Source organism: Dipodomys spectabilis, unplaced genomic scaffold (genome assembly GCF_019054845.1).
Source record: "Dipodomys spectabilis isolate Male_0828 unplaced genomic scaffold, ASM1905484v1 ptg000386l, whole genome shotgun sequence".
Classification (NCBI taxonomy): Eukaryota; Metazoa; Chordata; class Mammalia; order Rodentia; family Heteromyidae; genus Dipodomys; species Dipodomys spectabilis.
Genome location: NW_024871063.1, coordinates 2,148,065 through 2,436,422, shown reverse-complemented (window position 1 = coordinate 2,436,422; position 288,358 = coordinate 2,148,065). Strand labels below are relative to the sequence as shown.

Genomic DNA, 288,358 nt, shown 5'->3' with positions numbered 1-288,358 from the left:
TCAACTCTCAAAAAATGGACACTTGGTGAGATGAACTCACAGGCGGTGAAGAACAGCTCAATTGGCAAACGTGAAATTTAATTTACTGTTACCTTACACCTCTAACACAGGTAACTGGAATCAAATAATGAGCACTCAGCAGCATGGCGTCTCAAGCCATTTGGAGGTGGAAAGCAAGCACATTCACTGTATTCTGGAAGTCCACCCTGGGAAGGTGGGGCAGACTCCTCCCTCCTCTTGGCTAAATCTCAGCCCAGTTTCTGCATCAGGAGAGGTGACTGCCTCCAAGTGAGCCAGTTACCTAAGTGACACAGGTACTGAGCAGAGACTTAGCCTCTTGTGGTGTTGAGATTAATGGCATGATTCAACATGTTCCACTAGTTTGTTGAGATTGAGATTTCCTAATTTTTGGTTAGGCTATTTTCAAATTGTGATCTATTTATTTCTGATTGCTAACCATGATTATAGATGTGAACCAGCACATCAGACCATTCAAAGATCTTTACCACGCATGGAAGACATTAAGTTTATTTTTCCAGATGACATACAAGTTGACAGACAACAAAATAAGTCCTGAATTCTGGTCGAGGTGTTTTTTAATGTGAAGCAAAATTTACTTAGCAAAATATCTGACTACTGTGATTATACTTTCAAACTTACCCTACGTTTTAATATCAAATCACCTATGAGCCAATGATTCACTCAAATTACCTGTAATCATTTACTTCTGTCATATCTTCTAGAGGTATGCAGAACTGGAGCACACACTATTAACTAAAGTGGTAGAAATTTGAGAGGATCACAGTTCTGAATCAGTCTAGGAAGGAATGTATCACCTATATCAACCTACTAGGTAGGTATATTGGAATGAAATCATGGTCCTTGCTTTTGGAGCTGGGTGCAAAAATTGTTACTCTATACGTAAAGTAACTTAAACAAGAAAGGATTGGTGGAGTGACTCCAATGATGGAGTACCTGTCTGGCAAACACTACATCAAAACTGAAATCAATTTCCTAAAGATAAAATAAGAAAAGGAAAGCAAGAACAACTCATACTTAACATGTGTTCAATGTAAAGATTTACACTAACTTACTGTAGTTATAATGCCATCATTTATTTCTAGGGCAAACACATTTTGTGTCAAGCTTAAATGAAAAAATAACACACTATATACAAAGCTTTGGTAAAACACAGGTCTGGCTTACAATTGTGAACACTTAAGTTTGCATGTGCAGTGGTGTTGCAGGGTTGTTAAAGTTTATGGAAGTCCATCCTTTTGATGAACTTGACATGATGAAATTACCTAACCATACAATTCACTGGACAGATATTGCTGATATATATATGTATATACATATATATATACATATATATATACATATATATACATACATATATATATACACAGTTGTATGTATTTATATATTAAGTGACATGTAAATAAAATAAAATGTACAATGAATAAATTTAGTGAACAGATACCTTTTCTAGATAATTATTTAATGAATAAATTCATGTCTTATAGTCTCCAATGTTATATCACACTTAAATGGTTGCTGATCCCCTTCAGCTTTTTTATATTTTTTTCAGATGAAAAAGCCTGCCAATAATTATACTTGTATGACATTCTTTTCTTTATGAAATGAAAAACACGCTGTGTAATATGGCTCTTTATGTATCATCAAAATTTTTTATAATTTCGAGTACATATTGCCTTATACTTAGTTTTTGCTCATCCTCCAATAATACCTATGGGAAGGAGACTATGAAGGATCATTCTATTACTTTGGGAGCTTCTGTTATTAATCACTGCAATAAATATTATGAAAATGAATCTCTGAAATTATTTAGAGAGATGACTTGAAAGTTTCCCTTCAACACACTCATGCTGCTCCCTCAATAAATCATAGTACTTAAAATAAGTAACATTTTAGCTGGGAGCCAGTGGTTCATGCCGGTAATCCTAGCTATGCAAGAGCTGAGATCTGAAGATGGTAGTTCAAAGCTAGCCCTTGCAGGAAATCCGTGACACTCTTGCCTCCAATTAAACCCCAAAAAGTGGAAGTGGCATTGTGGTTCAAGTGGTAAAGTGCTAGCCTTGATCTAAAGAACTTAGCGACAGCACCCAGGCCTGGAATTCAAGCCCCATGACCAACAAAAAGAAAAAAAAAAGTGAGAGAGAGCAACATTTTAAAAATAATGTGCACATATACACAAAATGTATATAGAAATAAAATTATAACAGTCCCTGAACTGGCAAAAAAAGAGATTAAAGTGAAATTACCTTCAATCATTCATTTAGATAATCTATACTGAGGGCAAGCTATTGGAGCTCACATTACTAACTAAAGGGGTAGAATTTGAGAGGATTACAGTTCAGAACCAGTGTGCCTGGAAAGTAATATGATTCTCATATTATCCTAAAGCCTTGCAAGTTGGAATGCATTTGTGATCCCAGTTACTTGGCAGACATAGGTGAGGAACTTAGCCTCTGTTCAGCCCTCAGCAAAATTGATAACCTATGAGCAAAGTAACTAAATTAAAAAAAGATTGTTCTAATGGTATAATACTTGTTCAGCAAACAAAATATCTAAATTTATACTCATTTCATAAAAGAGGAAAAAAGGGGAAGAAAGAAAGAAAGAGAAAAGAAAGAAAGAAAAGAAAGCAGAGAAGGAGAAGGAGGGACGGGAAGGAAGGAAGGAAGGAAAGAAGGAAGGAAGGAGGGAGGGAAGGAGGGAGGGAGGGAAGGAAGGAAGGAAGGAAGGAAGGAAGGAGATAAGGAAGAAAAGAAGGAAGTACAGATGGAAGGAAGTGAAAGAAAGAAACAAAGAAAGAAGGAAAGAAAGAAAGAAAGAAAGAAAGAGAGAGAGAGAGAGAAAGAAAGAAAGAAAGAAAGAAAGAAAGAAAGAAAGAAAGAAAGAAAGAAAGAAAGAAAGAAAGGAAAAGAAAGAAATAAAGACAGGGAGGAAGAAAGAAAGGGTGAAAGAGAGGTATAAATTAAAACCTCAGCATGTGTTAGGTGTAAATAATTACCCTAAATCATTTAAATTATAAATGCCAACATTCAAATCTCTGGGCAGAGACATTTTATATCAAGCCCTGTTGTACGGACTTGGGGCCCCCAAAAGACCACCAGAGACTATGACCAATGCTAACAGCAAAAGAGTCATTTATTTGTAAGCTCAAGCTTAGTGCTCCACGCACTGGTAACCGGTGACAGTAAGAGTCCCCAAGCACAAAATCAGCACAGCTTTTATAGTATTGAACAAACAAGTTTAGGGAATTTCCACACAAGCAGTTACATGATTGATTTGAGTCCACCCTAAACATACTGCCCTTTTTCTAAACTGTTGGTATGTTCTGTTCCTGGAACAATTGAGCAACTGTTCTGCTTTCTTAAGGGTGGGCAGGATTGGTGGCAAACTGTGTTTTTTTTTTCTCTCTCTCTCTTGGGCTTACTCTGAGGGCAGCCTAGCACAAGATGGTGGGGTTATTCTCAAGTTGGAGTTACTTTGGCTCTTCATTCCCTCCTCTTCTAGAGCATCGGGGACCAATCATATTCCCCTAATTGAAACAGTCTTCTATATTTACAGTTTAGTATTGGGATCTCAGAACTAATAGATGGACTGTGCTGATCCTCTCTTTTACAAAGGACACCAGTCTACAAGGTCTGATTGTGAGTAACAAAATTAACCGTACCAAAGGCCCTGACATTTTTTTGTAGCAATCTTGATTCTGTATATAACAGCTAACTTAATTTTATACCAGCTGTACTCGTAAACTCCAATTTTAAGACATACTCATACTATTTGCTACATACTTAAACTTTCTGAGGTTTGTCTTCTTTACAAACATTTTAAAACAATCCTTACTTTTTAAATCCTTTCTTATCCAGAGGATACCACTTTTCCCCCAGTTCCTTTCCTAAGGCTTTCTTTACCACCCTCTTCTTTACAATTCCTTGAGCTTCTTTGTGGTGAGAGTTTAAAACTGCCCATTTTTCCTTTGACTTGTGGAACCAAGTAATCTCAGAAAGCCTCAAGACACCAGTGGAATGAAAAGCTTGCTAGAATTTTTGGGGGGGTCCGGTCATGGGGCCTCAACTCTGGGCCTGGGCACTGTCCCTCAGCTCTTCAGCTCAAGGCTAGTGCTCTATCACTTGAGCCACAGCGCCAGTTCCAGCTTTTTTCTTTTTGCTTATGTGGTGCTGAGGAATCGAACCAAGGGCCTGAGGCATGCAAGGCAAGCGCTCTACCACTGAGCCACCTTCCCAGCCCAAGCTTGCTAGATTTTAAGGCTAAGATTAGGACTGGGTCTCATTCCTCTTACTACCTCCATTGATTAAAAAAAAAATCTCCTTTATCTTTAAAAAACACCCAGGAGGAAGCAGGTTATTACCATACCAGAACCAAACTAGGTTGCGACCCTGAAGTGCCTAAGGCAAGCCAGTGATATCCTCGTTCCCAACATCTACTGTGGGAGTATAGAGGATTACTGCATATTACCAAGAGAATGTCCCACATGATCTTAGTTGTAGCAGCTTTCAACTGGGAAGCATTTTCAGGTGATGGAATCAGTCAGGAGTGCAATCTACTTTTACCACCGTGGAGGTGGTCTGGGTGATGATATAAAGTTCCTCCAGGTAAGTGTCAGGCTGTTGTTGAACTTTACCCATTAGGGTGTGGAGCAGCAGCAGCAGGGTCTCACAGTCGCTCCAAGGGAATGTCACACCTCGTGCTGGACTGCAAATTCCTACACAGACTGGTAAGCATACATTGCATATGTCAGGCTGTGACCCCACTAGTTTTTAAGACAACTTATACAATAGCCCAGGACAATTTACCAAGATGACAACTTTTTAAACAAATAGTTCTTTTAATAATGCTAGGATTTTCTAAGGAGATATAGAGGGCTCAGGCTTGTACTATTATTTCCCATGCCTTTTCCTTCTGTCTATTTTGCCACATATTAAAAAAAAGTGATTATTTTCCCTTGTTCTTAAAATGGGATGATGGGCAAAGATTCATCTTCTGTCACTTCTTCAAGCTAACTCAGAGGTGTTGATCCTACCTAGCCAGTAACCTATAAACTTAGCCTATTTTACAAAGAGTTTACCAGGGTTAGATGTCATTAAGAACAATATTTTAACTTTTGACAAATGCACATACCATTTTTCTGGCTACAGCAGTGGAGCTTATTTAGCCTTCTGGTTTGCAAAAGGATCTTTATGGATGGCTTAGGAACGTGATCTCTAGTAGTCCTAACAATGTCTGAGATACCTATGCAGGCCTTCAGACAGATATTAATAGAAACACATTCTCAGGTTTACAAACTTTTCCTGAGCAGATGAATTTCCTGTAGCTGGTGTCAGCTCAAAAGTTACTGCCAATTAGAGCTTTTGGCACATGCAGGGGTTGGGATTTAAACTATACTCCACATTTTACAAGTTTAGCTTTTTACTACTATCACAGATGACTGACAATTTCCTGTCCCTTACAGTCATAGACATTAGGCATGCTTACAAACTACCTTCCCATGACCTCCTGGCTCTGACCAATTTTTGAAGGGCCATGCACAACTGACTCAAGGATATGACATTATTTCTGCCCTCTAAGCAGTGGCTTACGGTCTGTGGATGCTCCTCAATTACTTTCGTCCAAGGAGTGTTTTCTCCATACTGGGAACAATGCCTTATTGGCATTTCCCTTAGTTGGTTGTTGGACTTGAACTTGGGGCCTGAGTGCTGTCCCTCAGCTCTAAAGCTCAAGGCTAGCACTTTGCCACATTGAATCCTAAAGCAGGTCTGCTTGCTCTTTCTGCCTTCTGCTGGCTGAGTCGAGGTGACATTCTCACAGGGACTTTTATCTGCCCAGGCTGGATTCGAACAAGTTTTCAGATCAATGAGTCTCATAAAAGGCCATTTTACTCCAATTAAAAGCAACAAGGCAGTCAACATAGAAGTAGCTTTTAAGCATATTCTTACCTGAAACTTATTAAGAGCCAAAGTTACATCTGACAAACTTACAAGAATCCTCACTCCTTTTTGTGGATCTGCTGGGAACTGTTACCAAAAACAAACAAACAAACAAACAAAAACACCAATGAGACCAAACTGAAATAGGAATTAATCAATAACTTTGGTCATCCTAATTTTTCTTTTTGTACTTTGAGGCAAATGTTTAGAACAATTTTACTTTTAAACTTTATATACAGAAATCCGTTCCTAATTTGTAAGCCTGCTAATCATCTCTGTTTTAATAGTCTATACTTAAATTTTTAGTTGCATTTTAGAAACCCATTAAATTCTCGAGGCTAGGTGTCATTCATTTCCTTTTGGCTGCTTGTTTAAAACAGATACACATGAAAACTTTTAAGCTGAAATAACATTTTTTTCTTAATGTAAAAATTAGAATCACCATCACTGTACCAAGAAGCTAGAATTAACACCTTTATGCCTTAAAAATAACATATCCAATGGCAGAATATCATTGAGAGCAAACCACATTATACAAATAAACTTTTTAACCCTCTTTTTAAGGCCTTCTTAATTTTAACACATCCAAAGGGCAGTTTTAGCAATGTTAATCAGATCTTCACATCACTCATTTTTGCCATCGTGTTTCCAGTGTCTATCTGTAGGGAAAAGGGGCAGAATAAACATGGGCCACTTGGCCCTTCCTGTGGAATGGGCATACATCCAATCTGACACTTTAGGGTTAGTTGAACTGCGTTTGTGCCAGCTTGCCCTCTTTCACCATGCGTGGACTCTTCCCAAGGCCTGTTTCACCCATGCATGACCAGCTGAACTGCACTTCTGCTTGTTCACCCTTCACTCCTAAAGATAGATCTTCTGTTGGCTTCTCAATTTCTCCTTTTTTGTTAAGCCAGATATCTTGATTACAGTGTAAACAGCCTTATGCATTCTAAAATACCAGATTTTCTAATTTTTAAGTTAAAGAATCCTTCGAAAGCCATTTTAAAAATGTGAAAATGCTTTAAAAAATTTTAGTAATGATCAAATCTCATAATCTTTTGAACTTTAAACTTAAACTCAGCCCATTGTTACAGCATGCTGACCATTTCTATCATGAACATGTTCACAAACACATACAAACACACTCAGATTTTTAAGCATGCAAAAATCAAAATCAATCATATGTACATTTTGAAGTTTTGAAAGAAAAATTTAAGATAGTGTTTATTTTAATCTAAGTAACTTTGTTGAGCTTCATTTTCCCAGGGCTTGCTTATTTAGGAAGGCATTTCAAAAATTGGTCTTTTGAATCTCTTCTGTTGGAGGAAGGCTGGGGTTGGGGAGTCACCTGAAATTAAACTGGTCTGATTTTTATCCAGTTTTAGACAAGAGCACTTTACATTGTCAGGACTAGCTGAAAAGTCAAAACCAGGCACAAATCCTTTTCTGTGACTGAGCCCAGCTGGAGGCCGGAACTTTTATTTCCCCAGTTTTTATGTTCAAAATCCCTTTGTAATAAAAGTTACTGTATGAGATCTTCATGGATGAGGTGGTATGTGTTTTCTGGTGGAGCTCTGTTTGGTTTAAGGGAGGAGGTGGTATTGGCACAGCCTGTATGGTGGAACAAGACAGGGTTTTGAGGGCGAAGGCCAGTGTGTGTAGGGCTTTGAGACATCAGGGAGGGAACAGGAAGGACTAGACTTGTTAGGGAAGGGATCTTTTGTGGAGTAGGCGGGATTTAGGATGGAAGCTGGCAGGTGCACAGGTTTTCATTGGAAGAAGGTGGGGTCACTGGGGAGGAGGCTGTTTGGGGCAAGGCTTTGAGAAGGAAGAACAAGGCTACAATGGAGGAGGTTACTTAGAGGAGGGGATCTGGTGGAACACTGTGAGCCCTTGTGGGATATGTAGGGGGAGGTTTCTCATAAGGCAGGGCAGGGAATGGAGGCAAGAGGTTGACCGAAGGTGGGGATTCTGGAGCAGGAATGTGGAGCTATGAAGGAGTGGCTTTTCAGGGTCTGACTTTGAGAGGGCAGGGTGGTACTAGGAAGACATAGGGTAGTAAGGGACGGGGTTTCTAATGGAGAATCGCAGGACTTTGGGAAGTGTGTTAGGGTGGAGGTGGGGTTTCCAGCAGAGCATGATGTAGTCACAATTGTTTGGAGGCGTTTTTCAGGACCAGGGCTTTGTGAGTGATAAGATTTCTTGACAGTAGGTTAGACCATGCAGAAGACTGAAACTCGGGGATTGAAGACAGCCTATATATTATAGAGGAAGAACATCCATCATCAAAGACAAATCCAAGAAATATGATAGATCTATTCAACATTTGGAAGACACCATCAGAAAGCCTAATGAGGATAATAGGTGTAGAGGATCCCCTAGAAACAGAAGGTCTAGGAAATTTGTTTCACAGGATCCTAGCAGAAAACTTCCCAAAGATGCAAAAAGATAGGCCTATAGAGATACAAGAAGTTTTTAGAACCCAAAATAGACCAGACCAGAAAAAGACATCACAACTCCACATTATAATATCCACAGGATCAATTCAGACCAAGGAAAAGATCCTTAAAGTTGTCAAGGAGAAAAGATCAATCACCTATAAGGGAAACCAATTAGAATCACCTCAGATTTCTCAGCAGAGACAATTAAAGCAAGAAGAGCCTGGAATGATGTATGCCATGCCCTAAAGACAAACAACTGTCAACCAAGAATACTGTACCCAGCTATACTCTCCTTCATGCCTGAAGGACAAATAAAAATTTTCCATACCAAAGAAAAAGTGAAACAATATATCTCTAACAAACCAGCCCTACAAAAGTTACTTAAAGATGTCCTACACAGAGAAAACCAACAGGACCACAATAAAGGGTAAGAAACTGCACCCAAATTTAGAATCCAAGAACCATAGGAAGAACCCAGTTAGTGCAGCCCCCAAGAAGGTGCATAAAATGGCAAAAACTAACAAATGTCTCTCAGTACTATCTCCCAACATTACCGAACTTAACAATACAATTAAGCAACATAGACTGTCTAGTTGGAGTAAAAAACATCCTTCTGTCTGCTGTATTCAGGAGTCACAACGTGCTCATAAAAACAAACACATGTTTAAAGTGAAAGGTTAGAACAAAATCTAACAAGCAAACGGCCTCATAAACAGGAAGGAGTTGCAATCCTAATATCAGTTAAATAGATTTGAAATTAAAATTGGTGAGAAGAGATAAAGAAGGTCTCTATATACTTATTAAGGGATCTCTCCTTCAGGAGGATATTACAATTCTAAATATCTATTCCCCACAAGAGCACCCAAATTTATCTTAGAAAATCTACTTTTTCTCACATCTCCTATAGATCCAAAGATATTAATTGTTGGGACACACACTCTCCCCACTAGATATATCAACTTGGCAAAAAATCAACAGAGAAACCACGGATATGAAAAACTGCATAGATCACCTCGATTTAACAGACATCTACCGAATATTTCACCCAGCAACATCAGAATACACGTTTTTCTCAGCAGCTCAGGGAACGTTTTCTAAAATAGACAACATTTAGGTCACAAAGCAAACTTGTCCCAATCCAAAAACATTGAAGTTATACCTTGCGTTCTCTCAGACCATAAGGGAATAAAATTAGAACCCCACACCAAAAGCCACCAATGGAAGTCCTGTAACACATGGAGGCTGAACAGCACACTGTTGAATCACCAGTGAGTCATGGAAGAGATCATAAACGAAATTCAAATGTTTATAATATTCGACAAAAATGAACACTCACAATAACAGCTCCTCTGGGACACAGCATATGCAGTACTCAGATGCATCAACAAATTGGAGTGATCTGAAACCAAAAATTTAGTGAGACATCAGAGCCTCCTTGAAAAAGAGCAGCAAGATAAACCCCAATCCAGTACATGGGAAGAAATAATTAACATTAAATCAAAATTAAATCAATTAGAATTCAAAAAGCATAGAAAGAATCAACAAAACAGAGTTGGTTCTTTGAAAAATTAACAAATTGACAGACCCTTAACAAATCTTATTAGAAGAATAAGAAAACACACTCAAATAAATAAACTCAGAGATGAGAATGGAAACTTCACCACAGAAACAACAAAGATTCAGTATATTATAAGGAATACTTCTCAAACCTTTAGGTTAATAAGTTTGAGAACTTGTTAGAAATGTACTGTTTCCTAGTAAATATAGACATGCCGAAACTAAACCAAGATGAGTTAAACCATCTTAACTGGCCCATAATAAGCAATGAAATAGAAATAGCAATAAGAGACCTCCCATCTAAGAAAAGCCCGGGACGAGATAGTTTTACAGCGGAAATCTACAAGGCCTTCAAAGCAGAGCTCACATCAATAATCCTTCAAGTTTTCAATGAAATTGAAAGAGAAAGTTCACTACCGAAGTCATTCTATGAAGCCATCATAAACCTCATCCCCAAACTAGGCAGGGACTCATGAAAGAAAGAGAACTATAGATCCATTTCTTTGATGAAGATTAATGCAAAACTTCTCAGCAAAATTTTGATGAATCGACTTTCACAATTCATCCAAAAAAATCATACAACATGATCAAACAGGATTAATTTCAGGGATGTAAAGCTGCTTCAATATACGCAAACCAATTAATACAATAAATCACATCAACAAGAGCAAGGATAGGAACCACATGTTTACCTCAATAGATGCAGAAAAAGGATTTGACAAGATAGAACACCCTTTTATGATGAAGGTTCTGGAAACATTAGGAATTCAGGGAACATTCCTCAATACAATAAAGGATGCATATGACAAACCTACTTCCAGCATTTTACTTAATGGTGAAAAAATAAAGGTATTTCCTCTTAACTAAGGAATGAGATAAAGATGTCCACTCACTCCACTTCCCTTCAAACTAGGATTAGAATGCCTAGCTACAGCAATAAGATAAGATTCAAATATAAAAGGGAATCCAAAGAGGGAAAGAAGAATCTCTACCTCTTTGCAGATTACATGAACTTGGATTTAAAGAATCCCAGGGACTCCACTCCCAAATTATTCAAGCTGATTGAAAACTTTGACAAAGTAGCAGGGTATAAAATTAACCCTTAAAAAACAATGGCTTTTCTGTATGCCAACAATGAGAAAAGTATGATTGAAATCAGGAAAGCAACTCCATTTGTAATAGCCCCACAAAAATTAAAATACCTAGGACTTAACAAAGACAAAAGGACCTCAATGATGAAAACTTTAAAAACCTGAAAAAGGAAATCAAAACCGAACTTAGAAAGTGGCAAAAACTCCGATGCTCCTGGATTGGAAAGATCAACATCGTGACAATCGCAATACTTCCCAACTGTATCTACAAATTCAATATGATACCTATCAATATTGCAGCCTCAGTCTTTTAGTAAAAAGAAGAGGTGGTCCAAAAATTCACATGGAAAAATAAAATACCCTGAATAGCAAAAACGATATTTAATGGAAACAACAGTGCTGGAGGAATATCAATGCCAAATTTCAAACTCTTCTACAAAGCCATAGTAATTAAAACAGCTTGGTACTGTCCCAAGAATAGCCCATAGGACCAATGGACTAGACATGAAAGCTCAGAAATGAATCGATAGTCCTATAGACATCTAATGTTCGATAAGAGAGCTAAAAAATTGGAAAGGAAGAGACACAATCTCCTAAGTAAATGCTGTTTTCAAAATTGGTTAACTACTTGTAGAAAACTAAAGTTAGATCTTTATATATCATCCTGCACCAGAATGAACTCCAAATGGGTCAAAGACCTCGGAGTCAAACAGACACTCTGAAAACATTAAAGAATGGAATAGGGGAAATAGTAGGTCTCCTTTGCACAAGCTTAAATTTTCTTAATAGAAACCCAGAATTACAACAAATCAAAGAAATGTTGGACAAATGGGATAGCATGAAATTGCAGAGCTTCTGCGTGGCAAAGGACATAGCTAGCAAAATCAATTGAAAGACCATTGATTGGGAGAAGCTCTTCACTACCATACAACAGACAAGGGTCCCACATCTAAAATATACCTGGAACTCAAAAAAATTAAATCCCCCAACAACAAATCCTTAAAGAAAAACCTGCCAAATAAATAAGTGGGCTAAAGACTTAAAGAGAAACTCCTCTGAAGATGAAAGAACGATGGCAATATACACATGAAGAAATGCTCAACCTCTCTAGCCATAACGGAAATGCAAATCAAAACAACATTGAGATACCACCTCACTCCAGTTAGAATGGCTATAATGAAGAACTCTAATAACAACAGAGGGGATGTGGGCATAAGGGAAATTTATTGCATTGTTTCTGGGCATGTAAACTTGTTCAACCACTTTGGAAAGTAGTATGGAGGTTCCTCAAAAGATTCCACATAGAGCTCCCCTATGACCCAGCAATCCCACTTTTGGGCATTTACCCAAATGGTCACAAACAAGACCATATTAAAGCTACCAGCACAATTATGCTTATTGAACCGTTATTTACCATAGCTAACATATGGAACCAAACTAGATGCCCCTCAGTAGATGCATGGATCAATAAAATGTGGTATACATACATACATACATATATATATATATATATATATATATATACACACACACACACACACACACACACACAATGGAATTCTATGCCTCTATCTGAAAGAATGACATTGCCCCATTTGTTAGGAAATGGAAAGACATGGAAAAATTTATATTAAGGGAATAAACCAGTCCCAAAGAAACATAGGTCCCATGGTTTCCTTTATTTACAATAACCAGTATATGTCTGAGATAAGCCGAAAAGGTCAGACAAGTTGAGGTTGGGTGAAATGAACCACAAGATAAGGATTCAAAGTTTTTTTTTTCCCTTGGGATTGTTTCTAACATATTTATAAGATGATTTCTATATTGCTTTGCATGTCCCTCCCCCACAGTAAAGACCCTGCTTTCACAGTATTTGATGTTGGTATAATTTGTGGAGGAGAAGGGAAAAAACTAATCTTTTAACTCGGGATACAGGTGGACCCATTGCAACAATGAGATATACAAGTCGTTAGGTCGAAAACCGAACTTTACAGCTTTGATGGGGGGTGGAGGGAGGGTCGGATGGAGAGAGGGGGGTAGTATGGAAAGGGATGGGAAGGGGAAACAAAGTGGCAGCAACAGTGCTTGATAAGAAATGTACTCGTTATCTTGCCCATGTAATTGTAAATTGTCTGTTGGTATTCTCACTATAAAAAAATAAACAAATAAAAAATAAAAGAAAAACGAACTTTACACCTTGGCCGGCGAGAGTGGGGGATGGCAAAGGGGTGTCTGGAGAGCAACGGGGGGGGGGGGGTGGGCAGATGAGAACAGATGGGAAGGGGAAACAAAGGAGGAGGTAATAATGCTTGATGAGTAATGTACTCATTATCTTGCCCATGTAATTGTTACCCCTCTATATGGTATTTTCACAAATAAATAAATAAGAAGGAGACTCAAGGATGCTGAAATAAGCATATTTCCCATTTGTACTTTAATGGGATTTTTCTACAAACAACAAGATTTTCATCTTAACATAATAATTTCAAAATGTATTGCTACAGCATAGATTGTAAATGTAATATTTAATACTATTGGAATACTTGAAGACAGAGTTTTACAGAAAACTTTAAATTTCAGATAAACTGCAATATTCCAATAAATACATAGAAGAAATATAATTTAAAAATTCACTGATCAAAGCAAACCCTGGCAGGAATATCTGAAAGACGCTTATCTGAAAACAGAAATTGGCACTGTGGCTCAAGTGGTAGAGGGCTCCACTTGAGCTGAAGAACTCAGGAATATGTTAATACCCTGAGATTAAACCACAGGACTGACAAAAATACAATTTAAGGAATTGAAGCATTAAGGCTGGGAAGGAGACTCAGTGGTAGAGTACTTGTCCTGAATACATAAGGTCCTGGGTTTAATTCGTCAGCACCACATAAGCAGAAAAATGTGGAAATGGCTCTGTGGCTCAAGTGATAGAGCACTAGCCTTGAGCTGAAAAGCTCATCAGGTATAACAGCTAGACCCAGAGTTGAGGCCCTTATACCACCACCACCAACAACAACAAATTAAAGCATCAAACAACCTGAAGTTTTTGTCCAGAATAATGAGTGCGGCATTATCAGTTTAAATGCTTAGTGACTTTAAGCCTAGTTTAAAAGGGGAGGTAGTGGGCAATTTGTGAGTTTGCCAAAACCTACAAAATTATTTTGTACTTTACCAAGGAGGAAGAAAGGAGGAATTGGGGGGAAGAGGGGAGGTGTTTGGTGACCTTGCCTTTTGGTTCAGTGATTGTTTTCTGGAGTCGAATTCAGAGAAATTCTGCTTGCAATCCTAGTTGCATGGTGGGGGGGGGGGGGGAGGGGAATGAAGAAGCAATGCCCTGGAAGTGGTTTTGTCCTGTCCTTGGCCTAGTTCCAAACGTCACTGGATAATCCAAGTCCCACTGCAGGACCAAGAAGCCTTGAAGAGTACTGATCCATTAGGCAGATGGACCTAACCACAGCCAGAAAAGGTAAAAAATGCAATGCCGTGGGCAGCACTGGAAATCTATACCAGGAAGAGTGTTTTATATTTTTTATTGTAAAAATACTATACAGAGGGTTTACAGTTACATGAGTAGGGTAATGAGTACAATTCTTATTGAGCATTGTTACCTCCTCCTTTGTTTTTCCCCTACTACCCTTTCCCTCCCCAACTCTCCAACTCCTCCCTCATTGACCATTACTCGACATTGTAAATTCATTTTCAACACAGTGTCCTGTACATCTCATAATCACAATGGGTCAACCTGCATCCCTATTTCTGCATTCTGCTACAACCTTTCCACTTCCCAAATTACAAAATATGTATATAAGGTGCAGAACACTGGAAACAAATACAGTGAAAACAGGGATTATACCATGGGGTATACCATGGGGGGATGAACTTACAAAAGAATCACATAGCGCATTATAAGTATATTAAAAACAAAAACAAGAAAGAAAAATCACTTGTGTGTCTGACTTGGGGTCCTTTCACTTAATGTCACCTTATATAGTTATATGGTTATACGTCCATAGCCTTTGATCTTCTCTGCTTGTCCTAGACATGTACTAGTCCTTGCAAACAAGGGAAACCATGGGACATATGTTTCTTTGGGCCTGGCTTACTTCACTTAATATAATATTTACCAAGTCTTTCCATTTCCTAACAAATGTGACAATCTCATTCTTTCTAATACAAGCATAGAATTCCATTGTGTGTGTGTCATTGTGTGTGTGTGTGTGTGTGTGTGTGTGTGTGTGTGTGTGTGTGTGTGTGTGTGTATCACATTTTCTTGATCCATTCATGAACTGAGGAGCATCGAGGTTGTTTCCATAAACATGCTTGCACAGGCAACTTTGGTATGACTTTGTTTGTGATCATTTGGGTAAATGCCTAAATGCCCAAAAGTGGGATTGCTGGGACATAGGGGAACTTTACATGGAGTCTTTTGAAGAACTTCCATACTGCTTTCCAAAGTGGTTAAACAAGTTTACACTCCCACCATCAATGAAATAGGGTTCCGTTTTAGCCACATACCCTCTAAGGTGTTGTTATTAAATTTCTTGATTAGGGGCCAGGAACGTGACTCAGGAGTAGAGGGTTTTGCATTGTATGCATGAGGCCCTGGGTTCGATTCCTCTGCACCACATAAACAGAAAAAAAAATTTCTTGATTATAGCCATTCTAACTAGAGTAAGGTACAATCGCAATATTCTCTTGATTTGCATTTCTTTTGTGGCTAGAATAGTTGAGCATTTCTTCATGTATCTAATGGCCATTTTTATTTCCTCTTCAGAGAAGTCTCTCTTTAAGTTTTTAGCCCACTTAATTATTGAGCAGTTGTTTCTCTGAGGATTTGATGTTGGGGGATTTAATTTTTTGAGTCCTAAGTACATTTTACATATAAGACCTTGTCCATTTTATAACTCGTGAAGATCTTCTCCCAGAATGTGTGCTTTCTATTGATATTGCTATCTATGAACTTTGTCTTGCAGAAGCTCTCATGTTTCATGCATTTGTCCAACCTTTCTTTGATTTCTTTTTTTTGACCATTTTAATATGTTTATTACATACAGACTGTATCAGCACTCGGAATTTATAATTCCATCTCATCCTGTAATAGTAAATTACTTGTTTCATAAAGAGATGAATTAAGGAATGAATTCTTTAACTTATTTTTCTTTACTCTTTGTATGTGGCTCTCTATTAAGAAAATTTCGGTATGTGTTAAAAAGCCCTAGATTTTATCCTATGCCTTCATGTAGTGTTTTCATGGTGTCCTCTTTTATTTTGAGGTCTTTGATCCATTTGGAGTTGATTCTTGTGCAGGGTGATATATACAGATGCAGCTTTAGTTTAACAGGTGTTTAACCAATTTTGCCCACACCATTTACTCAAAAGGCTGTCTTTCTTCCATTCTCTTTTTTTAGATCCCTTGTCAAAGATTGGGTGGCTATCGGTCAGGGGGTTAATTTCTGAGTCTTCAGTCCTATTCCATTGGTCCTCAAGTCTGTTCTTGTGCCAGAACCAAGCTGTTCTTATTACTATGGCTTTTTAGTAGCGTTTGAAATTTGGAAGTAATATTGCTCTAGTGCTGTTCTTTCTGCTAAGAACTGACAAACCTACAGCCAGCATTATACTTAATGGTGAGAAGTTAAACCCATTTCTTATAAATTCAGGAATAAGATAAGGATATTTGCTCTCTCCACTCCTTTTCAACTTAGTATTAGAATGCTAGCTGGGGCAATAAGATAAGATGCAATCTTAAAGGGATCCAAATAGCAAAAGATGAAGTAAAACACTCCGTCTTTGAAGATGACATGCTCTTGTATTTAATGAAACCCATGGACTCCATTCCCAAGTTACTTGAGCTGATCAGAAACTTTGGCAAACTAGCGGAATATAAAATTAACCCTCAGAAAATAAAGGCTTTCCTGTATTCCATTAACGATAAGAGTGCAGCTGAAATTAGGAAAGCAACCCCTTTTTACTAGCCACACAAAAATAAAATACCTAGGAGTTAACTTAAGAGGTGAAGGACCTCTATGATGGGAACTTTAAAAACCAGAAAAGGAAAATTAAAGCAGAGCTATGGAAGTGGGAAACTTCCCATTCTCCTGGATTGGGAGGATTAACATCATGAAAATGGCAATATTGCCAAAGGCTATATCCAAATTCAATATGATACCTACCAATATCCCAATGTCACTCTTCAATGAAATAAAAGACGCAATCCAAAAATTCATATGGAAGAATAAAAGAGCCCAAATAGCAAAGAAGTTTATTGTGATTCTCATATTGTATTGCCACCTTGATTCTACAAAGTTATATATGAATTTTTACTTTCTTCCCTCTCTTTGGATAAAGCTCACAAACACCCTGCCTCTAGCTCCCAGACACTTAACTCTTAGCTCTGGACAATTGTTCCTAGAGAGTGAGTTAATTAATTGTATTTTGAGCGCATAAAACATGCATATAAAACTAGTAGATTTTGATCTTATGAGAAAGCAGCCTTTTTTTCCCCCTCTCAAGTTATTTCCTTTTAGGCATTTTTATAGAGAATCTGTTTTCATTTATAAATGAAAGACTGGTAGGAAACTATGTTCATAATCTGGCTCCTTCGCTCACACCTCAACACCTAAAACACAAATTTCACAAAGCATTTACAAGAAACAATACAAAAACCAAACATTGGGAATGCTCAGATGCAGAACGTTTTACAATACCCAGAATACCTCTGCTGTTTGAGGGAGGGGCTGTCTGTATAAATTAACAAACAAACCCAAAAGAGCAGCCAGGAGTACCAGACTTGAGTGTCCCTGGCTGCCACTCCACGGACAAGGAGCATGGAAGGGCTTCCTGAGCCTGCTGGAAAGTGCATGGAGGAAAGTTTACTTGCCAGCCTGAGTACAAAAAGTTGGCTTCACCTGCCTGGGTCTGTCTTTCTTGTTTTCTCCCCACAGCAGAGCAGAATTGTCCACTGCTCTACGGAGAATAAATACTGTACCAGCCAATCTGCAGAGTGGCTTATGCTTGGTCTGCACACCTTCCTAGTTAGGCGCCCCCTGCCCCACGGTGTGTGTGTGCTCCCAGGGGCTGATCCTCAGGGCCCAAGCCCACGGGGCAGGCATGTGTTAGATGTGAGTCAGTGACATTGTGTCATTTACACAGCAGCTGCCGGGTTGCTGCCCTCGCTGAACAGCAGATGCACCCTGATCTTCTCCCACAGCCCCAGGCGAGGTGCCCACAATGGCCCGATATGGGCAGGCTGCCACTAGGATCCTACTTCACCAGACAGACCAGCATGCCAGATGAAGTGGCTGCCACCTGAATTATTAATTATTTTATGGAGCAGTATTAAACAAAGTGATACACATTACTGTATATGTTATACTATATCCTTGAGTCGCTAGTCCAAAATCATTGAACTATATACTAGCAAGAATGGATCTTATTGTTTGTAATCATAAGGCCATAATGGAAAACTGAAATAAAAGTACAACAAAACACTTATCCATAAACACGTGATTGAATCTCAGAATTTGAAAAAAATTGTAAGTAGTGCAAATGAAATTATACTAGAATAGTTAAATAAACACAAAATACATTACATTCAAATGTAAAATAAGTAATTACAGACAGAATTCCTACTGGATATAAAAATATTACAATGATTTAGAAGGTTGAAGTGATATAGGTTATATATTTTGTTTTTACAAAACTTATTTATATTTCCAAGTTTTGTTTATCTCAGTGAAGGAAAATGTTAGAAAGTAGATATATGTGGCACCTCTTGCTTGCAGTATCAGGAAGGGGTGTGGCAGTTCCTAATGGGAGTCTTGAGATGAAACCCACACCCAGCCCAAGTAGACCCATCAGAGGTCCATGTGGGGACCCTAAGGGGGTCCAGGACACCGCATTGCTGCTGCAGCAGGTGCAGGACCTTTCCAGTGGGCTGTAGCCAACAAGGTTCCATTAGTGACCAAGCCAAGCAACCCAGACTCAGGTGCCAAAGCCAGGGAGGAAGACAGGGTAGATGCTAAGTCCTGCCTTCCATCTCTGCAGCCTACATTGCCAAGGCAATGTCCTTTCCCCTGCTTTGGAGAACAACGAGGGTAGGGGGTGACACCATTGCCTCCAAATGGAGTATCCCTGGAATGGCATCCAGAGCTGGGCCCATGTGGGCCAGAAGGGCGAAGGAGGAGGCTACACAGCAAAGCAAGAGGGCCTTCATTCCCTCGGTGCTGCAGCTGTTGTGCTGCAAGTCCAGGCTTCTCTGGCACTGATTGGCATATGTACGGTTGGCCCTGTACCCGAGTCCACAAGGACCAGAAAATGGAGGTCAACAGAGATGCTGAAGGGGCTCCAGGTTGCTGAGCTGCTGCAGCTGTCACAAGCCAGCTGGCAGAGGGTCCAACACATGGCTCCAGTAACCAGACCCCCTTAAAGACTGATGAGGTGAACCACGGCTAGGCTGCCTGGCCCCAAGGGGGCAGACTGCATACCCAGCCTTCCTTTACCCATGGACTGTGCAGTGTACAAAAATGGTGTCCCTCACACTGCACTCATGTGGGCAGGCAGTGACCCCAGAACAGAGTCTCCCTAGGATGGGCAATGCACTCAGGAGCACAGAAGACCAGTACCAGCACAACTGGAGGAGGAGAGGGCAGCAGTGGCCTTAACTCCAGACCCATGGCTGCCAGCTCCTGGGTGAAATGGAGCAACTGAAACTGGGAAATTAGGTGGGAAGGGTGGGCGTGGCTCATCTGGCAATGCTGGGGAGCATGCACACACATCCACTCACTACACATCCACCGTAAAGGAGTTGGCCACACATCTCAACGGGTGACCTGAGGAGGCACCCACACCCACAGGGACTACAGAAATGGAGTTTCACGTGGTGACTTGGAAAGGGCTCCAGAGCACAGCCTTGGAACAATGCACAATTGGCAAAAACAAAACAAAAACAAAAACAAAACAAAAATAAAAAAAGAAAAACGAAAAAAGTCCAGTAAAACTTTTCATCAATGATAACCTATTATACATTAAAAACAGTTTTAGTTTCCTCTTGTATTATATTTTTGCATGGATCCCTCTGAATTAACCAGAAATCTCCAAGATTTCTTCATGCATAGTAATATAAATATAGCTTCTATTCTTTTTTTAATTAAGGGAAGTTGCATTTATTTCTTTCTATTGTTTGATTCATGAAAAAGAAATCCTGAAATATATCTGTAAAACACCGAACTCAGCATTTCTTCTGAACTCCTCACTGAAGAAAGAGAATAAAATGACTGAGCAACAGGTATCACCCATATTGTCACTGTGCTAGCTGTCTTTCTGATTAGAAAATAATCCTGCCATGCACATGCAAATCATTTATGCAACATGTTTTCTGACAATTCTTGCTGTTATATTGCATTTATCTTCCTCCTCCTGTCTCCTCTCCTGCTCCTCTTCCCCAGGGTCCTGTTTCCCTCTTCCTTCTCTCCTACCTCTACTTTCTCCCTGTCCCCTTCTTTTCTCCCTCCTGCTATGCCCTTCCTCCTCTCTTACCCCTTCCTCCTCCTTTCCTTTCCTCTTTCTCTTACACTTTCCCTTCTACTTTTTTATGGTCCTAGGTGTTGGACACGCACTAAGCAGATGCTCTCCTGCTCGCTACAGGCCTCCAGTCTGAACTTCATTTCAATGACACTCTATTTCTTTGAGGCAAACCCAACAAAGTCTTTTGATTCAGGATTCAATTCATTGTATATATTCTACACCATGAATATGTGCTACTTCATACAGTGTGGCTAATAGGTTTGGATTATGCTTTGGGCTTCAGTTAAACTCATCTGAAATAATGTGTTTGAAGGCAATCAAATGTGATCCTGTTACTCCCACATTAATGAACTGGTTACTTCATATCTTGCACGAGTACTTCCATATTGCTCCCAGTTTAATGAACTGTCACTTTGTGGTAGCACCCACAATTACACTAACCCAAGGATTACTGGGGATCAGAAGATTAAGTCCAGAAAGTAAAATCCATGAGGTATTTATCTCAAAATAACCATTAAAAAGCCAGAAGAAAGCCTTTGGCTACGTGGTTTAGTGCCATACTTCCACAGAATAAGCTGATGACAGGAAACAGGCCTCATTAGAAGACCAGTGGTGGGTGCATACACACACACACACACACACACACACACACAATTTCCCAGCTAGAGCAAGTATCTGTTTTCCCAATAACATATCTGAGTTCAAATCTTATGTGTTTTGATATTTTTGAAAGTTTTATCATCAACTTGCCTAATTTTAATAAATGACACCCTGTTCACTATTATTTAATCCTGGTTGGAAAATAATTTAAGACATTTTCATGTAGAAAGTTGCTTTTTCCCCAACTCTTGACTGTCTTGGTTTGTAAGAATGAAAGAATTGTGCCTTTAATTCATTAGTTTATAAATTAGAAAATTAACCCTAACCCTAGAACCAATTGCCCTTGGATTCTAAAAGCCACAAAAGTACATTAAATTTATACATCCTGTTTTGGCTTCAACTCATCTTTCTTAAAATATTTTCTAGTTTTACTCAATATCTTGCCATTTTTCTAACACAACATTCAGGCTAACCCTCACACTAATCATACCCTAATCCTAATATTATTAGCAGTTTCCTATTTCATATTCATCCTAATTCGATCTTGACTTGTTATTCAAAGATTTATTTTCAGTTTGACCCTAAATTTTCCATTTCCTTGACGCTAACACTAAGCCCAGCTGGAACTGAAACTTAATTTTCAACCTAATAATAGCTCAAAATTAATATTAAATATACTCTATTTTTTATTCATTGTAATGAATATTCCAATTTGCACTCTGGAAATGAGTTTCAATTTGCCCTAATTTCCAACAAATTTCCTGACTCTACCTGTGAAGTTATCTTCTTCTCTAACATGAACCATTATATTACTTGTCCTCAAATTCTCTTACCAGGAATAATACTGTAGTTTCCATTAATCCTACATTTTCCTGAACCACTGTATCCTAAAACAATTTCAGATTTACATATCATCTAGTCTTTTACTTAATGCTAACTCTCAACATAATCCTGGCTGGAAAACTCTCATTAATCATTACAAGAATTATCACTGAGAAATAAATATAATAATGTTCTAGTTACTATTCAGGCTCACATTTTTGCTTCTATTTGTTAGTGAAAACTCAATTTTATAGTAAAACTTTCCTATTCATAACACTAATCATAATCAGAACAAAACACTGACCCTGATTTTAATCCAAATAATGTCTATACTAACACTAACTAGTTAGTGTAACACTAGTTTTCATTCATCCTAACGTGATTCAAATAAGCCTTCCAAACATAGGTTTCAATTTTTTTCCCAATATCTTAGTCATTTTCTAACTCTAAACTTAATCTTAACTGGAATATTTGAGAATAAATATAAGCCTAATTGCAAGCATATTCTAATATTAATAGCAATACTCTAGTTCACATTCATTCTAATTCTTACCAGGCCTGTAGTACAATTTACCTTCAATTTGACCCTCATTGTTTTTCTCCTTCACTCTAACCCTAACCATGGCTGGCATCCTAACCATAACCTTAATACTAAAGGTATCCCTACTCTAAAATTTATGAAAAATGCTCGTTTTGTGCAATCCTAACTTAAATTCCACTCTAATCCTCGAAATAAATTGCAGCTTTTCCTAAACCCTACAGATTTTCTCACTCTTACCTCTGACCCTATCTTGTTCCATAAGAGGAATCATTATAATCATTGATCTCAAATCCTGATATTATGAAATACATTGTACTTTCATTATCCCAGATTTTCCTGAATTCCTAGAACCTAAAAAAGTTCAGCTTTACTTAACATTTAACACATTTCTTTTTTTATTCCTTTTGTTGGTCGTGCAGCTTGAACTCTGGGCATGGGCACAATCCCGGAGTTCTTTAGCTCAAGGTGTGCACTTGTACCACTTGAGCCACAGCACCACTTTTTGGTTTCCAGGTAGTTAATTGGAGATAAAATTCTCAGACTTTCCTACTGGGGCTGGCTTTGAACTGCGGTCCTCAGAAATCAGCTTCCTGAGTAGTTAATGAGGCTGACAGAGGGATTACAGTTAAATGTGTAAGGTAATGAGTACATTTCTTGTTGACCATTGTTACTCCCTTCTTTGTTGTTGTCCAACTATTCCTTCCCTCTCCCATCTCCATCACTCTTCTCTCCCCATGGTTTAAAGTTCATTTTCAGTACAGTGTGCTGTGAGAATTATTGTTGCAATAGGTCATCCTCTGTAGAACCTGAATTTGCTATTTCTCTAAACCTAATTCTAATTCTGTCTAGTATCCTAACCCTAACCATAATAATAATGATAGTTCAATTCAGAAGTTAACAAAAAATATTCATTTTTGTTCATCCTGTTAATCCTCTGTACATCTTGAATTAAGTTGCAGTTTAGCTTAAATCTTCCAAGTGAGTTTATATGTAAAAAACATGATCTTTGGAGGAAGGAGTAACAAAAAGGAAATAGAGGGAGTATAATCAAATGTTTTAAATATATTATGGAAAGAGAGTAACGAAGCTGCCAATTCTGAAAATTAATAACCATTAATAAAATAACTAAAAATAAATAAATAACACACAGCCTTCCAGTGTTCTTGAAGAGAGCCATGATATGTCTTGTGAAAGAAATACTTGTTCAAAACTTTGTTCATGTATAATTTATATTGTTATTGGCCCATTATTTAACTTAATGAATACAATTTTATCAAATAGGATTCCATGACAAAAAATATAAAACAGTTACCTAGTAATTGTTTGAGAAAAAGTTATAGTCATGAGTTTTAAGAATCTTTCTATTTCCCTACAAAGTAATGGTTTAGGTTTACTAATCTAGTATTTGTTGTAAGTTTAGAGAACATTATAAGCATGAAAAAAAATGAACTGTACATCTTGTTTCTTGGATGAGTGATATTTTAAACATTGTCTTTTATTCAAATTAATACTTAGGTTTACTTTTCAAAATAAATGCAATTTTATCTCCTTTCATAACAAGTACTTACCCTGCAATTAAATGTATTAGTATATTCAGATATTTAAAAGCTAAATTTTCTGTTTGTTATGTAGCTCTACATATTCAGAATGACATGATTTTTCTATTCGTAAATGTCTAAACTCTGGGATTTTTGCTTCATCAATATAAATTGTCTCATGAGGTTTTTCTGAAAGCTCCAGTAACCAGTGTGGGATTTTTGCTTCATCAATATAAATTATCTCATGAAGTTTTTGTGAAGGCTCCAGTAACCAGTTTGGTCAAAAACATTTCATGAATTCTAAATTTTAAATCTAATCATTTTTAGACTTTGATTATATCAGTTATTGTCTCTTCAGAGCAACTAAAATAAATACTACTTTTTAAACATTTCACTCACATTTTAAATAATATTAACATAGGCCAAACAGAGACTAATCATTTCAAACTCACCATATTTGATGATCTCAGTGTGAAGAATGTAGAGAGTATAAGACCCTTATACTCAATAATATTTTTGGTTAACTTAAATTATATATCTAGATTTCTAAATTGCAGGTAAATCACATGGAAATACGAAAATAAAAAAAAAAATTATTACTTTGGGATCATTTTCTTCTTAACTTTTTTTATTGTGAAAATTTCGTACAGTGGGGTTAAAATTATATGGGCAGAGTAATGAGTACATTTCTTATCAAGCATTGTTTTCTCTTCCTTTGTTTCCCCTTCCCATCCTTACCCATTTCCATATGCTTGCCAGCCAAAGTTGTAAAGTTCGTCTTTTGAGATAACGTCTTGTACATCTCATCATTACAATGGTTCCAACGGTATCCCTAAAATAATGAAGCAAAAATATCTCTAGGAAATATATTTTTCAATAAAATGTTTCAATCCTTAGGTAAAGTGCATTATACTTCAATATAAAGTTTATTTCAAAATAGAAATTCTGCAACTAGTCTAATGTATGTTTTCATGCACAAAATTCTGTGACTTCTAGTCTTATTATGTGATTTTAATTATATTTTTATTGTGAAATGAGCCCTAATTATTTTTATTACAAACTTCAGTAACTATACAAATCATGCCTGTACATGGTAATTTACATAATTTAATACACAAACAAAATTATCTTTTTTCTTGTCTCCCACACGGAAGCATGAGGTGCTGAAGTATATTAAATGAAAGCATTCTAAAAGAGAGTCTATATGGAATGGAAATTTGCAACGTGAGGATGGGAACATGAACACTTTCTACTTGGCTGAACAAGAATTCTTGTTTCTACAGTACTTTCTTCCCATTTAATCACATAGGGAAAGCCTCAAAATTTGAAGTTCATATGAATGAATTACATTCCTAAAAGTTGTGGCAACCCTGCTCAAAAGCTCAATCTTATCACAAATTCTTTGTGCTTGCTGGTTGATCTATTTCTCTATCACATGTTTCATATTATTAAGCATATTAGTAATTCAACTGGAAGTACATGGCAGGAGACTCCTGAAATCACATCTATTGCAGTGTAATATTCAGAAGAGAGGAAAAAGATTATATTGATCTCCAATTCCTCCCTTTCGCCTTCAATATACTAATCAATTGTCAAAACAATCGTGTAAGATGTTAGTTTATTTTCCCTATTTAATTAGAGATTAAGCAAGTGTTTTTTTGTAGTAAAGTGATGACAGTAGTATCACAGCTCTGATATGAGCACCTCCTCCCTAACAATTAATGCTCTATGGACTGTAAATATGGAAGCCACACTGAATTCTCTCGCTGTCTGTCTCTCTTTCTCTCTCTCTACTGACACACACACACACACACACACACACACACACACACAAACACATAGAGCTGCCACCCAGACACATCAGAGATCAGTTCCATTCCTTTGTAATTATAGTTGATTGATGTTTGCGCTACCTTGTTTTTCTTTGCTTCAGGATCTTGCCTGGACCTGTATGTTTCCCTGAGATCAAGTCCCTTGTTCTTAGTATACAGTGTATCTTTCTATGTTTCAAGCCAATTAAGAATACCCTGAATACAATATCTTCATACTTGACATTCAAGTCAAACTCCATGAATTCATACTACTGTATTGGATCTAGAGACAAAAAAACGCCCACCTTGTTATTTTAGATGGAATTGAAATCATGAAATAGAAGAATATCGATCAGGAACTGAGCTAAGAGAACGGGAGTATGTGGGAAAATGTAGAATGCTGTATGTGTGTTAGAGATACAGATTAATAGGAACATTTATTGAAAACTTGTCATCCTATATTGAAAGCTCAACTTAAGCATACAGTTTTCCAGTTACTTTCCTTACCTATCACTTCTGATCAAAAATTCTCTCATGTGTATAATATCTTTGAATAAATCACACGATTTGCAGATACTTAACATCTTAAGGAAACACAGTCTGCGTCTACATTTTTCATTCTATGTGACAAACCCTTATTTTTTGTTTCCCTGTTTCCTGAATAAATGTATTCCTAGAAACAGGATATTGACAGCAAATCTCAGTGTAATTTTCATTTTGTAAATTTCAAATATAATATAAATTTTGTATTGACTAGTCATTTTTAAAAAATGAGTGATATTCATGAACACAATATTTTGATGCCTTTATGTTAATTGAGAATTGCTATGGTAGTTCATGTGTCTAATTGACTTAACCATTATATTATTCATGTATAAACATTGCATTGCACTATCTATTTTTATATATAAAATAATCCCCAAAGGTTTACTTTAAAGGAATAATATGGGAGTTGTCTTTATGTTCCAAACTTTATATTTACTTCATTAAAAGGACTAGAAACACATGATGTTTACTGGAGCAATTTAAAAGTTGAGAACGCATTTCTAAAGAGAATGGATTTATTGATTAAAACATAGGATAGAGTAAAAAAAAGTCAGGTTTCTTGCTTGACACTGCATAAATTTCATATGAATGTAGCTCAAGATGAGACTCACAGATAAATTAATATTTATATTACTGAGATTTACATCACAATATAAGCAATATAGGTATTTTAAGGAATTGGTCATTCAAAGCCATAGATACATAATGGATGAAGAATGGAATTGAAAATAGCAAAGGGAAAACAATTCAACATGCAGCTATTATGATTTCATAATACTAATATGGAAGTAATGGAGCTTTTCCCTTTCTGAAGAAGAACGTTTAGCCAGTAATTTCAGTGTAAGTCATTAATTGTAATGAGTCTAAATTCTTTTCCTCTGAGATATCCAAGAGTACTATACTCATCCTCTGAAGAGTAAATAAGTAATTATTTTCATTAGCTTTGCTTAATATTAATTTACTTGTAGTAAATAGATTTAAATGTCTTCTCTTTCTCTCAATTTAATAACATACATTTCTGTCTCTTTCTGTTTCCTCTTACAAGCCTGAAATCACTATTTCAAAGTAGTATAAGCAGGAAAACAAAATAACCTGATACAACAATCAAAAATCCTAAATTATGTGACAAAATCCACAATATAAAAAATAAATCTGAGGAAGAGAAAAACAATGACAGAATAACCACAGAAAATTATCATAGTAATCACTAATGAAATAGAGATTTAGAGTCCTAGCAGTCACATCAAATCAGCTATAATTATAGCTATGTAGCTATAAATATAGACATAATTATAGACATACAATTCATGAGAAGATTTCATACCGTCTTCACAAGAAAACAGAAATCTATGAAAAGGTGCCAGCCAGGAATACACTGGGCAACACATTCAAAAGCACATGTGCAATGTGGAAATAAAAGGGCAACATGGAAAAAAGCAGGAACAGAAGTGTACATCAGAGAAAGCCAAATCCATACACATAGACAATTCACCATACCACGGGACAGTCCAAATGGTCACTGGAACCACAAATATTAACATCACAACATCTCACCACAACTGATTTCTATTCCTACACTTAATGGACTCGACAAAAATGCAATTCCAGAAAAACAAATCACAACAGGAAACCAAACCAAGACCCTGGAAATCAACCAAGAACATAGAGAGTCACATATTAATATCATAGCTCCCCCAAAAGAAAGCCTCCAAATGGACAGAACAAATCAGAAAAATACAAGAAAAGTGATGACAAAGTAGTATAATTCACACAGTAATTAACCAGGCATTAGAACAGACAATCAAGGACCTAGAAGATAGTTATCAAATGTATTACAAATACTGCTGAAAAATGTGATTAATGGAAAGATAGAAAACATCTACAAGGAAATTTGTGAACAAGATGAGACCAACCAGTCATTAGGAAAATAATTCATGGAGACTTCAAACAGAAAGATAAATAAATTCTGAGAAGGCAAGGGAGTCCAAGAAAAAATGGATGCCTAGTTAAAAGATATGAGAGAAGACACAGCTAATAAAACAACCCTTACATCTCCCCCAACCAAAGAAAAATGTACAGAAAGTCCATACAAGACCTAAAACAAAGCTTTAATAAGGAGACAGAACCCCTAAAAATGACCAATTAGAAGACAGGGAAATCAAAAACAGAGTAGAAAGTCTCCACAGCAAATAGATGAGATAGAAGATAATCTCAGGGTCAAAGACAGAATAGATCTAATAGAAAAGAGGAAATAATCATTTAGAACAAATCCAAGAAATAAGAAATGATCTTGCCAGAACTTCAAGACTCAGTTAGAAGATCAAATTTCAGGGAGATAGGTATCAGGAAGGAGAAGAGCAAGAAACTAAATGGATGGGAAGCATATTACAGAATTCTAGCAGAGAACATGCCAAACATAAAAAGAGAAAGGCTCATTCAGAGAAGAGAAGCCTTTAGAAACCAATCAGAATTTTAGAACTGAACAATCCACCATGATATCATAATCCATTAGAGGATTATTAAAGATCAAGGAAAAGATTCTTAAAGATGCCATAGAGAAAAGATTGATTATTTATAAAGGATATACAGTCAGAATAAGAAACAGGTTTCTTAGCTGATATGGTAAAAAGGAAAGCCTGGCATTATATATGACAAACATTAAAGATAAACAACTACCAACCATGAATACAGTCCCAAGCCAACTCTCCTTTACATTTAAAGGATATATAAACATATTTCATGACAAAGAAAACTTGAAACAACCTATGTCCACCAAATTATCAGAATAGAATATAATCAAATATATACTAAGTAGAGAAGATCAAGAAGAAGAGGAACTATTTATATAAAATGCTCCCTACCAGAGAACAAGGTAAATATGTTAAGAGTAGATGAGGCACAGCTCCTAATAACAGGTGTATAACATATCAGGACTTATTTCAGATATTTCTGTCTTAAAGCTCAATATCAATAGACTTAAATTTCCAAATAGAAGACATAGATTAGATAGTAGTATCAAAAACCAAGATGCATCCATCTAGTATCTATGAGAGACACATTATCAAACACATTCTATGAAACTAGAATTAGACTCCTCCCCAAATCACATAGGGATTCAACAAAGAAAGAGAACTATGAACCAAACTCTTTGATAAGCATTAATGCAGAACTTCTTAATAAAATTCTCACTAACCAGTTTCACCAAATAACAAAAAAAATCATATGGTATGATCAAATAGGATTCATCTTGGATACGATTTGATTCAATATTCTTGTCAATAAACATAATACAAACCATCAGCAGAAGCAGGGACAAAAAACAAATGATCGTCAATAGGGTGTAGAAATAGCTTTTAACAAGCTCCAATACCCCTTTATGATTAAAAGGTCTGAGAACCTAGGAATGCATGGAACATTCCTCAATATTAAACTGAGTATGTATATGATAGAGATAATAAGCATTTAGCTAAGTGTGGAAGCATGAAGTCATTAACATGAAGAATTAGAAAAGGATGTTCACTCTCTACTACTCTTCAATATGGTAGTGGACTTTCTTGCAAGAGCAATAGACAAGAGAAAAACATAAAGCAGATCCAAATAGGGAAGAAGTAAAACTATCCCTTTTTACAGATGAAATGACCCTGTATTTAAAGGACCCTATGGATTCCTCCCTCAAGTTAATAAATGTGATGCTAACCTTCATCAATGTAGCAGGATATAAAAACCACAAGAATCAGTAGTTTTTCTGTTACCAACAATGGGAAAATCCACGCTGAAATCCAAAAAACGACCTCATATACTAGCCTCAAAATCAAATTAAATCTAAACAAAACAAAACAACAACAAAACTAGGAATTAATTAACTAAAATCGTGAAGGACCTATATGTGAAAACTTTAAAAATATAAAAAGGGAAATTGAATGAGATTCAAGGAAATAGAAAGTCTTTCAATGTTCCTAGTTGGAAGAATTAACATTTTGAAAACTGCAATACTTCCCCTAAACAATTGGCAAGGCAATACTCATCAAAATCCCAACAATATTCTTCAATGTAGAAGAGAAAGCAATGCAACTATAATATGGAATTACAAAATTACAGATGAAACAGAAAGCTTAGAAATGAATTCATGGGCCTATAGTCATCTTACACACACAAACACACACACACACAAACACACACACACACACAATGGAATTATATTCACCCATCAGAAAGATGACTTTTCACCAGTGGTAAGGAAAATGAAAGGTTTGGGAAAATTATATTAAGAGAAAAGAGAAAGGAATGCAGACTCAGAGCAATATAGTTTTCATGGATTCATTCATTTATTGTAGCTAGAAGATGCATACAAATCTATAAGTAAACAAGACAGATTCTACCTCGTCCATTATAATGGCCATTACTAAGAAAACTAACAATAGCAAACGCTGGCATGGATGTAGCCAATTGGGAACTCGATTGCACTGTTGATGGGAAATTAAACATGTTCAACCACTGTGGAATGCAGTACGGAGTTTTCTGAAAAGAGTAAATGTAGATCTCCCTTAAGACCCAGTAATTCCCCTTATGGGCAGTAATACAATAAATAACAAACAAGCTCACATGAAAGCTACCAGTATATACATGATCAGGGCTCAGGCCCATAGTTCAAGGACTGGAAAAAAATTACCACTGCTGGTATTTGTTTCCGCAAATATGAACCGTTTTATATAAGATACCAAATCAATATATATGCAGTAGCTAGATTAGGACTCAAATGTAGTGGGTGATAAAATGGCTCCTTTGTTGAATGTTAGGAAGAGATGTACGTAGTCCATGAAAAGGATATTTTTTCTTGTTGCTGTTCGAGGGGCTTGAAGTCTGGACTTGGGCACTGTCCCTGAACTCTTCAACTCAAGGTGGGTGCTCTACCACTTGAGCGACAGTGCCACTTCTGGTTTTCTGATGGTTAAATGGAAATAATAGTCTTTCTTGCCCAGGCTGTCTTTGAACTGTAGTCCTCAGATCTCAGCTTCCTGAGTAGCTAGGATTACAGCTGTGATTCACTGGCACGATTTTTAGAAAAGAAAATCCACCTCTTCACCTGTGTCTAAACCTCAGATATTACTATTAGAACACATCACCTTCACCTCATTTCATCAAACATTTGTAAATTTTCTCTTTTCCTTCATGTGGTAATACTGCAATCAATATTAACTCAGCTGGGGGACTGGATCAATTGTACAGTATTTGCTAGCAGCTAATTTAAGAACTTTTACATCAAAAGAAATGAAACCCTCATTTTGAATAATTGTTTTCTCTTTTTATTACAAATCTGTGCTTGATTACTTCCTAATGTGATATTGGACTTCCTAATAGAGTGATGAAATTTTCTTTCTTTTCAACCTTCTCCCACATGTGGTCAAATATTTGAGTTCAAAGATTTGCACTGATAATTGATTAAGCTGACTTCTAAGAAAATGTGCCTTTCTGGAATTTGGTCTTCTTTCTTGTTCTTACATGCACAAGCGTTCTATGATTTATTTGTTCTACAAGGAATTCTACATTCCAATCTTTGTGTGACCAATTTTAGTCTCCCTGGTCAGTCTTTCTGTCCTTTCTCTGCAGTCTCATTTGAGTCTGCCTTACAAAAAATATATTAGTTATCAGCTAAATGATTCTCAGCTTCTGTTTTTTGCCTGACTTCATGTAGGCTATGATAGCAACCCTGCCTGGCTGTGCTTACTGGAGTGTATGTGTGTGTGTGTTTTGTTTTAGATGTCTAGGATTACTATTCAAGGTAGTAGTTTCTCTGGGTCCCTGTGATCCCCTGGCCTAGAGTCAATGGGTTTTTCTCCTAAAGATACAAAGAACAATTGACTAAATTCCTGTTAATTGTCTCAAAATGAGGCAATCAGGCATCCTTGCAAAGCCATCAATAATGCTTTATAACCACCTACAGAAGTCATCTATCTAGATGGCTTTTCAAGGTTGACTGTGAAAAATGTTCATTTCCAAGTATGCACCACAAAGCAGAGCACATTCCTGGGATCAGATATTTGGAAGGAAGGTTACCTTTCCTTCCTTCTCTTATGATAGATCAAACCGTAATAATCTTCAGTTGTGGTCAGCCTGGAGCACATATTCCCAAGAATATTCTGTAGTGTAAAAGAGGACCAACTCTCAATGGTGTAATATTTGTCTACTACAGACTGATTTATCTTGCTTTTATCTATTGTTATTTTCATTACTTTAAACACATGGATAATTTATATTGGGATTAGACAAAGGATTAATGGAATAAACATTCAGTTTACTTTCATAGATCCAATATAATACACTTAACCCATAATGGACAAATAAATCCAACTCTAGAAACAATGTCAGGAATACAAAATAAGCCTTAATACATATAATCTGGCACACATACACGATCATCTACACAAAAATTCAGTCTCTCTGTAAATATTTATTTGGTATGAAATAATAAAAATTTAATTAATGAATATGACTTTCAAGAATCATCTGAAACAGTCCCCGTATATATAATTGTAAATAATTTTATAGATGTCACCTAGACAAGAATTTAACATGCATGTAGAAATCAAATTTCCACAATTTAAGCTATATAAGAGGGGTCATACCCTCGTGTACTATGTGGTGTGAATTTTACCACAGTGATGAACCCTTCCAACTAATACCAAGAGTCATGTGCAATAATTTATTACTTGATGTTAAGATGAGTGCTAAGTGTAGAATACACTTTGAATTATTACATTAAATTACAGAAATGAAGCAATAATGATATGTTATTTGTTTAAACTCTAATGCTTCTCAATTTTACAATTCATAAATATATTATTAAAATTATTTTCACTTTCTTCTTTTCTATAGCTGCTGAAATTAAAATTATATATTAAACATTCAATATTAAGAAATCAATAAGTAACTATTATTAAAATGATATACTATTAAACTCTGATTTGAATTATACTTCTAACAAATTGTGATCTAAACAACTCAATAGAATTAAGGGTGATCATTTTTAAACTTATTAGCTTGTTTTTTTTTTATTTTATTTTTTGGGTCCGATCGTGGGGCCTGAACTCTGGGCCTGGGCGCTCTGCCTCAGCATTTCAGCTCAAGGCTAGCGCTGTACAACTTGAGACACAGCACCACTTCCGGCTTGTTTTTTTTTTTGGCTTATGTGGTGCTGAGGAATCAAACCCAGGGCCGCAGGCATGCACGGCAAGCACTCTACCACTGAGTCACCTTCCCAGCCCAGCAGCTTGTTATTTGTTTCCTAATTGTGTCATTTGTTATTCTTGGTCCAAGTCATCTCTTCATCTTAATTGTTTAGTTTTCTATTTTATCTCTATTGGTTTGCTGATTATGCATTTTGTTTAAATTTTTAATGACATGAGGCTGAAAAGCTGTAAGCTAGTTTATTACTTGCTATGTTAATGTAAAATTACTCCTTTCCACAGCTCTTCTACTCTACGATACTACAGTATTTCCCCCAGTCGCATCTCCTGTATCGCTGCTCTCATATATTTTATTTTATTTTTTATTTAAAGTTCCAGTATCGTTTTTAAAAAGTACTAAATCTTTTAAATATCATCACTTACTGTATTTTAAGAATTCAAGAATGAAAAAAATCACATATAATCACTCCAAAATGCTTTAAAACTAGGAAATGATAAAACAGGCCACTGTGAAGTAAATTTTCTTCTACTTTCAAAATTATTCTGAAAGCCTTGTGCTGGTTTGTCACACCTGTAATCCTAACTACTCGGGATACCTACTCAGGGGCCTGAGATCTGTGGATAACATTTGGAAGACAATCAGGGCAAAATAAATTCATGAGATTATTTTTCAAAAATTTTAATGAACTAACAAAGGGCCAGGAATGGAGATGTAGCTCATAGAGTAGCTCACCAATCTAGAGAGAAAGACATAGCGAGACCCTGAAGCCCTGATTTCAAACTCTGAGCATGCCAACACGCAGGAATGCACACACACTCACTTTTTCAAAATATCTTCATATCAGTGTTTTGCATTAATTTATTTGTTAACGATATTATTTGGGTAAAATAGGCAAAATAAACTCTTCCATCTCAAAACATTTTTATACATTTTTTGTTGTAAAAATACTGTACAGAATGGTTATAGTTACATGAGCAAAGTAATAAGTACATTTCCTATCAAGCATTGTTACCTCCTCCTTTGTTTTTCCCCCACCATTCCTTCCCTTCCACCTCCACAAGTACACTCCTCACACCTCCAAGCCCCACCCAATGTCCCCAGCCTAAATTGTAAAATTCGTTCTTCAAAATATTGTCTTGTGCATCTATTGTTATACAATGGGTCAAACTGTATTCCTATTTAAGCATGCCGTTTTGTCCCTTTCTTTCCCCAAATTAGAGAAGTGTATATACAAGATGCAGGTGCACCAACATCAAGTAAAGTGAAAACAGGGGTTATATTGTTGGGAAGGAACACATAAAAAAAAAAAAAGAAATCACGTTGCACATTATAAATATGTGAGAAACAACAGCAAGAAAGAAAAAAACACTTGTGTCTCTATCTTGGGGGTCATTTAGCTTAACATCTACTTATGTAGTCATATACACATAGCTTTTCAACTTTTCTGCTTATCCCAGACATATACTAGTCATTGTAAATAAGGGATAGCATGGGACCTATGTTTCTTTGGACTTGGCTTACATCAGTTAATATAATTTTTTTCCAAGTCTTTCCATTTCCTAAAAATTGGGCGATGTCATTCTTTCTGATGGAGGCATAGAATTAATATACATACACATATATATGTATATATATATAGTATATGTGTGTGTGTACACACATATACACACAGAACATTTTCCTTTTTTGTTTTTTAGAGCAACTTAGTTTTCCACCTTCATCATTTTTTCAAATGTTTTTATTGTGATTAAATGATTACATAATTTCCCATATTTCACAATATTGTGGGATAGTGATGCTTAGTTAAAGTCACAAACACATTCTAACTTTGATGGAGCAAATTGTCTATCATGGTTTACAATACTTATGAGTTCTATGAGCTTTGCAATAGAGTTATTTCCTCCATATGTATAGTTTTTTGTTTTGAAATATGTATATTTCTTTTGTTTTGTGTAGTGTCTGCTGTTCCCTCTTTCCCACTTGTTCCCTCCTTCCCTTCAGTGACATTGAGTTGCTTAGTTCATTTTGGTCAATGTCCAGTGCAGCTGATGGATCCCACTGTTGTATGTAGTTCCCTGATTCCCTCTAGTTCTGTGTCTTCTTCCTGGTTTCCCTTCAGTGTGCAAATATGATCAGCAGAATGAGGATATTTAGTAGTGATTCGACCAGATGAGTGGAAGTCCTTGGTTTCTTAAGTGTTGTTAATTTTGTTGTATCACCTTACATTTTGGATTTAACATCCACTAACCATGGAGACCATGTGCTGTTTGTCTCTTTGCTTTTGTCTTACCTCGCTCAACATGATTTCCTGTAGCTTGATTGATTTCCCTGCTAATGCCATTATTTTGTCTTTCTAATGGCTGGAACATATTCCGTTGTGTATAGTTACCACAGTTTTTGGATCTATTCATCTCTGGTGGGACATATGGTTTGTTTTCATATCCTGTATATTGTGAATAGTGCTGCAATAAACATGGAGGTGCATGTATCCTTGAATATTGGTACCTGTTGTTCAGAATAGATGCCTAGAAGTGGTATGAGTGAGCCATAAGGAAGGTCAATAATTAGCTTTCTGAGGACTCACCAGATTGCTTTCCAAAGTGGTTGTGTAAGTGTACATTCACACACACACACACACACACACACACACACACACACACACACACACACAGAACGTTTTCTTGATCCATTCTTCTACTGAGGGGCATCGGGGTTGGTTCCGTATCTTAGCTATGGCAAATAATGCTACAATAAACGTTGTTGTGGTGGTAGTTTTAGTATGGACTTATTTGTGATCATTTGGGTGAATTCCCGAAAGTGGGATTGCTGTGTAATAGGGGAGCTCTATGTGGAGTCTTTTGAGGAAGCTCCAAACCGCTTTCCAAAATGTATGAACAAGTTTACACTCCCACCAAGAGTGCGGTAGGCTTCCCTTCTGGCCACATCCCATCCAGCATCTGTTGGTGTAAAAATATGGAATGATTCATTAATTTGCGTGTCATCCTTGTGCAGGGACCATGCTAATCTTCTCTGTATGTTCCAATTTTAGTGTATGTGCAGACAAATTGAGCACAGAACATTTTTTTATATATAAATTGTAATTGATTGTCTTAAACTAGACAATTCAACAAAAAGTAAGTTCAAAAAATTGTGAAATTTTGCAACCATGTATTTCTTACATAAGCACACATTTAAGAATAAAGTCAATATTGACATGACAAATACAAAATAATTCCAGATATTTGTTGTTCATGAGATGTGTAGGAGGAGGAATTCAATTATTCTACACAAGGCACCTGTCATAATGATCATTGCAGCAAATGTTAAGGTTTGTTAAAAGTTTTAATGATTTAAATATGTTTCATTTTGGGATTTGCTTATATATGCAAAATTAAGACTGGTAGGTCATAAATTTTTTCGATAAAGTATATAATATTTCCGGTAGCATGTACTACTAAGTATGTACATTTCAGAGTTTATAGAAACTTTGCTAATGAAAAGTTGCAAAGACTGTGTAAAGAAGCAGAGTGAAGAGTTAAGAATTTAAGTACACAGTTTCTGATAAATCTTTAGGGCTCTCTTAAGTTATATGTTAGTGATGAACAAATAATGATAAAAGCCACATACACATGATGAGATTATCTAAAAAGAGTAATCTTAGTGGGTAAATTTAAAGGCTACTCATAGCTTTATCCAGTTTTAAATGTACAGGAATATGAGAAAATAGTAAAATCTACTATGTACTTTTCAAATACTGAAAACCCTGGTAATTGTTTTGTTTTTTATTTTAGTAATCATTAATATATAATTATTGTTTTCTTTATTTATAGCATTTTTTCCTTGTCATAATATAATACAACTTTTTGTGAGTCGTGATTAAGAGGTACTTTGAGAATATTATTGGGATGGCCACTCCATTTTTCATAGGTGCATGTGAATTTACAAATAGCAAAACTAAAAACAAAATATTGATTAAAAATTATATCAAGTAGAGTCTGAATCAGGAGTGTTGATAAATGTCCACACCTAAAATCTTAACCCTAGGCTGAAGTAGTGGTATTACAGTGTTGAGGCCACAAAATTGAGAAACTGTGTTTTGTTTTGTTTTGTTTTTTGCTTTGGTTTTGTTGGTTGTGGGGCTTGAACCCTGGGTCTTGGGTAGTGTCCCTCAGCTCTTCAGCTCAAGGCTAGCGCTATCACTTGATCCACAGCAGCACTTTCATCTTTTTCTGCTTATGTCGTGCTGAGGAATGAAATCCAGGACCTCATGCATGCAAGGCAAGCACTCTACCACTGAGCCACCTTCCCAGCTCCTGAGAAACTGTGATTTAAAAAATCATCTGAACAATATTTGCTTTCTGCTTTGGGTTATATAATGAAATATGTGAACACATTTTTATATTTTTGTGAATTGTCATACTTCTAAATTTATACTAACTACAGCCAATTTATGCTTTTCAAAGTCAAGAAATATTTCTGAGAGTTTGCTTCTGTGAAGACTGTTTTTGCATTTATAATTTCTTCTGAGCCATTTTTATTTATTATCAAAATCACTTCATATTTTATATTGATGCGTTATCACACATCAAATACCTTCAAATGTACATGTAGAGTCTCAAAATAGCAGTATGAATATCCTCATACACCTCTTGTTTATCTGTTATGCACTTTAATATTATGATATTTTTCTCTCTCTTTCACTCTCTTCATTTCTGCTCTTTCTCTTTCATGCTCCATGTCTGCTACTTAGAATTTCTGCTGGTCTACTATTATCCTTCAGGATCCACTGGTTTTGTGGGAACATGATAGGGACCATCAGTTACCCTTGCATTCTTTAAGAGTTATAACAGTGACGTGAAATTATTCTTTGCCATTCTAAATGGCAAAACAACAGATCTAGGAATTCCTTTTCACTTTTAGTACTATTATAAATTTTATCTCATACGAATCATTGGGACTGATAATATACTTTTAGCCTGGGACCTAAAAGTTCTTTTTCATTTACAAACAACCTTTTTCTATTATTATCGGTAAGTAACAAAAACAAAGCTATCCTATGGGAAAGTAGGCTGAAGCTGTTCACAGTGATGAAAAACAAGTTAATGGGGGAAGTGTGTACAAAGGATACCCCTCATATAACACAGATGCTTAGAGCAGTTTATCATGTACACTTTTTGATAAGGACAATGTGCTGGGAACTCTAGATTAAATCACTGAACACCTGATATATATATATATATATGTATATATATATATATACACATATATATATATATGTATGTATTTTTATTTATATATGCATATATATGAATATTGGCCCATATATGTACACATGAATGTTACTATACACACAAATGCACACATATGTACACACATGTACACATGCACAAATGGAAAAAGACACATAGATATAGCCAACACAGGTTTCACTAGTTGTTGAATATGCCTTAGACAGAATGCTTGGAAACAAATGTGTTGAAGATGTATTCGTCTCTAAGAGTTCTTTTACCACTCCTCTTATCTCTTCCAACTGGTACGTTTAGAGAGATTGGACTTGAAAAATGCAGGACAAGTGATAGCAAGTAACTCGGAAATCTCAATACGTATAGGTCATATGGTGTCTCCCTGCTCCCCATGGAATGCTTGCTCTTGTAGACACTCTCAACAGCCAAAGTAGCAGGACAATATCCTTGTTAAGAATAAAGTTATAAGGCTTTAAATGGCATCCTTCCTTGGGCTCTTTTCCAACAGTGAGCATCAATTCCTAAGCAGATGAGTGACTCCCCAGAAGACCGGAGTGCAGGTCAAAATTTAACCAACCCATATGAAAAGTTTAAAGTGAGCAATTCTGACTGAGGTCGTGCCGATGTCCTGCCAACGAAAATGAGAAAAAAAGAAAGTTTTTTATGTATTAAAATTTGAGAATAATTTGTAACCTGTCAATAAATGTGTAGAACACAATTATACCAACTGACAAAAATGGAGTGCATTTCATTTATATGCTTTTGGACTTTGAAAGTGTTTTTAAGTGTGTCTACACAAGTAGAATCAGCATGAAACAAGCCAGCATTTCTTCATTTAACATGCAAGGAAAAGATACAGGTTGACCCATTGTAACAATGAGATTTGCAAGATACTATTAGAGGGAGTTGTTGGGGATGGTTGAAGGTAAGGAATAGTAGGGGAAAAACAAAGGAGGTGGCAACAATGCTCAATAAGATATGTACTCATTACCTTACTTATGTAACTGTAACCTCTCTGTACAGTACTGAGCTTCTTCAGTAAAAATTGGTTAATCACTCATAGAAAACTAAAACTATATCCTTATATATCATCCTGTATCAAAGACCTCGGAGTCAAAGCAGACACACTGAAAACATTACAGATTGGAGTAGGACATACCCAAGGTCTCCTGTGCAGAGGCTGAAATTTTCTTAATAGAGACCCAGAAGCACAAGAAATCAAAGAAAGTTTGGACAAATGGGATTGTATTAAATTGCAGAGCTTCTGCTTTGCAAAGGACATAGCTAGCCAGATCAATAGAAAGCCCATTGATGGGAGAAGATCTTTGCTAGCCATACAATAGAGAAGGGTCTCATATCTCAAATATATGTGGAATTCAAAATATTAAATCCCCCAACAACAAATCCTAAAAGAAACAACTGCCCAATAAATAAGTGGACTAAAGACTTCAAGACAAACTTCTTTGAAAAGAAAAGAAGGAAGGCCAATAGACACATGAAGAAATGCTCAACCTCCCAAGACATAATAGAAAAGCAAATCAAAACAACATTGAGATACCACCTCAAGCCATTTAGAATGGCTATAATCAAGAACTCTAATACCAACAGATCCTTCAGGGGATGTGGCCAGAAGGGAACCTTACTGCATTGTTGGTGGGAGTATAACTTATTCAACTACTTTGGAGTAGTATGGAAGTTCCTCAAAGATTCCACCTAGAACTTCCCTATGACCCAGCAATCTACCTTTTGGGCATTTACCCAAATGATCACAAACAAGACCCTACTGACCCTACCAGCACAACTATATTTATTGCAGCATTATTTAACATAGCTAAGATAGGCATCAACCCAGATGCCCCTCAGTAGATGGATGGATCGCGAAAACGTGGTATTTAACCAAGTCCTAATCTTAGAGAGGGAAATGGTTTGGATAGAATGATCGGAGAGAGATTACAAAAAAACGAACAAGAAAAAATGGAAAAACCAAAATTTAAATTTAAGTAGTGAAACACTTAAAAATTATTTAAGTTTAAACAAATGATATTGAGAGAGGAAAAGGATAAGATGAGAAGAAGGGATGGATTGAAAGGAGAAATGAAAACTAAAAAATAAAAATTCTTAAAATTAGTTACTTGAAAATCATATACATATAAAGAGATAATACTGCTGTCAAAGAATTTAAGCCTAAGAGGTTGTGAATTGAGTAATAATTTTCTGGATTAAATGTGTACACAATGGGGTATAAGGTCTAATAATCAAAGACAGGTATATATCTGGGAATGAACCGAACAGCAATTTAGTCACACAAAAAAAGAAAGAAACAGAAAAAAATGAAAAGAATACTTAAAAAGGGCCAAAAGTTCAGAAGAGATTTAAAAAAGCACAAACACACACACCTATACACCTAAAATAAAAATTATGGGAGGAAAATAAGATTAATAGAGAACAATTTTAAAAATTAATTTTTTTAAAAGGTTCAAATAAGAGTTCTTTGATTGCAACAATGAGATGTACAAATCATTATGTCGAAAAACGAACTTAACAACTTTGGTGGGGGGTGGGGGAGGATCGGTTGGGGGGAGGGGGAGGTATGGGATGGGATGGGAAGGGGAAACAACAAGGAAGCAACAATGCTTGATAAGAAATATACTCATTATCTTGCCCATGTAATTTTAACTCCTCTGTACTGTATTCTCACAATAAAAAATTAAATTAAATTTAAAAAAAGAGTTCTTTGATTTTTTTTTTGGGGGGGGGGGATGGGGGCAATGGGATGATTGTGTATCTTCCGTGTCCATAACCAGTCTCTTGGTGGAGTCTCTGGGCTGCTTGTGGTGTCTGGTTTTCCTGTGGCTTGATTGTTTTCTGAAGTCAGTGTTTGAGCAGGCAGAAAAATGCTTTGCCTAACCCATTGTTTTGTTATCCTTCTCCCAGGCTAGTTCAGTGGGAGGTAGATTTGCTTTCAGTATCCCAAAAGAGGGAGAAGGGAGTTTCCTCTAGTTTGAAGATGCTGTGATGAGATTAGGTTATGGGTAGAGTTGAGGCCTTTCAGCAATCAGTAGCTTTTCCTTGCTGGGCTAGCTCCTGAGACTCTCAGAGAGCCCAGCTTGGAGCAAATCTCAGGGTTTATGTTTACTGAGTTTCACTTGTTTGTCTAGGCTGCTGTAGGGAGGGGCAGCCTCTGGCTCTGTTTACCCAGTGGTGAAAGTCACTCCTCAGGGGGCAGATTTTTCTCTGTCTGGGCTGGTTGACTTTCCCCTGGGTAGAGCTGAGCCTGGCAGGTCAAGGCAGATTCCTGTGACCTGCTAAATGACACGTTTGTTTGCTTCCAAGGCCTGAGTTGGAGCTAGTTGCTCAACTGGGCCTTTGTTAGTATCAAAGATGGAGATCTCCAGTGGTAGGTGACACGCAGCCTTCCCTCCTCTGCTCCCTGAGAAGAAATGAGGAGATCAGGTTTCTACTCATGCCAGAATCTTGTTCCGGGACAGTTTCTGGTCTGTGATCTGCAGGATGAATATATCTGCTCCTTGTCAGTTCTTGATTGTGTTGGGTAGAATCCACTTGTCCGCCACATCTGGAGCCTTTGTCCCAGATTCTCTCCATAGTTATGGCTGCTAAGAGTGTCTCTGCTTCCAACTCTGCCACTTCAGCCATGGCTAGCTGCATGTGTTCAGATCTGTTTCCTTGCTTGGATTTTCCCTCTCTGTCCAAACTCTCTGCATTGAGATGACACACTTGGTGTGACTCTGTAGCCTAAGACTGTTCACTGGAATACTAAAATGCTTTCTATAGGAGAGTTTGTTTAGCCTTCAGCTTCTCCTCTGCCATCTTCCTCCGAATCTCATGATTTTTTTTTATTGTAAAGATACTATACAGAGGGTTACAGTTACATGAGTGAGGTAATGAGTACACTTCCTCTTCAACATTGTTACCCCCTCCATTGTTTTCCCCCTACCATCCCCATCCCCATCCCCACAAGGTTATTTTTTTTTTGATTGTGACTAAGTGATTACATAATTTCAAAGTCACAAGTTCATTCTAACTTTCCTGGAGCAAATTGTCTATCACAGTCTGTAATATATAACAGTGTTCACATGTTAAGTACCATATTTGTGATCAGCAGCATGGGGATATTTAGTAGTGGTTCAACCAGATGAGCGGGAGTTCTTTGTTTCTTAAGTCCTGTTAGTTTTATCGTATCACCTAACATTTTGGATTTAGCATCCACTTATCAGGGAGACCATGTACCGTTTGTCTCTTCGTTCTTGGCTTACCTCGCTCAACATGATTCCTTCTAGCTCCATCCATTTCCCTGCAAATGCCATTATTTTGTCATTTCTAATGGCTGCATAATATTCCATTGTGTATAGATACCACAATTTTTGGATCCATTCATCTGTGGTGGGGCATCTAGGTTGTTTCCTTATCCTAGCTATTGCGAACAGTGCTGCAATAAACATGGAGGTGCACGTGTCCTTGTATATTGGTTCCTTTTGTTCAGGGTAGATGCCTAGAAGTGGTATGACTGGGTCGTAAGGAAGGTCAATCTTTAGCTTTCTAAGGACTCTCCAGACTGCTTTCCAAAGTGGTTGTATAAGTGTACATTCCCACCAGCAGTGTAATAGGGTTCCTCTTTCTCCACATCCCCTCCAGCATTTGTCGTTGGCTGATTTGTGGATGTGGGACATTCTGACTGGGGTAAGGTGGTATCTCAGGGTTGTCTTTATTTGCATTTCCTTCACCACCAGGGATGATGAACATTTCCTCATGTGTTTCTTTACCATTTTTATTTCTTCATTTGAGAAGTCCCTCTTTAGTTCCCTTGCCCATTTAGTAATTGGTTTGTTAGGTTTGGGAGGGATTAGTTTCTTGAGTTCCCTGTATATACAGGATGTTAACTCCTTGTCTGATATATTGCTGGTAAATATTTTTTCCCAATTAGTTGGTTGTCTTTCTAGCTTAGTTGCGGTAGATTTAGCTGTGCAGAAGCTTTTTATTTTAAGGTAGTCCCATTTGTCGAGTCTCTCTCCAACTTGTTGTGACCCTAGGACTCTGTTCAGGAAGTTCCTTCTTGTGCCTATTAGTTCGTGTCTCTCCTACTCTGTAATGCAGTAATTTCAGAGATTTAGGTTTAATGTTAAGGTCTTTAATCCATTTTGAGTTGATGTTGGTGCATGGTGATAGGCTGGGGTCCACTTTCACTTTTCTGCATGTGGCTGCTCAGTTTTCCCAGCACCAGCGGTTGAAGAGGCTGTGTTTCTTCCATTGTATGTCTTTGGCTCCTTTGTCGAATATCAGCTGGCTGTAGGCCTGTGGATTTATTTCTGGATCTTCTATTCTGTTCCATTGGTCTTCGGGTCTGTTTTTGTGCCAGTACCATGCTGTCTTTGTTATTATAGCTCTGTAGTAGAGTTTGAAGTTCGGCATGGATAGCCTTCCCATATTGTCTTTATCCCCTAGAATTGTTTTGGCTATTCTAGGTCTTTTGTTGTTCCATATAAATTTTTGGACTGTTTTCTGTATTTCAGTGATGTACATCATTGGGATTTTAATAGGAATTGCATTGAATTTGTATATTAGTTTTGGAAGTATTACCATCTTTACTATATTAAGTGGACCTATCCAGGAGCATAGGAGGTCTTTCCATTTCCTAGTGTCTTCTGCAATTTCTTTCTTTAACTTTTTATACTTCTCATTAAATAGTTCTTTTACATCTTTGGTTAGGTTAATTCCTAAATATTTTATTTTTTGGGAGGTTATTGTGAATGGGGTTGCTCCCTTTACTTCCTTCTCTTCCTGTACATTATCAGTGTATAGGAAGGCAACTCATTTTTGTGGGTTTATTTTGTTTCCTGCTATTTTGCCGAAGTGACTTATGATTTCTAAAAGTTTGGGGATGGAGTTTTTGGGATCGTGCAGGTATAGTATCATGTCATCTGCAAAAAGGGATAGTTTAACTTCTTCTTTCCCTATGCGGATCCCTTTAATGTCTTTTTCTTGCCTTATTGCCCTGGCTAAGGGTTCTAGGACTATGTTGAAGAGGAGTGGAGACTGTGGGCATCCTTGCCTTGCTCCTGATTTTAGGAGGATTGGTTGTAGCTTTTCCCCATTAAGTATAATATTGGCTATTGGTCTGTCATAAATGGCTTTTATTGTTTTTAGAAATGTTCCTTCAATTCCTATTTTCTCCAGAGCTTTTAGCATGAATGAATGTTGAATTTTATCAAAGGCCTTTCCTGCATCTGTGGCGATAATCATGTAATTCTTGACCTTGGTTCTGTTGATATGTTGGATTAGATTTATTGACTTACGTATGTTAAACCATCCCTGTGTCTCTGGGATGAAGCCTACCTGATCATAGTGTATTATTTTTTTTTATGTGTTTCTGGATTCTGTTAGCTAGAATCTTGTTAAGGATCTTTGCATCTGTGTTCATCAAAGAAATTGGCCTGTAATTCTCCTTTTTGGTTGGGTCTTTGCCAGGTTTGGGGATGAGTGTGATATTGGCTTCGTAGAATGAGTTTGGCATAGCTCCCTCCTTCTCTGTTTCTCTGAAGAGCTTGAGGAGTATGGGTATTAGTTCTTGTTTAAAGGTCTTATAGAATTCTGCTGTGAATCCATCTGGTCCTGGGCTTTTTTTTGTTGGAAGACTTTTGATAGCTTCCTGTATCTCATTATAGGATATTGGCTTATTTAATTGGTTGACTTCTTCTTTGCTCAGTTTGGGTAACTTGTATTTCTCTAAAAATGCATCCATTTTTGCCAGATTTTCTTCCTTTAGAGAGTATAGCTTTTGAAAGTAGTCTGTTAGAATTGTTTGGATATCTTGGGTACATGTTGTGATGTTTCCAGTGGCATCCCTAATCCTATTAATATGGGTTTCCTCTCTTCTTTTTTTAATTAATCTTGCCAACGGGCCATCAATTTTGTTTATTTTTTCAAAGAACCAGCTTTTTACTTGGTTTATTTTGGTTATGGTTTTCTGATTTTCTAATTGGTTAATCTCTGCTCTTAATTTGGTTATCTGGCTTCGTCTAGTAGCTTTAGGTCCAATTTTTTCTTGTTTTTCTAGCTGTTTTAGTTGCAACATGAGATTATTTACTTGGTCTGTCTCCATTCTCTTGATGTGGGCACTGAGGGCAATAAATTTGCCCCTCAGGACTGCTTTTGCTGTGTCCCACAAGTTTCTTTGTGAGGTGTTTTCATTTTCATTGAGTTGTAGGAAATGCTTTATTTCTTCTCTGATCTCTTCTGTTACCCAGGCATTGTTAAGGAGTGTGCTGTTCAATTTCCATGTATTAGAAAAATTTCTGCCGTATGCTTTGTTATTGAGAGCTAGCTTGATTCCACTGTGGTCAGATAGGATACAGGGGATTATGTCGATCCCTTTGTATTTGCTTAAGTACCTTGCATGAACTATGATATGGTCTATTTTGGAGAAAGTTCCATGAGCTACTGAGAAGAATGTGTACTGTGTTGTTTTAGGGTGAAATACTCGGTAGATGTCAGTTAATTCTGCTTGAAGTATGGCCTCACTTAATTCGGTAGCTTCTTTGCCAATCCTCTGGTTGGTAGACCTGTCCTTTGGTGAGAGTGGTGTGTTAAAGTCTCCTAGTATTATCGTATTGGGATCTATTTTATTCTGTAAGTTTGAGAGCAGAGATTGGCGTGTTAAAGTCTCTTAGTATTATCGTATTGGGATCTATTTTATTCTGTAAGTTTGAGAGCATTTGTTAGACATATCTGGGTGCACCAATATTTGGGGCATATAAGTTGATGATGGTTATATCCTCCTCTTGGATTGTTCCCTTTATTAATATGTAGTGTCCGTCTTTGTATTTCTGTACTGATTTTAATGAAAAGTTTATTTTGTCAGATATCAGGATAACTACACCTGCTTCCTTACTGGGGGCATTTGATTGGTAGATCCTTTTCCACCCCTTCACTCTGAGTTTGTTTGTATGTTGGGCTGAGAGGTGGGTCTCCTGAAGGCAACAGATGGATGGGTCTTCTTTTCTGATCCAGTCCTCAGTTCGTTTTCTTTTAATTGACGAATTCAGCCCATTTATATTAAGAGAAAATATAGAGAGATGCATTGTTGTCCCTGCCATTCCGTTTTCCTAAGTTTTTCTTCTTTCTTTTCCTCCTGTGCTTGCTCAGTTACACTTTGAGTAATGCCTGTTTGGGGCAGGTCCCAGTTCCTGGTTGCTTTCTTCAGGTTGTGTCCCCCCTCTTAGAATTCTTTGTAATGCTGGCTTAATGTTTATGTATTCATTTAGTTTTTCTTTGCTATTAAAAGTTTTCAGTTCTCCATCGAATGTGAATGCTGGCTTTGCCGGGCATATCAGTCTGGGTTGGCATTTATTGGCTCTCAGGGCTCCTATGGTGCTTTCCCAGGCTTTTCTTGCATTCATTGTTTGTGTGGAGAGATCTGCAGTGATTCTAATTTTTTTCCCGTTGTAGTATAGCTCCTTCTTCATTTTTGCTGCATGCAGGATTGTTTCCTTATTATTCAGATCTGTCATTTTTACTATAATGTGTCTAGAAGTGTTTCTCCTGGGATCTTGCTTGTTGGGGGTTCTATAAGCTTCTGTAATGTAGTTAAGATGGTCGTTTTTGAGGTGGGGAAAATTTTCATTTATTATCTTGTTAAATAGGTGTTGCATTCCCTTGCTCTGGAATTCCTCCCCTTCGTCCACTCCGATTATGCGAAGGTTAAATTTCTTGGCATTATCTGCTTGCTCTTGAATTTCCCTTTGGTTTAATTTGAGTGATTTTTCCATATCTGTCACTTTTTGGTCCAGTTGGTGTATTCTGTCTTCTGTATCTGACACTCTACCTTCCATTTCATTCACTCTGTTGACCGTGGCTTGTATTGTGGTTTGCATGGAGGAAATGGATCCCTTTATGGATTCAATGTTGGTTCTCAGAGTACTGATCTCACCTCTCAATGAGGTGAGATCAGTATGCATTACCTCTAATTTGGCATTTATCTCATTTCTTACTGAGGTTTGTGCAGCTTCTATTTTTGCATCCAACTTTTGTTTGATATCCTGTATCTCTTTTGATAGTTCATCCTTGTGCTCTTTCAATTTCTGATCCATTTCTCGCTTTATTTCTTGAGTCATTGCCTCCAGCAACCCTTGGATGTAGCTTTTGTCTTCCATTCCTGCTTTGCTCACACTGGGGCTCTCCCCTGCGTGGCTGGGGCTCTCCCCTGCGTGGCTGCTGGCTTTTGAGGTGAGCTTGCTCTCCTGGGTGGTGGTAAACCTTGTGATTTTTTTCTGTGATTTTTGCATGGGGGTTCAGGAGACTGCTCTTCAATTTTGTTTTGGTGTGTCTGTCTTTTCTTGGTTACTGATTCTGTATTGGTAGAGAGAGTCTGTGCCTGATCTGGGTTCTGTTGGGAGCCTATTTCCAGCTGCTATTCTGACTTACTTAGGATTCTCAGCTCTCTGCTGTAGGTTGCTGGCAATTCCTGCCTTTGGAAGGGTTGAGCAGCCTAGACTGCTTGTGTTTGCTCCTACGTGTGCTCTTGGGAAGATCAGATGCTCTGGATGCACTCTCCCAAATACTGGAGTCTGCTATGGGCTCCTGATGTGTTTTTGTTTGTTTGTTTTGGGCTGGTTGTGGGCTTGAACTCTAGGTTGGGTGCTGTACCTCAGCTCTTCAGCTCAAGCCTGGCACCCTACCATTTGAGCCACAGCACCACTTCTGACCCTTTTTGCTTTTGTGATGCTGAGGAATCAGATCCAGGGCCTCATACATCCAAGACTATCACTCTATTGCTGAGCCGCCTTATCAGCCTGAGCTCCTGCTTACTATCAGGTGCTGGCAGCCTGTGTTGCCCAATTCCCAGCCTAGGGTATATGGGTGGAGTTTTGGTGGGGTTTGGGCTTCTCTTGTCCTGAACCTCCAGGTCTTTTGTTGTCACAGGCGTGCTTCCTGGGGAGTGTTGTTTCCTGGTTTTCTCCCCTCTGTTGAGGCGTATGCTCAGCTTTTTACTTCAGTTGGGAGGAGTTGGTTGTGTTGTACAGGTGCCGGATCCCCAGGCCTGGTTCCAGCCCCAGCCTGGAGCGCGCTCGTTAGGCCTGTGCTGATGTGTATACCACCTAGGTTATGCAGCCTGGAGGACACAGTTCAAATTTCTTCTACTGTTGGTAGTCTTGACCCAGGGGCGCTGTTCCTGGCTTGGGCATTTAAGCTCCCTTCCAGGGGCACTCTTGCTCTGGCCTTGCCAGCAGAGTGTGCTCCACTGGCTGGTGGAGCTCTCGAACAGTTCCCAGTTTTAGTGGGTCCTGTGGTCTGGGTATTGGGGTAGGGAGTCTAGGTCAGGGTCTGGGGATTCCCTCCAGCTCTGGTCTCCCTTGAAGGATACACTGTCCCCTGTGGAGTACTCACCCTGGAGCTGGTTGTTTCTTTGTGGTGTAGGTCGTCAGTTGTTGTTGCAATCCGAGTTCAGTTGGGGTGGTTGCGGGCTGGGTTGGGCGGCCCCCGCCGGGTCGTTGCGATCGTGATTGGGCGGGTGGTCTGCTGACAGGTCCCTTTGTCGCGCTGCTGGTGCTGGGCGGCTTTGGCAGGATGGAGCCTCTCCGCTCCGGTGCTGAGTGAGGGTGGGGGTGGCATCCTCGTGGAGACTCCAGGCTGGTAGGTTTCTCTGTTCCTGGCGATCCGCTGTTCTGCAATCCGGTACCTGGTGATCTGCAAGCGGCCCCCTGTGTCTCTGGGCTCCGACAGCCCCCGCCGGGCCGGCTGGCCGGCGGCTTGGCACACTGCCGCACGGCCATTAAAGGTTGGGGGAGGGGGTCTTCGCTCTTCTCTGTTCTGAAATTCTTCTTTTCCTCTCTTTCTTTTTTTGTTATTTTCCACATCTCGTTTTTCTCTGAGTGTTCGTCTTTTTGTTGTTGTCGATCTCTTGGGGAGATTAAGCATTGGAACTCGAACTCTCTTTTTGGTTGGAGAGAGCTGTGGCGTTTCCCTACTGCCCCGTCGCCATCTTGGTCCCCCCTCATGATTTTTTTATAAGTGTTTTTTTTTTTAGGGAAAACTGTCATTGGTGTTTATATTTTGTGTTGGCATAAAATGAGCCTACTATTGTCTTAATTTAATAAAATAAAACTCTCTGGCTGGGCACTGGTGGCTCATGCTTGTAATCCTAGCTACTCAGGAGGCTGAGATATGAGGATCTCAGTTCAAAGACAGCCCGGGCAGGAAAGTCTGTGAGACTTTTATCTCCAATAAGCCACGAGAAGACAGAAGCGGTGCTGTGGCTCAAGCGGTAGAGTGCTCACCTTGAGCTGAAGTGTAGGACCAGCACTGAGGCCCAGAGTTCAAGCTCCAAGTCTGACCAAATAAATCATACAAAACAACAAAAAAAACCCAAAAACTCTCTGATTCTATGACAGGATACATTTTGTGGGTAATGGTTAAGACCATGTTGCCATTCTAAAAAAAATATATATCACCCCCAAAAAGAGGAACAATAGGAAATGTATAGCAGGAAACTTATAAATCTTAATGGACTAACAGTCTGTCAGTTTGTTTTAACTATTCATCAAAAATGAAAGTAATACTCGATAATATTTTATTAAGGCTTTAAAATTTCTTTGAACTTGACATTTAAGATTCACTTTAAAAAGAAAATCAACAGGTGACAGTGTTTTCTCCTTAGTTTTCCAAAGAAATGATTATTTCATCATTATAGTGTACAGTACAATATAACCAGAGAGCATTTGTTAAGGAAAAAAAATTCCCATTCTCTGTTTTGCTTGTCTGTATTTAAAGCTGCATACCACATCCTACCCACCCTATTGTCTGTCTTCTCATATGAAACATTTCAGTAAATGTGTCAGCCAGCAAAGTTTTACAAAATAGCATGCTTTCATTCATTGTGCTTTCCAAAATATATCTCACAAATGCCAACAACAAAAAAACAACTTAAAACATCTGTGGATTTTTCTATTTATGGTGCAAAGTAATCACTTTCCATAATCCTTAGAACCAGCTCTACACATGCATTAAATGCTCTTTCACTTCTAGGCTTTAGAACAGCAGCATGTAACAATGGTGTGCATGTTAATTTGTTCACCACATCTGGTTTGTTTACAGCAAGGACTGTCTTCATGGAAGATGGTAATAGATGAGTTGTGCAATTATGTAGTTTAAAAGGGCTCTGAGTTGGGGATAAAGAATATCCATTTATGTGACTAAATATTTAAATTAAATCCTATAATGTATACTCCTTCAATTTTATGGATAAAATATTCTACATTCTAGGTTTTTTTAAAAGCAATATTGTACGTTGTTTCCTTGGTGACAACGTAATTGGAAGACTTTAAATTTTCCTATACCATGGCCATCTGAAATGAGATGGATGTACTTAGGTTAACATAAAGAAATTTTGGGACAGCATTATTGTTTGAATCTTGGATGGGATTTGATTGGGAATTGTGACAGGCTTTCATAGTATGAGAAGAAAAAAAAAGACCATACTAATACTATTATCTGCCACATTGTTTTATTAGTTTATTCAAACACACACATATAAACACACAGATACCCATTATGAAGACCCAGTCAGTCTGCAAGAAACTATTTTAATGGGAATTCCATAAAATATTTAGTCTGCTGAGATCTGATTAGAACTTATAGAAGTATCTAGTGGCTTCCACCCCTGGACAAGTTATCATTGGTGAAGATGTTGCCATTTGATTTTAGAATGCCCCATAAAGACCTATATGTTAAAGAAAAATGACATTCCAATTCCTCCCAGACTGTGGAGCATACCTGAATAGTTCTTCTGGAGGATAAGTTCTTCAGAGTGAAACTCATGAGAAAAAGACTCTCATCTTCTTTCTTCTTTTATCTTTTAATCATTCTAGGCAAAAAACATTTCTCTTTGACATACTCCCCTCCTTGACATTGTCTTGTCACTGGCCCCCAAAGCAATAAAACCAGTTGAACATACACTGAAACATTCAATCTTGTAAATCTGAGTAAGCCTTTCTGCTTAATAAATGGACAATATCACTTATTATGGTAGGTTATAAAGCTAACCCAAAGTTCTAGTCTTTCTAACAATGTAGAGTATATTAAAATATGCTTCATTATAAAATATCTCACTCCATGTTGTATATTGTGTTTTTATTTCTGTTGATCCTAGCGCTTACAATAAGGACCTAACTGTAAAACTGTTTGCAATAAATAATCACATTACTTTTATGATTCTATAATTTAGCTTGTTTTCCTACAAATTTATAGGATAGTGTAGCTATGGAAAATCAATAAATATTGAATTTTGATATAGGATTACCTATCACTGCAAGTTTTGTCAAAATTTATCTACACTGCCATTGATATCTTTCTCAAGATTACAAATGTTTATACTTTCTGCTGACCTTTTACAAACTCATACCACAAACATAATTTTTAGTTTGTTCGTGCAATCATAGGAACATAAATATATGGCACAAAATGTTCATTAACATTATCTGCTGTCATTAATGGAGTATACCTAATAGAATTAAGTATATACCCTCAGAGAAATAAGATACTTCCTTCTAAATCCAGACTTGCAGGCAGGCAGAGAGACATCCACACCCACACACATACACACACACACTCTCTCTCTCTCTCTCTCACACACACACACACAAACACATACTTACCACTCTGACTCAGGTTAGATTCCAGATATTGGGTATCAGACAATGATCTAATAATCAAACTTTCTTGTCCAGACATAAAATACATTCAAAATTCCACACATACAAAAACACCAGATCATTCAAAATCGTGAGAATATTTAACAGAACCACCCAGCTCTGGGCAATCTACTCCCTGATTTCATTCATTCATGTCGATGCATTTTTCATATCATAATTAAAAGTCTTTTCGTATTTCTCTGATTAGCAGATAATATGTTATCATATAAGAGAAAACGTAGGTAAAATTACATATGAAAATTGCATATGAAATAATGACATTCCTGAGGATAAAACATGCCTGTTTTTCAGTTTCGTTGCCAAAATGGAACTATTAGAACTTTTGAATATTTAAGTTTAAATCTGAACCTCCAAATTTCACTAGGATTTGAATTGTTTTACTTACAACATTAATGTAAAATAAAAGCATTACTAAATAGAAAGAAAATTATAAGTTTATCACACCTTAATCCCTGAATTGACTTTATTATAAAAACAATTACATTTATATAATATGATAAACATCCTGAAACAAGCTATGAGGTATGGAAACAGAAGACTCTGTTTTTTGTTTAGTGTATGTTGTTGTTATTTATAGTTTGTGATGATTCTGTCTTCTTTACCTTATGCATGGTATATTCATTCTACATCTTCAGGAAGGTAGGGGTGGGCACAGAGCTTGAGGGAAAGGGTGAAAAAATGAAGCAGTGGAGTTCCTTGAACATTGATGAAAGTGTACTATTTAACACATTGGTCAATTATGATTGTATGTTTTTCTGAGACTCTAATTCATTTATTTCTTTAATCTAATTTGTATGATTTCTATCTACCAGTTTTTGAATTGGCTTGTTCCTGTTTTTCAAGGACCTAGTGGTGCATTATTAGTGCTGATTTAAGATTGTTCTAATTTGTTAATGTATATACTCAAAGCTATAAATTTTCCTGCGTATTGCCTGTGTTCTTGTGTCCCAGAGGAGGTAATATTTTGTCTGTTCACTTCCGGTTATTTTTGTTTTTCTGTTTATGTTACTTTGAAATAGTGATTTCAGGCTTGTATGAAGAGACAGTAATAATATGAAATGTATATTATTACACTGAAAGAAAGAGAAGACATTTTAAACTTTTTGCTTCAAGTAAATTAATATTAAGCAAAGCTTATTAAAATAATTACTTATTTAGTTTTTAGAGGATGAGTATAGTACTCTTGGATATCTTGGAGGAAAGATATTAGACTCATCACAGCTGATGCCTTATATTGAATTAACAAGCTAAACTTACTTTTTCAGAAGACTAAAGCTTCAGTTCTTTCATATTAGTATTATAAAATCATAATCCCTGCATATTGATTTGTTATCCTCTGCTATTTTCAATTCAATTCTTCCTCCATTATATATCAAGGGCTTTGAATGACCAATTCCTTAAAATGCCTATATTTCCTATATTGTGATGTAAATCTCAGTGATATGAATATGAATTTATCTCTCAGTCTCATCTTGAGCTGCATTCATATGAAATTTATGCAGTCTCAAGCAAGAAACCTGACTATTTACACTTTTCTATGTTTTAATCAATAAATCCATTCTAATACTTTAATTGAAATATATATAAAGTTTTTAACATGAAGACAACCCTCCCCCATTATACTTTAAAGTAAAACCTTGGGAACTATTTTATATATGGAAATACAAAAGTCGAGGCTGGGAAGGTGGCTCAGTGGTAGAGCGCTTGCCTTGGATGCATGAGGCCCTGGGATCGATTCCTCAGGACCACATAAGCAGAAAAAAAAGCCAGAAGTGGCCCTGTGGCTCAAGTGGTAGAGCGCTAACCTTGAACTGAGGAGCTGAGGGACAGCGCCCAGGCCCAGATTTCAGGCCCCATGACCGGAACCCTCCAAAAAAAGATTAAAAAAATAAAAAAGTGCAATGCACATGTTTATACATGAATAATCTAATGATTAAATCAACTGGACACTAGAACTACCATACCACATCAAGTCTCAATTTACTTAAAAGCACCAAAATGTTAGTGTTCATGAATATCACTCATTGTTAAAAAATGACTAGTCAAAACAAAGTTTATATTATATTTGAAATTTGAAAAATGAAAATTACACTCAGATTTGCTGTCAATATCTTGTTTCCATGGATACATTTTTTTCAGCATATAGGGAAACAAAAAATAAGGGTTTGTCACATAGAATGAAAAATATAAAGGTAGACTGCCTTTCCTTAAGATGATAAGTACATGCAAATCGTGTGATTTATTCAAAGATACTATAAAAATTCATAAGAGGATTTATGATCAGAACTCATAGGTAAGCAAAATAACTGGAAAAATGTAAATGTTAATTGTGCTTTCAATATAGGAAGACAAGTTTTCAATTTATGAGCCTATAGAAGAAGATTTTTTATCTGTAACACAATCCACTTTTAACTGCTAAAAGCACTTGCTTAATCTCTAATTAGAAAGGGAAAAATGAACTAACATCTTACATGATTGTTTTGACAATTAATTGGTATATTGAAGGTCAAAGGGAGGAATTGGAGATTAATATAATCTTTTTCTTCTCTTCTGATTATTACACCGCAATAGCTGTGAATTCAGGAGTCTCATGCAATGTACTCACAGCTGAATTACTAATATGCTTAAAAATATAGAACATAAAATTTTGAGCAGGGTTGCCACATCATTTAGGAATGCAATTCCTTCATATGAACTTCAATTTTTGTAGCTTTCCTTGTGGGATTAAAAGGTAAGAAAGCACTGTAGAAACAAGAATTCCTGTTCAGCCAAGTAGAACATCCACATGTTGCAAATTTTCATTCCATAAAGACTCTTCGTTAGAGTACTTTCATTTAATATACTTCAGCACATCATCCTTCCCGGTTGGATACAGGAAAAAAGATAATTTTGTTTGAATATTATCTTACATAAATTAGTGTGTACAGAGATGATTTGTATAACTACAGATGTTTGTAATAAATGTAAATAGGGATCATGTCACAACTAAAAAATATAAATAAAATCACATAACAAGACCAGAAGTCACAGAATTTTGTGTATGAACACATACATTAGATTAGTTGTAGAATTTGTATTTTGAGAAAAACTTTATATTAAAGTATAATGCACTTTACTAAGAGTTGAAACATTTTATTGAAAAATATATTCTTAGAGATATTTTTGCTTCATAATTTTAAGAAGAAAAATGATCCCAAAATAATTACTCCTTTATTGTTTTCCTGTTTCCATGTGATTAACCTCCGAATTAGAAAACTAGATATATGATTTAATTTAAACAAAAATATTTATTGAATATAAAAATCTCTACTCTCTACATTCTTCACACTAAGATCACCAAATATGTTGAATCTTAAATAATTAGTCTCTTTTTGACCTATGTTAATACTATTTACAATGTGAGTGAAATGCTTAAAAATAGTATTTATTTTAGGTTAATTGCTCTGAAGAGACAATACATGATATTATCAAAGCCTAAAAATTATTAGATTTAAAATTTAGAATTCAGGAAATGATTTTGACCAATCTGGTTACTGGAGCCTTCACTACAACCTCTTGAGACCATTTATATTGGTGAAGCAAAAATCTGAGGTTAAACATTTATGAATAAAAAATCATGTCATTCTGAACATGTAAAGCTACATATCTAACTGAAAATTTAGCTTTTAAATATCTGAATATGCTAGTACATTTAATTGCAGAGCAAGTACTTGTTCTGAAGGGAGTTAAAATAGCATTTATTCTGAAATGTAAACCTAAGTATTCACTTGAATAAAAGACAATGTTTAAAATATCACTCATTCAAGAGAAGATGTACTGTTAGATGTTTTTCATGCCAATTATGTTCTCTAAACTTACTACAAATACTAGATTAGTAAACCTAATTCATTCCTTTGTAGAGAAATAGAAATTCAGTTTCCTAAAATGCATGATTATAACTATTTCTCAAACAATTACTAAGTAACTGTTTTATATTTTTGTCATGGAATATTATTTGATTTATTTTATTCATTAAGTTAAATAATTGGCCAATAACAATATAAATTATGCATGAACAAAGTTTATCTAACGTAAGTATTTCACAAGACATGTCATGGTTCTCTTAAAGAACACTAGAAGGCAGTGTACTTTTTATTAATTTTTAGTTATTTTGTTAATGGATATTAATTGTCAGAAGTGGCGATTTCATAATCTATTTAAAGTATTTGATTATACTCCTCTATTTCCTTTTCATTACTCCTACCTCCAAAGATCTTCTGTTTTTCACATAAAATTACATCTTTATATATGCACATGTAAACTAATTTGGAAAAGTTAAGCTAAATTGCAGCTTAACTCAAGATGTACAGTGGATTAATAGGATGAATAAAAATTGAATACTTTTTTAACTTTTGAATTGAGCTATCATTATTATTATGGTTTTATGGTTAGGGTTAGGATCCCAAAAAGAATTAGAATTAGGATTAGAGAAATAGAAAATTTAGGTTCAACATTGGATGAACCATTTCAACAATGATACTCACAAGACATTATGTTGAAAATGAAGTGTTCCTTAATGCTAACACGAATCCCAGCTGTAACTGAGACCTAACTTTCACCCTAATTATAGTCCAATTCTAATGTTTAAGAAAAAGAATCTAGTTTTTAATCATTCTAATGAATACTCCAGTTTGGACTCTGGAAATGAATACAGTTTGCCATAATTCCCCAAAATTTCCTGACTCTACCTCTGAAGTTATCTTGTTCCCTAACATAAACAATTTTATTACTTGTCCTCAAATTATCTTATCAGGAAAAATACTGTAGTTTCCATTGATCCTACCTTTTTCGGAACCCCTGTACCCTAAAACAGTTTCAGATTTACTTACCACCTAGTCCATTACTTAACGCTCTCAACCTAAACCTTGCTGGAAAAAGCTCATTAATCATTACAAGAAGGATCACTGAGAAATAAATATAATGATAATGCTCTAGTTACTGTTCAGTGTCATATTTTTTATTCTACTTGTTAGTGAAAACTCAATTTTATAATAAAAACTTTCTTATTCATAACAGTAATCATAATCAGAACAAAATACTGACCCTGGTCTTAATCCAAATTATATAACACTAACAGAAGTTCATTAGTTTTCACTCATCCTAACTTGATTCAAATAAACATTCCAAACATAGGTTTCAATTTTTTCCAATATCTGAGTCATTTTCTAATCTAAATATAATCTTAACTGGAACATTGAGAATAACCATAAGCGTAATTTTAAGTAGAATCTAATATTAATAGCAATACTCTAGTTCACATTTATTGTAATTCGCACAAGGATTATATTAAAATTTATTTTGAATTTGAGCCTCATTTTTTCTCCTTCACTCTAACCCTAACCATGGCTGGAATCCTAACCATAACCTTGACACTAATGGTATCCCAATTCAAAAATTTATGAAAAATGCTCGTTTTGTGCAATCCTAACTGAAATTCCACTTGCAATTCTTGAAATAAATTGCAGGTATTCCTAAACCCTATAGATTTTCTCACTCTTATCTCTGAATGTATCTTGTTCCATAACAGGAATCATTATACCCATTGATCTCAAATCCTGATATTATGAAATACATTGTACTTCCATTATCCCTTCTTTTCCTGAATTCCTAGAACCTAAATAACATTCAGCTTTACTTAACATTTAACACATTTCTTTTTTTTCTTTTGTCTGGCGTGGGGCTTGATCTCTGGGCCTGGGCTCGATCCCTGAGTTCTTTAGCTCAAGGTGTGAGCTGAACCGCTTGAGCCAGAGCACCACTTTTGGGTTTTCTGGTGTTTAATTAGAGATAAAAGTCTCACAGACTTTCCTGCCTGGGCTAGCTTTGAACTGTGATCCTCAGAAATCAGCTTCCTGAGTAGCTAGGAAAATAGGCATGAGCCACAAGTTTAACCCATTTCTTTACTCTATCCTCAACCCCAGTTAACCAGAAACCTAATCCTAAACACAGACTGATTTAACACCAACTGGTTAATGTAAGGAAAATTATTTAGATTTTATTCAATCGCATATTTTTTGCTTCTATTTCTTAGTGGAAAATTTAAATTTACCCTAAAGCTTATCCTTCCCTAACCCTAACCAGAACAAAAAAGTATCTCACTCTTTAAACCAAATTATATCTGAATCTTTAAAGTAACACAGACATTCGTTTTCATTCATTCTAACTACGATTCATTCTTCTTAAAATATGTGGCAGTTTTACACAATATCTTGCATCTTTTCCCCATCCCAACCCCAGTTCTAACTAGATCACTTTGCCTAAGCCTACATATAACCGAATCAGCATGTTAGCAAGCCTCTTTTTCACATTTATCCTAACTCTTGCTCAGAGTGTAAGTCTAAAATTTACTTGCATTTTGAACCTAAATTTTTTCAGTGTTTTCCTATTTCCTGTCAGGTTTTATATTTCATTATTTTAAAAAATTTATTTTGTTGTTAGGATGATTTAAAGAGAGATTAGTTACATGTGGAAGGGAAGTAATACATTAAAGCCAATCTTATCTAATATTAATATAACTACTCTGGCCTGTTTATGAGGTCCAATTTTAATTTGTAAAGATGATGTACAGAAGGGATCCAATTACATAAGTCAGATAATGAGCACATTTCTTTTTCAACAGTGTCACCTCTTCCCTCATATTCTCCCAGTTTTTCCCTTTCAATCTCCCTCCCCCATAAGTTGTATAGTTCATTTACAAGGTAGTGTCTATTGAGTGGCATTGTTACATTTGTTCACCCTTTGTCCCATCATTTCTTTGTTTCCCCTTGCCCTTTCCAAACTTACATATAAGACCAAAGGTGCAGAAATTAAAACAAAACAAACAGCATCCGAATTCAGATGGAAAAAGCAAAATAATAATAATAATAAAAACTATCATTATCATTTCTTGGAGATCAATTTGATGAACATTATTTGATATGATAATATTTATACAGCTATTGGGCCTTTTTGATCCTCTCCAAAGGGCATCCTCCTTTGATCTCACTGTTTAAATGTTTAGAATCCCATGTAATTTATCATGTCCAAATGTAATGTTTTCTCTTCTAACATCCAGGTGTTTTAAGTTGTAGAATTAGAGGCACATTCTAATACAACAAATGAGGGAAATTGGGCAACCTATATTGCTTTGAGTCTGATTTGCTTCACTTAATATAGGTTTGTTCCAAGTCTTTCCATTTCCTTATGAATGGTGTAATATCATTTTTTCTGGGTGAATAGAGTTGCATCATACTGAAGAGTTTCTTCATGGCAAAGGAAAAAGTTAGCAGGGTATATAGAAAGAGAACAGAATGGAAGAAGATTTTTACTAACTAAGCATTAGACGAGGATTTACATAACTAACCCATATTTACAGATCAAATAAACCCTCAAATAAACAAGAGCCCAATCAATATATGGGATAATGACTTAAAGAGAACTTCTTAGAAGAAAAGTAACAATGACAAATAGACATATCTTTCTCCATGAAAGAAATGCAAATCCAAACAACAATGAGATTCTTCTCATCCCTGTTACAATGCCATTATGAAAAAACGAACAATTACAGATACTGATAGGGAAGTTGTCCAAAGGAAACTCTATTACATTGTTGGTGGAAATGTAATCTTGTTCAACGACTTTGGAAAACACTATGGAGGTTGCTCACAAAACTGAATAGAGAGCTCCCTATGATCCACCAACTCCACTTATTGGCATTTATCCAGTAGAGCAGAAGACCACACTGAAGGTGCTAGCACAATCGTGTTCATTGTTGCATTATTTTCTGTAGCCAACATATGGAATCAGCCCAGATGCCTCTCACTGCAAAAAGGGATCAAGAATCGATCCCTATTTACAAGTATGTGTGTATATATACATACATAATCAAATTTTATTCATCAATCAGAAAAAATAATATTGCACCATTATTTTTTGGGGGGGCGGTCCAGTTGTGGGGCCTGAGGTCTGGGGCCCCGGCGCTGTCCCTCAGCTCTTCAGCTCAAGGCTAACGCTCTACAACTTGAGCCACAGTGCCACTTCTGGCTTTTTTCTTTTTGCTTATGTGGTGCTGAGAAATCGAACCCAGGGCCTCACGCATGCAAGGCAAGCGCTATACCACTGAGCCACCTTCCCAGCCCCTATTGCACCATTCTTAAGGAAAATGACAGACTTAGAAATAATCATATTAAGTGAAATTAACTGGACCCAGAGAAAATTAGGTTGTATGACTTTCCTTATGTTTGGTAGTCAGAAGGTGCGTATAAATGTAAAAGTAAACATAGTGGCTGATATGCTAGGAGGTAAATGTATTATCTGAAGTATTAGAGTCCATGGAAAGAGAAAATAGTATAGTTCTCTTAAAACATTAAGTCAAAACCCAACAAAATAAATACCAGTAAATGTGTACTACAAGAGAGGACAGTGGGGGGCAAGGTGGGAGGGGTAGGAAATTGAAAAGGATAGAATACAGGCAAGAATCCATTGCATACTTCCCAGAATTGAAATATACAAAACAATGGGTAGTGTGAAATGGGGATGAAGATGTTGAAGTGGTAACACAATTCCAAGTGTATTGTATACATAAAATGTTTTGTTAAATGGCAAGTAATTCCATACATAACATAATATTGAGATAAGAAAGGACTGGGTTTATTGGGAGGGGTGGATGAGAATGTTGAAAGGGTTGACACTGTATTCATAAACTGTTTCAGTGAATGGCAACTCCTTTGTACAAATACTTAAAGGTAATAAAAATATTCCAAATGTTAATTATGATAGTTGAATAGAACATTGAACCTCAATTCAATTCCCATTTAATAATATTTGTAACCTGGAGGTTTGGAGAATAAAGTTCAAATAATAAAACATTATGAATAGTTTTTTCAAAAATTTGAAATTTAAATCAATACTACTTTGCTTTTTGTTCTCTATTGGGATGTTATAAGAAAATACTTCAAAGTAAGTGGATTAAAAACATCAGGACTATATTACCCATACTCTAGAAGTTTGAACATTAATTATAAAAATGGTTATTCAAAGCAAATCTTTGTCTTATGGGGGTCTACTTTCTGGTTCATTATAATCTGTTTGCTGACTAGTTATATTGGGCTTCTTTCATCAGGATCATTATTGCAGGGTCATCTCTGAAAGTCTGATTCTAATGTTACCAGACAGGGGAATAGAATTTCAATGCGTGTAATTGGAAAGAGTTACAGTGTCCAATACATTATGCAACTTTTTCTTTAACTCAGTGTAGTGTATCATTTCTATATTATTTCATAGAAAATAATAACTTTAGGACAAACCCATATCGTGTAATTTATGTGAATGATTCTTACAATGGGAATAATTGTAGTGATGACAAAGTGAAGTATGATTGTTTTGTGGCTCTTGAATCACATCATGGGCAATCATGTAAACATGTTCAGCCTTTCTAAGGCCCTTCTGATGTATTTGACCAACCAATGAGTTAACTGCTTTCAGAAATACAGATCTCCTTAGATTTTAATTGCTGTCTGCTATTAAGTCTCCCACAGACACCAAATCAGATTATGCTATTTTCTCTGATAAAATATGTAATTGTTATAATTAATATAATATGAAGTCTGTAATATTAATAGCATTATAAATACTAGTGTGACATATTAAATACTAAAGTGACATACTTTGGTTACATCAATTTTTAGAATATTAATAACAATGCAAATAGTTATTTATAAAATGAGAAAAAGATTTGTGTACATATTTACTAGAGATGCAAACAGATTCATCTGGTTATTTCTGATCCTTCCTTTGTTGGTTTCATTCATGCATGGAGAACATGCAGAGAAGTGACAATTGTAACCTTGCGTTTACAAAAGGGTTAACTTACATGAAGTTTATGTTGGGCTAAATAACAGATTTTGTAAATTATATTGTTTTTGTCCCTTCCTTCCTTCCTTCCTTCCTTCCTTCCTTCCTTCCTTCCTTTCTTCCTTCCTTCCTTCCTTTCTTCCTTCCTTCCTTCCTTTCTTCCTTTCTTCCTTCCTTCCTTCTGTCTTTCCTTCCTCCCTTCTTCCCTCCATCCCTACCTCTATCTTTTGCTCTTCTTTTTTCTTTCCTTCTTTCCTCCTTTCTTTCTTTCTTTCTTTCTCTCTTTCTTTCTTTCTTTTCTTCTATTCTTCCTTTCTTTCTTTTACTCATAATATGTCTTAAGTGTATACACAAAATACCAATGTGTTATGAGTAATTATAAATATTAACTAGATTAATATTAATTTTAATGACCTATGTTATATCTTAAAGCAAATTGTACTAAAAACCACTTCATAAAAGTTGCAGGATATGAAACAAATATTACTATTCATGATATTGCTTATTTCTTCAAACTAAAATAAGAATTCAGACATAATGTGCATGTGTGTGCATGTGGGTGTGTGTTATTCTTGTGATTTGAACACAAGGCCTATACCTTCCTTTTTTTCACTCAAGGATAGTGTCCTTACGTTTGATCCACAACTCCACTTCTGGCTTTCTCTGTGTGTGTGTGTGTGTGTGTGTGTGTGTGATTAATTGAGATGTGTCTCACAAACTTTCTTGGCAAAGCTGGCTTTGGACCACAGCTTCCTGAGTAGCAAGGATTACAAGCTTGAGACACACAAATTCAGCATAGATATAATATATCTAAGAATAAAATAAATTTATTATTTGAATTCTAGAGGCTCAATTTAATAAATTAACATTTAGATATTTGTTTAGTTGTTAAATCTGAACCTGCACTGTGGAAAATATTTTTGGATTTTGGTATATTATTATAAAGATATGTAAAAATACTTTTCATTTTTTGACAACATATTCAGGATAGTTAAAGCTTTTCATAGGCAGGATGGTTAAAGTTTTTCATAGGCATTAATATATTTCTTATTCTAGTCTCTTTAAATAAATGTATATGTATACACACTATGTGCATATGCATATATTCATACTTATATGTGTACATACACAAATACCTTTATATGTATACATTTATATGAATATACAGATGTGTACATACATGTTTATTATTATTTTCATTTGTCTGTAAGTTAGCATTTTAATTTATTTGCCAAATATGTCCTTTATTGTTTACACTTTATTGTATTTTTATTGTTAAAATGTTGTATGGAGGAGTTACAGTTGCATGAGTAAGACAATGAATACATTACTTGTTGATCATTATTACCCCTTTCCTTCCTTGTTGTTGTCACACTATCCCCTCCCTCCCCCAGCTCCCACATTCCTTTCTCTCCATTCTTCGCAGCATGAAATGATAAGGTTGATTTCCAATATAGTCTTATTGGTATCTGTGTTGCAATGGGTCATCCTCTGTCCTTGTTTCAGCGTTTAGTAATTCCCTTTACCCTCCCCAGATTAGACATGTATATACAAGATGCAGGGTATCAAAATCGAGTACAGTGACAAGAGGAGATATTCCAAAGGGGAAAGAACATACTAAGGAAACAACAACAACAAAAATGAATAAAATGACATTGTACATTTACAAAAGTAACTATAGAGACTGAACTTCCAAACATGTCCCTTATTACCAAGGTAGTTATTGCAATTCATGTCCTTATTATTTTTGGATCTTCACTAAAATGTTTTGTAGCCTTCCATGTGGACTTATATGTTCAATTTTTCCTAAATCTATCTACTCATAAGATACCAGTCAGCTCTCGTTGGAAGCCAAAAAAGCAGCTTTCTACAGCTTGGTTCCAAATCAATTGTATTTTTTCTTTGTACTAAGAATACTGATTCCAGCCCAGTGCTGGTGGCTCATTTTATAATTGTACCTACACAGGAAGCTGAAATGAGGATCGTGGTTCAAAGCCAGCCTGGGCAGAAAAAGTCCATGAGACTCTTATCTCCAATAAACCTACAGAAAACTAGAAGTGGAGCTATGGCTCAAGTGGTAGAGATCTAGCCTTGAGCTGAATAGATGAGGGACAGTGCCCAGACCCAGATTTCAAGGCCCATGACCACCACCAGCAACAACAACAACAATAAAGAGAATACTTACTCAAAAGGCAAGAGCATTAAGCAGTCTTAAAGATAGGCTGAAGTCTAATATTTTAGTCTTATGTTAGATACCAAGGGCCTTCTATTCTAATGAGCCATGAGCCCTCAAAATGTTGACCAAATTTCTTAGTTTATTATTACTATAAATATTAATATAAGTATGTATTTTCTTTCTTTCATTTCACCACAAAAATCTGTATTTATCCTTTATGACATACTTGAATATCAATGCCTTTGGAAGATTTTTATTAATTGGTGTATATTAATTGTACAAAGGAACCTTATTGAAATATTTTACATACTCACATATTGATCAAGGGCTTGATTAACCCATTTCTGTCTTTCTCCATTCCCATTGCCCCTTATTTTTCATCTGTTTTCTGTGAATTTTTTTGTTCCACCTCCACATATCGTCAAAATGTATTAAAGTGTTGTTGACTTTCCCTCAATGAAAATTATGCAATGCTGAATATAAAAGCAAAAGTCTAAGTAAATGGAGACATATACTTTTTATGGATTGGAGGATACAATTGAGCATAGATATTAATTGTTCCCACACCCCTTTTTTGGGGTCAAACATGGGGCTTGAAATCTAGTCCTGGGCACTGTTCCTCAGCTCTTCAGCTCAAAGTGAGTGCTCTACCCTTTGAGCAACTGTGCCACTTCTTGTTTTCTGGTGGTTAATTGAGGATAAGAGTCTCACAGACATTCATGTTCAAGCTGCCTTGAACCGCAATCCTCAGATCTCAGCCTCCTATCCAGCTAGTATGATAAGCATGAGATAACAGTGCCCAGCTTCACAGTTTTATTTATAAGTTTATGAAAATTTCTAAAAACACCTGACCATCACTCTTTGACTCATTGACAAAGGAAAATAAACTGGAATATATTTCTCTGTCTAATATTAAAGCTATGTTAGTGTAAAATTGTTATATTTGTAGAGGAAAGATAATACAGCTCAATGTGTCTGTAAGACACCAGATTAGAGCCACTTAATTATTATCAAGGAATATTTAATAAGAGTGTAAAACCAAACAATTGTGGAGTTACATTCTCTTTAATAAGTGGTGATATGTTAGACAATATTGGGGAGAATTAAAAAGTGAACATTGACTTAAAATAACAATTTATTCAAATATTAACTTCAAGCAGGATTTGAAGGTGGCATATAAAACAAAAAGAGTGATGCAAATGTATAACAAAGGAAGATGCCTTGACAATTTTGGAGATGAAACATACATAAATTTGGCATTAAAATTGTAGGAAAGGAAAACTCGATATAGAACTCAAAAATGTATAAAATAATTTAGTCTGTGAATGCTCATATGCAAGTAGTGAATAGAAGTTGGGAACAGGGGACTCATGTATTTGAACCTAACTACTTGGTAGGCTGTGATGTGAGTATTGCTGTTTGATGGCAACCCACAAAATAAAGTCCCTGAAAATCTTATCTCTGTTTAATCAGCAAAAAAGCCACAAGTGAGGCATGACTGAAATGGTAAATTGTTAACAAATTGAAACTAATCTCAGGTACCCTGTGTTCATGTCCCAGGATCATACATAAACATACAAAACTAATAATAATACTACTAATTGTGATGATGATGACAATGATGATGATATGATGATGATGATGATATGATGATGATGATGATGATGATGATGATTGTAGGGCACATGAGCGGCAAAGATGGTGCTGAGAGGGAGTTGAGTGGGCAGAGCACAATTTGCTTTCGTTCAGAGCATATCCAGCCTGTGGAAGCTTAGGTTCATAATAGGGTTTGACTTTGACAGTGATTGGTTCCTCTTCCTCCCTTGCCATGCTACCTGCTCTTTTTTGCTTTAAAAAGGCTGCTCTGTGTTAATAAATGAGTTTCTTCCTGCTTGACTTGACTCCCTGCTGGGTCCGATTGTTTCCCGGGCTGAGGGAGGCTGGGTAAAGGGTGAGCTGCCGCACATACATTTCCTCAGACCCTGGCCGTCTTTCGTGGGATGGATGAAGACCCAACAGATGATGATAATGATTATGATAATCATGATGAAGATAATGTTGATGAAGTGTATCCATAAGAATAAAATATTTGCAAATCCTATACCTGAAGAATGCCTCAAATTATACTCTACATAGAACTCTCAAAAACTAAAGTTAAAAAGAACATCAATTAGAAACTAGCAAAATACATCTTGTGAAAAATAAGCCCAAGAAAGGCATCATTAGTCATCAAATAAATGCACATTAAAACAAAAATGACATCATAAAACATGCATGAGAGTTACTGCACATAATACAATATTGCCCATACTAAATGCTATCAAGAAACAGAGAAACTGGATGCTGGCAGGAATCTCAAATGGGAAAGCTACTTCTGAAAATATTTTGACAGGTTCCTAGAATATGAAATATGCAACCACCTAGAGTATAGCACAGGAATTTAGCTCGTCAGGCTTTGTCTCATAAAAATAAATTTTAAACATTCACCCAAAGGCCAAAACACAGAGGATTATAGCAGCAATATTTCCTCTAGTTAAAGAAATGGAAATCAATTCAAGGTTTCTTCAGGTGAATGGGAAACGAATAATGCTACTTTCTCTACTGACAGAACCAAAAGGCTAATCGAGTGAATACAATACAATATTAAGGCATAAAACAACAGGGAATAATCTACTATAGATTTGAGGGCAATCCTAAATGCTTATTTATTGCATAATCTAGAAGTCGGAGAAAAAAAATGTTTTGGTTTCCAGGATGAAACAGGTTTGGGATGGGACCAAGAGAAGTAGTGGGTTTAATTATAAAAGGGAAGCATGAGACAGACTTATTTTTGGTAAAGAAACGTGTCTGTAACTATTCATATAGAGTTGATAAAATTATATTGAACTTAATGCGTGCACAAAATCATTAAAACAAATGAAGTCTGCATAATACTTGTGAAATATTAATGTCCTACTTTTAATCTCATACTATAAATATTTAAAGAAACTGAAAAAACCTATTCAAGGGATTTCTCTATGTTCTTCTTATAACATCATAAATATCCATACTAATCTCAATTGAATTTAATGATATCTAGAAAACAGAAGTCAATATTGAATGTTTACAATGAAAAATAGTATGGGTCCATGTTTTAATTGAATTACACCATGCTAATTAGAAGGCAGAGACCAAAAAACGTCGTGAGAAAGTACAAAAAAGAAAGCAAGATATAGGGTAATTTCCCTGTTATCTCTAGTTTGTGGAAGCCATAGGTAAGAGATTATTGCTCAAGGGAGGCTTGGCCAAAAAGGAATACCTCATCTGAAAAATAATCTAAAGTGGTCAGAGCCTTAGCAACTTCAAGCACCAGTAGTGCCAAAGGAAAGAAGAAAAGAAGAAAACAGGAAAGGAAAAGAAAGGAGAGAAAAGGAAAATTATTTCCTTTTCATTCTTGTAGTTTCATGTCATTGGATACAAGAATTTAGGGTATTTTGTTTACTGTTTTAGGATTCCGACCTCTCTCATATGAAAGCATTTATTTCAAGTAATTATTTGATTATTACTATTTATTAACTTATTATTAGGTCTTCTTGGAGATTGAACCTATGGTTTTGTATATATTAGTCTAGTCCTACAACTGAGCTTTACCCCAGCTCTCTTGTGTAGTTTTGATAATTGTTTATGAGTTCTTCAATTGACAGCTACTCTACTTTTCATCTTATCTTTTCTCTCCCACATTTTCCTGTCTGTATTATAGTTTATGTGTTCAAAATTTTCCTCAATTTTATCTTGTTAACATAGAATTTTGCTTTTCAGTTTACAGAGTAGTCAATTTCCTCAGAAATGTGGTAATGCCGTTCTTTCCAATAGAAGCACAGATTTCCATCAATAGAACAGAATTGAAGACCCAGAAATGAATCCACTCCTATAGGCACATAATCTTTGATAAGGGAGCCAGAAACACAGGATGGAAGAAAGACAAATTCTTCAAAAACTTGTGCTGATGGAATTGTGTGCACACAGAAACCTGAAGTTAGATCCTTATATATCCTCCTGCACCATAATCGATTCCAAATGGATTGAAGACCCTAATGTAAGTCCAGATACCTTAGAATTTTACAGGAAGAGTTAGAGGAAACACGAGGGCTCCTTGGGACAGGTCAAAACTTCCAAAGTAAGGTTGGATAAATGGGATTACATCAAACCGAATTAATCATTTGTCAGACTCAAAAGACACGAAGAAAAGAGAGATATTGTAGCACAGATTTATTAGGGAGCAAACCTACAGATGAGAGCCTCAGCCAATGGTAAACCTTTAATCCCTTTTTGAACTAGGATACTTATAGTGAGTTTAGATGAATATAAGAGTTTTCTGGTGGGGATCAGTAAGAAAACAACTAATACTAAGACAGAGATAGCATGTGAAAAGAGTTGTAGCTGGAGAAAGGGAGAGATTAATGCCGTGGTGTCTAGTTCAAAGCCTTGGCTTGGTGTCAGCTTTGTAAGGTATAGGTGCATAAAGGAAAGTGGGTACAACAGGACTGGTTATTAACAAAAGCCTCACATAAGTCTGAAGCCTCAAAATAAGGACCCCAGTCTGTGTGGACCAAACTGTATCTTATATGAGGTTTTATTTAAATTAGCAAGCACAATTTTAGATTTTTTCAGAGTGGGATGGTGCATAGTCAGTCACAAGCAATGTCTGTTATGTCAGGTAATACAATCTACTCATTCACGTGTTACCCAGTAGCCAGGTTTCAACACAAATGAGTACAATGTGATTGTACCAATGAGACTGTGATTTTTCCCTCTCCTGAATCAACATTCTGTCAAATGATTTCTGTCTTCCAGCTCTTTATGCAATATTTCTCATGATCTTTTCTACTATTTTGTCTTCATAATTGATGTTCATAGTACTTTTTATCGTTGTATTCTGTGTCTATGCCATTTTTAGGGCTTGAACTCAGTGTTTAATTGTCTTCCTTGTACATTTTGCTCATGGCTGAACACACTCTATCCTTTGAGCCACATCCTGTTCTTCTTCTTCTTGCTGGAAAATTGGAGATAAGTTTTCACATTTGTCTGTTTAGACTGACATTGAACCAAAATCTTTAGGTTTTAACTTCCTGAGTTTCTAGGATTCTACACATGAGCCACTAACACCAAGCTTTGCTTTACTGTTATTTTAGTTATGTGGTAGAAGAAAGTGGAAGCATATTTGTGTTAAATGTGCAATCTTCAAATACAAGTTGGAATCAACTTGATATAATATAACAGTTATCAACTTTAACAGTTAAATCAATGAATAGTTCACATTCCCACAGAAATATAATTGAAAACAAAAGGCATAATTGTTTTCCTAAAACAAGTAATGGAACCATAAACTTCTCTCACCATACAATTCATATTTTCTATGAGTTTAATTAGCAGACTTCCAATACTAAAAGTAAATATATTAATTGTATACCATAAGAACCAAAGTGATTATAGTTAAGAATAGCTATTTCATCACAGCCAAAAGATAACTTTTCGAGCACTCTAACTAAAAAGAAATGTTACATACAGAAACTAATAGATATGATATAGCTTGATCATTATGCAACCTATAAATGAATGGGATTACCACTCCATACTTCATAAATGTGTAAAAAATAATTATGTAGCTAGGTGCCAGTGGTTCATGCTTGTAATCCTAGTTACTAAGGAGTTTGATTTCTGAGAATCATGGTTCAAAGCCAGCCTAGGCAGTAAAGTCCGTGAGACTTTTTGTTTTTTTTTTTTTGTTTTTTTTTTTTTTAATTTTATTTTATTTTATTTGAGAACATACTGTACAGAGGGGTTACAATTACATGGGCAGGATAATGCATACATTTCTTACCAAGCATTGCATCCTCCTCCTTTGTTTACCCTTCACCTCCCTTCCCAGCCTCCCCCCTCCCTCCCACCCAATCATACCTCCCCCCCCCTCACCGACATTGTAAAGCTGGTTTTGACATGACATTTTGTACTTCTCATTGTTGCAACAGGTCCACCTGAATCCTTAAACGACTTGTTTGTCCCCGTCTCCTCCACATGTTATACTGACATCAAATATAGTGAAAGCGGGGGTTACACTGTGGGGGAGGGACATACAAAGCAACAAAGAAATAATCTTATAAATGCATTAGAAACACATGCATGAAAGAAACAAAAACATTAAAATACATATTTGAGGTTTTGTTTTCCTAACATCACATTATCTGACTTTTTCCGCTTGACTCATACCTATACTAGATATTGCAAATAAGGGAAACCATGGGACCTATGTTTCTTTGGGCCTGGCTTACTTCACTTAATATAATTTTTTCCAAGCCTTTCCATTTCCTAACAAATGGGGCAATGTCATTCTTTCTGATGGAGGCATAGAATTCCATTGTGTATATATACCACATCTTCTTGATCCATTCATCTACTGAGGGGCATCTGGGTTGGTTCCATGTCTTAGCTATGGTAAATAATGCTGCAATAAACATAGTTGTGCTGGTAGCTTTAGTGTGGCCTTGTTTGTGATCATTTGGGTAAATGCCCAAAAGTGGGATTGCTGGGTCGTTGGGGAGCTCTATGTGGAGTCTTTTGAGGAACCTCCATACTGCTTTCCAAAGTGGTTGAACAAGTTTTTTTTTAATTTTGGTTTATCATCGGGCTTGAAATCTGGGCTTGGGCACTGTCCCTATGCTTGACAGCTCAAGGTGAGCATTCTACCACTTGAGACACAGCACCACTTCCGGTTTTCTGGTGGTTTTATTGGAGACAAGAGTCTTACAGAATTTCCTGCCCCAGCTGGTGTTGAACCGCAATCCTCAGATCTCAGCCTCCAGAGTAGCTAGGATTACACCCGTGAGCCACTGGCGCCGGCTCCTTGACATTATCTTCAATAAGCCACCAGAAAACTGGCAGTGGCTCAAGTGGTAGAGCATTAGCTTTGAGGTCAAGAGCTGTGGGACAACATCCAGGCACAGATTTCAAGCCCCACGACCAACAAAATTTAAAAATAAAGTGTTAAAAATAAACCAATATTTTGGCATAAATGTTAAAATATAATTCTAAAAATTTTTGAATCCTCACTAGATATAATAGTTTATATAAATGAGGAGAAGTGTTTTCTGGTTTTGGTAACCATTGAATCAATTGTGTAAGTCACACATTTCTCAATCAATTCATATTTATGTATTTATATACTTATGTGCCATAAGTATAATTAACTGATAAGTGATAGGCAGTGCTGTTTTAGGAATCTCCCTTGGCTTTCTAACATTAAACTTTCTACCCTAAAATCAATATGCCCTCCAACCTTGTCAGAGATTTCATTGACAGTAAAGTTACTTATCTCATTGGAGCAGAAAAGTATAAGCCATAATTTTTTTGGAATAACTGTCAAATGTACATGTATTTCACTTAGCTTAAGAACAATGCCAGTAATAGCAACATGTCTTCTGAGCTTTTCAGTCTCATAAGAGATGGAAATCTTTAATTATATATCTATTTTTTCTGCCTAACATCCTATATCTTAGGAAGATCTTTTTGTGTAACACTGTATTCCTGATTAGAAGACTGGAACAAGGGCAATAATGAAAATAGCCAAGGAAAATACTTGGAAACAATTTAAACAGCAATGGCAGAAATGCCTGTTTTCATTGGTTTCAATGAGAATATACCTTAAAGTATGTTTTTTGTTATTTAAAGTGCAATAATTAAACTTTAATTAGCAGTGAAGAAGGGAATAGAAAACTGTGTTTGAAGACAGCTTGACTTTGAAAAATTCAACAAAAGCATAATGGATTTTTCTTGTTTTTCTATATAGTTGCCAAAATAATAGAGAGCAACACCCAAAGGCAGGAAAACACCTAAGCCAAAGCAGTAAACTTTTGTCTATAAAATAATTGTATGTGTCTGACTCTTTCAAAATCAGGCTTGCAAGGAGGAAAAGTGTATTTGCTTTAGTGTGAAAAATAAAAAAATATAAAAATCCTTTATTAATGTTTTACATAATGATCCCCAAATGTGAAAATAAATATAGGGAGCATCTTATTTAAATCTTATTTAAATATTGTTGAGAATTTCAAGACTTCCTTTATATAAGGCCCTTTGAAGTATGTACAGCATACCTGTGTACAAAGCCAGTGACAAGAGGCAAATATGACTAAGTTTCCCCAAAAGGATCTATGAAGTCAATAGTTGTATTCCCAAGCAGTTGAAAAAATGCTTACAAAATGATTCAGTGCACCTACATTTGTGGAGTTATTTAAGTTATGAATTCTTTGTTAGACATATTCTTTTCTTTTAAAAATTTTCAAATATTAGCTTTATAATAAACTTCGTCTAGTATTCCTTGGTTCAAAACAGAAATCTTGATACAGTTGATGTCACATGGCTTTCTTACTTTCTCAGTTCAAAGCCAACCCAGAGAGGAAAGTCTGTCACATTCTTATCTGTAACTAAACACCAAAAACGCCAGAAGTGGAGTTTTGGCTAAAGCAGTAGAGTACTAGCTTTGGGGGAAGTAGGCCAGGGAAGGCATTTGTTCAGGGACATGGTCCAGCCTCTGAGTTCAAGCTCCAGAACAAGGACAAACTACACAAACCAACAAGCAAAAGAAACCCACATATTTGTTAGGGACCATCCTTAAAGCACTGGTTTGAGAACAGTCTCCATTTGCTGATCATACTCAGTGGATCCTGCTTTTTTGGAATACAAATTGCACTGGGGAATTTAGGACAAGACTAAAGGATTTAATAAATGACTTCTGCAACAACAGAATCATCTCAGTAGTGAAATATCCACGCATAAGACAATTTAAAACCTCCAAGTCTTTGTTTCCTTGTAATAGAACACTTTTAAAACAATGTTATTTCCTTTTATTCTATGCTGGCCTTCAAATGGCACATTGTTTCCTTTTGTAATACTTTCAAGAAGACGTTTACAGACAATTTTTATATGAATAAAGTACACACTTGAAAAAAGTCAGGGACAGAGTTTCCTTCAAGCCTTGGATTCTTTTTCTTTTTTCTAACAATGAATATATATATACATATATATATTTTATAGTGAAAATACTGTACAGAGGGGATACAATTGCATGGGCAAGATAATGAGTACATTTTTTTATCGAGTAATGTAGCCTACGCCTTGTTTTCCCCTTCCCATCCCTTCCCATCCTCACCTCTCCCCCCCCATCCAATCCTCCTTCCCCCACCAACAAAGTTGTAAAGTTCATTTTCGACTTAATGACATGTATATCTCATTGTTGCAATGGGTCCAACTGCATCCCTATTTAAATGATTTTTTTCCCTTCACCTCCACAAATTATAGCGATATCAAATACAGTGAAAGCAGGGGTTATTGTTATGCCATGGGAAGGGACATACAAAGCAATAAGGAAATCATTTTATAAATATGTTAGAAACAATCACATGAAACAAAAAAAACATTTGAATACATAACTTAGGGTTCATTTCCCTAACATCAACTTATCTGACCTTTTCTGTTTGACTCAGACATATACTAATTATTGCAAACAAGGAAAACCATGGGACCTAGGTTTCTTTGGGCTTGGCTTACTTCACTTAATATAATTTTTTCCAAGTCTTTCCATTTCCTAACAAATGGGGCAATGTCATTATTTCTGATTGAGGCATACGATTCCATTGTGTATATATACCACATTTTCTTGATCCATTCATCTACTGAGGGGCATCTGGGTTCGTTCCATAACTTAGCTATGGTAAATAAGGCTGCAACAAACATAGTCGTGCTGGTACATCTAGTGTGGCCTTGTTTGTGAACATTTGGGTAAATGCCCGAAATTGGGATTGCTGAATCTTAGGGGAGCTCTATGTGGAGTCTTCCATACTGCTTTCCAAAATGGTTGAACAAGTTTTCACTCCCACCAACAATTCAGTAAGGTTTCCTCTGTCCACATCCCCTCCAGCCTCTGTTGTTATTAGAGTTCTTGATTATAGCCTTTCTAACTGGGGTGAGGTGATATCTCAATATTGTTTTGATTTGCATTTTTTTATGTCTAGGGAGGTTCAGCATTTCTTCATATGTCTTTTGGCAATCCTTCATTCTTCTTCAGAGAAGTTTCTCTTTAAGTCTTTAGCCCACTTATTTACTGAGCAGTTGTTTCTTTGAAGATTTGTTTTTGGGGGATTTAATTTTTTGAGTTCCAGGTATATTTTAGATATGAGACCCTTGTCCATTGTATGGCTAGTGAAGATCTTCTCCCAATCTGTGGGCTTTCAATTGATCTTGCTAACTATGTCCTTTGTCATGCAGAAGCTCAGCAATTTCATCCAATCCCATTTGTCCAACCTTTCTTTGATTTGTTGTGTTTCTGGGTGTCTATTAAGAAAATTTCGGCCTGTGCCAAGGAGACCTAGTGTTTCTCCTATTCAATCACGTAAAGTTTTCAGGGTGTCTGCTCTGATTCGGAGGTCTTTGACCCATTTGCAGTTGAATCTAGTACAGGGTGACATATGAGGATTTAGCTTAAGTTTTCTACAAGTATTTAACCAATTTTGACAGCACCATTTACTGAAGAGGGTGTCTTTCTTCTATTCTACATTTTTAGCTCCCTTATCGAATATTAGATGACTATAGGTCTGTAGATTCATTTCTGGGTTTTCAATTCTATTCCATTGGTCCTGAGGTCTGTTCTCATGCCAGTACCAAACTGTTTTGATTACTATGGCTTTGTAGTTGAATTCAAATTCGGTTTTCATCTTCCTCCAGCACTGTTCTTTCTGAAAAGGATCGTTTCAGCTATTCAGGGTCTTTTATTGTTCCATATGAATTTTTGGATTGCCTTTTCTATATCCTTGAAGAAAGAGGTTGGAATATTTATAGGTATCACATTGAATTTGTAGATAGCCTTGGGAAGTATTGCCATTTTCACAATATTGATCGTTCCAATCTAGTAGCATAGAAGGTTTTTTCCACTTTGTAAATTCTGTTTTGATTTCCTTTTTCAGATTTTTAAATCTTCATCATAGAGGTCCTTCACTTCTTTGGTTAAGTTAGTTCCTAGGTATTTTACTTTTTGTGGGGCTACACTGAATGTATTTGCTTTCCTAATTTCAGCCAAACCTTTCTCATTGTTGGCATAAAGAAAAGCCATTGATTTTTTTTTTTTTTTTGGTAGGTCATGGGGCTTGAACTCTGGGCCTGGGCGCTGTCCCTCAGTTATTCAGCTCAAGGCGAGCACTCTACCACTTGAGCTACAGCGCCACTTCCGGTTTTCTGGTGGTTTATTGGAGATAGGAGTCTCACGGTCTCTCCTGCCCGGGCTGGCTCTGAACCGCGATCCTCAGATCTAAGCCTCCTGAGTAGCTAGGATTACAGGCGTGAGCCACCAGCGCCCAGCTAAGCCATTGAATTTTGAGGGTTAATTTTATACCCTGCTACTTTGCCAAAATTTTGAATCAGCTTGAGTAATTTTGGCGTGGATTCTGTGGGATTCTTTAAATACAAGATCATGTCATCTGCAAAGAGGGAGAGTTTTACTTCTTCTTTCCCTATTTGGATCCCTCGAATGCTTGCATCTTGTCTTATTGCTGTAGCTAGGCATTCCAATACTAGATTGAAGAGAAGTGTAGAGAGTGGACATCCTTGTCTCATTCTTGATTTAAGAGGAAATGGCTTTAGTTTTTCACCATCAAGTATAATACTGGCTGTAGGTTTGTCCTATATGGCCTTTACTGTATTGAGGAATGCTTCATGTATTCCTAGTTTTTTCCAGAACCTTCACATTAAGGGGTGTTGGATCATGTCAAATGCTTTATCTATGTCTATTGAGATAACCTTGTAGTTCTTATCCTTGCTCCTGTTGATGTGATGAATTATATTAATTGATTTGCGTATATTGAACCAGTTTTGCATCTCTGAAATGAATCCTCTTTGATCGTGGTGTATGATTTTTTGGATGAATTGTTGAAGTCGATTGGCCCAAATTTTGTTGAGAAGTTTTGCATCAATGTTCATCAAAGAAATGGGTCTATAGTTCTCTTTCTTTGATGAGTCCCTGCCTGGTTTTGGGATGAGGTTTATGATGGCTTCAAAGAATGAGTTGGGTTGTGAATTTTGTGTTATTTCATTGAAGATTTGGAGGAGTATTGGTGTGAGCTCTGCTTTGAAGGCGCTGTAAACCATCTGGTCCTGGGCTATTCTTAGATGGGAGGGCTCTTATTGCTGTTTCTATTTCAGTGCTTGATATGGGCCCCCTAAGAAGCTTTAACTTATATTGGTTTAGTTTCAGCATCTCAGTATTTGCTAGGAAAAGTTCCATTTCTGCCCAGTTCTCAAACTTATTAGCATAAAGTTGTGAGATGTATTCCCTTATAATGTTCTGAATCTTGGTTGTTTCTGTGGTGATGTTTCCATTCTCATCTCTGAGTTTATTTATTTGGGTGTGTTCTCTTCTTTTTCTGTTAAGGTTTGCTAAGGGTCTGTCAATTTTGTTAATTTTTTCAAAGAACCAACTTTTTGTTTTGTGATTCTTTCTATGGTTTTTTTGGATTCTAATTCATTTAGTTCTGATTTAATTTCAATTATTTCTTTCCATCTACTCTACTGAGGTTTATCTTGCTGCTCTTTTTCAAGGAGGCTCAGATGTCTAATTAAATTGGTGGTTTCAGATCTCTCCAATTTGCTGCTATAGGAAATCAGAGCTATAAACTTGCCTCTGAGTACTGACTTTGCTGTGTCCCAGGGGAGCTGATAATTTGTGTGTTCATTTTTGTTGAATATCATGAATATTTGAATTTCATTTCTAATCTCTTCCATGTCCCACTCATGATTCAGCAGTGTATTCTTCAACCTCCAGGTGATACAAGAATTTCTTTGCTGACTTTTGTTGTTGAATTCTAATTTTACTCCCTTGTGGTCTGAGAGAATGCAAGGTATAACTTCAATGTTTCTAATTTGGACAATGGATTATTTTCTTGTATAGCAAAAAGGAACACACAAAGTAACTTGCACTTTGTCATTTCTCTATGTTCAATTTCTCCTTTGGGATCAGTTTCCACCTGCAGTAACATTTCCTTCTACTTACTTCCAGTAACAATCTATGGCACTGCTCGAGGTAAAATGAATGTTTTCAGGCTTCATTGAACTAGCACAAAGACATCTTTGGACATGAGATAACAAGCCTTTCAGAGACAACTTAGTAAATACAAAATATAAAATTTAAATGGCTTATAAAAACATTGTTCATGTACATATGGCCATATAAGGTAATGTTAAGTCAAATGAATCCCAAGATAGGGACACAACTTGTTTTTTTTCTTTATTGCAATTGTTTTTAATGTATCAAAAATGTACTATGTGACTTTTTCGTTTCTCCTCCATGTTCTTCCCCCATCATATAACTCCTGTTTGAACTGAATATTATGTTGGTGCCTTGCATCTTGCATGTACATTTTTCTAGTGTGGAGAGGGGAAGGAAAACAACAAAATTCTGAAACAAAGATTCAGGATGACCTATTTTAACAATGATATGAACAAGACACTATGTAGAAAATGAACTTTACAACTTGGGGAGTTGAGGGGGAATTGAGTAGATGGGGAGGGAACGGATAACACAGGAAAAACAAAAGAGGATATAACAATAGGAAATGTACTCATTACTTTACTTATGTAACTCTAAGCCCTCTGTACACTATTTTTACTATAAATGAAGAAACCATTATCCAGGAACACATTAAGTTCAAATTTCATAAGTGCTCTTAAATTAAATTTAACTGGGAGAAGATTCTCAGAAACATTTATTTGTGTGTGTGTGTTTCTTTTGCATTATTTCCCAAGTGTACACAAGTTAACAGTAGAAGAATCAATGGGAATAATAAGAGAAAGAAAAGTTCAGTGTTTAAGTATAATGGTTCAATATACTATAGGAGATTCTGCAAATAAGACAACATTGAACCAATAAAGCCAAGGTCATTATGTAGATCTATGGGAGTGACATAGAGAAATAATTAATACTAAGAGGAACATGAACGATGAGGCCACTGTCTTTCAACTTCTATCTCTAAATCATGGTTGCTAATCCCACAAATTTGTAAAATGTACAATGGAAGAATAATTCTGGTTCCAAAGCAAGTTAGATATAAGAGCATGGACTTAACTGGAAAAAAAATCCATGGTGAGAAAGTGGGAATTATACTAGCAAAGAACTAGTGGACAAGATCTCATTTCTTTTTTCTTTTTTTTTATCTTTCATCTTTTTTTGTTTCTGATGGTTGTGGCAGGGTTTGAACTCGGCCTGGGCAATATCTCTCCACTCTTCAGCTCAAGGCTAGTGTTCTACCTCTTGAGCCACAGCGCCACTTCCAGTTTTCTGGTGGTTAATTGGAGATAAGTGCCTCAGAACCTTTCTTTCCTACCTGTACTGGATTTGAACTGCAACCCTCAGATCTCAGCCTCCTGAGTAGCTAGAATTATAGGCATGAGCTCAAGTGATGGAATTCTAGTCATGAGCAAGATTGCTGAACAAGGTTGCTGAGGCTTTTGCATAAAAACATACAAACATACACATACACACAGAGGCATATATATGTACAAACCCACCTGCACAAATTAAACAACTCTCAAAATGTGGAGAAATGTTACAAAACAATTGAAAATATATCCTGAGTAAGACTAGATCAAGTGATAATTTTTAATATTAGAAAGTCCTCAAATGAAATTTCTTCAAAGAAGTTTGAGATTATTACATACCTAGGGACCAGAGATAATAAGAAAGTCAATTAATCATTATTAAAGGGATTGGATCCATGGAAGAATGAATCAGTGACCCCTGCAGGTGCATCTGAAAATGTTCATATCCTGTGTCAAATGATAGAACATCTTGAAAATAGTACATACTGTACAGAGGGGTTACAATTACATGGGCAGGATAATGCATACATTTCTTACCAAGCATTGCAGCCTCCTCCTTTGTTTACCCTTCACATCCATTCCCAGCCTCCCCCTCCCCCCCAGCCAAACCTTCCCCCCTACATAATCCATATAATATTTTAATCTGATATGTTGCTTTCAAATATTCTTCTAGTCTATAGCTTACCTTTTTCATTTTCTTAGTAGTATCCTTTGAGTAAGCTGTATTTTTGTTGAAGGTAAATTTCATTTATATATTTCATTAAATATTAGTTTTAAATTTATATTTAATATATATTTTGTAGTCTTAATGCCCTCTCTAGGAATATTGTCAACTTTAAATCATGAGGAATCTCTTCTACATTTTCCTCTAAAACTTTTATATTTTTTATTTTGCATTTATATGTTGTTACTATGCATGTTTTAAGGAATAAGACTTTAATGTGCTATTTCATGCAAATTGATGTCTAATGGCACAAAATTTGAAAAAATAACAAACTGCTTTGCAGAAAAGAAAATTGTACATAAACAGTTTGAGCAGTCAATCTAATGGATAAGATCATAGGAGAAGTTCAGAATTGCTAGTCTGTATCTATATTAAATAAACCACCAAACTATGGCAGGGAAATTTGATACAAGCCTGGAATTCTAGCACTCAGACTAAGACAGGAGATTAGAGAGTGGGATTACATAGTGATACCTTCCCTGGGCCAGGTAGTATAATTTTGTCTCAATGAAACAAGCCAAACAACAAGAAAGGAATACACAGTTGGAAGTTTGGGCTAATTTTGTCATTATGTTTTGAGAAGGCAAGTTTCTTGTTGAAATGCAACTCATATATAATCCTCATTTGTGTTTTAAATGTTCTCTTCATTACACAAGATTTTTAGATGCAAAATGGCTCATGATTCCCAATCAAAAATTTGAAAAAATAAGCATCATTCTGTTGGATTTCAAAGAAATAATGAAAGATTACAAAATTTTAAGCCTGGAAAAATACAAAGTTCATCTAATGTAGGACTTTATAGACCTTGCTAAATTAGAATTTATATTTAAAATAAATATTTTGGTTTTGTTTGTAATTTCATATTCTATAGGATACTACAAAATTCTTTTTAAGTAGAGGTTTTGACAAATTCACAAATGAATCTGGCATTTTATTTGCCTAAAATATTCTTTGAAGCGAGGTTTAATTTGAACTTAGTTAATTCATAATTCCAACAGTTCATGTATAAATTGATAGTGTGAATAATCTAGACAGAGTTGCCAACAAATGGATGATATTAATTTATAAATTTAGAACAAGCAATTTTTTGAGCTTTTGGTATAACATGGTATGAAGAGAGTAATTGTGTGAGGTCTTGGGTCTTCTATCTATTCATAATACAGGAAGAAATTTCCTTAATTACATGACTCTCTTTACAATGAGAAAAGTGCTAGGGTTGGAGTTGGTTTTTATATTTTGGTTTGTCCTCAGGTTTGAACAATGGGCGTGGATACTCTCTTTGAGGTGGTTTGTGCTCAAGGCTCATGCCCTACCACTTCAAACTCAGTGCCACTTGAGTCTGGCTTTTCCTGAGAAATGTATTGGAGATAAGAATCTAAGGAATCTTCCTGACTGGTTGGGCTTTGAACCATAATCTTTTGATCTCAGTCTCCTGAATATCTATGATAGATAAAAAATATAAATAATATTTGCAAGTGTTCAGAATTGTAGAAATCAGAAAAATGTTGCAGCAAATTTAGTGTAGTGTACTTTCCACAATAAGAAAGGCATCATATTATCACAAGTGTAGTATTTTTTCACAATAGTGATAAGCTATTCATGATATGAATTAAGGGAATTTTAAGGTGCAACTTACAAATTGGAAACTGTTGGGCTAGGAAGACTTTATGGCATAAAAGCTTGGGATTGATGGTCACAGAAATAATAGCTTACTCTGATGAACAAATGTTTACTCTTGAGGAATTAATTATTACACATACTTCATAGTTATATTCTTCACCAGAATGTGGCTATTTTTTTCTGTTGATTTCTCAATATGTAACATCCCATTAGAAACTGCAGCTATTGCAGAATTAAATAACATGCAAACAGGTACTGTTTTGAATATCTCTGATATGAAATGCTCAGAATTTGAAAATGAGTAGTTAGTATTTGTAAGAACTTTGAAAAACACATATATACTGTCGTTTGAAGAATTATTCAGTTTTAAAAGTTAGGAGTTTCCAGAGAATTAAACTGTTTTTTGTTTTACTATGAGACAATACTGAAATTATAATTTTTTGGAAAATTATGGCAGGTATATTGTGAAAATATTGTACATTTTGATAACATTCAAGTTGATGAACCTCTGATAAAGAAGGTGTAATTAATTCAAATTAGATGCCAAATAGTGTTCATTTTAAAAAAGGTAATGCACATAGAATAATATTTACTATAGCAATACAGTGAAATTATACTTTATGTAACTTATTTTTAGTTTAATTTTATTTTTACGGTGATATATACAGAGTTTGCATTAATTGTAAGGTAGTGAATACATAATATGTCGACATTTTGTTGATTCGTTCATCTACTGAATGGCGTATTGGATTAAAACAGGTTTGCATATAAGTATCACGTAGGGTCTTTCAAAAATGACAGATGATATCTCCCCAGAAATACTAAAATAATGATTTCTACGTAAGAAAGTAATTTATGGTGGTAAAATGTTGAAATATCTGGATGAGTGTAATTATATCTTGCGCTGAATTAGTCAGGAAGATATCCAGTATCGTATGGGATAAAAATGGTAGTGACAAAATATTCCATTGAGAAATATACAGGAGGCTGCCAGAAGTATGAAGAAATTCAGATAATTTTGAAGAATTTAGAAATACAAGCTTAAATATGTTTCTGTAAATAAAAATTATGCAAGTGGAAGGGCAAAAGAAGGAGAAGAGTAGAAAATAACTGAAGCAGATCATTGTCCCAAGTTAGAGTATAAAGTCATAATCTAGAGTACGGAGGAAGATGGCAGAAGGTCTAGGCTAAAGAAGCTTTCATGTAGACAACAGTTTTAGTGTTCCAGTCAAGAGTCCTAGGCTAGACAATCACACCCAGTGTGCCATCACAGTACAGAGAGTTTGGCTAGAGATGGAATATCCAGGCAAGGAAACAGATCTGAGCATCAGCGGCCAGAGCCACCATGCCTACAGAGAGAGTCCAGTCAAAAAGATGCCAGACACAGTGTGCATATTCTACTCAACACCAGGAAGAACTGTCAAGGAACAGATATATTCATGCTGCAGATAGCAGACCAGAGAGAGCCCAGTAACCAAGATTCTGGCATGAGTAGAACCCTGACATCCTCACTCCTTCTCAGGAAGCAGAGGAGGGAAGGCAGCCCCTCTCCCACCACCAGAGAGCTCCATCTTTGATACTGACAAAGGCCCAGAAATTGATACTGACAAAAGGCCCAGACTTTTGACTGTGCAACTACAGGACTTTGGTTGATGCTTGCCTTAAAATAGTGTTCTAGCACAAAAGCGGTGTTACTTTCCTACCAAATAGAGGCATTCATGGAATCCAATAAAAGACAGCTGAAAGAAGTCAGGGAGGCCGGAAAGGGAATGTTGAATGGAGCCCAACAGAAGGAATGGGAGTCCAAGGAAACCATAACCGATCAACTAAGTGATTTGAGAATAAACACAACACCAAATTAAGAAAGTAATGAAGTTCATATAAGATCTCAAACAAAGCTCCAACAAAGAATTTGAAGTCATCAAAGCTGACCAAATAGAAGGAAAAGAAATTAAAAACAAAGTGGAAAGTCTTGAGAGCAGGGTAGACCATGCAGAAGATCGAATCTCAGGGATTGAAGACAGCCAGGTTATTTTAGAGAAAGAACCTACAACTATCCAGAACAAATCCAAGAAATAGGATAGATCTATTCAACATTTGGAAGACACCCTCAGAAGGCCTAATCTGAGGATAATGGGAGTAGAGGAGAACCTAGAGGCAGAAGTTAATGGATTAGGAAATTTGGTTAACATGTTCCAAGCAGAGAACTTCTCAAACATGCAAAAAGATAAACCTATTCAGATTCAAGAAGCTTTTAGGACCCCAAATAGACAAGACTAGGACAGGATATCTCACCGTGACATTATAATCCCCACAGGATCAATTCCAAGGAAAAAATCCTTAAAGCTGTCAAGGAGAAAAGATGAATCACCTATAAAGGGAAACCAATTAGAATAACCTCAGATATCTCAGCGGAGACAATTACAGCAAGAAGAGCCTGGAATGATATATGCCATGCTTTAAAGACAATCAACTATCAACCAAGAATACTGTACCCAGCTATACTTTCCTTCATAACTGAAGGCCAAACAAAAACCTTCCATACCAAAGAACAACTGAAACAATATATATCCACCAAATCAGCCCTATAAATGACACTTAACGATGTCCTACACATAGAAAACCAACAAGGCCACAATAAAGGTCAAGAAACTGCACCCAAACTGAGAATCCAAGAACCATAAAAAGAACCCAGTTGCTGCAGCCCCCAAGAAGGGGCATAAAATGGCAGGAACTCCCAAACAGCTCTCAATCCTAACTCTCAACATTAAAGGATTGACTCTCCAATTAAGCAACATAGACTGTCAAGTTGGATTAAGAAGCAAGATCCTTCTATCTGCTGCCTTCCGGAGTCTCATATTGCCCATAAAAACGAACACATTTTGAATGTGAAAGGCTGGAACAAAATCTACCAAGCAAACGGCCCCCATATACAGACGGAAGTTGCAATCCTAACAGATAAAATAGACTTACAATTAAAATTAGTGAGAAGAGATAAGGAAGGTTGCTACTTACTAATTAAGGGATCTCTCCTTCACGAGAATATTACAATTCGATATATTTATTCGCCAAACAACCAAGCACCGAAATTTATTCAAGAAACACTACTTTCCCCCAAATCTGACATGTTTGGGACTTGAATACACCACTTTCCCCACTAGATAGATCAACGCGGCAAAAACTCAACAAAGAAACTGCAGATCTAAACTACTGCATAGATCAACTAGATTTAACAGACTTCTACCATATATATCACCCAGCATCATCAGAACACACGTTTTTCTCAGCAGCACATGGAACATTTTACAAAATAGACCACATTTTAGGTGACAAAACAAACTTTAACAAATTCAGAAACATTGAAGTTATACCTTGCATTCTCTCACACAACAAGGGAATAAAATTAGAACTCACCACCAAAAGCAACCCAAGAACGTCCTGTACCACATGAAGGCTGATAAACACACTGTGGAATGACCAGTGCATCATAAAATGCATTAGAAAGGAAATTCAAATATTCATGATATTCAGCAAAGATGAACACACAAATTACCACCTACTCCGGGACACAGCAAAAGCAGTACTCAGAGACAAGTTTATAGGCCTGAGCTCCAACACAAACAAATTGTAGAGATCTGAAATCAACAATTTAATGAGACATCTGAGCCACCGTGAATAAGAGCAACAAGATAATCCCCAATCTATTAGATGGAAAGAAATAATTAATATTAAATCAGAATTAAATGAATTAGAATCCAAGAAAAAACACAGAAAGAATCAACAAAAGAAAGAGTTGATTAATCGATAAAATTAACAAAATTGACAGAACTTTAGCAAATCTTAGAAAAAGAAGAGAACACATCCAAATAAATAAACTCAGAGATGAGAATGGAAACATCACCAGAGAAAAAACCAAGATTCAGAATATTATAAGGGAATACTTCTCAAAACTTTTTGCTAATAAGTTTGAGAACTTGGCAGAAATGGACCTTTTCCTAGCAAATATTGACATGCTGAAACTAAATCTAAATCTAAATCATCTAAACAGGCCGATATCCAACATTGAAATAGAAACAGCAGTAAGAGTCCTCCCATCTAACAAAAGCCCGATCCCAATGGATATATATAGTGGAATTCTACAAGGCCTTCGAAGAAGAGCTCACACCAACATTCCTCCAAATTTTCAATGAAATTGAAAGAGAAAGTTCACTACCAAACTCATTCTATGAAGCCATCATAACCCTCATCCAAAAACCAGGCAGGGAGTCATCGAGGAAAGAGAACTATAGACCCATTTCTTGGATGATTATTAATGCAAGAATTCTCAACACACTTTTGGCCAATCGACTTCAACAATTCATCCAAAAAAATCATACACCACGATCAAACAGGATTCATTTCAGGTTTCATTTCATGCAAAGTTGGTTCAATATATGCAAATCAATTAATATAATTCATCACATCAACAAGAGCAAGGACAACAAACACATGTTTATCTCAATAGATGCAGAAAAAGGATTTGACAAGATCCAACATCCCTTTACGTTGCAGATTCTGCAAAAATTAGGAATCCAGGAAATATTCCTCAGTACAGCAAAGGCTCTATATGACAAACCTACAGCCAGCATTATACTTAATGGTAAAAAGTTAAAGCCATTTCCTCTTAACTCAGGAACGAGACAAGGATGACCACTCTCTACACTTCTCTTCAATTTAGAATTAAAATGCCTAGTATAACCATAAAACAAGATGCAAACATTAGAGGGATCCAAATAGGGAAAGAAGGAAAACTCTCCCTCTTTGAAGATGACATGATCTTGTATTTAAAGAATCCCACGGACTCCACTCTCAAATTACTCAAGTTGATTCAAAATATTGGTAAAGTAGCAGGGTATAAAATTAACCTTCAAAAATCAATGGCTTTTCTGTATGCCAACAATGAGAAAAGCGTGCTGAAACCCGGAAAACAATTCTATTTGTAATAGCCCCACAAAAATAAAATACCTAGAAATTAACATACCCAAAAAAGTGGAGGATCTCTATGATGAAAACTTTAAAAACTTGAAAAAGGAAATCAAAACAGAACTTAGAAAGTGGAAAAAATCTCCCATGCTCCTATGTTGTAAGGATCAACATCGTAAAAATGGCAATACTTCCCAAGGATAGCTACAAATTCAATGTGATACCTATCAATATTCCAACCTCATTCTTCAAGGAAAGAGAAAAGGCAATCCAAAAATTCATATGGAACAATAAAAGACCCTGAATAGCTAAAACGATCCTTAACAGAAAGAACAGTGCTGGAGGAATATCAATACCAAATTTAAACACTACTACAAAACCAATGTAATCAAAACAGCTTGGTACTGGCACAAGAACAGATCTCAGGACCAATGGAATAGAATTGAAAACCCAGAAATAAACCCACAGACCTATAGTCATCTAATATTTGATAAGGGAACTAAAAAAATAGAATGGAAGAAAGACAGCCTTTTCAGTAAATGGTGCTGGCAAAATTGGTTAATCACTTGTAGAAAATGAAAAATAGATCCATACATGTCATCCTGCACCAGGATCAAATCCAAATGGATCAAGGACCTCGAGGTCAAAACAGACACTCTGAAATCATTACAGGTCTGAAATCATTACTAGGTCTCTTTGGCATAGGCCAAAACTTTCTTAAAAGAGACGCAGAAACACAGCAAATCAAAGAAAATTTGGAAAATTGGGATTGCATGTAATGGCACAGTTTCTGCATGGCAAAGGATATAGCTAGCAAGATCAATAGAAAGGCTACTTATTGGGAGAAGATATTCACTAGCCATACAATGGACAAGGTTCTCATATGTAAACCATACCTGGAACACAAAACCTTAAATCCCCCAACAACAAAACCTCAAAGAAACTACTGCCCAATAAATAAGTGGGCTACATTGCAACAATGAGATGTACAAGTCGTTATGTTGAAAACGAACTTTACAACTTTCGTGGGGGGGGGGGCAGGGATGATTGGGGGTCGTGGGGAGGATGGGAAAGGATGGGAAGGGGAAACAAAGGAGGAGGCTAAAATGCTTGATAAGAAATGTACTCATTATCTTGCCCATGTAATTGTAACTCCTCTGTACTTTATTTTCAAAATAAAAATAAATAAATAAATAAATAAGTGGGCTAAAGACTTACAGAGATAATTATGTGAAGAGGAAAGAAGGATTGCCAATAGACACATGAAGAAATGCCCGACCTCCCCAGCTATAAGAGAAATGCAAATCAAAACATGGAGATACCACATCACCCCAGTTAGAATGGCCATAGACAAGAACAATAATAACAGATGCTGGAGTGGATGTGGCCAGAAAGGGAACCTTACTTCATTGTTATTGGGAGTGTAAACTTGTTCAACCACTTTGGAAAGTTGTATGGAGGTTCCTCAAAAAACTCCTAGAGCTCTCCTATGACCCAGCAATCCCACTTTTGGGCATTTACACAAATGATCACAAACAATACCATACTAAATCTTCCAGCGCAACTATGTTTATTGCAGCATTATTTAACATAGCTACGATATGGAACCAACCCAGATGCCCTAGAGTAGATGAATGGATCAAGAAAATGTGGTAAATATAAGCAAAAGAATTCTTTGCCTCCATCAGAAAGAATAACAATGCTCATTTGTTAGGAAATGGAAAGACTTAGAAAAAATTATATTATGTGAAGTATTCCAGCCCCACAGAAACATAGGTTCCATGTTTCCCTTGTTCAAGTATCACTTCTTTTTTTCACACACCCAGTCTGTGTGTGAGGGTACTTTCTCCATGTTAAGCAATAGGGTAGTACTCACAATCTGAAGGGGAAAGTTCCACAGTTTAACCCTATGCCCACATTAGAGGGTGTATAATTTAAAGTATTTTGAGACAAACAGTAATACTAGAATTGAAATGCTCCTTAGGGACATTTTCTTGGAGCTCATTAGTTTACCCAGGAGAAATATAAATATCCAAAAATTTTGGAGCTAATTAGTAAATATCCGAATTAACACTAGATCCTAGATGTTGCATTATTACAAGTCAACATTGTATTATTGTTACATCAGAATCCTTCCCTACTTGCCAATGTGTAAGAGAAAATGAAAGAAAGGCATTAAAGCAAAAGCCTTATCTTTTTAGGAATTTAATCCTAGTGGTGAAGATAATGTCTGAACTCTTCCATTAAATAAAAGCTTAAAGTTTATAAGAGCACTTCCTACATATACCTGCCCATGTAATTGTAACCCCTCTGTACAGTATGTTCAGAAATAAAATAAAATTAAATTAAAAAAAAAGAATTTGTGGAAAATTGTTTGACAGGGTTATTTCATCATGGAGATATCACCAAAACACTGTCCTTATTGAAATTCTCTATATCTTTTTAGTTTTCAAATCCAAATTGCATATTTCCTTCAATATCTCTGCAACAGTTTTGACCTTTACTTCCTGCAAATTCTTTCTTTACTTCTGTAAATCTGTGTTTATTACTTTCTTGTTTCCTTATTTATCTCATTCTTCCAATCTTGTCCACACTGGTACACACATTGTTCAGAATTGTGTCAGAACTTTCCTTGTCCTCTTCCCTTTAATAATGCCCCCGATTTTATTATTCTTTTTCATATTCATGGTCATGGATATTTTGATAATGTCTAAACAATCCTATATTTGCATCTGTTTAATATAAACTTTAGAACTATCAGAGTTTTTTCCCCTAAATCCATCATTTCCACCTGCAATCCCTATCACCAAGAATATCACTAACACAGTTGCCTGGCCAGAGATGTAGAACACTTTAGACTTCTTCTTACCCTTCTGCTCCCACCCATTAGAAAAGATGAATGATCAAGATTTTGTGAGTTTCTGTCACTTTTAGGATTTCTATGTAGTCCTTTTTATGCCCCTGCCACCAGCGTGTTTCATGTAATCATTACTGGTCACCTAGACATAAGCAACCTTTTACAAAGTATGTTTTTCCCCATAGTCTTTTCATATTGGTACTTTCCATCACCAAATTACTTCTGCTTGTAAGCACACAGAGTGAAGAGCTCAGACACAAATTCTAGTATCATTATTTACTCATTACATTGACTACTGGCCTTACATTTCTCATCTGTAAATGGATGTAATCTACCAGAGATATTGAAGAATATATTTTTTAACTTCTAGAGCAAAAAAAAAAAGAAAAGTGAAGAGTCCTTACGTTTTGCCCCCTAGCTTACAAATAAGGAAAGAGTCAAATTCAGTTTGTTGGTATAAATATCACAAATTGTTTCATGCAGAAATAAAAATAAATTTTCCTCCTGGCTCTAAGGACCGTGTCCTTTCAAGGTAACTCCAGATATGTAAGTGGTATTATGTAAATTGTGTCATGTGTTTACAGCTATATTGAAAAATATGTCATTGGAAAATATTGATTATTGAATGGTGTCTTTATGAGAATGGTATTTGAACTAACCACACTACGTTGAAAACTATATCTTAGTCCATCAAAATTTTTCTTATTGCTTTATTTGTTGCCAAGTGTTCTTAATACATTTATACATAGATTTTCTCCAATTAACTGGATGGAAACTAAAACTGATCATGGATTTCTACCTAATGAGTAAAGCATGCATGAAGCATGTGCTGTTAACTTCTAGGGATATATAACTAAGCCAATGGCTATGTGGGTAGTGAAAGGCTTTCTCCTAAATTCCCAAGGCTAGAACAAACAAGATCATTTGTAATAGAAAGCACTCAGCTTATTATATTTTATCTATGTGGGATAATCAACATGTGCAAATAAACGATTTTATTTATAAGGAAACAATAGTACCAAGAAAAGTAAGTATATTTAGAGAGACTGAAAGTATAACATTAGGGTTTTTACTCTCGCACCTGTTTATGTGATTGTATTTCTTGTTATTGAAACTCTCCTCTTGTTATTCTTATTGTATTAATCCAATGCTTTTTAGTACTATGTATTCAATGTGGGAAATCTGGCTTAAAAGATGTCTAAAAATTTTTCCTTTTCAATCACAACCTTGTCATTATCAGGCTACACTTCAACTTCATCAAAATTATTATTAGAATCATAAGTGCTAACTATTGAACTTATGATACCTGTCTATGATTTTGCAATATTTGTATTTTGATTAATAGTTTTAATGTTACCACTGTGCATGCATCCATGTTAAAATTTTGAATAAATTAAGAAATAATAAAAAAAAACTAAGCCATATCAGGTAGCTTATCTATGTGCTTATAACAAATTATTGAATAGATTTTTGAGGCATTGCAAATTCCTAACCAGTATGAATTATCTTCCTCTCTCCCTGTCATTAGACACAAATATTTAAGAGTTTGAACAGAATTTTTTCAAGTAATGTATTATAAACATTACTACAATAACAAGTGTGTATCTAAAATTCCCTTGAAATTAATAAACTCTAATTTCTATTGCAATATTAGTTGATTTACACTAGGAAACTTTTGTAAAAATAGACTGCCCTTCTTTGAAATGAAAAATAGTTGAATAAAAGTTTCAGAGGGAGTTCTGGGATGATGACGGAAGAGAAGCTGGGGCTAAACAAGCTCCCACATAGAAAGCATTTTTTTTGTTCCAGTGAACAGTCCTAAGCCAGAGAATTATACCAAGTTTGCCATCACAGGACAGAAGGTTAGGCCAGACAGGGAAAATCCAGGCAAGGAGACAGATCTGAGCATTTGCCAGCTGCCACAGCTGCAGTGACAGCTGTGGTGGCTGCGGCAGCCGTCGCCGCCGTACCTGCAACACAGAGAGTCCGGGACGAAGGCACCAGAGGCAGAGGCGGCAGGTGAGCAGATTCTACTCAACACCAGCAAGAACTGACAAGGAGCAGATATCTTCATCCTGCAGTTCGCAGACCAGAGACGACACAGGAACCAAGATTCTGGCATGAGTAGAAGCCTGACATCCTCACTCCTTCTCAGGGATCAGAGGAGGGAAGGCCACCCCTCCCCACTCCACTACCAGAGATCTCCATCTTTGATACTGACAAAGGCCTGCCTGAGCAGCTAGCTCCAACTCAGGCATTGGAAGAAAACAAGAGTAATTTAGCAAGTCACAGGAACCTAAACTGACCTGCTAGGCTCAGCTCCACCCAGGGAAAAGTCACCCAGCACAGGCCGCAAGCCCCAGGAGTGGATTTCTTCACTGGGTACACAGAGACATAGGCTGCCCCTCCCTACAGCAGCCTTTAAAATCAATTGAAATACAGTAAACATAAACCCTTTAAAAGCCTCCAGGCTGGGCTCTGTGAGTGACTCAGAAGCTAGCCCCTCAGGGAAAAGCTACTGTTTGCTGAAAGGCCTCAACTCTACCCAGAACCTAGCCTCATCACAGCATCTCTAAGCTAGAGGAAACAGCCATCTCCCTCTTTTGTGATACTCAAAGCAGATCTCCCTCCCATTGAACTAGTCTGGGAGGAGGATCAAAAAATCCTGGGTAAACAGAGCATTTTTCTGCCTGCTCATATTAACCGACTTAAGAAACCAACCAAGCCACAGCAAAATCAAACACCATAAGCCGACCAGAGACTCCAACTAGAGACAGGTTAAGGACACAAGGGAGATACAGGATCTACCTTTTATTAAAAAATTTTTTCTAAAACTTTTTTATTTTTGGTCGGTTGTGGGGCTTGAACTCTGGGCCTGGGCGCTGTCCCTCAGCTATTCAGCTCAAGGCGAGCACTCTACCACTTGAGCTACAGCGCCACTTCCGGTTTTCTGGTGGTTTTATTGGAGATAGGAGTCTCACGGTATTTCCTGCCCGGGCTGGCTTTGAACCGCGATCCTCAGATCTCAGCCTCCTGAGTAGCTAGGATTACAGGTGTGAGCCACCAGTGCCAGGCTCTTTTTTTTAATTTTTAATATTGAATTTTTTTGAAAAAAATTTGTTTTCTATTAACTTCATTTCTTCCTCTTATACTTTTTATTTTAAGGATATAAGTATGTGCTTTTTTTTCTCTTTTTTCTTTTTTCTTTCTTTATTTTTTTTTTGTTTAGCGCTACTGACCTTTTGATAATTTTTTTGTTTCCTTCTCATTCTTTTCACCTTTTCTTCTCTCAACCCTTAGGTGATTATTAGATCTTATTCCCCATTGTGTACATACTTAATCCATAAATGTATTACTCAATTCAAAACCTTTTAGACTTAAATTCTTTAATAGTAGTACTACCTCTTTATATCTATATAATATTTTAAGCATTTTTTAAAGTTTCCCACATCTCCTTTTTATCCCTACCCTTATCTTATCCTATACACGTTCTTCTCTGAAGATTACGTTTTTAAATTTGCATAATTTTTAAGTATTTAAGTGTTTCACTTTTTAATTTTTAATATTTGTTTTTCTATTTTTTCTCGTCTCTTTTCATATCGTTCTCTTCTTTTCTTTTCTCTCTCTCTACTATCATTCTATCCAATCTATTTCCCACTTTGAGATTAGGACTTATTTAAGTTAACTCACCCTCTGCCTTTCCATATCCTTCTATCCCTATTTTTATACACATCTCTACCTAAACCTAATAATTTCTGGTTTGCCAAATTCTTCTTTGCGGTTTGTAATCCATTAATACATAGTTGTTTGATGTTGAATATATATATCTGTTGAACTAGAGTGTATCTGCAGACTTTGACTTAGCAACTACAGACGTTGGTTGATGCTTACCTTAAGATAGTGATCTAGCACAAAAGTGATGTTACTTTCATCCCAAATGGGCAGGGCAAACAGGAAAAACACAAGACAAATGGCAAGACCGGGTATCTCAACTCCAAATCATGACAATCAGTGGACAGAACAGACAATTAATAATCCAGGGGAGAGCTCCCTAAAAGCTCTACAAACATTACTGGTAAACATGGTAAATGAAAAAATTGAAAACCTGCAAAGGACTCTGTATGAGCGTAATAGGGACAGAGAGCAGGCAAAAGAAAGGCCAATACAGGAATATCGTGAGCATGAGGAAGCTACTGAAAGATTGATACAGGAATTGCGTGAGCAGCTCAAGAGCACTCAAACAGAAATGAATAAATAACAGGCTGAAATCAGTCAAAGAGAGCTACAGGAATCCCACGAACCAGAGGAAGCTTATCAAGGAGTAATACAGGAATTGAGAGAGTAGGATGAGAATACACAAAGATGATTAAAGGCATTCATTGAATCCATAAATGGAGAACTGAAAGAACGCAAGGAGTCCAAAAAGGGAATGCTGAATGGAACCCAGCAGAAGGAATGGTAGTCCAAGGAAACCATAACCAATCAACTAAGTGATTTGAGAATAAAAAGTGAACACCAAATTAAGGAAGTAAAGAAGTGCATACAAGATCTAAAGCAAAGCTCCAACAAAGACTTTGAAGCCATCAAAGCCAACCAACTAGAAAGAAAAGAAAAAAAAACAAAATAGAAGACTTGATAGTAGGTTAGAACTTGCAGAAGATTGAATCTCGGGGATTGAAGACAGCATGGATATTATAGAGAAAAAACATAACCATCCAAGACAAATCCAAGAAATATGATAGATCTATTCAACATTTGGAAGACACCATCAGAAGGCCTAATCTGAGGATAATGGGTGTAGATGAGCACTTAAAAAGAGAAGTTAATGGTCTAGGAAATTTGTTTAACAGGATGCTAGCAGAGAACTTCCCAAACATGAAAAAAGATAGGCCTATTCAGTTACAAGAAGTTTTAGGACTACAAATAGACCAGACAAGAATAGGACATCCCACTGTCACATTATAATCCACACTGGATAAATTCAGATCCTTAAAGCTGTCAAGAAGAAAAGATCAATCACCTATAAAGGGAAACCAATGAGAATCACCTCAGATTTCTCAGCAAAGGCAATCAAAACAGGAAGAACCTGGAATGATGTATGCCCATGCACTACAGACAAACAACTATCAATCAAGAATACAGTACCCAGCTTTGCTCTCCTTCATAACCGAAGGTAAACTAAAAACCTTTCATACCGAAGAACAACAGAAACAATATATCTCCACCAAACCAGCCCTACAAAAGATTCTTAATGATTTCCTACACAGAGAAAACCAACAAGACCTCAATAAATGCCAAGAAACCACACCCAAACTGAGAATTCAAGAACCATAGGAAGAACTCAGTTGCTGCAGCCCCCAAGAAGGTGTATAAAATGGCAGAAACTCCCAAATACCTCTCAGTCCTATCTGTCAACATTAACGGACTTAACTCTCCAATTAAGCAATATAGACCACTCAGTTGGATTAAAAAGCAAGATTTTTCTATCTGTTCCCTTCAGGAGTCACATCTTGCCCATAAAAACAAGCACATTTTCAACATGAAAGGCTGGAACAAAATCTACCAACCAAACGGCCCCCATAAACAGGCAGGAGTTGCAATCTTAATATCAGATAAAATAGACTTCAAATTAAAATTAGTAAGAAGTAATAAAGAAGGTCGCTACATATTAATAATTAAGGGATCTCTCCTCCATGAGAATATTACAATTGTAAATACCTATTAAACAAACAACAGAGCACCCAAATTTATCCAAGAAACACTACTTTCCCTCAAATCCCACATAGATCCAAAGACATTAATTGTTGGGGACTTTAACACACCACTTTCCCCACTAGATAGATCAACTGGAGAAATCGCATATTTAACAACTGTATAGATCAATAAGATTTAACAGACATCTACCGAATATTTCATCCAGCAGCATAAGAATACACGTTTTGCTCAGCAACACATGGAACATTTTCCAAAGTAGTCCACATTTTAGGCCACAAAGCAAACTTGTCCAAATTCAAAAACATTGAGCTTATACATTGCATTCTCTCAGACCACAAGGGAATAAAATTAGAACTCATGACCAAAAGCCACCAAAGAAAGTCCAGTAACACATGGAGGCTGAACAACACACTGCTGAATCACGAGTGGGTCATGGAAGAGATTAGAAAGAAAATTCAAATGTTCATGATATTCAACAAAAATGAACACACAAATTACCAGCTCCTCTGGAACACAACAAAGACAGTACTCGGGGGCAAGTTTATAGCTCTGAGTTCCTACACCAACAAATTGGAGAGATCTGAAACCAACAGTTTAATACGACATCTGAGCCTCCTTGAATAAGAGCAGCAATATAAACCCCAATGCAGTAGAAGAAAAGAAATAATTAAAATAAAATCAGAATTAAATGAATTAGAATCCACAAAAAATCATAGAAAGAATCAACAAAACAAAGAGTTGGTTCTTTGAAAAAATTAACAAAATTGACAGACCCTTAGCAAACCTTATCAGAAAAAGAAGAGAAAAACCCAAATAAATAAACTAAGAGTTTAGAATAGAAACATCACCAGAGAAACAACCAAGATTCAGAGCATTATAAGGGAATACTTCTCAAAACTTTATACTAATAAATTTTAGAACTTGGCAGAAATGGACCTTTTCCTAGCAAATATTGACATGCCAAAACTTAACCAAGATGAGTTAAATCATTTTAACAGCCCCATATCAAGTATTGAAGTAGAAAAAGCAATTAGAGTCCTCCCATCTAAGAAAAGCCCAGGACCAGATGGTTTTACAGCAGAATTCTACAAGGCTTTCAAAGCAGAGCTCACACAAATACTCCTCCAACTCTTCAATGAAATTGAAAAAGAAAGTTCTCTACCTAACTCTTTCTATGAAGCCATCATAACCTGTCTGGTCTTCGTCAGTCCCAGGAATAATGGATGGGGGCCAAGGAAAGGTAATGAGGCTGCTCGCCTGTTACCCAGCCTCCCTTAGCCCGTGAGATATTCAGACCCAGCGGTTAGTCAAGTCAAGCAGGAAAGCTCATTTATTAACACAGAGCAGGCCCTTTTTAAAGAAAAAAAAGCAGCTGGTGGCGTGGGAGTGGAGGAGAAGGAACCAATCACTGTCATGGTCACACCCTATCATGCACCTAAGCTTCCACAGGCTGGTTACACACTCAACGTAAACCAAATTGAGCTCTGCCCACTCAACTCCCTCTCAGTGCCATATTTGGTGCCCAAGTGCTCTACAGATTCCCCCTTTTTTGTTGTAATGGCAGACCCACCTCCCAATTAGTTATCCTTTTCCCTCCTCTGTAAAGGTTATTTTAACCGGATTACATTGGTAAGAATAGCATTGGCCACACTGGGGGTTCGAGGCAAGTCTGGGGGGCCTGATTCACCAGGCAAGGATAGGGAGGGTCCTCGTGCATGATCCAAGAGCCTGTCCCAGTTACCTCACATCCCCACCTAGCACAGTAATAAACATCAGTCCCACCAGAGTTAGAAATATCCAAAGCAGTTCAATTAGTTCCTGGGCATATATAAAAGTCAGTATCTTTTAAGGTCGTTCTCTTCAGAACATGGGACCAGCCTGGATATTGGGAGTTCTACACATGCAGCACGGTGCATCCTCGTGGGCCCCCATACTCAGGCAATTCTACTTTAGAACAGAAAAACATGGAAAATAAAAAACAAACTGCAGATGTAGCAAAGTAATCCTGGGCACCTGGTGTCTTTTAAGTAAGCCAGTTCCTTGTAAGTGCCTTTAAGAGAGCACAGGGGTCAAGAGGACCTTTGAGCTTTACTCTCAGCTCCCAATGGCTCCCAAATTCTCCCCCTTCTTTGTTTAAAGAAGTGAACCCGCCTCTCTTAGGTTGGTGGATTGCCTTGTCTGCCTTACCCATCATCAGGAACTTCTTCAGAGCGAAGCTGAAGGCCCTGTCTTTGGTTGGTCAGACTGACACCCCTTCTTACCCGTCTCTGTCTGCGATTCCTCTCGAGGGAAATTCATTCCCTTGGAGCTTGATCTTACGTAACTGGCTGGCTAAGCTCATAAGAGTTTTGCAGTGCACGTATAATGCAAGGAAGGTATAGAAAAACCATCAGCAATAGCATTACCAGGACAAGCAAAGTCATTAGCAGTCCTTTAACATTAGTCAAGAATGGGATAGCAGTCTTTGCTACTTCAGAGTACAGAGGTGGGGCTTGTTCTAATCCAGCTATTTGCCTGTGGGGTTGAAAAAGATCTAAACTGAAAACATAACAAAAGGTGATTGTTTAACAATAAGTTAGCAATAATGCCATTATACAAGCAATTAGTAAAAGGACAATTAAAGCAGGTAACATTAAAATAATTAGCTCCTACAGAAATATTAAACGGTCCAAACATAATGACATAGGGTGTGATCAAAGTGAAGGTCAGGCCACCAGGTCGATGGGACAGCTTCTATTGTGGTGCTACTGATGATTTCTACATTGCCAGCGCTGATCACTGCCCAAGTCACCCTTGAGGTTGATGCAGATTCTGTAAGGCCATTGCCAAGACTGGGAGGGTCAGGACAGCCAACAGCTGGAGTATTGCTGTCTGCAATTGTTAGAGAACACAAGAGCTTCTTAAGGGCTGGTTGCCCTTGGGGATGGTTAATGGTTATCTTTCTTGCTTTCCTCTTTAAAACACAAGCCTCGGCCACCATAGCCGTTTTTCTTTTCTTGTTGGTTAGTTTATCCTTGGACATCCTCCTGCATAGAGGAAATGGGTAAAAACTTAAGGCTCCTGGCAGGTATTCAAATGGGCGCTGTCTCCCCTATTGGAAAAAACGCATCCAAATCCCCTGCCCATAATAACTAGGGGGTCAGGTCCTCTCCATTTTTGTGTCAGGGGGTCCTTTCACCTGACTTTTACTTGGGGCTTAGAGTTTAGTTGTCCTCAGTGCTTCTAAAATCATGATTCAGTTGCCCTTTTTGAAAAATTTAAAATATTAATGGTAAACAAAGCTATGGAACTGCAAAAATATTGCCTGATGGCTTTCTGTAATTGTAATAACTTCTTGGGGCATCCTGTCTTTTAGTAGGGCAAATAAGGGCACAAGACTCTGTTTAAAGACAGAAACCCATGACAACATCCCATTGATTTCCCCTAAAAGACTCTGAATTTGGATTAAGGTTAGAGAGGCTGGAATATCCAGCAAAGGCTTAAGAGGGCTGGCCTGAATCAAGGTAAGGTGGGCCCCGAGCATTTTAAAAGGAGGTAGCTTTTGAATTTTGTTGAGGGCTATGGTAAAATGCCCCTTTTTCAATATGGCAAGAACCTGGGCCAGAAGCCACTCAAGGTGTCTGGGGTCTTGTTGCCCCAGAATTATGTTATCCTTGTAGCCATAAGCAATGGAGGTATCTAAACCCAGCACAGGCCCTAAAAATGTAGCCATGTATTGTTGGCAAAAGGCGGGGCTATTGGCCAATCCCTGTGGCAACAAAATCCCTTCAAACCTACAATCAGGCTGGGAAAATTAATAGAAGGAATGGAGAAAGAAAACTTCTCACAGTCACCTGGATGCATGTTTCAGTGTGTTCTCCATCAAATTTGACCCATTCTTTTTCCTTCTCAATTCCCAAGTCCTACTTTACTCCTTTTACTCCTGATGTTGCCTCCTCCTCCTTCTTCTGTGAGATAGCATTACACATACTAAGGGTTTCACTTACCCTGAGAGACCATTTAGCCTCAGCTGGTATCTTTTCCTTTCAAGACCCAACTTGGGAGCCAGATGTCCAGTCTTCGTCCATCCCACAAAAGATGGACGGGGTCCGAGGAAAGATAATGCGGATGTTCGCACGTTCCTCCGCCTCCCTTAGCCTGGGAGACAATCAGACCCAGCGGGGAGCCAAGTCAAGCTGGAAAACTCATTTATTAACACAGAGAAAACCCTTTTTAAAGCAAAAAAAAATAGCAGCCAGTGGCATGGCAGTGGAGGAGAAGGAAACAATCACTGTCAAGGTCACACCCTATCATACATCTAAGCTTCCTCGGGCTGGTTATGCACTGAAAGTAAAGCAAATTGGGCTCTGCCCACTCAACTGACTGTCAGTGCCATCTTTGCTGCCCATGTGCTTTACATTAACCCTCATCCCAAAACCAGGCAGGGACTCATCAAAGAAAGAGTACTGTAGATCCATTTCTTTCTTTTTTTTTTTGTAGACCCATTTCTTTGGTGAATATTTATGCAAAATTTCTCAACAAAATTTTGGCCAATCGATTTCAACAATTCATCCAAAAAATGATACATCACGATCAAACAGGATTCATTTCAGGGATGCAAAGCTGGTTCAATATACGAAAATCAATTAATATAATTTATCACATCAACAGGAGCAAGGATAAGAACCACATGGGTATTTCAATAGATGCAGAAAAAGCATTGGACAAGATCAAACACCCTTTTATGATTAAGGTTCTCAGAAAATTAGGAATCCATGGAACATTCCAAAATACAATAAAGGCTGTATAAGACAAACCTGCAGCAAGCATTATACTTAATGGTGAAAAACTAAAGTAATTTCCTCTTAATACAGGAAGGGGACAAGGTTGTCCATTGTCTCCAGTGCTCTTCAATCTAGTATTGAATGCTTAGCTACAGCAATAAGACAAAATGCAAACATAAAGTTTGCATAGGGAAAGATAGGGAAAGAAGAAATAAAACTCCCCTCTTTGCAGATGACATGATCTTGTATTTAAAGAATCCCACAAACTCCACTCCCAAATTACTCAAGCTGATTCAAAACTTTTGCAAAGTAGCAGGGTATAAAATTAACCCTCAAGAATGGATGGCTTTTCTATAGGACAACAATGAGAAAAGTGTGGCTGAAATTAGGAAAACAACTCCATTCCTAATAGCCCCACAAAAATAAAATACCGACAGAAAGTTAGGTCAGAGAGGGCAGCCACCGCAGCGGCAGCAGCAGTGGCAGCGGCAGTTTCCGCTGCCATACCAGAATCACAAAGAGTCCGGGACGAAGGAGCCAGACGTGGCGGGCAAGCGGTTCTACTCAACACCAGCAAGAACTGACAAGGAGCAGACATCTTCATCCTGCAGTTTGCAGACCAGGGACGACCCCGGAACCAAGACTCGACATGAGTAGAAACCTGACCACCTTACTCCTTCTCAGGGAGTAGAGGAGGTAAGAACACCCCTCCCCGCCAGTACCGGAGATCTCCATCTTGGATACCGACAAAGCTCAGCAGAGCCGCTAGCTCCAACTCAGGCCCTGGAATAAATATAGAGTCATCCAGCAGGTCACAAGAGCCTAATCTGACCTGCCAGACTCAGCTCCACCCAGGGAAAAGTCACCCAGCTCGGGGGCCAGCCCCAGGAGTGGCTTTCTTCACAGGGTAATCAGAGCCAGAGGTTGCCCCTCCCTTTAGCAGCATCGACAATCAACTGAAATTCAGTAAGCAGAAACACTGAGAGTGACTCCAGGCTGGGCTCTGTGAGTTTCTCACATACCAGCCCCTGGGAAAAGCTACTCTTTGCTGAAAGGCCTCAACTGTACCCAGAACCTAGCCTCATCACAGCATCTCCAAACTCGAGGAAAAAGCCATTTCCTCTGATTGAACTAACCTGGGAGGAGGATCGCAGAGCATTTTTCTGCCTGTTCAAAGAAACTGACTTAAGTAACCAACCAAGCCACAGGAACATAAGCAGACCAGAGACTCCAACAAGAGGCTGGTTACAGACACAAGGTAGACACAGGATTTTCCCCACCAGTCCCAAAAAAATCAAAGAACTTTTTTTTGTACCTTTTATAAAAAAATTTTTTCTAAAAATTTTTTTTAATCTTTAATTTTTACCTTTTTTGAAAAAAATTATTTTCTAGTAATTTTTTTTCCTCTTACAATTTGATTTTAGGGGTATAAGTGTGTGTGCGTTTTTCTTCCTTTTTTTGTTTTTTGTTTAGCTCTACTGAACTTCTGATCTTTTTTCTTTCTTTCTTATCCTTTTCACTTGTTCTTCTCTTTCATTCTTTATGTGACTTAATTGCTGCTCTGCACATCCTCAGATACACCCATAGTCGATTATTAGACCTTATCCCCCATTGTGTACACACTTAATCCACAAATTTATTATTCAATTCAAAAACTCTTAGACTTAAATTCCTTAATAGCAGCACTACCTTTTATACCTATATAATATTTTAAGTATTTTTATTTTTAAATTTTTCACATCTCCTTTATACCCCTCCCCTTCTCTCATTATATTCATGTTCTTCTCTGAACAGTTTGTTTTCAATTTGTATAATATTTTTTAATTTTTACCTTTCTATTTTTTCTGGAATCTTTTTTTTCCCATTCTCTTTCTTCTTTTTTTTTTCTCTCTCTCTACTTTCATCCTATCCAACCTATTTCCTGCTTTGAGATTAGGACTTAGTTAACACTCCCTGTGCCTTCCCACATCACTCTATTCCTATTTTTTACCCACATCTCTTCCTAAACCAAATAATTTCTGGTTTACCAAATTCTTCTTTGCAGTTCGTAGCCCATTAATATATAGTTGTTTGATGTTGAATAGATGTATCTGTTGAACTAGATTGTATCTGCAGACTATTGACTGTACAAATACAGACTTTGGTTGATGCTTGCCTTAAGATAGTGTTCTAGAACAAAACTGGTGTTAATTTCATCCTAAATGGGCAAAGTAAACAGGAAAAACACAAGAAAAATGGCAAGTCCGGGTATCTCAATTCCCACTCATGATAACCAGGGGACAGAACAGATAATGAATAATCCAAAAGAGAGTTCCCAAATAGCTCTACAAACACTGCTAGCAAACATGATAAATGAAAAGATTGAAACCATAAAAAGGACTCTGTATGAGCGTGATAGGGAGAGAAAGGAGGCAATCCAAAGTTATACAGGAATTTCATAAGCGTGAGGAAGCTACTCAAAAACTTATACAGAATTTGCGTGAGCAGCTTGAGAATACTCAAAGAGAAAGGCAGGAATTGCATGAGCAGGCTGAGAACACTCAAAGAGAACTACAGGAATCACACAAACCAGAGGAAGCTAATCAAAGAGTAATACAGGAATTGAGAGATCAGGATGAAAATACACAAAGATCACTAAAGGCATTCATGGAATCCATTAACAAAGAGCGGAAGGAAGTCAGGGAGACCACAAAGAGAATGCTGAATGGAAACCAACAGAAGGAATGGGAATCCAAGGAAACCATAAACAATCAACTAAGTAATTTGAGAATACACATTGAAGACCAAATTAAGGAAGTAAAGAAGTTCATACCAAATCTAAAACAAAGCTTCAACAAAGAATTTGAAGCCAACAAAGCTGACCAACTAGAAGGAAAAGCAATAAAAAACAAAGTAGAAAGTCTTCACAGCAAGTTAGACCATGCAGAAGATCGAATCTCGGGGATTGAAGACAGCCTAGACTTTATAGACAAAGTACATACAACCATCCAAGACAAGTATAAGAAATATGATAGATCTATCCAAAATTTGGAAGACACCATCAGAAGGTCTAGGGTGTAGAGGAGGGTGTAGGAGAGCACCTAGAAACAGAAGTTAATGGTCTAGGAATTTTGTTTAACAGGATCCTAGCAGAGAACTTCCCAAACATGCAAAAAGACAGGCCTATTAAAATACAAGAAGCTTTTAGAACTCCAAATAGACCAGACCAGAATAGGACATCCCACCGTCACATTATAATCCACACAGGATCAACTCAGACCAAGGAAAAGATCCTTAAAGCTGTCAAGGAGAAAAGATTAATCACCTATAAAGGGAAACCAATTAGAATCACCTCAGATTTCTCAGCAGAGACAATCAAAGCAAGAAGAGCCTGGAATGATGTATGCCATGCCCTAAAAACAAACAACTATCAACCAAGAATACTGTACCCAGCTAAACTCTCCTTCATAACTGAAGGCCAAATAAAAACCTTCCATAGCAAAGAATTGATACAATACATCTCCACCAAAACAGTCCTACAAATATTCTTAAAGACGTCCTACACATAGAAAACCAACAAGACCACAATAAAGGACAAGAAACTGCACCCAAACTGAGAATCCAAGAACCATAGGAAGAACACAGTTTTCACAGCCCCCAAGAAGGTGGATAACATGGCAGGAAGTCCCAAATACCTCTCAGTCCTATATCTTTACATTAAAGGAATTAACTCTCCAATTAAGGGACATAGACTGTCTAGTTGGATTAAAAATCCAGATCCTTCTATCTGCTGCCTGCAGGAGTCACATCTTGCCCGTAAAAACAAACACATTTTCAATGTTAAAGGCTGGAACAAAATCTACCAAGCAAACGGCCCCCATAAACAGGCGGGAGTTGCAATTTTAATATCAGATAAAATAGACTTCAAATTAAAATTCGTGAGAAGAGATAAAGAAGGTCGCTACATACTAATTAAAGGATCTCTCCTTCAGGAGGATATTACAATTCTAAATATCTATTCGCCAAACAATGGAGCACCCAAATTTATCAAAGAAACACTACTTTCCCTCAAATCCCATATAGATCCAAAGACATTAATTATTGGGGATTTTAACACACCACTCTCCCCACTAGATAGATCAACTCGGCAAAAACTCAACAGAGAAACCGCAGATCTAAACAGCTGCATAGATCAACTAGACTTAACAGACATCTACCAAACATTTCATCCAGCAGCATCAGAATACACGTTTTTCTCAGCAGCACATGGAACGTTTTCTAAAATAGACCACATTTTAGGGCACAAAACAAACTTGTCTAAATTCAGAAACATTGAAGTTATACCTTGCATTCTCTCTGACCACAAGGGAATAAAATTAGAACTCAACACCAAAAGCCACCAAAGAAAGTCCGGTATCACATGGAGGCTGAACAACACACTGCTGAATCAAGAGTGGGTCATGGAAGAGATTAGAAAGGAAATTCAAATGTTCATGCTATTCAACAAAAATGAACACACAAATTACCAGCTCCTCTGGGACACAGCAAAGGCAGTACTCAGAGGCAAGTTTATAGCTCTGAGCTCCTACATCAACAAATTGGAGAGATCTGAAACTAGCAATTTAATGACACATCTAAACCTCCTTGAAAAAGAGCAGCAAGATAAACCCCAATCCAGTAGACGGAAAGAAATAATCAAAATTAAATCAGAATTAAATGAATTAGAATCCAAGAAAACTATAGAAAGAATCAACAAAACAAAGAGTTGGTTCTTAGAAAAACTTAACAAAATTGACAGACCCTTAGCAAATCTTATCAGAAAAAGAAGAGAACACACCCAAATTAATAAACTCAGAGATGAGAATGGAAACATCACCACGGAAACAACCAAGATTCAGAACATTATAAGGGAATACTTCTCAAAACTTTATGCTAATAAGTTTGAGAACTTGACAGAAATGGACCTTTTCCTAGCAATATTTGCAGGAAGCCGGGACAAACGCCATTACAAGATGGCGCCCACTTCCTTTCAGCTTAGAGGTAAACAACTCCACATTAGGCAGTGCTTGGCGGGACTGCGGGTCCCTAGCTTTGCGCATGCGCCACCATCGTAAATCCTGAGCCAATCCCGTGGCACCTGGTGACGGCAAAAGGCGGACAGCCAATCCTGAAGCGACCCGTGTTCCAAACCCTATATAAGCGGCTGTATTTCCTTGCTCGCTCTCTTGCGCTCAAGCTCTCCCTTCAACTAAAAGGCTCTCCAATAAAGTGTGATCTGAGAAGACTCCTGGTGTGGTGGTCGTTCTTCCTCGCTGGCCGAGAAGGCATTCGCCGCAAGTGGTGCCGAGACCCGGGACCTGCGCAAGAGGTCGAACAGGAGCCAGAACTCAACACACGGAGAGGAGACGTCGGTAAGTATCCCTAGGTATGCTGTTTTTTACTATGGACTATTGGTTGTTTGCATTGCTGCTTCCTTTGTGGTTTGTCTTTCTGGTGGTTCTCTGTGCCTGTCTGCGTTGTGGGGATGACCACAAAGAGGGGGTCTCAAGGAGACCCCTGTACCCTTCTTTGAAGGAATTTTCAAACCGGTTCTCAGCCCTACATGTGGAAGGGCAGGACCAAGAACGCAGTGATCCTGTGAGTGACTCAGAGGAAGAAATGTTAGAGGAGGAGGGAGAGCAGCTCGATCCAGCTGATAATGAAGACTTAGAAGAGGCTGCGGCTGAGTATGAGGCAGACAGATATGGGGGGTGGCGTCCCCAAACGATAAGAGTACCGCAGCAGCCAGAAAGGAGGAAAGGAGCTGGCCCTCACCCGTCGGGCCCCCCCCCTCCCCCACCGTACCCGCCGGCGGGGCGGAGTCACTTTATAAAAGGGAGCACATGGTCGCGGCTGGCGGCCGCATTTCCGGTTTTTGAAAATCCAATTACTAATGAAAGAAATTTTGAGCCGGTTTCCTACTCCCAGCTTAAGGATTTAGTTGAGGCAGTCCGGACTTATGGAGTGACGGCTAATTATACCATAGCCTTACTCTGAAGGCTGACTGTTAATGCCATGACGCCTACGGGCTGGTTCGAGGTGGCCCGCACCTGCCTTAACCACGGGCAATTTCTTGATTTTCGATCTATTGTTCATGATAAGGCTCAAGCTCAATATAGACAAAACGTCCATGATGGGCATCCTGATTGGACTGTAGACATGCTTCTTGGGCAGGGACCCTTTGCCGTGGATCAAATGGGGTACCCCTTTGAAGTGTACCGGCAAGTGAATACCCTTTTTTACAAATCCTGGCGAGCTCTTCCAAACAAGGGGGAGATGGCGGGCAATTTAACAAAAATCACTCAGGCCCCTAATGAACCATTTTCTGACTTTGTTGCTCGCATGCTGGAGACAGCTGAGCAGGTGTTAGGAAATTTGGAGACAGCCATGCCATTTGTGCAACAAATCATTTTTGAACAAAGTACTCAGGAATGTCAGAGGGCAATTACCACAGTTAGAACTCAAAGCGTGGAAGCTTGGATAAAAGCCTGTAGAGAGGTGGGTGGCCCTCTGACCAATGCGGGGCTGGCGGCTGCTGTTTTGTCAGCTGCCAGGGCCGCAAAAGATAATAAGGGAAAAGGATGTTTTCGGTGTGGTCAGTTGGGACATGTTAAACGGCAGTGCCCTCAAAATGGTGGTCCTGCACAAAACACGCCAGGCCGCTAAGGACTCCAGGGGTGTGTCCTCGTTGTAAAAAGGGGAAGCATTGGGCCAACGAATGTAGGTCAGTCAGGGACATTGATGGACATCTTATCCCAAAAAATCATTTCAAACACTCATTCGGAACCAGAGCCAAAAAACGGGAAAAGGGGCCCTCGTCCCCAGGGCCCGAAAATTTATGGGGCATTTCAGACTACGGTTCCCGAACAACCCCCACAACAACCCTCCAACCAAAGAGAGCAACCTCAGGCTCCGCAGGGTTGGACCTCTGTGCCTCTGTGCCACCTCCGGACTGGTATTAACCCAACAGATGGGAGTTCAGATTGTGGAGACGGACATGACAGGACCCCTGGATAAGGACACTGTAGGAATAGTTCTAGGACGCTCCTCCTCTACTATGAGGGGGCTAATAATTTACCCAGGGGTAATTGACCCGGACTATACGGGGACCATTAAGGTCCTCTGTCATGTCCCCCGCGGGGTAGTGTCTATTTCCCCCGGAGACAGAATTGCACAACTTCTGGTTTTGCCTTCCTTGCACGGCAACTTCCCTGCTAAGGAGATAAAGAGAGGTGATGGAGGGTTAGGCTCCACTGGAGTCGACCTTACATGTCTGTCCTTAGCTTTGGACCAAAGGCCCATGTTAACTCTTCAAGTGGAAGGAAGAAGATTTGAGGGACTGGTGGATACAGGGGCAGATAGAAGCATCATCCGAAGAGGGGAGTGGCCAAAGGGATGGCCAACTCAAAAATCCTCCCAAACCTTGCAAGGGCTGGGCTATGCTGATGCCCCACAGTTAAGTGCAAAAGAATTGACTTGGAGAACAGACGAAGGCCAGATCGGGAGGATGCAACCCTTTGTGGTTGACGTCCCGGTTAACCTTTGGGGAAGAGATGTACAGCAACAGCTAAAGTTAACCTTGACTAATGATTATTCCGAGGCCAGTCAAAACATGATAAAACAACAAGGATTTGTTCCAGCCCTGGGGCTTGGGCGATGTCTCCAAGGATGCAAGGAGCCAATAGAGCCACTTCCTAAGCAGGATAGAAAGGGTTTGGGTTTTTCTTAGGGGCCCCTGAAAACAAAGCTTCCACTAAAGGTGCGGTGCCCATACCTTGGTTATCCCAAAAAGTGGTGTGGGTTCCTCAGTGGCCCCTCTCTCAAGAAAAGTTGGAAGCAGCACAAACCCTTGTTCAGGAACAGCTACAGTTGGGGCATGTTGAACCTTCCGTGTCATCCTGGAACACCCCAATTTTTGTAATAAAAAAGGCCTCTGGAAAATGGAGACTGCTACATGACCTTCGAGCAGTAAATGCTCAGATGCAGATCATGGGACCGGTGCAAAGGGGGCTCCCCCTGCTTTCGGCATTACCTAAAGAATGGCCTATTTTAGCCTTAGATATTAAGGATTGTTTTTTCTCCATACCGCTCCATAAAAAGGACAGGGAGCGCTTTGCTTTTACTTTACCTTCAGTTAATCATGAAACTCCGGATGCTCGCTACCAGTGGAAGGTTCTCCCTCAGGGGATGGCTAATAGCCCAACAATTTGTCAATTGTTTGTAGGAGCTGTGTTGGCCCCTGTTAGAAAAAACTTTCCAAAGGTACGGATTATCCATTATATGGATGATATCTTGTTGGCTGCTCCTTCAAAAGAGACTCTTCATAAAGTGTTTGGGCAGATAACGGAGACCTTAGCTGAGAAGGGATTGATAATTGCCCCTGAAAAGGTTCAACAGACTAGTGTTGTTCAATTTCTGGGAACCATTGTTTCTCCCAATGAGATTAAGCCGCAAAAGCTCTTTATTTGAACTGATCACCTTAAAACACTTAATGATTTTCAGCAATTGGCAGGAGACATTAATTGGATAAGGGGATTTCTTAATCTCCCTCAGTCAGAGATGTTACCTTTGTTTGCCATTTTGGAGGGTGACCCTGAAGTCACCTCCTCTAGGTCCCTGACACCTTTAGCACTAAATTCCCTACAAAAGGTTGAGGCAGCTTTGTCTAGGGCTCAACTTTCACGGGTTGATTTAAAATTACCTATCGATTTATGTATATTAAAAACGAAAAATTATCCCACGGGGGTTCTTTGGCAAAATGGCCCCTTGTGGTGGCTTCATGGCAACTCGGTGGGAGCAAAGACAGTCCAATATTTTCCTGAATTAGTGGCTAAACAAGCACTTTTGGGCATAAAGTATTGTTTGATGCACTTTGCAAAGATCCCAGATAAATTAATCATTCCATATACCCGTGAGCAAGTTGAGATTTTGGCCGCTACAGTGGATATGTGGGCGATTCTTGTTTGCTCATTCCCCAATATTATTGATAATCATTATCCTAAACATCCTTTGCTTGCCATAGTTAAAAAAGATTTAATATATTTTCCTGTTGTTACTTTAAAGAAACCCTTGGCTGATGCTTTAACCATTTTTACGGATGGATCAAAATCTGGACAAGGTGCCTTCCTTGTTCAAGGACGCCGACAGCCGGTGGTCTTTAATTTTCGGCCAAACGTCCCACAGGCTGTTGAATGTTTAATTGTGCTTGAAGTTTTTAAAAGATTTGATCAACCTATTAATTTATTTTCTGATTCACTATATGTAGTAAATGCTGTTGCTTCCCTTGAAGTTGCTGCTTCAATTAAACAGGCTAGTACAATTTCTAATGTTTTGCTACAGATTCAATCCCTTATTTTAGGCAGAAAACACCCTTTTTATATTGGACATATTCGTGCTCACTCTATGTTGCCGGGCCCAATGGCAAAGTGTAATGACTTAGTGGATCAAGCAACTCCGGCTGTGGCTCTGGTCGCTGCTGATCCTGTAAAATTGGCAGAGGATTTTCATAGGTTGTATCATGTGCCTGCAAATACCCTTAGGAAAAGATATAATTTGCCCAGACATGTAGCTAGGGAAATTGTTAAAGCCTGTAAATCTTGTGTTACCTTTCTTCATCCTGCCCATGTGGGGGTAAACCCCAGGGGGATGAGACCAAACGCCTTGTGGCAAATGGATGTTACTCATTTGACAGAATTTGGAAAGTTAAAATATTTACATGTGTCTGTGGACACCTTTTCTGGTGTCATTCATGCCACACCTTTGGCAGGAGAAAAGGTGTCTCACGTTAAAATACACTGCTTGGAAGCTTGGGCAGCTTGGGGAAAGCCCCTTAGACTTAAGACAGATAATGGCCCTGCTTATACTTACCAGGGTTTTCGTGCCTTTTGTGCACAACTGCAAGTTGCCCACACTACCGGGTTGCCTTATAATCCTCAAGGACATGGTATAGTGGAAAGAGCCAATAGAAGCATAAAAAAAAATGCTTCAAAAACAAAAAGGGGGAATTGCTGAGTCAGCGTCCCCCAGGGAAAGACTTTCCCTTGCGCTCTTTACCCTCAATTTTTTAATTTTAAATGATAAAGACCAGTCTGCAGCAGACCGGCATGTGACAAGAGACTCTACAGACAATAAAGACATGGTTATGTGGAAGGATGTCATTGATAACAAATGGTATGGACCGGATCCGGCTATTATGAGATCCAGGGGAGCTATTTGTGTTTTTCCACAGGATCAAGAAACACCACATTGGGTCCCAACTCGGCTAACAAGATTGGTCAAGGAAACTCAGGACGAAAAACAGGATGATCAAGAAGGCGTTGAGCGTGATAATATTACTGATGGTCAAGACCTATCACAGTCAAGGAGAGTTACGATGGGGGATCCTATCGGTGTTCCCGAGGCCGATGCCAGTTAGGCACGATGCCCGCCTTTTTCCAAGGTTATTTAGTACTAACAAAACCATGGATCTCCCGTACCTCACACTGGATGTGGAAGAAGCGCCCATCAGGGAAAATCGATCCATTTCCCTAAACGGGAGCTTGTGCTTCCAATTGGTTAAAAATGCATCTGCCCTTTCTCCAGGCATCCTGCTCTTATCTCAAACAGCAGTTATCTTTTAGGTAATTGGACTGGCGAGTTTGATGAGATGCTGGAGAAGCTGCGGATTGCCATTGTGACTGTCAATTCCACGCGAATGGATCCCGGATTTGTGGAGGGGCTCCAGTCCTGGATTTCCTCCGCTGTTTCCTGGTTCAAGGAATGGGTGGGGGTGGGGTTTATTTTTAGCTTGCTGCTTGGGCAGATGCGTGGTCTGCCTATGGTTGGTCTGTCGCCTTCGAGCCCAAACCAGTAGGGACAAAGTTGTTATTTCGCAAGCATTAGCCGCCTTGGAGAGTGGATCCTCACCCCAAATTTGGCTGTCGGCCCTGAGAGGTCATTAAGCCTTATCATTTCGCATAGCCCTAGCACCCCGAGGGATCTGGGGATCCCATTGCACCGGGACGGGTATGTGACTGATAACTTGGAACAGGGTGCAAGGCAAGTGCACTGCACTTGAGAAGAATTTTCCTCTCAAGAAGAGCACGTTGGGCTGCAAGTGGGTTGATGCCCAAGATCCCACCTCTGCAAAAAAGGCATCGGACGAGCCTGGTCGTCACTGGGGAAGGCGCCCCCCAGGCGAAGGCCAGTGCAAGGTCCTCTCTTTGAGACAGAGGCCCGACCTCTACTCTTACCTGTTACCAAAACAAAAAGGGGGAACTGCAGGGAGCCGGGACAAACGCCATTACAAGATGGCGCCCACTTCCTTTCAGCTTAGAGGTAAACAACTCCACATTAGGCAGTGCTTGGCGGGACTGCGGGTCCCTAGCTTTGCGCATGCGCCACCATCGTAAATCCTGAGCCAATCCCGTGGCACCTGGTGACGGCAAAAGGCGGACAGCCAATCCTGAAGCGACCCGTGTTCCAAACCCTATATAAGCGGCTGTATTTCCTTGCTCGCTCTCTTGCGCTCAAGCTCTCCCTTCAACTAAAAGGCTCTCCAATAAAATGTGATCTGAGAAGACTCCTGGTGTGGTGGTCGTTCTTCCTCGCTGGCCGAGAAGGCCTTCGCCGCAAATATTGACATGCCAAAAGTAAACCAAGATGAGTTAAACCAGCTTAACAGGCCCATATCAAGCATTGAAATAGAAACAGCAATAAGAGACTTCCCAGCTAAGAAAAGTCCAGGACCAGATGGTTTTACAGCGGAATTTTACAAGGCCTTCAAAGCAGAGCTCACACCAATACTCCTCCAAATCTTCAATGAAATTGAAAGAGAAAGCTCACTACCGAACACATTCTATGAAGCCATCATAACCCTCATCCCAAAACCAGGCAGGGACTCATCAAAGAAAGAGAACTATAGACGCATTTCTTTGATGAACATTGATGCAAAACTTCTCAACAAAATTTTGGCCAATCGACTTCAACAATTCATCCAAAAAATCATACACCACGATCAAACAGGATTCATTTCAGGGATGCAAAGCTGGTTCAATATACGCAAATCAATTAATATTATTCATCACATCAACAGGAGCAAGAATAAGAAGGACATGGTTATCTCAATAGACGCAGAAAAAGCATTCGAGAAGATCCAACACCCCTTTATGATGAAGGTTTTGGAAAAATTAGGAATCCATGGTACATTCCTCAATACAATAAAGGCTGTATATGACAAACCTACAGCCAGCATTAAACTCAATGGTGAAAAACTAAAGCCATTTCCTCTTAACTCAGGAACAAGACAAGGATGCCCACTCTCTCCACTTCTCTTCAATCTAGTATTAGAATGCCTAGCTACAGCAATAAGACAAGATGCAGACATAAAGGGGATCCAAATAGGGAAAGAAGAAATAAAACTCTCCCTCTTTGCAGATGACATGATCTTGTATTTAAAGAATCCCATAGACTCCACTCCCAAATTACTCAAGCTGATTCAAAACTTTGGCAATGTAGCAGGTTATAAAATTAACCCCGCAAAATCAATGGCTTTTGTGTATGCCAACAATGAGAAAAGTGTGGCTGAAATTAGGAAAGCAACTCCATTTGTAATAGCCCCACAAAAAATAAAATATCTAGGAATTAACTTAACTAAAGAAGTGAAGGACCTCTATGATGAAAACTTTCAAATCTTGAAAAAGGAAATCAACACAGAACTTAAAAAATGGCAAAACCTCCCATGCTCCTGGATTGGAAAGATTAACATCGTGAAAATGGCAATACTTGCCAAGGCTATCTACAAATTCAACGCAATGCCTATCCAAATTCCAACCTCATTCTTCAAGGAAATAGAAGAGGCAATCCAAAAATTCATATGGAACAATAAAAGACCCCGAATAGCAAAAACGCTCCTGAATGGAAAGAACACTGTTGGAGGAATATCAATACCAAACTTGAAACTCTACTATAAAGCCATAGTAATCAAAACAGCTTGGTATTGGCATAAGAACAGACCTCAGGACCAATGGAATAGAATTGAAAACCCAGAAATGAACCTACAGACCTATAGCCATCTAATCTTCGATAAGGGAGCTAAAACAATAGAATGGAAGAAAGACAACCTCTGCAGTAAATGGTGCTGGCAAAATTGGGTAACTACATGTAGAAAACTTAAGCTAGATCCTTATATATCACCCTGCACCAGAATCAACTCCAAATGGATCAAAGACCTTGAACTCAAAGCAGACACTCTGAAAACATTACAGGATGGAATAGGAGAAACCCTAGGTCTCCTTGGCTCAGGCCGAAATTTTCTGAATAGAGACCAGGAAACACAACAAATCAAAGAAAGGTTGGACAAATGGGATTGCCTAAAGTTGCAGAGCTTCTGCAGGGCAAATGACATAGCTAGCTAGATCAATAGAAAGCCCAGGGATTGGGAGAAAATCTTTACTAGCCATACAACGGACAAGGGTCTCATATCTAAAATATACTTGGAACTCAAAAAATTAAACCACCCAACAACAAATCCTCAAAGAAACAACTGCCCAATAAATAAGTGGGCGAAAGACTTAAAGAGAAACTTCTCTGAAGAAGAAAGAAGGATGGCCAATAGACACATGAAGAAATGTTCAACATCCCTAGCCATAAAAGAAATGCAAATCAAAACAACATTGAGATATCACCTCACTCCAGTTAGAACGGCAAAAATCAAGAACTCTAACAACAACAGATGCTGGAGGGGATGTAGACAGAAAGGAACCTTACTTCATTGTTGGTGGGAATGTAAATTTGTTCAACCACTTTGGAAAGCAGTATGGAGGTTCCTCAAAAGACTTCACATAGAGCTCCCCTATGACCCAGCAATCCCACTTTTGGGCATTTACCCAAATGTTTACAAACAAGACCACACTAAAGCTACCAGCACAACTATGTTTATTGCAGCATTATTTACCATAGCTAAGATATGGAACCAACCCAGATGCCCCTCAGTAGATGAATGGATCAAGAAAATGTGGTATATATACACAATGGAATTCTATGCCTCCATCAGAAAGAATGACATTGCCCCATTTGTTAGGAAATGGAAAAACTTGGAAAAAATTATATTAAGTGAAGTAAGCCAGGCCCAAAGAAACGTAGGTCCCATGGTTTCCCTTATTTGTAATATCTAGTATATGTATGAGTCAAGCGGAAAAGGTCAGATAATGTGATGTCAGGAAAATGAACCCTTAGATGTGTATTTTAATGTTTTTTTTTCTTTCATGCATGTGTTTCTAACACATTTATAAGATTCTCTCTTTGTTGCTTTGTATGTCCCTCCCCCACAGTATAACCCCCGCTTTCACTATATTTCATGTCAGTATAACTTGTGGAGGAGATGGGGAAAAACCAGTTGTTTAAGCATACAGGTGGACCTGTTGCAACAATAAGAAGGACAAGTTGTCATGTCCAAAACGAGCTTTACAACGTTGGTGCAGGGGGGCGAAAGGGGGGAAGGAGAAGGATTGGGATTAGGGGGGGAAGGGGGAGACTGGGAAGGGATGTGAAGGGTAAACAAAGGAGGAGGCTGCAATGCTTGGTAAGAAATGTACGCATTATCCTGCCCATGTAACTGTAACTCCTCTGCACAGTATGTTCACAAATAAAATTAAATTAAATTAAAAAAAAAAGAAAATATGGGATATATACACAACAGAATTCTATGCCTCCATCAGAAAGAATGACATTGCCCCATTTGTTAGGAAATGGAAAGACTTAGAAAAAATTATATTAAGTGAAGTAAGCCAAACCCAAAGAAACATAGGTCCCATGATTTCCCTTATTTGCAATATATAGTATATGTATGAGTCAAGCAGAAAAGGTCAGATAAGGTAATGTTAGGAAAATGAACAATAAGAAATGTATTTAAATGTTTTTTCTCTTTCATGCATTTGTTTCTAACGTATACATAAGATTATTTCTTTGTTGCTTGGTGTGTCCCTCCCCCACAATATAACCCCTGCTTTAACTATATTTGATGTCTGTATAATTTGTGGAGGGGAAGGGGAAAAACAAGTCGTTTAAATAAGGATATAGGTGGACCTGTTCCAACAATGAGAAGTATTCGTTTTCATGTCAAAAACGAACTTTACAACTTGGAGGAGGAGGATTGGGGGGGGGGCAGGATGGATGGGAAGGGATCGGAAGCGTAAAAAAAGGAGGAGGCTACAATGCTTGATATGAAATGTACTCACTATCTTGCCCATGTAATTGTAACCCCTCTGTACAGTATTTTCACAATAAAAAATATGAAAGTAGAAGAAAAAAATAAAATAAAATAAAATACCTAGGAATTAACTTAACCAAAGAAGTGAAGGACCTCTATGATAAAAACTTTAAAAACTTGAAAAAGGTAATTAAAACAGAACTTAGAAAGTGGCAAAAACTCACATACACCTGGATTGGAAAGATCAAAAGCCTGAAAATAACAATAATTCCCAAGGCTATCTACAAATTCAATGCAATACCTATCAATGTTCCATCCTCATTCTTCAAGGAAATAGAAGAGGCAATCCAAAAATTCATATGGAACAATAAAAGACCTCGAATAGCTAAAACTGTCCTCAACAGAAAGAACGGTGCTGGAGGAATATCAATACCAATTTTCAAAGACTACGACAAAGCCATAGCAATCAAAACAGATTGGTACTAACACAAGAACAGACCTCAGGGCCAATGGAATAGAAATGAAAATCCAGAAATGAACCTACAGACCTATAGCCATCTAATGTTCAATAAGGGAGCTAAAAAAAATAGAATGGAAGAAAGACAGCCTCTTCAGTAAATGGTGCTGCCAAAATTGGTTAACTAATTGCAGAAAATTAAGCTAGATCCTTATGCATCACCCTGCACCAGAATCAACTCCAAATGGAGTGATGACCTCGGAGTCAAAGCAGACACACTGAAAACATTACAGGATGGAATAGGAGAAACCGTAGGTCTCCTTTGGAGCAGGCCGAAATTTTCTTAAGTTGCAGAGCTTCTGCATGGCAAAGGACATAGCTAGCAAGATCAATTGAAAGCCCACAGATTGGGAGAAGATCTTCACTAGCCATACAACAGACAAGGGTCTCATATCTAAAATACACCTGGAACTCAAAAAATTAAATCCCCCAACAACAACTCCTCAAAGAAACAACTGCCCAATAAATAAGTGGGCTAAAGACTTAAAGAGAATCTTCTCAGAAGAAGAAAGAAGGATGGCCAAAAGACACATGAAGAAATGCTCAATCTCCCTCGCCATAAAAGAAATGCAAATCAAAACAACATTGAGATACCACCTCAACCCAGTTAGAATGGCTATAATCAAGAACTCTAATAGCAACAGATGCTGGAGGGGATGTGGCCAGAAGGGACCCTTACTACATTGTTGGTGGGAGTGATAATTTGTTCAACCACTTTGGAAAGTTGTATGGAGTTTCCTCAAAAGACTCCACATAGAGCTTCCCTATGTCCCAGCAATCCCACTTTTGGGCATTTACCCAAATGATCACAAACAAGGCCACACTAAAGCTCCCAGTACAAGTATGTTTATTGCAGCAGCATTTGCCATAGCTAAGATATGGAACCAACCCAGATGCCCCTCTGTAGATGAATGGATCAAGAAAATGTGGTAAATATACACAATGGAATTCTATGCCTCTATCAGAAAGAATGACATTGCCCCATTTGTTAGGAAATGAAAAGAATTGGAAAAATTATATTAAGTGAAGTAAGCCAGGCCTAAAGAAACTTAGGTTCCATGGTTTCCATTATTTGCAATATCTAGTATATGTCTGAGTCAAGCAGAAAAAGTCAGGTAAGTTGATGTCAGAGAAATGAACCCTATGTTATGTATTCAAATGCTTTTTACTTTCAGGTGATTGTTTCTAACACATTTATAAGTTTTTTTATTGCTTTTTATGTCCCTCCCCCATGGTATAACCCCTGTTTCACTGTATTTTAGGTTGGTATAATTTGTGGAGGAGAAGCGAAAAAACAAATAGTTTAAGTAGGGATACAGGTGGATCCATTGCAACAATGAGATATACAAGACGTTATGTGCAAAAACGAACTTCACCTCTTTGGTGGGGGGGAGGAGGATTGAGAGGGGGTAGGGGAAGGATGGGAAGGGATGGAAAGGGGAAACAAAGGAGAGGAACAATGCTTGATAAGAAATATATTCATTATCTTGCCCATGTAATTGTAACTCCTCTGTATGGTATTTTCACAGTAAGAAAAAATTAAAAAATAAAATAAAATAAATAAATGCTTGAAGACCTTAAAAAAAGAAATTGTAACTCCTCTGCAGGTATTTTCACAATAAAAAAATGAGTAATAATATTTTTTAAAAAAAGAAAAAGAAAATTATTCCAGGGCTGAGAAGGTGGCTCAGTGGTAGACTGCTTGTGTTGCATGCATGAGGCCCTGGGTTCAATTCCTCAGCACCATATAAGCAAAAAGAAAAAAGGCAGAAGTGGCACTGTGGCTGAAATTGTAGTGTGCTAGCCTTGAGCTGAATTGCTGAGGGACAGAACCCAGGCCCAGATTTCAGGTCCCAAAACCGGACCCCCTCAAAAAAAGATTCCAAGGCTGGTTTGCTCTAAGACTATATTTCTTTTCTTGTCTAGTTTTCATGTTCGTAGAAATTAAAATTCCAAAAATTGAATGGATGTTGGCATTCAGAAACATCTTCATAGACACTAATATTGGAAGCCCTTAAGTGGAATTGCTTTATTTCATTTGTTATTTTCCCAAATAAATCACCATGATTGTGTATTTTGTTTCATTTCACTGTTACTGGCTCTTATGTGGAGAATACTTTTTTCCTAGCAAAGTAGAGAAAAGCAATTTCATTGAGCAAGTAGCATATGGCTTTCATAAAATGTAGTTGCATATATTTGTGTCTTCAGTCATTTCAAAAATTTCTTCCAGAAAAAGTTATTAATTACTCATAAAAGATACCTAATTTCAAGGTATTCCAGTTATTGCATAAACTTTTTGATTGAGTTATCTCTGTATGAACTCAAAATAAACAGAAATCACATTTTTGTTTTAAAAACTGTAGTTTACAAAGAGTTTTTAGCCAACACCAAAATATTTCTAAGTATTCTGCATTTTGTGTGAAGTATTTTTAACAATAGATTTTTTGTTGACATGTAATTCATATGCAATATATTATCTCCTTTTATTGTATACATTTTAGTGGTTTGGAAGCGAATTGTACAATCATGGGTTTTTCAAGCCTAATTTTCACAAACTTGCATTTCTTCAAATAGAAAATCTGTAAACTTTAGAACAGACATTAAAATAGATATAAAATTCAGTTACAGGTATTTGTCCAGCATACATCCTCTATAGCGTGTCTTTTCAAAATTTGTTTTTGCAGATTATTTCTAGGGTCTAACATATACTGTTCCAGTGTACTGTCAATGAACTACATTACTTGTGCAAACAAGTTTTTTACTTCTCTATACATCCATACAAGTGTAATGCATGGATCCTATACAATTCTCTTTGACCTTTTGAAGACTTGAAAACTTTCTTGCTAAAATGATTGCAGTATTATATAAATCGATCTGCTATGTGGAGTATAGCAATTTCTCCACAAATGCATTAATATATTTTGTGTCATCTTCTTATATAATGGTCACGCTACTCACTTTTCTTTTTCTTTTTTCTTAGATACTAAAGAGGAGCTCATTTCATATGTTTCTCCTATTGACTGTTAATTTACATATGTTCTTTAAAGACATATCATATTCAGAAATAATTTATATAGAATTAGAAGATATAAAAATACTTAAGTTTCAGGATCATTGTAGCATTAAAATTGTAGCACTAACAAATATATGCCCTCTATCTGTTGCATATATTTACACTTCTGTTATACTGTCCTTTTTTGAAATATGAAAGGTTATCAGTTGATGTTATCTAGTTTATTCTTGCTTGTCTTTAGCAACTAATGAGCCTCCTGAGCATCTAGGATTACAGGCATGACCGATTGGTGCATGTTTGTCTTTCAATATTTTAAGTGTTTTCCTCTTTCTTTTGAATTCAAATATTGTCCTTTCAGGAATTCTGCAAATTCTCAGACTGTTGTTCTCCAACTGTCAAGATGATAAGCATCTGTTTGATGGGTAATTGTCCTTTTTATTGTGTTTGACATATTTTTAATGATATCTATTGTTTTATCCTTCTTAATTATTGCATATTATGATTAGAATATTTAATATATAGACTATAGCTTTGCCTCAAAAGAGATGGTAGAAGTCATGTCAAAAGAATGGTTTAAGGAAGTGGTGCCGTATCTCAATTGGTAGAGCACTTACCTTGAGCTGAAGAGCTGAGGGACAGCACTCAAGCACAGAGGTCAAGCCCCATGACTGACAAAAAAAAAAAAGAATGTTTGAAAATATTCTTTTTTTTTTATTGTGAACATACTGTACAGACGGGTTACAATTACATGGGCAAGATAAGGAGTACATTTCCTATCAAGCATTGTAGCCTCCTCCTTTGTTTACCCTTCACATCCCTTCCCAGCCTCCCCCCGACCAAGGTTGTAAAGTTCATTTTCGACATGACAACTTGTACTTCTCATTGCTGCAACGGGTCCACCTGTATCCTCATTTAAACAACCTGTTTTTCCCCTTCCCCTCTACAAATTATACCGACATCAAATACAGTTAAAGCAGGGGGTATACTGTGGGGGAGGGACATACAAAGCAACAAAAAATAATCTTATAAATACGTTAGAAACAAATGCATGAAAGAAAAAACATTTAAATACACATCTTAGGGTTCATTTTCCTAACATCATCTTATCAGACCTTTTCTGCTTGACTCATACATATAATTGATATTGCAAATAAGGGAACCATGGGACCTATGTTTCTTTGGGCTTGGCTTACTTCACTTAATATAATTTTTTCCAAGTCTTTCCATTTTCTAACAAGTGGGGCAATGTCATTCTTCCTGATGGAGGCATAGAATTCCATTGTGTATATATACCACATTTTCTTGATCCATTCTTCTACTGAGAGGCACCTGGGCTGGTTCCATACCTTAATTATGGTAAATAATGCTGCAATAAACATAGTTTTTCTGGTAGCTTTAGTGTGGTCTTGTTTGTAAACATTTGGGTAAATGCCCAAAAGTGGGATTGCTGGGTCATAGGGGAGCTCTATGTGAAATATTTTCAGGAACCTACATACCACTTTCCAAAGTGGTTGAAAAACTTTACACTACCACAAACAATGCAGTAAGTTTCCCTATCCACATCTCCTCCTGCATCTGATGTTATTAGAGTTCTTGATTATAGCCATTCTAACTGTTGTGAGGTGGTATTTCAATGTTTGATTTGCATTTCTTTTATGGCTAGGGAGGTTGAGCATTTCTTCATGTGTCTATTGGTCATCCTTCTTTCTTCTTCAGAGAAGTTTCTCTTTAAGTCTTTAGCCTACTTATTTATTGGGCAGTTGTATCTTTGAGGATTTGTTGTTGGGGATTTTAATTTTTTGAGTTCCTTGTATATTTTAGTGCACAAACTACTGATTCAAGGATGAGATCGATAGCATACCATGACTCTTCCTAGGTCCAGAATTGAGTAGCTTATGATCTCCTGCCATTCCCTCCTCATAGCGGGGGCTGAATTCAAGATTCAGGCCTGGAAAAGATACACTTTATATACATTTTAAAAGTAGGATTTATACTTCCATACAGATGTTCAGTCCATATTGTGTTTGGTGTATTCATTTTATTTCTTGTTTTATTCATTTATTTACCATTTATTTTATTGACTCTGATGACACCTATACCATTTATTAAATTGTTTACATTCTATCATATAGCATCTAGATTTTAGATGGGTTCTCCATCATGCTTGGCAATGCTAGGATCTGAACTCAGGGCCTAGCAGGCCCAATTCATGAATGGGTGAGTTTGATCATGTCAGCCTCTTGCCAATGAAGCTGTGAGGGGGTTCCCACATGATGAGATTGACCCCCAAGTTTGGCCAAAACAACGATACATGGATAGGCAGACAGTGGTATACAAATAAATATATATTAGTAAAGAGTGCCATAGCCGTCTCTCTATGATAGAATGACACCTACTATGTTCCTACCAACTCTTAGGTATTTATTATACTGCCAGTGAAGGAACATTATTCGTTTCATGCTTAATAAACTATTAATTAAGATCAATCAGCATTCTAAGATTATTGCATCCAATTTTAGACTAGACCAAGGCATGAAGTAATCTTTCAACCAGTATTCCTATGCATAGGAATGCGTCTCTTGTGATCTTCTGCCATTGGTGTCAGGACTGAGATTTGAAACTAAGGTTTATGTTGACAGGTTGGCCTATGGCTTCCCTGATAGCCCACCAGCCAACAGCAATGGCAGGTCAGGTCCACTTTACAGCCGTGTCATTCAGACCCAGGATGGTCACTGTGTAAAGAAAAAAAATAATAAAAACCCAGGCCTCTGCAGCTCACCACTTTTTGTGTTTTTTAGCTTTTTCTTTTCTTCCTGACAGTCCCCTGGGCCTAGGATCTCAGGATCAGAGACTGCATCCCAGCTTAGGGAGATCCAAACAGAGGCAGTTTCCATGACCTGATTTCAAGCTCCATGGTTGGCCAATAAATAAATAAATAAATAATTTAACAAAATTAAAAACTAAAGCTCCCTGGTTTGGAATTTCTGCCAGTTTTATTTCCTGGCCTGGGATTTGAACTCGGGTTCTTGGTAAATCTGTAGCAATGTGAGGGAAGAGTTACCACTAGTTGAGTTCAAACCCCATGCCAACCAAAAATGAAAAATTAAGTCACTGATATTGGCAGGGGGAGCTAGTTTTCAAGATGGGAGGGAAGGGATGGTAATGGGAATGCAAAGGAGGAGGCAACAATGCTCAATAGGAAATGTCCTCATTTCCTTGCTCATGTAACTGTGACCCCTCTGTACAACATTTTTACAATAAAAAATACAAAAAAAGAAACATATTAGTTTTCAGAGAAGCACTTTGGGGGATAAGGGAAGGAAATATGAATAGCTGTACAAAATTCTATGCTACCTATTTTTAATTTTCAGTATGGAACTGAATAAACATAACTGCTTCCATTAAAAAAATTAAGTCACTGTCTTGGAACTTGGGCCAGTATTTCTGCTATTGCTAGGATTTGAGCTCACCATCCAGGTAACTCTTTTGCAAGGCAAAACTCACTATCCTTGAAGAAAAGGAATTCAGGCTAGAGTTCCCAGGGCCTGAATGAAGGCCCTGCAATGGAAAAACAACATTTCTATACATGTGTAATGAATGTATGATATATACTTACATATGTATGTTAATTTCATATTATGTTTTTTATTATTGATTTTGTATTTTATTTTTATTTGATTCATTTATTTATTGATTATTGTATTTAGTATTATTATACACATAATATTTATTACATTTTGCACAGCACATAAAATTATACACAATAATTTAGGACATTGACTCACTTTTCACTAATATTTTATTAAGAGTTGAAATATAATACATAATTAAATGGAGCCATTTGTCACAGTCTTCACATGTTTAGAGTCTCTCTCAAATATGAGCTTTTTCTTTTTTTTTTTTTTTTGGTCTTCTTTCTTTTTCTTTTTATTGTGAAAATACTGTAGAGAGGGGTTACAATTACATGGGCAAGATAATGAGTACATTTCTTATCAAGCATTGTAGCCTCCTCCTTTATTTCCCCTACCCATCCCTTCCCATTCTCCCTGAGTTTTTTCTTAGCTTTGCACATCATCTTATAGAGATTTCTTTAGATGATTTATACTCAGAAGCCTTTTCCTGAGGATAGGCAAATTGAAGGATAAAATTTTAAGGGTGGGGCTAGAAATGTGGCTTAGTGGTAAAGAGCTCGCTCCCTCAGCATGCATGAATGCCAGGGTTTGAATCCTCACTGACACATACTCATGAAAAGCCAGAAGCTGTGGAGTGGTTCAAGTGGCTAACCCTAAGACAAAGAAACACAGAGATAGTACCAAGGTCCTAAGATCAAGCCCCAGGACTGACAAAAACAATAGGCCAGATGCCAGTGCTCACACCTGGAACACTAGCTTCTCAGCAGGCTGAGAGCTGAAGACTACAGTTCAAAGACAGCCTAGGCAAAGCCTGTTAGACTGTTATCTCCAGTGAACCACCAAAAGACCCCACCTGGCGCTGTGGCTCTAGTGGTAGAGTGTTCACTTTGAGTTGACGGGTCCAGGGACAGTGCCCAGGCTTGAGTACAAGACACATAACTGGAACAAAAGTGAGGATTAATCAAAGTACTTTCCTATTTGCTAATTAGGAGAACGTTCTCTGGAAAATGAACACTGATGTACACCAGAATTGGAGTTAGAGCTCCAGGTTCAAATGTAGCAGATTTATATTCCCAGCCTCTTAGACTCTAGCATTGTAACCTTGTGTCCTACATGGTTCTTAAAGGTCCATTGTTGAAAGGCTTAATATGCTTCCCAAACCCTATGTGATAAGCAGTTGACTTGTATTGTCAATGTCATTACATTTCTGAACCTAGCCCTAGCTCAAGAGGCTGAGGTCTCAGGATCACAGGGTGAAGCCAGCCAGGGCAGAAAGGTCTATGACACTCTGACTTCCACTTCTGAAAGGTCAGACGTTCAAGAGCTTCCTGTGTTTCCCTTGATGATGAGAAGCTACTTGCACTCTAAATGTTCTTAGTGGTCTCGAGCTATAGAAGCAGGAAAGAAACATTATTGAACCATCCTGGGTTTAAAAGAAGTTATCAGGATCCAAGCCCTTGAACTGTTTGCAGAAAAACTCCAGTGTAACACTGTAATTGAAGGACATAAAATGGTTGCAAAAGCCAGGCTAGGTGCAGAAACGTAGGCCTACAGGATTAGGAGGCAGAATGTACACACTCAACAGGGAAGTCAGCTGCAAAAGCCAGCAATGGGAGGAACCCTGAAACATTTGTTAGAGTTACACCAGGGACAGGCTTTTCTCATCCTCTTCAAAAAATGACTGATTAACCTTCTTCCCTCAGGTGAAGGGAGCCTAAGGCTATCTTTAGGGGAAAAATAGAGAGCCAGTTTAGTGGGGGAGAGGGGAGGAACAGAGAAGAAAAACCCTGCTCTTTGGTCTTAAGAAATGGGGTTTTGACTGTCCATCTGTCAGATTTAAAGACCATTCTTCTTCCTCTGCCAGTCCATTCTCCTTCCTTCATTATGCACATCATTAATGCAAATTCCCAGTCCAAGGAGAAGCAGGGCCCTTTCTCTTCTGTCTCCAAGCAACTGAGTTAGAACCTGGCTCTACCCTCTTGGCTTTGGGGCATTTGGCTGCCTGAGAAGTGGGAAAGAGACAGTCTTCCTGCTCTGTGGTTGTGTGAAGGCAAAGCTGGCAGCCGGAACATTGCAGAAGGCATCATGACTGGGAATTGTTCCTTTCATTCCTCCTGACATCCAAGACCAGGTTAATCTATCATGTTTCATTCTGTCTATAAGTTTATCTGTCTATTTTTCTTTCTATTTATCTATCTTTCTTTCTATCTATTATCTATCATCTATCTATCTATCTACCCACCTAGCTACCTGCCTACCTACCTACCTACCTACAGAGGGTTCGTTTGCCAGGTCCAGCCACAGCACCAATTCTGGCTTTTTCTGTGTATGTGATACTGAGTAATCATACCCAGGGCTTCTTGCATGCTTGGCAAGCACTCGTTCACTAATCCAAGTCTGCAGCCACATCTTTTTCTTCATGGTAGTTTTTACATAAGTATGCTACCATTTTACATCCCCAAATTTAATTTTCTGAATACTAGTTATTTCTACAAAACCTTATCTTCTTTTCCCCTGCCTGATTTGTGGCTGTTCCTACATTGGCCTCATAATAAAATGTAAATAAAGACTGCTGAGAGCTTAAGTGTGCATCATATAAGGACATAGGCCTGAAACCCCAGAAGAGAAAAGCCATGGGCCTGAAATAAAGAGAATGGTGCAGTATGTGCAATGAGCATATCTGAAAAATGAACCAGTAATCAAAAGGAGAAGCATTGCATATGGTCTGTTTGTACTCAGGGAGGTCATATACATACATAAGTAGGTAGTGGACTGATACATAAACTTTGCCTTCTCTTTTTGAAAAGAGAAGCCATCCCAGTGCTGAAACACAGGGCCCAATGCATTGCTCAGATGTTTCCTACAAGGCTGAGGCTTTACCACCACCACAGCTCCACTTCCAGCCATCTGGTCATTAATTGGACATAAGTGCCTCCCAGGCTTTCCTGCTTGGTCTGGCCTGTGTCCCCTGCTCGGCTTTCTCTCTCAAAGCTGGAACTTTAGCCTCTGGGACACTGCTCCACTTCTGGGTTTCTGGTGGTTTATTGGCGATAAGAATCTCACAGACTTTCCTGCTCAGGCTGACTTTGAATTGCGATCTCTCCAGGAGACTGAAACCAGCTTTTTCAGGGATTCCCTGAGGAGCCCCTCCACACAAAATCTTAGTCTAAATCTCGGGAGGTACTAGAGAAAAACAGAAACATGTAGATGCTTCTAGTGTGTTCTAGATAATGAAGATTGGAGACACACAAAACTCATAATTATTAGATCATTTTATAGGCAAAAGGAGCAATGCAGACAGTATGAGGATTGCTCCAGCTTTCGGTTCTCTCATCCTTAGAAAGTAAATTCACTGCAGCTCAATGCTAAGTGACAGAATTGGCATGTAATGTAGACATTAGCTGCCAAATCCTGTGACACTCATTTCTCACTTTTGGCTTCAAACCTGTGACTAGAGGAGAAGATGAGGAGAGAAAATCCTTCTCAGAGAAAGCAGCTATAAAGAACATTGGAAAGCTTTCTTATAAATTCAAACCACTGGAATGACCCTGTTAAGAAGTCAGATTGTACAGATTAAAAAATGAAGAAGAAAAGAAAGGCAAAAGCCAGTGGTGGCTGACTATAATCCCAGCTCCTCAGGATGCTGAGATGTACAGAATCTGATTTTGAATCCAGCCAGCATAGGAAAGTCCATGACACTGTTATTTCTAAGAGATCACAGAAAAACCCAGAAGTGGGGCTGTGATTCAAGGTTAATACAATACCCTTGAGTAAAAGGAGCTCAGGGACAATGCCTAGGCTCATAGTTCAACCCCAGGAACTGCCCCCTCAATAAGAGCCTGTACCTCCATGTCTCCGTGTATATGGATGTATTCCTATAGGTGAATCTCCAGAGTAGCTATTATGAATTGCACCAGTCTAGAAAATTTGTTTTCAGTTCAATGATTTCATAACAGAGACTCCTTTCATGACAGTGCATGTTCCGGGGCTTCCTTCATTGTTCCCAGTGTAGCCTGAGGGTTTCTCTGCATCCCAGGCCTGCTGGGAAAAGTCTCTCTCATTGTTTCTCTGCATCCCAGGCCTGCTGGAAGAAGTCTCTCTCATTGTCTGGATATGTAGACAAATGGCCTCACTCCTGTTCAGCTGTTTAACAAACAACTCCATTTGTGTCAGTTAGTGATGATGAGTGTAGGCAGGCTTTGAAGGCCAGGAGAAAAAGGCCTCTTTGTATCCCAAGCGATCCCTCTCCCCAGTGCTCTGCTTTGACAGGAAGCCTTCATTTGTGCCACCTCCCATGGCAGGCCAAGTCCTGTGCACTTACCCTGCCTTTGTGAGACTATATTCCGGTGTTCAGATACAGTGCTCAATATAACTAAGGAGACCTTCTGGCAGACAACTAGGGCACTGAACCTAATGAAATGTTTTATTGTTGGAGATGATGGGCCTATGATGCCTCTCCCAAGTTTCTGGAAGCTTGGGAAATCCAAAAACATGTCAGATATCTCAAAGCTTCCTGTCATCTAGGGCTGGTGAAGCTCATCAGATATTGAAACTTTTGACCTCTCCTAATTAGGCCCTGGGTGGCTAGGCTTGGGGGTTGAACAAAGGGCCTGGGTACTGACCATGACCTCAGGGCAGAAGCCCAGTGCTTTACCATTTTGTGTCACAACTTCACTTCTGGTCTGTGTGTGTGTGTTCGTGTGTGTGTGTGTGTGTGTGTGTGTGTGTGTGTGTGTGTGTGTGTGTGGCTGTGCAAGTGCGCATATACCAGTCTTGGAGCTGGAAATCAGCACTGTATCTAGTTTCTCTTGTACGAGTATAGCCCTCTCCCAATTGAAACACTGAGCCACTGCAGCCTTTTTCTAGTGTTGTGGTCCTGAGAAATAAAGTCCAGGGTTTCATAGATGCAAAGCACTCTACCCCTAAGGCACATTCCCAGCCCTCTACTTCAGGTTTGTTAGTTTGTTTCTGTCTTTTATGTTGTTGTTGGTTGTAGGAGTTGAAGTCTGGGCCTGGGTGCTCTCCCTGAACTCTTCAGCTCAAGTCTTGTACCCTACCACTTGAGTCAAAGCTCCACTTCATGTTTTCTGGTGGTCCATTGGAGCTAATTGTCTCAAAGAATTTCCTCCCCAGGTTAGCTTTAAACCATGATACTCAGATCTCATCCTCCTGAGTAGCTAGTATGACAGGCATGAGCAACAAGCACCCAGCTTCAATGTCAGGTTTCTTAGTGGTGAATTGGAGATAATAGTCTCATGGGACCTTTGTGTCTGGGACAGTTTGAAACCCAGATCCTCAGATCTCAGCTTCTTGAGAAGGCAGGATGACAGACCTCAGCTATCAACACCTAGGTGGCACTCTGCTGCAAGGGGGTCCTTGGCTCCACGTGGAGGAGTGCTAGCCATGTGCCCAAGAGGTAAGGGTCAGTGCCTAGGCCCCGAGTTCAAGGTTCATGACTGTGAAAAAACAGAAAGAAAAAAAAACTCAATTGTCTACAGGAGCCAACTTACTAGCCTTCAGTAATACATAATTTTGTCCCTGCCATGGGGACATATCTGAGCCTCAATATTCTTGTCTGCATAATCATCTCAGTTGTGGAGCTCTTACAAGGACCCAATGAAAGAATGCACCTGTGAAGGACACAGCACATGGCACTCTTTGCATGACTCAACACACAGCATCTTGTGAAAGACCCAGAACACAGCACCCAATGCAGAACTCAGCACACTGCACCCTGTGAAGGACTCAGTACATAGCACCATGTGGAGAACTCAACACAGAGCACCTTATGAAGGACTCAGCATTTAGCTCTATTCCACAAGCTGTTATTAGAATTAGGGTGCTTTTATCAGTATCACCATTCTTTGAGGAACATTTCACAAACCACACAAGTTCACATCTAATGGTTTATTGTGGTGGTGGTTTTTTTTGGGGGGGGGGTGTTAGGCATATGGTTTGAACTCAAAACATGGAGATTATACTCTAATAACATTTGCTCAAGGCTAGAGCTCTACCACTTGAAGCCACATTTTAAAGAGTCTCACAGAATTCCTGCCAGGACTGGGTTTTAAAGCCCCTGAGCAGCTAGGATGATGGGGGTAAGCATGTTGTGTCTGGTTCCATGGAGCTGGTTGCAGCGTTTATATCTGGCTAAGTCAGGTTAGGTGGCAGCTGTCAGCACCAGACTCCTAGCTTGCTCTGTGATGTGGTATTTGAAGTTCTGTCCTAGTGTAGTTGCAGTTAGAACACTCTACCTTTTTGTGGCGGCAGTCCTGGGGCTTGAGTAAGGGCTTAGACACTGTCCCTAAGCATGTGTGTTCCAGGCTAGCACTCAATTGATTGAAAGACCTCAGAACTTCCCAGTATTCTGTTTATATGGCACTGAGGAATCAAACCAAGGGCTTGGTGCTTACTAGGTGAGCACTCAACCACTGAAACCAGGAATGACCAGAGATTGCTGTATATAAATATGATATAAACAGAGAGATGTCTGTATATTATTAAATTATAGATAATATTACTAGCAATTATTAGTTATGAAATTATGTCTCCATTCAATGGTGTGTCCCAGTGGAACAATTAATAAATCATTAATTAATAATTACTCTATATCTTGTTATTATCCATACATATAATTACATATTTTATAGAATGAGACAGATGTCTATATATAGTTAAATTATGCACTATGTGTTACTATCAATTAGGTATTTAATAATATCTCCATGTCATTTTTATTCTGTTAATGCTTTAGAAAATATTAATTAAACTTAATCCACCTCCTATAATTACTGTGTCTAATTTTATCCCAGAATGATTCACTATTAATTCAATCTCTTTTTCATTTATTTTAGTGACAATTATTCCACTTATGACATTTTTTACCTTTATGACATCCTATTATATAGTATATAGATTTGCACCCGAATTATACATCCTACCTGACACTGAGCACTTTCAAAGAAAAGGAAAAATGGGTCCCGCTCAGCTTCTTACTCCAAGATTCTATTTTTGGCAGTGCTAGGATCTTGACTCAGAGCCTAGAAGGCTCAGTTTATGAATGGGTGGTTGTCAGCAAAGCAGCCTCTAGCCAATTCATCTGCCCGGCAGTTGCCAGGCCCTGAGTTTGAGCCTTGTATGTTGACTCCATATTGCGCTTAGTGTAGTTATTCATTTAATTTTTTGTTTTATTCATTTATTTACCATTTATTTTATTGATTTATTACACGTGGAATAATTACTACATTTATTACATAGCATATAGATTTGCCTATGTATGAAACTTCACACCTGACACCCAGGATGTTCACAGAAAAGGAAAACGTGTCACCATGGGCTTTTTACTCCACACTTCAATTTTTGTGAGTGCTGGCATCTGAACTCACAGCCTACAAGGCTCAATTTATGAATGGATGAATGTCAGCTTGGCCAGCATGGGGCAGATGGAGCTGACAAGCAGTTCCCAGCACTGAGATCAAGCCCCAGGGGTTGACAAAATAAGAACAGATTGGCATGCAGATGGTAGTACACAAAGCAGTATGGAGGTTCCTCAAAAGACTCCACATAGAGCTCTCCTATGACCCAGCAATCCCACTTTCGGGCATTTACCCAAATGATCACAAACAAGACCATACTGAAGCTACCAGCACAACTACATTTATTGCAACATTATTTACCACAGCTAAGATATGGAACCAACCCAGATGCCCCTCAGTAGATGAATGGATCAAGAAAATGTGGTATATACACACAATGGAATTCTATGCCTCCATCAGAAAGAATGACATTGCCCCATTTGTTAAGAAATGGAAAGACTTGGAAAAAATTATATTAAGTGAAGTAAGCCACGGCCAAAGAAACATAGGTACCATGGTTTCCCGTATATGCAATAACTGGTATATGTCTGAGTCAAGCAGAAAAGGTCAGATAAGTTGATGTTAGGGGAATAAACCCCAAGATAAGTATTCAAATTTTTTTGTTTTTTTTTTCCTTTCATGCAATTGTTTCTAACATATTTACAAGATGATTTCTATGTTGCATTGTATGCCCCTCCCCCATGCTATAACCCCTGCTTTCACTGTATTTGATGTTGGTATAATTTGTGGAGGGGAAGGGATACAGGTGGACCCATTGCAACAATGAGATGTACAATTCATTATGTCGAAAAACGAACTTTACAAGTTTGGTGCGGAGAGCGGGGCAGGATCTGATGGGGGTGACGGGTAGTATGGGAAGGGATGGGAAGGAGAAATAAAGAGAAGGCAACAATGCTTGATACAAAATGTACTCTTTATCTTGACCATGTAATTTTAACTCCTCAGTAAGGTATTCTCACAGAAAAAGCCCTGAAAAAAAAATTAATATAGATCTTTATAGAGTGCTAAAGGTATCTATACATTCTTCAGTTATATAGATTACATTCTTACCAACTCTTGGGTATTTATTATGCCTCTAAGCAATTAATATGACAGTTTCCATCCTTAATGAATTTTTAATTGAATCAACCACTGTTCTGAAACTATTCCATCCATGGAATTAAAAGTATTCTTTTAATGTGTCAAAAATATTCATTAAAATCCATCGGTCTCCTAAAATCACTCTGTTTAATTTTATAGTAGTATCTTTCAGGAACAACTAATTCAACCTTGACACTCGTAAAATTCCGTCAGTATTCCTATGAATAGGAATGAGACCCTTAGGATTTCTCACCATTGGTAGGGGACAGGAACGGGCTTCTAACACAGGGCTTATATTGCCGAGATGGCCTATGGCTTCCCTGGTAGTCCGCTAGCCTTCAGAAACACCAGTTTACAAACAATTTTCAGCCATGCCATTCAAATCCAGGATGGTTACCTTGCAAAGAAGGCAAATGTAAAACTGGAGCCATCTGCAAGTTGCCGGATTTTTACCTGTCTTTTCATTTTTTTTCCTGTCAGTTTTTGGGGCCCAGGAACTCAGGTTCAGCTGTGGGTACAGTGGCTGCACCCCAGCCTAGAGTGATCAAGGCTGAAGCAGAGTTGCCACTACCTGAGTTCAAGCCCTGTGCTTGGCAAAACAAAAATAAATTAATTAATTAATTAATTAATTGAAATATTTTAAAAATTGTGAGGCTCCTTGGCTTGGAATTCACGCCATTTTTTCTCCAGGCCTGGGATTTGAACTCAGGGTCTGGGTAAATCTGCAGCATTGTGGGGGAACAGGAAGCTCACTGTGCTGGAGGACAAGAAAGTCAAGCCTGTTCTCAGGGCCTGAATTCAAGTCCTAGCACTCGAAAAAAAGTAATATTCATATACATTTTAAATACATGATTTATATTTACATGCACTTTTAATGCATATTGTGGTTATTGTAGTTATTCATTTTATTTTGTGTTTTATTTATTTTTATCTATTTAATGAGTATGATTGCACATATAACATTTTTTACATCCTATTACATAGGACATAGATTTGCCTATGTATTATACATCATTCCTGAAACCCAGGACTTTCACTGATAAGGAAAACAAGTGAGACAATTGGCTTCTTCCAGCAGGATTAAGTTTTTGGCAGGTCTGTGATTTGAACTCCAGGCCTAGAAGGCCCACTTCATGAAGGGGTTAATGTTAGCACAACAGTCTGATGCAAGTGAAGTTGCTGAGCAAATTTGAGGACCTGAGGTCAAGGCCTAGGAGTGACCAATACATAAACAGATAGATGTGTAGCTTGCTGTGTGTGTGTGTGTTTACATATGTATATTCATCTATAAATAAATGTATATATAGAAAGACAGACATTTATGTAGGTTCTAGTGTATAACTCTATATAAAGTGATGTCTGTCTATATCTTATTTTTATATATTCTATTACTACCAATTATTTGTTCTAAAATTATGCCCCTATTAATTGCTCATGGTAGAAGACTTAATAAGGTACTAACTAAATTAATCAATGACTTATATTTATTGCATACAATCTTATACTAGAAAGACTAGCTAATTAGTAATTAAATTAGTAAATGTCAAACATTCTATTAGTGTTCCTATAGATAGGAACGAGTCTCCTAGGATCTTCAGCTGTGTGTAGGTGGCAGTCCCAGGATCATGGAACTCAGGGCTTAGGTATCTCTGTTGGGCTCAAGCTTCACTGACAGCCCAGAAGCCTTAGGCCATGCAAGGTGACATACAATTTCCAGCCGAGTCATTGAGACACAGGATGGTCACAGTGCCAAGGAAAAAGAGGTAAAATGGTTGTGTAAACATTCTGTTTTTTTCTCTTTGGTTTGATGTATTTTTGCCAGTGCTGGGAGTTGAACTGGGGTCCTAGGATCCCCGGATCATCTGTGAGTGTAAATGCTGTACCCCAGCCTATGGTAATCATGGTTTAAGACAATAAAGTGCTTCCTTCAGCAAAAGGAGCTCAGGGACAATGTCTAGGCTCACAGTTCAAACCTCAAAAAAAAGCCATTAAAAAAAGCCATAAAAAAGCCACAAAAAAAAGCTGTTAACTCCATGTGTCTGTGTATGTATGCATGTATTTCTATCGGTGAACATCCAAGGTCGCTGTGAAGAAAGGCACCAAACTAGGAAATTTGCTTTGGATAGAATGATTTCATAACACAGACAGTGTTTTCAAGACAGTGCATGTTCTGGGGCTCCCCTCACTGTTCCCAGGTTATCCTGAGGGTTTCTGTGCACCACAGGCTGCTGGAGGAAGTCTGCCTCACTGCTGGAACAGGCAGACAAAAAGCTTCACTCCTGTACAGCTGTGTAACACACAATATATCCGGGGCAATTAGTGAGGATGAGTGTGGATGGGCTCTGAAGGCCAGGAGAAAAAGGCCTCTTTGTACTCCAAACTAACTCTTTCCCCAGTGCTCTGTTTTGACAGGAAGCCTTCATTTGTGACACCTCCTGTGGCAGGCCAAGTTCCCTGCTCTTGTCCTGTCTTTTTGAGACTATGTTCCAATGTTGAAACAAACTGCTACCATTAATTCAAGAGTCCCTCTCGCAGACAACTACGGAGCTGAACCTAATGAAAAGATTCCTAATTGGCAATGGTGGTGCCTCCCTAAGATTCTGGAAGTTTGCTAAATCTGAGCACTTGTGCAAAATCACAATCCTTCCTGTCATCTAGGTCTGGTGAACCTTATCAGGTTTTGAAACCTTTGTCCTCTCCTAGTCAGGCTCCGGGTGGCTAGGTTTTGGGGTTGAACACAGGGCCAGGGTGATGACCATGAGCTCAGAGCAGAATCCAGGTCCTTTACCATTTTGTGTCACAACTTCACTTCTGCTCTATATGTATGTGTGTATGTGCATACACTAGTCCTGGAGCTTGAACTCAGGACATGAGCATTGTACCTGTTTCACCTGTTCAAGGATAGCACTCTACTACTTGAGCCAGAGAGCCACTTCAGACTTTTTTTCTAGGGATGTAGTACTAAGGATTCAAACCCAGGGTTTCATACATGCAAAGCACTCTACCCCTAACACAAGTTCCCAGCATTCCACTTCAGATTTCCTTCTTTATTGTAAGTTGGAGGTGTTCAAGTCTGGGCCTCGGTGCTGTCTCTGAGCTCTTCAGCTCAAGTCTAGCGCTCTACCACTTGAGCTACAGCGCCCCTTCAGGCTTTCTGGTGGTTCATTGGAGATAAGCATCTCAAGGAATCTCCTGCCCATGCTGGCTTCGCACCATGATCCTCATCTCTCAGCCTCCTAAGTAGCTAGGATGACAGGCATGAGTCACCGATGCCCAGCTTCCACTTCAAGTTTCTAAGTGGTGAATATAAGATAATAGTATCATGAGACATGTTGTCAGGTTAGATGGCAACTGTCAGCACCAGACTCCCAGCTTGCTCTGTGATGAGGTATTTGTAGTCCTATACTTGTGATGAGGTATTTGTAATTCTATACTTACATCATTGCAGTCAAAACATTCTATCTTTTTTTTTTTTGTGCCAGTCCTGGGTCTTGAGTAAGGGCCTGACACAGTCCCTAAGTTTTTATGCTCAAAGCTAGTGCTCGACTGCTTGGTTGACAGCACGACTTCTGGATTTTTTTGTGTACACAAAAATCGCAGGGTTTTGTAATTACTAGGCAAACAGTCTATCATTAAGCCCCAGGAGTGACAATTGTATGAACAGATAAATGTATAGATTGGTAGATAGACAAATAATTGCATATAGATAAAACAAGAGAGAGATGTCTATATATTATGAAATTGCATATACAATATTACTACCGATTATTGGCAAGTAAATTATTCCTTTTTAAGTATCATGATTGAATACATATTAAAGCACTAATTGAAAATTAGTCAATATAGTATAATTGCATATAATTTTATAATTTCGTACACTAACTACTAATTTAATTGTTACATTTATAACAATCCATTTGTATGGATATATATGGGAATAGGTTTCTGAGTATCTCCATTCATTAGTGGCAGTCTTGGGTTTCGACCTCCAGGCCTAAGTTGCTGGTTTTGGCTATGGCTTCCCTAAAACCCTGCCAAACATCAGCAATGCAAGATAATGTACGCTTTTTGGGCCTTGTCATTTAGACCTAGGGAGGTCACAATACGAAGGAAAAAAAAGTAAAACTACCTCCTTGAACTTCTCAGTTTTATGCTTCTCCTTTACAGTTTTTTTATTTTTTTTTTGCCACTCCGAGATTTGAACTCAGGTCCTGGGATGCCACCACCAGCTGTGGCAGACATGCCAAGACCTGGGTTCAAGCCCCGTGCTTGGCCAAAATAATAACAATAATAATAATAATAACAACAACAATTATTATTATTATAATTATAATAAGGCCCTGGTTTGGAATTTGCACCATTTTTCTAGTAGGCCTGGGATTTGAACTCAAGGTCTGGGTGAAGAGGAAAGGCTCACCGTCCTTGAAGACAAGAAATTCAGACCAGTTCCCATTGCCTGAATTGAAGCCCCAGCATTGGAAAAAGTAATATTAATATATGAGATCTATTTACATACATGGATTACTGCATATGACATTTATTACCCTTATTTATTTAGTATTTAGTATATACACATGTAACATTTCTTTTATTACATCATATCACATAGGATATAGTTGCATATGGATTATACATCATATACTGAGACCAAGAACTTTCACAGAGAAGGAAAATAATGTGTCAAAAATTGGCTTCTTACTCCACGAATAAATTTTTGGCCATGCTGGGATTTCATCTCACAGCCTAAATTGCCCAATCCATAAATAGGGTCACAGTCTTAGTAGACCAGCCTCCTGCAAACTGAGCTGCCAGGAAGTTCTGAATACCTGTGATCAAGCCACTATTAGTGCCCCATATATATATACATATATATATGTATATATGTATGTATACATTGATAAATGTGTAGATTGAAGTAGATAGAGAGATAGATATAAACATATATACATATATATACATATACAGAGAGTGGGACTGTGAGGATATTAAATTATATACATTATTACCAATTATTAGTTATTAAATTTTGCCTCCATTTAATGAAGTATCTGGGTTGAATACTTATAAAAGCATTAATTAAGAATTAATCAATATCCTTAATTATACCATGGTGCTAGAATGGAAGACATAAACCCAATAATTTTTGTGTGTCATTCTAAAATAGGGTCATGAATCCACTGTACATTTTAATTGTTACTTTAATAACACTATATAAGCATTCCCATGAACAGGAATGAGTTTGTCAGGCTCTCCCTCCATTTGTGGGTGGCAGTACTAGCATTCAAACTCCAGGCCTGGGTCGTTTAATTCGAATGCAAACCATTGGAATGACACCGTGAAGATTTCAGATTGTGGGACTGGGAAGGTGGCTCAGTGGTAGAGCGCTTGCCTTGCATGAATGAGGCCCTGAGTTCAATTCCTCAGCACCACATAACCATAAAGAAAAAAGCCGGAAGTGGCGCTGTGGCTCAAGTGGTAGAGCGCTAGCCTTGAGCTGAAGAGCTGAGGGACAGTGCCCAGGCCCAGAGTTCAGGCCCCACGACCAGACTCAAAAAAAAAAAAAAAAAAAGATTTCAGATTGTTACGATTTAAAAAAAGAAAAAGAAGAAGAAAAGTAAGCAAGATGCCCGTGGCTCCTGCTTGTAATCCTAGCTCCTCAGGAGGCCAAGATGTAGAGAATGCCAATTTGAATTCAGCCAGGTTGGGAAAGTCCACGACACTCTTCTTTCCAAGAGATCACAGGAAAAAAAAAAACCCATGCATGGGGTTGTGGCTCAAGGGCAGAGCACTACTCTCGAGCAAAAGTTGCTCAGGAACAGAGCGTAGGATCATAGTACAACCCCAGACCTGCCAAAATTAAAAAAGGAGCCATTAACACCATGTATCTGTGTATGGATAATGGGCATTCAGCAGGTTGCCCATGCCCAGCCCCCCAACCTGGGCAAGCTGGGACAAGTCCTCAGAGAGTACAAAGTCTGAGCGGGCAACAGGAACAAAGCCTCCTTCTCTGCCATTTAAGAACTGATGCCTTATATTCTGGCTGAGGTGTCTCACTGGGACACCATGAAGCCAGCCACTGCCTCCAGGGAAATCACAGTTCCTAGGGTGTAGGAGTTGTCAAACGTTCTGGCGCCATATTCTCTATCCTTCTGTAGGATGTGAGCCTAGACTTCTGGGGTCTGTGGTTATCACTCATTTATCATTCCTCATTGATGAGTCACAGGCTGGTCCCAAATCATGGCAAAGATATGAAATAGACATTTCTACACCAAAGGGGGTAAGCCAATAAACCCCACCCTCATAACTCCCGTTAGAAGGGAGCCTTGGGCTAAGATTGTGGTTTAGTAGTAGAGTGCTTACCTAGCCCGCATGCACAAACCCTGGGTGCGATTGCTCAATACCACAGAAACAGAAAAAGCCAAAAGTGGTATTTTGGCTTAAGTGATAGAGTGATAGCCTTGAGCAAATGAAGCTCAGGGATATGCTGAGACCCTGAGATGAATCCCCAAGACTATCAAAAAGAAAAAAAGCCATCCTGGTGTGATATTTTGTTCTGGGACTCAGAGGAGGGCTGAGGTTATAGATAAGAGGTAGAGTAGAGGACAGGTGCTGGTGGCTCACCCCTGTAATCTTAGCTACTCAGGAGGCTGAGATCTGAGGATCCCAATTGCAAGCAAGAAAGTCTATATGAGACACTTTTCTCCAATTAAACACCCAAAAAGCCAGAAGTAGAGCTGTGGTTCAAGTAGTAGAACACTAGCCTTGAGCACAAAAGCTCAGGGATTGGATAGCATCCAGGCCATGAATTCAAACCCAGGACTGGCACACACATGCACACACACACACACACACACACACACACACACACACACACACACACACACCAAGATAGAGCATTTGCCAGTCGGCCTGCACTAGTTTCATCTCTAGAAACTCAATATTTAAAAAAATAAAAGAGGGAGAAGGGAAGGAAAGACTTGCTCCATGAGGTTATATAACCAATGCCAAAATTCCACAGGTGTTCTAAGATGTGGATTTAGGACAGAGGGCCTCAGGCAGAAGGTACAGCATGGGCAAAGCTCCTGAGGTGTGGTGTAGAGCAGATGGTGTGGTGGAATGATGGTGATGTGGCTTCAGACAAGTCTTGTAGGACATTCAAGGCTGGGTCAAGTTTTTATTTGAGTCACAAGTAGGGCAGAGGGTGGGGTCCCAGAATGGGGCCCAGGGGGAAGATTAGTTGGCTTTTTACCAGAGACCCCAGCCATTTCCGGTGGCTGGAAGCTTATTTTTCACAGCTCCTGACCCTCAGACCTCCTTTGCATGGAGGAGTCAAGACAAATGCAGGGAAGGATACTTGCTTAAGAAATGCTTCTAGCCCAATGCCACCAGTGGCTCAACCCCTGTAAATCCTAGCTACTCAGGAGACTGAGATAGAGATTGTGGGTCAAGCCAGCTCAGGGGAGGAAAGTTAGTGAGACTCTTCTTGCCGATGAACTACCAAAAGCCCAAAATGGAGCTGTGGCTCAAGTGGTAGAGTGCTAACCTTGAGGGAAGAAAATTAAGAGACAAGAGCCTAACCCCAGAGTTCAAGCCCCAGTACTGGCACCTAAAAAAATAAAGAAAAGCTTTCAGAAGCTCCTACTCTACTGTGGTGAAAGGCCAGATCAGCCGGGCACTGGTGTCTCACACCTGTCCTCCTAGCTCCTCAGGAGGCTGAGATGTGAGGATCACGGTTCAATGCCAGACCAGGCAGGAAAGTCCGGGAGACTCTGATCTTCAAGGAACATCCAGAAAACCAGAAGTGGTGCTGTGGCTTAAGTGGTAAGCCGAACAGCTCGGGGACAGCCCGCAGGCCCAGAGTTCAAGTCCCATGACCAACACCTGGCCTGCTTGGACCTACTTTAAAGTGGGCCACTGAGGGTCTCCCAATGTCTAAGTTTCCTACAAGTCTTGAGAGCAGCATCTTTGGAGGCCTTTGCCTACAGAGCAGGCCACAGTATCAGAGAAGGTTCGAGCCTTGGAGCACGGAGGTCATTAATCTGTTCATTAGAATGGCATCTGTCATGGATGCACTGTGGATCTGAGCAGTAAATCGAAGTCTCAGACCACGGTTCTGGGCCAGGAGGGGAAGTAGCTGCAAGATGGCACAGCAGATAATGCCCACTCACTCGAGTATCACAAGAGTGTGAATCTGTCAGGAACATCTTGGGCTGGTGTTGAGTTGGGCTCATGAAGGACTTGTAGTCTCAGGTATCCACAGCCAGCAGGCTGCTGCTGGTAGCAGTCACTATCCCAGGAGTCACAGGGCTCAGAGCCTTACTTTCCTCACCAGTGCTCGGGGGAGATGAAGGTATGCAATCGTAGGCCGACTACAAACGAGCATCCATAGTGTCCTTCCCTTGGTCCTGTGGCCCCGTGCATGGATGGAGGGGCAGGTTCCATGGAACTTACTGCCATGACCCAGACCCCTCAGCCCAAGAATTACTTAGGGAAAAACTACTTGATATGCCTTGAGAGTTTACTATGACTATGGACTATGCCTCAGGAGTGCCCCGAGTTTTCTAGCTGAGCTCAACATTAACACCTTCTTCTGTGTGTGTGCATGTGTGTGTGTGTGTGTGTGTATGTATGCATGCACACACGTGCACACATCTTGGTACTAGGGCTTGAACTCAGGGCCTGGATTCTGTCCCTCACCTTTTTCATTCAGGGCTAGCACTCTACCACTTGAGCCACAGCTTTTCTTCCAGCTTTTCAGTGGCTAGCTGCAGAAGAGAGTCTCACAGACTTTTGTAGCTGGGCAGCCTCTGAATGGCAATCCTCAGACCTCAGACTGCTGAGGATGCTTGGAATAGGAAGGCATGAGCTATTAGCAACTGGGCATACTTTCCTTCTTGGCTAAAAAAGACTACCTCTCCCCCAGCCGAGCACCTCCAGCTACCCTCCTACCCCAGGCTACAAAAGAAACATACCCTCCCTTGAGGACAAAAAAATGGAATCAGGTTTGAGCTTTATGTTCTCCACACAGTCAAGGGCTGGTGGGAGCTGATGTGGAGGTCAGAGATCTAGGCCAGGGCAAGTAGACGCTGTTAGAACAGAAGAGCATATGAAAAGACATCCTTGCAAATGGGTGCTAGTGGCTCATGCCTAAAATCCTAGCTACTCAGGGCTGACACCTGAGGATCAATCAAGATTCAAAGCTACACTGGGCAGACTCTTATCTCCAATGAATCACCAAAAGCTGGAAAGCAGAGCTTCAAGTTCAAGTGGTACAGCAACAACCTTGTGCAAACAAGCTAAAGGATACCACCTAGGCTTTGAGTTCAAGTCCTGGTAAACACACACACATATGCACACACGCATGCACGCAAACACGCACGCAAGCACATGCATCCACTATCATCCTTAACACTAGCCAATTGCTCATACCAGCAATCCCAGCGACTCAAGAGGCTGAGCTCTTAGAATGGCAGCTTGAAGACAGCCTAAGCAAGAAAGTCCGTGAGACTCTTCTCTCCACTAACTACTAAAAAAGGTGAAAAGTGATCTGTGATTCAAGTGGTAGAGTGTTAGCTCAGGGACAGTGCCTAGGCTCTGAGTTCCAGCTCGGAGATGTTTTTTATTTTTTAATAGGCACCCTTTGTCATCCCCACCCCTACAGACCATAAATCCAGATTCTGGACATCCTAGATCTCACTTTCGCTCCTGCCACTTCCATAGCACTGCCACAAATGGCCAGTGTGTGGCCAGCCATGACTTAAGAAGTGAACTTACGCAAGGAGGGCATAACCAGGTCAAGGCTAATGCCCCAGAACATTGAGGTACTGGCCATACCAGTCTCTCATCCCCCAGTTCCCTGGCCCTGGAATCTTAAGTCTGTGCCTCTGTATTCTGGGTATCCAGAATTGTCTAGAAGGACCTGAGAGGTCCAGCTGGGGCTGGAAGATAGACTTGGCTGTGATAATGTTCGTTGACATTTCCTAGACAACAACAGATACTTCCAAGCTACCTGGGTCTCACCTCCCATTCAGCCCAAGATCCTTCTTGCTTGGACAGCCTTCAGTCAGCTATCAAGTTCAAGTTGGTCTGAGTCACTGGCAACCACCCTTCTCCCACTCCACTGCCAGCCTGATGGGAGGGACATGCAGCCAGAGGCCCAGCTGAGAAAAAGGACAAGACATCACATGACTGAACCCCACCCTTCCAGAGGTAAGGGAGAACCTATGCCAGCCGGCCCTGCTGACCCAGAATCCCCTGAAGGTGGCCAAATATATGGACAACCGGACATGGGCCCCAATGAAAAGCTGGAATATGCAGGTCTCTGACAATTTAGGACTCATTGTAGACCCTGACAGGGGGCTAAAGGCAAGGCTGTAATGGAAGAGGGGCAACATCCGAAGTCAGGAAGAGGAAGACAGGCACCCAGGAAGGCGACAGAGAAAGATGAGGGAAACACACACACACACACACACACACACACACACACACACACACACACACACAGGGGTAGCCCAAGGCCTTATCAGTCCCTGAGCACTGGAACATCCCAAACCCCAAGAAGATGGAACTACCATCTTCAAACCAACTGTAGACAAATCTCAGCCTCTCACACGTCTGGAATGGCTCATAACACAGCATGGCATTTCCTACTGTACACAATCCTATGTAGAAAACTCATCCACCTTATTTTTGGTTGTCGGTCATGGGGTTTGAACTATGGGCCTGCATGCAGTCCCTCAGCTCTTCAGCTGAAAGTGTGTGCTCTACCACTGGAGCCACAGCACCACCTCCGGTTTTCTGGTGGTTAATTGGAGATAAAATCTCACAGACTTTCCTGCCCAAGCTGGCTTTGAACTGCAAGTCTCAGATCTCAGCCTCTTGAGTAGCTAGGATGATAGTTGTGAGCCACTGGCAGCACCCGGCTTCAGTTACCTTCTTATAGCCAGGTGAAACCCAACTTGTCAGGCTACAAACAACATGCAACCCTTCACTTCAGGCTTTGACACCAGCATCCGAAACTATATGTCCATGGATGGAGAGAATATAATTGACAATACCCTCCCATCCTTGCTCCCATTAGCCCACTCCCTGCCTAAGACAGGCCACGACCTCTGGAATTGTTTGTAAGGCAACGCCGACCCTGCTGTGACTTCACACTGGGGCAAACCTGGAGAGTTCTTAGAAATTTCTGTATACTTATGCTAGCATCTGGTCTCCCAACCAGAGTACCCCCATTGCTTCACCATCATTTGTAGGCAAGGGGTGTCTTTCTGGGTTTGTTGTTGTTGTTGTTGTTGAGGGGCTTGAACTCAGGGCTTAGGAACTGTCCCTGATGATGATTTATGCTCAAGGCCAGTTCTGTACCTTTTGAGCCATAGTGCCATTTCTGTTTGGAGATTGGGGATGGCACTCTCATGGGAATTTCCTGCTTGGGCTGGGAAATGAGATCCTCTGGATCTCAGCCTCCTGAGTAGCCAGGATGACAGGCGTAAGCCATCAGCACATGGCTTACGGTGTCTCATTCTTTAGAATTTCCATCTAGTCCTCCTCTATACACTACCACCTAGACACTCCTCTATCTCCCTCACAGAAAGCAAAGGGAGGCTTGGAATCTGGTTAGGGCCATGGGCATTAAAGTGCCCCCTCCACATCTCTACCCCTCTCTAAGCTCCCATCCGCCTCCTCTGGATGGACTGGTCCTCTGGGGCAGGTCAGACCCACTAGGACTTCTGGAGGCTGCCCCTATATCCCCCTGCCCCAACCAACCTGTACATGAGGATTTCTGGGGCCAGCTATTCCATGTCCTGATGGAAGATGTTGGGAGGGTTGCTAATAACCACCTCCAGGGGTGTCCAGGGCAGAAGGAATGTCCAAGTCCCCTCTGTCAAAGAAGGAGACACTAAGCATGGATGGATCTACTAAGAGCTACAGGGCATAGCCAACCACCTGTCACCAAGGTCCATTGGAGTGCTATTTTATTTTCACAGTCCTGGGGCTTGACCTCAGGGCCTGGGTGCTGTCTATGAGCTTCTTCTGCCCGAGGCAAGCACTCTTCCACCTGAGCCATGGTTCTGCTGCCGGCTTTTTCTATGTATGTGGTACCTAAGAATCGAACCCAGGGTTTCCTGTGTGCTAGGCAAGCACACTACTGCTAAGACACATTCCCAACCCTGGATAGCTGTTCTTCTATGAACCCTCAGGCCTGTCTCGGGATAGTCTTGCCCATCAGTGTTGAGTTTCTTACCAGCAGCCCTGGCTGGAACTAAACATGCTCAACTATGTTGTAATTTATTTACAGCATCTTTGCTCTCTCTGCTTCCTGTCAGATCCTCCTTGTTAAGCAAGACCCCATTTCAAGTTCTGCCTCTAAAAAGCCCACTCCAATCGCCTTGGCAGAGCAAGATCTTCTCTGCTCTGCAGGCTGCCTGCCTTGTCATGCTCTGCCTTCCAGCTGCTGTGGGTTAAGAGCATACGAAGGAGTAGGCCTGGCTTCCACCACCCAATTTCTGAAGGCTCTGATACACTACCCAGGACCTGTGCTGTATCACATTCTGTGAGAGTACACTCAAGGCCCAGGTAGTCTGGGGGCAAGAAGATGGGGCCATTTTTGTGTGTGGGCTTGAACTCATGTTCTGAGAGCAGTCTCTCTGAGTTTTCATACTCAAGGCTGGTGCTCCACAACTTGAGCCACAGCTCCACTTCTAACTTTTTGGTGGTTCCATGGACAGTGGATTCTCACCAGCTTTCCAGCTTATGGCTGGCTTCGATCTTTGATCCTCAGATCTTTGCCTCTTAATTAGCCAGGGTGTCAGACGTGAACCTGAGCCAGAGGTGATGGGCACCAGACTCTTTCTTTGTTTATCTCGTGCCAACAAGCAAGCACTAGTTAAAATAGTCATTTACAAGGCATCAAGTTCCTCTGCTAGGACACTTAATCCAAGGAGATAAAGTGCCTTTGGAAAAGGTTAGTCTGAGTTGGCCTAGGTGAGTGTTTGTGTGTGTGTGTGTGTGTGTGTGTGTGTGTGTATGTGTGTAAGTTTCGAAGATACCTACCCCCATCCCTGCAGTGCCTCATCCTCCCAGTGCTGAGTATATCCAGGATCCCCACCCAAAGGAAGGTGGGGAGGGGAGGGTATATAAGGTCACATTGAGTGGAATGATCTGAATTCTATCCTGAAAATGAAGCCTGTAGAGCTAATGGAGAGAAGGGGAGGTTTAGAGGAGCATCAAAGGAAGCCCCTTACTTTTGGCTACAAGTACCAGAGAGAAGACTAAATCCATTCTTTTTGATAGTAAAATAACAGGTGCCCACTATTCATTTATTTTATTATTTTTTTGTGAGTCCTAGGGCTTGGATTTAGGGCCTCGGTGTCATCCCTGAGCTTCTTTCATTCAAAGCTGAGTCACTACCACTTGAGCCACAGCACCACATCTGGCTTTTTCTGGTGGGGGGAGGTGGTTTTGGGGAGATAAGAATATCACAGTCTCGGGGCTGGGAAGGTGGCTCAGTGGTAGAGTGCTTGCCTTGCATGCATGAGGCCCTGGTTTCGATTCCTCAGCACCACATAAGCAGAAAAAAGCTAGAAGTGGCGCTGTGGCTCAAGTGGTAGAGCACTAGCCTTGAGCTGAAGAACTGAGGGACAGTGCCCAGGCCCAGAGTTCGGGCCCCACGACTGGCAAAAAAAAAAAAAAGAAAGAAAAGAATATCACAGTCTCTCCTGCCTGCGCTGGCCCTTAGACATGACCATCAGACCTCAGCCTCCCGAATATCCAGGATGATGGGTGGGAGCCCCCAGTACCTGAATGCCACCATCCATTTATATTCCCCTAGGGCCAGTGCCGGCCACCTGCGCTGCACCCCGCCCCCTTATTGTGAGTGGGAAGTAATCATGGGTGGGTTTGATACTTCAACAGCCTGCCTACTTACCTTTGAGCATTGTTCCTGATCAGTTTGATGGTGCCTACTTCCTTATCCACAGCAATGACTTGGCTCTGTCACAAGAACAAATGTATCCCAAGAGCTGTCAGGTCCGGAGTCTTTCCTCTGCACACTGCCCCCCTCCCTGAAATGACACACCCCAGCAAAGCGAAGTAGACATACAGTGAATTCATTTTCTTATAACTGGGGTCTGACCAGATAGATGGCAGTGAGGATTAGAGGCCCAGGATCGTGCTGGGCGGTTGGACAACACAATGCCTCCTCATCCACTTTCCTTTAACTGTCTTAGCAGAGGGTAATGGGGAAGTACTCAGAGGATGGATAGATAATGAATAACCATCATGTTCTAGCCCAGGCACAGAGGGGCTTACCTCAGGGAGCTATTTCAACAAGCTGAGCAAGACAGCTCCTGACCCACAGTCCACCTCCAGAATGAGAAGGTCACCGTATGTCCCAGCCACATGGAGACGCTGAGCCACCTCCTCCAGGACCCATTCAACCAGTTCCTGAAAGGGAGAGAGAGGGAGAGAGAGAGAGAGAGAGTGAGAGAGAGAGAGAAAAAGAAAGAAACAAGGAAAGAAAGAAACAAAGAAAGAAAGAAAGTCAGAATTGGACTTATGCTTGATGCCAGTGGCACAGGCATCATGCTATACAGGAAGCCGAGATATGAGGATCATGCTTTTTAGACAGGGCAGGCAGGAACGGTCTGTGAGACACTGATCTCCAAAGAACCACCAGAAATCCAGAAGTGGTGCTGAAGGCTCAAGTGGTAGAGTGCCTGCCTTGAACTGAGGAGCTTGGGGACAGCGCCCAGGCCCAGAGTTCAAGCCCCAGGACTGACAAGAAGTGGAATTTCCACCAAAACAAGTGGACTGAATAGCAGCCATTGTCATAGGGAGCATGGCAGAGAAGTCAGGCTGAGCTTCCTGTAAACTGGCGGTCAGGAATAGGTCATCCAGCTTCTTCGTGCCTCATTTTCCCCAGCTGCAAAACTGAACAGTGAAGGATCCCCTTCCTCATGGGGATAGGGTAATGATGAAAGAGCCATGTTTTGTTTTATAATCCCATACCTGTTGCACGATAAATAACAGGCCCCATCTGAGCCCTTTCCAGCTATCTTCCTGTCATATGCTCACAGAATTTCCAAGAACCATATCTGGCGACCGCTCCTTCTATGCCTGGCACTGCCCCAGTGATCCTCCTATATTGATTCCTTGTTTCATCACAACTGTCCCAGGAGGATATTGAGGTCTGATGGTCAAGACCCAGAGCTTCACCTGTGGTCAAGAATCAGCTGCTGTGTACTAAGAGTTTGGGACAATCCATCTAAACCGATGACTAAACGTGGCACTACCTGTCTAGCATCTCAATACAGAGAACCAGTCATGGTGGCCAACAACTGTCACAAGAGGATCGTGATCCAGCCCAGCCTGAGCATATATTGACTCTCTATCTCGGAAATGCCCAAGACAGAAAGGCTTGGCTTTCATGGTAGAATACCTGACTGGCAAGCCTAAGGCCTTGAGTTCAAACCCTAATATACCAAAATGAATCAGAGGCCCGGTGCCAGAGGCTCATGCCTATAATCCTAGCTATTCAGGAGGCTGAGATCTGAAGATCATAAGTCAAGGTTTAAAATAGGTTTGGCCTCACCCATCAGACCTCATGATGAAAAGACCCAGAGTCTAACCCATCCAATGCGCTCCATACTAACAGAGCTGGCATCCTGACTAAGTGCTGGCCATGCTCTCTGTCCCCCTGGGGAGCCACCCCCTGCGGGCCACACCACCAGGTCCTCCCAAGCTCCCTCTTCCACCAACCAGGACCAAGGGAATACACAGCTCCAGGGAACACAGATCCCTTGGCATTATAATTTAAGCGTTTCACCCATTCAGGCCCCAAAACCTAAGACACAACATCCATGCACCTCCCACCAAAGATAGCAGTTAGAAGTTACCCAAAGGGTCCAGCGCTCCTTGTTACAACCCACTTCTACACACACACATACACACACACACACACACACACACACACACACACACACACACACACACACAAATCTGGCACAGGTGGTTCATGTCTGTCATCCTAGCTACTCAGGTGGCTGTGGTCTGAGGAATACACTTCAAAGCCAGCCCATGCAGGAAAGGCTCTGAGGACTATTATCTACAGTGTACTACTAAATAGATAGAGATGGACCTGTGGCTCAACTGTCAGAGCAGTAGCTTTGAGCTCAGAAGGTCAGGAACAACACGTATGCCCTGAGTTAAAGGCCCAGTTCTTATACCTACAAACACACACAGACACAGAAAGACACAGACACAAACACAGACACACAGACACAGACACAACACACACACACACACACACACACACACACACACACACACACACACACATACACACACAGTGACAGCCCAAGGCTTCAGCAGTCCCTGAGAATAGAACCATGAACTCATTCCATTAGGATCATATACCATCCCCAAGAAGGTGGCACTACCGACCTCAGACCCACTGTAGACAAACCATTGAGCCTCTCACATATCTGGAATGTCTCATAGACCAGCATGGCATTTCACACTGTACACACTGCTATGCAGAAAACTTAGCCACCTATTTTTTTGTTGTTGATCATGGGGTTTGAACTCTGGGCCAGGTCACTGTCCCTCAGCTTTTCAGCTGAAGGTGAGCACTTTCCCACTTAAGCCACAGCACCACTTCCTGTTTTCTGGTGGTCCATTGGACATCAAGTCTCACAGACTTTCCTGCCCAAGCTGGCTCTGAACATGGTCTTCACATCTCAGCTTTCTGAGTAGCGAGGATGACAGTTGTGAGCCACTGGAGACTTCTGGATTCAACACCTTCACATACCCAGAGGAAAACCATCTCATAAGGCCACAAACTTCTTGCAACCCTTCACTTCAGACTTTGTCACCAAGCATCCAAATCCATCCTTTATTGGAGAGAATACACACACAGCAATCCCACCCCTGCACCCATTCGCTCACTCCCTGCCTGCCACAAGCTCCATCCTCTTGAAGCTGTGGCTTCAAGCTGGGGTAAACTTGGGGAGCTCTTAGAAATGTGTGTACAGTGGGAAGAGCACCTTGTCTCCCAACCACAGCACCCCCCCCCCTCTTCGTCCCTCCCACACCTGGACCATCCTTTGAAGGCAAATATGTTTTACTTTCTTTCTTTTTTCAATTGTGGGGCTTGAACCCTAAGCCTGGGTACTGTCCCTGAGCATTTCAGCTCTAGGTGAGCACTCTACTACTTAAGTCACAACACGACACCACTTCTGCTTTTCTGGTGGTTCATTGGAGATAAGAGCTTCAGGGTTTTTCCTGACCCGGCTGGCTTTGACCCCTGATCCTCAGATCTCACCTCCGGAGTACCTAGGAAGACAGTCATGAGTTAGTGCCACCTGGTCAAAGATACTTTCCCATGCCTGTCATCCTATCCTCTCAGGAGACTGAAATCTGTGGACTGCAGTTGGATGCCACCCTTGGCAACAAAGTCAATGAGAACTTTTTATCTCCAATTATAAAAACCTAAACATGTTGGAAGTGGAGCTGTGGCTCAAATGGTAGAGTGCTAGCTTTGAGTATAAATGACAAGGGATAGGACCCAGTCCCTAGTTTCAACTTTTGCTAGTAAAGCCCCACCCAAGAAAGAGAAGCAGGTGGGCATACAGGAGCTGAAAGCTCACACATAATACTCAAGACTCCCAGAACAGACCCCATCCTTCTCTGATTCTTTAGATTCTATGTCCTATATCATGGTAATCTTAGATGGAACTTGCCATGCACCAAGTTAGGATGGTAAAGTACAATCGCATATTCAGGATCCCCTGACCTTATCAAAGACTCAAGATCTCTCACTGTCCTGCCTCTACACTGGGTAGGGAGGTGAGGTCTAGTTATCCAACCACAGGATGTGGGAATGAAAGGATTTCTTGGCCAAGGGACGCAGACTCAAGGGCTCCAGGTCCCTTTCACTCAGGAAGGAGAAAAGGGCTGATCTATCCCAGGAATGTTCCTGGGTTGTGAGTACTCTCAAAGGAACAACCTTGCTCAGAGACCAATGCCTCTGGTTTTCCCACCAGCCTCTATCCAAACCTGCCCCACCTTCAGTCTGCCATCTCTGAATCCCAGATCTGCCATCTAGACTAAAGGCTGAGCCTGCAAAGAGACCCATATCTCCCTCTGAGAATGGCAATCACGGGGTCCTCGCACCCCCTAGAGGAAGTTTGGGGCAACAAGGGTCCTTATTCCCACCTTCATTCCTTGGCTGTCCTGTGCTAGTGGCCAGCTTACTTCTGTCTCTGGTGGAGGAAAGAACAGGGTGTGAGGGGGTGTCATCTTCAGATTGAGCCCTGGAAAGTTCCAGTCCCCAAGGATGTACTGCACAGGCAACCTGCAGTGGATGATAGCCAGGTGGTCAATGGTGAACCCAATGTGCCAGGACTCTTAATAGCAGTGTGGCTGGGTCCAAGGGTCTATCACTTTTGGTCTAGGTTGTCAGGCAAAGTCATGTCTCCAATGTCATGACACTCCTTATCTGTGATCGTCCTCCCTCTTCATCTTCCTTCTTATCCCTTGTTGCCCCCTCCCCAACACTCCCTCACACCAATACCTCCCTAGCGCTTGGACAGCTTATTCTTATCTGACCAGAAAATAAACTCATTGGCGCCAAGGATGATTGAAGCCTGGTGACCTGCCCTGAGTCCTAGTGCCTACCCGAGGCTGCTTACCTCTGCAGTCAGGTACCACACAGCTCCTGGATGTCAGAAAGTTGCTGAGGTGTCAGTAGCATGGTCCTACATACTGGCTTTATGCTCTGAAATTGTCCCCACATAAATTGTGAATGGTTGGCTCCCTTGATCCAGGGACTCCAAACCATGGCTCACATGTTCTCCCTTCTTCCTTCCTTTCCTCCTTTTCTCCATCCGGCCTTCCCTCCTCTTTATCTCTTTCCTTCTTTTCTCTCACTCCTGGGCCTTGAACTCTGAGCCTAGGTGCTGTCCCTGAGCCTTTTTACTCAAGGCCAACAGACTACGACTTGAGCCACACATCCACTTCTGGTGTTTTCTTTTTGGTAGTTAGTTGGAGATAAGAGTCTTACAGGCTTTCCTGCCTGGGCCTCAAGCATCGATCCTCCATCACAGCCTCTTATGTAACTAGGATGACAAGCATGAAACACCAGCATCCAGCTCAAACCAAGATTTCTTCATGTGCTGTGGAACCAGCAATGGAAACTCTCATTGTCTATGACCCCTCCAGAGCCTGGCACACACTGTGACTCTTTCTTGCATAAATAAATGAGCAACTGTTTACAAAAATACTACAGAAAAGTCCCATCCCATTCAGGTAAGCATCATGGTGGGCGGGCCAAAGCCTGATGTAGCTCTCCCACAATTCACCTCCTCCCTCTTCCCAGCCTCCTGGTGCCACTGCACTTAACTGTTTTGGCTCTGAAGACATGATCCATGGTGTAACTCAATGGATTCCAGGACCTCTGGGATGCCTATCTTCTCAAAGATCTCTGGCCAGTGGCTGACCAGCTCTGTGGCACTCAATTCCCCACTCAAGAGTGAATGAGGTTGCCATCAGCTGAAGGCCAGGCTCAAGGGGCCTACTCTCCTACCCCTGGAGCCAGCCAGGATGGCCCACCACATCTGGCCCCCAAGTTTCATGTTGCAGGAAAAGGATCCTCCAGGCATCTTGGGTTTCTGAATCTCCCAGAGTCCAGTGCAGGTGCTGACAGTCCTCTCTACTCACAGCTGGCAGGCTAGGGATGGTGAGATCACAATCTCTTCTCCTCATGACATCCTCAATGTTATGCCTAGGTCGCAGGACCCCCACCAAGAAGACCACCGAGAGTCAGGCTCTACAGCTGTTTTATTTAAATGGGCTGCAGCCCGGGCCTCGTACTACACTCTGACACAGCAGAGCCCAGGAGGAGAGCTCTGAGATAAGGATTTACAGGTCTTATAAAGGCACACAAGGAGGTGGTTTAGCACCACGTGTTGCTCTGCTCTGAAACGAGCAACAAATTGTCACTGCTTCAAGTACTTTAACCCTTCACTCAACTGTGGTGGTCACACTAGAGAGAGTCAGAGGAGAATCAACAGCTGCTGCATAAAAGCAATCAAGGCACGACGTTCATAGCAGGAGACCATCTGGCTTGGGAACTCTGCTTGTGATACTTTGAACGTCATTGATTGTTGGCTGAAATGGTCCATCTAATTTGACCTATAATCCCAGGCGTTAGTGGAAATTGCCAGCTTCCAAAAAAAAAAGCCCTGAAAAAGGTGGCATTTCAGTTGTCCCAATCAAACTTAAAGGTTTCTAAAGTTAGTGGTCCCCTTTTCTTTCCAGACAGCCCACAGCAGGTTACAGAAACTGGCATTCAGCAAGCCCTAGCTAACTGCCACGGCCTGATACCGGGCAGGCTCCAGCACGAGGAATACACTTGCCTACCACTGCCCAGCTGGAATAAGCACAGGCAGGACACAGATTAGAGTCTGCAGGACGCCAGGGAGGACTTCAAACCAGTGCACTCTCCCGGGAGGGAATCCACACCACCAGTGGGGTCCCAGAGCCCCCTGCCCAGATGCCCATGGACACCGTCAATGCCCTGGGTAAGGTTACCCTCTCATCTTCGGTAGTGGTGAACCATCTGCAATGTCACACCGTTCACCACTTCCCTGACCCTCCTAGATTTACAGCACCTGCTCTACATCCCCCTTGAATTAGCTCCACCCAACCCTTGCATTAGCTCCACCTATACAAATGAGAGCAGACTGTCTGGCTGGAAGAGTGTGGCTGTGGTCACACTCGTCTCACAAGCCTTCAGGCTTAAGACAGAAGGTGTCCACTTTGGTCTGTGGTTCACACAGGCCTCCTAGGGGAGACCCACGCAGGCCCAGCAGTTACTGTGGGTTATAGGAAAGGGGGAAGTGAGAGGTGGAAAGAACATCTACTGAAATCTTCCCCATAGGAGCTATGAAACAGTGAAGGTGAAAACAAAAATTATGGCTGGTCTCATACTTGACATTGATGAAAAAAGAACAACAAATACACATATACAAATGCAGAACAGTGACTGTAGACTCATCCATGCAGCACCTGCAAATTGCCAACTGATCACTCACCTGAGATCAGTCAGGTTCTCTCTCTCTCTCTCTCTCTCTCTCTTTCATGCACACACACTCTCTCACACACACAAACACACACACACATGCACACACACACACACAAACAAACATAACAATCCATAATATTTACTGTAGTCTTATCCATGCAGCACCTGCAATTTGTCAACCGATCACTCACCTGAGCACAGTCTCTCTCTCTCTCTCTCTCTCTCTCTCTCTCATGCACACACACACACACACACACACACACACACACACACACACACACACACAGACTCAGAGTAGTGCCCCTCCTGAGTTTGTTGGTTCCTCATCTGGGACAATGTACAAGCTGCAACACGGGAGTTCCCTTCTCAGAACCAGGGACTCGACCCAAGGAAGCACAGCTCCAATAATGCTGAACCACCCTGCCTCTCCCTTTCTCCAGGGCCAGACACTTTCCCTTGGGAATAACCAGCCTTGACTCCCCATTCACCAAAACCCTAGACCAGGACTCTGGGTGAAGGAGTCCTGAGACAGTTAGCTCTTCAGACTGGACTGAAAACAAGCAGGAGGTCATTGTGCCCCCAGAGAAGTGTCTGACCCGGGGTAGGGGCAGTGTTGGGTAAATGGATGGGGTCCTAAAGGCTATATACATGGATACACTTCCTACTTCCAGCCTAGAAGTCACTTCTGGGTGACTTGGGGAAGATGAGGAAATCAGTTGGACTTGGAGCACCAGCAGATGGTGGCAGAGCTGGGAAATGTGTTCACCCTATGAGTGCTGTTGACAGCTGGAGTGGGGGGTCAGGCAAGGTGTAAGTGTGTTAGAGGGGCGTGTTCTTCCCAGACATTCACCTTCTATCTGACCCCCAGTGCCCTCACCTCCCTAGTGGGCTCTTGTGGGACCCTCCTCAAGTAAAATTATGACCGAGCACAAAAGACAAGGGCTCACACAACAAGGAGGGTCTATCTTCTGAATCCAACACCACCCACCCTCAGAGAAAAGGAAATATCCCAAAAAGGCTGGTGTGGAAGTTCTGCTTCCCACCTCTGAGTAAAGCCACCAGGTTCCTCCCAGTGAGAGGAAGGGTGCAGATGCATGGCTCTGTGGCTCCCACTGCTCTAGGCCAGGGGCTAAGTGGTGCTCCCTCTTCACCCATACCTGCATCTGCCCTTTTCCTGGGACACTGTCCACTAGGGATGGGGGTGGGATCCCAGGATCAACATCCACTCCCCAACTCTCCACTCCTGGTGCACATTTGTGGCAGAGTCAGGGCTGGCCTGCCTGGTGCTGGGGAGGTGCTTTGGGACACAAGAGGGGAGGCAGGAGTCATGGGTCTGGGTCTGGGGAGGTGGAGGGTAAGGGGAGGTCGTGAGGTGCAGAGCCGCAGGGCTACCACTGGGGACCGGGACCGGGTCAGGGCAGCAAGAAGGACAGGGGTGCACCATCGCTGGATGACTCCAAAAGGCGCCATGGGTCCAAGCTGGTAGCAACCTGTTTCAAACGTGGTGTCATGGGGAGGGCAGGGGAAGGGCCCAGGGCAGGGGCTAGCAGGTGGCAGGGCTGAGCTCACCCCCTCCACAGATGAGCTCCTGGTGCAGGGGCCCTGGATTCAGGGCCTACTTGGCCTCTGAGCCTCTCTGGGGCTGTAAGAGGGATGTGCCTGCTGTGCTGGCTTTGTGTCCTCTGTGCTCCTGGCCCAGACCTGTGCTCCTACAGCAGCAGAGGTCAGCCATTGATGCTGCCACCCCTGGTGTGTGTGCCTGCTCTTCTCTGCTCTTTCTCTGCCCCAACTTCTCACCCAGGCTGCCCAGCTCCTGCTGCGCATTTATGCCAGCTCCCATGTGCCCCTATCTGCAGCAACTATGTGCCCCTTCAGCCACGCCCTGTCCTCCCCTCATTCACACTCCGTCCCCACCTCGGGCATGCCCCCGCTCCTGGCTTTGTGCTGCCCTGACTCTCCATTAAGGCTATCAGGCTATGGCAGAATCAGCCTCACCTCAACTCAGGGCTTCCCTCCAACCCCAGCAGCTGCCTGGGGGAATTGAAGATCCCCTCAGCCCAACCACTGGGGGAGACTCTACTCCATCCACCCCACACACAAATTAGGTGCAAGGTAATGCTCCATGTTGTGTGTGTGTGTGTGTGTGTGTGTGTGTGTGTGTGTGTGTGTGTGTGTGTGTGTGTGTGTGAGTGTGTGTGTGCGTAAGTGTGTGATTGTCCTCTCAAGGATTCAGAACATTGAATCTTTTGGGATGACAGTACACAGCACACTTAAAAAACAATACACAGAACCCTGTGTAATGAATTCAGCACAATGTGCCTTTCGAAGGACTCAACACATAGCAACTTTTGGGATCCTCATGGTAATTTAATTACCAATAAGATGAGACATGCCATTTTGACATCACTAAACTTAAATATCATAATATTATGACATTATATGTCATAGTGACATTAAAGTCATATTGTGAACTCCTATTTTGTGATTTCATCCTATTACAAGCTATCATTATTGGTGAATATCAGAAATCCATTGTGACCTCAAAGCCATTGTGACATGAAAATCCCTTTGTGACATCAGAGTGCCATTGTAATATCATTAACCTGTTCTGACATCACAAACCTGTCCTGTCCATTGTGACCTTACCACCAATGTGACATCACAAAGCCATTGTGATATCACATTGCTATTGTGACATTTCAATCACCTTGATTCACCCAAACCCATTATGACATCGTTAGAACTTTTGAAAAAACACATGGCCTTTGTGACATCACAGTCCCTTTGTGTATCCATATCCTCATTGTGAAATATCAATTGAGATCAGATATGCCATTATAATATCACAAAGCATTTACAATATAATCATTGGTGTGACATCACATTGTCATGATGACAACATCAGGTCATTGTGACATCACAAATAGGTAATGACATCATACCTCTATGACACCATATTGTCAATGTGACAACATATTATGAAGGCTTATTATGTGATTTCGTATTTCAAATGTGGGTTCATATCAAAAACATATTTTGACTTCATAACTATTGTGACATGACAAGCCTTTTGTGATGTAACATTGCCATTGTGATATCTCTAAACAACTGTGACAACTCAAACATGTCCTGTCCTCGTAAGTTTTGTGACATGTTGCCACTGTGTTAGGCCCATTGAGAACTCAATCTATTTTTGACCTCATATTATTTCAGGTATGACATTAAATATTAGAAATATACTGTGATATTATGAATATTGTGACATCACACTGCTAGATGTAATGACCATTTTGTCACATTGCCACATCACAAATCTGTTCTGACTTCATCACATATGTGCCAACAAATGACTTTGGAATCCTCACAATCCCATTCTAAACTCATATACTCATTATGAGTTAATGACAATTGAGGTCTGGAATGCCATTCTACTGTGACATCACAAAACTAATTTGAACTCATCACTCTTATGGCATTACCAATTAATTGTGACATAACAAGAATCTTATGACATTATAATTTGACATCATATTGCAATTGTGATATTACTGAACTATCATGCTTTCACAAATCTATTATGATCTCATCACATCTTAGACAATTATGGCCTTTGAGACATCAAGTTCCTTCCTTCATTGTGCACTTGTAGCAATTGAAAATTGAAATAAGACGTGATATTGCAAACTAGTTTTGACATCACTAACCCATTTTTATATCATTAACACTTTGACAACCAGAACCTGTTAGGAACCTTAGCACTTTTGACAAAAACATGGCCTTTGTTTCATCACAGTTCATTTGTATATGTCATTGTGACTTCATTCTCATATCCTCACTATAAACTAATGGCAATTAAGATCTGACATGCCATTGTGACATCATAAACCCTTTGTGACATCATCACTATTGTGACATCAGACTGTTGTGATGACACAATCAGCTCACTGTGACATCACCAAGCTACAGTGACATCATAGCATTATGACATCGCATTGCCATTTTGCTGTCATAGACATATTGTGAATGAATATCTTGTGATTTCATTCTATTTCAAATGTGGCATATCAGTTGATATCAGAAACACATTGTGACCTCATAACCATTGTAAGATAATAAATCCTGTGTGACATCATAACCAGTGTGACATTATATTGACCCTGTGTGACATCATAACCAGTGTGACATTATATTGTTGTTATGATATGTTTAGCTTATGGTGACATCACAAAATGATAATGACAGCATAGCATTTGGCATTGTCATTGTGACATCATAGTCACATTATGAGTGCCAAATCTGTGATTTCATTGTATTTGAAATGTGGCACGTGGGTTGATATCAGAAACTCATTGTGATATCATAACCATTGTCACATCAAAATCCCTTTTTGACATCAATTTGGCAATGTGACATCACACTGGCAATGTGATGCTAGTAAGGCATCGTGATATCACAATGGTCATGAATTCACAATGGATTTCTGGTATCAACTGACATGCCACATTAGAAATAGAATCAAATAACATAATAGGCAAACACAACGTGTCTATGACATCAGAATGACAATGTGATGTTACAATGCTATGATGTCATTGTAGTTTTACATGTCAAAATGAGCAGATCGTGTCATAATGGCAACATGATGTCACAAATATTATTATGTCAGAAAGGATTTGTTATGTTTCTATGGTATATCTGATGTCAGTTTTCATTTGTTCCCCATGAGGCTAGGATACAAAAAGGTTCTGTGATGTCACAGAGGCCATGTGTGTTTTCAAAGGTGGTTATTAGTCATAATAGGTATGGGATGGCACAATGTGATCCATAATGTCACAATGGAAATGAGATATTCCATTGGGTTTTTGATGTCACAGTGGTGATGAGGTTACAATGGTTTTGTGATGTCACAGTTTGTTTGTAATATCAGAATGATATAATCAAATTTCAATGACTCATAATTCAATATGAGGATACCAGGTGATAGAAGCAGTTCCATAGTATGAGGTCATACTATGAAAACCCAATGGGACAGTGATTTCACAATGACAATGTGATATCTCACTATCATGTTATAAGAATGTTTTGATGTCACAATTGGTGATGCAATACTGATGAGGAGGTAACAATGGATTTGAGATGTCCCAAGGGGTTGGTAATGGCACAATGGCATGTGGGATCTCAATTGTCATTAACACACCATGAGTATATGAGTTTGGGAAGGGATTCTGATGTCAGCAAAGCATATGTAGTGAAAAAGCTGAATAACTAACAGGTCTGAGATGTCACAAAGTGAAACAATGGTTATGATGTCCAGCGGTGTGAAATCATGATGTTACACTGGATTTTAGATATCTCATGTCATATCTGAAATATGAGATCGAACACAGGTTTTCAACTCACAAAGGGCCTAAAATATCACAATGGCATGTGACAAAATTATGAGAACAAGAGAGGTATTTGAAGTCATAGTGGGTTAGTGATATAACAAAGGCAATGTACTGTGACAAAGAGATTTAGATCTCACAAAGGTTGTGAGTTCATAATGGTTTCCTGATATCAACACAGATGGCACATTTGAGATAGAATGAAATCAAAGAGTAGGCATTTGAAATGGGTCATGACATGAAAATGACAATGTGATATCAAGGCATCAATGTTTGATAGTATACGTACTCATTACCGTGCTCATGTAACTGTAATCCTTGTGTACACTGTATTTACTATAAAAAATAACTCACAGAAGAAAAAATAGAAAAATATGGTATGGTGTCATTGGGGTTTGGTGATGCACAATGAATGGTGGTGTCATGATGACAATGTGATTTCACAGACATAATTATTACACAAAGTATATGTGATGATATAATGCTATGTGTGATAACAATTTTCATTAGTTCACTATGAAGATATGAATACACAAAGGGTCTGTGACGCCACAGAGGTCATGTGTTGTTTTTTTTTCTTCTTTTTTTCATGGTTTTTTTTTGTGAAAATACTGTATAGAGGGGTTAAAATTACATGGGCAAGATAATGAGTACATTTCTTATCAAGCATTGTAGCCTCCTCCTTTGTTTCCCCTTCCCATCCCTAACCATCCTTCCCCTGCCCCCCACCCAATCCTCCCCGCTCCCCCTCCCCCCATCTGCATGAAAATTGTAAAGTTCGTTTTTGACATAACGACTTGTACATCTCAAGACTTCACAATAGTTTTGTGATGTCACAATTTGATTTTGAAGGCACAACAGCAATGTGATGTCACAATGGTTTTGTGATGTCACAGTGGTGATAAGGTCACAATGAGTTTGTGATGTCACTATGAGTTTGTAATATCACAATGACATGTCCAATTTCAATTTCTACTAGTTCACAATGAGGATACAATTTCAAAGAGAGAATCTTAAGCTCCAAAGGCCATGAGTTTTTAGTCATAACTTGTGTGATATGCTGCCATTAGGATATTTTAAGCCTTTAGTAAGCTTATAATCTGTTTTCAAACTCATAATAATTCAGGTATGATATATGATATCAGAAATTGACTCTGACATGAACATTGTGACATCACATTGATAGACATCAAGAGCATGGTGTCACATTGTGAACTCACAAATTTGTTAGGGCTTAATCACATTTGGGCCAACACATGACTTTGGAGACAACACAGTCCCTTTGTGAACTCATATCTTCATTGCGAATTAATGACATTTGAGATCCGGCATGCCATTGTAACATTTCCAACCAATTGTGACAGCACAAACCTATTATAGCAGAAACACATTGTGATCTAATAGACATTGTGGTAGCACAATCCCTTCATGACCCCACATTTCCATAGTGATATCACTAACCCAATGTGAAATTCCAATCCTCTCATACCCAATCCAGGCATGAAATGTGATACCCGAGTCCAGTGTGACATCTTTATCATGGTGACATCACACTGATAGATGTTATAAGCATTTTGTTACATTCTTACACCTGTTAGAACTTCATCTCTTTTGTGACAACGCATGCCTTTGGAGACATCACAGTCACTTTGTGAGCTCATATACTGATTGTGGGTTTATGACAATTGATATCACATGTGTCATTTTGATATCACCAACCAATTGTGACATCACACACCACTTGTAAACTCATCACCAGTGTGGCATCACCAATTGCGATATCAAAACATAATTAAGTCATCATATTGCAACATCACATTGCCATTGTGATGTCACTCTTCCACTGTGTTTTCAAAAACCTACTGCATTTTAGAAAATTCATAGCCTTTTATACTTCAGTCTTCTTCTGTGAACTCATATCCTCATTGTGAAATAGTAGCAACTGAAATTGGACATGTGATTATGAGATGTGACTTCACAAAACTATTTGATTTCATAACCAATGTGACATCACAAACCCATTGTGAGCTTTCATTACCATTTGACATCACTATCACATGGTGACATCCAAAACCTATTAGGACCTCAGCACCTTTGAAAAAACACATGGCCTTTGTGACATCACAGTCCCTTTGTGTAACTATACCCTCATTATGAACTGACACTTGATATCAAACATGCCATTGTAACATCACGAACCCTTTGTGACATCACCAGTGTGGTATAATATTGTCATTTTGGTAGTATCAATTAGTTTTGACATCACAAATCTACAATGACAAGATAGCATTATGAGATCACACTGCCATTGTGATGTTATAAATAGATTATGAATGCCTGATTTTAATCTTTTTTTTTCCGGTCATGGGGCTGGACCTCTGGGCTTGGGTGCTGTCCCTGTTCTTCAGCTCAAGGTGAGCACTCTATCGCTTGAGCCACAGAGCCACTTCTGGATTTCTAGTGGTTTTCATTGGAGATAAGAGTCTTATAGACTTTCCTGCCTGAGCTGGCTTTAAACTGCGATCCTCAGACCTCAGCCTGCTGAGTAGCTAGGTTTAAAGGCATGAGCCACCGGTGCCCGGCTTTTTCATACTATTGCAAATGTGACATGTGTGTTGATATTAGAAACATAATGTGACCTCATAACTATTGTAACATCATAAATCAGCAGTGACAATAAATTGTCATTATGACACCATCAGCTCATTGTGACATCACCAAACAAGAATGGCATCATAGCATTAAAAATCAAAGTGACATTGTTAAGACTTAAGAGTGTGAAGGCTTATTCTGTGAATACACTCTGTTTCAGAAAGCCATTTTGACCATATAACCATTGCGATATCACAATCCTTTGTGACATCACATTGCCTTTGTGATGTCATTAACCTGCTGTGCCGTCACAACCAGTCCTGTCCTTGTAGTTTTGTGACATGCTGTCATGGTCATATAGTAGGGCCTTTGTGAGCTCATAATCTGTTTTCAATCTCATATTTCTGGTTTGATATGTGATATCAGAAATACCTTATGACATCATACTGCCAGATGTCATGACCATTGTGTCACATTGTGACATCACAAAGCTGTTAGAAAGGCATCACATTTGTGACACCATATGCCTTTGGAGACATTACAGTCCCTTTTCGAACTCATATATTCATTGTCAATTAATGACAATTGAGATATCCCATGCCACTCTGAAATCATGGACCTATTGTGACATCACAAACTTATTGTGACCTCATCATGAGAATGGTATCAACAACTAATTGTGGTATCAAAGCATTATTTTGACAAGATATTGTGGTATTGGCATTGTTCTTTCACTGACCTATTGTGTTTTTTGCAAACCTATTATGGCCACATCACATGTTAGAAACTTCATGGCCTTTGAGACTTCAAGCTCTTTCTGTGAACTCGCGTACTTATTACCTCTAAGGCAAGGAGACAAACCATTGAGTCACATTTAGTATAATAAACCAATTTACACTAGAAAGGAGACTGTAATCACTTTATCCTGTACTGGATAACCAGGTACAAGATCAGCCTTGACCACCAAACCTCAGATCTCCAATGGGCAGCCCCACCCTATCTTAATTTATCTGCAAGCCACCAGCCAAAAAATTATGATCTCCAAAGCTCCAAACCTCAATGGGCAAGGCTTTTAACTTTTCCATTACTCCCTCCTTCACTACAGACCTATCATTCCTTTCTGGTCTTTCTGTTTTTCCCTTCCATCACTTCCTTCTTCTCTTCAGGCCTCTCCAGTCTCCACAGACCTGCACTACTCTGCCCTAATGACCACTTTTCTGCTTCCTCTCTTCTCAAGTTTTTCCCTTCCTGCTGTATTACCACTTTCTTCCATCTGGGTAGCTCTCATTTTTATCTCCCCTTCCAATGCTCTAAAAATGCAACTTATATATAGGTTGTACCCCTCCTCACTCCAACGGGTCTTCTGCCTAACAGTTTTCAACCTTTATTTCCCAAACTGCCAAATGCTCAATCACTTCTTGACAGCTCACCATGTGAGGCTTGAAACCTCTATCTTTGGTGGCATTCCCCACACTCTCCGGTGGACCAGGCCAAGAATTTACAATGATTAACGGCTCCCACAGATAATTCTGGCTCTACTGGTTATTATAGTATCATCATAGTGAATTAGAAGAAATTGAAATTGTTTATGTCTTTGTTATATTACAAATTTGATGAGACATCACTAACCCATTGTGACCTCATCACTGCGGTGACATCACAAACTCATTGTGATATCACATTACCATTGTGCCACCATGATCATATTGTGACATCCCAAACCTATTATGACCTCAGAATCTTTGAAAGAAAGCATGGCCTTTGTGACATCACAGGCCATTTGTATACCCATATCCCCATTTTGAGCTAATGACAATTGAGATCATACATCCCACTTTAACATCGAAAACACTTTGTGATATCATTACCAGTGTAACATCACATTGTCATTATGACAACTTCAGCAAATTGTGACATCCTAAAACAATGACATCATAGCATTATGACATCACATGCTAATTGTGATGTCACAGATATATTGGAATGCCTATTCTGTGGTTCCATTCTATTTCAAATGTGGGAGGTGGGTTGATATCAGAGATTTACTGTGACCACATAATCATTATGACATCACAATACCTTGATGACACCACATTGCCATTATGATATCACTAGCCCACTGTTACATCACAAAACTGTCCTATTCTCACATATTTTTTGACATGCTGCCAGTAAGATCTCTTTGGCATCTCTGAGTTCATAAATTGTTCAACTCATACTTCAGGTATGACGTGATATCAGAAATCCACTGTGACAGAATCACCACTGTGACATCACACTGACAGTTGTCATGACCACTGAGTCACACTGTGACATCACAAACCTGTTAAGACCCATTACACTTGTGCCAACATATACCTTTGGATACATAATTATCCCTTATGAACTTATATATTCATTGTCAATTAGAGATCTGGCATGAGATTGAGACATCACCATCCTATTGTGAAATCACAAACCTATGTGACCTCATCACCTGTATGGATCACCAACTATTTGTGACTTCAAAACAATACTATCTCATGTAATGGTAACATCACATTGCCAATGGGATATCTCTGTCTCATTGCATTTTCACCAACCTATTATGTCCTCATTTTACAAAATTTAGGGCCTTTCTGACTTCTAGCTCCTTATGTGAACTTGTATCTTCATTGTGATCTAGTAGAATGAAATTGGACATGTAATGGTGATATTACAAATTCATTGTGACATCACTATCAAAGTGTGACCTTATCACCACTGTGACATCACAAACCCATTGTGACATCACATTGCCACAGTGATATCACGATCACCTTGTGATACCCCAAAACTGTTGTGACCTCTTAGCGCCTTTGAAAAAGCACATGGTGTTTGTAACACCACAGTCCCTTTGAGTAACCATATCCTCACTGTGAACAAAGGACAACTGACATCAGACATGCCATTGTACCATTACAGATGCTTTGTGACATCATCGACAGAGTGAGATGATATTTTTGTTAGGATACCATCAGACCACTGTGACATCCCAAAATGACAATGACAACATAGCATTATTACATCACATTTTCATTGTGAGGTCATAGAGACAATGTGATTGCCTATTCTGTGATTTCATTCTATCTCAAATGTGGCATATAGGTTGATTTCAGAAACCCATTGTGACCACATTACTATTGCGATATTGCAATCCCTTTGTGACCTCATAGTGATATTGTGATATCATTAATGCAATGTAAAATCACAAACCTGTCTTGCCTTCATAAATTTTGTAACAAGCGACTAGCTTGACCTGGGTTGGATGCCCAGAGCTAATTGCAGCCTCAACCATGAACCCTCAGACCTCCAAAGAGCAGCCCTGCCATTTGTTAACTGGCCTTGAAACAACCAAACCTCAAAATAATCATCTCCAAAGCTCCACACTTCAAAGGACAAGGCTTTTTCCTTTCTCTTCATCCTCCTTCTCTACAGACCTGTCCTACCTTTCAGGTCTTTTCATTTTTTCCTTCCATCATTCCTTTCTTCTCTTCAGGTTGCTGCACTCTTGACAGGCCTTCCCTGCCCTGTCTAGGTGGCCAGTTGCCGTCCTTCACCTCCTGCTCTCCCTCAATTCCCTCTCCTCCCAGGTCTTTACCCTCCTGCAGTCTCATCACTTCTTTCCTTCCAGGCCTTTCCCCTTTTCATTCCCCCTTCTGTTGCTCTGAACATGCAACCTATATATAGGCTGTACCCTGCCCCCACTAAAATATGTTTCCTACATAACAGTTTTTAATCATCACTTCCCAAATGTCCATGCCCAATAACTTCTTGGCAGCTCACCATGTGGGACTTAACATCCTATCTCTTCAGCAGCATGTCCTGCCCACTCCAGCGGCATGCACCACCCCCTCTGGTGGTCCAGTCTAATAGGTCATGATGACTATCTGTTATAGGGGTAATGCTGGTTATTACAGAGTCCTCATAGTAAACTAGTAGTGATTGAAATTGGACAAATAATTGTGATATTACAAACTCATGACCTAACCAACCCATTATGACCTCAAAACCACTGTGACATCATGAACCCACTGTGATATCACATTGCTGTTTAGATACCAGGATCACATTGTGACATCCCAAATCTATTATGACCTCTTATAACCTTTGAAAAAATACATAGCTTTGTGACATAACAGTACTTTTGTTTACCCAAACCCCACTGTGAAATATTGACAATGGAGAATCACACATGACATTTTAACATTAAAATGTTGTGACATCACATTGTCGTTGTGATACCATCTGCTCATTGTGAAATCACAAAACTAAAATATGATAAAATTATAATTTCACATTGTCATTGTGATATCATCAATACATTATGAATGCCTTTTCTGTGATTTCATTCTTCTTCAAATGTCGCATATAGGTGGATATCATAAACAAATCATGAACTCATAACCATTGTGACATCACAATCCCTTTGCACATCACATTTTCATTGTGATATCACTAACACACCGTTACATCACAAACCTGTCCTGTCATCATAACTTTTGTGACATGATTTTTTTCCCTCATAATCTGTTGGCAACCTCATTAGATTTCACATATGACATTTGATATCACAAATTCCCAGTGACATCATGACCATGGTGACATCACACTGCCAGATGTCATAACCATTGTGTCAAATTCAGACATCACAAACCTTTTAGGATTTCAATATGTGACGACACATACTTTTGGAGAAACCACAGTCCCTTTGTGAACTCATGAACTCATTATAAGTTAAATACAATTGAGAACTATCATTTCATTGTGACATGGCCAGCACATTGTGACATCATCTATCTTTTGTGACTTCATCACCAATGTGGCATCATCAAACATTTGTGACACCAAAACAATATTCTGACATGATGAAGTGTGTTGACATTGACATGGTGATATCATTGTCCCACTGTTTCAAAATATGACCTAATATGACCTCATAACATTAAAAAAAAATCATTTCCCTTAGGTCTTCATGCTCCTTCTGTGAACTTGTATGCAGATTGTGAAATAGTAGCGATTCAAATTGGACTTGTGTTTGAGATATTACAAAAACATTATAGCATCAAAAACCCATTGTGACCTCATCACAACTGTGAATCATAAAGCTATCATGTCCCCTAAGTACCTTAGAAAACACATATGACATTTGTGACCTCAGTCCCTTTGTGTACCCATATCATCAATTTGAACACATGACAATTGAATTCATATATACCATTGTAACATCACAAACCCTTTGTGACCCCATAACCAGTGTGACAACACATATTCATTATGACATCATCACCTCCTTGCAACATCACCAATTTACAATGACCTCATAGCATTATGACATTATATTGTCATTATGAGGGAATAGACACATTGTAAATGCCTATGCTCTTATTTCATTCTATTTTAAATGTGGCATATGGGTTGATATCAGAAAATCATTGTGATCCCATAAACATATGGCATCACAATCACTTTGTGACATCACAGTGCAATGGTGATATCACTAACAAACTGTGACATCACAAATATGCCCTGTCCTCATAAGCATTGTGACGTGCTGCAATTGTGATGTCTTAGGCCATTTTTGAGCTGGTAACCTGTTTTCAAACTTATAATAATTCAGTTCTGATATGTGATATTAGAAATCCACTGTGACATCATGACCATTGTGACATCATACTGACAGACATCATGACCATTGTATCACACTATGACATCACAATCCTCCTAGGACTTCATCACATTTGTGACAACACATGCCTTTGGAGATACCACTGTCCTTTTGTGAACTCAAATTCTCTGTGATTTCATAATAACTGAGAACCTTTATGCCATTTGGATATCACCAACCAATTGTGACATTATAGACCTACTGTGACCCCTTACCTGTATGGCATCATCAACTAATTGGGACATCAAAACTTTTTGTAATTTCACAATATGGCACCATGTTCATGATATCTGTCAGTGTGATGTCACAATGGTTATGATGTCACAGTGGATTTCCGGTATCTCATGTCATACATGAAATATGAAGTTGGAAACAAATTATGAGGGCAATATGTTCTAAGATATCACAATGTCAGCATGTCACAGAAGTTATGAGGATAGGAGAGTTTTGTGATGTCACATGGTATTAGATATATCACAATGGCACTGTGATGTCACAACGTGATTATGATGTCAAAATGGTTACGTAGGCACAAAAGTGTGTTTCTGATATCAACTCTCATGCCACATTTGAAATACAATGAAATCACAGAATAGGCATTCACAATGTGTCTACGATGTCACAATGACAATTGTTGTCATACTGCGATTATATCATTGAGTATGGTGATGTCACAATGAGTTGATATTCTCATAATGAAAATGTGATATCACAATGATGTTATAATGGCATATCTGATCTCAATTGTCATTAGTTAACAACAAGGATATGGGTACACAAAGAGACTGTAATGTTGAAAAGTGTATGTGATTTTTCAAAGGAGCTAAGATGTCATAATAGATTTGAGATGTCACAATGGAATCATGATGTTACAATGACAATATTGTCACAATGGCTTTGTGATGTCGTGCTGATGATTATGTCAAAATGGGTTTGTGATATCACAACGAGTTTGCAATATTACAATCAAATTTCCAATTTCAATTACAACTAGTTCACAAGGAGGATACTGTAATAATCAGCAGGGCCCCGATAATTTATAGGGTCCGATAATCAGTGTGACCACAACTCCTGGCCAGCTGGAGAGGACAGGGCATTTTGTGGGTGGGGATGGTACATTAATCACCAAGAGTTGAGCTGTTAAGAAGTGATTGGGCTGTGGGGAGCTTGGGATGTGATAGTTGAAAACTGTTAGCATTTGGAGTGGAGAAGGGGTACAGACTTTACATATGCTGTTTGTTCAGAGCAATGGAAGGGGAGATACAAATTGAAAAGTCCTGGAAGGAAGGAAATGGTGTGATAGCAGAAGGGGAAAGACCTGGGAGGAGAAGAAGTTGAGGGAGAGCAGGAGGTGAAGGATGGCAACTGACGACCCAGGCAAAGCAGTTCAGGCCTGTGGAGAGTAGAGAGGCCTGAAGAGAAGAAGGAACTGGTAGAAGGGATAAAGGGAAAGACTTCAAAGGAAGTATAGGTCTGTAGTGAAGGAGAGACAAAGGGAAGGGGAACAAAAGGCTTGCCCTTTGATATTTGGAGCTTTGGATATCATAATTTTGGGATTCAGTGGTTTGGAGAATATTTATTACATTAAATATGTCTAGATGGATTCCCTTGAACATTAGAGTTCCGAATGTTTGGAGTCCCCATGAAGATTAATCCGTTTAGATGGCATCAGGCCTTGGCCCCAGGGCAAAATCCCTATAGGTGAGTGTGTCAGCCTTCAAGGCCTCGAGTGTTTGTCTCCAGAGGACCAACATGGACAAAAGTCCTATAGGTACCTCTAGGGGTGCGTTTGGGCAAGCTTGCCAACCTGTTTTGGGACCCCCTCTAGAGGTAATTTGTGGCTTTCTTGGGAAGCCATCTGAGAAATTTTGAGAGGTCATTTGGGGCTTCCTTGTGAAGCCATCTGGAACCTCCTTAAGAGGTCATGTAGTGCTTCCTTTGGAAGCTATATGGAACTTCATCAAGAGTGCATCTGCAACTTCCTTGAGAAGCTATCTGAGACCTACCCTGGAGGTCATCTTGGGCCTTCTCCAGTGGCCATCTTGGACTTTCTCCAGAGGTCATCTGGGGCTTCCTCTGAAGGCCACCCGAGACCTATTCAAAAGTAGTCATTGGGGATTCCTTAAGAGGCAAGTTAAGACGGCCACCTGAGGTCATGTGGAGCTTCTTTGGGAGGTCATCTCGGGTTACCTTGATGAAAAATCTGACTGTCTTCAGACATCATCTGGGAATTACTTGAGAAGCTATATAGGACCTTCTCTGGAGGTCATCTGTCTCTTTCTCAAGAGGGTTATCTAGAACCTCCTTTGGGGTTCATATGTGGCCTCCTTGAGTGGCCATCTGGGAGCTACCCAAGAGTTAATCTCATCCTCATTGAGAGGATATCTGGGGCCTCCTTTTGAGGTCATCTGACACTTCCTTGGGGAACCGTTTGGATCCTCCATGAGAGGTCATCTAGGGCCTCCTAGGGAGGATATATGTGACATCCTCCAGAGGTCATCTGCAACATCCTCAAGAGGCAATCTGGGATGTTCTCTCTGTCATCTCAGATCTCTGTAGAGGTCAAAATTGAGTGATGTGGACATGTGGGTTTAGTGTCTGTGGCTATTGGTCTGTGTGTGTATGCTGATAGTTCTATCTGTGTCCTGTATGCACCTCTGTTTACTCCCTTTCTCAGGATGGGAGAACAGGCCTAAAGTTGTCATATCCAAAAAAATATTCTCCCCCAGTGTTACAGAATCCTTCAGAGGAAGATGCACTGATGTAGTCTCTCTCCTATTCTTTGCCATCAACACCTCTAATCTAAAGTCCTCCCATACCAAAAGTGGTTACTTGTACCAGCCTGAGGTGGTACAATGTGGTATGTTATCCTTATTACCCTTGAGACAAGAACATGGAGGAGATGGTGAGCAGGCCCCCTTTCTAATGTATTTTCCCTTTACAACTAGTGACCTGTATAACTGGATACAGAAAATCTATCCTTTTCAGAAAAAAATAAAACCAGGGGCTCATTCCCTCATTAGAGACAGTAATTTTCACACACAAGCACATCTGGGATGAGTGTCGGCAAATTTTACAAGTGTGTTTCACCTGGTAGAAAAGGGAGTGAATTCTGCTCAGTGACTTAAAGGTGGTCCTTGGACCACACAGTAGCCCCACTATTGAACCAGACCATTTGGAAAAAGTCTTTCCCAAGACTTACTCAAGCTGAGGCTGGGAAGGTGGCTCAGCGGTAGAGCGCTTGCCTTGCATGCTCGAGGCCCTGGGTTCGATTTCTCAGCACCACATAAGCAAAAAGAAAAAAGCCGGAAGTGGCGCTGTAGCTCAAGTGATAGAGCTCTAGCCTTGAGCTGAAGAGCTGAAGGACAGTGCCCAGGCCCAGAGTTCAGGCCCCATGACCGGACCCCCCCCCCAAAAAAAACTTTCTGGAAGTGGCGCTGTAGCTCAAGTGGTAGAGCGCTCGCCTTGAGCTGAAGAGCTGAGGGACAGCGCCCAAGCCCAGAGTTCAAGCCCTACGACCGACCAAAAAAAAAAAAAAATCTAAACTCAAGCTGAGACTAACAGCTATCGAGGTATGGAGGTGCTTACCAATTATTGCCAGGTTCGGTTAGCAGGGATACCACAGTATCTAGAAAGCCAAGTCATCAATCTAAGGTGAGTGAAATGGGACAGTTCCCCAGTTAGTACTCTAACGTTTTCTGGAACTTCTCCCAGAAGCCTATAGGACCTATAGGCCTGGCCTATAGATCTTGAAGACCTGGAGAATCAAAGATCCCTAAATATGGCCTTTGTTACTCAGTCGGCCACAGATATTAGAAGAAACCTTCAAAAGTTAGAAGGTTTTGAGGGAAAAGTGTATTCTAAGTTGGAAGTGGTTGCCCAGTGGGTGTTTGATACCAGAGATACCCTGGAAAAAAAGAGTCTAAGAAGTGAGTTTGAATTTTTTGTAGGAGCACCAGAATATGGATCAAGAAACCTTTAGCAAAGACAGTACAATTCATTTGAAAATGTCAGTAGGGATCCTCTAGGACTAAACCAGTGTGCTTATTGCAAGCAAAATGGACATTGTGGAAAAGAATGTCCAAGGAGGAGAAAGATAGAAAATGACAGGGTAAGTAATCACATTAACCACCTGTAAAATGTATTCATTTCTCTGGAGAAACATGCAAAGGAGCTTTGGGCTCCGAATTCTAACTGTGTTCAATTTAAAAAGCAGCCCTCTGAACTTAAGAAGAAATATGTTAAAGAAAAAAATTTACCCACTTCTAACTCAAAACACAGACTTATAAAAGAATGAATCTCCTATAGGTGCCAGTAAAAACCCACCAAGAGATTAAAAGCACATAGAGCACACAGGAGATAATAGAGAGAATTATTTTACATGAAGAAAAGATTTGAAGATATAAATTAGGAACTTGTGAGAGTCAAAAATGAGAAGAAAATCCTCAAAAGGAACCTAGAAAACACTCAGAATCAAATGAAATTCAAGTACATTAGCCTGGGTGAGCATGAGGCAAATTAGGGGACTACAAGTCAGAGGCCAACAGAAGCACAGGACAGCAATGCTGCCATCCTTGCTAACCACAAGTGAGGCCAAGAAAAGATCTGGATGCTGCATTAAGAAATCATAGCCATGAAAAAGGAGTTGGACCTGATATAAGAATGTATTAGGGTGAAGTACATGTTGATTATAAGCTTTGAAGAGTGTCACCAGAAATTCAAGGCAACAGAGAAAGAAGGAAAGAGTAGTTGGCAGAGAAGACGGGGAAGTGCTGTGTCATAGAAGATCAGGCCAAGAAAAGTGAACAGGAAAATATCAGGCTGAAGATTGTTACTCTTCAGAAAGATTTAAAGGACCACATGCTCTGATAGAGAATGCTGGGGAAAGGGAAAGAGCATTGGGAAGAAAAGCAGAAAAGCTAAACAAACAGTTGCAAGATCTGTCACAAAATTACACTTAAGTGGAAAACCAGAAAGATAAATTACTAGAGTAAAAGGCCAAAACGACTGCTGAGACCCTCACCATAAATGTAATGCAGAAGCACCGAGTCCCTACGGAACAGATGGAGGTGGGAAAAAATACCTCTCAGTAGCACCTTTTTGAACTTAAGGGAGGAGTTGAAGAGCAAGCAAAGGTGATGTGAGAAGGAGAAGCAGATGACCAGTCAAAGAAACTCTCCTGTGACCCTGTCAAAATATTTGCAGATTAAGGAGCACATTGAGAAGGAGAGTAAGATCATGAAAGCAAGTTTGAGAGAAAAGGAAGAGAATAAAATGGAAGAAGTCTCCATGGTTCAGCGTACTATACAGGAGTTAAACTAGAGACCCTAAGATACAGGGAAACATCTGAGCTGATCAGGTAGCTTGGGAGACCACTCTAAAACCAATGGGGTCTCTAGAGCTACTAGTCGTTAAGATTAAAGTAAGAAGCAAAAAGAGTAGTAATAAATGTGCAAATGTTGACACTGAACTTGTGAAAAATTCATACAGTCTCAAGCTTTCTGTCAGTTTACATGTAGATATTTGCACTCTGGTAAATTGCCCCGGGCCACTGCCTATAACTGTTCGAAAACCAGTGGGGCCTCAGCCTGACAATCCTTTGTAAAGTGTGTAGATAATTTCCAGCAGGTAAATACTGAAAAGCTGGAACGTATGGAAACAATTCATATGTGAGGAACCTCAGATGGTGAATTTGGGAAAGTGAGCTTCACCGAGGTAAAGCCTGGAAAGTATGGTTATTTGTACCTGTTACTAATTGTGGACACTTTTTCAGGCTGAGCTGAGGCATGTGATAATTTGTTGATTTGGCTTACCTTTAGCTATGGGGTCCAAAGATGCCCCTTCATTCAGGGCCAAAGTTCTCAATTATTAACTAACGCCCTAGGAATAAATTAGAAGTTACAATCCATTTATAAATCTCAGAGTTCAAGGGACTAGAAAGAATGAATATGACCTTAAAGGAAACATTAACTAAATTAAATACAGGGACTGGCCATGGCTACGTAAGCCTCCTGAACTTTGTTCTCCTTCGAGCAATATGTAGCCCTTATGTTAAACGATTTAATCCCTTTGAAATACTTTAGGGTAGAACACCCCCTTTGGTTGCTAAACTTGGGAAGGCTATAATAACATAAATGTCTAACTACAATCTGCAGGCTTTACAATATATTCTTTTATGTACCTATCCTTTGGTAACCAAGGCCCACAGGCCACCTAAGAAAAACTCCACCTGAAGGAGAGGGGTCAAGATGGCGATGGAACAGCAGGGAAACACCATAGCTCTCTCCAACCAAAAACAGATTTCAATGCTCTGTTTCTCCAAGTGACCCACCAGAAAAAGGGTGATTACTCAGAGAGGAAGTGAAAAAAGAAAAGGGAAAAACTTACACAGACATTAAAGGGGGAAGACCCTTCCCAAATCCCTTGTTGTTGATGGGGCTCCATGCTGAGTAGCTTAAATTGCAGGGCTTCTTACCAGGTTGCTTAAGCGGCCCCAGCTCTGGACCTTCAGAGGACCACACACTCGCAAGCATCCCAAGGCCTCCAGAAGACTCCAAAGAGCCACTGCCAACCAAGAGAATACAAATAGAAATCTCAGAAGGCAGAGCCAGCCGAAAGACTTCCCTCACCCTCCCTGGCACAGCGCCTCTGCCTGGCTGGTGCAATCAGCTCAACCGAGTCAGAAGCAACAGTAACTGTTAGCAGTGGCGAACGACCCTAGACTCGCAGCATGGCACCTCTGTCCTGCTGATGTAAACAGCCTAGCCTAACCTGGAGCAGCAGTGGCAGCTGGCAGTGGCAGCAAACCACCCAGACTCTGTGCACAATGCCTCTTGGCACTAGCCACAGGAACATCCCAGAGCAGCCCAGGGAGGCAGCGGTGGCTGGGGCGGGGACAATTGCAGTGAACAACTCCAGACCCATGGCAGTTTGTGCCTCTCCATACTGGCCCGCATCAGCAGCCCAGCCTAGCCCGAGACAGCAGCAGTGGTTAACACCTGACTTGTGCTGTGGTACCTTCCTTGAATAAGTGGCCCAGTTGATCCTGCAGTGGCAGCACCTGGGGCAGTGTCAGCAGCTGCGGTAGCAGCTTTGGCGGCAGCAGCAGCATCGACAGCAACAGCAGATGACTCTGGACCCTTAGTGGGGTGCAGCACCTCTCCAAACAGGCTAGCACAAGAAGCCCAGTCCAGCCCATGGTGGCAAAGGTGGTGAACAACCCCATACTTGAGGCAGGGTGTGGTGCTGAAGAACCCCAGAAAAGCCTCATGAACTTTGATGCCTGGGCTGGCTTTGAACCTGAATACACAGATCTGAGCCTCCTGAGTAGCTATAATTACAGGCATTCACACCAGCAGGGTCTTATTTTTTCCAACCCCCTAACTTTTTCTAAAATAAATAATTTCTTAGTTCATACAAGGAATTTAAGCAAATACAAGAGGATCGATATAATATCCTGTATTCTATCTGACCATAGTGGAATCAAACTAGTTCTCAGTAACAAGGCATAAAGTAGAAAAAACTTAAACACATGGACATTAAACAGCACTCTGTTGAACAATACATGGGTCACAGAAGAAAATAAAGAAGAAATTAAAAAGTTCCTACAATTCAATGACAATGAAGATATATCACAAAGAAACCTATGGGACACAGCGAAAGCAGTCCTGAGGGGCAAATTTATTGCTCTCTCTGTGCACATCAAGAAAACATAGACCAATTAAACAATCTTATGATTTAAATGAAACTGTTAGAGAAACAAGAAAAATTGAACCTAAAGTTGCTAGACAGAAAGAGATAAGCGAAATAAGAGCTGAAATTAATGAGATACTAAGAAAATTATAAGTAAAATTAATAAAACAAAGACCTGTTTTTGTTTTTTAAAAAGTCAGTAAAACTGACGGACCACTGGCAAGAGCAACAAAATAGGAGAGGAGACCCAAATCAATAATATCAGAGATGCCACAGGGAAAATTGCAACAAACATACAAGATATCCAAACATTCATAAAGAAATAATTCCAGACTCTACTCACAAAGGAAGGAAAACCTAGCAGAGATGGATGAATTTTTACAAATATACATATCGCTATTTCTCCCTTTCCTTTTCAGGCATGCTTCTCCAACATGTATGATGGGGGCAGAAGTTGATTAAATAAACTTCTTTTCCTGCCTAAATAGCATGTGGTGTTCTCTTCATCAGCTACCTAATGAAACTTACCTATTTAATATACCTTATATATGATGCTCTGTCTCGGATGGGGTTTTAGAGTTGGAAATGTTAGACTTTCCTAACCACCCTCTTTCTGCGAACCAAACTGCCTTGAGATACCACATGAGACTTTTTACCAATACCATTGTTGGCCTTGACATCCACGTCCACACCACTTCTCTACTCTGGTGAGTGAAACTAGTCTCTATGGCTCTCTGTTTCTCAATCTCTTTTCAGATGTGCCACCACGCCAAAGAGCTCCTATGGCCTTTAGCCGAAAGGCTGGTCGCTCTGAAGCCAAGGATGCTTGGTTTGGGGGGTTGGACATTTCTCTCTAGAGGGCTCCGGGGGAAGTTGGGACGCCACTTCTGCCTGGTCAGCTCTCCTTCATTCAACAGACTGACTGTCCTACACCTTTAATAGGGTGCTGCGAGCCATGCCTAAGCAGAGAAACCCCTCTGAAATGCTTCCTGCACTCCCTGGATAGATGGCACACCTAATATTTTTATGCTGTTGTCAGATTTAGACAATTTTTGCCTCTGCAATGGTACATGGTCGAAGTCTGTTTACTTTCAGGCTCCATTTGCCCTCTGCTATTCACGTCCAACTTTCCATATCTCTCCCTTTTCTACAACTTTTTGGATTGTGCCCTGGGTCCTGGGGACCCCTCTAGTTCCCTATCAAAGGCTGGTCAAACAAGGCTTGATTTTTGTTAAGGCTTTCTTTGCATTTTTTCAGAAATTTGCCAACTTGAGTTTGCCATCTTGGCCACATGGTGGGTTAAGGGATTGGCCCAATCCAACCCGTACCCTTCCACCAAGCTTACTACTCCTCCATTCATCTATTTCTAATGTGCCTTGCTAAGAAGTTGCTCTTTTCATAGACACTGGTAACTGATGCCCAACCATCTGATGTGATTTGTTGGCAGAGATGTCTAAATTTTGTTGTCAGAAATTTTAAGTTTTGAGTTTTGCCTTTTTTGTTTTGTGTTGTGTAGTTTGATACTGACTATGTGATTCTAAAATATTGGGTATACTGTGCTAAGATTCTCACGTCTAACTAGTTTTGTCATTGTAGAATATTTGTTCAATTCTTGATAAGGACCAGGTAAGCCCTACTTATTCTATTTGATGTCCTTGTTGCTTTAATTAGAAATAACAAAGGGCTTTTGTGGCAATGATTGCAGTTCAAAGCCAGCCCAGGCCAAAACATCCCTTAGACTCCATCACCCAACTAACCTGCAAAGACAGGTTGGAAGCATTGCTAGAGCCTCTTATCTCTAACCAGCAAACACTGCAAGTGGTACTATAACTCAAAGTGGTAGTGTGCTAGCCTTGAGCAGAAGTGCTCAGGGACAGTGCCCAGGCCTTAAGTACAAACCTCCTTGAATTCCAACTGGGACAAACCATTCCAGCAATGAGCAGCTAGACTCGGCTGGTATGGGGATCAAGGGAACATGGAGAGGAGTAAGAGGAGATGATATCACATCAGCCACTTTGTGCCTGCCCTTTCAAAATAAACCAGAGTCATAAGATCAATAGAAGTAAGAAGTCTGACCATCTAATGTTCATTCCTGTCTAACTTTCAATTGGATAGGAATTTATATTCTTGCCTTTATCACTTGTCTTCTTCTCTACCTAGTTGCCAGATGTCAGAAATACCTAGAACATTTCTACCAACATTTTCAGCCCCAAGTCCTTCCTCTTGCCATTTATTTGCTCTCTAGTACATTTTTCAGTCCCTCAATGCCTCATGAGACTTCTCCAGACATTATCCAAGACTCCAAACTTCATCTAAGGACTCAATGACCAAGTGACAGCTCTTGCCTGCTTCCTTCGCCCAGAGGGGACCACATCTCAGCCTTTTACCCCTTCTGTTGACTGCCCTTGCAAACAAGAAGTAGCCAGAGAGAATGTTCATCCTTTTTCATGATAATCAAAAGTCTGGAATATCAGGTCTGAACAGGGACACCTCCTTCCCTCTTGGCTAAGTTTCTGCCCTCCCATCTGACCTTAGGAGGGTCCAAGACCCTGAGGTCACATCCAGTGTGGCCACACCTTTCCCCCACCTAGCCACACCTCTTCCTGTCCCTGGCCTAGATAAGTCCTGGCCCAGAGGTGGGTTGCCCTCCTTCCTTTTCAGCCATGCTTCTCCACCATGCATGGTGGGGGCAGCAATTCAATAAATAAACATCTTTTCCTGCCTGAAAAACAAAAGAAATACAAATTGCCCAAACAGAACCAAGAAGAAATAAATCAATTAAACATGTCAATAACCTGCAATGAGATAGAAGAAGTAATAAGAAATCTTCCAACAGGAAAATGCCAGGACCTAATGGATTCACTACAGAATTCTATATGGCCTTTAAAGAGAAACTAATAACCATACTCCTCAAGATCTTCAGAGAAATAGAAACAGAGAGAGTAATCCTAGACTCATTCTGGGAAGCCAATATCACATTCTTCCCCAAACAAGGCAAAGACCCCCCAAAAAAGAACTACACACCAACCTCTTTGATTAAGACAGATGCAAAGCTCCTCGATAAAATTGTAGCCAACAGAATCAAGAAACATATATAAAAATAACTACATTATGACCAAGTAAGCTTCATCCCAGAGATGCAGAGGTGGATTAACATGTAAGTCAATAAATGTAATCCATCACATAAACAGATCCAAGGTCAAGAACCACATGATTTTCCCCATTGATGCGGAAAGGCTTTTTGATTAAATTCAGCACCCATTCATGCTAAAACCTCTGGAAAAAATAGGAATAGAAGGAATATTTCATAAGACAATAGAAGCTTTACAAGGCAGATCAAAGGCCAATATTATACGTAATGGGGAAAAACTATAAGCAATTCCCTTAAAAAAAGGAACAAAGCAAGGATGCCCACTCTCTCCACACCTCTTCAATATAGTTCTGGAATTCTTAGCCAGAGCAATAAGGCAAGAAAAATACATTAAAAAGATCCACATAAGAGAGGAAGAAGATCAATCCATATAGGAGAGGAAGAAGATCAACTACCTCTTTTTGCAGATGGCATTATTTTATAAATCCACGATCCCTAAAGCTCCATCCCCAAACTCTTAGAGCTTATAAACCAATTTGGTAAAGTAGTAGGATGCAACAAAAATCAGTCACCTTTCTAAACAGCAACAATGTACAAGCAGAAATGGAAATCAAGGAAACAACCCCATTCACATTAACCTCAAAAAAATTATCTAGGAATTAACCTAACCAAAGATGCAAAGGGTCTATTCCATGAAAACTATAAAAGCCTAAAGAAAGGAATCTTAGAGGATACCAGGAAATGGAAAGACTTCCCATGTTCCTAGATAGGCAGAATTAATATTGTAAAAATAGCTATACTGCCAAAATTAATAAACACATTCAATGCAATTCCCATTAAAATTCCAATATCCTAGTTTACTGAAATAGAGAAAATAGTCCAGAAAATCATATGGAACATCAAAAGACCTAGCATAGCCAAATCAATTTTAGGCAAAAGAAAGAATCCAAGAGGGATCATGAAACAGGACTTCAAGCTCTAATATAGAGCCATAATAACAAAGACACCGTGGTACTGGCACAAAAAGAGACCTGAAAATCAATGAGACAGGTTAGAAGACCCAGAAATATAGCCGCATATGTACAGCCAGTTGATATTTGACAAAGGAACCAAAGACATACAGTGGAAGAAGCATAACCTCTTCAACGACTGGTGTTGGGAAAACTGGCCACATGCAGAAAACTAAAAGTGGACCCTAGTCTTGCAACATGAACTAACATCAACTCAAAATGGATTAAAGACCTTAACATCAACCCTGAAACTCTGAAACTACTGCAGGACCAAGTATGATAGACACTTGAACTTATAGGCACAGGCAGGAACTTCCAGAACAGATTCCCAGGGTCACAACAAATTGGAGAATGACTCGATAAATGGGACTACGTTAAAATAAAAGTTTCTACACAGATAAAAAGTAGCAACTAAGTAGAAAGAAAGCCAAATAATTGGGAAAAATATTTACCAGCAATATATCAGACAAGGGTATAATATCCATTATATATGGTGAACTCAAGAAACTAACCTTTCACCAACCTAACAAACCAATCTTGAAATAGTCAAGGGAGCTAAAGAGAGACTTCTCAGAAGAGAAGTAAAGTAACACATGAAGCAAAGTAACACATGAAGAAATGGTCATCATCCCTGACTGTAAAGCAAATGCAAATAAAAACAACTCTGAGATACCACCTTACCCCAGTCAGAATAGCCCACATCCTAAATTCAGCCAATGACAAATGCTGGAAGGGATGTAAAGAAAGAGAAACAATACTGCAGTGCTGGTGGAAATATATACTAGTACAACCACTTTGGAAAGCACTCTGGAGGTACCTCAGAAAGCTAAATATCGACCTGTCCTATTAACTGGCTATACCACTCTTAGACATCTACTCTGAACAAAAGGAACCACTATACACACACACACACACACACACACACACACACACACACACACCTCTATGATTATTGAAGCACTGTTCATAATAGCCAAGATTTGGAAACAACCCAGATGGGACACTACTGATAAGTGGATCACAAAAATATGGTACCTATATACAATGGAATACTATGCAGCCATTAGAAAGGACAAAATGATGGCATTTGCAGGGAAATAGATGGAACTAGACCAAATTGTTTGAATGAGGTAAGCAAAGAACCTAGAGACAAACGGCACGGGGTCTACCTGATACGTGGATGCTAAAGCCAAAATGCAAGAAGGTATGACAGAGTATACAGGACTCGAGAAACAAAGGACAGCCACTCATTTTGTTGTACCACCATTAATGACTCCCTGTTATTGACCATGTAGATGATAGAAATATGCACGCAATGGAAGAAGGCAGGAGGAGGAACGGAATAAGTGGGAAATAGAACAACATACAACAAAGGGGCCCATCAGTTGCACGGGACATAGAAGAAAAATAACTAAGCAACCCAAACACAGTGATGGGAAGGGTGGAATGAGGGAGGAAAGATGGAATAGCCCACACTAAATAAGATGAAAAAATTTAAACATCACCTGAGGTGGGAAAAATAATTTGTATTGTTGAAGCTCATAGAATTAACAAACTTTAGACCATAATAACGATAATTTGCTTTGTCAAGGTTAAAAATTGTTTGTGACTTTAAGCATCACAATTCCACAATGCTGTGAAATATGTGAAAGATATGTAATCACCTATCTCAAATTTTAAGGGAAAGGTTACGAGGGATGGGTGACAATGTTGTCAGACACCTTGCATTCATGTACTGTTTTGTAGAATGGGAACTTCTCTGTACAACTACTTAAAGATTATAATAATAAAAATTGTTTAAAAATTAATAAACATAAGGATGACAATAAAAATATTCAAATATAAAATAAGAAATTAAATCCAGTTGGAAGGAAAATTTCTTTGGGGGGAGTAATGTAGTTTATTCTATAGCAAGTCTCACTTCAGAAATAAATTCAAAAGCTAGACCTCAAGTAAGTGAAATAAACTAAGAAATAGAGTTTAAAAAAGAAACTCCACCCATTCTTTCTTGCTTGGACAGCTGGTGTAGGTAAAAATGCATCATGCTCCTGAATTGGAACTGAAGTGGCAAGGACCTTACTTGGTGGTGCTAATTTCACTGTCTTCTATTAAATTAGTAGGAAAACAATATTAGATCCATCAGTCTCAAGTGAAACAGGCAATGAACCAATATACAGAGAAGGCTGCAAGATTGACTGTTGAGAGACACTCAGAGGATCCCTTAAGGATAAGGCTTACTAAGTGTTAATTAGTGCTAACTAGTATGTTTCTATAATTTACTTGCTTTCTATTAAGTTTACATTTTAAGCCTGTTTGTTTGGAGGAGAGAAGGGATTTTTTAGGATTTGGTAAGAAGGAATCACGATTTGAATGGACATGAAAACCAGTGGGGGATGTGTAAAGCAGTGGGGCCCTAATAATAAGCAGGGGCCACTAATCAATGTGGCCACATGTCATGGCCCACTCGAGTGCATGGGGCATGCTGCTGGAGGGGGTAGTATGTTGTCATCACATGAGGAGCTGTGAAGAAGTGATTGGGTAATGGGCAGTTTGTGAAGTGATGGTTGAAAACTGTTAGGCAGGAGACACACTGGAGTGATGGAGAGGTTCAACTTATATATAGGCTGCATGGTCAGAGCAATGGAATTGGAGAAAATCAAGGGAAGACCTGGAAGGAAGGAAGTGGTGTTACAGCAGGAAGGGAAAGACCTGGGAGAAGAGGAATTTGTGGGAGAGCAGGAGGGGAAGGATATCAATTGGCCACCAGGCCAGAGAAGTGTAGGCCTGTGGATAGTGGAGAGTCCTAAAGAGAAGAAGGAAGTGATGAAAGGGAAAAAGGGAAATGAAGGAAAGGTCTATAAAGAAGGAGAGAGTAAGGGAAAAGGGAAAAAGCCTTACCTTTTGAAGTTTGGAGCTTTAGAGATGATAATTTGGGGGGTTGGCGGTTTGCAGACCAATTAACTCTGTGTGGGACTGCCCATTGGAGGTCTGAGATTTGGTGGTTGGGGCTGGCTTGTCACTGACTGCGCAGCCCAGGACAAGGTAAACGCATGCCCATTTCTAGTGTAAATAAAGTTATTTTCAATATGCCTCATTGGATTTTCTTGTGCTTTATGCATCATAAGTAAATGAGTTAAAAAAGTTAATCATCTCAAAGGCCATAAATTTTGTAAATGGTTATGTCATAATAGGTTTACAAAACCCAAGGAACACTGATATCACAAGGGCAATATGGTGTCACAATATCAAGTCATAATAATATTTTGATGTCATAATTAGTTGGTGATGCCATAACAGTCATGAGGTCACAGTAGGTTTATGATGTCACAATGACATACTGGACTTCAATTTTCATTTACTCCCAATTAGAATATGAATTCAGAATGGGATTGTGAGATATACAAAGTCATGCATTGGCCGAAACATGATGAACTCCCACCAGGTATGTGATGTCAAAATGTGACACAATGCTCATGATATCTGACAGAGTGATGTCAAAATTTTCATATCAGAGTGCATTTCTAATATCACATGTCACACCTGAAATATGAAGTCAAAAACATTATGAGATCACAAAGGGCCTATGTATCACAAGGACATCATGTCAAAGTTATGAGGAGAGGACTAGTCAATGATGTCACACTGGTGACCCTTTCTCCAATGTTTTGTAATATTACAATGGTATAACTGATTTCAATTTTTAGACCACAATGATTATATGGGTAAACAACTGAACTTTGATATCACAAAGGCCATATGCTTTTTCAAAGGTGCTAAGAAGTCATAACGGATTGAAATGTCACAATGGAAATGTGATGATGCAATAGGTTTGTGTTATGGTGGTAATGAGGTCACCCATGGAATAGTGATGTCACTATGAGTTTGTAATATTACAATCATGTCAGATTTAAATTGCTACTAGTTTACAATGAGGATAAGACTTCAAGGAAGGAGCTAGAAGTCCTAAAACCCATGACTTTTCTAACATGTGATGTCATAATAGGTTTGTGAAAACAGAATGGCACAGTGATATCACAATGTCAGTGTGATGTCACAACATTATCTCATACTAATGTGTAAGGAAGTTCAGAGGAAGATGGCAGAGGAGAAACTGGAAGCTAAACAAGCTCTCACATAGAAAGCAGTTTTAGTGTTCCAGTGAACAAGCATAGGCTAGAGAATCACACCAAGTGTTCCATCACAGTACAGAGAGTTTGGCCAGAAAGGGAAAATCCAGGCATGGAGACAGATCTGAGCACTTGCCAGTTGCTGCGGCTACAGCAGATGTGGTGGCAGCGACAGAAGCTGTAGCCACCAAACCTACAATGGAGAGATTCCAGGACAAAGGTGCCAGACACAGCAGACAAATGGATTTTACTCAACACCAAAGAACTGACAAGGAGCAGATATCTTCATCCTGCAGATTGCAGACTAAAGATGACCCATGAACCAACACTCTGGCGTGAGTAGAACCCTGACATCCACACTACTTCTCAGGGAGCAGAGGAGCAAAGGCCGCCCCTCCCCGCCACAACCACGGGAAATCGCTATCTTTGATACTTACAAAGGCCCAACTGAGCAGCTAGCTTAAACTCAGGCCATGGAAGAAAACAAAAGAGTTATTTTGCAGGTCAGAGGAAATAGAAGTGACCTTCCAGGCTCAGTTCCACCCAGGGGAACGTCACCCTGCACAGGGAGAAAAGATCCGCCCCCGGAAGAGTGACTTTCTTCACTTGGTAAACAGAGCCAGAGCCTGCCCCTCCTTACAGAAGCCTAGACAATCAATTGAAATTCAGTAAACATAAACCCTGAGAATGGCTTTAAGCTGGGCTCTGTGAGTGTTTCAGGGAAAAGCTACTGCTTGCTGAAAAGCCTCAACACTACCCAGAACCTAGCCTCATCACAGCATCTCCAAACTAGAGGAAATAGCTATCTCCCTCTTTTGTGATACTCCAAGCAGTTCTCCCTCTCACTGAACTAGTCTGAGAGGAGGATCACAAAATCTTGGGTAACACATAGAATTTTCTGCCTGCCCAAACAAACTGACTTAAGAAACCAATCAAGCCATAGGAAAACCAAACACCACAAGCAGACTAGAGATTCCACCAAGAGACTGGTTATGGACACAAGGGATACAAAAGGGATTCCCACCCCCCCCCAAAAAAACCCAAAAAAATCAAAGAACTCTTTTGAAACTTTTTTATAATTTGAATTTTTTAAAGTGTTTTCTGTAAATCTTCCTTTTCTCATAACTTTTATTTGTGGTACGTGTGTGTGTGTGTGTGTGTGTGTGTGTGTGTGTGTGTGTGTGTGTGTTAAACTCTTTTGATCTTTTGGTTCTTTTTATTGTTTTCATATTTTTACTTTCTTATTTTTGCATGACTTAAATGGTGTTCTGCTCATCCCCAGATATATACCTGTTGTCAATTATTAGACCTTTTTCCCCATTGCGTACATACTTAATACAGTAATTTATCACTCAATTCACAACCTCTTAGGCTTAACTTTTTAATAGCACTATTTTCTCTTTATATCTATATAATTTTCAAGTAACTAATTTTAAAAATTTTTATTTTTTAGTTTTCATGTTTCCTTTCTAACCCTCCACTCCTTCCATCCTATCCTTTTCTTATATCAATATCATTTCTTTACACTTACATATTTTAAGTGTTTCACGTCTTAAAATTAATTTTTTGGTATTCCATTTGTTCTTTTTTTTAATCTCTCTCCTAATATTCTGTCCAATCCATTTCCCTCTCAGAGATTAGGACTTGGTTAAATTTACTCTCCCTTTACCTCTCCACATCCCTTTAGTCCTATTTTTCCCCACATTTCTCCCTAAAGCCTATAATTTCTGATTTTCCATATCCATCTTTGCTGTTCTTAACTCATTAACACAGGGTTGTTTGATGTTGAATAGATTGTATCTGTTGAACTAGATTGTATCTGCATCCATTTTGATTGTGTAACTACCGGACTATGGTTGATACTTGCCTCAAAATAGTTTTCTAGCACAAAATTGGTGTTAGGCTCTGAGTTCAAGGCCCAGGAGTGAGAGAAAGGAAGGAAAGAGAGAAAGAGGAGGGAAGGCTGGATGGAGAAAAAGAGGAAAGGAAGGAAGAAGGGAGAACATGTGAGCCTTGGATTGGAGTCCCTGGATCAAGGGAGCCAACCATTCACAATCTAGGTGGGGACAATTTCATAGCCTAAAGCCAGTATGTAGGCCCAAGACACTGACACCTCAGCAACTTTCTGACATCCAGGAGCTGTGTGGTAGCCGACTACAGAGGTAAGCAGCCTCGGGTAGACACTAGGACTCAGGGCGGTTCACCAGGTTTCAATCATCCCTGGCGCCAAAGAGTTTATTTTCTGGTCAGATAAGAACAAGCTGTTCAAGGGCTAGGGAGGTATTGGTGTGAGGGAGTGTCGGGGGGGGGGCAAGGGATAAGCAGGAAGATGAAGAGGGAGGACAATCACAGGGCAGGAGAGTCAGGATATTGGAGCCATGACTTCACCTGACATCCTAGACCAAATGTGATAGAGCCTTTGACCCAACCACACTGCTATTAAGAGTCCTGGCACATTAGGTTCACCATTGACCACTTGGCTATTGTCCACTGCAGGATGTCTGTGCAGTACATCCTTGGGGACTGGGACTTTCCAGGGCTCAATCTGAATTTGACACCCCCCCGCACTTTTCTTTCCTCCACCAGAGACAGAAATAACCTGGCCACTAACACAGGGCAGCCAGGGAATGAGGGTGGGAGTAAGGACCCTTGTTTCCCTAGACTTCCTCTAGGGGGCGCGAGGACCCCGTGATTGCCATTCTCAGAGGCAGAGATGGGTCTCTTTGCTGGCTCAGCCTTTAGTCTAAATGGCAGATCTGGGATTCACAGAGAGCAGACTGAAGGTGGAGCAGGTTTGTATAGAGGCTGGTGGGAAAACCAGAGGCACTGTTCTCTGAGCAGGGTTGTTTCTTTGAGGATACTCACAACCCAGGAGCATTCCTGGGAGAGTTCAGCCCTTTTCTCCTTCCTGAGAGAGAGGGACTTGAGTCTGCGTCCTTTGGCTGAGAAATCCTTTCATTCCCACATCCTGTGGTTGGATAACTACACCTCACCTCCCTACTAGTGTAGAGGCAGGACAGTGAGAGATCTTGAGTCTTTGATATGGTCAGGGGATCCTGAATATGCGATTGTACTTGAACATCCTAACTTGTTGCATGGTAAGTTCCATCTAAGATTACCATGATGTAGGACATAGAATCTAGAGAATCAGAGCAGGATGGGGTCTGTTCTGGGAGTCTTGTGTGAGCTTTCAGCTCCTGTATGCCCACCTGCTTCCCTTTCTTGGGTGGGTTTTTGCTAGAAAAACTTGAAACTAGGGACTGGGTCCTATCCCTTGTCATTTATACTCAAAGCTAGCACTCTACCATTTGAGCCACAGCTCCACTTCCAACATGTTTGGGTGTTTATAATTGGAGATAATGAGTTCTCATGGACTTTGTTGCCAAGGGTGGCATCCAACTGCAGTCCTCAGATCTCAGGCTCCTGAGGGGATAGGATGACAGGCATGGAAAAGTATGTTTGGCTGGGTGGCACTAGCTCATGACTGTCTTCCTAGGTACTCAGGAGGTGAGATCTGAGCATCAGGTGTCAAAGCCAGCCTGGGCAGGAAAAAGCCTGAAGCTCTTATCTCCAACCAACCGCCAGAAAAACAGAAGTAGTGTTGTGTTGTGGCTTAAGTAGTAGAGTTCTCGCCTTGAGCTGGAATGCTCAGGAACAGCAACCAGGCCTAGGGTTCAAGCCCCACAACTGAAAAAAGAAAGAAAATAAAACATATTTGCCTGCAAAGGATGGTCCAGGTGTGCAAGAGATGAAAAGAGTGGTGCTGTGGTTTGGAGACCAGGTGCTCACCCCAGTGTACAGATATTTCTAAGAACTCCCAAGTTTACCCCAGCTTGAAGCCACAGCTTCAAGAGGACATGGCTTGTGGCAGGCAGTGAGGGGGTGAATGGGTGCAGTGCTGGGATTGCTATGTCTGTTTTTTCTCCAATAAAGGATGAATTTGGATGCTTGTTGACAAAGTCTGAAGTGAAGGGTTGCAAGAAGTTTGTGGCCTTATGAGAAGATTTTCCTGTGGGTATGTAAAGGTGGCTGAAACTGGAAGTCGCCAGTGGCTCACAACTGTCATCCTAGCTACTCAGAAGGCTAAGATGTGAAGACCATGGTTCAGAGCCAGCTTGGGCAAAAAAGTCTGTGAAACTTGATGTCCAATGGACCACCAGAGAACAAGAAGTGGTGCTGTGGCTGAAGTGGGAGAGTGCTCATCTTCAGCTGAAAAGCTGAGGGACAGTGACCTGGCCCAGAGTTCAAACCCCATGAGCAACAACAAAAAAAGAGGTAGCTAAGTTTTCTGCATAGCAGTGTGTACCATATGAAATGCCATGCTGGTCTCTGAGACATTCCAGATATGTGAGAGGCTCAATGTTTTGTCTACAGTAGATCTGAGGTCGGTAGTGCCAGGTTCTTGTGGGTGGGATGTGATCCTAATGGAATGAGTTCATGGTTCTGTTCTCAGGGACTGCTGAAGCCTTGATCTGTCCCTGTGTTAGAAGAACTGAGCCTTGCAGTGAGGGCATAGGTATTGTTCCTGACCTTCTGAGCTCAAAGCTAGTGCTGTGACACTTGAGCCACAGGTCCATCTCTATCTATTTGGTAGTTCACTGAGGATAAGAACCTCATAGCCTTTCCTGCATGGGCTGGCTTTGAACTGTGATCCTCAGACCACAGCCTTCTGAGTAGGTAGGATGACAGACATGAACCACCTGTGCCAGATTTGTGTGTTTGTGTGTGTGTGTGTGTGTGTGTGTGTGTGTGTGTGTGTGTGTGTGTAGAAGTGGGTTGTAACAAGGAGCGCTGGACCCTTTGGGTAACTTCTAACTGCTATCTTTGGGGGGTGCATGGAAGTTATGTCTTAGGTTTGGGGGCCTGGAAGGGTGAAAAGCTTAAATTATAAGGCCAAGGGATCTGTGTTCCCTGGAGCTGTCTACTCCCTTGTCCTTGGTTGGTGGCAGAAGGATCTTGGGAGGACCTGAGGGTGGGGCCCACAAGGGGTGGCTCCCCAGAGGGACAGAGAGCATGGCCAGCACTTAGTCAGGATGCCAGCTCTGTTAGTATGGAGCGTACTGAGTGGGTAAAACTCTGGGTCATCTCATCATGAGGTCTGATGGGCGAGGCCAACCCTATTTTAAATCTTTACCTATGACCTTCAGATCTCAGCCTCCTGAGTAGCTAGGATTATAGGCATGGGCCTCTGGCACCGGGCCTCTGATTCATTTTGGTATATTAGGGTTTGAACTCAAGGCCTTAGGCTTGCCAGTCAGGTATTCTACCATGAATGTCAAGCCTTTCTGTCTTGGGAATTCCCGAGATAGAGACTCAATATATGCTCAGGCTGGACTGGATCACGATCCTTCTGTGACAGGTCTTGGCCACCATGACTGGTTCTCTGTATCGGGATGCTAGACAGGTAGCACCACGTTTAGTCATCAGTTTAGATGGATTGTCACAAACTCTTAGTCCACAGCAGCTGATTCTTGACCACAGTTGAAGCTCTGGGCCTTACCATCAGACCTCAGTATCCTCCTGGGACAGTTGTGAGGAAACAAGGGATCAATATAGGGGGATCTCTGGGGCAGGGCCAGGCATAGAAGGAACGGTTGCCAGATACGGTTCTTGGAAATTCTGTTAGCATATGACAGGAAGATGCCCTGCAGGGGCTCAGATGGGGCCTGTCATTTATCATGCAACAGGTATGGGATTATGAAACAAAACATGGCTCTCTTTCATCCTTACCCTATCCCCATGTGGAAGGGGATCCTTCACTGTGTTCAGTTTTGCAGCTGGGGAAAATGAGGCACGAAGAAGCTGGGTGACCTATTCATGTCCCCCAGTCTACAGGAAGCTCAGCCTGACTTCTCTGCCATGCTCCCTATGATAATGGTTGCTATTCAGTCTACTTATTGTGGTGGAAAGACCACTTCTTGTCAGTCCTGGGGTTTGAACTCTGGGCCTGGGCACTGTCCCCAAGCTCCTCAGTTCAAGGCAGGTGCTCTACCACTTAAGCCCTCAGCACCACTTCTGAATTTCTGGTGGTTCTTTGGAGATAAGAGTCTCACAGACCGTTCCTGCCTGCACTGGATAAAAACCATGATCCTCATATGTCAGCTTCCTGTAAAGCATTAGGCCTGTGCCACTTGCATCAGACATAAGTCCAATTCTTTCTTTCTTTTCTTTTCCTTTCTTTCTTTCTTTCTTTCTTTCTTTCTTTCTTTCTTTCTTTCTTTCTTTCTTTCTTTCTTTCTTTCTTTCTTTCTTTCTTTCTTTCTTCTCTCTCTCTCTCTTTCTTTCCTTCTTTTTCTCTTTCTCTCTCCCTATGCCTCTGTCTCTGTCTCTGTCTCTCTCTCTCTCTTTCAAAAACTGGTTGAATGTGTCCTGAATGAGGAGGTTTAGCGTCTCCATGTGGCTGGGACCCACGGTAACCCTCTCATTCTGGAGGTGGGCTGTGGGTCAGGAGCTGTCTTGCTCAGCCTGTTCAAATAGCTCCCTGAGGTCAGCCCTTCTGTGCCCAGGCTAGAACGTGACGGTTATTCATTGTCCATCCATCCTCTGAGTACTTCCCCACTACCCTCTGCTAAGACAGTTAAAAGAATGTGGATGAGGAGGCATCGTATTGTTCAACTGCCCAGCATGATTCTGGGCCTCTGATCCTCACAGTCATCTATCTGGCCAGATCCCGGTTATAAGAAAATGAATTCACTCTATGTCTACTTCGCTTTGCTGGGGTGTGTCATTTCAGGTAGGGGAGCGGGGTGCAGAGGAAAGACTCCAGACCTGACAGCTCTTGGGGTACCTTTGCTCTTGTGACACAGCCAAGTCATTGCTGTGGATAACGAAGTAGCTGCCATCAAACTGATCAAGAACAATGCTCAAAGGTATGTAGGCGGGCAATTGAAGTATCAAACCCACCCATGATTACTTGCCACTCACAATAAGGGGGGGGGGTGCAGTGCAGGTGGCCGGCACTGGCCCTAGAGGAATATAAATGGATGGTGGAGTTCAGGTGTTGGTGGCTCCCACCCATTATCCTGGCTATTTGGGAGGCTGAGGTCTGATGGTCATGACTAAGGGCCAGCGCAGGCAGCAATGTCTTTGATATTCTTATCTCCCAAAAACCACCTCCCCCCACCAAAAAAAAGCCAGATGTGGTGCTGTGGCTCAAGTGGTAGTGCCTCAGCCTTGAATGAAAGAAGCTCAGGGACGACACCAAGGCCCTGAATCCAAGCCCTAGGGCTCAGAAAAAAATACTAAAATAAATGAATAGTGGGCATCTGTTATCTTACTACTAAAAAGAATGGATTCAGTCGTCTCTCTGGTACTTGTAGCCAAAAGTAAGGGGCTTCTTTGATGCTCCTCTAAACTTCCCCTTCTCTGCATTAGCTCTCCAGGCTTCAGTTTCAGGATAGAATTCAGATCATCCCACTAAAAGTTACCTTATGTACCCTCCTCTACCCAACTTCCTTGGGGTGGGGATCCTGGATGTTCTCACCACTGGGAGGATGAGGCACTGCAGAGATCAGGGTACGTATCCCCGAAACTCACACACACACGCACACACACACACACACACACACACACACACACACACACACACACACACATTCACCTAGGCCAACTCAGACTAACCTTTTCCAAAGGCACCTTATCTCCTTGTATTAACTGACCTAGCAGAGGTACTTGATCCCTTGTAAATGACTATTTTAACTAGGGCTTACTTGTTGGCATGAGATAATCAAAGAAAGGGTCTGGTGCCTATCACCTCTTGCTCAGGTTCATGTCTGATACCCTGGCTACTTAGGAGGCAAAGATCTGAGGATCAAAGATCAAAGCCAGCCATAAGCTGGAAAGCTCGTGAGAATCTACTCTCCATGGAACCACCAAAAAGTTAGAAGTCGAGCTTTGGCTCAAGTTGTGGAGCACCAGCCTTGAGCATGAAAATTCAGAGAGAAAGCTCCAAGAACATGAGTTCAAGCCCACACACAAAAATGGCCCCATCTTTTCGCCTCCAGACTGCCTAGGCCTTGTGTACATTCTCACATAGTGTGATACAGCACCGGTCCTAGGTAGTATATCAGAGCCTTCAGAAATTGCATGGTGGAAGCCAGGCCTACTCCTTCGTGTGCTCTTAACCCACACCAGGCAGAAGGCAGAGCATGACAAGGCATGCAGCCTGCAGAGCGGAGAAGACCTTGCCCTGTCAGGGAGATTGGAGTGGGCTTTTTAGAGGCAACAATTGAAAGAGGGTCTTTCTTAACAAAGAGGATCTGACAGGAAGCACAGAGAGCAAAGATGCTGTAGATAAATTACCACATATTTGAGCACATTTATTTCCAGCCAGGGCTGCTGGTGAGAAACTCAATACTGATGTGCAAGACTATCCCGAGACAGACCTGAGGGTTTATAGAAGAACAGCTATCCAGGGTTGGGATTGTGTCTTAGCAGTAGTGGGCTTGCCTAGCACACAGGAAACCCTGGGTTCAATTCCTAGGTCCCGCATACACAGAAAAAGCCAGACTCGGCACCAGGGCTCAGGTGGAAGAGTGATTTGCCTCGAGCAGAAGAAGCTCCTAGACAGTGCCCAGGCCCTGAGGTCAAGCTCTAGGACTGTGAAAATAAAATAGCACTCCGATGGTCCTTGGTGACAGGTGGTTGGCTATGCCCTGTTGATCTTAGGAGATCCATCTATGCTTAGTGTCTCCTTCTTTGACAGAAGGGAGCTAGACATTCCTTCTGCCCTGAACACCCCTGGAGGTGGTTATCAGCAACCCTCCCAACATCTTCCACCAGGACATGGAGTAGCTGGCCCCAGAAATCCTCAGGTACAGGTTGGATGGGGTGGGGGCATACAAGGCAGCCCCCAGAATCCTAGTGGGTCCGACCTGCCACAGAGGACCAGTTCATCCAGAGGAGGTGGATGGAAGCTTAGAGAGGGATAGAGATGTGGAGGGGGCTCTTTAATGCCCATGTCCCCAAGCAGATTCCAAGCCTCCCTTTGCTTTCTGTGAGGGAGATAGAGGAGTGTCTAGGTGGTAGTGTATAGAGGAGGACTAAATGGAAATTATAAAGAATGAGACACTGTAAGCCATGTGCTGGTGGCTCATGCCTGTCATCCTGGCTACTCGGGTGGCTAAGATCCAGAGGATCTCATTTCCCAGCCCAGGCAGGAAATTCCCATGAGAGTGTCATCCACAATCTCCAAACCGAAATGGCGCCATGGCTTAAAAGGAACAGAACTGGCCTTGAATAAAAATCATCATCAAGGACAGTTCCCAAACCTTGAGTTCAAGCCCCTCAGCAAAAACAACAATAACAACAACAAAAAAAAACCAGAAAGACACCCCTTGCCTGCAAGTGATGGTGAAGCAATGGGGGTCCTGTGGTTGGGAGACCAGATGCTAGCCTAAGTGTACAGAAATTTCTAAAAACTCTCCAGTTTTGCCCCAGTTTGAAGTCACAGAAGGGTGAGCGTTGCCTTACCAACAACTCCAGAGGTCGTGGCCTGTCTTAGGCAGGGAGTGGGCTAATGGGAGCAGGGATGGGAGGGTAGTGTCAATTATATTCCCTCCATTCATGGAAATATAGTTTTGGATGCTGGTGTCAAAGTCTGAAGTGAAGGGTTGCATGTGGTTTGTAGCCTGACAAGTTGGATTTCACCTGGCTATAAGAATGTAACTGAAGCCGGGTGCTGCCAGTGTCTCACAACTGTCATCCTAGCTACTCAGGAAGCTGAGACCTGAGGCTTGCAGTACAAAGCCAGCTTGGGCAGGAAAGTCTGTGAGATTTTTATCTCCAATGAACCACCAGAAAACCGGAAGTGGTGCTGTGGCTCCAGTGGTAGAGCGCGCACTTTCAGCTGAAGAAGTGAGGGACTGGGTGCAGGCACATAGTTCAAACTCCATGACTGACAACCAAAAATAAGGTGGATGAGTTTTCTGCATAGAGTTGTGTACAGTAGGAAATGCCATGCTGTGTTATGAGCCATTCCAGACTTGTGAGAGGCTGAGATTTTTCTACAGTTTGTGTGAGGATGGTAGTGCCATCTTCTCGGGGTTTGGCATGTTCCGGTGCTCAAGGACTGATGAGGCCTTGGGTTACCCCTATGTGTGTGTGTGTGGTGTGTGTGTGTGTGTGTGTGTGTGTGTGTGTGTGTGTGTGTGTGTGTGTGTATTTCCCTCATCTTTCTCTGTGCCCTTCCTGAGTGCCTGTCTTCCTCTACCTGATCTCGGATGTTGCCCCTCTTCCATTACAACCTTGCAGTTAGCCCCCTGTCAGGGTCTACAATGAGTCCTAAATTGCCAGAGAACTGCATAGTCCAGCTTTTCATTGGAGCCCAAGTCCGGCTATCCATATCTTTGGCGACCTCCAGGGGATTCTGGGTCAGCAGGGCCAGCTGGCATAGGTTCTCCCTTACCTCTGGAGGGGTGGGGTTCAGTCATGGGATGTCTTGTCCTTTTCCTCAGCTGGGCCTCTGGCTGCATGTCCCTCCCATCAGGCTGGCAGTGGAGTGGGGGAAGAGTGTTTGCCAGTGGCTCTGACCAACTTGAGCTTGATAGCTGACTGAAGGTTGCCCAATCACGAAGGATCTTGGGCTGCATAGGAGGTGAGACCCAGGTGGCTTGGAAGTATCTGTTGTTATCTAGGAAATGTCAACGAACATTATGACAGCCAAGTCTATCTCCCAGCCCCAGCTAGACCTCTCAGGTCCTTCTAGATAATTCCGGATACCCAGAATACAGAGGCAGAGACTTAAGATTCCAGGTCCAGGGAACAGGGGGATGAGAGACTGGTATGCCCAGTACCTCATTGTTCTGGGGCATTAGCCTTGACCTGTTTATGCCTTCCTTGTGTAAGTTCACTTCTTAACCCGTAGCTGGCCACACACCGGCCATTTGTGGAAGTGCTATGGAAGTGGCAGGAGTAAAAGTGAGATCTATGATGACCAAAATCTGGATTTATGGTCTGTGGGGGTGGGGAAGGCAAAGGGTGTCTATTAAAAAAAAATCTCAGAGCTGGAACTCAGGGCCTAGGCACTGTCCCTGAGCTAACACTCTACCACTTGAATCACAGATCACTTTTCACCTTTTTTAGTAGTTAGTGGAGAGAAGAGTCTCACAGACTTTCCTGCTTGGGCTGCCTTCAAGCTACCATTCTGAGAGCTCAGCCTCTTGAGTCGCTGGGATTGCTGGTATGAGCAATTGGCTCCAGTTGAGGATGACAGTGGATACATGTGCTTGTGTGCGTGTTTGCGTGCATGTGTGCATGCCTGTGTGCATATGTGTGTGTGTGTGTGTGTGTGTGTGTGTGTGTGTGTGTGTGTGTGTGTATTTACCAGGACTTGAACTCAGAGCCTAGGTGGTATCCTTTAGATTGTTTGCACAAGGTTGGTACTCTACCACTTGAACTAGAGTATCTCTGCTTCCCAGCTTTTGGTGATTCATTGGAGAGAAACGTCTGCCCAGGCTAGCTTTGAATCTTGATTGATCCTCAGGTGTCAGCCTTGAGTAGCTAGGATTATAGGCATGAGCCACTGGCACCCAGTTGCAAGGTTGTCTTTTCATGCGCTCTTCTGTTCTTACAGCTGTCTACTTGCCCTGGCCTAGATCTCTGACCTCCACTTCAGCTCCCAGTATTCTGTGACAGTGTGGAGAACATAAACCTCTAACATGATCCCATTTCTTTGTACTCATGGTAGGGTATGTTTCTTCTGTAGCCTGGGGAAGGAGGGTAGCTGTAGATGGGTGCTCGGCTGGGGGAGAGGTAATCTGTTTCAGCCAAGAAGGAAAGTGTGGCCAGATGCTAATAGCTCATGCCCTCCTAGTCCAAGCTCCTCAGGAGTCTGAGATCTGAGGATTGCCATTCAGAGGCAGCCCAACTAGAAATGTCTGTGAGAATCTCCTCTGCAACTAGCCACCGAAAAGCTGGAAGAAAAGCTGTGGCTCAAGTGGTAGAGTGCTAGCCCTGAATGAAAAAGGTGAGGGACAGAGTCCAGGCCCTGGGTTCAAGCCCTAGTACCAAGATGTGTGCACGTGTGTGCATGCATACATACATACACAGACACACACTCACACACACACACACACACACACACACACACACACACACACACACACACAAAAGAAGGTGGTAATGATGAGCTCAGCTAGAAAACTGGGGGCACTCCTGAGGCATAGTCATAGTAAACTCTCAAGGCAGATCAAGTACTATTTCCCTAATTCATTCTTGGGCTGAGGGGTCTGGGTCATGGCAGTAAGTTCCATGGAACCTGCCCCTCTATCCATGCATGGGGCCACAGGACCAAGGAAAGCCACTATGGATGCTCGTTTGTAGTCAGCTCACGATTGCTCCGAGCACTGGTGAGAAAAGTAAGGCTCTGAGCCCTGTGACTCCTGGGATAGAGACTGCTACCAGCAGCAGCCTGCTAGCTGTGGATATCTGAGACTACAAGTCTTTCATGAGCCCAACTCAACACCCGCTCAAGGTGTGCCTGAAAGATTCACACTCTTGTGATATTCGAGTGAGTGGGCATTACCTGCTGTGCCATCTTGCAGCTCCTGCCCCTTCTGGCCCAGAACCTTGGTTTGAGAGGTCGATTTTTTGCTCAGATCTACAGTGCAGCCATGAGAGATGCCATTCTGATGAACAGATTAATGCCCTCCGTGCTCACGGCTCAAAACTTCTCTGATACTGTGGCCTGCTGTGTAGGCAAAGGCCTCCAAAGAGGCTGCTCTCAAGACTTGTAGGACACCTAGAAATTGGGAGACCCTCAGTGGCCCACTGTAAAGTACTCTCCCTAGAGCCACAGAGTAAGGTCCAAGCAGGCCAGGTGTTGGTCATGGGACTTGAACTCTGGGCTTTGGGCTGTCCCCCAGCTGTTCGGATTACCACTAGAGCCACAGCACCACTTCTGGTTTCCTGGAGGTTCCTTGAAGATCAGAGTCTCCTGGAATTTCCTGCCTGGGCTGGCTTTGAACCGTGATCCTCACATCTCAGCCTCCTGGGGAGCTAGGAGGACAAGTGTGAGCCACCGGTGCCTGGCTGATCTAGCCTTTCACCACAGTAGACTAGGAGCTTCTGAAAGCTTTTCTTTATTTTTTTTGGTGCCAGTACTGGAGCTTGAACTCATGGGTTAGGCTCTGGTCTCTTAATTTTTTTCCCTCAAGGTTAGCACTCTGCCACTTCATCCACAGCTCCATTTTGGGCTTTTGGTAGTTCGTCGGCAAGAAGAGTCTCACTAACTTTCCTCCCCTGGGCTGGCTTGACCCACGATCTCTAGCTCAGTCACCTGAGAACTAGGATTTACAGGGGTTGAGCCACTGGTGGCATTGAGCTAGAAGCTTTTCTTAAGCAAGTGTTCTTCCCTGCGTTTGCCCTGACTCCTCCATGCAAAGGAGGTCTGAAGGTCAGTGGCTGTGAAAAATAAGCTTCCAACCACATGAAATGGCTGCGGTCTCTGGTTAAAAAGTCAACTAATCTTCCTCCCGGGCCCCATTCAGGGACCCCACCCTTTGCCCTACCTGTGACTCAAGTACAAATATTGACCCAGCTTTGAATGTCCTACCAGACTTGTCTGAAGCCACAGAACCTTCATTCCACCCACACCATCTGCTCTACACCACGCCTCAGGACCTTTGCCCATGCTGTACCTTCTGCCTGAGGCCCTCTGTCCTGAATCCACATCTAAGAACTCCTGTGGAATTTTGGCATTGGTTATGTCACCTCGGGAGCAAGTCTTTCCTTCCCTTCTCCCTCTTTTTTTTAATATTGAGTTTCTAGAGATGGAACTTGTGCAGGCTGACTGGCAAATGCTCTATCTTGGGCTGTGTGTGTGTGTGTGTGTGTCTGAGTCTGTGTGTGTGTGTGTGTGTGTGTGTGTGTGTGTGTGTGTGTGTGTGTGTGTGTGCCAGTCCTGGTGTTTGAATTCATGGCCTGGATGCTATCCAATCCCTGAGCTTTTGTGTTCAAGGCTAGCGCTCTACTACTTGAACCAAAACTTTACATCTGGCTTTTTGGGTGTTTAATTAGAGAAAAGTCTCTCATATAGACTTTCTTGCTTGCAATTGGGATCATCAGATCTCACCCTCCTGAGTAGCTAAGATTACAGGGGTGAGCCACCAGCACCTGTCCTCTACCTCTTATCTATAACCTCAGCCCTCCTCTGAGTCCCAGAGCAAAACATCACACCAGGATGAATTTTTTTCTTTTTGACAGTCTTGGGGATTGACCTCAGGGTCTTGGCATACCCTTGAGCTTCATTTGCTCAAGGCTATCACTCTATCACTTAAGCCACAGTACAACTTTCTGCTTTTTCTGTTTCTGTGGTACTGAGCAGCTCAGTTTTCAGGAGGCTGGTCTGCTAAGTCTGTGACCCTATTTATGGATTTAGCATTGTAGACTGTGAGATGAAATCCCAGCATGACCAAAAATTTATTCGTGGAGTAAGAAGTCAATTTTGACACATTATTTACCTTCTCTGTGAAAGTCCTTTGTCAGTATGATGTAAAATCCATATGCAACTATACCCTATATGATATGATGTAATAAAAGAAATGTTACATGTGTATATATTAAATACTAAATAAATAAGGGTAATAAATGTCATATGTAGTAACCCATGTATGTAAATAGATCTCATATATTAATATTACTTTTTCCAGTGCTGGGGCTTTAATTCAGGCCCTGGGAACTGGTCTGAATTTCCTGTCTTCAAGGACGGTGAGCCTTTCTTCTTCACCCAGACCCTGAGTGCAAATCCAAAGCCTACTAGAAAATCCAAAAAAATACAAAGCCTACCAGGGCCTTTTTACTATTATTATTATTATTATTTTGGCTAAGCACGGGGCTTGAACTCAGATCTTGGCATCTCTGCCACAGTTGGTGGTGGCATCCTAAGACCCGACTTCAAATCTCAGGGTGGAAAAAAAATAAAAAACTGTAAAGGAGAAGCCTAAAACTGAGAAGTTCAAGTAGGTAGTTGTCCTTTTTTTTCCCTTTGTATTGTGACCATCCTGGGTCTAATGGACAAGGCCCAGAAAGCATACATTATCTTGCATTGCTGATGTTTGGCGGGGTATTAGGGAAGCCATAGCCAAAACCAGCAACTTAGGTCTGGAGGTCGAATCCCAGGACTGCCACTAACGAATGGAGATTCTCAGAAACCTATTCCAATATATACCCATATGAATGGAATTTTATAAAAGTAATAATTAAATTAGTAGTTAGTATACGATATTATGAAATTATACACAATTATACAATATTGACTAATTTTCAACTAATACTTTAGTATGTATTCAATCATGAAACTTAAAAAAGGAAGGAATATTTTAATTGCCAATAATCAGTATTAATATTGTACATGCAATTTCATAATATACAGACATCTCTCTCTCTTATTTTATACATATAGATCTATTTGTCTATCTACCAATCTATACATTTATATGTTCATACAATTTTCACTCCTGGGGCTTAATGATAGAATGTTCGCCTAGTAAGTACAAAGCCCTGCATTTGATTCCTCACTACTGTGTACACAAAAAAAATCCAGAAGTGATGCTGTCACCCAAGCAGTCAAGCACTAACTTTGAGCTTAAAAACTTAGGGCCTGTGTCTAGACCCTTACTCAAGAGCCAGGACTGGCACCAAAAAAAAAAGTTAGAATGTTCTGACTGCAACAATGTAAGTATAGTACTACAAATATCTCATCACAAGTATAGGACTACAAATACCTCATCACAGAACAAACTGAGAGTCTGGTGCTGAGTGCTGCCATCTACCCTGACAAAATGTCCTGTGATACTATTATCTTATATTCACCATTTAGAAACTTGAAGTAGAAGCTGGGCATCGGTGACTCATGCCTGTCATCCTAGCTAATCAGGAGGCTGAGAGATGAGGATTATGGTGCAAAGCCAACCTGGGCAGGAGATTCCTTGAGATGCTTATCTTCAATGAACCACCAGAAAGGCTAAAGTGGCACTGTAGTTCAACTGGTAGAGCGCTAGACTTGTGCTAAAGAGTTCAGAGACAGCACCAAGGCCCAGACTTGAACTCCTTCAACTTACAAGAAAGAAGGAAACCTGAAGTGGAGTGCTGGGAACTTGTGTTAGGAGGAGAGTGCTTTGCATTTATGAAACCCTGGGTTTGAATCCTAAGTACCACATCCCTAGAAAAAAAGTCTGAAGTGGCTCTGTGGCTCAAGTGGTATACTTGAACAGGAGAAACAGGTACAATGCTCATGTCCTGAGTTCAAGCTCCAGGACTAGTGTATACACACATACACACATACACACACACACAAACAAACACAAACACAGAGCAGAAGTGAAGTTGTGACACAAAATGGTAAAGCACCTGGATTCTGCTCTGAACTTATGGTCATCACCCTGGCCCTGTGTTCAACCACAAAACCTAGCCACCCAAGGCCTGACTAGGAGAGGACAAAGGTTTCAAAACCTGATAAGCTTCACCAGACCTAGATGACAGGAAGCATTGTGATTTTGCACAAGTGCTTAGATTTACCTAACTTCCAGAATCTTAGGGAGGCATCACCATTGCCAATTAGGAATCTTTTCATTAGGTTCAGCTCCCTAGTTGTTTGCTAGAAGGACTCGAATTATTGAAGCAGTTTGTTTCAACATTGGAACATAGCCTCACAAAAACAGGACAAGTGCAGGGAACTTGGCCTGCCACAGGAGGTAGCACAAATGAAGGCTTCCTGTCAAAACAGAGCACTGCTGAGAGAGTTGCTTGGGGTACAAAGAGGCCTTTTTCTCCTGGCCTTCAGAGCCCATCCACACTCATCCTCACTAATTGCCTCCGATAAATTGTTTGTTACACAGCTGTATAGCAGTGAAACTTTTTGTCTGCCTGTTCCAACAGTGAGGCAGACATCCTCCAGCAACCTGGGGTGCGCAGAAACCCTCAGGATAACCTGGGAACAGTGAGGGGAGCCCCGGACCATGCACTGTCTTGAAAACACTGTCTGTGCTATGAAATCATTGTATTCAAAGCAAATTTCCTAGCTGTGTGCCTTTCTTCATAGCAACCTTGGATGTTCACCAATAGAAATACATGCATACACACACAGACACATGGAGTTAATGGCTCTTTTTTGTGACGTTTTAATGGCTTTTTGTAATGGCTTTTTTTTTTGAAGATTGAACTGTGAGCCTAGACATTGTCCCTGAGCTCCTTTTGCTGAAGGAAGCACTTTATTGTCTTAAACCATGATTACCATAGGCTGGGATACAGCATTTACACCCACAGGTGACCCGGGGATACTAGAACCCGAGTCCAACTCCCAGCACTGGCAAAAATACATCAAACCAAAAAAAAAAAAAAAAAAAAACTGGAGGAAGAAAAAAACCAAGAAGTTTTACATAACCATTTTACCTCTTTTTCCTTGGCACTGTGACCATCCTGGGTCTCAATGACTGGGCTGGAAAATTGTATGTCACCTTGCATGGCCTAAGGCTCGTGGGCTGTTAGTGAAGCCTGAGCCCAACAGAGACACCTTGGCCCTGAGTTCCATGATCCTGGGACTGCCACCTACACACAGCTGAAGATCCCAGGAGACTCGTTCCTATTTATAGAAACACTAATAGAATGTTTGACATATACTAATTTAATTAATAATTAGCTAGTCTTTCTATTATAAGATTGTATCCAATAAATATAAGTCATTGATTAATTTAATTAGTACATTATTAAGTCTTCTACCATGAGTAATTAATGGAGGCATAGTTTTAGAACAAATAATTGGTAGTAATAGAATATATAAAAATAAGATATAGACAGACATCACTTTATGTAGAGTTATACACTAGAATCTACATAAATGTCTGTCTCTCTATATATATACATTTATTTATAGCTGAATATACATATGTAAATACATACACAGCAATCTACACATCTATCTGTTTATGTATTGGCCACTCCTAGGCCTTGATCTCAGGTCCTCAAATTTGCTCACCAACTTCACTTGCATCAGACTGTTGTGCTAAAATTAACCCATTCATGAAGTGGGCCTTCTAGGCCTGGAGTTCAAATCACAGAACTGCCAAAAACTTAATCCTGGTGGAAGAAGCCAATTGTCTCACTTGTTTTCCTTATCGGCGAAAGTCCTGGGTTTCAGGAATGATGTATAATACATAGGCAAATCTATGTCCTATGTAATAGGATGTAAAAAATGTTATGTGAAATCATACTCATTAAATAGATAAAAATAAATAAAACACAAAATAAAATGAATAACTAAACTAATCACAATATGCAATTAACTTGTATGTAAATATAAATCATGTATTTAAAATATATACGAATATTATTTTTTGTCGAGTCCTAGGACTTGAATTCATGCCCTGAGAACAGGCTTGACTTTCTTGTCCTCCAGCACGGTGAGCTTCCCGTTCCCCCACAATGCTGCAGATTTACCCAGACCATGAATTCAAATCTCAGGCCTGACAGAAAAAATGGTGTGAATTCCAAGCCAAGGATCCTCATAATTTTTAAAATATTTTTAGTGTATGTATGTATGTATGTATGTATTTTTGTTTTGTCAAGCACAGGGCTTGAACTCAGGTAGTGGCAACTCTGCCTCAGCTTTGATCAGTCTAGGCTGGGGTGCAGCCACTGTACCCACAACTGAACCTGAGTTCCTGGGCCACAAAGACTGATAGGAAAAAAAATGAAAAGACAGATAAAAATCCGGCAACTTGCAGATGGCTCCGGTTTTACATTTGCTTTCTTTGCAAGGTAACCTTCCTGGATTTCAATGACATGTCTGAAAATTGTTTGTAACCTGGCATTTCTGAAGGTTGGCGGGCTACTAGGGAAGCCATAGGCCAACTCAGCAACATATGCCCTGTGTTAGAAGCCCATTTCTGTCCCCTAACAATGGAGGGAAATCCTAAGAGTCTCATTCCTATTGCTGGTAATACTGATGGAAGGTTATGAATGTCAAGGTTGAATTAGTTGTTCCTGAAAGATAGTACTATAAAATTAAACAGAGTGATTTTAGGAGGCCGATGGATTTTAGTGAATATTTTCTGACACATTAAAAGAATACTTTTAGTTCCATGATGGAATAGTTTCAGGACAGTGGTTGATTCAATTAAAAATTTATTGAGGATGGAAACAGTCATATTAATTACATGGAGGCATAATAAATACCCAAGAGTTGGTAAGAATGTAGTCTATATAACTGAAGAATATATAGAAACCTCTGGCACTCTATAAAGATCTATATTTAATTGGTTTTTTTTGAGGGTTTTTTGTGAGAATACTGTACAGAGGAGTTACAATTAGATGGTCAAGATAAGGAGTACATTTCGTATCAAGCATTGTTGCCTCCTCTTTGTTTCCCTTCCCATCCCTTCCCATACTACTCCCCTCCCCCCACCATCTCATTGTTGCATTGGGTCCACCTGTACCCTTCCCCGCCACAAATTATACCAACATCAAATACAGTGAAAGCAGGGGTTATACCGTGGGGGAGGGACATACACTGCAACATAGAAATCATCTTATAAATATGTTAGAAACAATTGCATGAAAGGCAAAAACAAAAACAAAAAAAATTGAATACTTATCATGGGGTTTATTCCCCTAACATCAACTTATGTGACCTTTTCTGCTTGACACAGACATATGCCAGTTATTGCATATACGGGAAATCATGGTACCTATGTTTATTTGGGCATGGCTTACTTCACTTAATATAATTTTTTCCAAGTCTTTCCATTTCCTAACAAATGGGGCAATGTCATTCTTTCTGATGGAGGCATAGAATTCCATTGTGTATATATACCACATTTTCTTGATCCATTCATCTACTGAAGAGCATCTGGGTTGGTTCCATATCTTAGGTATGGTAAACCAGCAATAAACATAGTTGTGCTGGTAGCTTCAGTATGGTCTTGTTTGTGATAATTTGGGTAAATGCCCAAAAATGGGATTGCTGGGTCATTGGGGAGCTCTATGTGGAGTCTTTTGAGGAACCTCCATACTGCTTTGTGTACTACCATCTGTATGTCAATCTGTTCTTATTTTGTCAACCCCTAGGTCTCGATCTCAGTGCTGGGAACTGCTTGTCAGCTCCATCTGCCCCATGCTGGCCGAGCTGACACTCAGGAATTCATAAATTTTGCCTTGAAGGCTGTGAGTTAAGATGCCAGCACTCACAAAAATTGAAGCGGGGAGTAAGAAGCCCAGGGTAACACATGCTTTCCTTTTCTGTGAACGTCCTGGGTGTCAAGTGTGAAGTTTCATACATAGGCAAATCTATATCCTATGTAATAAATGTAGTAAATATTCCATGTGCAATAAGTCAATAAACGGTAAATAAATTAATAAAACAGAAAATTAAATGAATGACTACAATAAGCACAATATTGAGTCAACATACAGGGCTCGATCTCAGGGCCTGGCAACTGCCTGGCAGATGAATTGGCTAGAGGCTACTGCGCTGACAGCCACCCATTCATGAACTGAGCCTTCTAGGCTCTGAGTCAAGATCCTAGCAATTGCAAAAGTATAATCTTGGAGTAAGAAGCTGAGAGGGACCCATGTTTTCCTTTTCTTTGAAAGTGCTCAGGTAGGATGTATAATTCGGGTGCAAATCTATATACTATGTAATAGGATGTCATAAAGGTAAGAAATATCATAGGTGGAATAATTGTCACTAAAATAAATGAAAAACACATTGAATTAGTAGTGAATCCTACTGGGATAAAATTAGATTCAATAATTATAGGAGGTGGATTAAGTTTAATTAATATTTTTTTAAGCATTAACAGAATAAAAATTAAATAGAGATATAATTAAATACCTAATTATTGAAAGTAACAAATGATGTATAATTTAACTATATATAGACATCTATCTCATTCTATAAAATATGTAATTTTATGTATGGATGTATGTACATATATGATAAACAACAACAGGATATTGAGTAATTATTAATTAATGATTTATTAATTGTTCAACTGAAACATATCATTAAATGGAGACATGATTTAATACCTAAAAATTGTTAGTAATATTATCTATAATTAAACAATATACAGACATCTCTCTGTGTATATAATATTTATATACAGGAATCTCTAAGTATAACTTGTTCAGTCCTGGTTTCAGTTGTTGAGTGCTCACCTCGCAAGCACCAAGCCCTTGTTTCGATTCCTCAGTGCCACATAAACAGAGTACCGGGAAGTTCTGAGGTCTTTCAATGAATTGAGTGCTAGCCTGGAGTGCAAATGCTTAGGGACAGTGTCTAAGCCCTTACTCAAGCCATAGGACTGCTGCCACAAAAAGATAGATTGTTCTAACTGCAACTATACAAAGATAGAACTTCAAATACCTCATCACAGAGCAAGCTAGGAGTCTGGTGCTGACAGCTGTCACCTAACCTGACTTAGTCAAATGTAAATGCTGCAACCAAGCTCCATGGAACCAGACACAACTGGCTTACCCAGATCATCCTAGCTGCTCAGGGGCTTTAAAACCCAGTCCTGGCAGGAATTCTGTGAGACTCTTTAAAATGTGGCTCCAAGTGGTAGAGCTCTAGCCTTGAGCAAATGTTATTAGAGTACTATCTCCTTGTTTTGAGTTCAAGCCATATGCCTAACTCCCCACCCCCCAAAAAAACCCCACCACAATAAACCATTAGATGTGAACTTGTGTGGTTTGTGAAATGTTCCTCAAAGAATGGTGATACTGATGAAAGCAACCTAATTCTAATAACAGCTTGTGGAACAGAGCTATGTGCTAAGTCCTTCATAAGGTTCTCTGTGCTAAGGCCTGCACATGGTGCTATGTACTGAGTCCTTCACAGGGTGCAGTGTGCTGAGTCCTGCATTGGGTGCTGTGTGCTGGGTCTTTCACAGGATGCTGTGTGTTGAGTCATGCAAAGAGTGTCATGTGAAAAGAGTGTCCTTCACAGGTGCATTCTTTCATCAGGTCCTTGTAAGAGCTCCACAACTGAGATGAATATGTAGACAAGAATATTGAGGCTCAGATATGTCCCCATGGCAGGGACAAAAATTATGTATTACTGAAGACTAGTGAGTTGTCTCCTGCAGACAATTGGGTTTTTTTTCTTCCTTTTTTTTCACAGTCATGAACCTTGAACTTGGGGCCTAGCCACTGACCCTTACCTCTTGGGCACATGGCTAGCATTCCACCACGTGTAGCCAAGGACCCCCTTGCAGGAAAGTGCCACCTAGGGGTCGATAGCTGAGGACTGTCATCCCGCCTTCTCAAGAAGCTGAGATCTGAGGATCTGGGTTTCAAACTATCCCAGACACAAAAGGCCCCTTGAGACTGTTGTCTCCAATTCACCACTAAAAAACCTGAAGTTGAAGCTGGGTGCTTGTCGCTCATGCCTGTCATACTAGCTTCTCAGGAGGATGACATCTGAGTATCATGGTTTAAATCTAGCCTGGGGAGGAAAGTCTTTGAGGCACTTAGCTCCAATGGACCACCAGAAAACATGAAGTGGTGCTTTGGCTCAAGTGGTAGGGCACAAGACTTGAGCTGAAGAGCTCAGGCACAGCATCCAGCCCCAGACTTCAACTCCTACAACCAACAACAACAAAAAAGACAGAAACAAACTAACAAACCTGAAGTAGAGGGCTGGGAATGTGCCTTAGGGGTGGAGTGCTTTGCAACTATGAAACCCTGGACTTTATTTCTCAAGACCACAACACTAGAAAAAGGCTGCAGTGGCTCTGTGGCTCAATCAGGAGAGAGCTATCCTTGTACAAGAGAAACTAGGTACAGTGCTGAGTTCCAGCTCTAGGACTGGTGTATGCGCACTCACACAGACACACAGACACACACACACACAGACACACACACACACACACGAAAACACACACACACAGACCAGAGTTGAAGTCATGACACAAAATGGTAAAGCCTTGGGCTTCTGCACTGAGCTCATGGTCAGCACTCAGGCCTTGTGTTCAACCCCAAAACCTAGCCACCAAGGCCCTAACTAGGAGAGGTCAAAAGTTTCAATATCTGATGAGCTTGACCAGCCCTAGATGCAGGAAGCTTTGAGATATCCGACATGTGCTTGGATTTCCCAAGCTTCCAGAAACATAGGAGAGGCATCATAGGCCCATCATCTCCAACAATGAAATATTCCATTAGGTTCAGTGCCCTAGTTGTCTGCCAGAAGGACCCCTGGATTATATTGAGCACTGTATCTGAACACCGGAATATAGTCTCACAAAGGCAGCATAAGTACAAAGGACTTGGCCTGCTATGGGAAGTGGTACAAATGAAATCTTCCTGTCAAAACAGGGCACTGGGGAGAGAGATCATGTGGGATACAAAGAGGTCTTTTTCTCCTGGCCTTCAAAGCCTGCCCACACTCATCATTACTAACTGACGTAGATGGAATTGTTTGTTAAACAGCTGAACAGGAGTGAGGCCATTTGTCTGCATATCCAGTCAATGAGAGAGACTTCTTCCAGCAGGCCTAGGATGCAGAGAAACAATGAGAGAGACTTCTTCCAGCAGGCCTGGGATGCAGAGAAACCCTCAGGTTACACTGGAAACAGTGAGGTGAGCCCCAGAACATGCACTGTCATGAAAGCACTCTCTGTGTTATGAAATCATTGGATAGAAAACAAATTTTCTAGACTGGTGCAATTCATAATAGCTACTCTGGAGATTCACCTATAGGAATATGTCTATATACACAGAGACATGGAGGTACAGGTTCTTTTCGAGGGGGCAGGAACTGGGGTTGAACTATGAGCCTAGGCATTGTCCCTGAGCTCCTTTTGCTCAATGGTGTTGCTTTCACCTTGAATCACCTCCTCACTTCTAGGTTTTTCTGTGATGTCTTAGAAATAACCGTGTCATGGATTTTCCTATGCTGGCTGGATTCAAACTCTGATTCTGTACATCTCAGCTACCTGAGGAGCAGCGATTATAGTCAGCCTCCACTGGCTCTTGCCTTTCTTTTCTTCTTCATTTTTTAATCTGTACAATCTGATTTCTTGACAGAGTCATTCTAGTGGTTTGATTTTATAAGTAAGCTATTCCAATGTTCTTTATAGCTTCTTTCTCTGAGAAGGATTTTCTCCCCTCATCTTCTCTTCTGATCACAGGTTTGAATGCAAAAGTGAGAAATGAGTATCACAGGATTTGGCAGCTAATGTGGACCTTACATGCCAGTTCTGTCACATTCATTGAGCTGCAATGAATTTACTGTCTAAGGATGAGAGAACCGAAAGCTGGACCTCATACTGTCTGCATTGCTCCTTTTGCCTATAAAATGATCTAATAATTATGAATGTTGTGTGTCTCCAAACTTAATTATCTAGAACACAGTGGAAGCGTCTGCATGTTTCTGTTTTTCTCTAGTACATCCCGAGATTTAGACTAAGGTTTTGGGTGGAGGGGCTCCTCAGTGTATGCCTGAGAAAGCTGCTTGCAGTCTCCTGGGGAGATCACAATTCAAAGTCAGCCCGAGCAAGAAAGTCTGTGAAATTCTTATTGCCAAAAAACCACCAGAAAACCAGAAGTGGAACAGAGTCCGAGAGGGTAAAGCTCCAGCTTTGAGAGAGAAAGCCGAGCAGGAGACAAAGGCCAGACCAGGCAAGAAAGCTTGGGATGCACTTATGTCCAATTAACGACCAGATGGCTGGAAGTAGAGCTATGGTGGTGGTAAAGCTTCAGCCTTGTACGAAACAGCTGAGGTACGCATTGGGCCCTGTGTTTAAGCACTGGGATGGCTTCTCTTTTCAAAAAGAGAAGGACAAGATTATGTATCAGTACACTAACTACTTATGTGTGTATAGTACCTCCCTGAGTGCAAACAGATCGTATGCAATGGTTCTCCTATTATTTACTGGTTCACTTTTCATATATGCTCGTGGCATATACTCCACCATACTCTTCATTTCAGGCCCATGGCTTTTCTCTTCCAGGGTTCCAGGCCTGTGTCCTTATATGATGCACACTTAAGCTCTCAGCAGTTTTATTTACATTTTATTATGAGGTCCATGCAGGAACAGACACAAATCAGACAGGGGAACAGAAGATAATTTTTTTTGAAATAACTAGTATTCACAACTCCAAATGGATCAAAGACCTCGAAGGCAAAGCAGACACTCTGAAAACATTACAGGATGGAATAGGAGAAACCCTAGGTCTCCTTGGCACAGGCCGAAATTTTCTGAATATAGACCCGGAAACAACAAATCAAAGAAATGTTGGATAAATGGGATTGCATGAAGTTGCAGAGCTTATGCATGGCAAAGGACATAGCTAGCAATATCAATAGAAAGCCCACGGATTGGGAGAAGATCTTCACTAGCCATACAACGGACAAGGGTCTCATATCTAAAATATACTTGGAATTCAAAAAATTAAATCCCCCAACAACAAATCCTCAAAGAAACAACTGCCCAATAAATAAGTGGGCTAAAGACTTAAAGAGAAACTTTTCTGAAGAAGAAAGAAGGATGGCCAATAGAAATGCTCAACATCCCTAGCCATAAAGAAATGCAAATCAAAACAACATTGAAATTCCACCTCACTCCAGTTAGAATGGCAAAAATCAAGAACTCTAATAACAACAGATGCTGGAGGGGATGTGGACAGAAGGGAACCTTACTTAATTGTTGGTAGGAATGTAAACTTGTTCAACCACTTTGGAAAGCAGTATGGAGGTTCTTCAAAAGCCTTCACATAGAGCTCCCCTATGACCCAGCAATCCCACGTTTGGGCATTTACCCAAATGTTTACAAACAAGACCACACTAAAGCTACCAGTACAACTATGTTTATTGCAGCATTATTTACCATAGCTAAGATATGGAACCAACCCAGATGCCCCTCAGTAGATGAATGGATCAAGAAAATGTGGTATATATACACAATGGAATTCTATGTCTCCATCAGAAAGAATGACATTGCTCCATTTGTCAGGAAATGGAAAAACTTGGAAAAAATTATATTAAGAGAAGTAAGCCAAGCCCAAAGAAACATAGGTCCCATGGTTTCCCTTATTTGCAATATCTAGTGTATGTATGAGTCAACCAGAAAAGGTCAGATAATGTGATGTTAGGAAAATGAACCCTAAGATATGTATTTTAATGTTTTTTTCTTTCATGCATTTTTTTCTAACGCATTTATAAGATTATCTCTTTGTTGCTTTGTATGTCCCTCCCCCACAGTATAACCCCTGTCTTCACTATATTGGATGTCAATATAACTTGTGGAGGAGATGGGGAAAAACAAGTAGTTTAAGGAAACAGGTGGACCTGCTGCAACAATGAGAAGTACAAGTTGTCATGTCGAAAATGAGCTTTACAACGTTGGTGTGGGGGGGGGGGGGGTAGGGTTGGGTGGAGGGGTGGGAGGGGGAGGCTGGGAAGGAATGTGAAGGGTAAACAAACAAGGAGGCTGCAATGCTTGATAGGAAATGTGCGCATTATCCTGCCCATGTAATTGTAACCCGTCTGTACAGTATGTTCACAAAAAAATATAAAAAGCATGGTAATATATATATATATATATATATATATATATATATAAAGAAATAACTAATATTCAGAAAATTAAATTTGGGGATGTAAAATGATGGTATACTTATGTAAAAAATACCATGAAGTAAGAGATGGGGTTGCAGACTTGGATTACTGAAAGAATGTTGGCCAAGCATGCAAGAAAACCTGGGTATGATTACTCAGTATCACATACACAGAAAAAGCCAGAATTGATGCTTTGGCTAGACCTGGCAAACAGAAACCTACGTAGGTAGGTAGGTAGCTAACTAGGTAGGTAGGTAGGTAGATAGATAGATAGATAGATAGATAGATAGATAGATAGATAGATAGATAGATAGATAGATAGATAGATAGATAGATAGATAGACAGACAGACAGACAGACAGATACATACATACGTACATACATACATACATACATACTACATAGATACATAAACAATAGATAGATAGAAAAAAGATAGATAAATAGAAAGAAAAATAGATAGATAGAAAGAAACATGATAGATTAACCTGGTCTTGGATGTCAGGAGGAATGAAGGGAACAATTCCCAGTCATGATGCCTTCTTCAGTGTTCCGGCCACCAACTTCACCTTCACACAACCACAGAGCAGGAAGACTGTCTCATTAACACTTCTCAGGCAGCCAAATGCCCCAGAGCCACGAGGGCAGAGCCAGTTTTTAACTCAGGTGCTTGGAGACAGAAGAGAAAGGACCCTGTTTCTCCTTGGACTGGGAATTTGCATTAATGATGTGCAGAATGAAGGAATGAGAATGGACTGACAGAGTTAGAAGAATGGTCTTTAAATCTGACATATGGAGAGTCAAAACCCCACTGCTTAAGACCAGAGAGCAGGGTTTTTCTTCTCTGTTCCTCTCCTCTCCCCCACTAAACTGGCTCTCTATTGTTAACCTAAAGATAGCCTGAGGCTCCCTTCACCAGAGAGAGGAAGGTTAATTAGTCATTGTTTGAAGAGGCTGAGAAAAGCCTGACCCTGTTTTAACTCTAACAAATGTTTCAGGGTTCCCCCTATTGCTGGCTTTTGCAGCTGACTTCCCTGTTGAGTGTGTACATTCTACCTCCTAATCCTGCAGGCCTAGGTCTCTGCACTTAGCCTGGCTTTTGCAACCATTTTCTGTCCTTCAATTACAGTGTTACACTGGAGTTTTTCTGCAAACAGTGCTAGGGCTTGGATCCTGAGAACTTTATTTGAACCCAGGATGGTTCAATAATGTTTCTTTCCTGCTTCTATAGCTCGAGAACTCTAAGAACATTTAGAGTGCAAGTAACTTCTCATCACCAAGGGAAACACAGGAAGCTCTTGAACATCTGACCTTTCAGAAGTGGAAGTCAGAGTGTCATAGACCTTTCTAGCCCTGGTTGGCTTCACCCTGTGATCCTGAGACCTCAGCCTCATGAGCTAGGGTGTTGGGCATGAGCTACTGGTGCTCTGCTAGGTTCAGAAATGTAAGGACATTAACAATACAAGTCAACTGCTTATCACATAGGGCTTGGGAAGCATATTAAGCCTTTCAACAATGGACCTTTAAGAACCATGTAGGACACAAGGTTACAATGCTAGAGTCTAAGAGGCTGGGAATATAAATCTGCTACATTTGAATCTGGAGCTCTGACTCCAATTCTGGTGTATATCAGTGTTCATTTTCAAGAGAATGTTCTCCTAATTAGCAAATAGGAAAGTACTTTGATTAACCCTCATTTTTTTCCAGTTGTGTGTCTTGAACTCAAGCCTGGGCACTGTCCCTGAGCCCTTCAACTAAAGGCAAACAATCTACCACTAGAGCGACAGCGCCAGGTGGGGTCTTTTGGTTGTTCACTGGAGATAACAGTCTAAAAGGCTTTCCTTGCCTAGGCTGTCTTTGAACTGTAGTCTTCAACTCTCAGCCTCCTGAGAAGTTAGCATTCCAGGTTTGAGCACTGGCATCTGGGCTATTGTTTTTGTCAGTCCTGGGGCTTGATCTTAGGGCCTTGGTACTATCTCTGTGCTTCGTTTCCTCAAGGTTAGCCACTTGAACCACTCCATAGCTTCTGGCTTTTCCTGAGTATCTGTCACTGAGGATTCAAACCCTGGCATTCATGCATGCTGAGGAGGGAGCTCTTTACTACTAAGACACATTTCTAGCCCCTCCCATAAAAAATTTTTTTTTTCAAATTTTTTTTTAAATTTTATTTTATTTTATTTGAGAACATACTGTACAGAAGGGTTACAATTACATGGGCAGGATAATGCATACATTTCTTACCAAGCATTGTAGCCTCCTCCTTTGTTTACCCTTCACCTCCCTTCCAACCCTCCCCCCTCCCCCCCACCCAATCAAACCCCCCCTTCCCCCCCCACTCCGACATTGTAAAGCTGGTTTTGACATGACATTTTGTACTTCTCATTGTTGCAACAGGTCCACCTGAATCCTTAAACGACTTGTTTGTCCCCGTCTCCTCCACATGTTATACTGACATCAAATATAGTGAAAGCGGGGGTTACACTGTGGGGGAGGGACATACAAAGCAACAAAGAAATAATCTTATAAATTCGTTAGAAACACATGCATGAAAGAAACAAAAACATTAAAATACATATTTGAGGGTTCGTTTTCCTAACATCACATTATCTGACTTTTTCCGCTTGACTCATACCTATACTAGATATTGCAAATAAGGGAAACCATGGGACCTGTGTTTCTTTGGGTCTGGCTTACTTCACTTAATATAATTTTTTCCAAGTCTTTCCATTTCCTAACAAATGGGGCAATGTCATTCTTTCTGATGGAGGCATAGAATTCCATTGTGTATATATACCACATTTTCTTGATCCATTCATCTACTGAGGAGCATCTGGGTTGGTTCCATATCTTAGCTATGGTAAATAATGCTGCAATAAACATAGTTGTGCTGGTAGCTTTAGTGTGGTCTTTTTTGTAAACATTAGGGTAAATGCCCAAAAGTGGGATTGCTGGGTCATAGGGGAGTTCTATGTGAAGTCTTTTGAGGAACCTCCATACTGCTTTCCAAATTGGTTGAACAAGTTTACATTCCCACCAACAATGAAGTAAGGTTCCTTTCTGTCCACATCCCCTCCAGCATCTGTTGTTGTTAGAGTTCTTGATTTTTGCCATTCTAACTGGAGTGAGGTGATATCTCAATGTTGTTTTGATTTGCATTTCTTTTATGGCTAGGGATGTTGAACATTTCTTCATGTGTCTATTGGCCATCCTTCTTTCTTCTTCAGAGAAGCTTCTCTTTAAGTCTTTCGCCCACTTACTTATTGGGCAGTTGTTTCTTTGAGGATTTGTTGTTGGGTGGTTTAATTTTTTGAGTTCCAAGTATATTTTAGATATGAGACCCTTGTCCGTTGTATGGCTAGTAAAGATCTTCTCCCAATCCGTGGGCTTTCTATTGATCTTGCTAGCTATGTCATTTGCCCTGCAGAAGATCTGCAACCTTATGCAATCCCATTTGTCCAACCTTTCTTTGATTTGTTGTGTTTCCGGGTCTCTATTCAGAAAATTTCGGCCTGAGCCAAGGAGACCCAGGGTTTCTCCTATTCCATCCTGTAATGTTTTCAGAGTGTCTGCTTTGAGTTCAAGGTCTTTGATCCATTTGGAGTTGATTCTGGTGCAGGGTGATATATAAGGATCTAGCTTTAGTTTTCTACATGTAGTTAACCAGTTTTGCCAGCATCATTTACTGAAGAGGCTGTCTGTCTTCCATTCTATTATTTTAGCTCCCTTATCGAAGATTAGATGGCTATAGGTCTGTAGGTTCATTTCTGGGTTTTCAATTCTATTCCATTGGTCCTGAGGTCTGTTCTTATGCCAATACCAAGCTGTTTTGATTACTATGGCTTTATAGTAGAGTTTAAAATTTGGTATTGATATTCCTCCAGCAGTGTTCTTTCCATTGAGGAGCGTTTTTGCTATTTGCCCTCCCGTAAAATTTTATCCCTCAATTTGCCTATCCTCAGGAAAAGGCTTCTGAGTAAAAATCATCTAAAAAATCTCTATAGGAAGATATCCAAAGAAAAGAAAAAACTCAGGGAAGATGGGAAGGGATAGGAAGGGGAAACAAAGGAGGAGGCTATAATGCTTGATAAGAAATGTACTCATTATCTTGCCCATGTAATTGTAACCCTTCTCTACAGTATTTTCACAATAAAAAGAAAAAGAAAAAAAGGAAAAAGAAAAGAAAAAGCTCATACTTGGGAGAGACTCTAAACATGTGAATACTGTGACAAATGGCTCCATTTAATGATGTATTATGTTTCAAAACTTAATAAAATATTAATGAAAAATGAGTCAATGTCCTAAATTATTGTGCATAATTTTATAATAGATGTGCAAAATGGAATAAATATTATGTGTATAATAATACTAAACACAATAATCAATAAATGAATCAAATAAAAACCAGTAATAAAAATCATAATATGAAATTAACATACATATGTAAGTATATATCATGCATTCATTACACATGTATAGAAATATTTTTTTCCATTGCAGGGCCTTCATTCGGGCCCTGGGAACTCTAGCCTGAATTTCTTTTCCTCAAGGCTGTGAGCTTCGCCTTCACCCATGTTGCAAAAGAGTTACCTGGATGGTGAGCTCAAATGCTAGCAATGGCAGAAATACTGGCCCCAGTTCCAAGGCAGTGACTTAATTTTTTTTAATGGAAGCAGTTATGTTTATTCAATTCCATACTGAACATTAAAAATAGGCAGCGTAGAATTTTGTACAGCTATTCAGATTTCCTTCCTTTACCTCCAAAGTGCTTCTCTGAAAACTAATATGTTTCTTTTTTGTATGTTTTTCATTGTAAAATGTTGTACAGAGGGGTCACAGTTACATGAACATGGTAATGAGTACATTTCCTATTGAGCACTGTTGACATCCCTTCCCTCCCATCTTGACAACTAGCTCCCCCTACCGAGGTCAGTGACTTAATTTTTCAATTTTGGTGGGCATGGGGTTTGAACTCAAGTAGTAGCAACTCTTCCCTCACATTGCTACAGATTTACCAAGAACCTGAGTTCAAATCCCTTTCTAGGAAATAAAACTCGCAGAAATTCCAAACCAGGGAGCTTCATTTTTTAAATTTTGTTTATTTATTTATTTATTTATTCATTCATTTATTGGCCAACCATGGGGCTTGAAATCAGGTCGTGGAAACTGCCTCTGCTTGGATCTCCCTAGGCTGGGATGCAGTCTCTGGACCCATAGCCGATCCTGAGATCCTAGGCCCAGTGGGCTGTCAGGAAGAAAAGAAAACGCTGGAAAACACAAAAACTGGTGAGCTGCAGAGGGCTCGGTTTTTACGATTTTTTTTCTTTACACAGTGACCATCCTGGGTCTGAATGACACGGCTGTAAAGTGGACCTGAACTGCCATTGCTATTGGCTGATGGGCTCTCAGGGAAGCCATGGGACAACCTGTCAACATAGACCCTAGCTTCAAATCTCAGTCCTGATACCAATGGCAGAAGATCACAAGAGACTCGTTCCTATGCATAGGAATACTGGTTGAAAGAGTACTTCGTGCCTTGGTCTAGTCTAAAATTGGATGCAATAATCCTAGAATGCTGATTGATCTTAATAGTTTATTAAGCATTAAACGAATAATTTTCCTTCACTGGCAGTATAATAAATACCTAAGAGTTGGTAGGAACGTAGTAGGTGTCATTCAATCATAGATAGACGGCTCTGGCACTCTTTACTAATATGTATTTATTTGTATACCACAGTTTGCCTATCCATGTATCGCTGTTTTGTCTAAACCTGGGGGTCAATCTCATCATGTGGGAACCCCCTCACAGCTTCATTGGCAAGAGGCTGCCATGCTCAAACTAACCCATTCATGAATTGGGCCTGCTAGGCCTTGAGTTCAGATCCTAGCATTGCCAGGCATGATGGAGAACACATCCAAAATCTAGATGCTATACGATAGGATATACACAATTTAATAAATGGTATAGGTGTCATCAGAGTCAATAAAATAAATGGTAAATAAATGAATAAAACAAGAAATAAAATGAATAACCACACCAAACACAATATGGACTGAAAATCTGTATGGAAGTATAAATCCTACTTTTAAAATGTATATAAGGTTTATCTTTTGCAGGCCTGAATCTTGAATTAAGCCCCCGCTATGAGGAGGGAATGGCGGGAGATCATGAGCTACTCAGTTCTGGATCTACGAAGAGTTATGGTATGCTATCGATCTCATCCTTGAATGAGTAGTTCGTGCATGATGAGAGTAGGAAATGATAGACAAGACTTATGGGGTATAAATTAATGGGGTAAAGAAGAGTTGATGAAGCTGACAATAATCATCACAGTCATGAAATGGAGGCATCAGGAAAGATCCAAGAATCAGTATTCCCATGGTAGATTGGATTCCATCACAGGACACCATCTCTCCTACCCTATACAAATATGTACTTATTTGCATACTACTTCAGCTTATGAATGGATGACTATTGTGCTTCTCACTCTTCGCCCCATGGTGGGGGGCTCAATCTCAGGTCCTGGGAATGGCCTAGCTCCTTCGTGGCTCACAGGCTGGTGTGCTCATGTGGACCAAATTTCCAATTGGGACTGCTAGGCCCCGAGTTCAGATCCCAGCCCTGCCAGAAGATTCATCTTTCTGTCAGAAGCTAATCATTGCACTTGTTTTCCTTTCCAGTGCAAGTTGTGGGTCTCAGCTAGGATGGAGAATGCATGGGCCACCCTGTGGCCATGGGAATAGGTTGTTATCAATGTCAACCCAGTTATATCTCTCATCATATACTCAAGAAAATACACCATACATCCATGAATAACATACAAAAGAAAGAATAACTACACTCAATGCACGATGCAGTCCACACACGCATGTGAATATATATTTCATGTTTCAATGATGCATTGAGGACTATTTTGGCCTCCTTGGGGCTCAATCTTAGTTCCTGGGAATGACCCAGCTCCTTAGTGGCTCACAGTTTGGTGTGCTCACGTGGACCCATTGTGCAGTTGGGCCTCCTAGGCCCTGAGTTCAAATCCCAGCTTTACCAAAAATTCACCTTGATGAGAGAAGCCAGTTGTTGCACCTGTTTTCCTGTGTTGTGCAAGTTCTGGGTCTCAGCTAGGATGGAGAATGCATAGGCAAATCTATACTCATTGGAATAGGTTGTAATCCAGTTCACCACAGTTATATCTGTCTCCCTATACTCAAGAAAATGCAAAATACATCAATGAATGAGACACAAAATAAAGAGAGTGACTATACCGAATGCAAGATGATGCCCAGCCATGTTTGGAAATATAGATCCTCTGTTTAATTATGAATTTATGACTATATTGCCCCCGACCAGGGCATGATCTCAGGTCCCTGGGATGACCTAGCTCCTTAGTGGCTCATAGGCGTCTGTGTTCATCATGACCCATTCATCAATTGAGTCTGCTAGGCATTGAGTTCAAATTCCAGCACTGCCAAAAGATTCATTCTAATGTGAGAAGCCAGTGGTTGCCCATGTTTTCCTGTCCTGTGAATGTCCTGGGTCTCATCGAGGATGGAGAATGCTATATAGGCAACTCTATAGCCATGACAATAGGTTGTCATCCATATCAGCAGTTATATCTGTCACCATACTCAACAAAATATAAAATACATCCTTGAATAAGACACAAAATAAAAAGAATAACTACACTGAATGCAAGATGCATACCACACCTGTAGGTAAAAAGAGATATTATGTTTAAAAAAGGAGGGCTTGTTGTGCTGGGGCTTCAAATCAGGCCTTGGACCAGGCCTGAAATTCTATCCCTCAAGGATGGTGAGCTTCCCCTTCTCCCCTAGTACAACAGAGCTGCCCAGACCTGAGTTCAAGTCCCAGAACTGACAAAACATTCATGCTGATGTCAGAAGCCAGCTGTTGCACAGGCTTTCCTCTCACGTGAATGTCCAGTGTCTAACTAGAATGGAGAATGCATAGGCAACCTTATAACCATGGGAACAGGTTGTCATCCATGTTAGAACAGTTATACCTGTCACCATACTTAGTAAAATAAGCAATACCTCCTAGAATTTGAGACAAAATAAGAAGTACACCGAACAGAAATCGTGTCCACACATGTATGTCAATATAGATCCTAGGTTTAAGTAATGCATTTATGACTATAGTGGAACACCCTGGGGGTCATTGTCAGATCCTGGGATAGTTGCTCACACCTTGACTTATTCTCCAATTGGTCCTGCTAGTCCCTGAGTTCAGATTCCAGCACTACCAACAAGTGGATCATGGAATAAGAACCCGAGTGTGAAATAGGTTTACCTTTTCTCTGAGAATCCTTGGTGTCAGGCATGATGGAGAACATTTCTACAGATCCAGATGCTCTGTGATAAGATGTCATCAATGTAATAAAGGGAATGGGTTTCATCATAGTACAATTGATGTTAAATAAATGAATAAAACAAAAAATACAAGGAACAATCACATCAGACATGAATGTACTGAACATCTATAGGTAAGTATAAATCTTATCTTTACAATGATTATAAATAGTATGTTTTCCAGGATTGGGGCTTGAATTCAGGCCTAGTGAACAGGCCTGACTTTCTTATCTTCAAGTATGGTAATCTTCCCCTTCATCCACATTGCTGCAGATTTACCCAGATCCTGAGTTCAAATTCAAAGCCTGGAAGAATGAATTGCGGGAATTGCAAGCCAAGTAGTTAATTTTTTTACTTTTTAATTTTGTTTTTATTTTTATTTTTTTTCTCAGCACAGGGCTTGAACTCAGTTCGTGGTAACTCTGCCTCAGCTCTGATCACCCTAAGCTGTGGTGCACCCCTGGTCCCATAGCTGCTCCAGGCCTTGCCTGGAAAAAAATGCACAGAAAAAATGTGGCCTTTTTATGTTTTCTTCCTTTGCATGGTGACCCTCCTGGGTCTGAATGACACTGTTGCAAAGGGTACTCCACCTTGCATTGCTGAAGGCTGCCAGACTATCGGGGAAGCCATAGAGCTACGTGGCAACATAGGCCCTGATTTTGAATCCCCATTCTGACACCAACTAATGGCAGGAGATATTAAGATACTGGTTCTCATCCATAGGAATAACAATGGAATGGTGTCAATGTCATGGTTGAATGAATTGATCGTGAATGATGCTCCTATAAAATTAGACAGCATCATTTCAGGAGGCTGATTAATGTTATTTAATATTAATGAAGCATTGAAAGAATATAATTACTTACAGGAATGCAATAATTTCAGGACTGTAATTGATTTCATTAATATTTTAAGGATGAAAACAACAACATTAATTATGTGGATCCATATAAATACCTAGGAATTGGTAGGAATGTAATCTGTATAACTGAGAAATGTATAGACGACTCTGGCACTCTATAAAGATATATATTTATTAGCATAATGCCATCTGCATGTTAATCTGTTCTTATTTTGTTAACACCTGGGGCTCTATCTCAGGTCCTGAAAACAACCTGTCAGCTCAATTTGCCCCAGGATGTCATGATGACACTCACCCATTCATGAATTTGGCCTTGTAGGCCATAAGTTCAGATGCCATCACTCCCAAACAATGAATCGTGGAGTAAGAAGCTGATGGCGACACATGTTTTCCTTTTCTGTGAATGTCCTCGGTGTCAGGTATGAAGTACAATACATATGTAGACCTATATCCTATTTAATCAATGTAATCAATGTTCTATGTGCCATAATAGTCAATGACATAAACGGTCAATACATGAATAAAACAAAAAATAAAATAACTATACTTAACACCTATGGAGTCAACATATGGATATAAATATAAATCATATATTTAAGTTGTACATGGATAGGATGTTTTCTAGTGGTGGGGATCTATTTCAGGCCTAAGGATCAGACTGGAATTTCTTGAATTCAAGGAAGCCAGCTTCCCTTTCCCACACAGTGCAACAGAGTTACCCAGATCATGAGTTCAAATCCCAGTCCTGGCAGAAAAATGGAACCTTTACAGTATGTACGACCCAATTCTTAGGTATTTCATTATGCCTCCATTATATGTATGTGATTGTTTAAATGCTTAATAAAGTATTAACTAAAATTGACCAGTGTCCTATAATTGTGAATAATTTTATGCTAGAATCATTCAAGATCTGCTCATGAAATCAAGACATATATCACCTTCCATTAGTAATCATATGGATAGGAACAAGTTTCGTAGTATCTCCTGGCATTTGGAGATGGCAGGGCCAGGATTCGAATTGTGGGCTCCAGCTCCCATGACTTCAACCCGTGGATAGGGAACTCACTTGTCTGTACAAGAACATCAGCAAGACCAATGATGAGGCAGGCACCAGTGGTTCTCAGCAGTCCTCCTAGATACTTACCAGGCTGTGACAGGAGAATCAGGGTCACCCTAGGCAGGAAAGTCCTTGAGACCCCTGTCCAACTTCATTGCCAACAAAGCCAGAAGCCTTGTGGCTCCAGTGTACAGGGCCAGCCTTGAGAAAAAGGAGCTCACAGACTGCCCAGATCCTGAGTTAAAGTCTGGGACTGGAAACAAAGAGACATACACAACAATCTGTGCAGCTATCTGGCTAAAGCAGGTCACCTTCTTGTACCCAACTGAATTGGACAGAGTTCTCTGGGAAAAGGGCTAGGGGAGACGCTGTCATCTTTACTCCAGCCATGCTGCTTGCATCTCAGAATTCCGGCTACACTCCCATTCTTTCATGTTTCTTTCTGAACAATGGGATACAAGAATGGTGGCCACGCCCACATTCTATGCTTCCAGGTAGCACAGGGATTCATTCTGTTAGTTGACACCACTACCAGCAGTTGAGGAAGGCAGAGGTGGCTGAGTGGTGCACAAGAGAATTTGAGTATAGTAGGATATTCATACTCCTGGTGGCGCCCTGGCCCCCTCCTCTGCTTCCCCACAGTGCTGGGTACCATACCTCAGGCAATGGCTTGCTGCCAGCTAGCCTAAGGCCCCCACCTGGTCCTCTGCCCCAGGTGCTCTGCTCTGGGCCCATGTACCCGCAATGCTGCTTCCATTGTTGCTCACCCCACCCAGAGCAGCCACCAACAGCTTCTCCCAGCAGCACAGGTGTATGGCCCCCCCAACACCATCCCTACCCTAGTACAGACATGCATCTAGAGGCACCATGATCCCCTGCTTGTTTCATCTCCCCAGCTCTGAGGAGCCACCTTTCTGTCTTGGGAATTTCTGAGATAGAGAATCAATATATGCTCAGGCTGGGCTGAATCATGGTCCTCCTATCTGTGAAAGGTATGCTCCACCAGGCTTGGTCCTCTATAGTTGGGATGGTAGGCATGTAGCGCCATGCTCAGTCATCAGTTTAGATGGATTAACTCAAACTCTTACTCCACAGCAGCCAATTTTTGACCACAGGTGAATCTCTGTGTAGGGCTTCAAACATAGGACCTTAGTCTCCTCACAGAACAGTTGTGAAGAAACAAGGGATTTATACAGAGGGATCTCGAATATGGCTAAGCTCAGAGGGAGTGGCCTTCATACAAGCTTCTTGACAATTGTGGGAGCATATGACAAGAAGATACCAGGAAAGGGCACAGGTGGGACCTGTTATTATTCATGCAACACCTCTGGGATTATGAAACAAAACATGGCTTTCTTTCATCCTTATCCTATCTTCATGAGGAAGGAGATCCTTCACTGTGTTAAGATTTGCAGCTGGGAAAATCAAGGCATAGAGAAGCAAGGTGACCTACTTATGACCTCAAGTTCAGAGGAAGCTCAGCCTGACTTCTCTGCCATGCTCTCTAGGACAATATGTGCTATTCAGTCCACTTCTTGTGGTCAAAAGTCCACTTCTTGTCAGTCGTGGCGCTTGAACTCTAGGCCTAGGAGCTGTTCCCAAGCTCCCCAGCTCAAGGCTAGCACTCTACCACTTGAGCCCACAGCATCACTTCCGGTTTTCTCATGGTTCTTTGGAGATAAGAGTCTCACAGTCGTTCCTGCTCGGGATGGCTATGAACCATGATTCTCAAATCTCAGGCTCCTGTCTAGTTAGGATGAGAGTTCTGAGCCATCAGCACTGACTTAAGTGTAATTCTGACTTTCTTTCTCTCCCTCACACACAGGAACTGGTTGAATGGGTGCTGGAGGAGGTGGCCCAGCGTCCCCATGTGGCTGGAACCCAAGGTGGCCCTCTCATTCCGGGGGTGGGCTTTGGGTCAGGAGCTGTCTAGCTCAGCCTGTTGAAACAGTTCCATGAGGTAAGCCTCTCTGTGCCCTGGCTAGACCATGATGGTTATTCATTGTCTATCCACCCTTACTGGATTAGTATTGTTTTCAACATCATTTTGTAGCACCTGGCCAAAATTATGATACATAGTTATGGAATGAAAATATAATGCCATATTAAAAAAAAGTTATTTAGGGCACTAGGAATGTGGTTTCATGGTACGGTGATTGCCTAGCATTCATCAAACCCTGGGTTCAATTTCTCAGTACCGCATAAACAGAAAAACACTGGAAGTGGTGCTGTGCCTCAAGTGGTAGAGTACTTACCTTGAGTAAAAAAAGAAGCTGGGGAATAATTCCCTATCCCCGAGTTTAATCCCCTGGACTGGCAAAAACAAAACAAAACAAAACAAAAAACATTTAGTTAGTTAATGCAAAATAAAGAACCCATACTTGGAATATATATAATTGCTCCTTCCATACTGACACCTGAAAATAGTCTCTAATTCATGTACTTTAATCATATTAGGATACTGTGTTGAAATAAAAAGTTTTGTTTATTAGGTCATAGGAATTAATGCCAGGAATGTGCTTAGATGTCAGGTGAAGATTAATTCTGGAAATTAAATGATTCCAGGCTTTTGTGTGGTCATTGCTAATCACAAAGAGAAGGGTAGTCAAAGTGTGATTTGGAAAGCTTTTTGGTCAGTCATGGCACCAAAAAGGCAGTGGCTAATTAACAGTTGTGACAGAAGAGAAGGAAAAACTCCAGATGGAAAGAATAAAATGGTAGGTAAGGTATATCAGAAGCTGTTCTAGGGAACCATTTCTGATTATTGAAGCACTAGTTATCAACTAGGATTGTTCCTCATTGCCTATGCCATTCTAAATCTCTTAGGATAGTTTTTAAGCTCTGTGTGATAAAAAAAAATGTATCTCCTATGCTGTTCTTTCATACCAGATCTCCTTTGCTTTCTAAAATTCTGTCTTTCTGTATTTCTCTATGAACATTTCCTGATACTACACATATACAGATGGCATGAGATACTAATGTAAGGGTCCCATAGCTCATTAGTCCTTAATGTAACAACTTGGAAAAGGAGGACATAATTATTGCTAACTCAAATTTTCTGAAAAGCTTCAATGTCATCATTTGGTTCAAGTTTCCATACTTTGTCTGCATATTTGCACATAAATGCAAATGTGAGATGAGTGCTGGTTGCTCACACCTGTAATCCTAGCTATTCAGGAGGTTGAGACCAGAGGATTGTGGTTCAAAGGCAGATCAGGAAAATCTATGAGACTCTTATCTTCAATTAACCACCAAAAACCCGTAAGTGGTGCTGTAGCTAAAGTGCTAGAGCGTTCAACTTGAACTGAACTTCTTAGGGACAGTGCCTAGAATCAGAGTTTAAGCCCCAAGACCAATAAAAAAGTGAAATATGACTTTTAGTTTCCCCCAAAAGAAGGGCAAGGTCAATAATCTTCCGAAGCAGAAGAAATAATTCTAAAATGATTCAGTGCACCTACTTTTGCTGAGTTAAAATTTAAGTTATGGCTTCTTTGCTGGACATATTCTCTTCTTTTAAAAATTGCCAAATATTAGTTTGACAATCATTTACAAATAATAATTCTTTCTTTTCTTTTTTTGGGGGGGGGATCTGGATGTGGGGCCTGTACTCTGGGCTTGGGCGCTGTCCCTCAGCTCTTCAGCTCAAGGCTAGCACTCTACCACTTAAGCCACAGCACCACTTCCTACTTTTTTTTCTTTTTGATTATGTGGTGCTGAGGAATCAAACCCAGTGCCTCATGCATGCAAGGCAAGCACTCTGCCACTGAGCCACTTTCCCAGCCCTCAACTAATATTTCTTGTTTCAAAAGATAAGTCCATACAATTGATGTCACTTAGCTTTCTTACTATCTTAGTTCAGCGCCCACCCAGACAGGGGAGTCTGTCCAACTCTTATCTGTAATTAAAAAAAAATAAAAAAATGCAGTAGGTGCAGTTTGGCTCAAGCAGTAGAGTACTAGCTTTGTAGGCAGGTGGGCAGGAAAGACAACTGTTCAGAGACAGGGTATAGCCTCTGTATTCAAGCCCTAGAACCAACACAAACTAAACAAACAAACAAGGAAACAAAAATAACCCCACATATTTATTTGGGACCATCCTTAAAGGAGTACTGGTCTGAGAAGAGGCTCCTTTTGCTGATCATACTCACTGGATCCTGCTTTTTTGGAATCCTTATTGCTCTGGAGAACTCAGAGCCAGACTAAAGGAATTGATAACTGTCTCCTGCAACAAGAGAATCATCTCAGGAGTGAAATATCCATCCATAAGACACTTTAAAACTTCCATGTCTTTGTTTCTTTGCTGTAGAACACTTTTCAAACAACGTTATTTCCTTTTGTTCTATGCTGGCCTTCAAATAGCACATTATTTCTTTTTGTAATATTCTCAACTAGAAGTTTACAGAAAAGTTTTATATGAGTATAGAACACACTCGAAAATGTCAGGGACAGAGTTTCCTTCAAGCCTTGGGATTCTTTTTTGTACAGTAAAAAGGAAAGCAGAAGTTAACATGAACTTTGTCATTCCTCTATGTTCATTTCATCTCCTGGGAGTTTCCACATTCAGCAGCAGTTATTTCCAGTAACAATCTATGGTGCTGCCTGAGGTATGATGAAAGTTTTCTGGGTTCACTGAAATAACACAAGGACATCTTTGGGCCTGAGGTAACACGTGTTTCAGAGACAACTTAGTAAAGAGAAAATATGAAATTTATGTTGCTTATAAATATATTATCAATGAGTACCTTGAGTTCAAACTTTGTAAGTTCTCTGTAAATTAAGGCGAATTTTTAATGGGAAGAAGGATCTCAGGTCCTTCTTTTTGTGAGTATATGTGCTGCGCATTATTTCCCAAGTGTACGTGAGTTAACAGTAAGAGAACAATAGCAATAATAGGAGAAAGTGAAGTTCTGTTTTTAAGTCTAAGGGTTCAATACACTATAGAAGACTCTACAAATAAGACAACAATGAAACAATAAAGCCATTTCCAGTATGTAGATTTATGGGAGTGATATACAGAAAGCATTATTCCTAAGTGGAACACGAAGTATGAGGCCACTCCCTTTCTAAATCACACGTGCTAATCATGCAAATTTGTTAAAAGTAGAATGGAAGAATAATTCTTTTTCCAATGCAAGTCAGATATAATAGCATGGACTTAACTGGGGAAAAAATGCATCTTGAGAGAACAGGGATTATACTAGCAATGAATGGTTGGCTAAGATTACATTCCTTTTTTTTACTTATATATATTTTTTTGTTGGTGGTTGTGGTCTTGAACTCTGGGCCTGGGCACTTTTCCTCTGCTATTCAGCTCAAGGCTAACACTCTACCACTTGAGCCACAGTGCCACTTCCCTTTTTCTTGTAGTTAACTGGAGAAAAGAGTCTCCGGGACTTTCCTACCTGGGCTGGCTTTGAAACCCAATCCTCAGATCCCACTGCCTCCTGGTTTAAGATCACATTTCTAACAGTGTACACTCAGTCCATGCAATGTGTATGTTCATCTATCTTTATATGAATTCCTGTGTGAAAAATCTGGTACACAGCTTAGACTTTACACTCACAAAAATGTTTGTAGTTTAAAAGTTGATACTCCTGGAGAAATAAAACCTTAGAATGTAAAGGAGTCTGGGAAGTTCAGTTTGTATCCAGTTTGGGCAGAACACTCTTTGTGACACTACCTATAATTAACCAGCCAAAAGCTGGATTGGAAGAATGGCTCAGGTGATGGAATACCAGTCATGAGCAAGACTGATGGATAAGAGCTTGGGGCTTTTGCATACATACATACAAAGATACACACACACAGAGGCACTTACATATGCACACACGAATACACAAATGAAACAACTCTCAGAATATGTAGAAAAATTAGAAAACAATAGAAAATATGTCCTGAGTAACACTAGAATCAAGTAATAATTTTTAAAATTAGAAAGTACTCAAGTGAATTACCTTCAAAAAAGTTTGAGACTATTACATAGGTAGGTACCAGAGATAATAAGAGAATCAAGTAATCATTATTAAAGGGATCGGATCCATGGAGAAATGAATCAGAGACCCCTGCAGGTGCATCTGAAAATTTTCATATCTTGTGTGAAATGTTAAAATATCTTTGAAAATAGTAGATAAACAGTCTGAACAGTCATTCTAGTGGACAATATCACTGGAGTAGTTCAGAATTGCAAGTCTGTATCTAGATTAAATAAACCAAGAAACTATGACAGGGCAATGTGATACAAGGCTAGAATTCTAGCACTCAGACTAAGACAGGAGATTAAAGAGTGCAATTACATAGCGATAGCTTCCCTAGATCAGGTAGTATAATTTTGTATTAATAAAACAAACCATTCAAGAAAGGAATACACAGTTGGAAGATTGGGCTAATTTTGTTATTATGTTTTGAAAAGTCAAGTTTCCTATTGCAATGCAACTCACGTATAATCCCCAGTTGAGTTTTAAATGCTCTCTTCATTACCGAACATTCCTAGATGCAAAATCCTCATGATTCCCATCAAAAATTTGAAAAAGTAAGTAATCATCATTCTGTTGGATTCCAACGAAATGATGAAGTAATACAAAAAGTTAAGCCTGGAGAAATAGCAAATTTCATCTGTAAGACTTTGAAGATATTGCTAAATTAGAATTTAGATTTAAAATAAATATTTTGGTTTTGTTTGTAATTGCATATTCTATAGGATAGTACAAAATTCTTTTTATGTAGATGGTTTAATTGATAAATTCACAAATGTTTCTGGCATTCTATTTGCCAAGAATATTCTTTCAAGAGAGTTATAATTAGAAATTAGTTAATAGATAATTCCAATAGTTTGTGTATAAAATGATAATGTGAATAATGTAGACAGAGTTACCAACAAATGGATGGTATTAATTTAAAAATTTAGAAAAAGAGCAATTTTTTGAGGCTTTGGTATAGCATGGAATGAAGAGAATGATTCTGTGAGATCGTCTTTCTTCTACCTATATGTAACACAGGAAGCAATTTCCTTAATTACATGCCTCTGTACGCAATGAGAAAAATGCTAGGTTTGGGGTTTGTTTTTATTTTTGTTTTGTTTTATTGGTTTGTCTTAGGGCTTGAACTCTGAGCCTGGAAACTGTCTCTGAGCCTGTTTTTGCTCAAGGATCATGCCCTACCACCTCAACCTCAGTGCCACTTGTGTCTGTCTGGCTTTTTCTGAGAAATTTATTCGAGATAAGACTCTAAGGAACCTTCCTGCCTGGGTGGGTTTTGAACTGTAATCTTTCAATCTTAGCATCCTGCATATCTATGATAGTTAAAAAAGTATAAATATAAATAATATTTACAAGTGTTCTGATTTCAAGAATACCAGTGGGGGAACAATTCATGCAATCCAGTTTATTGTGGGGTTCGTTCCAGAACAAGGAGGGCATCACATTAGCAGAGGCTTAGTACTTTTTTCAGAATAGAGATAAGCTATATTTTATGCAATTTATTTTTTTAATTTAATTTTATTGTCAAAGTAATGTACAGTGGGCTCACAGTAATTGTAATTTAGTGAATAAATAACTATTCAAACTTGTTACCCCTCCCTCGTTTTTCTCAGTTTTTCTTCACTCTAATAACCTCACAAGTTGTAATGTACATTTCCAACATATTGTCTTGTGAGAATTGCTGTTGCATTGGTTTGCTCTTTGTCTTTGTCTCGCCATTTTGTTGTTCCCCTTCCCTTCCCTATTTTAGGTAAATGTATACACAATAAACATGGTACCAAAATCAAATACAGCAGGGAATGAACCATAGGGGAAAAGCCCAAAGAAAATAGAAATCACATAGTACATTAAAAAACAACAATCACAAATAAAAATCTGTTTCCATATCTTGGAGTTCATTTTGTTCAGCATCAGCTTATATGGTCATATATACGCATAACAAAGTCACTGGAAAATAATAGTTTCATGGACACAATATCATCAAAAAAACATGTTAACTGTTTTTGATGGTAAAGGTGGCATTAGGATTGGTGAATTCGAGATTCTGATAAAGGAATTTCAAAAGAGTTTAAAAATTACGACAGGTTGTAAACTTGTTCAACCACTTTGGAAAGTAGTATGGAATTTTCTCAAAAGACTCCACATAGAGCTCCCTTATGACCCAGCAATCCCACTTTTGGGCATTTACCCAAATGTTTACAAACAAGACCACACTAAAGCTACCAGCACGACTATGTTTATTGCAGCACTATTTACTATAGCTAAGATATGGAACCAACCCAGATGCTCCTCAGTAGATGAATGGATCAAGAAAATGTGGTATATATACACAATGGAATTCTATGCCTCCATCAGAAAGAATGACATTGCCCCATTTGTTAGGAAATGGAAAGACTTGAAAAATTATATTAAGTGAAGTAAGCCAGGCCCAAAGAAACATAGGTTCTATGTTTCCCTTATTTGCAATATCTAGTATATGTCTGAGTCAAGCATAAATGTCAAATAAGGAAATGTTAAGGAAATGAACCCTAAGATATATATTCAAATGTTTTTTTTTCTTTCATGTGATGGTTTCTACCACATTTATAAGATTATTTCTTCATTGCTTTGTATGTCCCTCCCCCACAGTATAACCCCTGCTTTCACTGTATTGATGTCAGTATAATTTGTGGAGGGGAAGGGGAAAAACAAATCATTTAAATAGGGATACAGGTGGACCCATTGCAACAATGAGATGTACAAGTCGTTATGTCCAAAATGAACTTTACAACTTTGGTGCGGGGGGGGAGGAAGGGGGAGCGGGGAGGATTTTGTGGGGGGGCAAGGGGAGGATGGGAAGGGATGGGAAGGGGAAACAGAGGAGGAGGCTACAATGCTTGATAAGAAATGTACTCATTATCTTGCCCATGTAATTGTAACCCCTTTGTACAGTATTTTCAAAAGAAAAGAAAATGACAGGTAAAGTTTAATTGTTCAAAACTTTTAACAACTTAGCCTATTAATAAAATTTAAAATTGCCTGGGAAAATAGGCTTTCATGCAAAGAAATCCATGGAGAATTAGCTGAGAGGGAGCAATGTGGGTGAAGATGGCTCCTTTTCACTCTAAACAAACAAATCTCAAAAACCTTTCTATAAATAGTATAGGTTCTCTTGAGAATTGTCCTTATCCAGGAAATATACTCTCACTGTGTGAAACAAGGTTCTAATGGAATTTAAATTCAAAGTTCTTAAAAAAAGTAAGGCATCAAAATTTGTGAATTAACCTTTGATTACCAAACAGTAATTCTCTGAAAAAGATAATTTGGGTCAAAATATTTAGGGAGAAAGTGCCCTTCACAATGAAAGAATGTATTGGCTTTACACTTTTCTGTTTGCAATACTTTCCACAATGTCTTTGCACGTGAAGCAGTGAAACACAGAAAAACATCACATTGGACACTTCAAACCAATGATTTCAGATTTCTAAGTAGCTCACAAAATATAATATCCTTATTAACATGAGATAGTGAAGACTTCCCTTATTACATAAGCAAAAAGTTTTGGGATCAGAAAAGAATTGAGCAAGGCTGGGAAGATGGCTCAATGGAAGAGTGCTTGCCTTGCATGCATGAGGCCCTCGGTTCGATTCCTCAGCACCACATAAGTAAAAGAAAAAAAAAAACCATAAGTGGTGCTGTGGCTAGAATGCTAACTTTGAGCTGAAGAGCTGAGGGACAGTGCCCAGGCCCAGAGTACAAGCCCCATGAACAGAACACCCCCCCACAAAAAAAAGAAAAGAATTGAGCAAATTGAAAAGGTAAGAAAAGGTGTTCTTAGAAGGCCTAGCTAAGCATATTGGCTTCAGCAGTGGAGGGAGGCCAAATTTTTTTATATAGATTGTGTTAATATTTTTGGTACCTAAAGTGATTTTATAGAGCCTATTTGGCTCACTATAATTCAGAACAGACTGAATGAAGACATGAAAATAAATTCCACATCCAAATAAAAGAGTTTAAAAACAGAAACCATGAAGATGTAGTAGTGGGGTCGGCATTATAGTTCTTCAGCTTCACTAGACTTGAAGTCAACAAGCTGTGATTAATTGCAAATCAGGCAAGAGCTAAGAGGAGGACATCGAAGTAGGACAAAAGTATTGTCCATTGTAAGAGACACTGTCATACAAGGTATGGGTGATTTAAGTCTGGTCTTCTTCATGCAACTTGTTGAGCAAATGCAAGACCAAGAGAAAAATAATCTATTGAAATAATTTTACAAAGAATAACTTCACTGTTCCTGATATGTTATCTAAGGAGAGTATTAAGAGAGAAGATAAAAGTGGAGTATACTTCGGTTTCCTTTAAGCATCTTGCTAGCAAAATATATCTTTCAGTTTAGAAGTGTTTGAACCAAAAATTGGTGGAGTACATTTTTGTGGGCACTTTAGACACAGGAAGACTTTAAAGGTAAAAGAAAAAATAAAAATGAATAGGTAAATATTTGTGATGTCAGCTTCTTGGACTGGTTTTTTGGAGACAAAGTTTTACATTAAAGTTTGTCCTCATTAACATAGATGTTGGGTTTCCGTGGCAACCAAATAGAAGGGTGAAGTTTAGTGGACTTGCTTGGACAAGTAAACAGCATGATAGAAAAAAATGGCAAATAATATTTAGTTAATTATTTTGACCAATTACTTGCCAGAGCAAAGAAGGAAAGATATAATTCAAAATGACTTGACTTAAAAATATGAAAAAAGAGTAGTGAAGAGAGATGAGAGAAAACATAGAGGACTGTTTTGTCTCCAGTGGAGTAATGGGTTCTTGATCTTGTTTAGTCCATTCTATCGTCACAAGCTATCATGTGTGTCTCAGGACTGGAGTACCCAGTTCAGACAAAGAAAACTCACAGAAGAAAATATTTGCAGCAAATATAGGTGGTTTATAACCTTACAAAATCTATTTTAATCTGTTCAAAATACTCCCATACCCCAAAGTGCCCTTTTGAACAGCTTTGTTTGCTTTTCCCAAGACTGCCCTTCATTAACTATTTAAAATTTTGAGAGGTCATATTCATACTCTCTAGGGATTGCTGTTTGGTTGTGATTTTTGTGTGTTTTTGTTTGTTGTTGTGTTTTTTAACTGAATTTCAGAAGTTTGTGCAAGTGTGTTACAATTAAATATGTCCACCTAATTGTCCAATGCTCCTGGATCAGAATCACTCCTTCTATCATTCTCAACCAACTCCTTCTCCAAGATTTATTTCAGATTTACTACTTCCTTTATCACATGTGTACATTGAATATTCTAGCTTGACTTGCCCCTTGTTCCATTTTTCATTCATTCTATGTCTTTACAATTATTCCTCTCTGGTTTCAACTTCCTGATAGTCATTCTGTTAAACTGTCTGTTAATACTTTGAAAGGTTTATATACATTCCATGGAGTTTCAATCCTGCATATAATTGAACTGATGTCAGCTTATATTGCCATAATTCATTCATCTGCAATAACAATTTGCAAGACTGGAGACGTGAAGCACCTAGACATGATTTTATTCTCATCCATTTGGAAGATTAATCTTTAGTTAACAAGAAAATTTAAAAATGGCTTAGAATGTATTCCTACCAGTTTTTATAAATGGCTTTGTTCAATGGTGTTCGATTATTTTATTTTACGTGGGATAATATTTTCTACTACCTACAAGATTTTCAAAAAGAAGAAAACTAGAATTTACTACTATAGAGGAATATGATGGAAATAGAAGACAGATTTTATGTTCGTCACATCTCTGATGAGTACCCATATTCAAGACAAAATCATTTTTCTTACTATGTTAGACAGATAGGGAAAAACATAAAACAACATATGATAAGACAACTATTCATGACTTTTTAAAATGTACCTTATGTGATGAAATTTACTTTATTAACTACTGTTTGGGTTTGAAATATGGGTGGCTGATCTATTTAACACATTTCTGGAAGGCACCTACTGAACAAGACATATGGTGAGGGGTATTATTTCTACACTTTAATGAATGGTTGAGCCTGTTTGGCATTAGTGCTGGGTAAATAAATCCACTCTATTGTAATTTGCTCCCTACACATGAAAAACTTGTAATGTCACTAAGTATCATCTACTTGTCAAATGTTATTTTGGTGAATGAGTTTAAAAATTTTATTTGAAAAGTAATATACTTTCAGGAGATTAAATGTAGGTTATCATTGGTTTGAGAATGACAACATTTTTATACTACAGAACCAAGTTTTACTGTACCAATGTTTTGAAGCACTAATGATCTTCTCAATTATTGTTTTACTGAATTATATTTGATTTCTAAGTCGTTTACCTAGCCTTGGCAGACCAATTATGGATCTATCGTTCCAGAAAATATTTTTTGGCCTACTTATTCTGGACTGAAATTTTTCAGTAATCATTAGGGGAGGGGTATTAAAAATAATCTTCTGATATTTGTGATCTTGTTCACTCATATGGGCTGATCATTTGTAAATTGAAATTTTGAATTACTGTACTTTTTCTCAGATTTTGTGATATCTTTCATTTTAAGTTGTCTTGCACTTCACAATTGCTTACCGCTACTTTCTGTGTCTTAAGGAATTGGGGCCCTGAAATATTATAGGAAAGGAGAAATTGAGATGGGTTTTCAAATACTTTTTGTTGGCATGTTGCATGGGCTTAGCTGAGAAGTCTTGCCCTTGTTATCTGATGATGCAGATAACTGGGACCTGGGATCCTAGGACCTGTGGGTCCTGCAGAAGAACAATACCTTTTAGACATCATATCAGCAAAATTTGGGTATAATCAGTAGGAATGCTTCAGAAATATGGAGAAAAACAGTTTGGGACCAGCGAGTTACAACAATAAAGAGAGCAGCAGAGTAAAATCCCTTATAGCTTAGAGGAAAACAACAAATTTTTACCATGTGAATTCAAAAGACCAAGAACACTTAGAATATACCACACGTTTATACCAAAGACACTGCATTCATACTTTTTATATCCTAATATATATTCTAAACCTATTTATTTATATTCTAATCTATTTATTTGCCGGGAACCGAGTGCTGTTTGCTAGAAAATACAGCTACTATCTTCAACTAAGTGCTGTTTGCTAAGAAAACACAGCTACTACCTTCGATAAGGGCTGTTAAGCCTTGGAGCGTATTGATACCCTGTTTGACAACATTGCTTGGCGCCACCACTTTCCATAAGAACCATTAAGCCTTACAATTTACTGATGTCCTCTTTGACAACATTGCTTGGCACCTTCTGAAGATTCCTCACCTATACCTTTTGCAAGATATAATTTGCAGTTTTGGTGCTTAGAAACCCTATTGACCTGCTGATGCTAATTACCCTGCTCAGCGTGCTATATATACTGCTGTGTAAAAAATAAAGTTTGAGACCTTGATCAGAACCCTGTCTTGGTCTCCTTCCTCATGTCTGGTTTGTCTCTCATTCAGGTCAGTTCCTCTTCGAGCCCTTGTTGATCAACCCCGCGGGCCGGGGCATTTATTGGCTTAAATACCAATTTATTTGTCAAATTATCAATTAATTTTAGTAATATTCACTGTGTGAAATATAAAATCAGCACGTATAAATATAAAATATTTAACTATATATAATATAAGAAAATGTTTTGCATTGTTCTGTTATGGTTAGGGTATCAAAAGCAACTCTGTTTTAAAGTATTTTTCATTATCTCTACCTCAGTGTTTGGTAGAGTTAGACCTAATGCTTTACCATTTGTTGATGTACAACCTAGAGGCAAGAGGAAATACTGTGATTAAACATTACCAATTTAAGGCCTAATATCAAGGAGAAACATATGGACTTCTCCTGGAACTATGGAAATATTTGGTGATAGAAAGTCAGTAGTGTGAGTTTCTGCCTGGTTGGATGGTAGACAGGGCAGGACACTAGGTAATTATGCATTTGAACAATTATTTCATCTTCTTGACTTTAGCTACTTTTGAAATGGTAGTTATAATAAATAATTACATTTTGATAAAATACCTTCTAGTCTGAACAGTTCTGTCTGAACTGTTCATCTCTCTATGATCCCTTGTAACATTTTAGTTTTGTTCCATTAAGACAATCTATGCTGTCAAGGTAAAATATTCTGGTTGGTGTGTTCCTACATGGAAGAAGGGTCAAGGGTCAGGTAGACATTTGTGCCAGTAAGAACTCATTTGGGAAATTTTAAGCTGTAGAAATTTAGAAGTAGGTCTTAAGCGAGGCTTATATTGAATCCATTAGCTCCACAAAGGTAACTCAGTTGATATATAAGTACTTGAAAAGTCATCACCTTTTTTGGGGGGAGGTTGGTCCGGTCATGGGGCTTGAACTCTGCGTCTGGGCTCTGTCCCTCAGCTCTTCAGCTCAAGGCTAGCACTCTACCACTTGAGCCACAGTGCCACATGCCCCCAGCCCTAAATTATCCTGATTAATTTTCAGATAGAATCTGGCTTCCTACATGTGTATGATAATGGGCGATGTCCATTTGATGTTATTCTTCCTGGAAATTAGAATAACAGGTGCCTGGCATAGTGTATAGATCTTTCTGTTCAATCTGGGCTTTATCCACTAGCCTCACAACAGTAGCCTCCAATATAGTCAGGATTTTCATAAACTTATCATACCTGATTTTTTAAAAATCGTTGCATTTCCTGCAGGTTCTTGAATACTGAATTAATTTGTGTTTTCTTGGGTTGTTTTGTTTCATTTGATTGTATGTGTTGACTTATTCCTCACTTTTCCTTTTCTTTCACGTTCTTACCTAAAGTGCTGAGAAACCAATTCTTCATTCTCAAGATTGTCAAGGTGAACATTATTTAGTCCAAAGCAATTTAAGTAATATTTAAACACCTTCATATCTATGAATGGTATATGCATGCTAAGCACTGAGAAGGGTCTTTTTATTTTCACAGCCGTCTTTGGCATACACAGACAGATCATGAATTATATGAAGATAATAAAACTACAGATGCTTGCCAGGAGGAGAAAAACCTATTGCTAATTGTTTGATAGAGGCTTCTCTTCTCGTGAAAGAAATATGCTGCTTGCTGCAGGATTTCACAAAATCATATTGCTAGGAAGAGCCAAAACAATCTCCTAACACTATAGAGTTGAGGGAGATGAACTGACCCCTCTATGGTTCATTGGTCTTTTATTCGTTCCTGAGGTAATCACAAGCCTAAGTCATAATATGTCTAATTGCTTTAAAAACACTATTACTGCTTGGCAGCAGGGGCTCCAATCTGTACTCTTAACTACTTAGGAAGCTTGAGAATAGAAAACAGGCCAAATTTTAGTGGATTTCCTTCTCAATCTATAGCTGGGTGCATTGGATCTTTTCCACCATCCTGCACTATCTAGAGACTAAGATTGGAAGGATTGCAGGATCAAGGCCAGCCAAGGTAGGAATCTAGAAAGTTGGTGTGGCAACTCTGATGCCATTGATGATGGGAAGGCTAAAAGGACAGATCAGGTGCATATTCTTGTGGAAAGGGAACCCCTATCCTAAAATTAACCACTGATAGGACGCCAGCCTAGCAAGAACAATAACTCAATTTGAAATCCCCATAATTGCCCACAACCAAAATAGGTATATACATTAACATCCATCAACGTATTATTGTCTGTTCTTTGCTCTAATATAATCTTTATCTGATTATCATATGATGTGAAGCAATAGTTTCTTCATTAACTTATGATATATTTTAAAATACCTAGAAAATTCTTTCTCACGTATTAAGTGAAAACAAATGGCAAATTTCCACATTCCTTACATATTTGACTACCACTAAAAATTCATCTAATGATTATTATAGTAATAGATTCTGATTTATTACTTTACTTTGTAACAGTTTTTAAACTTTTGGCTTCTCTGCTGAAGTTTAAGTATTCGAATAGTATCATCAAAGTATATTCCTCGGGTACTTGGGGCAGTTTTGTACAAGGTTTTTAACAGATGGCTTCTAAGAATTCTTAATTGGTATATTATTTGGTTTATTTTTAATTTCAATTTAATTTCATTGTAAAGGTAATGTACAGAGGGGTTACAGTTACATAAGTAAGGTAATGAGTACATTTTTTATGGAAAGAACATTGTTATTCACTCTATCGATTTTTTTTGTACACTCAAAAAACTACTGATGCTTTTGCTGTTGCTATTGATCAATGGGTACTTTTGCTTTCTTTGTTCATGCATTTTTTATTATAAAATTGGTATACGGTGGTTTACAATTACTTAAGTCAACTAAAGAGTACATTTCATTTTATTTTCTAAATTTCAAATTTTGAACTTAATCATTTTCTTTTTTGTGGGGGGTAATTCTTTTTTCAGAGTTGTAGAATTAGTTAATTTAATTTTTCATAATTTTTACACATTTAAATTATTCATATACATATATTTTGCTTTAAAAATATTTAATATGTGAATTTTTAAGATTATTTTAATTTTTATATGGTTGGTGAATTTAAATAAATTTATTTTCTTAAAGTTCTAAACATTTTTCCAGTTAACAAATACTTACTGTATTTTCAAGAAGCACAAACTTCATTAAGAAAGGCTTCATTACCTGTTCACTTTTTTTGTAAATATTTGTACTTGAATTAAAAAAAAAAGTTTAATCTGGGCATGGTGATTTGTGGCTTCCATTTTCTAGCTATGGTAGGAACTGCAAGTAGGGTTTGTAAATAGGGAGAGCCTGAGAAACTATGAGACCTTAGTACAAAAATATCCAGAGTGGGGCTGGGAAGGTGGCTCAGTGGTAGAGTGCTTGCCTTGCTTGCATGAAACCCTGGGATCGATTCCTCAGCACCACATAAGCAAAAAGAAAGAAGATGGAAATGGCGCTGTGGCTCTAGTGGTAGAACACTAGCCTTGAACTGAAGAGCTGAGGGACAGCGCAAAAGCCCTAAGTTCAGGCCCCAGGACAGGAACCCAAAAAACAATATTCAGAGTGAAATAAATAGAGATATAGCCATCCCTAGCGCGATATAGAGCACCTGGTTATCATATTCTAAATCTTGAGTTAAAACTCTAATAACATCAATCTTTGGTAAAAATAAAAGGATACATGTTTCAAAATGTTTATTGTATAAAACTCTTTGCAAAGGTTCTCATGTCTTCTATTTCTTAATTTTCAATATACTTAATCTATAAGAATCCAAGCATATCGTGACTATTTTATTTCTACTTAATTTTAAATAGTACAAGCAATATTATGATTCAACATATTAAACTAGTTTTACTATTTGTGATAATTTACTCTGTTAATATGATAATATCAATATTCCAAATGTATGTATGTGTTGTGTGTCTGTGTTTATGTCGTTTTTGTGTGTGTGTGCTTTGTGTGTACTTTGTAATGCTTGGGTGATCACTCTACTGTTTCACATATGCTGGGCCAAGTTTTTACCACTGAACTATACTGTCTAGTTATAATGTAAATATTGTTTTAAATTATGACTTTTAAATTTTCATTCCTAATATGTTTTTTTCAAAATTATATATGATAAAATGTGATCCATATTCTATCCATGGTAGCAATTTTTATTATTATTTTATTGTTTTTTAGAATATTTCCACTGCTTTTCTACTTCTAAACTCTTGTGTTTGTGATTGATAAAGGTTTTATTTTGCTTCTTTTCTCTCTTCATTCTTTTTGCCTTTAGAGTTTATCTATTCTTTCTTTTTTTTCTTCGGAAATTAGTCATCATATTCCTATTACAATTTCTTTACATTGTAACAGGTCTATACAATGCTTTATTTTCTATTTTATTTTTTCCCATCTTCTCTGACTCTTAGTCCACACTATTAGGTAGAATAAAAAGAAACTTGATTCAGAATACTTTGATTATTTTTCTCCTCTTCTCTGAAGTCTTTCTGTTCTTTGAAACACAATAGCAATTACATATATCTCCTATGTGGTCCATCATTTTATTCTATCCCCTCTCACTCTCCTCTGTAGTACAGCTCAAGTCGTTATTATTCAAATTTATTATGCTATTGTGTTAACTAAATCTTAACTCATTCCTAAATTAATTTTAGATGATTCAAGCATTCTCTAAAGACATTTTTCTATATATAATATCTGGGGTCTTGTGTTTTCACAAGGTGCAAAATATGAGTGACTATCAAACATCTAGATATCTCTGTAGAATATTGGTCCACCTGTTCAATAAACTCGTATGTAAATTTAAGGAATACAGGTCAGTCAGAACAAATGTGTAAAATGGTGTAGCTTGAGCCCTCATATTAGATTTGAACCTTATTACCATGTTTAGTAGTGAAAGAACAGACACATAGAAGAATGTAACAGATTTATCAAAAATAAATTCTTAGTTCTATTGTCAATAGATATTGACCAGGATGCCATGACTTAATGAAATAAAAATAGAATCTTAAATGGATGTATTGGCACTATTGCCTCTCTAGATTTAAAATGATAGTAGGCTAGTACCTCAAACGTTATGCAAAAATTTAAAATAAAAATGATTATCAAACTAAATGTGAGATATAAAATCCTATATAACCTAAATGTACAGATTCATGACATTGGATCAGTAATGGTTTCTAAAAATTTGACATATAAAGCAATAGAGACTAAAGATAATCAATAATTAACTGGTTAATATCAACTAATAACCTTTCATAATTCTATGAAAGTAATGAAAACATATCCAACAGATAGATATTTGTTAATGCTACAATGTTAATGCTACAACGATCCTGAGTCTTAAGTACATTCAAATCTTCTAATTCTATATAAAAATTTTCCTGAACAGGATATTTCTTAAAGAACGTATGTAAATTAGTAGTTAATAGGAGGAGCATATGAAATAAGCTCCTCTTTATTATCTAAGAAAAAAGAAAAAGAAAACTCACTAGTATGACCATAAATATAAAAAGATGACACAAAATACAGTAATGCATTTGTGGAGAAATTCATATACTCTACATAGCACAATGATTTGTATAATACTGCAATCATTTTAGCAAGCAAGTTTTCAAGTCTTAATAAGGTTAAAGAGAATTGTATATTATTCAGACATCACACTTCTATGTATATATTAAAGAGAAGTAAAAAAAAAATGTTTGGACAGGGAATGTAGTTCATTGACAGTGCACTTGTATATTGTGTGTGAGACCCTGGAAATAATCCCCCAAATCAAATTTGAAAAGAGACACTATAGAGGATATATGCTGGACAAATTCCTGTAACTGAATTTTATATCTATTTTAATATCTGTTCTAAAATTTACAGCATTTCTATTTGAAGAAATGCAAGTTCGTGAAACTTAGGTTTGGAAAACCTATGAGTGTAAAATTCACTTCCAAAGCACTAAAATGTCTACAATAAAAGGAGATAGTATATTGCATGTGAATTTCATGTCAGCAAAAAAATTGCTTAAAATACTTCACACAAATTGCAGAATACATGAAAATATGTTTTCGGTGTTGGCTAAAAATTCTTTGTAAACTACACCTTTTAAAATGAAGATGTGATTTCTGTTTATTTTCAGTTTTTTGATCCGTTTTTTTGAGTTTATGCAGAGATAACTGAATCAAAAAGTGTATGTGATAATTAGAATATCTAGGAATTACGCATCACTTATAAGTAATTGATAACCTTTTCTGGAAGTAACTTTTAGAAAATGACAAAAGACCCAAATCTATGCATCTGCATTTTATGAAACCTATATGGTATTTGCTCAATCCAAATGCTTTTCTCTCCTTTGCTAGGAAAAAGTTTTCTCAAGATGAGAGCCAACAGCAGTGAAAAGAAACAAAATACACATTCATGTTGATTTATTTGTGAAAATAACAAATGAAATAAAATAATTGTACTTAAGAAACTCCAATGTTAGTATCTATGAAAATGTTCCTGAATGCCAACATGCATTGATTTTTTTTTAGTTTTAATTTCTACGAATATATGAAAAGTAGAACACGAAAACAAATATAATTTTAGAGCAAATCAGCCTTGAAATAATTTTCTTAATTGTTTTGAAATTACAAAGAATTGATACCATTGAGGAAATGATCCTTTCCTATGGAAATCATTTAAAAATGTTTATCACTTATTATAATTCAAATACAAAACAAGAGTAATTTTATATAATCATTATAAATATCATTTTATTACTATCATAAAGTAGAATAAAAGACCAATCCAAATATATTATCATATTCTTAATTTCTAATCATTACCTAGATAACTCAATCAAAATAGTCATGTCTTTAACATAGACATAATTATTCTATAATTTTTACTTAACATTTTTCAGAGGCCTGTATTAATGTTTCTAAGAAATGTTCACAGCAGTTAAAAAATGCTTTTGTGAAATTAATTTGACATATTTTGTTGTGGTTGTTTGCAAGGCATGAGCATTGTCTCTAAACCTTTTTATGCACAAAGCCAGCACTATACAACTTGAGGCACAGAGCTAATTAATGTTTTTAGTGGTTAATTGGAGATAAGAATCTAACAAATACTTTTCTGTCTGGGCTAGTTTCAAACACAATTCTAAGATCTAATTACACAGAATAGCTCGAATTATAGGCTTGAGTCACTGGCACTTGGTTTGATGTATTTATTTAATTTTAATTATGTCTTAAGATTTTTGTTTCACTATAATGAACATCGTTCTACACAAATATTTAGATATATGTATATATTTCTGATGACAATCTCCAAAAATGTATGTCTTTCTACATATTATATATATATATATATATATATATATTTATATATATATAAAAAAATATATATAAATATATATATATAAATATATAAATATATATATAAATATATATATATATTTCTGAAGACAAACTCCCTATAAAACTTTATGCTACTATTTTTGACCTTTTTTAATTTCAAAGATATGAAGTCTATTTTCCCTAATGTTTCCTAGAATAAAATAACTAATATTTAAATAGAATGTAGAGTTTATTATTTTCAAGAGAATTTTCGAAATACTCATGATATTGTAGTAACATTTACAGTATATTACTTGAAATAATTTTGTTCAAACTCTTAAATATTTGTGTGTAGTGGTGGGGAGAGCGGAAGTTAATCCATACTGGTGAGGAATTTGCAATACTTCAAAAATCTATTCTACAATTTGTTATAAGCATATAGTCAAGCTACCTGTTATGGTTAAGTTTTTTTATTTCTTTATTTGTTTTAAATTTTAAATTGGATGCATGCACAATGGTAACATTAAAACTATTAATCGACAGACAAATGATTGCAAAATCATAGATACATATCAGACTTTCAATATTTAGCATTTATGATGTTAGTAATAATTTTGGTGGAAATGATAGTGACCACAGTGTACCCTAATAATTACAATGTTGTGATTGAAAAGGAAAAAAAAACTTTACACATTTTTGAAGCTAGATTTCCCACATTGAATACATGGTAATTAACAGCATTGGATTACGTACAGTAAGAATAACAAGAGGAGAGTTTCAATATCAAGAAATAGAACCACATTAAACAGGTAGAAACAGTAAAAACCCTAAAGTTATTCCTACAGACTCTCTAATGTATACTCACTTTTCTTGGTGGTTTTTTTTCTTATAATTAAAATCGTTAATTTCCACATTTTGATGGATTAAGATGTAGTTTTCAACTTAGTGTGATTAGTTCAAATAACATTCTCATATAGATACTATTCAATAACTCTGTTTTCCAATGATATATTAAGAGTATGTTCTTCAATACAGCTGTAAACACATGACACAATTTACATAATACCACTTACTTATCTGTAGTTACCTTAAAAAGACATAGACCTTAGAGCCAGGAGGTGAAATTTATTTTTCTCTCTGCAGGAAACAATTAGTGGCTTTATACCATATACTTTATAAGATAAGGTGGAAAATGTAAGGACTCTGGGGTTCAAGCCTAATGACCAAGAAAAGTAAAAAGGGAAAAAAAGGCAGTAAAGCAATATTTTAAAGCTAATGTGCACAAAAAATGGTCTAGAAATAAAATTATAACAGCCCCTGGACTGGCAAAAAAAATTAAAATGAAATTGCCTTCAATCATTCATTTAGACAATCTATACTGAGGGCAGGCTATTGGAGATCATATCACTAACTAGAATTTGAGAAAATCACAGTTCAGAACCAGTGTGCAAGGAACGTAGTAAGATTCTCATATCATCCTAAGCCTGGCATGCTGCAATGCATTTGTGATCGAGTTACTTGGCAGACAGAGGTGAGGAACTTAGCCTCTGTTCAGCCCTCAGCACAATTGATAACCTATGAGCAAATAACTAAATTGAAAAAAGATTGTTCTGATGGTAGAATACTTGTTCAAACAACAAAGTATCTAAATTCATATTCACTTCCTAAAAGAGAAAAATAGGAAGAAAAAAGAGGAAAGAAAAGAGAGTAGAGAAGGAGGAGGAGAGAAGGGAAGGAAGGAAGCAAGCAAGCAAGGAAGGTAGGAAGGAAAGAAAGAAGGAAAGAAGGAAGGAAGGAAGGAAGGAAGGAAGGAAGGAAGGAAGGAAGGAAGGAAGGAAGGAAGGAAGGAAGGAAGGAAAGAAGGAACAAAGGAAGGGAGGGAGAGAGGAAGGGAGGGAGGGAGGAAGGAAGAAGGAAAAGAAAAGAAAAGAAAGAAATGGTGGAAGAAAGAATGGGAGGGAGAAAGAGAGATATAAATAAAAACATCAGCATGTGTTCGATGTTAATAATGACCCTAAGTCATTTTAGCTATTATTGCCATCATTTAATTCCCTGGGAAGAGACATTTTGAATCAAGCCCTATTGTGTGGACTTGGAATTCCCGAAAGTCCACCAGAGACCATGACCAATGCAAACAGCAAAAGAGTCGTATATTTGCAAGCTCAAGCTTGGTCCTTTGCACATCGGGTAACCGGTGAGGCTAAGAGTCCCTAAGCACAAAATCAGCACAGCTTTAATAGTATTGAACAAACAAGTTTAGGGAACTTCCACACAAGCAGTTACATGATTGGTTTGAGTCCACCCTAACCACATTGCCCTTTTTCTGAACTATTGGTATGTTCTGTTCCTGGAACACTTGGGCAACTGTTCTGCTTTCTTAAGGTTGGGCAGGGTTGTTAGCAAACTGTGTTTTTTTTCTCTCTCTTTGAGTTACTCTGAGGGCAGCCTAGCACAAGATGGTGGGGGTAATCTCAAATTGGAGTTACTGTGGCTCTTCATTCTCTCCTCTTCTAGAGCATCAGGGACCAATCATGGTCCCCTAATTGGTACAGTCTTCTATATTTACAGTTTGGTATTGGGATCTCAGAACTAATAGATGGACTGTGCTGATCTACAAGGTCTACAAGGTCCAATTGTGAGTAACAAAAATTAACAGTACCAAAGGTCCTTATATTTTCTTCCAGCAATCCTGACTCCATATACCACAGCTAACTTACCATTGTACCAGCTGTACTCGTAAGCTCCAATTTTAAGACATACTAATACCATTTACTACATACTTAAACTTTCTGAGGTTTTTCTTCTTTACAAACATTTTAAGACAATCCTTACTTTTTAAATCCTTTCTTATCTAGTGGATACCAATTTTCCCCCAATTCCTTCCTAAGGCTTTCTTTACTACATTCCTATTCTTTACAATTTCTTGAGCTCCTTTGTGGCTAGAGTTTAAAACTGCACATTTTTCTTTTGATTTGTGGAACCAAGTTATCTCAGAAAGCCTCAAGGCACCCGTGGGATGAAAAACTTGCAAGATTTTAAGGCTAAGATTAGGGCTGGGTGTCATTCCTCCTCTTACCTCCATTAATTAAAATAATTCTCTCCTTTATCTTTAAAATACACCCAGGAGGAAGCAGATAATGACCATACCAGAGCCAAACTAGGTTGTGACCCTGAAGTGCCTAAGGCAAGGCAGTAATATCCTTGCCCCAAATATCCACTGTGGGAGTAGAGAGGTTACTTGATATCACCAAAAGAATGTCCCACAAGATCTTAGTTTTAGCAGCTTTCAACCAAGAAGCATTCTCAGGTAATGGAATCAGGCAGGAGTTCAGTCTACTTTTACCAGGGTGGAGATGGTCTGGGTGATGATATAGATTTCCTCCAGGTGACTGTCAAGTTGTCGTTGAACTTTACTCATTAGGGTGTGCAGCAGCAGCAGCAGCAGGGACTCTCTGTGGATTCAAGGGACTGTCACACCTCGTTCTGGGCTGCAAATTCCTACAAAGACTGGTTAGGGATTCATTGCATAGGCTTGGCAGGCTATGACTCACCTAGTTTTTTAGACTATTTAAATAGTAGCCCAGGACAATTAACCAAAATGACAATTTTTTAAACTAGATTGTACTTTTAATAAGATTAGGATTTTCTAAGCAGATATAGAGGGCTCAGGCCTGTACTATTATTTCCCATGCCTTTTCCTTCTATCTATTCTATTTTGTCACATTTTTAAAAAAGATACTCTGGTCCCTTGTTCTTAAATGGAGATAATGGGCGAAGATTCATCTTCTGTCACTTCTTCAAACTGACTCAGGGGTGTTGATCCTACCTAACCAGGAACATATAATCTTAGCCTATTTTACAAAGAGGTTACCAAGGTTAGATGTCATTAAGAACAACATTTTAACTTTTGAAAAATGCACAGACATTTTTTCTGGCTACAGCAGTGGTGCTTATTTAGCCATCTGCTTTGCAAAAAGATCTTCCAGGATGGCTTACGAATGTGATCTCTTGTAATCCTAACAATGTCTGAGTTTTCTCTGCAGGCCTTCAGACAGATATTAATAGAAAAAAAAAAACTCAAGTTATAAAACTTTCCTGAGCAGATGAATTTCTTGTAGCTGGTGTCAGCTCAAAAGTTAATGCCAATAAGAGCTTTTGGCACATACAGGCGTTGGAATCTAAACTATCCTCCACATTTTACAACCTTAGACTTTTAGTACTGTCACAGATGACTGACAAGTTCCTGTCCCTTACAAGGTAGATACTCATAGACATTAGACATGCTTACAAACTATCTTGCCATGACCTCCTGGCTCTGACCAATATTTGAAGGGCCACATACAAATAACTCTAGGATCTTACATTATTTCTGCCATCCAAGCATTGGCTTACGGTATCTGGATGCTCCTACATTGCTTTCATACAAGGAATGGTCTCTCCATATGGGGAAAAATGCCTTATTGACATTTCCCTTAGTTGGTTGCTGGACTTGAACTCAGGGCCTGACTGCTGTCCCTTAACTCTACAGCTCAAGGCTAGCACTCTGTCACATTGAATCCTAAAGCAGGTCTGCTTGCTTTTTCAGCCTTCTGGTGACTGAGTAGAGGTGACAGTCTCACACGGACTTTTTCTGCCCGGGCTGGATTCAAACCAGTTACAGATCAATGAATCTCATAAAAGGCCACTTTACTCCAATTAAAAGCAACAAGGTGATCAACATAGAAGTAGTTTTAAGCATATTCTTACATGAAACATATTAAGAGCAAAAGTTACATCTGACAAGAATCCTCACTCCTTTTTGTGGGCCTGATGAGAACTGTTACAAAAAAAACATGACAACAAACTGAAATAGGAATTAATCAATTATTTTGGTAATCCTAATTTTTCCTTTTTGTATTTTGAGGCAAGTGTTTAGAACAATTATACTTTTAAACTTTATATACAGAAACCCATTCTAATTTTAAGCCTCCTATTAATCTCTGTTTTAATATTCTATACTTTAGTTTTTAGTTGCATTTTGAAAAATCCCTTGAACTTTCAAGGCTAAGTGTGTCACCAATTTCCTCTTGGTTGCTTGTTTTAAAACAGATACACATGAAAACTTTTAAACTCAACTAACATTTTTTCTTAATGCAAAAATTACAATTACCATCACTGTACCAAGAAACTAGACTTAACACCTTTATGCCTTAAAAAAAAACATACACAATGGCAGAATATCTTTGAGAGCAAATAACATTATACAAATAAAATTTTAACCCTCTTTTTAAGGCCTTCTTAATCTTAATTTTAACACATCCAAGGGGCAGTTTTAGCAATGCTAATCAGATCTTTATATCACTCATTTTTACCATCATGTTTCCAGTGTCTATGTGAAGGGAAAAGTGACAGAATAAAGATGGGCCACTTGGCCCTTCCTGTGGAATAGGTACGCACACAATCCGACACTTTAGGGTTAGATGAACTGCTATTGAGCCAGTTTGCCCACTTTCACCATGGGAGGACTCCTCCCATGGCCTGTTCCACCATGCATGACGAGCTGAACTGCACTTCTGCCTGTTCACTGTTCACTCCTAAAATAGGTTTTTTGTTAGCTCCTAAGTTTCTCCTTTTTGTTAAGCCCGATATCTTGATTACAGTATAAACAGCCTTATGCATTCTAAAATACCAGATTTTCTAATCTTCAAGTTAAAGTATCCTTAAAAAGCTATTTAAAACCATTTGAAAATGCCTTAAAATGTTTTGGTAATGTCCAAACCTCATAACCTTTTGAATTTTAAACTCAATTTCACCCAATTGTTACATCACCCTGGAAATTTCTATCATGAATGTGATCACAAACACATACAAAACACACTCACATCTTTAAGCACCCAAAAATCAAATCAGTTGTACATACATTTTCTAAAGTCTTCAAAAAAAACGTTAAGACAATATTTCTTTTAAACTAGGTAATTTTCTACAGCTTCATTTTCTCAGGGATTGATTTTTTAGCAAGTCATTTCACCAATTGATCTTTTCACTCACTTCTGTTGGAGTAAGGCTCAGGGGGGGAGGTGGTCACCTGAAAATAAACTGTCCTGAATTTTATCCAATTTTTATTTTTATTTTTTTCTTCTTAATGTTTTTTTAAATTGTGAAAGTACTCTACAGAGGGGTTAAAATTACATGGGCAAGATAATGAGTACATTACTTATGAAGAATTGTAGCCTCCTCCTTTGATTCCAGTTCCCATCCCTTCCCATCCTCTCCCCGCCCCCCACCTAATCCTCCTCCCCTTCTAACCCTCACCACCCAAGGTGTAAAGGTCGTTTTTGACATAACCAATTGTATATCTCATTGTTGAAATAGGTCCGCCTGTATCCTTATTTAAACGATTTGTTTTTTCCCTTCCTCTCCACAAATTATACCGACATCGAATACAGTGAAAGCAGGGGTTATACTATGGGGGAGGGACATACAAAGCACCAAAGAAATAATCTTATATGTGTTAGAAACAATCACATGAAAGAAAAATACATTTGAATATGTATTCAAATTATCTGACGTTTCTGCTTGACACAGACAAATATTAGTTAGTGCAAATAAGGGAAACCATGGGACCTATGTTCCTTTGGGCCTGGCTTACTTCACTTAACAAAATTTTTTCCAAGTCTCTCCTTTTCCTAACAAATGGGGCAATGTCATTCTTTCTGATGGAGGCTTAGAAATCCATTGTGTGTATATACCACATTTTCTTGATCCATTCATCTACTGAGGGGCATCTGGGTTGGTTCCATATCTTAGCTGTGGTAAATAAACCTGTAGTAAACATAGTTATGCTGGTAGCTTTAGTGTGATCTTGTTTGTGAACATTTGAGTAAATGCCCAAAAGTGGGATTGCTGGGTCATAGGGGAACTCAAGTTGATTCAAAACTTTGGCAAGTAGCAGGGTATAAAATTAATCCCGAAAAATCAATGGCTTTTCTGTATTCCAACAATGAGAAAAGTGTGGCTGAAATTAGGAAACCAACTCCGTTTGGAATACATCCACAAAAAAATAAAATACCTCGGAATTAACTAAACCAAAGAAGTGAATGACCTCTATGATGAAAACTTTAAAAACCTGAAAAAGGAATTCAAAACAGAACTAAGAATGTGGTAAAAAAAAAAAAAAAAAAAAAAAAAACTCCCACGTTCCTGGATTGGACAGATCAACATAGTGAAAATGGCAATACTTCCCAAGGATATCTACAAATTCAATGCGATACCTATCAAAATTCCAACTTCAGTCTTCAAGGAAATAGAAGAGGCAATCAAAAAATTCATAGGGAACAATAAAGGACCCCGAATATCTAAAATAATTCTCAACAGAAAGAACAGTGCTGGAGGAATATCAATACCAAGTTCCTAACTCTACTACAAAGCCATAGTAATCAAAACAGATTGGTACTGACAGAAGAATAGACCTCAGGATCAATGGAATTGAACCAAAAACCCAGAAATGAACCCACAGACCTATAGCCATCTAATTTACTATAAGGAAGCTAAAAAAATAAAATGGAAAAAAGACACCCTCTTCAGTAAATGGTGATGCCAAAATTGGTTAACTACTTGTAGAAAACTAAAGCTAGATCCTTATATATCACTCTGCACCAGAATCAACTCCAAATGGATCAAAGACCTCGGAGTCAAAGCAGACACTCTTAAAACATTACAGAATGGAATAGGATAAACCCTAGGTCTCCTTGGCACAGGCCGAAATTTTCTTAATAGAGACCCAGAAACACAACAAGTCAAAGAAAGGTTGGACAAATAGGATTGCATGAAATTGCAGAGCTTCTGTATGGCAAAGGACATAGCTAGCAAGATCAATAGAAAGCCCACGGATTGGGAGAAGATCTTCACTAGCCTTACAACAGACAAGGGTCTCATATCTAAAATATACCTCAAACTCAAAAAATTAAATTCCTCAACAACAAATCTTCAAAGAAACAACTGCCCAATAAACAATTGTGCTAAAGACTTAAGAAGAACTTCTCTGAAGAGGAAAGAAGGATTGCCAAAAGACACATGAAGAAATGCTCAACCTCCCTAGCCATAAAAGAAATGCAAATCAAAACAACATTGAGATACCGCCTCACCCCAGTAAGAATGGGTATAATCAAGAACTCTAATAACAACAGATGCTGGAGGGGATAAGGACAGAAGGGAACCTTACTGCATTGTTGGTTGGTGTGTAAACTTATTCATCCACTTTTATCCAATTTTAGACAAGAGCAATTTCCATTGTCTGGACTAGCTGAAAAGTCAAAACTGGCACATATCCTTCTATATGACTGAACTCAGCTGGAGCCTGGAACTTTTATTTCACCAGAGATTTTCAAATAAATAACAAAAACACTAAAACCAAAAACCCACATTTAAAACTAGTACAAATTCTAAAACAGAACTAAAGAAGACAATAACCAAAGGCTGAGTTTATCCCTACCAGAACTCTGTGCCGTTCTCACTCAGCAAGCTGAATCCAGAGTCTGCTGAGTGAGCCTACCACACTCAACCAGAACTTCCCTATCTCTGGAAACATACAACATAGGACAATCAGGTCTCAGTGAATGGGCTGACATCTCATCAATATTTGTAGACCCAAGGGCCTTCCAAGGGGGAAGAGAAGTCCAAGTCATTTTGGGGCTAGGGAAATCAGTCCGTAGAGGCTATCCCCTCAGACTGGCAGAATCTCCCCCATACTCCGACCTCCCTGGGCCATGGCCTAAGGCTAAAATAAACCCCAAATGACAAACAGAACAGTCAACACAAAGACACAACTTACAAAGGCACACTGCAGCTTTGTAAATTGCCAACCAAAAAGTGCCAGTCTACAGACTTAGAGTTTCCCAAAAATGTCCGTCCTAAACAGCAATCTATCCAGAGGAGTCTGAGGACGTCTTACTCACAGACCCCATTGGCAGTCTTATAGCATGTCTACCAAGACACCTTGCCAACCAGAGAATAGACCCCTTGGGAATCCAGAATTACAGGTACAGAACCTGCTGGGAACCAAATATACAGAAAGGCAATGACTTGACTCAAGAGCTGGGTTTTTTGGGATTCTGTGGAGGAGTGTCTAGAGGGTCCTATGAGGCAGGTACCAGATGAGCCCCCAGAAATGTTGTTTGAACTTGGGACCCCCAAAGATCACCGGAGACCATGACCAATGCGAATAGCCAAAGAGTCGTATATTTGCAAGCTTAAGCTTGGTCCTCTACACACCGGGCAACCAGTGATTCTAAGAGTCCCCGAGCACAAAATCTGCACAGCTTTAAACAAACAAGTTTAGGGAATTTTCGCACAAATAGTTACATGATTATTTTGAGTCCACAATAACCGCTCTGCCCTTTTTCTGAACTACTACTATGTTCTGTTCCTGGAACACTTGGGCAACTGCTCTGCTTTCTTAAGGGTGGGCAGGGCTGGTTGCAGCCTGTGTTTTTTTATTGTCTCTTGGCGTTATTCTGAGGGCAGTCTAGCAAAAGATAGTGGGGTTAATCTCAAATTGGAGTTATTTTAGCTCTTCAGCCTGAATAAACAATACTATACCACATACAAAGATCTGTAAAACACAGGTCTGGTTTACACTTTTGGACCAATAGGAGGGTATGTCTAGTACTGTTGCAGGTGTGTCTTAAGGTGTGTGGAGTTTTTCATCTTGATAATCTTGAAATGATGAAATAGACTAACTACAGAATTAACTGGGCCAATACATGCTGAGACCTATTTTAAGTCACAGCTTAACAAAGAGCAATATTTACAATTAATATATAGAAGAACAAGACACCGCAACCGAAATTATTCACATATTTTCACACAATATGTATCTGCCGGGCAACAGAACCCCAAACTAGACTAAGGCATCTAAGAGCTATCTAATTATTGTTGCCTTTTTGCAATACTGCTTTACTATCATATTGATTAGTATGAATTCTATGGCCAGTATAAAATCACATTTGTAATAAAAGTTACTAGATGGGACCTTCATGAATGAAGGTGGTGTGGGGTTTCTGGTGGAGGCCTGGCAGGTGAACTGGTTTTCAGTGAAGGAGGGACTGGCCACTGTGGAGGAGGCTGTTTGCGGCAGAGCTTTGAGAAGAAAGAACAAGGCTACAATGGAGGAGGTTAGCTAGAGAAGGGGTAGAGCACTGTGAGCCCTTGTGGGATATGTAGGGTGAGGTTTCCCATAAGGCAGGGCAGGAAATGGAGGCAAGAGGCTGACAGAAGGTGGGGATTCTGGTGCAGGAATGCGGAGATATGAGGTTGAGGCTTTTCAGGGTCTGGCTTTGAGAGGGCAGGGTAACACTAGGAAGACTTGGGCTAGTAAGGGGTGGGGTTTCTGGTGGAGAATGGCAGGCCTCCCACCCCTTGGTTTTTTCCATGATGATGTTTCCATTCTCATCTCTGAGTGTATTTATTTGGATGTCTTCTCTTCTTTTTCTGATAAGATTTGCTAAGGGTCTGTCAATTTTGTTAATTTTATCAAAGAACCAACTCTTTGATTTGTTGATTCTTTCTATAGTTTTTTTGGATTCTAATTCATTTATTTCTGATTTAATTTTAATTATTTCTTTCCGTCTACTGGATTATGGTTTTATCTTGTTGCTCTTTTTCAAGGAGGTTCAGATGTGTCATTAAATTGTTGGTTTCAGATCTCTCCAATTTGTTGATGTAGGAGCTCAGAGCTATAAACTTGCCTCTGAATACTGCCTTTGCTGTCTCCCAGAGGAGCTGGTAATTTGTGTGCTCATTTTTGTTGAATAGTATGAACATTTGAATTTCCTTTCTAATCTCTTCCATGACCCACTCGAGATTCAGCAGTGTGTTGTTCAGCCTCCATGTGTTGCTGGACTTTCTTTGGTGGCTTTTGGTTTTGAATTCTAATTTTATTCCCTTGTGGTCAGAGAGAATGCAAGGTATTAATTCAATGTTTCTGAATTTGGACAAGTTTGCTTTGTGGCCTAAAATGTGGTCTATTTTAGAAAATGTTCCATGTTCTGCTGAGAAAAACGTGTATTCTGATGCTGTTGGGTGAAATATTCGGTAGATGTCTGTTAAATCTAGTTGATCTATGCAGCTGTTTAGATCTGCGGTTTCTCTGTTGAGTTTTTGCCGAGTTGATCTATCTAGTGGGGAGAGTGGTGTGTTAAAATACCCAACAATTAATGTGTTTGGATCTATGTGGGATTTGAGGGAAAGTAGTGTTTCTTGGATAAATTTGGGTGCTCCGGTGTTTTGCGGATAGATATTTAGAATTGTAATATCCTTCTGAAGGAGAGATCCCTTAATTAGTATGTTGCAATCTTCTTTAATCTCTTCTCATGAATTTTAATTTGAAGTCTATTTTATCTGATATTAGGATTGCAACTCCCGCCTGTTTATGGGGGCCGTTTGCTTGGTAGATTTTGCTCCAGCCTTTAACATTGAAAATGTGTTTGTTTTTACGGGCAAGATGTGACTCCTGATCCAACTAGACAGTCTATGTCGCTTAATTGGAGAGTGAAGTCTGTTAATGTTAAGAGATAGGACTGAGAGGTATTTGGGAGTTCCTTCCATGTTATCCACCTTCTTTGAGGTTGCAAAAATTGGGTTCTTCCTATAGTTCTTGGATTGTCAGTTTGGGTGCAGTTTCTTGGCCTTTATTCTGGTCTTGTTGGTTTTCTATGTGTAGGACATCTTTAAGAATCATTTGTAGGGCTGGTTTGGTGGAGATGTATTGTTTCAATTTTTCTTTGTTATGGAAGGTTTTTATTTGGCCTTCAGTTATGAAGCAGAGTTTAGCTGGGTACAGTTTTCTTGGTTGATAGTTGTTTCTTTTTAGGGCTTTGCATACATCATTCCAGGCTCTTCTTGCTTTGATTGTCTCTGCTGAGAAATCTGAGGTGATTCTAATTGGTTTCCCTTTATAGGTGATTAATCTTTCTTCTTCACAGCTTTAATGATCTTTTCCTTGGTCTGAGTTGACCCTGTGTGGATTATAATGTGATGGTGGGATGTCCTATTCTGATCTGTTCTATTTGGAGTTCTAAAAGCTTCTTGTATCCGAATAGGCCTATCTTTTTGCATGTTTGGAAAGTTCTCTGCAAGGATCCTGTTAAACAAATTTCCTAGACCATTAACTTCGGTTTCTAGGTGCTCCTCTACTTCCATTATCCTTAGATTAGGTCTTCTGGTGGTGTCTTCCAAGTGTTGGATAGATCTATCATATTTCTTGGACTTGTCTTGGATGGTTGTGTGTTCTTTCTCTATAATATCTAGGCTGACTTCAATCCCTTACAGTTCTCCTGTCCTGAAAAACTATTTACTGAACAAAATGGAACAATGATTGTACAGTCATATAAACCAGAGTGAGCACTATCACACTAGTCAAAACACCAGAGAAAAATAAGTAGAGGAATCATTATCTGCATTTCACCAGTGTCAAACGACCTACTACTGCTCCATATGTTTAAGTGGGACAACTAATAGATATTTTGCTAGCTGCCAGTGGCTCACACCAGCAATCCTAGCTACTCAGGAGACTGAGATCTGAAGTTTGTGTTTCAAAGCGAGCCCAGGATAGAAAGTCCATGAGATTCTTACCTCCAATTACCTACCAAAAAGCTGGAAGTGTTACTGTGGCTCAAGTGGTAGCGAAGCAGCTCAGGGACAGCACACAGGCCCCAGAACTAGCGCACACACAAATACAGATGCTTTTAGTTTTCCTGGCCATGTTCATTTTTATAATGCTTCTTTTGGTGAAGATTTTGTAAGTCAAATAATCTTGATGCCAATTAATAGCTATGCTGTCTTGGGCTTGTAGTCCTCATCTTCATCTTCCTTGCCTGTACAATGAAGAAAATTCTTTACAAAACTGGTGCAGTAGGCTAATACAGTCATAATGTAAATGTGTGAAAGTGTAATCAGGTAAATTGAGGGGTGGGTTGGGAGAGACAGAGAAGAATGATAAAATTGGTGACATCAATCAAGATGTACTCACAAAATGACATTAAATTAAAACTCCTCAAAATTAAAAATTAAAACACCTTTTTACACTACTTATGTATAACTTCTTAATTAGAAAAAAGTGTAACCAATACATCAGTGCAATCCACACCTCTTAGGTACATATTGCACATAGCTGTTTTTTTTAAAGCATACAGAACAGAGAAGAGTGGAACAAATCATTTCCTGAATAAAACTGATCAACTCTACCCCAAAGTTATCATCAATATTTATGTTGACATACACCCTTGATTTCATGCACTGAGAGCATATTTCCCCTCCATCCCTCAATCCTGGGTTTGTACTCAGGGCCAAGATTCTGTCCCAGAGCTTCCCCTCACCCACATTCTTTCAAAGCTAGTGCTCTAACATTTGAGCCACAGCTCCAATTCTGGCTCTATTTAGTTAATTGGAGATGAGTCTCATTGATTTTCCTGCCCAGGCTGACTTCGAATCATAATCCTCAGATCTCAGGCTCAGAATATAGGTATGAGCCACCAGTTCCCAGTTTGACAACATACTTTTGCACTGTAATACTCCTCCCTGAAACCTCATAGCCACAATCTTAGGAGAAAAGATTCAGAGAGCCCCCAATTGAAGAACATTCTACAAAATGTCCTGTCCCATACTCCTGAAAAAGGAGAAATGCCATCCCTTTCCCTTTGGTGAAAACAAGAGATGTTAGATTATTATGACAATAATAATAGATATTACTATAATGCTGACAATATGTATTCCCATCCCGATTGATACCAGGCTTTGGTTGCATAGCTTACTTTGACAAATGACATGTGAGAAATGATGAAATTTGTCTTTTCTGAGCTTTAGTCCTGTGGTTTCCACTCTTTTCTTTCCCCGGGAACCTCCAGCAGTCAATGAATCCCAGAATGGACACCATGCTGAGTGGAAGTGGACCTGGGAAAGGCTTGGTAGCATGAGAGAGGGTAATCAAAGTTGTAAACTCTTGTGTCATTGTGTTTGGTTTCCCACAGTAAAATTAAGCTCACACTCAGGTCCCAGTTCTAGGTAATTTAGGCCTCTTTTTCTCCACTTCCTCACACCCCTTCTCATTCTTCTGACTATTTTCTCTTCTATCAGCTTCTCCTCAGGTGACACCAGTTCCTGAGTCTCCTTATCCAAGAAACTGTATTTAGGGTTAAACATTGCAGCTTCCTATATTACATTATCTCTTAGGTGTTACCTCACTTTTGTCTTTCTGGGGTTTTCAACCAGAAGCTCTCAAATGTGATGGATCCTGAGATAAAATCATTCTGCTGGGGTTGAGAAGGTGGCTCAGTGGTGAAGTGATTTTTTTGCACGCATGAGGCCCTAGATTCAATACCTCAGCACCATATAAGCAGAAAAAGACAGAAGTGGCGCTGCAGCTCAAGTGGTAACGTGCTAGCCTTGAGTTGAAGAGCTGAGGGACAGTGGACAGGCCCAGAGTGCAGGCCCCACAACCGAACCCGAAAAAAATCCCTTTGACACATCTCCCTTGCTTGATTTCACTCCCCTCATGTTGGAATACTAAGAGGCCAGAATAAGATGAAGCTCCAGAAACTTTTTGGACAGAAAAAGATAGCAACGCATGGGAAGCGAAGGGCGTTTTAGAAGAGATTGGGAGCTGAACACAGGCAGGAGCGCTCATGGCTTCAGCCTCAGCTGTCTTCTGAATCATTGCCCAGTTACCAGCTGTGAGTTTTTGCTCCAAAATCAATGTGGCGAATTCTGCGTTTCTTATGGACCCATCCACATACACAGACCTAATTAGGCATCCAGAATGACTTAAAATATAGATTTCCTAAATCAGAAAAATCTGTACCAGAGAAAATGCGCAGAAAGGACTTCATTTAATCAGGTTCAATTCATTTTTACACGCTTACAATTTAACTGAAAGAACATCAAATTCACCCAGCCTTCACAAAATCAAAATATCCAAGCAACTACATTTAACAGGAAGTAAATATTCAGAGCACAAATCAGAGTTTCTGAAGGAGTGGTACTCTCAGAAAATAAGGAATTTGGGTTCAGGACACATGGCAGACATTTCACTTCAGCATCAAGATTAAATTCATTAGCACAGGCGGCAAAAGTTGTTTACTTGGGCTGGGAAGGTGGCTCAGTGGTAGAGCGCTTGCCTTGCATGCCTGAGGCCCTGGGTTCGATTCCTCAGCACCACATAAGTAAAAAAGAAAAAAAGCCGGAAGTGGCATTGTGGCTCAAGTGGTAGAGCGCTAGCCTTGAGGTGAAGACCTAAGAGACAGCGCCCAGGCCCAGTGTTCAGGCCCCACGACCGTACCCCCCCCAAAAAAAATGTTGCTTACTCTCAGCATGTAAGCACATATCATTTTTTTCAGATCCTTAATAAACAAAAGATGGAAGAGTTTGATTTCCCTTCTCAATTTCAATCTTCAAATTCACATTTTCTTCTTCGGAAGTCATTTATCTTACTCACCTGAAAATAACGAATATGTGTTCAAAGGAGTGTCTTCTGGGCATCAGGAAGCAAAATAGGTGTGAAACAGTCTACAGGAAGATTGATTGTTCAAGAATAAAAGATGTTTGTAATTCCATGGAAAGCCTTGATGGCACAGCTAAGCTAGTTTGAAAGGGCTGGTCCTTTCCACAACCTAGGTGGGAATGTGGTTAGGTGGGAGGGGAGCAATGTCTTAGTTTCAGAAAAAGGCAAAAGAATGGTGCATGGGTTTTCTTCTCAGAAGAGAACTTTTAAATAGGATACATTTTTCTCTTCACAAAACAATTAATTATACAGTAGTCCCCTTCACGGTAATTTCCCCTTCTGTAGTTAGTTAACTGTGCTCAACTGTGCTCTGAAAAGATTAGAAGGAAAAAAAATGTCATTTTGAAAGAGTTCACATTCGCATAATACCTTTTTTGCTTTTTGTGGATGTAAGGTCTCACTGTAAATCTCTCACATTATTTTCCTGCCTCGACTTTGCATTCTGGGATTACAGGTGTGCACTTCCATACCTATTTCACATTACTTTTTTACAGTATATTGTTACAATTCTTCTATTTTATTAGTTACTGTTATTATTGTTTTACTGTACCTAATTTATAACTTAAGCTTTATTGTAGCTACATTTGTCTGGGTAAAAGCACAAAATGGTCACCTTGGTATTTATAGGGTGGCTTCCAGAACTGATTGAATGTACTAAAATCAGCATAGGCTCCAGGCCCGTATAGAAAATAGCATAATATGTTATACAAAGTAAGTTACACTTTACATCACGTCAAGGTTATATCTATTACCAACATATATGTAACAGTATATAAATAGTTGTTATATTGAATGTGAGGGGAAGAATTTTTTTCCTTGAATATTTTAAGTCTCTGGTTGGGTGAACACCTAATGTGGAAATTCTGAATACAGAGGGTACTTCATTGATTTCAGGTATCCACTTGGAATGTATATCCGGAGGCTAAGCAGGAACTACTATAAAGATCAAAAAGAAACTTGAACCTCTTATTTTACATAATTATTCACTAAATAAAATGTCGATAAATGTTATTCTGTGCCTCTTCCTCCTCTTCCCCCTCCTCCTCCTCCTCCTCTTTGCTCTTTTTCTTCCTCCTCCTCCTCCTCCTCGGCCTCCTCCTCTTTGCTTTTTTTCTTCCTCCTCCTCCTCCTCCTCCTCCTTCTTCCTCTTCTTCTTCTTCTTCTTCTTCTTCTTCTTCTTCTTCTTCTTCTTCTTCTTCTTCTTCTTCTTCTTCTTCTTCTTCTTCTTCTTCTTCTTCTTCTTCTTCTTCCTCTTCTTCCTCTTCTTCCTCTTCTTCTTCTTATTCCTCTTCTTCCTCTTCTTCTTCTTCGTCATCATCGTCGTCCTCGTCTTCTTCTTTTCTCAGTGCTGAAGATCCAATGCAGGGCCTTGCACACGCTAGGCTTGGTCTCTACTACAGTTCTACATCCAAGCCTGTAGAGCTTCTGAAAAACTAGTTTGAGAATTTTACAATGTTTAATAATCAACACCAATTTTCCTTTTCCTTTCTAGGCTCTAAAACAGGAAAAAGAGTGTGTGTGGGGGAATAAATGGGACAGTCATCTAGGGATAACTTTGCTGATTATAATATTTTAATTTTTTGTTTAGTTGGCATTTAAAATATATTTCTATATAATTGAAAGCCTATTTTTAAAATTTCTTCATAGAAACAAAGACCAACTAAATTTTTTTTGTCATTTTTATGTATAAAGTTCAAAATGCTATCTCTATAAGAATCTTTTCAAACATTCTTTTTTTTGTCAGTCATGGGGCTTGATCTCTGTGCTCGAGCGTTGTCCCTCAGGTCTTCACCTATAGGTAAGCGCTCTACGACTTGAGCTACAGCGCCACTTCTTTCAACCATTCTTTTGACATGACGTTTACCATCTCCTTACAGGTAAAGCTGAAATCTATATATTAAATATTCTAATCATCATATGCAATAATTAGGAAGGATAAAACAATAGAAATCATGAAAAATATGTCAAACATAATAAATAGGATAATTACCCATCAAACAGATGCTTACCATCTTGACAGTTGAGAACAACAGTCTGAGAATTTGCAGAATTCCTGAAAGGAAAATATTTGAATTCAAAAGAAGAAGGAAAATACTTAAAATATTGAAAGACAAACATGCACCAATTGGTAATCCTTGATGCTCAGGAGGCTCATTAGTGGCTAAAGACAAGCAAGAATAAACTAGATAACATCAACTGGTAACCTTTCATATTTCAAAAAAGGAAAGTATAACAGAAGTGAAAATATATGCAACAGATAGAGGGCATATATTTGTTAGTGCTACAATATTAATGCTACAATGATCCTGAGTCTTAAGTATTTTTATATCTTCTAATTCTATATAATTATTTCTGAATAGGATATTTCTTTAAAGAACATATGTAAGTTAATAGTCAATAGGAGAAACATAAGAAATAAGATCCTCTTTAGCATCTAAGAAAAAAGAAAAAGAAAAGTGACTAGCGTGACCATTATATAAGAAGATGACACAAAATATATTAATGCATTTGTGGAGAAATTGCTCTACTCCACATAGCAGTTCGATTTGTATAATACTGCAATCATTTTAGCAAGAAAGTTTTCAAGTCTTCAAAAGGTCAAAGAGAATTGTATAGGATCCATGCATTACACTTCTATGAATGTATAGAGAAGTAAAAAACTTGTTTGCACATGTAATGTGTTTCATTGACAGTACACTGGAACGGTCTATGTTAGACCCTAGAAATAATCTACAAAAACAAATTTTGAAAAGACACACTATAGAGGATGTATGCTGGACAAATACCTGTAACTGAATTTTATATCTATTTTAATGTCTGTTCTAAAGTTTACAGCTTTTCTATTTGAAGAAATGCAAGTTTGTGAAAATTTGGCTTGAAAAACCCATGATTGTACAATTCGCTTCTGAACCACTAAAATGTATACAATAAAAAGAGATAATATATTGCACGTGATTTACATGACATCAAAAAAAACTATTGTTAAAAATACTTCACACAAAATGCAGAATACCTAGAAATATTTTCGGTGTTGGCTAAAGACTGCAAACTACAGTTTTTAAAACGAAGATGTGATTTCTGTTTATTTTGAGTTTATACAGAGATAACTTAATCAAAATGTGTATGTAATAACTGGAATACCTTGAAATTAGGTATCTCTTATGAGTAATTAATAACTTTTTCTGGTAGAAATTTTAGAAATGACAGAAGACACAAATATATGCATCTGCATTTTATGAAAGCCATATGTTATTTGCTCAATCAAATTGCTTTTCTCTACTTTGCTAGGAAAAAAAAGTATTCTCAACATAAGAGCCAGTAACAGTGAAAAGAAACAAAATACACAATCATGGTGATTTATTTGGGAAAATAACAAATGAAATAAAACAATTCCACTTAAGGGCCTCCAATATTAGTGTCTATGAAGATGTTTCTGAATGTCAACATCCATTGGATTTTTGGAATTTTAATTTCGACAAACATATGAAAACTAGAACAAGAAAAGAAATATAGTCTTAGAGCAAACCAGCCTTGGAATATTTTTTTGAGGGGGTCTGGTGGTGGGCCTGAACTCTGGGCCTGGGCGCTGTCCTTCAGCTCTTCAGCTCAAGGATAGCACACTACAACTTCAGCCACAGTGCCACTTCCGGCTTTTTTCTTTTTGCTTATGTGGTGCTGAGGAATTGAACCCAGGGCCTCATGAATGCAACGCAAGCACTCTACCACTGAGCCACCTTCCAGCCCTGGAATAATTTTCTTAATTCTTTTCTTTTTCTTTTTTTAAAATAAATTTTTATTAATAAATTTTTTTATTGTGAAAATACCTGCAGAGGAGTTACAATTTTTTTAAGGTCTTCAAGCATTCATTTATTATATTTTATTTTTGATTTTTTTTCTTACTGTGAAAATACCATACAGAGGAGTTACAATTACATGGGCAAGATAACGAATACATTTCTTATCAAGCATTTTAGCCTCTTCTTTGTTTTCCCTTTCCTTCCCTTCCCATCCTCCCCCTACCCCATCTCAATCCTCCTTCCCCCCCCACCAAAGACGTGAAATTCGTTTTGCACATAACATCTTGTACATCTCATTGTTGCAATGGTTCCACCTGTATCCCTATTTAAACTATTTGTTTTTTCGCTTCTCCTCCACAAATTATACCAACCTAAAATACAGAGAAAGCAGGGGTTATATCATGGGGGAGGGACATACAAAGCAACAAAAAATAATCTTATAAATGTGTTAGAAACAATCACTTGAAAGAAAAAAAGCATTTGAATACATAACTTAGGGTTCATTTCTCTAACATCAACTTATCTGACATTTTCTGCTTGACTCAGACATATACTACTTATTGCAAATAAAGGAAACCATGGGACCTATGTTTCTTTGGCCCTGGCTTACTTTACTTAATATAATTTTCTCAATCCTTTTCATTTCCTAACAAATAGGGCAATGTCATTCTTTCTGATGGAGGCATAGAATTCCATTGTGTATATTTACCACATTTTCTTAACCAATTCATCTACTGAGAGGCATCTGGTTTGGTTCCATATCTTAGCTATGGTAAATGCTGCTGCAATAAACATAGTCGTGCTGGGAGCTTTAGTGTGGCTTTGTTTGTTATCATTTGGGTAAATGCCCAAAAGTGGGATTGCTGGGTCATATGGAAGATCTACGTGGAGTCTTTTGAGGAACCTCCATACTGCTCTTCAAAGTGGTTGAACAAATTTACACTCCCACCAACAATGCAGTAAGGTTCCCTTCTGTCCACATCCCCTCCAGCATCTGTTGTTGTTAGAGTTCTTGATTTTTGCGATTCTAACGGGGGTGAGGTGGTATCTTAATGTTGTTTTGATTTACATTACTTTTATGGAGAGGGAGTTTGAGCATTTCTTCATGTGTCTATTGGCCATCCTTCTTTCTTCTTCAGAGAAGATTATCTCTAAGTCTTTAGCCCTCTTATTTATTGGACAGTTGTTTCTTTGAAGACTGGTTGTTGGGGGATTTAATTTTTTGAATTGCAGGTATAATTTAGATATGAGACCCTTGTCTGTTCTAAGGCTAGTGAAGATGTTCTCCCAATCCGTGGGCTTTCAATTGATCTTGCTAGCTATGTCCTTTGCCATGCAGAAGCTCTGCAATTTCATGCAATCCCATTTGTACAACCAGTCTTTGATTTGTTGTGTTTCTGGGTCTATATTTAGAAAATTTTGGCCTATTCCAGAGTCCAATGGTTTCTCTTATTCCATCCTGTAATGTTTTCAGGGTGTCTGTTTGACTCTGATGTCTTTGATCAATTTGGAGTTGATTCTGGTGCAGGGTGATACATAAGGATCTAGCTGAATTTTCTGCAATTAGTTAACCAATTTTTCCAGCACCATTTACTGAAGAGATTGTCTTTCTTCCATTCTATTTTTTTAGCTCCCTTATCTTAAATTACATAGCTATAGGTCTGTAGGTTTATTTCTGGGTTTTCAATTGCATTCCATTGGTCCTGAGGTCTGTTCTTGTGTCAGTACCAATCTGTTTTGATTACTATGGCTTTGTAATAGAGTTTGAAATTTGGTATTGATATTCCTCCAGCACTGTTCTTTCTGTTGAGGATCATTTTAGCTATTCGATGTCTTTTATTGTTCCACATGAATTTTTGGATTGCCTCTTCTATTTACTTGAAGAATGAGGATGGAATATTGATAGGTATTGCATCGAATTTGTAGATAGCCTTGGCAAGTATTGCCATTTTCAGGATTTTGATCTTTCCAATCCAGGAGCATGGGAGTTTTTGCCACTTTCTAAGTTCTGTTTTGATTTCGTTTTTCAGGTTTTTAAAGTTTTCATCATAGAGGTCCTTCACTTCTTTGATTATTTTAATTCCTAGGTATTTTATTTTTTGTGGTGCTATTATGAATGGAGTTGCTTTCCTAATTTCAGCCACACTTTTCTCATTGTTGGCATGTAGAAAAGCCATTGATTTTTGAGGGTTAATTTTATACCCTGCTACTTTGCCAAAGTTTTGAACCAGCTTGAGTAATTTTGGATTGGAGGTTGTGGGATTCTTTAAATACAAGATCATGTCATCTGCAAAGAGGTGACTTTTACTTCTTCTTTCCCTATCTGGATCCCCTTTATGTTGCCATTTTGTCTTATTGCTTTAGCTAGGTATTCTAATACTAGATTGAAGAGTACTAGAGACAATGGACAACCTTGTCTCCTTCCTAAGTTAAGAGAAATTGCTTTAGTTTTTCACCATTAAGTATAATACTTGCTGCAGGTTTGTCTTATACAGCCTTTATTGTATTGAGGAATGTTCCATGGATTCCTAATTGTTCCGGAACCTTCATCATAAAGGGATGTTTTATCTTTTCCAATGCTTTTTCTGCACCTATTGAAATACCCATGTGGTTCTTATCCTTGCTCCTGTTGATCTGATGAATTATATTAATTGATTTGTGTATATTGATCCAGATTTGCATCCCTGAAATGAATCCTGTTTGATCGTGGTGTATGATTTTTTGGATGAATTGTTGAAGTCGATTGGCCAAAATTTTGTTGAGAAATTTTGCATCAATATTCAGTAAAGAAATGGGTCTACAAAAAAAAAATTGATCTACAGTTCTCTTTCTTTGATGAGTCCCTGCCTGGTTTTGGGATGAGGGTTATTGTAAAGCACATGGGCAGCAAAGATGGCGCTGAGAGTGATTTGATTGGGCAGACCCCAATTTGCTTTAAGTTCAGTGCGTAAGCAGCCCGAGGAAGCTTAGGTGCATGATTGGGTGTGACCTTGACATTGATTGTTTCCTTCTCCTCCATTGCCATGACACTCGCTGCTTTTTTTTTTTTTTTTTGCTTTAAAAAGGACTTGCTCTGTGTGAAAAAATGAGTTTTCCTGCTTGACTTGACTCCCCGCTGGGTCTGATTGTATACCAGGCTAAGGGAGGCTGAGGAACATGCTAGCATCTGTGTCACCTTTCCTCTGACCCTGTCGACCTTTTGTGGGAATGGCAAAGACCGGACATCTGGCACCCAACTTGGGGCTTGAAAGGAAAAGATACCAGCGGAGGCTAAATGGTCTTTCAGGGTAAGCGAAACCCTTAGTATGTATAATGCTATCTCACAGAAGAAGGAGGAGGAGGCAATATTAGGCATAGAAGGAGTAAAGGAGGACTTGGGAATTGAGAAGGAAAAAGAATGGGCCAAATTTGATGGAGAACACATGGAAACATGCACAGTGGAAGTCAAAATGAGGATGAAAGTTACTCACACTGACTCAGGTGTTCCTGACTGTCCTAGGCCCCCTCCCCCGATTGGGAGGAGGTATGGTACCCTCCTCTACCCTCAAGAGGTAGCTGCAAGACCTGGATCCTTACCAACCTTCTGTGGAGGGGCCAAGGCCTTGGGAAGTAGCCTACTCAGAGGCCTACCCTGGAAGGGAAGGGCCAGTTGAGAGCCTGGACCCTAGGCTACAGGATTCACTTCCCCAAGCGTATCTGGTCAATCTGGCACCAGGATCTACCAGGCCCTGGGAATGATATCCATGGGAAGCGAAAGATCTTAAAGAGCTCCACAAGGCGGTGGTGGAGTATGGCCCAAACTCTCCTTGGGCCCAGAACTTTTTCCAGGATATTGCTTATCACACATGTGTCCCTAAGGAGTGGCTGGATGTGACCAAAGCTTTCCTTACCAGTTCTCAGTTTATTAAGTGATGTGCTTTCTTTAAGGAGGAATACGGAGTGCAGCAAACAATATATGGCAGGCTCAACCCGAGATACCTATTACTTATGCCATGTTAACAGGGACGGGGGAAGGGTACTCCACTGGAGTCAAACAGGCCCCAATACCTGGCCCGTACGGTGACCAGGTGAGGCAGGCAGGACTTGCTGCATGGTACAAACTGGATGATGGGCCTACTGAGTCCCCCGTAGCAGAGTGAAACAAAAACCTGGTGACCCTCTAGCTGAGTTTGTAGACTAAGTCCAACAGAGCGTTCACTGCAAGCTGCCAGCAGGGAACTTCTGAGATCAGTTGGTAAAGCTGCTGGTCTGGGGAGGGATGAATGAAGACCATCGCATGGCCTGCACGAGATTGAGAGTTCCTTGAGCAGATGGGTGGTAGTCTCGCAGGATGTGGGAACACAATAGCAACTGTCTCAATCATTAGCTTTAGCTTTACAGGCTCAGACATCTGCAATGACTGAGGCTATTACCAGATGCTGGCACCCCAAGGCCAAGGAACCCCAAGACCATCCAGAAGAGGGACTTTTTTTTAAAAATGTGGTCAGGAGGGGCACTTTAAGAGGAACTGTTTACAACAATCAGTGCCAACCGGGCGGGGGGGGGGGTGTAAACCGCCCCCTACACCCTGCCCCAAGGGCAGGGAGGGATACCTTTGGAAAAAGGATTGTCGATCCATGTTTGATTTATACTAGAAACATTATTTGTGTGGAGCATCAGCCATTAACCATATCTAAACTTGTAGCCCTCAACTCTCTGGTGGAGGAACACATAAACCTTGAGCACATATGCCCTACTGTGAGTCCTTGGAACACACCCATATTTGTTATTCAAAAAGCCTCTGAGGCTTGGCATATGCTCCAAGATCTACATTAAGTAAATGAAAGGATGGAGCTAGTAGAAACGCTCCTAAGAGACATGCCCTGGATTCCCACTATACCTTCAGAATATACCTTGGTTTTGATTGATATTAATTTTTTTTATATCCCCCTGCATCTAGATGACTACGAGAAGTTTTCTTTCTCCATCCCTTCGCTTAATTTTCCCAGCCTGATCGGAAGTTTGAACGGATGGTGTTGCCCCAGGGAATGGCCAATAGCCAGGCCTTTTGCCAATAATACTTGGGCACACTTTTAGGGCCTGTGCTGGGTTTAGATAACTCCATTGCTTATGCCTACATGGATAATATAATTCTGGGGCAACAAGACCCCGGACACCTGGAGGGCCTTCTGGCCCAGGATCTCGCCATATTAAAAAAAGGGAGGTTTTACCATAGCCCTCAATAAAATTGAAAAGATACCTCCTTTTAAAATGCTCGGGTCCCACCTTACCTTGACTCAGGCCAGCTCCCTTAAGCCTTTGCTGGATATTCCAGCCTCTCTAAACTTAATCCAACTTCAGAGTCTTTTAGGGGAAATCAATTGGATGTTGCGATGGGTTTCTGTCCCTAAAGATAGTCTTGTGTCCTTATTTGCCCTACTAAAAGACAGGATGCCCCAAGAAGTTATTACAATTACAGAAAGCCATCAGGCAATATTTTTGCAGTTCCATAGCTTTGTTTACCATTAATATTTTAAATTTTTCAAAAAGAGCAACTGAATCCAGATTTCAGAAACACTGGGGACAACTAAACTCTAAGCCCCAAGTAAAAGTCAAGTGAAAGGATCCCCTGACACAATAATGGAGAGGACCTGACCCCCTAGTTACTATGGGCAGGGAATTTGGATGTGTTTTTTCCAATAAGGGAGACAATGCCCATTTGGATACCTGCCAGGAAACTTAAGTTTTTACCCATTTCCTCTATACAGAAGGATGTCCAAGAATAAACTAGCCAACAAGAAAAGAAAAATGGCTATGTTGGGCGAGGCTTGTGTTTAAAAGAGGACAACCAGAAAGATAACCATTAACCATCCCCAAGGGAAACCTGCCCTTGAGAAGCTCTTGTGCTCTCTAATTGCAGATGGTGATACTCCAGCTGTTGGCTGTCCTGACCCTCCCAGTCCTGGCAATGGCCCTATGGAATCTACATCAACCTCAATGGGTGACCTGGTCAGTGATCAGTGCTGGCAATGCAGAAATCATCAGTAGCACCTCAAGAGAAGCTGTCCCTTAGACATGGGGGCCTGACCTTCATTTTGATCACCACCCTATGTCATTATGTACGGACGACGTTTAATATTTCTGTAAGAGCTAATTATTTTAATGTTACCTGCTTTAATTGTCCTTTTACTAATTGCTTGTATAACGGCATTATTGAATCCATACTTATTGTTAAACAATCACCTTTTGTTATACTTCCAGTTTAGATCTTTTACAACCCCACAGGCAAATAGATGGATTAGAACAAGCCCTACCTCTGGACTCTGAAGTGGCAAAGACTGCTATCCCATTCTTGACTAATGTTAAAGTAATGCTAATGACATTTCTTGGCCTGGTAATGCTTTTGCTGATGGTTTTCCTATGCCTTCCTTGCATTACACATGCACTGCAAAACTCTTATGAGCTTAGCCAGCCAGTTACATACGATCAAGCTCCAAGGGAATGAATTTCCCTCGAGAGGAATCGCAGCCAGAGACAGGTAAGAGGGGGTGTCAGTCTGACCAACCAAAGACAGGGCCTTCAGCTTCGCTCTGAAGAAGTTCCTGATGATGGGTAAGGCAGACAAGGCAATCCACCCAACCTAAGACAGGTGGGTTTGCTTCTTTAAACAAAGAAGGGGGAGAAGTCAGGAGCCGTTGGGAGCTGAGAGTAAAGCTCAAAAGTCTTCTTGACCCCTGTGCTTGCTTAAAGGCACATACAAGGAACTGGCTTACTTAAAAGACACCAGGTGCCCAGGATTACTTTGCTACAGCTGCAGATTGTTTTATATTTTCCATGTTTTTCTGGACTATAGTAGAATGGCCTGAGTGTGGGGGCCCATGAGGATGCACCATGCCGCATGTGTAGAACTCCCAATACCCAGCCTGCTCCCATGTTCTGAAGAGAACGACCTTACAAGATACTGACTTTTATATATGCCCAGGAACTACTTGAACTGCTTTGGACATTTCTAACTGTGGTGGGACTGATGTTTATTACTGTGCTAGGTGGGGATGGGAGGTAACTGGGACAGGCTCTTGGATCATGCACGAGGGCCCTCCATATCCTTGTCTGGCGAATCAGGCCCCCCAGACTTGCCTCGAACTCCCAACGTGGCCAATGCTATTCTTACCAATGTAATCCTGTTAAAATAACGTTTAAAGAGGAGGGGAAAGGATAACTAATTGGGAGGTGGGTCTGCCATTTAAAAAAAAAGGAGAATCTGTAGAGCACATGGGCACCAAAGATGGCACTGAGAGGGAGTTGATTAGGCAGAGCCCAATTTGGTTTACTTTCAGTGTGTAACCAGCCCGTGGAAGCTTAGGTGCATGATAGGGTGTGACCTTGGCAGTGATTGTTTCCTTCTCCTCCACTGCCATGCCACCCTCTGCTTTTTTTGGCTTCAAAAGGGGCCTGTTCTGTGTTAATAAATGAGCTTTCCTGCTTGACTTGACTACCTGCTGGGTTTGATTATCTCAAGGGCTAAGGTAGGCTGGGTAACTTTCGAGTGGCCGCACTTAGCTTTCCTTGGCCCCCATCCATCATTTGTGGGATGGACAAAGACCCGACAGGTTATGATGGCTTCATAGAATGAGTTCAGTAGTGAACTTTCTTTTTCAATTTCATTGAAGAGTTGGAGGAGTATTTGTGTGAGCTCTGCTTTGAATGCCTTGTAGAATTCTGCTGTAAAACCATCTGGTCCTGGACTTTTTTTAGATGGGAGGACTCTAATTGCTGTTTCTACTTCAATACTTAATATGTGCCTGTTACAATGATTTAACTCATCTTGGTTTAGTTTCGGCATGTCAATATTTGCTAGGAAAAGGTCCATTTCTACCAAGTTCTCAAATTTATTAGTATAAAGTTTTGAGAAGTTTTCCCTTATAATGTTCTGAATCTTGGTTGTTTCTCTGGTGATGTTTCTGTTCTAATCTCTGAGTTTATTTATTTGGGTTGTTCTCTTCTTTTTCAGATAAGGTTTGCTAACGGTCGGTCAATTTTGTTATTTTTTTAGAGAACCAACTCTTTCTTTTGTTAATTTTTTCTATGGTTTTTTGTGGATTCTAATTCATTTAATTCTGATTTTATTTTAATTATTTCTTTCCATATATTGCATTGGGGTTTATATTGCTGCTGTTATTTAAGGAGGCTCAGATGCCTTATTAAACTGTTGGTTTCAGATCTTTCCAATTTGTTGATGTAGGCACTAAGAGCTACAAACTTGCCCCTGAGTACTGCCTTTGCTGTGTCCCAGAGGAGCTGGTAATTTGTGTGTTCATTTTTGTTGAATATTATGAACATTTGAATTTCCTTTCTAAACTCTTTCATGACCCACTCGTTTTTCAGCAGTGTGTTGTTGTTCAGCCCCCGTGTGTTACAGGACTTTTTTTGGTGGCTTTTGGTGGTGAGTTCTAATTTTATTCCCTTGTGGTCTGAGAGAATGCAAGGTATAAGATCAATGTTTTTGAATTTGGACAAGTTTGCTTTGTGGCCTATAATGTATACTATTTTGGAAAATGTTCCTTGTGTTGCTTAGAAAAACATGTATTCTTATGCTGCTAGGTGAAATATTCGGTAGATATCTGTTAAAACTAGTTGATCTATACAATTTCTTGATTTGATCTATCTAGTGGGGAAAGTGGTGTGTTAATATCCCCAACAATTAATGTCTTTGGATCTATGTGGGATATGAGGAAAAGTAGTGTTTCTTGGATAAATTTGGGTGCTCCGTAGTTTGGTGAATAGGTATTTACAGTTGTAATATACTCATGGAGGAGAAATCCCTTAATTATTAGTATGTAGCAACCTTCTTCATCACTTCTTTTTTTTTTTTTTTTTGGGTCCGGTCGTGGGGCCTGAACTCTGGGCCTGGGCGCTGTCCCTCAGCTCTTCAGCTCAAGGCTAGCACTCTACCACTTGAGCCACAGCACCACTTCCGGCTTTTTTCTTTTTGCTTATGTGGTGCTGAGGAATCAAACCCAGGGCCTGATGCATGCAAGGCTAGCGCTCTACCATTGAGCCACCTTCCCAGCCCCTTCTTCATCACTTCTTACTAATTTTAATTTGAAGTTTATTTTATCTGATATTAGGATTGCAACCCACCTGTATATGGGGGCCGTTTGCTTGGTAGATTTGGTTACAGCCTTTCATGTTGAAAATGTGCTTGTTTTTATGGGCAAGATGTGACTCCTGAAAGGAACAGATAGAAGGATCTTGCTTTTTAATCCAACTGAGTGGTCTATGTTGCTTAATTGCTTAAGTCCGTTAATATTGACAGATAGGACTAAGAGATATTTGGGAGTTTCTGCCATTTTATGCAGCTTCTTCGGGGCTGCAGCAACTGGGTTCTTGCTATGGTTCTTGGATTCTCAGTTTGGGTGTGGTTTCTTGGCTTTTATTGTGGTCTTGTTGGTTTTCTCTGTGTAGGAAATCATTAAGAATCTTTTGTAGGGCTGGTTTGGTGGAGATATATTGTTTCAGTTGTTCTTTGGTATGGAAAGTTTTTAGTTTACCTTCGCTTATGAAGGAGAGTAAGGCTGGGTACAGTATTCTTGGTTTATAGTTGTTTGTAGTGCATGGCATACATCATTCCAGGCTCTTCTTGCTTTGATTGTCTTTGCTGAGAAATCTGAGGTGATTCTAATTGGTTTACCTTTATAGGTGATTCATCTTTTCTCCTTGACAGCTTTAAGGATCTTTTCCTTGGTCTGAATTGATCCAGTGTAGATTATAATGTGACTGTGGGATGTCCTATTCCAGTATGGTCAATTTGGAGTCCTAAAACTTATTGTATCTGGATAGGCCTATCTTTTTTCATGTTTGGGAAGTTCTCTGCTAGGATCCTGTTAAACAAATTTCCTAGACGATTAACTTCTGTTTTTAAGTGCTCCTCTACATCCATTATCCTCAGATTATGCCTTCTGATGGTGTCTTCCAAATGTTGAATAGATCTATCATATTTCTTGGATTTGTCTTGGAAGGTTATATGTTTTTTCTCTATAATATTGATGTTGTCTTCAATCCCTGAGATTCAATCTTCTACATGTTCTAACCTACTATCAAGACTTTTACTTTGTTTTTCTTTTCTTTTCTTTCTAGTTGGTCGACTTTGATGGCTTCAAATTCTTTGTTGGAGATTTGTTTTAGATCTTGTATGGACTTCTTTACTTCCTTAATTTGGTGTTCACTGTTTATTCTCAAATCACTTAGTTGATTGGTTATAGTTTCCTTGGACTCCCATTCCTTTTGCTGGGCTCCATTCAGCATTCCCTTTGTGGATTCCCTGAGTTCTTTCAGTTCTCCATTTATGGATTCCATGAATGCCTTTAATGATCTTTGTGCATTCTCATCCTGCTCTCTCAATTCCTGTATTACTCTTTGATTATCTTCCTCTGGTTCATGCGATTCCTGTACCTCTCTTTGACTGATCTCAACCTGCTCACACCATTCCTTTATTTCTGTAGAGTGCTCTCAAGCTGCTCACGCAATTCCTGTATCAATCTTTGAGTAGCTTCCTCATGCTCATGATATTCTTGTATTGGCCTTTCTTTTGCCTGCTTTCTCTCCCTATCACGCTCATACAGAGTCCGTTGCAGGTTTTCAATCTTTTCATTTACCATGTTTGCCTGTAGTATTTGTAGAGCTTTTTGGGAACTCTCCTCTGGATTATTAATTATCTGATCTGTCCACTGATTATCATGAGTGGCATTTGAGATACCCGGAATTGCCATTTTTCTTGTGTTTTTCCTGCTTGCCCTGCCCATTTGGGATGAAAGTAACACCAGTTTTGTGCTAGATCACTATCTTAAGGTAAGCATCAACCAACGTCTGTAGTTGCTCAGTCAAAGTCTGCAGATACACTCTAGTTCAACAGATATATCTATTCAACATCAAACAACTATGTATTAATGGGTTACGAACTGCAAAGAAGAATATGGCAAACTACTAATTATTATGTTTAGGGAGAGATGTAGGTAAAAATAGGGATAGAGGGATATGGAAAGGCAGAGGGTGAGTTAACTTAACTAAGTCCTAATCTCAAAGCAGGAAATAGGTTGGATAGAATAAATAGAATGATAGTAGAAAGAGAGAAAAGAAAAGAAGAGAAAGATATAAAAAGAGACTAGAAAAAATAGAAAAACAACCACTAAAAATTAAAATGAGGAACACTTAAAAACTTAAAAATCATGCAAAATAAAAACATAATATTCAGAGTAGGATGTAGATAGGATAAGATAAGGGTAGGGATAAAAAGGAGATGTGGAAAACTTTAAAAATGCTTAAAATATTATATATATAAAGATGTAGTACTACTATTAAGGAATTTAAGTCTAAAAGGTTTTGACTTGAGTAAGACATTTCTGGATTAAGTGTGTACACAATGGGGGATAAGATCTAATAATCTACTACGGGTATACCTGAGGATGAGCAGAAGAGCAATTAAGTCATGCAAAGAAGAACAAAAGAGAAGAAAAGGTGAAAAGAATGAGAAGGAAAGAAAAAAAGGATCAAGAGGTCAGTAGCGCTAAACAAAAAAGAAAAGAAAAGAAAGAAAAAAAAGAAAAAAGAGAAAAAAGCACACAGTTATACCATTAAAATATAAATTATAAGAGGAAGAAAAAAAGTTAATAGAAAACAGTTTTTTTTTCAAAAAAATGTTCAATATTAAAAATTTTTAAAAAGTTTTAGAAAACTTTTTTTAAATAAAAGATACAGGGGCTGGGAAGGTGGCTCAGTGGTAGAGTGCTTGCCTTGCATGCTCAAGGCCCTGGGTTCAATTCCTCAGCACCACATAAGCAAAAAGAAAAAAGCCGGAAGTGGCGCTGTGGCTCAAGTGGTAGAGCACTAGCCTTGAGCTGAAGAGCTGAAGGACAGTGCCCAGGCCCAGAGTTCAGGCCCCACGACCGGAACAACAACAAAAAAAAAACGTTCAAAAAAGTTCTTTGATTTTTTTTGGGGGGGGATGGGAAGATCCTGTATCTCCCTTGTGTCCTTAACCTGTCTCTATTTGGAGTCTCTGGTCTGCTTGTGGTGTTTTACTTTGCTGTAGCTTGGTTGGTTTCTTAAGTCGGTTAATATGAGCAGGCAGAAAAATGCTCTGCTTACCCAGGATTTTTTTATCCTCTTCCCAGGCTAGTACAATGGGAGGGAGATCTGCTTTGAGTATCACAAAAGAGGGAGATGGCTGTTTGCTCTAGTTTAGAGATGCTGTGATAAGGCTAGGTTCTGGGTAGAGTTGAGCCCTTTCAGCAAACAGTAGCTTTACCCTGAGGGGCTAGCTTCTGAGTCACTCACAGAGCCCAGCCTGGAGGCTTTTAAAGGGTTTATGTTTACTGTATTTCAATTGATTTTCAAGGCTGCTGCAGGGAGGGGCAGCCTCTGTCTCTGTGTACCCAGTGAAGAAATCCACTCCTGGGGCTTGCGGCCTGTGCTGGGTGACTTTTCCCTGGGTGGAGCTGAGCCAAGCAGGTCAGGTTAGGTTCCTGTGACCTACTAAAGTACTCTTGTTTTCTTCCAATGCCTGAGTTGGAGGTAGCAGCTCATTCAGGCCTTTGTCATTATCAAAGATGGAGATCTGCGGTAGTGGGGAGGGGAGGGGTGGCCTTCCCTCCTCTGATCCCTGAGAAGGAGTGAGGATATCAGGCTTCTACTCATGCCGGAATCTTGGTTCCTGTGTTGTCTCTGGTCTGGGAACTGCAGGATAAAGATATCTGCTCCTTGTCAGTTCTTGCTGTTGTTGAGTAGAATCTGCTCACCTGCCACCTCTGCCTCTGGTACCTTCATCCTGGACTCTCTGTGGTGCAGGTATGGCGGCTAGAGCCACCACAGCTGCTGCCCAGCTGCCGCAGCAGATCTGTCTCCTTGCCTGGATTTTCCCTCTCTGGCCTAACTCTCTGTCCTGTGATGGCACACTTGGTGTGATTCTCTGGCTTAGAACTGTTCACTGGAACAAAAAAACAAAAACAAAAACAAAAAAATGCTTTCTATGTGACAGCTTGTTTAGCCTCCAGCTTCTCCTCCGCCATCATCCCGGAACTCCCTCTGAAACTTTTATTCAACTATTTTTCATTTCAAAGATAGGTAGTCTATTTTTCCAAAAGTTTCCTAGTGTAAAATAATTAATCTTTCAATAGAAAGTAGAGTTTATTTATTTCAATGGAATTTTAGATATACACATGATATTGTAGTAAGGGTTATAGTATATTACTTGAAAAAATTCTGTTCAAACTCTTAAATATTTGTGTGTAATGACAGGGAGAGAGGAAGAAAATTCATACTGGTTAAGAATTTGCAATGGCTCAAAAATCTACTCAATAATTTTTATAAGCACATAATCAAGTTACCTGATATGGCTTAGCTTTTTTGTTTATTTATTCAAAATTTTGACATGGATGCATGCACAGTGGTAACATTAAAATTATTAATCAAAATACAAATATTGCAAAATCATAGACAGGTATCATATGTTCAATAGTTAGCACTTATGATTCTAATAATAATTTCGATGAAGATGATGATGACCACAGTGTAACCTGATAATGTCAAGGTTGTGATTGGAAAGGAAAAATTTTTAGACATCTTTTAAGCCAGATTTCCAACATTGAATACATAGTACTAAACAGCATTGGGTTAATACAATAAGAATAACAAGAGGAGAGTTTCAATATCAAGAAATACAATCACATAAACAGGTGAGACATTAAAAACGCTAATGTTATTCTTTCAGTCTCTCTAAATATACTCACTTTTCTTGGTTCTATTGTTTTCTTATAAATAAAATCATTTATTTTCACATGTTGATTATCTCAGATAGATAAAATCTAATAAGCTGAGTGTTTTCTGTTACAAATGATCTTGTGTGTTCTAGCCTTGAGAATTTAGAAGAAAGCCTTTCACTACCCACATAGCCATTGGCTTAGTTATATATCCCTAGAAGTTAACAACACATGCCTCAAGCATGCTTCACTCATTAGGCAGAAATCCATGATCAGTTTTAGTTTCCATCCAGTTAACTAGAGAAAATCTATGTATAAATTTATTAAGAACACTTGGCAACAAATAAAACAATAAGAAATATTTTGATGGACTAAGATGTAGTTTTCAACTTAGTGTGATTATTTCAAATACAATTCTCATAAAGACACTATTCAATAACCAATGTTTTCCAATGACATATTCTTCAATATAGCTGTAAACACATGACACAATTTATATAATACCACATACATATCTGGAGTTAACTTAAAAGAACCCGTCCTTAGAGCCAGGAGGAAAATTTAGTTTTATTTCTGCATGAAACAATTTGTGACTTTATACCAACAAACTGAATTTGACTCTTTCCTTATTTGTAAGCTAAGGGGAAAAACGTAAGGACTCTTCACTTTTCTTGTTTTTGCTCTAGAAGTCAACAAATATATTCTTCAATATTTCTGGTAGATTAGCTCTATTTACAGATGAGAAATGTAAGGCCAGTAGTCAATGTAATGAGTAAATAATGATACTAGAATTTGTGTCTGAGCTCTTCACTCTGTGTGCTTACAAGCAGAAGTAATTTGGTGATGGAAAGGACCAATATGAAAAGACTATGGGGAAAAACATACTTTGTAAAAGGTTGTTTAAATCTAGGTGACCAGTGATGATTACATGAACAGGCTGGTGTCAGAGGCATAAAAAGTAGTACATAGAAATCATATTAGTGACAGAAACTCAGAAAATCTTGATCATTCATTTTATCTAATGGGTGGTAGCAGAAGGGTAAGAAGAAATCTAAAGTGTTCAATATCTCTGGCCAGGCAACTGTGTTAGTGATATTCTTGGTGATAGAGATTGCTGGTGGAAATGATGGATTTAGGGGAAAAAAACTCTGATAGTTCCAAAGTTTATATTAAGCAGATGCAAAGATAGGTTTGTTTAGACATTAATAAAGTATCCGTGACCATGAATATGAAAAAGAATAATAAAATCGGGGCATTATTAAAGGGAAGAGGAAAAGGAAAGTTCTGACACAATTCTGAACAATGTGAGTACCAGTGTGGACAAGATTGGAAGAATGAGATAAATAAAGAAACAAGAAAGTAATAAATGCAGATTTACAGAAGTAAAGAAAAGAAAGAATGTGCAGGAAGAAAAGGTCAAAACTGTTGCAGAGATATTGAAGGAAATATGCTATTTGGATTTGAAAACTAAAAAGATATAGACAATTTCAATAAGAAAAGTGTTTTGGTGATATCTCCATGATGAAATAACCCTGTCAATCAACCTGCCACAATTTCTTATATGCAGGAAGAGCTCTTATAATCTTCAAGCTTTTATTGAATGGAAGAGTTCAGACTTTACCCTCACCACTAGGGTTAAATTCCTAAAAAGATAAGACATTTTGCTTTAATGCCTTTCTTTCATTTTCTCTTACATATTGGCAAGTAGGGAAGGATTCTGATGTAACAATAATACAATGTTGACTTGTAATAACACAACTTCTAGGATCTAGTGTTAATTTGGATATTTACTAATTAGCTCCAAAATTTATGGATATTTACATTTCTCCTGTGTAAACTAATGAGCTCCAAGAAAATGTCCCAAAGGAGCATTTCAATTCTAGTATCACTGTTTGTCTCAAAATACTTTAAATTATACACCCGCTATTGTGGGCATAGGGTTATACTGTGGAATGTTCCCCTTCAGATAGTGAGTACGACCCTATTGCTTAACATGGAGAAAGTACCCTCACACATAGACTGGGTGTGTGCAAACAAGAAGTGGTACTTGAATAAGGGAAAATATGGGACCTATGTTTCTTTGGGGCTGGGTTACTTCACTTAATATAATTTTTTCTAAGTCCTTCCATTTCCTAACAAATGAAGTATTGTTATTCTTTCTGATGGAGGCAAAGAATTCCTTTGTGTATATATACCACATTTTCTTGATCCATTCATCTACTCAAGGTCATCTGGGTTGGTTCCATATCTTAGTTATGGTAAATAATGCTGCAATAAACATAGTTGTGCTGGAAGATTTAGTATGGTCTTGTTTGTGATCATTTGGGTAAATGCCCAAAAGTGGGATTGCTGGGTCATAGTAGAGCTCTAGGAGTTTTTTGAGGAACCTCCATACAACTTTCCAAAGTGGTTGAACAAGTTTACAATCCCAATAACAATGAAGTAAGGTTCCCTTCTGGCCACATCCACTCCAGAATCTGTTGTTATTGTTCTTGTCTATGGCCATTCTAACTGGGGTGAGGTGGTATCTCCATGTTGTTTTGATTTGCATTTCTCTTATGGCTGGGGAGGTCGGTCATTTTTTCATGTGTCTATTGGCAATCCTTCTTTCCTCTTCACAGAATTTTCTCTGTAAGTCTTTAGCCCACTTATTTTTTATTTATTTGTTTTTATTTTGAAAATATTTTACTGAGGTGTTACAATTACATGGGCAAGATAATGAGTACATGTCTTATCAAGCATTTTAGCCTCCTCCTTTGTTTCCCCTTCCCATCCTTTCCCATCCTCCCCCCGACTCCCCCAATCCTCCCTGCATACCCCCAGTCCTCCCCGTCTCTCCCCACGAAAGTTGTAATTTTCGTTTTCGACATGACAACTTGTACATCTCATTGTTGCAATGTAGCCCACTTATTTATTGGGCAGTTATTTCGTTGAGGATTTGTTGTTGGGGCATGTAATGTTTTGAGTTCCAGGTATAGTTTACATATGAGAACCTTGTCCATTGTATGGCTAGTGAATACCTTCTTTCAATAAGTAGGTTTTCTGTTGATCTTGCTAGCTATAACCTTTGCCATGCAGAAGCTCTGTAATTTCATGTAATCCTATTTTTCCAAATTTTCTTTGATTTGTTGTGTTTCTGTCTCTCTTTTAAGAAACTTTTAGCCTATGCCAAGGAGACCTAGTAATGATTTCAGACCTGTAATTATTTCATAGTGTCTGCTTTGACTCCGAGGTCCTTGATCCATTTGGATTTGAATCTGGTGCAGAATGACATGTATGGATCTATTTTTGATTTTCTACAAGTGATTAACAAATTTTGCCAACACCATTTACTGAAGAGGCTGTCTTTCTTCCATTCTATTTTTTTAGCTCCCTTATCTAATATTAGATGAGTATAAGTTTGTGGGTTTATTTCTGGGTTTTCAATTCTATTCCATTGGTTCTGAGGTCTGTTCTTGTTCCAGTACAAAGCTGTTTTGATTACAATGGTTTTGTAGTAGTGTTTGAAATTTGTTATTGATATTCCTCCAGCACTGTTCTTTCTGTGAAGGATAGTATTTTCTATTCGGGGTCTTTTATTGTTCCATATGAATTTTTGGATTGCCTTTTCTATTTCCTTGAAGAATGAGGTTGGAATATTGATAGGTATTACATTGAATTTGTAGATAGCTTTGGGAAGTGGTGCAAGTTTCACGATGTTGATCCTTCCAATACAGGAGCATGGAAGTTTTTGCCACTTTCTAAGTTCTGTTTTGATTTCCTTTTTCAAGTTTTTAAAGTTTTCATCATAGAGATCTTCCACTTCTTTGGGCATTTTAATTTCTAGGTATTTTATTTTTTGTGGGGCTATTAAAAATAGAGTTGTTTTCTGGATTTCAGCACGCTTTTCTCATTGTTGGCATACAGAAAAGCCATTGATTTTTGAAGGTTAATTTTACACCCTACTATTTTACCAATATTTTGAATCAGCTTGAATAATTGGAGAGTGGAGTCCGTGGGATTCTTTAAATATAAGATTATGTCATCTGCAAAGAGGAACAGTTTTACTTCTTCTTTCCTTATTTGGATCCCTCTAATGTTTGCATCTTTTTTTATGGTTTAACTAGGCATTTTATTTCTAAATTGAAGAGAAGAAGAGAGAGTGGACATCCTTGTCTCGTTCCTGAGTTAAGAAGAAATGGCTTTAGTTTTTCACCATTAAGTATAATGCTGGCTGTAGGTTTGTGATATATAGCCTTTGTTGTACTGAGGAATGTTCCATGGATTCCTAATTTTTGCAGAATCTGCAACGTAAAGGGGTGTTGGATCTTGTCAAATCATTTTTCTGAATCTATTGAGATAACCATGTGGTACTTGTCCTTGCTCTTGTTGTGTGATGAATTATATTAATTGATTTGCATATATTGAGACAATTTTTTATGAAATGAAACCTGAAATGAATCCTGTTTGATCGTGGTGTATGATTTTTTGGATGAATTGTTGAAGTCGATTGGCCAAAAGTGTGTTGAGAATTCTTGCATTAATGATCATCCAAGAAATGGGTTTATAGTTCTCTTTCTTTGATGACTCCCTGCCTGGTTTTGGAATGAGGGTTATGATGGCTTCATAGAATGAGTTAGGTAGTGAACTTTCTCTTTCAATTTCATTGAAGATTTAGAGGAGTGTTGGTGTGAGCTCTTCTTTGAAGGCCTTGTAGAATTTCACTGTAAATCCATCGGGATCTGGGCTTTTGTTAGATGGGAGGACTCTGACTGTTGTTTCTATTTCAGTGTTGTATATGGGCCTGTTAAGATGGTTTAACTCGTCTTGGTTTAGTTTCAGCATGTCAATATTTGATAAGAAAAGGTTCATTTCTTCCAAGGTCTCAAACTTATTAGCATAAAGTTTTGAGAAATATTCCCTTATAATGTTCTGAATCTTGGTTGTTTTTCTGGTGATGTTTCCATTCTCATCCGTGAGTTTATTTATTTGGGTGTGTTCGCTTCATTTTCTGATAAGATTTGCTAAAGTTCTGTCAATTTTGTTGATTTTATCGATGATTCGACTCTTTCTTTTGTTGATTCTTTCTACTTTTTTTATTCTATTTCTTTAATTCTTATTCAATATTAATTATTTCTTTCCATCTACTGCATTGCGGATTCTCTTGCTGCTCTTATTCAAGGAGGCTCAGATGTCTCATTAAATTGTTGGTTTCAGATCTCTACAAGTTGTTTGTGTTGGAATTCAGGGCTATAAACTTGTTTCTGTGTACTGCCTTTGCTGTGTCCCAGAGTAGGTGGTAATTTGTGTGTTCATCTTTGCTGAATACATGAATATTTGATTTTCTTTTCTAATGTCTTTCATGACAAACTGGTCATTCCACAGTTTGTTTATCAGCCTCCATGTGGTACAGGACTTTCTTTGGTGGCTTTTGGTGGTGAGTTCTAATTTTATTCTCTTGTTGTGTGAGAGAATGCAAGGTATAGCTTCAATGTTTTTGAATTCGGAAAAGTTTGTTTTGTGACCTAAAATGTGGTTTATTTTGGAAAATGTTCCATGTGCTGCTGAGAAAAACGTGTATTCTGATGCTGCTGGATGAAATATTCAGTAGATGTTAAATTTAGGTGATCTATGCAGTTGTTTAGAACTCTCTGTTTCCCTGTTTCTCTGTTGAGTTTTTGCTGAGTTGATCTATCTAGTGGGGAAAGTGGTGTGTTAAAGTCCCAAACAATTAATGTCTTTGGATCTATGTCAGATTTGAGGGAAAGTGTGTTCCTTGAATAAATTTGGGTGCTTGGTTGTTTGGCGAATAGATATTTCGAATTGTAATATTCTCGTGAAGGAAAGATCTCTTAATTAGTATGTAGCAACCTTCCTTATCTCTTCTCACTAATTTTAATTGGAAGACTATTTTATCTGTTATTAGGAGTGCAACTTCTACCTGTTTATGGGGGCTGTTTGCTTGGTAGATTTTGTTCCAGCCTTTCACATTGAAAATGTGTTTGTATGGGCAAATATGTTACTCCTGAAAGCAGCAGATAGAACGATCTTGCTTCTTAATCCAACTTGACAGTCTATGTCGCTTAATTGGAGAGTCAATCCGTTAATTTTGAGAATTAGGATTGAGAGCTATTTGTGAGTTCCTACCATTTTATGCCCCTTCTTGGTGGCTGCATCACCTGGGTTCTTCCTATTGTTCTTGGATTCTCAGTTTGGGTGTGGTATCTTGGCCTTTATTGTAGTCTTGTTGGTTTTCTATGTGTATGATATCATTAAGTTTCATTTATAGGGCTCGTTTGGTATATATATATTGTTTCAGTTGTTCTTTGTATGGAAGGTTTTTTATTTGGCCTTCAGTTATGAAGGAGAGTATAGCTGGATACAGTATTCTTGGTTGACAGTTCTTTGTCTTTAGGGCATGGAATATATCATTCCAGGCTCTTCTTGCTGTAATTTTCTCTGCTGAGATATCTGAGGTTATTCTATTTGGTTTCCCTTTGTAAGTGGTTGATCTTTCCTCCTTGACAGCTTTAAGGATTTTTTCCTTGGAATTGATCCCTTGGGGATTAAAATGTCACAGTGGGATATCCTGTCTTAGTCTGGTCTATTTGGGGTTCTAAAAGCTTCTTGAATCTGAATAGGCCTATGATTTTGCATGTTAGAGAAGTTCTCTGCTTGGAAAATGTTAACCAAATTTCCTAGATCATTAACTTCTGACTCTAGGTGCTCCTCTACACCCATTATCCTCAGATTAGGCCTTCTGAGGGTGTCTTCCAAATGTTGAATAGATCTATCATATTTCTTGAATTTGTCTTGGATAGTTGTATGTTCTTTCTCTATAATAACCTAGCTGTCTTCAATCCATCAGATTTGATCTTCTGCCTGGTCTACCCTGCTCTCAAGACTTTCCACTTTGTTTTAATTTCTTTTCCTTCTATTTGGTCAGCTTTGATGACTTCAAATTCTTTGTTGGAGCTTTGTTTTAGATCTTATATGAACTTCATTACTTCCTTAATTTGGTGATGTGTTTATTCTCAAATCACTTAGTTTATCGGTTATGGTTTCCTTGGACTCCAATTCTTTCTGTTGGGCTCTATTCAACATTCCCTTTCCGGTCTCCCTGACTTCTTTCAGCTGTCTCTTATTGGATTCCATGAATGCCTCTATTTGGTAGGAAAGTAACACCATTTTTGTGCTAGAACTCTATTTTAAGGCAAGCATCAACCAAAGTCCTGTAGTTGCACAGTCAAAAGTCTGGGCTTTTGTCAGTATCAAATATGGAGCTCTCTGGTGGTGGGAGAGGGTCCGCCTTCCTTCCTCTGCTTTCTGAGAAGGAGTGAGGATGTCAGGGTTCTACTCATGCCAGAGCCTTGGTTACTGGGCTCTCTGTTCTGCAATCTGCAGCGTGAATATATCTGTTCCTTGTCAGTTCTTCTTGGTGTTCAGTAGAATACGCACACTGTGTCTGGCATCTTTTTGACTGGACACTCTCTGTAGGCATGGTGGCTCCAGCCTCTGATGCTCAGATCTGTTTCCTTGCCTGGATACTCCATCTCTGGCCAAACTCACTGTACTCTGATGGCACACTGGGTGTGATTCTCTAGCCTAGGACTGTTGACTGGAACACTAAAACTGTTGTCTATGCGAAACTTTTTTTAGCCTAGACTTTCTACCATCTTCCTCCAAACTCTAGATTATGACTTTTTATACTCTAACTTGAGACAATGATCTGATGTCAGTTATTTTCTTCTCTTCTCCTTCTTTTGCCCTTCCACTTACATAATTTTTATTTAAAGAAACATATTTGAGCTTGTATTTCTAAATTCTTCAAAATTATCTGAATTTCTTGATACTTCTGGCAGCCTCCTATATCTTTTTCAAGGGAATATTTTGTCACTACCATTTTTATCCCATATGATATCAGATATCTTCCTGCCTAATTCAGTGCAAGATATCAATTACACTCATCCAGATATTTCAACATTTGTACCACCATAAAATCTTTTTTTACATAGAAATCATGATTTTAGTATTTCTGGGGAGGTGTCATCTGTCATTTTTGAATGACCCTAAGTGATACTTACATGCAAACCTGTTTTAAACCAATATGCCATTCAGTAAATGAATGGATTAACAAAATGTGGTTGAATTCTATGCTTCCAAATCAAAAGGGAATGGAAAGATTTTTAAAAATCCTGCTAAATAAAATAAGCAAGACTCAAAGAAACAGATTCCATAGTTTCTTTCATTTGTAATAATAGGAAATGTATAGAATTACACTAGCAGATGAGCAGAATGGTTCAAAAGCTTTGTATATACGATCATACAAGATCATGTTTAACAAAATGAACACCTAGATATGGAAATAGAGGTTTTTCTTAGTGGTTGTTTTTTTTTTTATTGTACTATGTGATTTCTATTTTCTTTTGTGTTTTCCCCTATAGTTCATCCCCTTCTGTATTTGATTTCAGTACTGTGTGTATTGCACATGCATTTATCTCAATTTGACAAGGCAAGATGAACAACAAATTGGGGAGACAAAGGACAAAGGGCAAACCAATGCAATAGCAATACTCACAAGACAACATGTTGGAAATTTACATTAAAACTTGTGAGGGGTTTGGGGGGAAAGGAAAAGTGTGAGAAAAATGAGGTAGTGGGTAAAATTTCGACATGTCATGTATTCACTACCTTACAATTAATGCAACCTCTGTATGTATCACCTTAAAAATAAAATTAAACTAAAAATAAGTTACATAAAGTATAATTTCACTGTTTTGCTATAGTAAATATTATTCTATGTGCATTACCTTTTTAAAAATGAACACTATTTGCATCTAATTTGAATTAATTACACCTTTCTTTATCAGAGGTTTATCAACTTGATTTGTTATCCAAATATACAATATTTTCACAATATACCTGCCATAATTTTCAAAAAAAATATAATTTTAGTATTGTCTCATAGTAAGACAGAAAACAGTTTAATTCTCTGGAAACTCCTAAGTTTTAAAACTGAATAATTGTTAAAAGCTCAGAATATATGTGTTCTTCAAAGTTCTTACATATACTAACCACTCATTTTCAAATTGTGAACATTCCATATGAGAGATATTCAAAACAGTACCTGTTTGCATGTTATTTAATTCTGCAATAGCTGCAGTTTCTAAAGGGGTGTTAGATATTGAGAAATCAACAGAAAAAAATAGCCACATTCTGGTGGAGTTTATAACTACGAAGTATGTGTAATAATTAATTCCTCAAGAGTAAACATTTGTTCATCAGAGTAAGCTATTATTTCTGTGACCATCAAGCCCAAGCTTTTATGCCATAAAGTCTTCCTAGCCCAACAGTTTCCAATATGTAAGGTGGACCTTAAAATTCCCTTAATTCACATCATTAATAACTTATCACTGTTGTGAAAAAATACTACACTTGTGCTAATATGATGCCCTTCGTATTGTGGAAAGTACACTACACTAAACATTGCTGCAATATTTTTCTGATTTCTAGAAATCAGAACACTTGCAAATATTAGTTATATTTTTTATCTATCATAGATATTCAGGAGGCTAAGATGAGAAGATTATGGTTCAAAGCCCACCTAGTCAGGAAGATTCCTTAGATTCTTATCTCCAATAAACTTCTCAGGAAAAGCCAAACTCAAGTGGCACTGAGGTTGAAGTGGTAGGGCATGAGCCTTGAGCTCAAACCAGCTCAAAGAGAGTGGCCAGGCACAGAGTTCAAACCTGAGGACAAATCAAAAAATAAAAACCAACTCCAATCCTAGCATTTTTCTCATTGTATACAGAGGCATGTAATTAAGAAAGTTTCTTCCTGTATTACGAATAGATAGAATAACCCAGACCTCACACAATTACTCTCTTCATGCCATGTTACACCAAAGCCTCAAAATTTGTTTGTTCTAAGTTTATAAATTAATATCATCCATTTGTTGATAACTCTGTCTACATTATTCACACTATCATTTTATACATGAAGTGTTGGAATTATCAATTATCTAAGTTCTAATTATACCTCGCTTGAAAGAATATTTTAGGCAAATAAAATGCCAGATTCATTTGTGAATTTGTAAATTAAAACCTTTACTTAAAAAGAATTTTGTAGTATCCTATAGAATATGAATATAGAATATAGAATCCTATAGAATATAGAATATTACAAACAAAACCAAAATATTTATTTTAAATCTAAATTCTAATTTAGCAAGGTCTACAAAGTCCTACATTAGATGAACTTTGTATTTTTCCAGGCTTAAACTTTTGTAATCCTTCATTATTTCTTTGAAATCCAACAGAATGATGCTTACTTTTTCAAATTTTTGATTGGGAATCATGAGCCATTTTGCATCTAGGAATGTTGTGTAATGAAGAGAGCATTTAAAACACAACTGAGGATTATATATGAGTTGCATTTCAATAGGAAACTTGCCTTCTCAAAACATAATGACAAAATTAGCCCAAACTTCCAACTATGTATTCCTGTTTGGCATGTTTCATTGAGATAAAATTATCCTACCTGGTCCAGGGAAGGTATCACTATGTAATCCGACTCTCTAATCTCCGGTCTTAGTCTGAGTGCTAGAATTCCAGGCTTGTATCAAATTTCCCTGCCATAGTTTGGTGGTTTATTTAATCTAGATACCGACTAGCAATCTGAACTCCTATGATCTTATACATTAGATTGACTGCTCAAACTGTTTATGTACTATTTTCAAAGATGTTCTATCATTTGACCCAGGATATGAACATTTTCAGATGCTCCTGAAGGGGTCTCCGATTCATTCTTCCATGGATCCAATCCCTTTAATAATGATTACTTGAAATCTTATTATCTCTGGTCCCTAGGTATGTAATATTCTCAAACTTCTTTGAAGAAATTTCACTTGAGGACTTTATCACTTGATCTAGTCCTACTCAGGATATATTTTCTATTGTTTTCTAACATTTCTCCATGTTCTGAGTTGTTTTATTTGTGTAGGTGTGTTTGCACATATATGTGCCTCTGTGTGTATGTGTATGTTTGTAAGTGTGTATGCAAAAGCCTGAGCAACCTTATTCAGCAATCTTGCTCATGACTAGTATTCCATCACTTGAGCTCACGTCTATAATTCTAGCTACTCAGGAGGCTGAGATCTGAGGATTGCAGTTCAAATCCAGTAAGAGTATAAAAGAAAGGTTCTGAGGTACTTATCTCCAATTAACCACCAGAAAACTGGAAGTGGCGCTGTGGCTCAAGCGGTAGAGCACTAACCTTGAGCTGAAGAGTGGAGAGATATTTCCCAGGCCGAGTTCAAACCCTGCCACAATCATCAAAAAAAAAAAAAAAAAAGAAAAAAGATAAAAGAAAGAAAAAGAAATGAGATTTTGGCCACCAGTTCATTGCTAGTATAATTCCCGCTTTCTCACCATGGACTATTTTTCCAATTAAGTCCATGCTCTTATATCTAACTTGCTTTGGAACCAGAATTATTCTTCCATTGTACATTTTACAAATTTGTGTGATTAGCAACCATGATTTGGAGATAGAAGTTGAAAGAGAGTGGCCTAATCATTCATGTTCCTCTTAGTATTAATTATTTCTCAGTGTCACTCTACATAATGGCCTTGGCTTTATTGGTTCAATGTTTTCTTATTTGCAAAGTCTTCTATAGTATATTGAACCATTATACTTAAACACAGAACTTTTCTTTCTCTTATTATTCCTATTGTTTCTTCTACTGTTAGCTTGTGTACACTTGGGAAATAATGCACAACACACACACACGCAAAAATAAACTTTTCTGAGAATCTTCTCCCAGTTAAATTTAATTTAAGAGCACTTATGAATTTTGAACTTAATCTACTCCTGGATAATGGTTTCCTTTATGTTTTTATAGTAAAAATAGTGTACAGAGGGCTTAGAATTACATAAATAAGGTAATGAGTACATTTCCTATTGTTACATCCTATTTTGTTTTTCCGGTGGTATCTGTTCCCTCCCCATCTACCCAATTCTCCCCCCCTTCCCAAGTTGTAAAGTTCGTTTTCTACATAGTGTCTTATTCATATCATTGTTACAATAGGTCATCCTGAATTTTTGTTTCAGCATTTTGTTGTTTCCCTTCTCCTCCCTACACTAGAAAAATGTATATGCAAGTTGCAGGGCACCAACATCACATCCAATGAAAACAAGAGTTATATCATGGGGGAAGAACATGGAGGAGAAATGAAAAAAAATCACATAGTACGTTTTAGATACATTTAAAACAATTGCAATAAAGAAAAAAAACAAGTTGTATCCCTATCTTGGGGCTTATTTTACTTAACATTATCTTATATGGCCATATGTACATGAATAATGTTTTTTTAAGCCATTTAAATTTTATATTTTGTATTTACTAAGTTGTGTCTGAAAGGCGTGTTACCTCATGTCCAAAGATGTCTTTGTGCTAGTACAATGAAGGGTAAAAACATTCATTTTTACCTCGAGCAGTGCCATGGATTATTACTGGACGTAGAAGGAACTTTTATTGCAGGTGGAAACTGATACCAAAAGAGAAATTGAACGTGGAGAAATAACAAAGTGCAAGTTAGTTTGTGTGCTACTTTTTGCTGTACAAGAAAAGAACCCATTGTCCAAATTCAGAAACACTGAAGTCATACCTTGCATTCTCTCAGACCACAAAGGAATAAAATTAGAATTCAACAACAAAAGCCACCAAAGAAATTCCTGTACCACATGGAGGTTGAAGAATACACTGCTGAATCATGAGTGGGTCATGGAAGAGATTAGAAACAAAAATCAATTATTCATGATATTCCTCAAAAATGAACACATTGCCCCATTTGTTAGGAAATGGAAAAACTTGGAAAAAATTATATTAAATGAAGTAAGCCAGGCACAAAGAAACATAGGTCCCATCGTTTCCCTTATTTGCAATATCTACTATATGTATGAGTCAAGCGGAAAAGGTCAGATAATGTGATGTTAGGAAAATGAATCCTTAGATATGTATTTTAATGTTTTTTTCCTTTCACGCGTTTGTATCTAACGCATTTATAAGATTATCTCTTTGTAGCTTTGTATGTCCCTCCCCCACAATATAACCCCTGCTTTCACTATATTTGATGTCAGTATAACTTGTAGAGAAGATGGGGAAAAACAAGTCATTTAAGGATACAGGTGGACTTGTTGCAACAATGAGAAGTACAAGTTGTCATGTCGAAAATAATCTTAACAATGTTGGTGGGGGGGGAAAGCGGGGAGGATTGGGTGGGGGGTAGGAGGGAGGCTGGGAAGGGATGCGAAGGGTAAACAAAGGAGGAGGCTGCAATGCTTGATAAGAAATGTACACATTAACCAGCCCATGTAATTGTAACCCCTCTGTACAGCGTGTACACAAAAAATAAAAATTAAAAAAAATGAACACACAAATTATCAGCTCCCCTGGGACACAGCAATGTCAGTACTCAGAGGCAAGTTTATAGCTCTGAGTCCCTACATCAACAAATTCGAGAGATCTGAAACCAACAATTTAATTAGACATCTGAGCCTCCTAGAAAAAGAGCAGCAAGATAAACCTCAATACAGTAGATGGAAAGAAATAATTAAAATTAAATCAGAATTAAATGAAATAGAATCCAAAAAACCATAGAAAAGATCAACAAAACAAAGAGTTGGTTCTTCAAAAAATCAACAAAATTGACAGACTGTTAGCAAATCTTAACAGAAAAAGAAGAGAACACACCCAAATAAATGAGCTCAGAGATGAGATTGGACACATCACCACAGAAACAACCATGATTCAGAACATTCAAAAATTCATCCAAAAATCATACACCACGCTCAAACAGGATTCATTTCAAGGATGCAAAACTGGTTTAATATACGCAAATTAATTAATATAATTCATCATATCAACAGGAGCAAGGATAAGAACCACAAGGTTATCTCAATAGACATAGAAAAAGCATTTGACATGATCCAACACCCCTTTATGTGAAGGTTCTAGAAAAAAGTAGGAATCTATGGAACATTCCTCAATACAATAAAGGCTGTATAAGACAAACCTACAGCCAGCATTATACTTAATGGTGAAAAACTAAAGCCATTTCTCTTAAATCAGGAATGAGACAAGAATGTCCACTGTCTACACTTCTCTTCAATATAGTGTTGGAATGCCTAGATACAGCAATAAGACAAGATGCAAGCATTAGAGACATCCAAATGGGGAAAGAAGAAGTAAAACCCTCCCTCTTTGCAGATGACATGATCTTGTATTTAAAGAATCCCACAGAATCCACTCTAAAATTCCTCAAGCTGATTCAAAATTTTGGCAAAGCAGCAGGGTATAAATTTAACCCTCAAAAATAAATGGCTTTTCTGTATGCCAACAATGAGAAAAGGTTGGCTGAATTTAGGAAAGCAACTCCATTCAGAATAGCCCCACAAAAAATAAAATACCTAGGAATTAACTTAACCAAAGAAGTGAAGGACCTCTATGATGAAAACTTTAAAAAACTGAAAAAGGTAATCAAAACTGAACTTAGAAAGTGGCAAAAACTCCCATGCTCCTGTATTGGAAAGATCAACATCGTGAAATGGCAATACTTCCCAAGGCATTCTACAAATTCAATGCGATACCTATCAGTATTCCAACCTCATTCTTCAAGGAAATACAAAAGGCAATTAAAAAATTCATCTGGAGCAATAAAAGACCCTGAATAGCTAAAACGATCCTTAACGGAAAGAAACGTGCAGGAGGAATATGAATACCGAATTTGAATTCAACTACAAATCCACAGTAATCAAAACAGCTTGGTACTGGCACAAGAAAAGACTTCAGGACCAATGGAATAGAATTGAAAACCCAGAAATGAACCTTCAGACCTATAGCCATCTAATCTTCGATAAGGGTGTTAAAAAACAGAATAGAAGAAAGACACCCTCTTCAGTAAATGGTGCTGGCAAAATGGGTAATATACTTGTAGAAAACTAAAGCTAGATCCTTATATATCACCTTGTATTAGAATCAACTCCAAATGGATCAAAGCCCTCGGAGTCAAAGCAGACACCCTGAAAACATTACGTGATGGAATAGGAGAAACACTAGGTCTCCTTGGCACAGGCCGAAATTTTCTTAATAGAGACCCAGCAACACAACAAATCAAAGAAAGGTTGGACAAATGGGATTGCATGAAATTGCAGAGCGTCTGCATGGCAAAGGACATAACTAGCAAGATCAATTGAAAGCAGACAGATTGGGAGAAGATCTTCACTAGCCCTACAACAGACAATGGTCTCATATATAAAATATACCTGGAACTCAAAAAATTAAATCCTCCAAAAACAAATCTTCAAAGAAACAACTGCCCAATAAATAAGTGGGCTAAAGACTTAAAAAGAAACTTCTCTGAAGAGGAAAGAAGGATTGCCAAAAGACATATGAAGAAATGCTCAACCTCCCTAGACATAAAAGAAGTGCAAATCAAAACAACATTGAGATATCACTTCACTCCAGTTAGAATGGCTATAATCAAGAATTCTAATAACAACAGATGCTGGAGGGGATGTGGACAGCGGAAACCTTACTGAAGTGTTGGTGGGAGTGTAAACTTGTTCAACCACTTTGGGATGCAGTATGGAGGTTCCTCAAGAGACTCCACATAGAGCTCCCCTAAGACTCAGCAATCCCACTTTTGGGCATATACCCAAATGTTCACCAAGAAGGCCACACTAGAGGTACCAGCATGACTGTATTTATTGCAGCATTATTTACCATAGCTAAGGTATGGAACCAACTCATATGCTCCTCAGTAGATGAATGGATCAAGAAAATGTGGTATATGTACACAATGGAATGCTATGCCTCCATCAGAAAGAATGACATTGCCCCATTTGTTAGGAAATGGAAAGAGTTGGAAAAAATTATATTAAATGAAGTAAGCCACGCCCAAAGAAACATAGGTTCCATGGTTTTCCTCATTTGCAATAACTAGTATATGTCTGAGTGAAACAGAAAAAGTCAGATAAGTTGATGTTAGGGAAATGAACCCTAAGATATGTATTCCAATGTTTTTTTTTTCTTTCATGTGATTGTTTCTAACACATTTATAAGGTGATTTCCTTGTTCCTTTGTATTTCCCTTCCCCACGGCATAACAATAACCCTTATTTTCACAGCATTTGATGTCGGTATAATTTGTGGAGGGGATCGGAAAAAAACAAATCATTTAAATAGGGATACAGGTGGACCCATTGCAACAATGAGATGTACAGGTCATTATGTCGAAAATGAACATTACAACTTTGTTGGTGGGGGGAGGAGGATTGGATGGGGGGCAGAGGGGAGGATGGGAAGGGGTGGGAAGGGGAAACCAAGAAGTAGGCTACAATGCTTGATAAAAAATGTACTCATTATCTTGCCCATGTTATTGTAACCCCTCTGTACAGTATTTTCACTATAAAAATATATATTCATTGTTAGAAAAAAAAAAAAAGAATCCAAGGTTTGAAAGAAACTCTTTCCCTGACTTTTTTCGAGTGTGTTCTTTATTCATATAAAAATTGTCTGTAAACTTCTTCTTGAAAGTATTACAAAAGGAAACAATGTGCCATTTGAAGGCC

General features: G+C 39.1%; 1 non-coding gene across 1 annotated transcript; it reads right to left on the bottom strand.

The window, feature by feature from the left end:
• Positions 1–36,599: 36,599 nt before the first annotated feature.
• On the bottom strand, positions 36,600–36,705 carry LOC122096710. The gene has a single exon (XR_006145375.1). It is a non-coding gene; the product is annotated as a U6 spliceosomal RNA (small nuclear RNA).
• Between the last annotated feature and the right edge of the window lie 251,653 nt (positions 36,706–288,358).